Source organism: Porites lutea, chromosome 4 (genome assembly GCF_958299795.1).
Source record: "Porites lutea chromosome 4, jaPorLute2.1, whole genome shotgun sequence".
NCBI lineage: Eukaryota > Metazoa > Cnidaria > Anthozoa > Scleractinia > Poritidae > Porites > Porites lutea.
In genome coordinates, this window is record NC_133204.1 from 29340170 (window position 1) to 29628527 (window position 288358).

Genomic DNA, 288358 nt, shown 5'->3' on the forward strand with positions numbered 1-288358 from the left:
CGTAAACGTTTCCTGATAAATTCAATAAAGCTTTTAAATTTCAACCTATCTTCTGAATGTGAAGGCTTTGAATCTTTTTAGTCGATGGATTTATTACTTTTCAAAAGAACGCTGCTTTGCGTATCTTTTAGCCTGCATGCTTCAGGCTCTTAAATTGCAGAGATTCTGTCTGTGAAAGTAAAAAAGTAAATGGCATTCTTGCAAAGTTCTAAGTTTCCAGTGAACTGCCGGCGTTTTGGATGATGACCTTAACAACGCATCGTTAGTGTTATTCATACCTATAACAAAATTCACTAATGTGATTGGCCATCGAAGTTTCTCGTCTTATTAAGTTATTTAATACTTTAGGTTAGCCTCTCTTCGTTTTATGTTAGTTTAAATTCTACTTATTGTATAGTAGTGTCTTCATTGTTATTTAGTCCATCTATATATAAATCTTGTTTTGTAAAATGTAAAATGTCTTCAGCTCCCCCCCCCCCCCCCCCCCGCCTCGATTAGTTTATAAGCTATTTGCGAGAGGGAAAGTAATGTAATTAATTATTTTCCAAATTTCAATAAAATTTGTTGTTGTTGTTGCCATCAATTGTCCTTTAATTGGACGGTATGCGCCATAGTGCACAGACTTGAAGGGTTTTCGTTCGCCGCTAGCTAAAACTTTTCGGAATATTTTGTGTTTTAGTTTGTGTTTGTGATAGTTACGATTACTGACTTTGCGTAACAAATCGGACTCCCGCTACGCTACTATACTCGTATGATTCCGAGATTCCACTCCGTCTTATTACCATTATACATCGTGCCGTAGTTTTAATATATAACAATTATTCACCGAAGTGGAGGTGGCTAGTCCTGGTTATTTACCGAACTGCGAAGCAGTGAGGTAAATATCCACGACTAGCCACCGACACTGAGGTGAATAATTGTTTTAGTATATACTAAAACAGTGAGATAATTGAGCACAAAAACGACGATTTTTAACTCAAATACTGTTGCCAACGATTACAATTTTGGCGCGTAATGACCGGGCGGCCGCGGCCGTCGCTTTTTCTTGCCGGCAACTAAAACTTTTGAAGGCATTTGTTTAGCTCTTGCGGGGAAATTTCTTCAAAAGGAGTTGTGAATTCTTTTTGTATTTAAAATCATTCTATAAAAAAAGATTATTAAATTTAGTTTTAAGCTTATTTATGAACAACTCAACTAAACTGAATAAAGTAAGCAAGACTTAAGCTTCATTTGCATTTGTAAACAAAAAACTTTTTCACCGGTTTTATCGATAAATTCGTGTCAAAAAGACAAAGCTTTACCTGTTAAAACTTCCAATCCGAACTTCGTCACCTTCTTCGTGTATTTCGGAAACAGCTTGCTTGGTTAGTTGTGAAATTTCTTTGTTTGTTTACGGCAGCAAACCTGGAAGGCATTTTGCTTGCAACTTACACGAGTTTGGCGTCGCTCGCTCCGAGGAACTGGAGGTGAATCAGTGAATAGTGCAGGATATTCACTGATTGAGTAGCCAATCAGAGCGCGCGGAAAACACTATCCACTGTTTTCGTATATACTAAATAGATTTAGCCAGGGCTAAAAGCGAAGCTCTCGATAATATTTATAGTTTGCTCGAACAAAATATAAAATCATGTTATGCTAAGCGGCGAAGGCAACGAGAACGGTGAAAAAACAACAATAGGTCTAATTAGCAAAAAAACAACTTTGCACGTGCAGTACACTGTTTTAGTACATTTCTTTACCGTTATTTTGCACGACCACAACGTGAAACTTCCAGAAACTTCCTAGTTACACGTTTTATGGAGGAAATGTCGTACCTGTTGTTTTCACTTTTTTTCACTCGCTTATTTTCACTTTGGTGGCCGCTAAGATTTCACATTTTCTCACCGCTGCTAAATTTGTTCCTCCAACAAATAGCTCCTTATCTTCCGCTCTAGCTCTCTGTCGCTCTTTTTATCGTTGAGCTTCGCTGGCCTGTCGCCGACTTTATTTTTTCTCTATATTCCAAATTTGTGGACATGACAATTAATCTAAGCTTAATACTTTAGACAACAAGGATACAGAAACAATTTCCGCTTTCCGTTTTCGTCTTTATTGACTCTTTAGTTGCCTTTAGTTGTCTCTGCTTCACAAGACGCGGATGGCTATGCGATTTCCCGCCAAAATAACCTCGTATTGCATTTGGGTTGCCATACCTGTTGGTTGAGTTATTTTACATTGGTATGCCTGTGGTACGGACGGACGGTCGGTCGGGCGTACGGTCACATGATTACCAAAATTTCTCGGATGGGTAGATAACCAAATTTTCTTACCCATGACGCTCCGCTTCGAGCGCTTCGCGCGCGTGGAGCGAATTGAATATTTTTACACTAACATGCAAGAAAAGGGAAAATCTTTTTCGTCCTCTTCGCTACTACACCATCAAACCACTGTTGTTTCTTGTTCACCATCAATATCTGAAATTAAAGTCCTCCTTTAGTACTGGTGAATCGTTTTCAAACAGTTAATTAGCTTATTTATTCCGTAATGTAATACAGTTCAAGGCTACGATTTTCTTATTCACAGGACTGGGGTCTTCTCAGAAACGGTGCCTTAACCTGAAGCGGGCTGCATTTTTAACGTCATTTCCTCGTTAAACACAAAATTCTTCTAAATTTGGTCATCAGCAACTGGTTATGGTGAATTATGCGTCTGCTTTTAGCCAATCAGAATTGGGGAAATATTTTGAATGAATAATAAACTCTGGTTATTGAACTGATCGGTAAATTAAGTCGCGATGTTATTGGTTATGAAGACTCGTAATGTCATTGGTGCGTTTCGATCCGTCCATTGCCACAGCTTAATAGTCGATTATTGTAAGCGAAAATGTCGTTTTGTCTAGCCATTCTCTCGTGGTTAGTTTTGCTTGAGTCCGTCAATAACGGCACAGGTAACTGTTGACTACGATTCAGTGGCGTTTGTTCTAAGTTAGTAAACCAGCTTTCTAAAGTGAGTCGTTTATAGCAGTCTGAAGAATACGTAATACATGTCGCAGAGTCCCAGTCGATTTGATGTTTCGTTTGTAAATGTAATGGTGATCAGCAATGTGATTGTTGACTATTAAAATAATTATTTTCAAATTCTGTGGTGTAAACGATCTTTGGCAGAACTTTCACGTGATAATATCTGTTACGCTCTATGAACAGGCGTGCCTTTCAAATGAAATCTCTTCAGTAGTACTTTCACATGGTACTATTTATTTAGTATGCAGTTCTAGCTTTTAACGCTGTGGGTGAAATCTTTATCTTACAGTGTGACCATCCAAATGAAACCGCTTCAGCAGTTCTTTCACATGGTACTATTTATGTACTATGTAGTTCTAACGCATGAGTCTGTGAACGAAATCCTATGGTGTGACCATTCAAATGAAACCTACTCAGCAATACTTTCATATGGTACTATTTATAATTTAGTATGTAGTTCTAATTAACTTTCGACTCTGTGGATGAAATTCCAAAGTGCGATCATTGAAATGGAACCTCTTCTTCAGTACTTTCACATGGTACCATTTATTTAGCAAGCAGTTCTTACTTCTGAGTCTGTTAATGAAATCTTATGGAGTGTTTACTTAAGTACAGTTGAACCCCGTTAATATGACCACCCGCGACGGTTGGGCAATTCGGACGACATTCACTAGGACACACTCCCTTTCCCGGACACCAATAGCACTTCTTCTTTTTTTTTTTGAGCTCGAGTGAACTCCGGATTCTACTCGGTAAACTTCGGAAATCCTCAAAATCTCGACTTAAAGGTATCTATTCTTTCTTTTTGCGATCAAAGATCGTAGCAAGGAAAAAAACCGCTTCAGATAAAGTGATATAAAAACTGGAGATAAAAGCAACATGTTTACCTAGTGACTCTTCATTCTGTAATAGTTGATGTTTTGCCGGTGGATTTCTTAGAAATAAAACCAACGGCGCAAACAGGAAATTCAGAATCGCCATCCCTCGTAACAACCTGAAACGGAACGGAACACAATGAAATATATCTGGTAGAAACGATTATTTGAAAAAGGGTAGAAGACAAGATTATCCTTAGTTTTATTGGTGGTTTATGGCGAACCTCGCGACAAAACATTCGTGGGAAATCACAGAGGATCGTAGACTGCTAGCTTCGCTGTCGTTCTTGTAGCAAGGAAACTGAAAGAAGGAACGCCAATTGAAGGCTAACGCGATATTAGTCTGAAATGTCATACGTCTCCACCCCCTAACCCATGGGGGTGATGGGGTGGAGACGTACGGCATTTCAGACTAACGCGTTGTAATTTGTCAATTTTCCGATAATTCGAGGTTTTCCCGACCAATGAAAACACGAGACCGTAGACATTCCGATCATCTGCAATGGTCGTCGATCACTGAAAAATCCGGCATGATCAGGGTTTTCACTACTTTCTAACCATACGAGATTTCGCCAATATTTCTGGAAAATCTCAGAGACTACCTCGGATGTCAATTTGATTTGTGGGTTGAACCATATGTGGGCTGAGTTTGTTGTTGGTTCTCTCCTTTGCTCCTAGAGGTTTTTCTCCGGGTACTCCGGTTTTCCCACTCCTCAAAAACCAACATTTCCAGATTCCAATTCGACCAGGAATTAGGTAGACGAAGAACCGCTTTGTGGATGTGCTACCTCCAAATCGTTATTTACCTATTATTTATTTATTTATTTATTTATTTGTGACGTGGAGACTGGAGCCCACAAAAAAGAGGATTGGTAGCGAGCTAATACTGATTTCACCAATTAATCGATGACTTGCTTTAAAATTCTTTTATCTTACCATGGAAAACTTCCATGTGTAACTATAATTCCTCCAATTAGTGGCCCTAAAACAAAAGCAGAGCTTGATGTTACATCACTTTTACGAAATATGTGGCATTATACACCGAGAATTAGAAAAACTAGTAATAACCAAAAGTTAGAGGGTGCGAGCGTAGAAGGTCCAAACGCGCGAGATCAGATTGCGTTCTATGCAATCAAATAAGCATTCAGTCCATTTATTCATTCTTAGAAGAAACTCACCAAACGCGAAGCCAAGAGAAGCGGCAAAGGTTTCAATAGCGAAAACACTGCCGTACACAGGAACGTGTCTAGAGGAAAAAACAGAACAACAAGCTTAAGTTCAACTGTAAAAAAGATCATTACAGTTATAGAAAAGAAGAAAGCAGACTGGTATGGATTCGAAACCTTTACCTCTGCGATATCGGTGCAGCGATGTAACAAACTATAAGCTGTCTTTTTTCAAGCTTACTTTTCACAACTACAAAAGTTGCCTCTACAACAAAGATGATTTCTTGTTTACAGTATGAAATTTATTTCTGAAGGAAGTAAATGGTTCTGCCAATTCGCTCGGGGAAATTTTGACGAAAAACGCCTTTTTGAAACTAACCGAGCCGTTTTCTGGTCACTGTCTGGGCAAGATGAACCAAAACGGCTCAAAATGCTATTTAGATGTCGGACATAACGCTGCCTTCGGTTTCTGATGCTAAATATCTTTTATACAGCTTGCGCGGGCATGCGTATTCCATTGGCCCGTTTGACTGAATCGTGCTCATTCGGATCTTTTGCCCCGGTACAAGTAAGATGTCAAAGTTGTCTATGACTGCTACAACTTTTGACGTCACAACCGGTGCGAGCAGTTACGTGCAGCTCAGGGCTGATGGTGTTAACGTGACTGATCAATTCGATATTTCCCCTGCTGCCAGTAAGGGGCGTTCCTGCCATCCGGGATATTGTCATGTGTATTGTTTAGTCACGAAAGCGAGGCACGTGACCTATTTTTTCCCTGTAACAAGAAAGCATTCCCCTCCCCTCCCCCTCTAGCTCTTATTTTGCTCTGGGAGATAGTGGGTGTGTCCTCAACTTTGCAGGGATAATTAATATTCTTGTGTATCACGCAGTCTAGTGTATCTAGGTCTGTGTATCATTATTTCAGCTGCAATTTAAGCGGTAACATAGTTCTACTAAACATTTTTCGACAAGCAAACCAAGGCATCTATTTTGATTGATCCGTAACAGAGGAAAGGGCTATCTACTACAAGCTGTATCATACCTGATGTCAACCAGATAAGCTAAAGTCGGCGCCATTGACACATCTACCATGGCTGAATGATAAAAAAAGAAAAACTATGAGCAAATTCGAAACGATTTTCAAAAAAATGGACCTTATTTACGACACCCGCCATTTTTGCACGTGCTTAGGATTGATGGGATAAAAGCAATGTCAGGTGGCTTCTCAAGCGGCAAACAACCGAGAAAATTTGCCAATACAAGCAATCGCGGTCGAGTTTGTTATTCTCTCGAAGCGAGAAGACGATTCTAGTCATGAAAAATGTACAGTTCGAGTTTCGAAAAGTTTTACGTCATTATTTCTTGCTGTGAGAACATCTTACAGTAACAATGATCACCTCCATCCATAATTACGCGCAACATCGCTTATCAATACAGAGTAGAAGAGTGACGTCACGTTACCATGGTGGCAAAATTTCTGGATCACAACCAGAGGGCGTTTTTGCAACGGGGACGGCGAACAGCAAAAAAACACAAGTTTTTGTACATTTCTTAGCCGTTGTTGCACGATTGCGACATGAAACTTCCTAATTTCACGCGCCCGCTTTATGGAGTAGGTGAGCACAATACAGAAATTTTCTTAACTTAGATGCGATCCTTTCGCATTTAACCGAGAAAATTTCGGCAACATTTCACAAATTAAAAGAAATTAAATAAGATCGATGAAGTTTGAAACAGTGCGAATCTACTTTTTAAGTGACGTTTTGGTTTGTTGTCATCCAGAAATTTTGCTACCATGGCAACGTGACCTAATATCGCGAACGAGTTGCACGTTAATGTTTTTGTTACCGGTTTCACCGTACCTTAACTAGGCTAGTAGCACACAAAACGTTAGCCTGCTTTTTTACCAAGCTAGTTCAGTCAACTCAAATGACTACTTAACTTACCTACGGACAATCCCAGAGCGAATAGTGGAGCTACAAGAACTGCCAGGGTTTTGGCAACGGGAACCTGGAGATTAGTTTATCACGGTGTGAATAAATGAATGCACCACTTTCACATTACCCATTATACATCCTGCTTACTTCCCCCCGAAAAACGTTGTTTCTGTTATTTCTCCTGGACATTACGAGTCATCTCAAGAAAATTGAAGATAATGTTTGTGAAAAATATTTGGGGGTAAACAAGGTGTGTTATGGAGTATAACTATTATGACATACGTTTCCTGAACATGCAAAAGGTTAGACTTCTGCTTAGCGCTAGGATCTTCCTAGTACCACGAACTTCCCAGCTGAGAGGAAGGAAGATAGGAAGATCCCAGCACCATGTAAACTACTTTCGCTGAGAGGATCCTAGTAAAAGGCGCAAACGAGGCGGAAATGGAGGGGGGGGGGGGGGGGGGGGGGCATTTACTGGGTTAGGCAATTTCGTTTGGCGCTACCAAGTGTAAAGATCTGGCATCTGCTGCTGAAAGGTAGATATTAACAATAGTAAAGAGAACAGAAGGGCCCAACTTGCATTTTTTACGTTGTCGCCCGCCATCTTTATTTCCTTCTCTAATTGGTAATCACACGGACCAAAATTTCTGCACGTAAAACCCAAGGAAACATTGTTTTGCCTTCTAGGATCTTCCTGGTGCTAGGACTTTCCTCCCTCCAAGTAAACAGCCACCTAAGTGGCGAATTGGGTATCTCAGAGTTTTGCGCTCGAATTTTGGCGTTCTCGAGAAAGACTCGGCATGAATTGAGTAAGATCTTTGTTGAGCATGCGCTGCATGTTGCTAGGATACAGTTTCGAATCCAGGCCTACTACTCGTGCGCTTGGTACAGCGGGCTCAGTTATGACCATCGGTTCATCAATAAACGGACGCTCGCACTCGAATAAACCAGTCCAGATGTTTGGGCTGCGGCGACTTCAAAGGCGTAATGTGATTCAGGCAGAGCCTTCTTTTTTTCTTTCCCCAGCCATGTTCTAGTTGTAGTGCAAATAATACCCGTTCCCCACCCAAACGTAAAAAGAAAAATGACACAAAATTCTAACTTACACCTCCCAATCTATAATAAGGTTAAAAGTCTTGGAGCACGTGAGGCTCCCCTCCCCCAAACAATGATGTGCGCTTCCTTTGTTCTTTATTAGGGACCTTACGCAACTACAACGGCGACGGCAGCGGCAACGGCAACGTAAAAAAGCAATAAGTTTAGTTAGCAATACAACAACTCTGCACGTGCATCACGCTTTTTGGTACATTTCTCTGCCATCCCTGCACGACTACGACGTGAAATGACCAAATTTTAAGTTTTTTTGAGGAAAGGAATGGCAAGGCGATAAATTCTACCATCTCTGTCTGAACTCGGGTGCGGCCCCCTCTCTTCAGCTCCAACATAAATTCCCTTCTTTTAAGTAACTAGGCGACTTGGGATAATCGCTAAATGTATTAAAAGGATGCGGGCTCTATTTTTCAGCGAGATTTTCATGGACGTCGCCGTTGTCGGATCGTAAGGTCCCTATTGACTTTTGTCCAGCCCTAATGACTGTTTCTCATTAAAGGGGCGAAGGGAAAAGTCAGAAAGAAGGTATTTGATGACTGCTCCAGGGGTTTATGACCTGCATTGTAGTCTGTAGTACGGCCCCCACTAGGAGAGGGCTAGAACTCAAAGGAAGCGCGATTTTTTTACCTTTTTTCCGTTCATGTTTAGCGCCTGCCACGCAGGCTACTTTGCTAGCCGCGTAAGCAATGGAAAACGCTCAAAAGGATGTCAACGATCTTTCGAAACCAAGAACCACTCGGTAAGCAAATCAAAATGCTTCTTTTGATTAAGGTACAAAAGGAAATACGTACCACTGGCATGCTAATGGCAACCAACACTAGACCAATTAAAGCTGCACGCCATCTGAAAAAAGGACAAGAAGGATATCAATTTGTGTTTGGACCAACTGCCTGGAACAGCCGTTACTTGTCTGGTCACGCAACGTTTCTCCTAGTGACTTTCAAGAAAATAAGGCCCGTCCACACGTATCCGGATATTTTTGAATCCGCAATTTTTTTCTTTGCGGATTCAAAAATTTCCACGTCCTCACGTATCCGGATGCAAATCGAATTTGCCCGTCCACACGTATCATCTGACACGTATTATCTGGATTCACTCTAGTACTCAGGGCTCCTAAGAATATTGGAAACAGAGCATGTGCGAGGTTATGTGCGAGGTTGCCATCTTGAATACAGTATTCAGGGTAAAGAGCTGGGATCGAACTTGTATTTAAAAATTTCCACTCTGGAGAGCGGATTCAAAATGTTGCTGATTCGTATGCCGGATTCATCGGATACGTGTGGACGAAAGCCGTATCCGGAAAGAAAAAGTTGCGGATTCAAAACAATCCGGATACGACTGGACGGGGCCCAAGAGACTGCTCGCGGTCTATAAAAAGGTAAAACTAGTCGATCATTTGTAACGTGTCTGCCAGAGTGTTTTCTTAAAGTAAGATTGTTGTTTCCATTTAAATTCGGAATAACTGTTGTGCTAGTTCATCTGAACACAAAAATAATGCGTAAATAAAAATGACCTTTACGAACTAAAAGACTAAAACTATTAGAGAGCTTTAGATTTGAGGACGAGAACGAGTACCAGATTACAAGATTTAACTTAAAGTTTTTGCGCTTGTTCTAAAAAAAAAGACACCCGGGAAAGCTTCATTTTACTTTTTTTCACCAAAAAACTTAGTACGGTTATTTATACTGAAGGAGGTTAAGCCCTCCCCCGTTAGCAAAATGATAAAACTTTTTACGTTTGATAACTGGTTCTCGCCACTAGGACATTCTCGCTAAAACTCGTAGTAGAATGATGACGGCTATCACGTTCACCCGCCAAAATAAGGACTTTAAGATCCACCGACGCGACAGACACGAGAACGTCGCTTAAAAAGTGAATTTGCGTTCTTTCAGTCTTTATCGTGAATTTTCCTACTTACTTACTTTGTCAGATGTACGCGAACCCTCCTGTATTTGAATTCCAAGGGACCATATTCAAGTCCAGAAAGCGAAATAAAATTTTTTCGTTGTTTGCTTACGTTCTCCATGAAACACGAAATTAGGCATTTTCAGCTCGTAGTCGTGCAAAAACGGCAAAGAAATGCACAAAAAAGCGTCATGCACGTGCAAAGTTGTTGTTTAGCTTATTAAACCTATTGTTTCTCGTTGCCGTCGCGTCGTTGAATCTTAAAGTCCCTAATGACGCTGGTTCATGCGTGAGCAATACTCCGTATTGAGAAAATCTCGTACTCGTAGTCGTCCTCGTCTCAGAAACTAAAGCTCTCTATTTACAGTAGCACCAGTTAGTATTCCTAGTCTCAAGTGTTAGCCGTCTCTTCTCCTCACCCCCCGAAACGCCTGGCTGCCGGTTGACGGGAGGGCCTGGGGCAAAGAGACAGCTGACACTCCAGACTATACTGTTCCGTATGGCACAAAAAATGCTTGTGCGCCTCTATTCTTTCTCTTGTTGTCTTCAAAATTGCACTCGTTTATATGACTCATCGATGCACTAGGCGCGTTTTCATCATTACCCACTACAATTAGTTTTCGCTATTTGTGGACAGCGAAGAAATGTTAAGTTTTCAATAGAGAGGAAAAGTGTGACGTCAAGTTAACATAGTGGCAAACTTTCTGGAACTCAACAATCATTCTTGACAGAGACGGCCATTTGCATTGTCGAACGATGGAAGAAAAGTATGGGCTACTGTTTTGTTCCTGAGGGCAACCACGCACAGGAAAGTCATGCATGTCAATTTTTTTCGTTTTTTTCTGCAATATTTGCAGGACCTCGGTTTGTTAAGATCAAGATATTTTGCTACCATGGCAACGTGACGTAACGACTTCTCTCTATAAAAGCAATAAAGTGAAGTGAAGTAATAAGATAGTTATTCCGGATTATGTTTAGGGCCAGGAGACACTTAAAGTGATTTCGAGTAGGTGGGATAAGTTGCACTGAAGGGGAAAAAAATGAAATATTTACGGTACAAACCTTCCAATCTTGTTTCCTAATTTTCCTAAAAGAGGAGATGCTACAAGGTAAGCTCCAGTGCAGGGCAGGAAAATAACACCTGTCATTAAAATCAATCAATCAATCAATCAATCAATCAATCAATCAATCAATCAGTGAATACATCAATCAATCCTGGAAAATGGTAACAGAAGAGATCCAGTTGATTTAATTAATCACAGTGTATTCCTTTGCTAGGAGAATTTGCTGTAATAGGTGGCGTACCTATCTGCCAGTGGCTTGCATTCATGGTCTCCAAAAGCCAGAGGGGTAATGTGGGTTCCAGAAGGGCAAATGCCATGTTGCATATACAGATGGCACCTAGATGAAAAAACAAATGTAAATAAATGTAATTTGTTTACCTAAAAAAACTCTCACGAACTCATTTTAAAATTTTCTTGCATTCCAGATTGAACTGGAACTTGTGTTAGATTTTGAGGGAAGGAGAAACTAAAATATGTCGGGTAAAACTTCTTAGCCCGCAAAGCAGGCTTATTCTGTAGCGCGAAAGATAATACTATTTTCAAGACTGATGCTCTCCCGCCATCTTGGACGTTGAAACTGACAGAGAGTTGGGGTTAGCCAAAAAAATAATAATAATCAATGGAGAGAAGAACCCCCTTGCCTGCCTAGCCTGCGTAGCTGGCCAGACGAGTTGGTAAGTGCTGTAGTTTTTTGGCGGCAGAGCCGTGTAAAGATCGGAAGCAAACAAGATGGTGGCTGCGATCAATGAATGTACCTCGAGGAGGGAGGAAAATATAGGTGAAAACGAATGCGTCCCACATATGGCACTGCCGTGACCCTTTTTGGTCTTTTCTGAGACCCAAATGACTGATTTCCCTCCCCTTTCATATACTTTAACTGACGAAATCCCTAACCTTTCATATACCTAAAGCCTAAAATAAGTACCACTTTCCGGTGCGCTCTCCCTCCTTTTTCACCCTGCCGCCAGAGTGCCCTGGAGAGTTTGATCACAGACTATGCTCCGCCCGAAAGGGCTACCTATTTCAGGCTTCAGATAAATGAAAGGGCAGGGATTTCATCAGCTGACGTATATGAAAGGGGAGGAAAATCTGTCATTTGGGTCTCTGTTTAGCCCATTAGATGGAGTTGCCCCCACCCGTGGTTTTGACTGCATGGAATGGATGCTTTATGTTACTTCTCCATAGATACCTTAGTGTCAGAGTTTTTGTGAGTAGACACGAATGCAGGATCAACTTACCAGCAGCAATAACAATGTAAGGATCTGATAATAAGTCCTTGAGTGAAGGCTTTACAGTCTGTAAGAAAAACAAATTAATTATAAAAGGAAATCTTGTGTGAGGTTTGTTTAAGTTGATAACACTCATCTTGTTCACAGTATACTATAGGGAGCTCTGTTAACAACTAAGCCATTGCACAAAACTGGTGAACTAGCCCTGAAAAAATTCAGCCAGTTTTAAAACCTACATGCAAATTTTAATGCTTGTCAACTTCAGGTAACAACTACAATAAATCAGGCAATAATTGTCCATGCTGGGTCAAAGCTTGGTGCTTTATGGTCTTCAATCTCTGAAAGAAAGGCGGCAAGCATAATTCTCTCTCAGCAGAAACGTGACATGGAACTTTAAACAATTTTCTGCTTTACATAATATTTACAAATGATTTCATCACAATATTGTGGTCAGCAATATTTAAGCGATATTTAATGCTAATTAATGCTGCTGATTTAATGATACAAGTGAAAACAGTAAAAATTCTACTGCAAAAGCAGTAAACTTCTGTGGGAAGACTGTAAAACATTTCCAAACAGAATACTCCTGACCAGTAAAGTGAAGGATAAGTCAAAGGAAACACTTACATCTTTTGGCATGACTGGTTTCTTAGCAATAAATACGAGACCTTTAACATCAAGGAAGAAAAAAGACAATTAGCCACTAATATTTGCAAAAGGTTATTTACATTACTACTAACATACTTAAGCCTCTGTATGGGTATATCAGCGGACGTCTTTTTCATCCCTTAGTTTGTTGCTGCACCGGTAGCAATCATCACAACTTTAAATTGTTGTAAAAATCCATGCAGAGGCTCATACTTTTTGGCCAGACTGGACATCGTTTAGGGGTAAAAATGATTTACTAAATTTTGATGCTGGGTTATTGACAAGATGTTGCAGACAGCAATAAATTCCAGCACTGAGATGGATAGGCAATAACAGCTTTATGTATTGATCACAAAATTTAATTATCAGCTGCATATAGAAGAAATTTTGAAAACAAGAAAATGTGAGAGGAGGAGTCTGTGACAAACACAGAAAAAATGACATTCTTTTTTACCAAGATTTAAAATGAGGAACAGCAAATTGACACATATATATCAAGGTATTTTACTCTAAATTTAAAAAAAGGAGCCTGTTAGAGCATCAAGTACAGTAAATCCTCTATTAAGCCCCCAGCCTCCCTCTCTAATAAGCTCCCCCTCTAAGGGGAAGAAATTAATTAAGCCCCCCCAACTCCCCTTCCCCCAAGTATTCTTATGATAGAATGATGTATTAATCAATCAAACTGTAACACTTCACAAAGACTGGTCCAGTGTGATTTATTCACATGCTTGAAGTTTGGATTTGTTTTTTATCTTTGGCTGCATGACCTCCAACTTTATGTGCCTGAGCATTTCCACTTTGCATTCTAGTTCTTCATAAAGAATTGACCCATCTCTGCTGCTAATTAATACCTCCTCCCTCTAAAATTTAAGCCCCCCTCTCTATCTAGCCCGCTTGAAATGTGCTTAAAATAAATAAGCCCCAAACCTCTCCTTACGGACACCTTTATAATACGGACACCTCTCTATTACGGACAGTTCATTTGGTCCCAGAAATGGCAAAAATCATACATCCCTACCTCTTTAATACAGACACCTCTGTAAAGCAGACAATTGGTTCTGTCCCTTTGGTGTCCGTATTAAAGAGGTTTGACTGTAGATGATTTACAGTGACTTTAATAGAGTTAACAAAAATTATTGAGAATACAAACCAAATGCTACAACAAAGAGGCCAGCAAGTATGAAGAATGGAAGTCCCTTGCCGCCAAGACTGTAAAGCAATCCACCAATAGGTGGACCAGCTGATAGATACATGTACAGGGAAAAAAAAGGAGCAAATAAGTTAATCAATATTGTGTATAACTAGTCAGTTTGGTCTAATTAGCTAAAGCTCATTATGCACAAGCTAAGGGTTAAATTTGCGGAAGTGTAGGCCCCAGTTGTTCAAAAGATGGATAACACTATCTGTAGCATAAATATCTATCCACTGGATAGTGCAATTCAGGTTTCCCCAATACTTATCTGCTGGGTAGTGATATATCTGGTAGATAGTGCTATCCAATGTTTGAACAACCCGGGCGAGGTGTTTAAAGGTATTGCAACCTCAACCCTAACCCCAACACTACCTGTGTTCACTGAGCTGTTGTTACAATGTATTCTTAATTTTTAAGCTCTGAGAACAGGTTCTAGCAGTGTGGCCATTCTTGAAATTAACACGTCTTTGGTACGTGGAACACTTTTGCAGGATTCCAATCATTTGACTTTGAAAGAATTTGGAATTTTTTATTTTGAATTTTGAGGTGGGTAACTTTGTTATCACATGTGGTAGATAGTAGAGAACACTAATAAATATGTATATAGATATTTATAATAATAAATAATAAAGTAGGTTGAGTTTGATTGTCCGGGTGACCATAGTCCTGAGTAGGACTGTTGTTGTTGACAGTGACTGACGTTTCGACAACCTGTGCGGTAGTCATCTTCAGAGTGACGGTAGTCATCTTCTTGACTCTGAAGATGACTACCGCACAGGTTGTCGAAACGTCAGTCACTGTCAACAACAACAGTCCTATTCAGGACTACATTCACCTGGACGATCAAACTCAACCTACTTTTGAAATGACTCCTGGGTTCAAACCTTTCACAATAATAATAATAATAATAATAATAATAATAATAATAATAATAATAATAACAATAATTTAATAATAATAATTAGCACTATATAAGTTAATAAATATTATTATTTTTAAAGTATAATATTTATAGGTACCAAGGACACCAAGAGCTGATGCTCCCATAGCTAGGCCTACAGCTGCTCCGCGTTCATCATCATTGGGATAGGACGCGGCAAGCATTGCCATACCTTATCAAGTACAATAAAAAAAATAATTATTATTTAACAACAACTGCAATTGAATCAGACTGAGTATGATATGAGGAATTATGAAGGCCGAGATAAGAGCCTGTGTCAGGTACTTCATACCATTATGAAAGCCTGATTCAATAATTCCTTGAAATGAGGAATGCAAATGTATATTGAGGTATTATATATATCAATGGGACATCTGGTCATAAAGAATTAGCCAAGAGATGGGATTAAAGTGAATCAGAGTGTGCAATTCATGGTAAACATGGTCACATCACAAGGTCATGCTCTCCTGAGAGTATGCCAGGTTGGAGGCAGATGATATACAAAAGCATGTCATCTTCATCATCTCTCTTTGTGCCAGAAAGGAGAAGTACGTGTCTTACTTTTTTTTAGGTGTGAAGGAAAAAACAGCTAAACAATGGTGGCATGACAAGCTGAAGGGCTGATCTTACAGTTACAATTTCGAAGCAAACTTCTATATAATGAAGTGCCCAGTATAATGAACAATTTTCTTTACCCCAGTATAGTAAAACATATAAAAAAGAACCTCTATGTAACCAAACCTCGTTAGAGCAAACATTTTGCCAGTCACTTGGCCCTTCATTATATTGAGGTTCAACTGTTTACAATTTCATAGTATGATCTGTCGATAAATCTTAATTCCAAGCTAACTGCTTACTAGAAATACGGTTAACACATGAGCCAACTCCTTGAATTGCACGAGCTGACAAGAGAAGTCCATAACTCTCTGCGAAAGCATATACTGAAAAACAGAATAGGATTTTATCAATAATTGGTTTGTGAAATCACAGGTCACTTTTATGATTTGAAAATGTTTCATTGGGCGGTTCCAGAAAATATCTCCCCACCCCATGAGGGGTCATTGAAAATTTTGAAGGGGAGGAGGGTTTAATTGCCAGAATTGGCAAAGTGTGAAGAAAGATACCATTAATTAAAATGTCCAGAAGAAGGGTGGGGTGGCTCAAGCCAAATAAGCCTCTGCAAAGGTGGGTGTGGATATTGTCTGGAACAACACACTGTCTACTAAATTGGCAGGTCTAAAATAAGGTCACGTTCACTAATGGTCAGCATTCAAGTAACCATTCTCTAGATACATAAACTGCAGGCACCTACATCTGAGGAATGTGACCTTATTAGAAAAACATGATTAAAAAAATACTCAGCATAATAATTACCAAGGCATGATGAAACTAAAATGCAGCAACCACCATAATATGGAACACTGTAACCAACTCTGCAATGAGCATAATATTATAAGTGGAACATGTGATCAAGACAGCTAGTCTAACTCAGAGATGATGACCTCTAAAGACCTAAAATCTGGAGATCTTCCAACATCAAGCACCCTTTTTCCCAACCATCCCTGTTAGTGACATTAAGAGTTGCGTTACATTGTGTACATCGTGACAATTATTATGTGTTTATGTCAAGTGACGTTGCTGAACTCGGACACTTCTTTGGAACTTGACTCAAGACTTGTTGAGATTTGTTGAGGTAGTTTGTTTTTGTTAAGAGCTTACAGTTTTGGAATAGAATCCACATATTCGCATTGGTGTAATAATTGGATTGTAATTGGAACCTGTCCCTTGCAAAACAAATTTCTAGCAATCTGTCAATGTCTGGAAATTTCTAGAATTTTCTAGAATTTGACAGCTTTCTTCTAGATTTAAGTTCTAGCTTTTTTCCAGAAACATTATTTCTAGTTTTGGCAAGTTTCATATTCTTTCAAAATCTGGAAAAAGCTGGAAAAAGTTATTTATTCCTTGTGGTGCCAGAAATTGACAGCTTTTTCTAGTTTCCATTTCTTGAAGAAAACTGGAAAAAGCTAGAATTTAATTTACTTTGAGTAGTTAACATAAGAAATGCAAGAATTCCAGCTTTTTCCACATATTCAATAGTTGTTAAGAAATGCTTTAACATGTGTGCATTATTTCCCAAGCCTTCCAGATTTAACTGCTTGTACAGTTTATGTTTGCTTATGAATGTCACTTGCCACATACTCACAACATACAGGTGTACCTCAGGGCCTCATTTACATGCAGACAACTTCGTCATAATTAAGTAATTGTGAACAACTTTTAGGTTTGATTTCATTGAAGGCATAAGTAGCATACTATAAGCCTGTTGCATGTGAGTTTTATAGTGGGAATAAAAAACCATGAACATTTTTGCAACATCAAATGATTTCATAAAAAACATGAAATCAGAAAAACACAAACATTAAAGTAATGCTCCACATAAGAACTACTGTAAACTTCATTGTTCTGTGGCATTGGCTCTTTGCCACACAGAATATCTTTGATTTCAAGAATAGGGGCTCAGGAGCTGATGGTTCATAATAATTATGAACCGTCAGCTCCTCCCCTATTCTTGAAATCAAAGATATTCCATGTGGGAAAGAGTATAAAAATAAAGAAAACCATTTGCATCAAATAAATGTTAGGAAATGTTTGTGGTTAACCAATCAGAATAGCAGAAGACAATAGCTAATAATTTTGCTTCTTTGATGAAGTTCTGCAAATACAATTCATGTTGTGCAATTGGGTCTTAAATTACTTGAAACCTTTAAAACATCAGACAAAATGCACCTTAAATTTTAACTTTTTAGGGGTTTTTGAGTCTTGGCCAGTGAGATCACTATTTGTAACAAAAAAAGGTGACATTTCATGCATCGTGCATTGCCATTAGCACTTTCCTTCTTATGCAGATCATTGCTTAATTTGATGTAGAAGAAATTTCCTTTAGGTACATGTAGCCCTCAAATGAGAGCTCAAACTGCAAGCAGCCCTCTGTTGAGTGGTCACTTAACAAAGCCCCATATTTAATGTAAATGCTCCCTCCTTTAAAGTGTATATGACAGATATTTTTTTATTTACTTGATGGAATCTACACGGCATTCTGATAAGAAAGTCGAAAAAAGTTTTTCCATATCGATTTTTCTTGTCCGTGATTTAGCCGTTTAAAAGGGTGAAATTTCACCTCCGGTGGGTTACAAAACCGCGCAAGAAGAAAGAATGGAAATGGTCCGCTATGACGTCAATACAAGAATGCCAGTATCGCGGTTTCTTAGTTCCTCCGTTTTTTGGTGCGTATTGCTACGACCATAGACAACACACCTCAGTAGAACCATGTTTCTTCCTCAGAGCGCACCAAAAAAATGTGAGGAACCGAGAAGCCGCGACACCGGCATTCTTGTATTGATGTCGCAGCGGACTATTTCCAGTCTTTCTTCTTGCGCGGTTTTGTAACACACCGGAAGTGAAATTTCACGTTTTTGGATGGCTAAAACATGGAAAAGAAGTACGATATCGAAAAAACTCTTTTCGATTTTCTTATCAGAATGCCATGTAGATTTCATCAAGCAAATAAAAAAATCTCTGTCATATACACTTTAAGCGGTCAGTTGGCTAACACCCAAGGGAGACTGCTTAATAGATGTTTGACCTTGGCTATTTTATGCAAATACATCCGCATTACATGTACATGTAATTTTAGCCATTAAAAATTTAATGAAAGTGTTCGCCGTTTCCAGATTTGCACAGTAAAAAAATCATCTACACCTGCCCTAATGAAAATACTAATAGTCAACGACAATGGCCACAGAAATTGGGAGCCCGAGATACACACATGTGGTTTGAATTTCCGGTCAGACATATAACTTTTTCAAGAATGCTATCCACCAGCACCACAGTGTGCCTTTGCTCTTCACCTGCAGTTCGAAGGAGATGGCGTGGCTTGCCAGACACCAGAAAGGGGTTCTCAAGATCTAAAATAATACGCTTTAAAACCGCAAAAACAGTTTTTGAATTACTTTCATACAGAAAATACTGCACATAGGCCATGAAGTTCCCTCCATTGTGCTCAATAAGAACTGCATATCCACAATGTTTTTTCATCTTTTCGTACAGTCTTGAATAAATAATATGTCCATTAACAATAACACGTTTAGCCACCTGAAAAATTGGTCTGCGGATACAGTTTAAGTCAATTAATAAACAGGCTTGTTCATAGATATCGTCATCGGCTGTCCATCTTCTTAAAGCTCCAGCAATTTGACAGTTTGCAGCCTTTTTCACATTTCGCAACCTTCTCTCTCCAGAAAGCATACGCTCCACAAATTGTTGTATTGTAACATCAGGAATTAAATGGCAATTAGCTCTCAGGCTATTTTGTGCATACAACATCCAGATAAGCTGCCGACACTGATTTCCAGTTCCATGAACACCCTCTAGTAAGGTTCCATTCAAATCTTCAAAGGGAAAGCATGACCATGCCCAAAGTGGTCCCCAAGACTGCACATACATGGCAAGGTGAGCTCCAACATTGTGCACGTTAAGACTGCAGTTGCTATCGCCATAAAGGACTTGGTGATCCTTATAAAACCTGAACAAAAGATCTCTAGCCATAGCTAGTAACTCTGGAGTTATATTGTCTCCAAGCAAAATGTAAACACCCTCCACCAAGCAAGCAAAATGTTGAAGATACCTCTCAGGTAAAATGTCAATAAGGCATGGTACTGAGTAATAAAGTAGCCATGCTTGTAGTTCAGATGCCTTAAAATAGGCACGACTTGTTTCCAGTTGTCTTGGAAGTCTTTGAATAAAATCTGGGGTCAGTATTGTGGAATTTGCAAGGGACTCACTCGAACTGGGAAACATTCATTTGGCGGGAAGTCTATTGAGAACTTAAACTGGAGGAATTATGGATGGAAAAATAGAAAAGTTAAAAAAGGAAAAAAGAACCCTCAAGACAAGTAAAAAAAAAAAAAAGCTTCTGAATTAATTAGCGGCAGAATTATCAACAATCATGCCAAACAAGGAAAATGTTGCAGAAAAACTACAGGACAATGACAAGTGATGGGATGAATTGTTGGAGCTGTTGGACTTGCTTCAAACCTTGCACGGAGAAAGTAAGCATGGCAGCTTCAACAGGTGATGAAGTGGAAAAAAATTAATGATAGATCATAAGGATAACAAGACAAAGGAAGCTCAGCTTTTCTTATCACAAAGTAACAGCAAGGAAAGCGAAGGAAATAAAATGAGCCAGAGCGGCACATTTGAGAGTGCACATGGCAAAGATGGTCACGTGGTCAATGCAAATATACGGCTCAAGAGCATTCGAATCCCAAAGTTTTTGGGTGACAAGAGAGAATATCAGTCGTGGTGGGCAGTGTTTTCCAGTTGTGTAGTTGAAACAAATTTGTCAGCTTAGTTCAAAATGTTGCGGCTCGAAAGTTGTTTAGAAGGAGAGGTGGGCGAAACGTTGAAAGGATCATGCGTACAGAGTGGCTAAGGAAAGGTTGAATCGAAAGTATGGGGGAAACAGGCAACAGAGCCCATATCGATGAGCTACGTAAGATGAGGCCAATAAATGCTGATAATCCAAGAGAGCTAGAAAGATATGCCGACATAGTGGAGAGGACTGTGGTTTCTTTAAAGAAGAATAAGAGGTTTTCTGACCTGGAAGGAGGAACATTGTATGCAATTGTGCTGGAGAAACTTCCTCAAGCCCTACTTAGCCAGTACTACTGGCAGATTAAAGAAAAGGGAAGTATGGAGCCTCTTGAAGAGCTACATCGCTGGGTTGCTGAGGAAGCTGAGTACCAGGTACAAGCATCAGAAATTAAGCATGGTTTGTCCAGTGTTGGAAATACAAGAGGAAAGAGCTCAACCAAGTCTTATTTCGACACCGCAGAAGAGAAACATGATAACCCCTTTTAAGCATGCAACCAAAAACACCCAATTTGGAAATGTGATGTGTTCAAGGGAATGGAACATAGAAAGAAGTGGGAGACGGCAAAGAAACTTGAACTGTGTTAACATTGCTTGAGGAAAGGGCACCTCAGTGACTCATGCACTTGAATCAGAGAGTGTGGAATTGATGGATGCAAGGACAGACACCATTGGCTACTTCACGAGGAGAAAATAGCTCCTGGGTCCATGGAGGGGAAGGCTGACACACCCCTGACAGACCAATAATTGCTGTCCACCCTAATAAAATAATGGACACAGTCTGGCACAAGGTTCATTGTCGCCTCCAAGAACTTCTTTCATAGAAAACAGCAAGTGTTATAATCTGAACCAATAAGAACATTGATTTTACTCCTTTTTCCAAGTTTAGGAAAAGGAATCTCCCCCAAATGTTTCCACTGATCTTTGATTTGCAGCCAGTTGGTGGGTTTCATCCCAGCACAGATGCTATTAGAACAATGTTTTCCCTACGATGACTGTGTCCACCTGACCATCCAGACTCTCCAAACCAATCTCCATGGTTGCTGACATTAAATTGACCTTTAACTCTGACCATTAGCAAAAATGATAATATTATTATTGGTATGTCTGAGGGATATGGAGCAAGTAAAACTGGTTACCTGAACACCTATCACATGCAGCAGTCACAGTGCAGTGATGGAGATCTGAACTATCTGCTGAAATAATTTTGGAGCCTTGAGGCTATTGGGATCACACCGCGGGTGAAGCAACCACTTTTCCCCGAAAAGAAACTAGCCTTTGATAAAGTGAACGAGTCAGTCAGGTTTGATGGTGAGAGATATGATGTTGCTGTGCCTTGGAAACATGAAAGACCAGAATTACCGCCAAACTGACAGATGGCAGAGAAATGCCTCCATATAGTCAAGAAGGAGTTAATGCAAGATGAGGAGCTGGCACAGGCTTACCAATCAGTGGTGGATGACTACTTAAGTAAAGGATAAATCCGAGAAGTCCCAGAGGATGAGCCGAAACCACCATCAGAATGGTTCCTTCTGCTTTTCCCTGTGGTAAGGCCAGAGAAGACCATGCACAAACAAAGTTTGGGTTGTTTTTTTTGAATCACTACCAGGTAGTAAGTTACAAAGTAACATTGTGGATGTTTTAGTTAAGTTTAGAAAGGAGCCAGTTGCCATGGCTGGTGATGTGAGCCAAATGTATCACCAGATACATCTCAGACCAGGGAACTGGCCCCAGCATAGATTCTTGTTCAGGAACTTGGGCAGTAGGGATACACCAAAGGTTTACGAGTTTAAGAGGTTTGTTTTTGGAGCGTGTTACTATCCATCTTGAGTTCAGTTTGCTTGGCAACACCATGCCAGACCTTACAAGGAGACTTACTCATTGTGAGCTAATGTAGTTCTAGAACACAGTGATGATGATGATGATGATGAACTTTATTCATGTGTCGATGTATTTAGCTGACGCTAATTGGGGACACAACATAAAGATAAAATAAATAATGAATAATATGATAACTAAAAGATAAGAAACAAAGAGCTTTTTTAAAAAAAGCTATAGTATAATCCTATATATATTACATATACATTTACAATATGCTAAAATAATCAAAACAATTCTATGAAAACGGGCACAACTTAAGAGGTACAAAGTGTTACATGGATGATCAGATGCCATCTGATGAGGAGAAGGAAACAAGCAAGCAGCTTACCGAACTAGGGAACTTGGCTGGTTTTCGCATCCGCAAATGGATCTTGAATGAACCGGATGTAATTGGTGGCGTTGCGGAAGAAGATAGAGCTTCTGAGAAAGACTTAGAGACGAGAGAATTGCCAACAACCAAGACCCTAGGTGTCCTGTAGGCTGCCACAGATCACAAATTTTCCTTTAGACACTCATTACAGTTAGATGGATTTGAATTCACTAAGAGGAATGTTTTGAGAAGAACAGCAACAGTTTACGACCCATTAGGCTTCTTATCACCTTATGTAATCAGGTACAAGTTGTTGATACCAAAGGCTTGGCTGCAGGCAAGGGATTGGGATGAACTGTTGCCACCACATCATCAGTGAGAAAGGACCAAGTGGTTTTGAGAATTGTAAAAAAACCCAAGCTGTTTGAAAGACCCAAGTCCTAAGGTGGAAGAACTGAGCATTCAATACATTCAGTGATGCATCAGAAAATGCATATACAGCTGTAGTTTACCCACGTCATGAGTATGAGGGTGGCAACATTACTGCTCAATTGATTATGTCGAAGTTTAGGCTTGCACCATTGAAAGCGGTGAGCAACCCCAGATTAGAGCTTTTGGGCACGCTCATTGGATTACAATTAACACGAAAAGTTTGCTCTGCACTCAAGATAGCTATAAATGGAGTGACCTATTGGCTGGTATGACAGTATCAATGTGGGGTACTGGATCCAAGGTCAAAGTAGAGAGTATAAGCCATTCATAGCCCATCGTATTGGAGAAATTCATGAGTTCTCTGCTCCTAATTATTGCTGCCATATTCCTACGAATGTAAACCCCGCCGACCTTGGCACAAGAGGCCTGACAGTAGAAGAGTTAGCAAGCGCCGACTTATGGTGGAATGAATTTCTGAAGAAGTCAAAACAAGACTGGCCAGAGTGCAAGTTTGACAGGCCAACCTCAACAGAGAACCTTGATCTTAAATGAACAAAAGAAATAGGAACAAAGGATGCTACCAGTTACCAAATAATTGAAGAAGGTGAAGAAAAGGCTAGTGTCGCAGAGGTGTGGCGATTGGACCCCTCAAGATACTCGAAATGGTATTGAGTCAAAACAAAAGAAGAACTGCAAATTGGGTTGTCTTTTTGTACCAAACCAGCTGAGTAAAGAGAGAAGGGTGAACTGAAGCCATTGGAGCTTCAAAACGCTGAGGAATCTATCATTCAGGGGGTTCAGTCCAAAGTGTATGCAGCAGAGATAGAGCCATTGAGAAGGCACAAGGGAATCCTAAGAGGAAGTACATTGGCAGCATTCAATCCAGTATTAGTTAACGACATTTTGAGGTCCAACACCAGATTATGACATGCAGACAATCTCCCATATGATGTAAAGTGTCCAATCATACTGCCTAAGAGGAATCAAGTCACAGGACTGATCGTTAAGTACTAAAACGAATCAGAGGGTCATCAGATGGGGCTTAACTATACGATTAATCATGTACAGGAGAAATACCTAGTGGTCCATGTTCATGAACAAGTGAAAATAGTCATGAGAGAATGTCTTGAGTGTGCGAGATGATTTTGACCAAAGCCAGCTCACCAGTAAATGGTGCTGTTTCTGAAGATTAGACTGTAGCAATCCTCCAGACCTTTCAAGAGCTGTGCAGTTGTCTTTGGAGGACCTTTCTTAACTTAGCAAGGACGTGGAAGAGAGCGAGCTAAGCGCAATTTGTGTTTGTTTCTCTGTTTGAAGACCCATTGTTGCCACTTAGAGATGGCATCGTCTTTGGACACTGATGCATTTCTTAACACCTTTGTCAGAAAGACTGTGTGGAGAGGATGGCCACAGCAAAATTAATGTGAAGTGACAATGGAACGAACTTTGTAAGCACATTGAGGGAACTGCGAGACCTAGTCTCTGCTGTGGACCAAGACAAGATACAAGGGATGACCTCCAATAAGGGAGTGAGTTGGAAATGGAATCCACCTGCAGTGCCACATATCAGTGGAGTCTTTGAATCTATTATCAAGTCAGCAAAGTGAGCTATTTTTGCTGTACTCGGTGATTCAGAAGTTAATGATGAGGAGTTGGAGACAATCTTCACTGAGGTAGAAAGTCTGCTGAATTCGAGACCTTTAACAGTGAGTGACGACCCTAACAGCGAATGCGTCTTGACTCCAAATCACTTTCTGATCGTACAGATGGGTGGTGGTTTTGTACCGGGGAGCGTCGACACCGAGCCATTTAATCCTAGAAAGCACTGGAGAAGACAAGAGGTCACAAGACATGTGTGGAGCCGATGGATGAAAGAATACTTACTGCAGATTGGATCAAGACAGAAATGGTACTTCCGTAATGGCAATTTGTGGTTGGAGATGTTGTTGTTGATATTGATCGCGGTACAGTGAGGCGAAAGTGGAAGTGGTGTGGGGCGCATCAGAGATTTCCCTTTTTCCCACCTTCCCTTTTGTTTACTAATGTTAATTTAATGTTATTTATTTATTAATTGTGCCTATCATTCTACTTAGTGTAATTTATTTTGTGTGGCCAAAAAAAATAAAATAAAATTTAAAAAATTAAATCTTCATCAGAGCATATGCAGTGTTGCTTATGTATCTCACCAACGTATCTGCACTAACACACTGATTTCTTGCAAGTGGGCATTTTTCACCTTGTTCTCTCTGAATATCCCAATCAGTTCCATAATTTCACAGATTTGAATTTTTGTGACATCATACTTTGTTACTCTGCTGCTATTTAAGCCTGGTTTCCATATGATTGCTATGATTGCTGCAATCGCTGCGAAAAGAAAAGTTCAGCAATCGCAGTGATCAAAGCATTCATATGGAAACCACTTTCCAGGGATTGTAGCGATTGCAGCAATCGCAGCAACAACAATCGCTGAGATAGAAAAAGTTTTATATCAGCAATCGTTGTGATCGCTGGAAAGTGGTTTCCATATGATCGCAATGATCACTGCGATTGCTGATATTTTTTTTCTCACAGCGATCGCAGCGATTACAGCGATCGTAGCGATCATATGGAAACCAGGCTTTAATGATTAACCTCTGTGCAACGGACACTATAGTGCTTCTTTACCTATGGTTGGACTATGTTTACTACAGCCTGTACAATCAAATTGGAATGAACTCATGGTCGGAAAACTCAATCTTTAGCCATTGAAGAAGAATGAGTCAAATATTTGTACCTTTCTATAAGAGACCCTGCAAATGGACTCACCAAAATCTGCAAGGTTACAACAAAGCAAGAAAGTTATTATTCTCAATGTAATTTAAAGAGAAGTGAAAATCTGATCATTTCTGGCCCAAATTAACAACAAATATTAATTATGGCCATTTCCTTGTTATACAACTTGGTTATTGCCAATAAGCAACAACCACCTTATGCTATTGTCCTCAGTGCCCACATTCAAAGGTATCTTCAACTGAATGCAGTAGTCTTTGAAAAATTCTGGTTATATCCTCAATGAGACTCAGTACGGGTATTTCCAACAAAATAGAGGTCACAATGAAACAATAATAATTATTATTGTATTGTCCTTTCAAGCAAGTTTGACATCATTGGTTGTGTGATGATAGCAGATGGTCAAGAGAATTTTTATGTGGATATTGGCACTTACTGTCTTAGGTTTAACTCACTTCAGCAAAGGCCTCTGAAGAAAATAATACTCCCATCTTAAAATCCAAGGATGGATCCCTTGACAAGGAAATGCCATTAGATGAACTGTTCTGTGTTGAGCTGTTAGCACTTTGTGATTCAGTACTGAAGTACACTGGTAGAATAGGCACTAAAATAATAAAATTTGCTGTATATTAGAACAAAATTATTGACGATCTGTACCTCCTATGCCAAGAAGGCACTTTCTTACTAGTATTTTGGAAAAGAGTCAGTATTGGAGTATTGTGTCATTATGTCTGGTTTATAAATCACAATAGATCAAACTGCATGCTTTTAAAACTTTATTCCATGCAACAGTTTGCTGTTGTCATGTTCTTCAAAACAATGTACAATATAAAACAATTGTCAAATTTGGTTTTGGTGATATCTGGAATAATCAAGGACTCGGTAAGTGTTATAAGCCTAGTCGACCTTGAAAATTTTATCACACAATCCTCATCTAATATTGTTTATAATCTCCCACCATTAATTTTTCTCCAGCTCTGCACTGCCAAAACAGCAGAGCGACTTCACTGTCTGTGCCTTTTTCTGTTGATTATCAGTTCAAATTAATGTTACTTGTATTGATATCGTCAAACATAGATCTTCCAAAATTAATATGGTACATGTTAGTTGGTTGTGAATGAAAAATTGACTGGTGGTTTTAAGCCAATCAGAAACAGAGAAATATTTTGAATGGAATGTAAAAATTTCATTTCTAAAGCAAATTTGTACCAGTTTGTACTCTCCTACAGAGGAAATTAAGGGTTAAATACATGGCCTGTTTATCTTAGCCTGTGTACAGCCAGCCCTTTCCCTCAGAAAAAATCAGAGGGGTGGGGCGGGGGTTTATCTAGACAACTAACCCCTTTATTTCATTTCTGATCTTCATCACGTCATCTTAGCATGCAGTAATGAAAATAAAAATGGATCACATCATAGAAGAGAGATCTCTTTTAAAAAAGTAGGGTTGTATGTTTTTTTTTCTTTCATGATTTTGGCACTTATCATTAAATTGTAATTCTCCTCCAGAGCAATCTCATGCAAGTTACCGGTACTTTTAGAAATTAGAAGTTAGGAAATATTATTTTCTTACCAATGACGGTCATCAGTAAACAGTCAAACAAAGTGCTTAGGGATGCTATCACCAGAATGAACCTCTTTGAAATTCTCCCTTGAGTCCCTTGGTTTTCTGTTATGTGAAACTCATGCGATTCGCCGTCGGCGTTTAACAATTGCTCGTCGATTTCCGTCATGTTCTGTCACAGAAAAGTAACAGTTGAAAATTTAAAACTTATACGAAAATGAAAGGTTCTTGGACGGTTGAATCACTGAGTAAATTGGCGGAATTCATCACGCAAAAGTTGTTAAACTTTTCAAGATGCTTGCATGTTGATGGTGAAATACGGAGAGAAGTACTGGGTCGAGTTCTTCGAATTGCCCCACTCCACTCCACTGGGTTCCTTTTCACCCACGAAAATTTTTGGATGCTTTGCAAAATAATGTTTCTTCTTGAAAATACATCCTCAAAACTAAATTCACTTGATATTTTTTTGTTTATGCAGGCTAGTTTATGTTCCATAATGGTTTTGTTCCAAACTTCCAGTGCCCCACTCCTCGGGTGAAATTTGGCGGGAAAGCTGTAAAATGTTTCCACAGTTGACAGAAATTAACCATATGTACATTTCTCATGTCACTTTCATGCTCGTCGAAGAACCCTTCTCGATATCAGTGACATCGCAAAGTATATTTTAAAATGCCGCTTCACAGTATATTTTTAAGTTGGAAAAGTGTCTCAACGAAGACGTCAACGAATGCTTTTGGAAAAGGCATCCATGGCTTTGACCTGTGAGCCAGGCGATGGGCTCTTGGATCCGTTCGCAGACTTGTGATCTCATTTCGAGGTGGTCTTTCGAGACAATCATGGCCCCAGTTCGTCGAGTCTGCCTCAGAATACTATCCAAAAGATCCAGGTAACTCGATAACGTAAAGTTTTATTACTGAGAGCGATCTGATACCGAGAAACCTTTCACCTGAATGAAGCATACATATATTAAAGTCAAAATCGCCGTTGTGAAATGAACACTAATTTGCTTTGAATCCTACCGGAGGAAAAGGCTATTCTATTTGGCTTAGAGCGAATTACTTAAGTTCTGATTTAGCTTTTTTTGTATTTTGCCTGGTAAGTAAGTGCAACAGCAAAATAAAACACACTGAAGGTGGATGAATTTTAGATTGCGTGACCAACAGACGTGACAGATTTTTCAAAGCGCACGGACGGTAGAGAGGTTTCTCTCGGGGATTTTCGCGCTGGTTGTTTTTATTCATACCTACTAATCCCAAAGAGCGTAGAATAGTGAATATGAGAAGAATGTTCTGCTCCTAAGCTCAATTGTAAATGCATCCATTGATTTATTTGATTTATTTTCCTTTTTAAAGCTTCTAATTGTGTATTTTTACAAATGTAGGATAAAAAGATGTGCCATTTGCAATGAATTCTCGGTTTTCACATGACGTCACCAAAATTCAAACTAAGAAACTATCGATTCTTCTGAGTTTCTGAGTTTCATGAGGTATTACAGCACCTAAACACCTTTATTTAAACAAAGTTTTGGTTCCAAAGGGTTCTTCGTTTTGCGATAGGGGACGTTTGAATTTGTAGGCTTTTGCGTGACGCGGCATTTGGCTGACGGTCGGGAAGGCTCTTATGTGGGTTAAAAACATTCCAATTTTGGGAGACTTTGCTATCTAAACATTCCTTGTCTCAGAATAAATATCACTTTAATCCTTTATGAGTTTTTCAAGCGATGATTTCACGCATTAGTAGGAAAACTCAAAAACAGATGTTTCTGTTGGTTTCCGGCGGCCATATTTGTGCCCCTCAAAGGGACACAAACATGGCGTCTCCATACAAAGCTTTATAAATTTGGGTAAAACGTTTTTCCGAATATCTCGCATATGAAAAACCGCACAGACCTGATTCTTGGCGAGGCCTTTTGCATATTTATCTTCTTTTATTTCCTAGATTCTGGACTTTCTGTACTGAATGGTTTGCAATTTTATTTTCGATTGCGTGACAGTGAAAACCGAGAATTGCGCACACCCCTGGGTCTTTCTTCAGAATCCATTGTTTTTATTGTTTTATTGTCATATTTTCAAACACTGACTTCTTACGAACTTTTAGTTTTATCTTAATTTTTCTTCTGGAACCTGAAGAAGGTTTGTTTTCAAACCAAAATGTTGGGCAAATTTGTTTAAATATATATTTTGTGTTTTATTCTTTTGTTTACTTCTTCATCGTCTTGCCGTAAGGATCAGTTTGCCGTTTTATATTTTTCTACGAGTTGTTATTTTACCGATCCAGGTCTACATCTGGGAGATCCGGCACCACTCATTGGTTTGTCGCTGTGGACTTGCTGATATTTTATATATTTTGGTATTTTTCTTCAAGCTATATTTTCAATATGCAACCTCCATGCGTCATGCATCAAAGACCCATTTTGAATTATTATTTCTGCTTTCTTGGAGTTGTCGAGACCTTACCAGGTATGAAGCAAGGTATGAAAACGCAACAACAACAATAATAAATAAATAAATAAATAAATAAATAGATAATGAATAGTGTTCCTTTAAGGAAACAATCTTTGAGTTGTCTCTTGTTGGTCATTTACCCAAGCCATTTCAAAACTTTTAAAAATTCTTGGTTTCCCCTCCTATTTTTAAATATTTGCCCTGTTAATCGGGGTTCTTATACCTCAAGTGAAATTTGCCTTTGAGCCGGCTGGTGGTGACTTTGTTTTGCCGGCAGAAACCTCATCACTGCTATTCATATCCATCATAAGCAGTAGGGTTTCTATGGCCTATTTCAATTGCATCTTTTGTATTCTTCTCATAACTTTCTCTTTTTTTTATTTGATGACTGCAGGTAAATTTATTATCTTTCAACTGTGCTGCTGTGAGCTGTCCCAAATGGTAGATAAGAGGGATAACTTGAAGCCCTCTCCCTTAACCCCCCTCCCCCCACCCCCACCCAATCAGCAATCAGTTGTCTTGCCTAATCAATGCTCATGTAAACTATTAGATGAACTTATGAATAAATAAGGCAAATTAGTGACTTGCAAATGTAGTGTGGAGAAGCTGATGATAACTCCATGGAATTTTCAGGGTCCTGCACCGTCAGTAAGGTAGGTATCAGGGCCACCTCTTCCATTTTCTAAGAATGAGGTTGGAGTAGGTATATGTTTAGACTTAAGTTCAGGCCTAACTGATCCCAAAAAATAGATTTGATAAGATTGTAAAATAATTTTATATGCCTTAAATCGCCTGTACATTCGGAGGAAACTAAAAATATATTTTTGATACTAATCATATATATTATAACTGGTAACACTAGCATTATTAGTTGAAGAAAGTAATTTCCCTAGTTAGCCAGTGTAGTTGGGGAGCAGATTTCTAATAGAGGCCCCCAAAATGGGTTACACAGTGCCCCCACCACACAAAAGGTTTGACAACAGATTCAGATAGCCAAATACCCATAGATTACTCATTCAACATTCAGATCTACAAACTGAGGGGTCAGTGACTTGGTACACTGCGATTTTTGAGGTGGGTGTGGGTATTTTCAGCATTTTCGTATAGGTGCAAAAGTTGGAAAAATCATATCTTTTTACTTAATCAGGCAAATGGGTTAGTATTTGGCCGACACATGTTAATCCTTAAGAGCTACAAATTATCTCAGATGTATTGTGTGCTTTTTTGCATTGCCATGGTAACGGTTTATAAGGAAAACTGTCCATTGGGTCTAACATCAATGATAACGTAATATCTTAAAAGACTAAACATTGTTTGATGATGAAACTTTGGTAAGTCATGTAACTTTTAAAGCTCTTTCATTTTATAACGCAAAGTGATTCTTGTTTCCATGGCAACAGCTGCTAAGATGCACTTTTTGTAAGCCATGCCCCTTTTTAAAGAAGATTGAACAGAGATGTGGGTCAAATAAGCAATTTGAAACAAAAGTTAATAGAAATATGAAATAAGAATTTTTTTAGCCGGTTTGAAGAATGCAGAATGACTCCCTCAATTACTTTTAAATGAGTTTTGTATCGAATCAAAGTAATTACCATTGATTTCGTGGCCAACATAACGAGATTTGCTGAAAATAGAACTGAAGAAACCGCATATTCTATTGATTTGTCTGTCACCAATGTCTTTATTCAAGCGAAAGAAACCACATGATTGTGTGCCATAGGTTCAATAGCAATGATATATTACAGGCTCTTTCCATCTGCATTTCACTTCAAAAGCATAACTACAACTAATTGACAGCCTACTCCTCACCATCACTCGGACACTCTAATTCATCAAAACCAGTGTGAGGATTTTCACAATCATAGGCCATGCAAGCACAAGCCTTTGTGCACGATAACTCATTGACTCTACAAACGCGAGAAGCCGACTTGCAGGCTGTCTTTAGGGTTTGCAGACTGTGAACTCTGCTAATCCCTTTGGCGCAGCATCCCTGGTAATCAGAGGGGGCTTCAGATAGCCATCATCGCCCTTCTCCCACTCATTTCCCACTGCCTGGCTGTGGTAATTGCTGAAAAGCTTGCAGACATGGCTTCCGAATCATTGCCTGGTAATTGGCACACTGAAAGTGCAGCAGGAGACCATCAGAGGTGGGCAGCAGTCCATCGTTTTTCTGTTTTCTCTGACAGAACACCCAGTACCCAGCTCTTTACATGCATTTTAACTAATAAGTTACGTAGAATTCATGATTTGACCATGAGTGTACCTTACATCATCTGCTGTTGTACCGAAACCCAACTTCATTGGTATGGATTCACTTGCTCCCAAATAACTTCATCCTCGCTGCTCCTAGACATGGGGCATTAATAAGTTGCTCTGATATCTCCTCTGGCATAACTACTCCTGTAGCAAGGGTCATTAGTGGAACGTCCCCTCTGTATGCATCTTCATCAAAGGGATGAGACATCAATGTCTGCAGAGTATGTATGACCTTTTTGATGTCATTTCGTCTCTTTGAACTTTGACTTTTGGCGATTCCTTGTCTGTACTTCTTGTAGATTCATCCAAATCTATCACACTTTTGGTAGCAGCTGTGGTTGCTGTTCTCTCGTATGCTGTCAAAAACCATTTCTGCAGAGCGCTTAGCCTTTGTGTAATACCGATTATGCCACCTTTAGTTTTTCTGTCATGGTTAATTCTCTGTTCAAGAGCCATGTCCGTCCAGACTTTGTTAAATGACTATGATGTTGACCTTCTGATAGTATGGTTCCCTCTAACGAACTCATTGTAGACGTCTAGAGATTTTTCTTGCAGATGGCGCATATCCATAATATACACTGACAGCCATCGGGAGTATAATTCAAGCGATCCATTACAAAAACATATGGAATCACCTTTGTTGTAACCTTTAGATGTAGCTCCCAGTCACCCTCTCATTCTGCTCAAATCAGCTCTAGAAGAAGGAGAATCATCTCGATGTACTTTTCCTGAAACTTGAAAAGTTTCGATGACGATTCTTGTTTAAACCGCGTCAATAGGCCCTCAACACGGGTGGCGGTGTTACAAAGGAGCAAATAGGCCTCTTTCTTCTCTTCAGCTGTTGTTGCTGTTCTGTAGCGCTCTATGACAGAGTTATCGAGATTTAGAATAGAACCTCCTTCGCTTTCGACTCCTGCACCTCCTCCTTTACTAACCCAGGAGCAAAGTGCGTCCCATTTCAAACGCAGAAGCACCTCCATAATCAATTTGTGTCCTTTAATTCCCTTGTTGTACGATTTTCCCTGCAATAGTGCCATAGCAGAGCTCGATCCGTAGAGGCCAGACTCTATGAACACATCCTCTAAGCCACTCTCCAGGAACATCTTTCCGATCAAGGCCAAATAATTGAGTGCTATGTGAAACCCGCCTAAGCGAATCGCTAGGTTTTGGAACGCTTCTGGATAACGCCAGTGGATTTCTTTTGCCTTGGAATGAATTGTTACATCAAATGTGATTACTGCAGTGCTCTGCTGGAGATGTTTGGACATTTCTTGCACAGTTTTAAGTACCGTACAGATGGTACTGTACTCTGTTGGCGATCCAGCAATCATCGGGCAGTACCCAATAATGGTACGAGGCAACGTGAGACATTTCCGTATTCAATGCGCTCCATCCAGAAGCTGATTGCTCTCCACAGGTATCATCGGCCTTCAATACGTTTTTTCTAATGAGCCTGAGCAGAAACCATGCCACTTCTGAGTTGTTGTGGAATCTTCTCTTAATTCAAAGTCCTCTTCTGCCCTTCCTACAAATGAGGTCAAGGCAGGACGCTTACCATGCACACTGCACTCGTGCATGAGTTGACCCTGAACTGGCTACTCTAAAGATCTTCTTCTAGAGGTGTGGTCGGCCTGGACCTTCGGTGGGAGTTTGGGTCCAAAAGGGTGACGCTGATACACTACTAGCGTTACCTTTTGAAGATTAAATCATTCCAGCAGTTAAAATGACGGATGCTACTTGCAAAGCAATTTATACAAAATCTGCGCAACTAAAAAAGTAAGTATTTCAATAATTTTGTTTTAAATTTTCAGTAGAATACTCATGTAGCTAGGCAAACACCGTCTCAAAACACAGAGATAATAATAACGTCCAATGCGACAATAAAAAAAGTGTATTTTTTACAAAATATATGTATTTGTATCCTAAATCTTAACTAAAGATTCTGCAGTAATTAACATTTCTAGACACACACGAAACAAAAACTATAAAGAATTGTTATCTTTAGGCATATGGGCAAAAAGTTTAAGGGAGTTATTCAGCATTCTTCAAAGCGCCCAAGAAAAAACGTATTTCATATTTCTTCTAACTTTTGTTTCAAATTGCTTATTTATCCCACATCTCTGTTCGATCTTCTCTTAAAAGGGGCATTGCTTACAAAAAGTTCATCTTAGCAACCGTTGCCATGAAAACAAGGATCACTTCGCGAAAATGTTATAAAATGAAAGAACTTTTAGAGTTACATTACTCACCAAAGTTTCATCTTTGAACATCTTTCACCGTTAAGATATTATTTTTGAAAGGTTTTTATTGGTACCAGGAGGAAAATAGGGTTTAGAGGCAGTTATGACGACTTTCATTATTCGTTACAAGACAATGGAACGGTTTCATTTGTAAATTTGTAAAAAATCTTTACATTTACATTAACCGCGTACAGCGTACTCCTCGCATTTCAGGATTATTGGCTGGGTCTGTCAGCGAAAAAAAAAAAAGAAAGAAAGTTAACTTAATAGGCTAATAAACAGGTAGAAGACTTAGGCAGCTTACATGGGCTTTGAAAGTATCTAAAGAGCAGTGTTCGCTAAAGACAGAAGCAGGCAAATTGTCCCACTGAATAATTGTTCTTGAAAAAAAGGATAGGTACTTAGCGGACAGGCTAGTTTGAGGCGGGATGAAACTTTCCGAGTGCGAGCGACGTGTCCTGCGCATGACAGTTCGCAGTAGCCCGTGAGAGTTAACAGAGAGGAGGCCCCGGATGATCATAAAGAGGGCCGTGAGCCGACTGTCTATCCGACGTTGCTCAAGGGTACGCCATCCCAGGTCTTCAAGCATGTTGGTGACGTTAGATGTGTTGTTGTATCGGCGCGGGCACCATCGAGCGCGGCGCTGAATCCTTTCGATCTTATGTGAACCGTTATTCTCAACCTCTGGACGGGGTTCCCAAACACTTGAGCAGTAGTCAACCTGGGGGCGGACTAAGCCTTTATAAGCCTTGGCTTTTAAAGTTGACGAATTTACCCGTAAGTTTCTTTTAAGGAAGCCAAGCCTGCGGTTTGCCTTGGCTTATCTCGTCAATGTGTCGATTCCACTTGAGATCTTTTGAGAACCAAATACCAAGGTATATATTTCGCGTGATCAACCTTCTTTAGTGGAGTGCCATACAGGTACTAAGTATGTTGTAATGGGGTTTTAGACCGCGAGATCCGCAACACGTCGCACTGAGTGTCGTTAAACTCCATCCTTCAAGTTGCCTCCCATTTCTGTAGTGCATCAAGGTCATCCTGGCGCTGTCTGCAGTGATCTTCACTTGTGATAGTCAAATAGAGAAAGGTATCGTCGGCGAATAGGTGAACCCTCGATCTTATACTCTGTCGAATATCGTTAATGTATGCCAGAAAGAGCACTGTACCTATGATGAAGCCTTGAGGCACACCAGAAATGACAGCTATGGAATCAGACTTCCCGCGGCGCTATCCACCACTACGCATTGTTGCCGATTGTCAAGGAAGGCTTTCAATCTACTTCAGAGTGTCGCCTCTAATACCGTAATTCTCCAGTTTATATAGAAGTCTGTTTTGAGGAACCTTATCAGAGGCCTTAGAAAAGTCCCATATGATGATATCTTTCTGCTTAGCATGTGAGTTGTCGACAATATCACTTGCAAACTTACCATGCTGTAAGTGATAGAGGAGATTGTGATGTTCTAGGTGTGACATGATACTCTTAGTGATGATGTACTCTAGCTATTTACTGCAGATACATGTCAGGGAAATAGGTCTGTAGTTTGCCGGATTGTCCTTATCGCCTCTCTTAAAAATGGGTGTTACCAAGGCTTTTTTCCAGTCCTCTGTTACTTGGTGAGATGATAGGGACTTACTGAAGATCTTCTGAAGGGCTGGTGCTATTACTGAGGAAAGCTCTCGGAGGACCATGGGGGAAAGACAATCAGGCCCAGCGGCCTTGTGTGGCTGTAGATTATCTAATAGCATAGCGATATCAGCAGTTGTAATTGAAATGGGTGGCATAGATGGCGTACGATAAGGGGTATGGTCGAAGACCCTGTCACACTGATTTTGACAAAGTTGCTTCAAATCTAAGCCGGGTACATGGCTTGTGAACACTGATTGGAAATAGCTGTTTAAAACGGTCGCCTTACCAGCCGCATTGGTTATTAAGTTTCCCTGATGTTTGAGAGATGGTACCCCCTTGCTGTCAGATTTGGAGTACTTAAACAAGCCCCAAAGACGTTTGTTAGCTCCCAGCGAGTCTTCTTTGTATTGGGGCAAAAATCTCTTCCACATACTGCCAGCATGCGGCACGAAGCTTCTTTTGGACTTCATGCTTGTTAATGATCTTGTAGCAGGGATCATTCCGTGCGTGAAGCTTATCCCTTTTCCTCATGGGGCGTTTCAATGAGGGGGACACATATGGCAGGCCATTTCTTGAGCTCGTAAACCTATGTGGTATGAATCGCTGGATACCAGATGTCAATTCCTCTCGAAAACTAGACCACAAATCATCTATTGATTGATAACAATAGAATGCACGACAGAGTCTACATATTTAGACATGTGTTCTTTAAGGCCATCCCAGTCTGCTTTTCTATGCAAGGGAACCATCCTGCGTTTTTGTTTGTTGGTTGTTACTTTAATATTACCCTCAACAAACAAAGCATCATGACCTCTAATACCTGGGATAACTTAAGTCTTGATGATAAGACTGTCGTTGTTAGTTATAAACCAGTCTAAGACATTAGTAGGGTGGGTGATAAGTTGGACTAAGCCATGATCTTCAAGACAGTCCGCGAATTTTCGGGTAACTCAGGGAAACGACAAGTCGGAAATAAGCAGTTGTGCAAACGGTTCGCCAGAATTAGTAAATATCAACTGTAAGCACATTCTCACTACATCGGTAATATATGTTAGTCGCGGAAGTCAAAACATCCGTTATTATTGACGTTAGACCCCATGGACAGCGTTTCCTTACAAACCGTTACCATGGCAATGCAAAAAAAGCACAAAATACATCTGAGATTGTAGCTATTATGGATTAAGACGCGTCGGCCGAATACTAACCCATTTGCCTGAATAGGTAAAAAGATATGATTTTTCAAAGTTTTGCACCCAAACGAAAATTCTGAAATTTGATGCTTCAAAATACCCCCCACCCCCCTCAGAAATCGCAGCGTACCAAGTCAGTCACTGACCCCAGAATTTGTAGGTCCGAATGTCGAATAAGTAATATATAGGTATTTGGCTATCTGAAGCTGTTGTCAAAGTTTTTGTGTGGTGGGTGTGCTACGATGTTGTATTTTTTTCCGGCCTGTGCTCCTTCACTAGTGAGCTAGTCTCCCTCGCAGCCGTTTTTGTCTCGTCACACAACGCGTTGCGTGATGAGACAAAAACGGCTGCGCGGAAGACTACCTGTGAGCAAGCTCTCCATTTGGGTTGCGATCGCGAAAACTCAAGCATGAGCGCTAGCGGTACGAAAAAGGACACTCAAAGGAGAGCCCCCCTGCCTCCTTTCGCCCCTCGAGACTTCTCCGTTCGCTTGTGCATTTTATCACAGTTTTCTTTGCTCACCACTTGGAATGGAGAGCTTGCTTACAGGCTCTTGTAAAGGCTGTTGGTCTTACAATATGGAATTGTGTTGGGTAGGTGTCCAGACTCCAAGGGAAAAGACTCCAAGGAAAAAGAACAGAAGTCGCGGCGTCGGGTGCTGGTACATAATCATTTTACTCAGAGGAAGCGAGGCTAAGACGTGCAAAAACTATGAATGCATGAAGCAGGTAAGGTGTAATTATTTAGGACCATACTTACAGCTGATATTATGGAGCTTAAGCAACGTCGACGGCTACGGCAACGAGAACGGCAAAATACAATAGGTCTAGATTAGCAAAACAACAACTTTGCAGGTGCATCACGCTTTTTGTACATTTCTTTACCGTCACTGCACGACTACGACGTGAAAATGGAGGACGTGAACACAAGGCAACGACTTTCTTTTTTTTCCCTGAACTTTGATACAGTTTTTTATGACTCTTTTGTGGCTCATCCTTATGGCACTTTGCTTCTATTCCTTTTTCCTTGTAGTTGTAGGTGTTGCCATTAATTGTAATAAAAAATTTGCCAACACATTTGACGAGTTAAACAAGATGGAATAAGCACGATACAGTAAGGAGCCAAGCTCCTGATATAGTTTGAAGAAGTGCGAATTCACTTTTTAAGGTACGTTTCCGTAGCCTTCGCCGTCGTTGTTGCTTAAGTTCCCTAGATTTACACCCCTTCCATTCCGGTGCATTTTAGCCTTGCGTCCACACTAAAAGGATATAATGCGGAGGTTTGGCAAGTGAAGTCATTGGGAAAGGAAGATATCTATCGTTTGAGTGTAGATGGCAACAATGAAGGATTTCGAAACTCCCACGTCATAGCAACACGTCCAAAAATAATCTGGGAGCGAAGACGTGTCGGAAACGACGCAAAATACGCTAGACTGTACGCCGTCGCCAGGTTTTAAAATGTTCAGGTTTTGTTGACACATGAGCAGAAGTTTTAGAAAGGAGGAGCTACGTTTTCAATGGCGTAACCAGCTCTTCGACAATTTGTAGGCCTGGCTGACTTTCATTTTCACATATCCTGAAAATTGCACTCATGACTAGTACGCACTGACCTCACCAACACTTTTAGCTCATCCCAACAACGCATAATTTATTACAAGCGGAAGAGTTATCAAGCCAAACATTTGCAAGCCCGGGCGGCTGGCTACGCCCCTGGTTTTATTTATAATTTAACAAAAATTATAAGAGGGCATGTGTGCAATATATCTTGATAAAGCATGCGTGTAACGTGACAGCATTAATTTATGCCTCTACTATACCGGGTAGTTTTTCATGTTGACATGAAACGCAATCCGCTATAATATCAACACTTGTTCTCACCGCGCCAAAGATTGGCATAGAAACCTATCCGATATGTGACGGATCAGTGCGGCGCAGTGTCGCTCCGTTACAGCGCGCCGAAATCACCGTTCTCACGTGTGAACGCGGTATTGTGTACTTAAGAAATCACGACTTAATTACGAGGAAGAAAAAGAGAAAACTCCTTCTTTCTGGCCGGGATACAGTGTCCTCTTGTGTGAAGAGAGGCCTATACGGCTATACCCGATATGGTTTTAATATCGGTGTAAGATTTGTCCGGTATAGCGTAAACACATCCTAAATTGAATAAAGAGGTGAGATACAGTGTCCTCATGTGTGAATGAGAAGCCCTCTCAATATCCGGTATGGTTTTAATACAGGCGTAAGAGTTGTCCGTTCATTAGCAGTTACGACTCAATTACGGCCAAAGCAAAAATCCTTTTTTATCTAGCGGGATACAGTGTCCTTGGACAGCGGTGCAAGATCGAGTTTTATATTCTACAAAGAGCTGCTTAACGTACCCTGGTCCCAGAGGTTTTTCTTGATTTTCCTTCGCGAAAGAGATCAAGAGCAAGCTGCGAAGCGGCGACACCGAGTCGCGAAAGCGACGAGGAGAGAGAGAAAAACCTCTGGCTACCTTGGCCTCAAATCTGACCCTCGAGCGTTGATTGGTTGATATTTTTTCAAACACGCAAACCAATTTGATTGGCTCGTTTAATTGTAACTACCGAGGGGACGCTGAGGATTTTCACACCTCATTTTGCCTCTCTCTACCAGGGAAGAAAATGGTTTGTATGCTGCACTCACAATAACATTTGCACGCGACCAGGGCACGTAAAGGCACGCCATATTTCGAGATTTTGACATGGATGCTGTTCCTGAAAGAGTATTCGAAGAAATTTTGACCTCGGTACTTGATGAGCGCTTTCCTGAGTCTCACTGAGCAACAAAAGAAAGCTTTGTTCTCCGCGTTGAGTCGAAAGGATGTGTTCACCATTTTATCAACCGGACATGGAAAGTATATAATATTTCAATCGTTACCTGATGTTTGCAAGTACCTTTCCTTAAGAGGCTACACATACCCTCGCCATGCAATAATTTTGGTTGTCTGTCCTCTCAAGTCTCTTGTGGACTCGCATATCCGTAACTGCGAAACCGTGGCGTCTCAGCAACCAGTTTGAGCAGTCCAGACGTTGACGACCAGAATCTCGTGTCTCGATGTATTTACCATTTTCTGTTCCAATACTGTCATTCCATTAAATAAACTAACTTGTTTATAGCAGCAAAATATAAATCTCCGAATACGGAATGAAAGTTTCCTTGTAGGAAAAAAAAACATACAACTTTGTACAAGTACGTAATCATTTTCGGTGCAGCTTGCATTTTCCTGCGACGCCCAATATTTATCTTTAAAGATCTAACTAACGTTATTTTTGGCATTAGGTCAACAAAAACCTCTGAAAGTACATTCCGAACCTTAAGGGTTTGTTGTGCTGCATGACTCTTCCTAGCGCCGTTGTTCCACAAAAAAGGAAATGGAGAAAAAACGTTGATTTTAGATCGGCCACTTATTTTTACATTAATTCTGCAAATCCTGCAGTAGTCGTTTGGAACAATGTTGGTGTCTTTATAAAGTGGTGTTCTTATTTCTGGACTCTTGTCGCCCATCGTTAACACATGCTTTAGCTTGACCCCGATTAACAAATCACTCTTTACCACCCAAGTGGAGATGGTTTGTTCATAACATAATTTCCCCAGTCTACCCCCACTTAAAAAAATAGCGGCTGATAAGCACGTGTTTGCTAAATTGCCATTGGTCACTCTTTTTATTAGCAATTTGACGCGTTTGACAGCTGTCGTCTGCATGAAAGTGAGATTTGAGGCCAAGGTAACCAGAGGTTTTTCTCTCTCTCCTCGTCGCTTTTGCGACTCGTTGTCGCCGCTTCGTGGCTTGCTCTTGATCTCTTTGGCGAAGAAAAATCAAGAAAAACCTCTGGGACCAGGGTAGGCTTAACGTAGATGAACTGAAGTCTTAAGCCGTGGCCCAGGTCCTAAAGACTGGTATGAAGAAATTCGGGGAAACCCGGCTAACATGACACACCGCTCTCCCTTTTAAATCAAATGATACGGTAACCAACTGAATATTCCATCCTATGATCTAACGTCGCAACTATCCCGTTTTTACTTTTGTGAATGTATGGTACTGTGATCAAGCCGACATCTTATAAACTCTTGCGTTTTCGATAATTTTACTAAACAAAAGCAGGATACAGTTTTAAAATCCTATTTCTTTCATTGCACTCAACCAATTAGAGCGATTAGTCATCTCGTCGGACTTCAGTCTCTTTATCTCATAGAGGTAGAAATCTAGGGGATATAAAGATCACTTTTAAAACTATGGCTGGATTTCTGTGTAGATCTGGTAAGAAAAGTTGGGGTAGTACAAGCACTTTGAATTTGATTTACATTCACTCAACATGTCCATAGCAAAAACATTGTATCTAGCTACACGTATGGCCAACTAAATAAAATCGAAGGGGAGTTGGAAGGTGTTTTTGAAACAAATTATGGCAGATGCATTGGTTGTAATTAAGTTGCTTACCGTAATTTATAGAGTTCTGCCTGTTCGAAGGACTGTAACGACATAGCTCTTTCTGAGAGACATTTTATGTTGCTGTCGTCGCGAGCGTGTCACATAAAACAGTACGCGTTTACCAAAAAGGCTTCTTTCTTGCTACTCATAACTAAAGTCAGTTTCTGTCGATTGAATGATTTCATTGTTCATACAAAAGAAATCGTTAACTTCATCAAATTCAATCAGGAATCAATATATTATCAATACCTTTTGTTATGAGCCGTGATGACAACACAACACGCTAAGGAAATTGTTCCTTTTATTTCTATTATGCTGTAAACGTATATGTAATCACATTGCCATAGCTGTACATTTCCAGCCAAAGCGATTCGAATAGGATGCGAGAAACTGCTTATCAACCAAGGAAATCCCCGAAAGTGGAAATTTCGATGCTTTTAGCACACAAGTTTCTTTTTATCATCTTAATGTCCGACTCGCGCCTTCCTTAAGGGCATAACCGGATTCAATAGTCAATTCCCAAAGGTCGTTTTCAGCCCACGACAAGCAACTAATTAGCGTAACCAAAAGTAAATTGCGTACTGTAGTGACACACAGCTTGTATACTACAACTGTGTATCTCATGTAAACTAGAAATTTATCATTGAAGAAGGCTACCACTCGCTTCTTTGATCGTAGGGAGAGAGTTCAAGAATGCATTTATAAGAATCTTCTGAAGGTTAACTGGGTAACCGATCATCGTGTTGGTAGGTTGTAATCAATGGTTAGTCTTATTTTAGTGACAGTAATCTTTTATTAAGGCTGTCTCTACGTAAAACCACTATATTTAGGCTTAATTAAAAATGAAAGCATGTCTTTTTTTATTTACCCGTTTTATTATCGCTACCCTAATAGTAGCTAATAGTACCTCGCTGCCAAGTGAAAACAGTCCCTGGTAATCTATGTGGTGAGAACTTTTATATTTAGCTATAAACAGCCGACGAAAAAAAAGGCTTTTCGCTCAAGCTTTCTTGTATTTGAATCGTAGATGAGTGAATTCTTTGACAAAGTGTCGTCACTGATTATGTACAAAAAATTACTTTGTAAAACGTCGTTTCTGCTTGTTGAATGTTAAACTGTAATTCTGTGTTTTCGCTATCGACCAGGTTCCTCTTGTAGCGTATTGACTGTATTCAGTTTTGCTTCTCGCCGAAAACGTAGAACGAGCAAAAAGTTTTGCTCCGTATAAATCCATTCTTTTCTAAAATAGTAGGCGCCCATTTCCTCCAAGTTTAATTTTTTTTGTCTCACTTTTTGATTGTGTCTTGCACGTTCATGTGTCGGGTCTTCAAAAAACGGACATTGAGAAAGATTCCATTCACGTGATCGCTAACTGATCGGTAACTCCACTTCTTTAATTTGTATAAGAGACTTTGGCACGAGAATTGCTCAGTTCGTTAGAGCACCTTTCTGAAACACACAAATATGTCTATAGACCCAGAAACTAGAGTTAAAACCCTATTCGAAGGACTTTGGGACCCCTGCGGGAGCCTTTATTATACACGACTGTATTGTCTTAACACACTTTTTCGTCCTAAGTACTTGACAATAATTTTTTGCTTACTAGGTCTTAGACTAGCGCATGTATTCCATTCGCCGTCTACCTTACCATTTTAACTGTTTATTCCGTCTTTTCTGAGTTAATACAACGGTTTTGTCCCCTAATAAACACATGTTGTATACCTGGTTTTCTTTTGAAAGTATATAATGGTCACCATTTATTTCTAAGATTAAATACCGTAAGCTTTTCTTTCGTTTTTAATATTCAGTAGCAATCCCTCTCTCTGTGTTAATAAACAATTAAGTTCTCTCTGGTATTGACAGTCTTTATTATTCTGAAGGATAGTTCGGTTCTTCAGCTCGTTATGTTTTGTTCCTCTTCAGCGCTTTGATTTCCTTCGGTTTAAACATGCAATTTTGTTAAAAATTTAAACTTGTTTAAGTATGAATGTACTGCACATGTTAATTCATGCTTATATCCGTACTCTACAACATTACGTAACAAGATTGTAGCACGTACACACTCGACCTGCATGCAAAGCTATCTTTTACTTTATTCGTTAAATAGCTCTTCGAATGATAGCATTGTGATCATGTTAGCAGATAATATATCGATGCAAAAGCTAAATGCTGATTCACTTCATTTTCGTAGTAGTAGTTTGATTGCATTCTTAATTGATTGAAATGTGTTCTTCCAAACGAACGTTTTGAGTTGCTTATTTGTGGATAACTTTTGCGAAGAAAATGATTTTGGGTTTACTCTTTTCGACAAGAAGCTAGAAAGCTTTGTTTGTGCGAGTAAACAATCTTCAGTGTGTGTAACTACTTTGTTTCCCTTGTAATCCTTCACAAAGACTTTTACATCACGATTTACACGATTCAACGCAAAGTGCTGATTCCTAACCACAAACAATGAAACCCTCCCTAATCTTGCACTTTTTTGTCATCGAAATTTCTGGACATTGAGGCAATTGGAAGTGATTTAAGACAAGACGTACTGAAATGTTTTCATTACTTGACTTTTAAAGTTTCGAAAAGTTCGGGCCAGTTTGCTTGACTTGTACAAAAAAATCGCTTATACAACCTAATTCCCGATGGTACTGTTATCGGGCTTATTGTATATTATAGTGTAAAGGAATGTTAAAATTGAAAGGGTCGGATCACGCTTTGTGTTTAACAAATGAACGGTCATGAACAGGAAGAACCATTAGCCATGCATTTTCTTTTTTGCCCACGATGTCGTTTGTATTGAAGTTTACTTACGAAATTGACTTCAGTTGGGATCAATTTGTTTTGAGTTAACGTTAGTTAACGCTAATGCAAACCATTCATGCTTGCCTAATGAGTACTTTTGTATTCTTGGTATCAAAAGTGTTTGGTAGAGATAATCTCGACCCCTTTTGGTCGTAATTTTCTGTTATTTTGCCGCGTACTGGTCATTGGTTCCTCAAAACTATGTACTAGTTCTTTACGTCAGTTTTCAGTTTTTAAAAATGTTTTTGGCTAAGCAGAGCTTACATACATAAGTGCAGTATCATAACGGGAAAGATTATTTCCTTTTGTATTGTGAAAAATATATATGCTTTGATATCCTTTTCTAAACACAAATTGCATTTAAATCATTCATGACTGAGATGAAACTAAGATTGAGAAAGGTATTTCGGGCCACTTTCGGTGTAAGGACTTGAAAATATTGGCGCTCCTTTTTCGAAATAGAACCTACTTTCCCCATAGTGTGAACAGCTGTTTGGCCGTGGGTGAAATATCAGCGGGCTTTGAAAAGCTTTCTCAAAAGAGATAAGTCACGTCAAAAGACTTGTTGACGCAAAATGGGGGAAAAAAAGCGACAGATCAAAACCGGGACTTGATGCTCCAGCATTTCTGGAGTATGACTAAAAAATACAGTTATTTCAAAGACAGTACAATTATGCGACCCGCGTTAAACTTTGTCTGAGTGGTTGCATAGTTTAAATTGAACCCAAAAGTCCAGCCGTGTGTTTAAACCCTAGTGAATACATGTCGCTCCGAGCGTAATCTTCACTTAAACTGAAAAAAATAGTCCTGACGGAATTGCGAAAAGCCTGAAAATTTAGGTACAGTGGTTAGTCCAAAGAGACGATTATTTTGTGACCTGCGTTTGTACTAGTGGATGCCGGCATTGTTTTAACTGTGCCCTGAAAGTCGACCCTTGTGTTTTAAGCCCTTTTTAATACCACCGAGCATAATCTCCATTTTAAATGAAATAAAAATAAATGGACACCGCATTTCCACACGCAATTGCTGCAATGGTGAAAAGAAGGCTGAAAAAATCAGGACTTCATCTAGACTCGGACGCGACCTCCGTCTTAATCCGCCTCTGACCAACAGAGTCATAAAGTAAAAAAAATTGTTTGATCAACTGAGTTGACCTGGTCGATTTACCACCGTAAAATTATTAAAAAACTGACATTTTTCAAGCGATAGCCTCTGATCAGAGCGAGCTGTTAAAGCCCCTGATGTTTGGAGAGGGTCAGTTGTGGATATATGTGTTTCCGTAAAAAGTGAATTTGAATGGTGTATGAAGTACATCATATGCTGTCAAATCAGATATCAAGCGAACATCCTTTATTAAGCTGTCTTAGGTATCAGTAAGGCCCAAGTTTTTTCCTCCATATTTTCTGTGAAACAGATCTGTATTTTAGAGTGTCCGTTTGCAGTGGTCACGTGGGTGTACCTAGAATGCAGCCCTCACTGTCTATCTATATCTTTGGTGTTCAGTTTAACACTCACAAACGTTTTCAAGGCTCAGCTCTACTGAGGGCACTGTCCCTTATGTTCTTCTTTCAACTTTCATTTCCGTCTGGCCTAGAGTCCTCGCATTCAACTTTTAGAGTTTAACGGAATGTTTCCCGATGTGAACTCATGGTATCGTAGAAAACTACCGCTCAATAACTTTCGACGTTTGTCTGTTAAAGTAATTGAAAATTAGGCTTTGCGGTAAATTTGATAAATAAAGGGCTAGGAAATTCACGTGTCGCACGTGAGAATTAACGATATAAGGCCTTGTTTTCACGTGCGCAAGTAATGAAATAAAAGGCTTGAGCTTAGTTGAGACTAGGCTTTCTCGTGAATGAACTCCGGTTTTTTTTTCCTGAAAACCTTCTTTTAATAATAAAACCAATAACAATGGAAAGCGCATTAAGAGATTTGCGCTTAGTGACCGACATCAAAGTAAACGCCCAAAACTCAGACAGATAACCTATTCATTATCTAATGGGCCTTGTTAGGGTAATCTTTCCACAAGCGCCTTGGCCTTAAAACAGCGACAGAAGCCGCGGTTGAAATGACGAGGCAAGCTCAAAATACAATAGAATTCACCGACAGGGACTTAGCTTCCTCCTCACAACGCGAGAAGACGGGTTTTGCAGTTCAGATAAGGGGAACACGTAAGGCCCCTAAGAGGACCTCAATATCACTCGACAGAGAAGTTCAAGCACATTAAGAACAACGCGTCTCGTATTCGGCGAAGTGTAGACGGTTTTGACAGTAAAATACTTCAGTGCACTTTCAAAATAGATCTACTTGTGCTTATATTGCGTCCCGCTTTCGCATGGCATAACCCGAGCACAAGAAGAATCGCAAGTACGAGAAAAAAAAATGGATCCTTGCCCTTATGCTTGCGTTAAGTTCCTTTTCACGGTACAATAAGCGTCCCGGCTATGCTTGGGTTGTGTTTTCGCCGCTAGTGAAAACAATTTTTTTATTAACCTAGAATTAAGTGAGCTTTCAACGGGTTGCAACCTTTCTATGGTGATGCAGACAAAATTACTGTAGCTTAATTACTGGATATTTGTCTGCTACTTTTGTTCGAAGGGTCTTACAAACAGTGGTGTAGTATTGATCCATCATTGTTAAAGCCCTAAACGTTTTAGAAAAAAAAGAATAGGCAAGCTCATGGTCCTCTTTCTGTGAGCAGAAAAACAAACATTGATCATTTCAGTGCTTCAGTTTCGTTTTCTGAAAGCTTTGTTTAAAACATCATAAGTTTGACAGAATTTTCGACGTTAACAATTTTTTACAAATTTCTTAGAGGAATAGTTATCCCACATAAGCATGATGATGAACCAGTCCAATCAAACACCAAATACTTACGGCCACAAATATATTTTTCTTCCCTTTTGCAGATGAACTAGGTCGCTAACATCGCACCATCCGTGCTGCTATAAGGAAATGGACTTGAAAACATTTCTCCAAAGCAACGTTGCCTTACCACCTCGTCCTAGGAGGAGACGACACAGTATCGCTGACCTTCGTTTCGTGTATAATCTTCATGATATTCCAGAAAGACCAGAGGAGGAGGAGGAGGTTGAAAAAGAACCGCGACGACGCTCAACGGGAAGTTGTGCAAAGAATGAAAGGGATAGATCGGCTAGCGAGCCGCCCGATAATCGTTCACCCAAAGACTGCGATAGCGCGGTTATTAATATCCCTGGGAATCCATCCACTGATTTTTCTGTAAGTCCATCTGAGCTCACCAAGAACACATCAAGAGAGGCGAATGAAATCGCAGCCTTTCCATCTGGGGATGAGGACAGAGGAGCAGCATTTCAACGATGCTATAAGCGATCTTCTAGTGTAGACGAAGATGTTGTAAAAGAAGCTGTGTCTACCTACGTTCTTTCATACACAGACGAAGATGGTAACGTAATAAGTGCTGATGAAGTCTCTCCATCAAACACAGGGTCATCTTCTCCCAGCGATGAAGATTTAGGCATGTCTGAGATGTTAAGGAAAGTCGAGGCCCAATCCCCAATGACTCGATCCAGACGAGGTAGTGCCATAGACCAGGATGTTGTTGAACGAATCACTTGCCTGACACCTATAGTAGAGTCTAGCCGCTCCAGCAGTTTGGCAAGCGTGGTGGCCAATGTGAATGGTCGTGAAAATTCACCAGAGAACTGCAATAAAAATGAAAGAGCTATTCTAGGATCGAGCAATATATCCCAAAAAAATTTTGATAAAAATCAGGAAATGCTCGAGAGGATTATCAAATCTCCTAATTTAACGAGAAGAGGATCTATTAGCGAAGTCCTTAACTCATTGTCGGCTCAGGCTGAACTCGGCAGTGATCCCGCGAGACAGAATACCAAAGAGAATGGCTGTGAAAATTCAACAGGGGACTGTAATAAAAATGAGGGAGCTTTTCAGGGATCGAACAGCACGTCTCCAAAAGTATCTGATAAAAATCAGGAAATACTCGAGAGGATTATCAAATCTCCTAATTTAACGAGAAGAGGATCTTTAAGCGAAGTCCTTTGCTCATTGTCACCACAGTTTGACCTCAGTAGCGATCCCGCAAGACAGAATACCAGAAAGGGCCCCTCTTCCCATTTCGAGAACGATTCAAACTTCAGGGCACAAAACGATAAACCTGAGAAGCTCATAAATCCTCTGTCAAAAGGCAGCAATGTAATGCTTTCCCAACAGTCACCTGAACAGAAAAAAGGTCCTTGGAGTCCACTCTCTCCACTAAAAGTTAATACTGAGTATTATCAACAATCAAAACTTCAGGAAAAATGCGATGTTAGTGGCACTTCACCCAAAGGTGTCGACAAACAGAAGGTCATATTGTCCATGCCTGAAAATGGAGCCGAATGCGACCTCCCTAACAAAGACAAAGACAGTCTGCTTGGAAGGATAATTAAAAGTCCATGTCTTACCAGAAGAGGCTCTATCGGAAATGTCCTTAACGTCTTGTCTCCAAGTCCAATGAGAAAGTGTCCATCGCCTTCACCCTTTATAACCAAACACAATGGTGAAGATGTTTGTTCGGACTCTACGAAGGCTCAAGATGTGAAACAATCGTCTGGTACACCCAAACCGAAAGGGCTATTGGCAATCGTTCAGAAACACGTGCTGAACCACACCCAGAAGATACAGCGAAAAAGGCGAAATTCCATTGCTTCCACATCACCTCACACGGGAGCTTTAGAAATCTCTTTAAGAGATTCTTTTGACACTGAGATGAACTATTCTACCGTAAAGTCGACTTTATCAGCATCTCAAAACAATTCTAAACAGTTTTCGAACCAAATCAGTAACAGCAAGAGTAGCAGCACTTACAAGCAACAAAATGGGCAGCTAAGAACGTCGATCGCTAGCCAAAAGGACATAAAACAAATAATCGGTTATGACGCTTCTGTGGCGAACTCGAATTTATCAACACCCACTGATAATTCGAGCGAAAACAGCAATAATAGAGGCAGTCGTAACCAAAACAACGAGCAGCTAAATGCGAAGATCACAAATCATAGGGATGTAAAACAGAAAATCGATTCTAACTCACTTTACACAAAATCAGCTATATCGTCTACATCTAATTCCTTTTTGAGCGACGGCAGCAATAATAGCAGCAGTGACAGGCAACACAATGAACAGCTGAATGCGCAGAACACTAAGCACGAGAAAGTAAAGCACACGAGCAATACTAATTCGTCTTTCGTGATGTCGACTGCAGCAGCACCTCCAAATGATACCTCTTTAAGCGACTACAGCAACAGACGCAGTAGTCGGAACCAGCAGAACGAGCAGCTGAATGTTGAAGACAGTCCCTTTGGACGTGGCGAAAATAATGTTAGTACTCCAACGCCAGCTGCTTATGGCGCACACGCAGAAAGTCCCCAAACAAGTTACATTAATGGCCTCTTGTCTTCTACAACTAGACGACTCGTTGGTTGCGAAAGCATAGATGTCGCTGGATTACAGTCGGATTTAGCCTCAGTAAAGCCAGCGCAGAGAAAAATAAGCGCTCCAGCAGCACCAAAGAGCGTCGATTCCCCACAACGCAAAACTAGCGTAAATATCATCAAAAGGGCGCCTATTACTTTTGTGATCTCAAACAAAAAGGATGAGGAAACCGGAGTAAGAGAAAACGGATCGGAGTGCCTAATTGATCGTGGCGTGTCTTTCACAAATTCAAGATTCCTTCCAATAAGCCAGAAGGAGGCCAAAGAGAATTCTTTGATGAAAGAAGAAGAGGCATCTAATTTGTCGAATAAAACGATTAATTCTACCGTCACGATGAGTTCACGCGTAACTGTCCACGGTGGAGGCGGTACCACTGTTCGTAAAACAGGAGTCGCTGGAACACAAAATCCTTTTAATGATTCCCTTCCCACTGACGAGCGGTTTGCGGCGCTCAGTGAGAGATACGCTTCTTTGAAAGCGAAACTCGGAGGAAGTGACTCAAGACAGAAAAATCAAGATTCTTGTCCCAAAGAGTCTCCCAAAGCTGTAGAAGCAAAAGATCACAGTTCAAATATCGGCGAAACGTCAACACAGTTGAAGTGCTGGACAACTGTGGAAAGCATACCGATAGGTGAATATCAAGACAACACATTTGGCAAGGATGTCGATGAGGCATGCACCGAAGGCAAAAGGAAAGTAATAGAAGGTGACAGTGAACAAAAACGAATATGTTTCACGGAAAATGTGAATGAGAATGATGCAACCCCTTGGAGAAATATTGCCAATATTTATGACACCGAAAGCGACGTCAAAATTGACGAGAATAACAACGTTAGCAGGAACACTTATCCTCCAGTTTCCAAGATGGAAAAAGAGAAAGGCGGGATCCCAAGCAGTGACAGAACTTCCCTTCAAAGGGCCCGAACTAGCGTTGTTGCTAAACTGATGGACAGAAAAATGGGCATCAGAAGAAAGCAAAGTATTGTACCTCGCGTGACGGAAAGACGGTCCAAGGTTTACAAGGAATACTGTACCACAGACAGTGGTATTCCAGCAACTGTAGCGCAATTTGAGAAAATAAGGACAGTCGTTGAACAAACCGTGTTTCGCGCACCTGTACGTCAAGGGGTACCGTTGATAATGAACCTGGTTTTCTTGTTCCTAAATCAAAATGCGATTCCCGATCTAAAAAATGCTCATGCATGTAACTAAAAAGGAGTTAACTTTAGTCCTTTTTATCACTGAAATGACTCCATTTGATGAGTTAAAAGATGTTTAGTTAAAATTATCCCCAGAAAGGAGTTATTTTGGAGCTAAAATTTTAACTCCATTTTAGAAGAATAAGAACAACTCCACTGAAAGTATTAAATAAACTCCCATCTTGGAGTCATTTCAAGGCCGGATTTGGAGTAAAAATTGGGAGTTGAAATGACCCCAAAAAAGGAGTTATTTTGAACCTACATTTGAACTTCGTTGTTGGGGTAAAACAACTCCCATAAAATTACCGTGTGCACGTGCATTTGTGTGGGGTGGAAGGAGTAGCCGAGATAGCTTCTTTCCTTCCCCCCAACAGATAACATCAACGAGATCATGACATATTAAGACGGAATCCACCAGGAAATTGAGTAATTTCAATTTTCAGTGGACAAAAACCTTGTACCAGAATAATTTAAAGCATATTACATTCTTTTATACATTTTTCAACGTCTAAAGATGTAATTAGTCATCTGTAATAACACCAAGAAAATCTCTTATGGGATCCCTAGAAAATTACAAAATTACATCTAAAATTACATCTGACACATGAAATTTTCAGTATTTTAGCTGTTTTCACAATTCTTGTGAAATTTGACAGTCATTTGCTCGGACTCCCATGAGAATTTTTTTTGGTTGTTATCACAGATAACTAATTTCATCTTTAGCCCTTGAAAAATGTAAAAAGAATGCAGTATTATTTAAATTATTCTGGTACAAGGTTTTTGTCCACTGAATATTAAAATTACTCAATTTCCTGATGGATTCTGTCTTAAACAAAATTTGCTTCTAAATACAAGACTCCGGACTTCGATTGTTCGATAAGACGAATTCTCAAAACTATATGTAAATTCAACATGACTTTTAAGTCGTTTGAGACTTTTCAGGGAAACGTCGTTGAATTTTGATCCACCTTGAAAGGTTTCTTTCATACTTGTTCTTGTTTGTTAAGTCATCCCTGCTCAATCCCTTTATTTAACGGCATGATCTTCTTAAAAAGCATTTACAAGATTACAGTCCAGACACTTAAACCGGGACACTTGGAAGAAGATGTCCAATCACAACGTTTTCTGAAAACAAATTATCAAGATTCTCAAGTTTTTTTTTGCAAAGAGACCAATAAAATTCAAGGTTCAACTATACAACCGTCAAAAACTGGAAACTGCCCTCAAATTTATGAATGTTATTGGTCCGTTTGCCAAAAAAAAATGGAGAATCTTTTGTTTTCAGGAAACGTTGTGATTGGACAATCTTCTTCAAAGTGTCCCGGTTTGAGTCTCCGCACTGTCAATTAAGTGCTAAGGCGACTTTTTTTATGATTACAGGCTTTGACAATTCAAGACCTTTTGAGTGGTCTCTCTTCATCTCTGACTGAAATAGAGTTGACTGCTGTTTGTAAAGAATGTTGCAAGACTTTGCGGACTCTAGATGCACTGGGAAGTTTGCGTATGTATTGCAATTCGCCGCTAGCAGAAACCTCTTTTCCTTGGCGGGCGGGGGGAAAAGAGTCTCTTTACCTCCCGCCTGCCGAATGTTAGGGAAAAAAGGCCTCTGCTAGCAGGGAAGTATTGCCTGCTAAGATTATGTAAACATTTAAGTAAGCGTAATAAAAAAGATATGCACTTAAAATAGTAAAATCTAACTAGTGGTCTATTATTAATGCTGCGTTCTGCTTGGTTGAGCTACTACTACGCTTTATGTTATAGCCCACTAGTAGACTAGTGAAAAGCGGCGGCTTTGAAAACCAAAACAATGGCGGCTGAATCGTGTTTTGCTAGTTAAAGTTGTTTTGTCTCGATATTTTTGACTTACTAGTTGGATTTTACTTATTATCATGGCCTCTGATTCAATAGCCCATTCGGCCTTCGGCCTCATGGGCTATTGACTCAGAGCCCATTCGGGCTCGAGGAATAATTGTTGAATATACACTATCAATATTGACTATTTATGCACCTTGTTTACCCCCCAAAAATTTTGCTTTGGTTCGGTTTGGAGCACAGCAGAGTAAAGTAAGTGTTCAGCACTTAAGCATTGCCCATAGTCCATCTTGTTTGCTTCCCCAAATTTTACATAACCTTGTTGTTTAATTTCTCCTGGATATTACATTTTTTTGCGCGAGAGGGTAGGAGGCAAACAAGGTATATTATGGGGATGCATTTTGTGTTCAAATAACATTTTATTTACTGCAGTAACGTCGTTGACGAAGGAGCAGTAACAGGATATGTCCACTATGGTCTTGTTTTTTGGCGATAAATCAGTGCGATGGTCTTCTACACAGCCGTTGTTTTTGTCGTCACGCAACGATCCTAGTGGTGAGGAGCGTTGCGTGACGACACAAGCAACGGCTGTGTAGCAGACTATAAATGTGAATGCTTCAACTCAAATAAATACGATTTTACCGTGATTTTTGCATCTGACAGCTTGTTACGTGTCCTTGGAGACTGTAATCATCAACCCAAGTGGAACCATCAAGTTCAAGCATCTCAGTACAGGTTTGCAACGATCATGTTTTCTTTTCAATGTTGTCCATCCGTTGTTAAAAATGGCGACGTAGAAAAAAAGAAAACTAGCCAAAAACAACAGCAACAACAAACAGGGTATGGGTGTTTGCCACACTTTAAAACGTATACTTTTATAATCGTTTTGGCCTTTTGCTCACACGAAAACTCTATAGAAACTGAGGTTGTAAAAACGATGGGTTTCTTGAAAACGTATTTTACAATAACAGAGCGATTTTTTGCCCGTTGATTGGTCGAGAGGTAAGGTTGATGAGAACATAGGACATGGAAATAGGCCATTTCTGAGTTCCAACAACTCTCAGGGGGTGTTTACACGACACCGGGGCGACTTTCGCGCCGCCGCGAGTTCAGTCCGGTTCCCTCTCATGGCTCAACATTTGTTTTCATGACACCACCACAAAATGTCATGCCGAATCGAGTCACCCCGGCGTGAGTTCACCCAGGCTGTTGTACCGGAGCGAGAATTTAATTTCGGTACGAAATCTCGCAACGGTATCATGTAAACGCGAAACGACCACCCGTTTCGATGTGAAATCGGTCTGCCAGTGGACTGGAACGGTAGCGCATGCGTAATATTTGCGAATTTGAATCGCACGTGTATTTAATCAACATGAAGTGTACCTTCAAATAACCGAAATACGAAATGACCCGTCATGGTGTAAACGCCATCATCATCATTATCATCATCATCATCTTCATCAGGGTTTGTATTCACTCTCGACAGAGGAACCCTCCTGGATCGATCCCACATGTACAGGTGTTTGTGCTTGGCTAATCTTGACCATCTTGACCATAAGGGTCCGACCTTTCTGGTGAGATCGTCTTTCCATCTTGTTTTTGGACGACCCTGCTTTCTGGTCCAATCTCTTGGCGTCAAATTTGTTGCTCTTATGGTTCAACGATTATCAGATAGCCGGGCAATGACCTGCCCATCTATGCTTTCCTTTCCTGATAGCGTTGATGATATGGCTTACGCCAGTTTCTTGACGGATCCAGGTGTTTCGCTTTCGATCTCGAAGGGTAATGCAGGCTCATCCATCATGATAGCGTTGTACAGCGTCCATGTCTCGCAGCAATATGTCATTACTGGTAAAATGTACTCGTCGTGTATCTTCCTCTTTATCTTGATGCTTGCCTTGCGGCTACTCATGATGTTATTCACTTCACCAAGGCTCCCCAACCAAGTGCGATCCGCTTCCTAATCTCAGGAAGCAGGTCACCATCTTTCGTCACCGTCTTTCCTAGGTATACGAAACTATCGACCTCCTTGATGTTTTCTCCATTAACAGTAATTGTGCACTTTTTGGCGTGTTCATTGAACATTGCCTTTGTCTTGCCAAGATGCATATTAAGGCCCGCTGGTTTGCTTGTATTATGAATGTCAGTGAGCATACTTGTCAGCTCCTCTGGTGATTTGGCAAACAAGATGATATCATCAGTGAAAATTAGATGGGAGAGGTATTCACCGTCAATGTTTAGACCCCTACCTTCCCAATCGATCCTCTTTATTATAGCATCTTGGGAGACATGCTGTGAAAAGTTTAGGCGATATATTGTCACCCTGTCTTGCACCCCTCTCCAGCTTGATTTTTTCACTGTGCCTGTGGAGTTTCAGAACAGAGGTGGCACCATTGTACAAGTCACGTAAGATAGTATTTTAAACCTGATCAACTCGTTGATTCTCTAATGCCTTGAAGAGTGCTGTGAACTCGATGGAATCAAAGGCCTTCTCGTAAGCTACGAAGGCAAAACAGAGTGGGATCTTGTACTAGTTTGCCTTTTCTTGTAGCTGGTTAACCACCTGAATGTGATCAGTAGTAGAAAATCCCGCTCTGAAGCCTGCTTGCTTTCTTGGTTGATGTTGCTCCGAGGTGCTTAGTATTCTTCGAAGTAGGATTTGTGAAAACACTTAGTTCGTTACTGGTAAGAGGCTGATCGGCCTTTAATTCTTGATATCAGGTGTGTCTCCTGTCTTGTGGACGATGATTACCGATGCATTCTTCTAGCTGCTGGGAACTTTGCCATCCGCAATGCATCTGTTGAATAGCTTCGTGAACATCTTGACAATGGGTTTCCCCATCCTGCAGGATGCCAGCGGTAATATTGTAAACGAAATCAAAAAGTCATGCCGGTATGAAACTCGCGCCGATGCGAGTTTTCTCAAGTAAACACCCCCTCACTTTCAAAACGAGACTGACTGCAAACCTTTCTAATGAAAGTGAGTTTCATTTTCATGAGAATTGAAAATTATTTTCATATCAGTGGCTTTGCACTTGCCTCGCTTTGAAATAGAGGCTTTGAACATTTTGTGATGAAAATTAGTGATAAAAAGTCACGACGTTTCGACCTCAACGTTTCGGTGTTTCGAGATCGAAATGTCGTGCCTTTCTATCGCTTATTTTTATCACAAGATATATATCCAAGAAATTTCCCATCAAGATTTGAACTTTTTGACGTCATATCTATGGTCGATAAAAGAATAGACCATGAAACATTAATGTCAAGTTGTTGAATCAGTAATAACCCAATAAAGCAAGATTGAGACCATGCTCACACTGTACCGTATATCTAAATTTGCGCCGGCACGGTAATCATACCGGATACAGGGATTCTGTTCACACATAAGAACGGTGTTTTTGGCGCGAGTTCTGTAACGAAGCGAACCTGCGCCGCGCCGAATTCGAAAGTGGAGTGTTAACAGCTTTCGGACCGTAGCGGAAGTGAATGATAGGAGGGAGGACTGGAATCCACTGAGACGGAAGTTGAAATTCAGGAGCGAGGACTGGAATTTAGCTCACCAAATCCTCTCGGCCAACCGCTCCGGCACGATGTTCAATGTTTGTGAATGACTTGCTTCAGTTCTGTACCGTAGTTGTTCATAGTATGCCGAATGGCTTTTCGTGTCGACACGAAAAGCCATCCGGTATTGTATGAACCTAGCCTAAAGCGCCCCTACTGGTCAGACTGGCCAAGGAATGTCTTGATTGAAACCTTCGGTCCTAACACCTCTCCAAATCATTAGTTCGGGTAAATTCCAATATGTTAGAAAATTATTAAAGAGGACTCTCATGATCTGTTTTCATCCACAAAAAACGGAGTGTAAAAAGCTTTATTGCATGGACAGTCTTCTAAGGGTTAATAATTTCCGCTCTTTTTGGTAAACTGAATTGCTGCCTCATAGAATGTTCAGTGGAATGTTAAAGATTTCGGAGGAGAAAGTGCATAATTTTTAATCAGTAATAAAAATCCTGTTACAAACTCGTTGGCATCTGATCTGTTGCTGAATTACTTGTTAAAATACGGTGATCATAAAAAACTCTTCTATAAAGATAATTAGAAATAAATTGCAAGGTTTTAAATAAAATAAAAAAGAAAAACAACAACAACATGAAAGTAGTGTCAAACTTTTGAGTTTGCTTTACATGTATAACGGTCACCAAAAAGAACCGCCTTTTAACAAGCCAGTCTCTGACCAAAGATGGTAACTGTGGTATTAGACTCTCAAGTTATGGGATGATTGACCTTCATAGGTTTTCATGAGCTTATTTGCATAGACTTGACATCCGTGGCTCCCTCTTTCACCTAGTTTGATAATTTGAGCAATTAACTAGCTAACCGCGAGAAATCGGAATACAAGGCCCAATACTAGACTAGAATCCGGGCCCTCTAAGTTTTTTTACCAGACGACTCAACGTATTTAATTGGCCTGGTGACTGTCGAATCCTCCAAATCTAGTTGTTAATTAAGCTCATCAAGTTTAAAATAGCCTCGAGCAAAATAGCACAACCAGTCATTCTCTTTGTTTTTCTGGTTTTAAATAGAATCTGACGACACAATAGTGAGTAATTTTCAGTCTGCTGTTAAATTGGGTTTACCGTTATTCCCCAGAGGTGTTCTGCTCGCTTTCAAGTCACTCAAAACAATAATCACGACTCTCGTTTAAGAGTTTCTTTAAGTTTGGCGCATTTTTGGAAAGTATCGAATTCAACAGATCTCCGTAAGTTGTTTCTAACAGAGAACACTGTTCACTGAGGCATATATTTCTGTGAAATATCCGCTTTTCGATGTCGTTTTAAAGTAGACCTATGTTCCATACCAAGTAAGTGCAGCAACTCAATATCATAAACTAACAGTTATTGCTTAATTGTCACTAACAACTCTCATCGTTGACTTGCCATGTTATATCTGACCTCGAGCCAGTAAAATACTTGAAAGACGTCTTTCTTGTTTTGTGTATTAATTACGGTGGAGGTACGTTTGTATTCAAGCTCCTGTACACTTTTGTTGTTGCTAATTTGCGTTTCAATTGCCAACTCGAAATTACTTTTACTTACTAGTAACTCTTAAGAGCGCAACCTATCACTGAAATGCAGTCGCAGGTTCTAAGTTTTCTTTATTTTAACTGCTTGCAAGATGTCAGCTAAAACAAACGTGCTTTAGTCACAGAGATTTCTTTTGTGAGCCATAAAGAGGGATTAGTAAGCAAATGCAGTGCTATATATAGGTTTTCTTACGGACAATAGGACGGGGTGAAAATGTACAAAGACGACCCTTTCTATTAGACTACTTGTACATCGTGCACAAACCCTGTCCTTTTGTGTCAGCTGACGCGAATTTCTTCGATTTATCGATCACATATAGTGCATGAAGGGTCATGCTCTTTGACTTGTTAGCTGAATGTAGTGATTACGTAATTAAACAATCAGTAGTAGGTTGAAATTGCTCGTCTTCCATGCGGATTCCTTTGTGTTCCTTAAATCCTTGTGTATTGTATGTGTAGGTCGCTTTCGTAGTTGGCGCGCCAACAAAGTTTTTACCACTTATGTCCGCTTACTTTAGATCAAGTTAAACTATAAATTAAACTAGCTAAATTAACAACCCGTGCGCAAAATTCTCAAGCCATTCAATAATCTTCATATTGAAACCACTTGTTCCTCTTTATCTGTTAAGAGACTCGTGTTGTAACATATCACTTTCAACACTATTTACTCAGGAAAAAGATCTTTATTAAACCGTTAATCTTTGTTTAAGGCTTTGTGTGTTATAGACTCACTGATAGAAACATTTGTTTGTTATGCATGCTAACTAATTCATTTCTTGTTGTTGTTGTTTATCGCAGGAATTTCTATTGATGATCTTTACCTGGCTCCAGAATACTCGAACAAATTTTCTTCGGAAAAGGTAGGATAGAAAATTTCACTTTTTCAGCAATAATGTTTTCAGTTTTTCTTAGAGTATCTAATGAACACCTTACTGTGAACAACGGTTACTGTTATGTCCTTGTTAACGCTTTTAACTGTTTCATTCTCACAATGTTCCAGAAGGGCGACCGATTTAAAAGTAGAAATGTTTTCGTTGTTTTAGTTTTTACGACAAAACAACAGCTAAACAGCAAAAGAATGTGACTGGTTTAAATGCGAATAATCAAAACTTAAACGGAAAGGTTGCAGTAGATAAACTATCAAGACAAAGCTGATTCTTGGATCGAAAAGTCCAGATGGTCTTTCAGTTCATTAGGAATAAACTTTTCACTTTAGAAGGGTATAAAACAAAAATCCGCCACATAAAGCGCATCGAAATTGGGAAAACCGTAATTTAGTTCACGCTGCCTTGTAGTCTAATGTGACAAATCAGAGCTAAGGGTCTTGTGTTGAGTACTAGCGAGCAAGAAGTGCTGGTAATATCTTAACATTACAGAGACAAATTCCCTTCGTTTATTAACGGGTAATCGGCGTTGTGTACTCTCTTTGGCACTTATCGAACTGGCAAAGTCATGCATGATCAAATGGGCCATTAACTTGGTACAGAAACCCATGCTTCTGTTTGTATCAGAAGAACAATGCACTCGGCTGTGTGTTATAAAAATGCAATATACAGTATACGTTTTTAAAGTAAAAACCATAGTCAGTGCATTGATGTGATTCTAACGTTTTACTTTGTAGAAAAGTCTTTCATTCAAATGAGAGCTTTTGAATTTGTTGCGGATCAAATCACTATTATATGGATTGATACATTCAAACAAACACCACCTAAATCGTAGTTTCTCGTGATACCGTCTTTTCCAATTAAAGTGTTTTAATCTGTGCATAGCATTACTTTCCGTGATTTTAACGTTTTACTTCGCAGAAAAGTCCTTCATACAAATGAGAGCCATTGGAGAAAAACTTGCCTATGATTGCTGGCTTTATTGAAGGTCGATTAAACGTTTTCAGCTGTATTTGAGTTTGTTGATGAAATCACAACGTCGGATATACAAAAAATAAACACCACTTATAAAGTCGTAGTTTCTAGAAGTACCGTAAAAAGTGTTTCACAATCAGAGTGTTTTAATCCGTGCATAGCCTTTCTTGCTGTAATTCTAATCGTTTTACTTTGTGGAAGGTCCTTCATTCAAATGACTGCCATCGGCGAAAAACTTTCCTGTCGTATTGCCTATACTGCCTTAAAAGTTTTCAGATGTTGAATTACTTGATGAAATGATAAGGTTGGATACATTCAAATAAACACCGCTTAACGTATAATAAGGTTCAAAGTGGTTCCCAACTGAAGTCACGGTTTTTATCTGTGCATAGCATTACTAACGTTAAAACCATCTCTAAACTTAAAGCTATTACAAGTGAGGTTAATGGAAAACTTAATCAAGGTATAGGTTTTATCCAGTTTTATCATAATTACAGCTGTACTCTTAAAATCGCCTAAAATTGAGCGGTGAACTTGATTAGAAAAAAAGGAAAAATTGCGTTCGCAACAGGCTATGTGAAAAATAAACGCTCTCTAGTAATTCCCTTCACAAGCGCAGCGTCTTTGCTACTCTCATAATGAAGTGGCGCAACATTGGAATTTTAAATCAATAATTAGGGGCTGAATTTGTTTGCTGACGAACGTCGATAGAATTGTCTCTCTAGATGACAGGTATGATATATTGAACTGTATCTGCTCGAACGAGCAGTGGAATCCGCATCGAGAGATTTCGATGATCGTTCTCGGTTCTGTCATCGCAAGTCAACTATTCAACTAGATCCCGTTTTTAGTGAGAGAGTCGCCAGTCACCTTAGCCTTAACTAAAACGTCAATATAGCTGACGTTTTTTAAAAAATGTTCGTATCAGAAACAACTTCCTTTCTCCAAAAGGAATATTGGTGAACAAATAAATCAATTTTGAACTGATTAACCGAATCGTCTTCCTTCCTATGACGGGGGGTTCGTGAAGGTTTAATGATGACATAAATTTGTCCTCAATTTTTCCTCTTCCTTCCAGCATCACTCACAATATGCACCGTTAAAAATGAAAGCTAGTTTAAAGCGTATTTAAGAATTAACAAATTATCTGCAGTTTTAATAGATTAATTCCATATTTTGGGATAATTATTTTCAGTTCTCGATCTTTTTGTTTTTACTTCCCAATCGACGTTTTTTTTTTTTTTACGGCTTTGGTACATCCGCACCCATGTTAGTAATGAGTTTGAATCCAGTTAGTTCTGTAGGGTACACTAACAAGAGTATCTAAACATTCACCAGCTTCCCAACCCGGCCATAAACTGGAGCATCAATCAAAAATGACAATGCCATTAGGGACCTTAAGATACGACGACGGCGACGGCAACGGGAACGCCACAAAAGCAAAAGGTTTAATTAGCAAAACAACAATTTTGCACGTGCATCACGACGTACAGAGGAAGTACACAAGCGACGACGAAATTTCCTCTCTCTTTCTGAACTTGGATATGGTTCTTAGGAATTCAACTTCAGGAGGTTCGCCTACATTTGACAAAGTTAGTGACTTGGAGTAATCGCGATGAAGACTGAAACATCGCGAATTCACTTTTTTAGCGACGTTTTCTCCGCCGTCGCCGTCCTCGGATCGTAAGGTCCTAAATGTCATCCTTGTGTCTTTGGCCTTGAGGTCAAGTCAGACACGCATTAGGAGAGCTTTGTGTCCCGGAACGTATAGGCATTTTAGCGGTGTTAGTTATTGAACCCCTTTTTCAATTCTGAATCTATTCGTTAAAACTATATGACACCGCTCCCAGACTTTTGGTAGCCTTTACACTAGAGCCTAAATAAGCTAAGAAATATTTCAAGACGAGTAAATTTTAAATTCTTCAAGTAAAAGAAAGTTTCTCACACAACCTATCTTTTTTACTTCAGGTTTTCTAAAGCCTATTTTCCCACGCAACGTAATTAAGATTGATTGACATGCTTCACCTTTCTCAAAGCTTAGAAACCGCAAGTTCGCTAAGTCGGTGTTAAGGATGGTTTCAAGTCAGTTGAAACTTTCTTGAATCGTTTTAATGCGATGCAAAGTAAAGTTACTTGAGATTTTACTTTGGCCTTCACATACGAATTTTTGGTTAAGTAAAACTTAACAGCTCTTAAGTCTTACTTAACAGCCTACTGAAAAGACAACCATTATATCTAAAGTTATTTTTGAATCTAAAACAAGTGTTTTGTTGAAGTGACAAGGGGTGCAAACCATTGACACAAACCACCCGGGTGGAAATCCTGTGCGTAAACATAATAAAACTATAGAATTTGACGTGGTTGGAGAACAACCCGCTACAAAGTGTATCCAATTCAGCTGAACCGACCGAACAGAGTAGAAAAATTGCATTCCCTCAATTCACAGCCCATATTTTCTGAAGCTTCCAAACTAAACGGAATAGCGCGAACCATTTGATTTTCTAACCGGAATTTCCGGTTTTCTCATGTAATGGTAAGTACCCCATCATTTCTTGCATTCGCTTTAACGATGGCTGACTCCTCTCGGTCCTGAATAAGGATGTGACATCCACAAAGTAAAATTTATAGGTTTTTGGAAAATTTGGCTCTAAGAGGACGGTCAATAGTGTGTTCAAAAGAGGTCGCTGCTATTGTTGTGACCTAATACAATTGGCCGCCATTTTCCGAGTTGACCTAGGTGTCATTTTCGAAATGAGGTTAAGCCGCGCGAACTCTTTGGTAGGAAAAAAAATGTTTGTTATCATGCAAATAATAGTTATTTTTACATGACAAGTCTTGAACTTGACACTATGAGGTTTTGGAAACCGTAAAATGGACTCTTAGACCTGTCCAGTTTAGATGTTATGGATCACGGTCTGCTAGAAAAGAATAATCTTGTCTTGGGCAAGGTCATACAAGGATTGTATTGTTCCTTTGTTTCGGAAGAATAGGTTCTTAACGGGATAATTACATGGACAATAACCTGTATACTCTCTTTCTGGGAGTTGATCCTAAAGTTGTTTTGACGCCGAAGTTAATGACTTTTTATATATTTATTCGAGAATCAAAGTGGTCATAAAAACGTCCCCCGAAGGGATGATTATACCAAAATACCATTCATATGCCGTTTCCGGCGAACGCTTGTATTTTCCCACTCTGGTGCTGTTGGCTCATTTTTCCTCAAGTGCTAAGAAACCGGCTGAATTTGAGAAAAAGTATGATTGAAAATTTTTAGTCGCTTAAACGCAACACGGCGATTAATTGTGAGCTTGTGACGTCATCAATGCACGAAAGCATTATTCTCGCAGCACCTTAAGATTTTGCGTCTAAAGACTCAATATTTGCTACTCATTGTTCAGCAACTGACTTTAAAAAATTACACTGTAATGTCAAGATGGAAGACTGTTCTAGGTGCGAACGTAGAAAATCAAACAATTGTTGGACGGAAAGCAAGTTGAATCATTGGACGGGAAGCAGTGCAAATTTACAGGTAAAAATTATTTTTTTGAAGCTTGATGGTAGTGTTTAGTTTTGCCTGTTTGCTGTTTCTCTTCGGCATTACAAAACTGTGTTAATTTCTTTCTTGTAGTTAGATAGCAGACCTGTTTTAGCCTTGTTTTAGCCTGCACTGCCGTGAAGCCAATGATCGGTATTCTTTTACTTTTTCTTTTTTTTTATTCTTTCGTTTACTCATTGAACGATATGAAAGTGTGTGAAGAAATAGCGAAACAACTGCAATGAAGGCACACAAATTAAGGAGAAGAGGTCGATCGATTGGATTGTATTCCAGAAAGGAACCTTTTAATTTGGAAAAATAGTAAAATAAAACATTGTTTTCTTTTAGATGTGGCTAAAACTAGAAATAATTTGTTTTCGCAAGCAAAATTCGTGACCGGAAAGAAAGAGCCAGGAAACACAAGTTGCGTGCGCAACATTCGTGCAGGCTAAGCTGACAAACATTTTCGCGTCCGCGAATGTCCTTTGGTATATAAGTTTGATAAATTTTTGGTCGAAAGGCTGTAGTTGCAACCCCGGAGATATTTTTTCTAAAGACTGAGATGGAATAAAAACTTGAGATCGGTTGATTAAGCATAATTGGAACAGTGTTATTTCAATAAGCGTGGCTGGTGTAATTTTCGACTACCCGTGGTATTGGGTTAATGAGTTTAAATGGTTGCGCTCATGTTGTTTAGAAAAGCGCAAAGGCTTATTTGCGTTCTGTTTCAAGAAGAACTTCAGTCATATGTCAGTACACTGAAGCCATTTATATACTTGCCATCAATCTTTGATTGATAAAATGAGAGATGATTGTCTTTTGGAGGGTTAGGCTAATGTGCTCAAGCCAATGTCTGTCTTAAGATTGTGTCTCAGAGAATCGACAAAGAGTAACGATTGTTAAAAAACACCTCTCGGAATGCGGCCTTAAGAGCGCACCCTTATTTACGATAGAATAAGCAAACAAAGACTCTTCTGTATATTGAGACATCTCCGCCTTTATTTATTGGCGTTACATAAGGAAGCCATATTGCCTCAAGGTATTAAGGTGGATCCGCATTTATTACGAGGCTAGCCAGTGATCTAGGACGAACTTTGTCTTTGTCTTCGGCGTTTTCGATTTCAATGCGGCGGCTACGAAACTTTGGGAAAACCTGCATTCAACAGTGATATGAAAAAAAATTGATCCGACCGGTGTTAATTTTTTTTGTGTGAAATTAAATCTTAAGTGGACTCCTCTTTTATAAGATAATCGTGAGCACGATATCTCGAACAATTTACCACTACAAAATATTTTACGCTTATTCAACACTACTGATGAAGTACACGCTTATAACACTAGACCCTCGTCAAGAAGTGATTACGAAATTAAATTTTCAATACTGGATAAACAAGGCAAATCATTTTCAAGATTAGGGGCCGAGATATGGAAATGCATACCTCCGAGTATTAGAAAACTCCCAAAGCATAGCTTTAAAAAGAAAATACGTGATTGCTTACTTCAAATCCATTCACAGACAGACGACTATCCTGATCTACCTACCTTATTAAGACAAATGCAACGTATTCAATTTAATACAATTCCGAAAGAGTTCATATTTTATTTATATATAGACACTACCCACCTAGACTAGCCTTTACTATTTGTGGGCAGTGAGAAAATAAAATAGTAATTCTGAATTAACCAATAAAATGAAATGAAATGAAAGTGCAGTGAAAAATTTTGCTCTTATTGCTGGCGTAAATGTCTGTTGTCAGGTTTTCTGAACATAACACGTATGCCAAATAAATTTAAGCCAAGAGAAATCGTTGGAGCAAACGTCCGCTACTAGTAAGTCTTTCTGAATTCAGCTTTGAAATTATTTTGGAGTTTTCACCTTTCAGAACTCCAAAACAGTCTAAAATCTGAGCTCAGAGTGACATACTTGTTTCGGAATTTTGCCCTTGGCTAATTATTTTTCTGAAATTTATTTGGCTTTGGTATATTATCAATAAAAATTAATACCAGACCCTTAAGCCAAAAAAGCAAAGTTTTTTACTGGAAGTAAGTGAGGTCTACTTAAGCTCTAAGTCCGTAAAAAATATTTAACGCCAGTCAAATAGAATTGTTTCATGTTATTGCTGAACGATTGCTACAGATCTTCTCAAAGTTTATGTAAGTTTCGTAACCGTTGCTTCGAAACCTAAAAAGGTTTAAAGACAAAGTTCGTCATAGATCACTGCGCCTGTAATAACAACAGAGCCACCCTAAGTACCTTAAGTAAAGCCTAAGAACAAAGTTAAATGGTGACAGCAATAGATGATAGTCAGTCTTTTGTCTCGGAACAGCCGGTGTGTCTCATATTTAAAAAAAAACATATTACCGCAGGCAAGTTATCCAGACGAACACTAGAGGTGCCAGCTGAAATAGGCTGTTGTCACGAATTTTATCCAAATTCTTACAGTAAGAACAGCCATCAAATTAAGTGAAACATAAAAATTATCGCTCAAAACAAGAAAAGAGGGTATACTATTAATAACTCAGCAAAAACAAAAATAAGCACGGATGGACAAACTTGAAGAAGACTGAAACGGATTGAAATTGTGAGTTTTTGAAAACTTGTCAGCTTAATAGTTTTTAAACATTTTTGTTGTTTGTAACGTTTGATGTAGTGCTAGGAGGTATATTTGATAGAGAAGAAACTGCGATTTTGTCATTTATGTAATTTCCTCGTTAATGTTAGGGTCCATAACGCATAAGAAAGCGTAATTGGCGATATTAACAAAAAGGACTAGACAGTCGGTGACACACAACTATCCTGTCTCGTGAGCTCCTTTAAATAACAACATTGAGAGCTTTGGCAAATCAGGTTTAGTTTATACAGAAAATATTAGAGTATGACTAGTACAGTATATAAAACAGTGCACACCCTACCTTCAGTTGGTTTTGCAGTGTAAGGTAGTTCTGATGTTTGATGCTCAAGTTCAACCATTTATACGAATGTTTCTCAGCAGATTGCTTATTGCTTACTGAGTGTATTATAGACGCACATTACAATTATTTATAGTAGCCTAGACAATCGGCCAAGGCTGCTTTTTTAAAAGAATTCTGACTCGTTTGACATGTCAGGTATTCTATCTCCGTGATCGTGCAGGTGATAGCTACTCATCTCTTAACTGTTACTTCTATTCAATTGAAAGCTAATTAGACTTAGTCTACAGCCTTGGAAGTCTTGATGCGCCCGCGGGCAGTACCGCGGGATCATCGATCGAGACACCCATGGCTGTAGACTGAGTCGTCTACGCAACAGTCTGACTCTTTGTTTTCACATTCGCTCCTGGCCTATCCTGTAGCTGTAGATTTACATTTGACCTCTTCGCGCATTTATGGCCAACGCAAAACATACAACTCTTGTGGAATCCACTGTTTTTTTTAGCTGTGCTGTCGACCAAAGCCTGCGAATACAGCCGTTTCTCCTTGCTCCTCGCCGCTAAGGACTGGATAAACGTCCCTGGTGGCGAGGAGCTGGGAGAAACGACTGTATTCGAAGGCTTTGGTCGACCAGTCACAGGAGACCTGGGGTCCACTTTAGTCCCCGAGGTCAAGGTCGAGACGTTGCACTCGGGCAACGGCACTGTGCAACGAATTTCAGTGTGGGTGTTGGAAAAATGGGTGTGTTCACATCAGTGCCCATAAAGTAGCGTACTCTGGCACCGTGCCCGGATACCAGGTGTGAACAGCTCGTATATCAGTTATCGGGTTTACAACTTCTTCAGCTGACCGGTTAAAATCCGACGAGCTTTAGTGTAAACACGACAAGCTAAAAACGCCAACCCGACTTTTTCAAGATGTCTAAAACGACTATAGTCATCGACCGCAGAAAACATCGATGTAGTAGTCCACCTGCCCTAGAACAGCCGATTGAGACAAAATTTGGCCATTACTTTTTAGCTGCCATTTGATGAAAAAGTGACTTTTGGTTTTTCCAGAATGTTTCAAAAACCGTCCTTTTACAGATTGAAATGACAAACTAATCGCATTGTCGCTTTTGCGGCTTTGCTAAAGAATTACTGGAGAATACGAGTTTGGATTTGTCAACTTTCTTTTCACATTTTCCTCGTCTTTAGCAGTGAAAAGGTGTTCTTTTGTTCCAGCTGGGCGCGCATTGAGCTTCTTTTTCTTTGTGCCAAGAAACGAGTCGTAGTACCGCATAACAATAGAAGCCATTTGTGCGTATAAAAGACTTCAGCGGACATGCGGCAACATTACATCGCATTCAAAACTTTTTAAAGACATCTTTACGTGCTTCAGCTTTCTGCGAACGAACACTAACTTAGTGGCGCATTGGTGTGGCTTCAAGTCTTCAACATTTTAGTCCGATTCAACCTATGCGAAAGATTGACTTAACGACTCGGTCGAAGAAACGACCGAATTTACATGTTTATTGAGATCTGTTTGTCTGCTCGAAATGTTTGAAAAATGCGACAGCTGTCGAGTTTAATAACAGTTATGGTGCTTTCCACTACGACTGAACTCCTTTGAAGTGTTCCCACGAAATACTGTCTTGCTCGGTAAGTAAAAAAAGAATTCACGCTTTCGCCAAACCTTCTTGTTACTCTAAAAGTGTGAGCTAAACAAGTTTAAAACTGCTGTTTACGGTCAGCTCAGGTTATTCTTTTGATTAGTTTGAGTGGTTATTATCATGGCCCCAAATTTGTAAACACAAAGTTAACTTAGATAGTAGTCGGCAAATGTCAAGTTGTTTGAACTCGATCACTTGACGTTTATTTGTTTGGGTTTTAGGGTTTGTTTGTACTTTTGGATATCACTCCCTACTGAATACTACTATCGATTATTGTAATAAAGCTTTTGACTCTTAAAGTTGGCGTAAAAGGCCAAGAAAAAATGCTTAGTTAGTTACACAAGGAAAACTCTCTCTAGCGTATTTTTGTAAATAACAAGTAGCATAATGCTTGGAGCTACGATTCACGCAAGAATAGCCAGCCTTCCACGCTGAGTTGGCTTGGCGGAGTACGAAAAATATTTCTTTTTTAAGAAAGAACTGACAAATCTTAGTGGCGTAAAATTTATTTATTACGTACTACATCATTTCCGTCGTAAACGCAAGAACTTTTGTAGCTTTCCTTCATTTATTTGATGGAGTCATTAAACTAACTCGCTTTTTTACTTGATTGTTCTGTTTACCAAATGCATTGTTTTGTTTCCGGCCATAGCGCTTTGACTTTATCACGAAATGTATAATTGCCCCCTTAGGTATTCTCGAGTGTTAATCAAAGTACTTCATACAATATTGCGGTTTTATTGCGGCATTCATCATTTTATAGAGTTATACGGCTCAGTAAAAAACAACCTCGTTTACTGTAACGAAAATGAACTTTAACACTGTCCGTCTTAAATACTGTTCAGCTCGAGAGATGGAGTTTTATGACACTAAGGCAAGTGTAATTTAGATGTGTATTAGAGTCTGGAAACAATAGCTATCACTTAGAAATTACATTTGAAAAAGTTTCATTAAATTGATCCCGGAAAATCTTTTGGGCCATGTCCACACGAATGCGGACTGATTTTTTGAAACCGCATATTTTTTTATCCGGATTCGTGTGCGGCTTCACTTGTGAGGGTCCTCAATAGGTTTTTCGGGACCCGGGATTTCCCTTCTTTGAAGCTCGAGATGCGGGGCTTGAAAGCAAAATCGGGACGAGTTTCGGGATTGAAGAATGCTTGGGAGGTAGGATGCCAAATATAACCCTCGGGATAACGGGATCTCACGAAGTTTTGGGTCGGGATTACGGGATTGAAGAACCCTATTGGGGACCCACACTGGTTTCGTGTAGACGGAAGACCGATTCGTGTAGAATTTACATTTACCATTTACACGGAAAAACCGGAAATATCCGGTTGGAAAATCAAATGGTTGGCGCCATTCCGTTTGTAGTCTTCTTCGCAGCCCTTTTTAAGCTCGTCACGCAACGCTCCTCTCCAAAATAACGCTTCTTCCGTTGTTGGCGTTGAGCGTTGCGTGACGAGCATAAAAACGGTTGCGAAGGATACTATTCCGCTTGGGAAGCTTCAGAAAACATGGGCTTTGACTTTAGGCAATGCATTTTTTCTTCTCTTTTGAGTCTGCTCAGATTATTTGGATAGTACTTTGTGGCGGATTTTTCTCCCACGACGTCAGATTTCATAGTTTTATGTTTTTGCACAAGATTTCCATCTGGGTGGTTTGTTTCAATGTATGGTAAGCACCCACTCTGTCGGTTCTCACTTCAGTAATTTTGCTGTTGTATAATTCCAACCATTCGTAAGCCTACATTGCATGTGAGCACGTCCTTACGATTACAACGTTTCCTCATCTCTCCACAGACATGCGTATTCAGCCTGGCTGCCACCCTGTGGTCAGCGGCTGACTGGCGGCTGACAGAGGCAGAGAAGCCGTCACTAAGTACCAGGTTCCAAGAGTTGCTGGTATCTATGACAGACGATTGCCCGGACGCTAGGCCAGGCTTATATGACGTACTGCAAGTAAGTTGTCCCAGCACGAGAACGGTTCTTTCTGTTTTTTCGATTTTTTGCTCTTCTAGATCAATTAAGGTTTGTGGGAAACTACCCACCTACCCCTCCCCTAAGCTGGCATTACCACTTACTTCTCACTTTGGCCAAATGATGGCTTAGGGGAGGGGTAGGTGCACAGTTTCCCAGAAACCTAAATTGGTCCGCTTTTCTTTTGCTCTTGTTTTGTTCATGTTTATAAATAAATAACACAAATAAAGGCAGTTGGCTGCAGCTTTCTAGGGTCTCCCCGAGGGGATTGTTAAAATCGGCGACCAGAAAGCGAATGAAATAAAAATAAAACAGAAACAAGTATAACTAAACGATAAATATAAGTAAATAAAAACAAAAATAAAAAAGATCTAGCCTGTTTTGTGAAAATCCAACGCTTGATCATTCTTGCAAATGAATGCTTCTTTAACTCATGGAGCTGTAAACAGGTAGTCTATTGAAATGAAAGCTACTGAGTGTAGGAGTAGTACTTTCTGCGGTACTGCTTATTATGTCTTTCCTTATAGCCGGCGAAATTAAATTCCATAAAATTAGATACTTAATTATCGTTTAATTCAAATGGAACATAACTATGATAAGAATCCAAATTGGTAGGAAGCGAACCAACTTGCTATTTACAAGGGTGACCAAGGATTTGAACTCGGGACTACAGAGAACAAATCAGGCGAGCGGTTAAGGCGGGTCTTACTCTCGAGGCTTCAGGATTACAAGTCCAGCATTCTAACCGCTCGGCCACGCTGCCTCCACAGATGGAATCTAATTAATTTATTAAATTTTGATCATTTAAATGAAAATAACTAAGCAGTGTGATTTTCTGTGCTGCTGCTTCAGTATTGTGCATTACAACGTAAACACTTTGTTTAGAGAGGGTAACACTAAACAGCTAGAAGCTGATGAACTTGTGGCCCTCAAAAAATTGGAATAGAAAAAATTACAAAAAGTGCAAATATCAAAAAACTATTTCTATCTAATCTAAAAATATCTGAAAATCAATGAAAATTATACATGTAATTAAATATTAACAGCAAGCTAAATATATAAATGATTTAGACTAAGCTGTTCATTAAAAATTAGATTAAATAAACTCTTCTTAAAAGCAGGAAGGGAATCCTTACGTCTTAATTCTAAAGATAAATTATTCCAAATTTTGCAAGCTCTAACTAAGAAGGACTTTCCACCCTCTGTCTCGCGTATATACTTAGGGCAAACTAAGTTAAATATAGCATACATTGTATTTCTGGTATGAACTTTATTATTAACAGTAAAATGTTCGTTTAAATAACTGGGTAAGGAACTCTGAATAAGTTTGAAAACTGTAGAGCGAACTGCTTATCTTATTTTCTTGTAAGGCTTATAAAGAGGGTCTTACTTTCGTGTCGAGTCGTTGGGTGAAGTGTGGCCAATCAAATGAAGGCTTCTTAGGCCTTTTTCCATTAATTGTGAGAGTTTTTTTATTGTCTTCAATCCACTTGGTTTACGGTCGGTTATGAATGATAACTAAAGGCTGAAAAGTCAAAATGATGTTAATAATGCTAGGGCTTATCTTACTACGTCTCAATCCGAGAGTGTCTTGGGGATCTGAACTTATTTTTGTTTTGCTGTTTCTCGTGTCGAAGTTACAGTAGACTGATTCACAATCAAGTCCTCAGTACCCAAAGCTTCGATTGAATTCGAAGCTTGGGTTGACCTCGTTTGATGTTAAAACTGGTCAGAACAACACGGTTTACGAGTAGACTGTGCTAATGACTGAAAAAACGTCATTATCACTATTTATTTGTGTTTCCAGACATGCGAATCATTACAGACTGGTGGAGATATGACGTCACGAGAACGATGCCAGGCGCTGCTATGGGAGTACCAGGCCTCCGCAGCCATGGATAATGAGGATGTAAGTTAACTATTGAGAACTTGTGATTTGGATTAGCAAACATATTTTGCCAGTTGGTCCTTCATTATATTTAGGTCCTATTCTGCGGCGAAGAAGGGAAAAGGCCAGCTGGCGTTAGCGTTTTTTCTTTTGAGGGAGGCGGGGAGGGGGGCTACAGATACACTAGCCAGTAGAATTATTGCTAAAAAGTTCTTTCTTTTGTTTTCGCACATGGGTTAACTTTTTGAAGAGATTAAAACTCCGGATTTCCTGCATTTGATTGCTCCCACTAAATCATTCGACTGTTTTGTTTACTTTTTGAGCTATCTACATATTTTTAAGAGAGAACTTAAGTAAACCAAAACTGATGCAAGGGACCTGCTCAGTGCACGCGGAAAGAGGACATTGAACAGTACAGAATTGCTTCAGACACTCAAAATCAGACTGCGAAACATTTATTAGGTTTTTTTGAAAGCAAACACTTTCTCTCCGTTTGACATCCACTGTCATTAGATGATTAACAATCGATGATTTATTTTCATTATTTGGGGCCTGTTATTGTCAATATTTGCGTTTCTCAAGTACTAATTAACAGTTTATATGGTAATCAAGCTTCATGAGTTTCTGTATTTCATCACCCTTCCAATAAACGCCACGCAGACATTCGATCGATATCAGTCTTCAAAAGTCCTTGTCAGAGCTACTGTGAAGTTTTTAAAATGACACAATCCAAGATTGCGGCACCTGTTGCTTTTCAATCCAACTATGCTTATCATAGTCTACTTAAAAACAGCATGCCACGACAAATATGTTTGGTAAGTTTGTTACCTGCTTCTCCGATCCACAATACGTTGTTATGGAAGTACTGAATACCGACCAACAATCACATTTTCTAAAATTTCCAATGAGAAACATTTACAGTTTTAAAGATTTCGGTGGTGAAGGCAATAGTATGTTTCATGTCGGCACGAGATGGACATCTTTAACATCGTTGTTTGCATAAACCATTTCAATAAGGTTCTTATGTGATGTTTACTCCAAGCTACTTACGAAATGACTCCTGGTTTGAAACCTTTCACTGTTTTAACCTAGTGAGTTTATATTGTCTTGCAATTCGACTTTTGAACGAGGTTTTTTAATGTATTGTTCTCTCCAGGTAGGTGCAACATTCAAAGGTTGCTTTTCCGGGTGTGAAGTTAAGCAGCACTTTTTTTATTATACTTGTCATTTCCCCCTCTTTGAAGAACGGTTCCGGTTGGGGTAGATCGATGTTAAGAGAGGGGTGTCACTTGTGTTTCAAGGCCACCAATAGCCCTGGAAGATGACAACAGCACTTCTTAGTAGAGCTGGTTGGTTTCCGTTTTTGAGCAACTGCTCCGAGGGGGGAAATAGATATCTAGTACTTTTGATATTCGATGCCTCACTTTGTTTAATTGTCGTTTTTTTCTCTCAAGGCCACCAAGAGAAAAACGCTAGAAGAAGACAAGAAGCATCACGACACACTGATGGGATCCATTTCAGTAGCCGCATCTTTCAAAGGCTTTCTAAAAAAAGTAAGTTTTTCATGATTCCTCCACTCCGTTATCAATATGAGCGTTCGCGTGGTTTTTTCGGGCACTTGTCGGCGCATTTGGCATGGAAAATGAAGGCTTCAAGTGCCCTAAGAGATGTTTATCACTGTGTCACAGAATGTTCACGAAGAAATTGCAGCATTTGATATTCATATTTAAAGCCGCTTTCCTGTTTTATTTTGTTTTGTTTGTTTGTTATGTTTTCAGCAACTTTTCTTAAAAATTTTTCATGAAAATGCTTTCCATAGACACTGGTCTTATGTTGTGGTTAACCTTTTTTTTTGCTAAACATTTTAGTCAAAACAATTTTTCGAGTGGTGTCGCCCGTCAGGCGAAGTTAATGACAACATCATTTGTCTTCACCCCCTTTATTTATCAAGGTATTATTAATGCGTGGACGATGTCATAATTGTGGCTAACAAATGATCGTAATAAAACTCACCTCCTGGAGCCATTATGGAGACATGTTACTGAAACTGAGTTCTAACTTTTAAATTGCATTGGTACATGAAATTTGACGGTGCGACCATTCAAATGAAACCTCTGATAATACTTTTACGTGGCATTATCTATTATGTATGCTGTAAAGACATGCTCCAACTTTTGAGTTTATGAACAAACTCCTGTGGTATGACCATTAACAGCAGATTCGCGTAATAGCATTTGATTTTTACCGTTTGTCAAAAATATGATTTATCTTTTTTCATCTGTCCTTCTCTGTGTGAATAAAAAAGATTCGTGAACAAAAGTCAGAAATTATTTGTGCCCTGATTCGTTGAAAATGTTAGAAATACGGATGTGTATACAACAAATTCTTGAAAGAAGCAAACAATCATTTCAATGTGTACTTGTAGAAGTTTATTTATTTCACATGTGTATTACATTAGAAGTAGTAAAGAAGAGCTGCTGTATTTTTCTTTACTTTTTTTCTGTTCTCTCGAACAGCCGATTCACGTAATAGCGTTTGATTTTTGACCGTTTTTCATGATACGGTTTTCCATTAATGAAGCCTGACCAGGTATTAATTTGACTCAGCCTGCAATTACGTAAAGGCTCCATCCAGTTAGTCTAACAAGTCTGACTTCTTAAAGAGAAATCCTTAATAATTACAAGCATTGGGGTGAAATTAATTTTGACACTCTTACCGGAAAATAAAGGTTACGGCTTACGAACTTTCATTAAATAACAGAGGAGGAAGAAGGCTAAGAAGGACGTGTATCACAAGACGATTGTCATCTTCAATGCGATTACTAAGCGTTTAATCCAGTTAATCGAACGCTAGATTTTGGTTGTTAGTTTTTGATCACCGAACCAGAATTCAAATGCTTTACCTTCGATTCTCAATTCAAGCTGATTTCCACACTGTACAACGCTACCGCGCGTTATGTTCGCGATTTTTAAAGCTTACTACACAAATTGGTTTGTGTAGTAATAATAATCCGAGAATAAATAATGAAAATAAAAAATGAAACCTACACTCGCAAGCCGGTCAGTGTAGGTTTATGTTACAGACTATACGAGTCATTTCGTTATACTCACACTCAATGAGCTACCGCAGGAGTCTGTTGCGGATTTTATAATCTCAATCTCAGTGTTGTTACTTAAACAAACTTTTGTTCCTGTGTGACATTTATTAACTTCACGTCGCCTACCCCCATATTAAATAAACGCAGTTGGCTATTTTCTTTTTGTGCATGAAGCCTTATTTACTGAAACCGACAGCTGACAGTTTTTAAAAATGAAACCTTTAAGCTCTAAGAGTCATCTGCATGAAATTTCTCCTTTTAATATCAATACTTTATAAAACATGGTGGTCATGAGAATTGATGTCATGATCACAGAAGATGAATCTAATTGATACTTCAACAAATTCTCCCGAATACATCTGTTGAGAACGTATAGGGACAACATATGAGAATTTAAGTTTTTGATATTAGGATTGAAAGTGTTGAGTGTGTTATTTGGCATGCAGCTGCAGGAAACACTGTGCGCGATAATTAATATATCCCATTCTTTTTCTTACGAAAAACTGTTAGTTTTGCTACACAGTTCCTTTCGGCAATGTCAATATAACATTTAGTTTTGTTTGTTGGATTTACAGCCATCTTTGGATAAGCTTGTCTATCCAGCGAAGCATTATGTTTTTATTCAAATAAGACAACGTATCAAAAACATTTTTAAAAGTTTTTCCCTGGGGGCATTCAGTGGGATGAATTTATACATTTTCCTTTTAATTTTTAAAGAAGAGAACATTTTCTTTTTTCCTAAGAAAAAAAGAGGATTTTATTTTCAATCGTAATTTTTCTGATGGCATTTTCTGAGTCCTTAATTTGACGTACCGTTTCCGTGGTTAACAAAAGGTAAGTTTTGATCTTGAGGCAAAATTCCGTCCTGGATTCTTTACTTTCGGATAACCTCTAAACCTTTCGTGCGATTGTTTCATTAGCTTCTCACTCGATTTTTCTTTTCAAAAAACGAGGATAGTGTACACTTTGTACGTCAATTAGAATTATCTCAAATTCAGATCGGTTTGCAGTCTTGACCAGACGGTCTGCCATGTTTTTCTCAACCGGTCTTTCTTGAAATTTTTTTATCACCTCATATTATTGTATTATTTCAAAAAATAAGTTTAGTTAACAAAGAAATTGCAAGTATATGCGTATTGAAGATTTAATTCTCTTGCACATTTAGTTGCTCAGAAGTGATCATAGGATAAAAATTTATGTTATTGATACCCAGAAATTTAATAAACAAATGTACGCCCTAAATAAACATTAGGGCCATTTATACGAGGAAAAATAAGACGCGAACTTTTTTTCCTCGTATAAATGGCCCTAATATCCCGTTATGGTCACAACTTTGTCTAATAGCAGTGTATCGCGGCGGGGGCACTCTTTATTTGATCTTGAGGGGTATGTGCAGTAAGCAGGATTTTGTGTCAGGGTCTTAAGTCTTTAACAGGGTGTGCAATTTTACCATTTAGTGTTTTGAACAGGGTGGATCGGAAGAAGCCTTTAAAGGAGTATGAAGGCTGGCGATGAGCGGTCTTCCTTTGTGGTACCAACAATTTTTTACATAGAATATCATTCCTTTGTTGTTTCCATGATGTTAGTTTAAAAAATTACTTAATTCTGTATAGAAAACGAAACATCCGGGTACAGGGTACAGAAATGAGCAATTTTTATCTTAAGAAGGATCAGACTTTGAAGGCCTCGGCGGCACACCTCTTCCCAGACTTCACCCAGAGTGCCCCCCGGGGTCCATTTGCCTTTTTCTCGCATACGAATGTTGGATCGCTGATTTTATTTCTTTTGTCTTTGGTCATGAAGAGGAAGTTATTTCAGAGAGTAACTTGTGTCCCTTACTTGTAAAATGTATCTGCTTTAATCCGGAGTCGAAATCGGCTCTTGCTTTAATTAAATGTCTGTTTTTCATTTAAGTGCAAACAAAGAATTTTTCGTATGAATTGATCTTGTTTTTGTCTTTTCTTGTAGACGACTAAGCCTCAAGAACAGAATCCCTTTGTAAAAGCTCAAAACAATCAGGAAAACTCCAATAAAACTGATGGCAAGCCCGATGAAAAGTTATCTTCAAACAGAACAGTTTTCAAATCCGAAAGAGAAGAGAAGGAAAAAGCTGTAGTGGTTGCGAATTCACAAGAGTTGAAATCCACTTCAAGCAGCTCAGTAAGTCCTAATACGGAAAAGAAAACTCCTCTGCTTGACACGTTTGGCAGCGATAGCGACGAGAATAACAACACAAATGACGGAAGAAATCGCAAACGAGGTTATTCCCTAACAGAGGACCAGAAAGAACAACTTTTATCTCTTTTAGCAACAGCTAAACTGAACCAAAAATCACTGGTGTTGGAGAATAACGGAGATACAAGCGAAGAAGCGAATAGTCAGAAACGAAAGGGAACTGAAGAGCATCCCATCAAACCACCCTCTCCGTCAACGTATGCTTACCCACAGTACGCGCAAACAGAACCTCAGATGATGTTTAGTCCTATAACTCCAGCAGGTCGCTCTGCGTCCCCTAGTGTGCGCTCTGACTCCGGTGATAGCCAAATACCTGCTGTCCCTAATTTTGTTCCTATCGCTGTTCCTATTCCTAGTGTGGCTCCTGTACCGATGTCCCCTTTTTGGTACATGCCCCAGGGAGGTATGATGCCGTACCCTCAATCAACAATGTCCCCAATGCATTTTGGACAGATGGATACATCTGTTCCTTCCAATATGTCCGTGTCAACAGACAGTGATGTGAGTGAAGTTTCGGACGTAGACCTTCAGTCTAAAAATTCAAGTTACATTAGAACGGCCAATTCAAGCTCATACTCAGACAAAGAGAGAGTGAGGCGTTCAAGTGGTAACAAGGAATCCAAGCTTCCCCGCCCTATATGGCAAACGCCTATTAGGAGGAGCAGGGCAACTCCGGTTGAACCACAAGCGAGTTGTAATTTTGGCCAAAGAAAGACACAGATTCCTGATGAATTCACTGAGCGCAACGAAGAGGTCAAACAAGTTCGCGCACGTACTCCGTCGCCTTCCTTCGGCAGAAAAAGTTCTCCCATAGCCAAAACACCGGTTCGGTCTCAAACACCTCCAGTTTACTGGACCAGAGATGGGGTAGATGTGTCAGCGAACAGGATTTCGAAAAGACAATCGACCGGCTCTTTCCCAGACTGGCGATCCTCGAGCTCCTCTAGTTCACCAGAGGTACGTCGCAGATCTGTATCATCTCCATCTACACCCAGAACTGACAATCCTGTACAGAGACCAAGAAGCAGCAGTAGCCGACCATCCAGTCCAGCCGGATCACGATCGAATAGCCCTGTGTCTCTTCTCGTGTCAAAATTCGAGGAAATGTCTCAACAGAACTCAGACAACGCACCAAGGGTTCGTTCCGACTCCGTGTCGTCTATGATATCAAAGTTTGGTCATTCTTCGCTGGTGCCAGAAGATCGAATTGTTAAAGGGCAGTTCAAGCCAAACACGTCTGCTCCTGTCCCCCAGTCAGTGTCGAAAATAGGTCCTTTCCGTCCAGCGACTCGTGACGCACCAACAGTAAATTTTTGTTCTTCGCGTGAAAGAGGCCTTTCGTCGCATGAAAGGACCAGGCTAAGCGAGTCATCGGATGGACACAAATTGTCAGGTAACAAAAATTTAGCGGATCCACGAGACATGCATCGCAGTGGCTCAGATCCCGGATCTAGGGAAAGCAGAGGAGAAACACCACTCTCAAGAGAGAATCGGCGTCGACTGTCATCATCGCTTGGAAACATTCGCAAAGCATGCGAAACCAGTGATGAAAGATATCAGGATTCCAGAAAACGACTCCTGGAAACTGTAAGGAAATGGTCATCTCAAGAAAATATCATTCGAGACAATAGCTCCGATGATCTGAAAAAGGGAGTCCAAGAATGGTGTGAAACTGGACAGTCTCAAGTGGATGGATATTCTACTAAGAAAGAAATACAATATAAAGAAATTGGCACAAATACAAGGAACACGTCTGGGAACTCCTCTTCACGACTGGGACGTCCTCTAAGCAGTGAACTAAACACCGAGCTAATCATCAAGTCAAACATTTCATCAGATGGAGTATCAAAGCCTCTGTGGACCAAAGACGGAATGACACTAGATCATGGCAGAATCTCAAGTCTTGATTCGGAGCCAGTCCGTGAGAAAGGGTCTCCTAAGTCAAGACCGAAGGATATCTGCATTGCTCCAGAAAGAGACCCGTCGATGCAGTATTACGGAATCAAAAGTCCTAAAGACTTCATTTGGTCTCCGACTTCAGACACGCAGAAGTTTGAGATACCCGTTGACTTGGCAATTTTGGAGTCTGCGACACCCTCTGTTTCCAGCCCTCTAAGTTCTGCGTGTGGACTCGATGTCTCATACGGTAGATGGGACGGAGAAGTTCTTTCGCCTGCTGCCCCACTAAGCCCAGGATCACTAAAAGATTTCAAACCCTCCAATTACTTTACAAATGTTACGTTTAAATGTGGGGAGATGGAACCGGAACGAGATACAAACGGCTCCCCTACAAGAGCGTCTGGTGGAACTGTTAACTTCGATTCTGTTTCTAATAGGAGAGATCCCAATCTCAACTATGTGAGACGATTGGAGAGGAAAATTCTTCGTAGCACTGGTGATATCGAGGAGGAAGTTTTTAGTTCTAATTCAGGTTCTAGCGGAGCTCAAAGTGGAACATCCAAAGATGCGGTTGCTGTCAGGAGTGCGCAACAACGTTCGTATTCCGAGACTGGAGGACCTAAGAAAGTGGTAAAAGGCAGTCCAAATTCTACCATGAGCAAACATGTTCAGACTTCCAATCATTCTTCATCTCTAGGTTCTAACATCGTGTCTACTGGTGATTCAAAAAACCCAAGAACTCAAACCAGAAATGATTTGATCGTAAGATCAAGACATCCATCTCGCAATGGACCGCCTAAAAAAGGCAGTAACCCAACATCTACAAATACCCCATCATCTGGAGCTAATGAAGAAAAGACGTCGAACTCAAAACCCTGGACATCCACCAGACGAAGTTCTTTACCTTTTTCTCAAGCAATTAATCTTTCTCCCAATGGTGATACTTCTGGGAATCCCAAAATCACAAAAAGTTCATCTCAAACCAACTTGTCACCGAACAACCCAAAGATGAATCATGTTCGGAAATCCTCTTCACAGGCCAATTTATCGACTGGTAAAGGTCCCTCATTAATTTCCTCAAGCAAGGAACCTGCTTTAAGTCGGGGAAGCGGTAGTGGACTTACAGTTTCCAAACATCCATACTCTAAAGGAAGTGAAACCAAAAGTAAGAGTTCAACGACTCCAGGCAAGCCAAGCATTTCCCACCCATCCCACGATGCGCACGTTTCAAAGGAGTATTCCAAAGAAAGGAACAGTGGCTCTTCGAGTGTGAACACTCGAACGGTCAAAACCAACGTAACCTCTGTCGCATCAAGAAATTCAGACTCCGGTACCGTCAGATACCCTTACACTCGTAGAGGAAGCATGCCTTCAAAAGGTAATTCTACCATTAAACCACCCGCCCAGAAATCAGCCAGTAATCCTGCTTCACCGCTTGATCCAAAAGACAAAAATGTAACTTTTGATTTTTTTGGACCATCAAACGCTAACTCTTCTTACAAATCTAATCGATTAGTAAGCTCTGTTAGCCCTAACAATGAACAGGCGAAACTGAAATCTAAACAAAAGCCAAAGCAGAAAACTCCGAGCAGAGAAGGCAGCAGCACTGGATCCTCTGGAGTTGAGAGCAGTCCGTTGACATCCCCCTCTGGAAGCTTTTCAAAGCCAAACACAAGTGGTCAATCCCCTGAGCTACAGGTTGGCCTTGAAGATTCTGGCATCTTTTACCTCCCTTCCTCAAGCGAAACTTTAGCTAAAGACAAGTCATCTTCATCCAAGGTCACTACGAAGCGATTTCCCAGCAATTCCTCGACTGATAGTGGGCTGAACATGTCAGACTATGAAGAAACTCGAAAAGGGAGAGGAAGTCGAATTGTAAATAAAACCAATTATGTCTCGTCCCCTCCTACTTCTCCTACTTCCTTCTCTCCATTGCATTCACCGACATCTCCAAAGTTTCCTATAAGTTCAGGCTTTTTTTACTACCCAAAAGACGAACAAACTACTTCATCTCGAAAGTGCTCTGATGAGAATAAAGAACTAACAGCCTTGACCAATTTGTCTTCATCTTCAAAACAAGGCGACGTTTCAGTTCAAAGTAGAAAATCGTCGGCAAAGTCTAACGAATCTACAAAAAAAACTTTACGAAATGATAGCGACAAAATGAAGAACGGTAAAGGCGGAGTATCTAAAATTCAGGATAAAACCTCGCTAGATAAAAGTGAAAAACTTAACAGCCTTTCGGAAAAACCTAAAGACGAGACTGTAGTCCTAAAAGCAGCTGCACTCACGCAAATTGTGAAGTCCACTTCTAAGGATAGGTCAGCTTCTTCGACACCTCCCCCTGACATTTTAGGAAGACCTTCCTGCAAGAGTCCTTCACCTTCGTCCCGAGTTGATTCCAAGGAATTGCTTGGCCAGCTAGTAAAGAAGGTTCTCAATTCCGCCGCGGCTAAGCAAAGTTCATCTCCAAAAGCGTCCTTCGCTGAGTCGACGTCCTCTTCGCCGAGGACTAGTGACAAGGAAAAGCGTGCAGCAGAGGCTAAATTGTTCTTTTTGCCCGAAGAGACTCTTGATGGGGAATTAAAAGAAAAAACAAATCAACAAGGGAAGAGTCAGAAGAGCGAAAGGTCGAGGAGTGAGCAAAGGACGGTAATTGTTGATAACACTTCCAAGAAAAAGGAGCAAATACTGAAAGTCTCGCAGCATCCTGCCCCTACAGGAAACGGAGATAATGCCAGTGTTCAATCACATCCTGTTGTCTTGAATGAAGGGCAAATAACCCCCAACAGTGCTTCTAAGGCTGAGGTAAGCCAGGTAATTGTTCAGATTTTCATTCCACATTATTTTGATTCGTTTTCATTTCAACCTCATTAATATGCATTTCAGAGGTGTCCATATTATGGAGCAAGGAGTTGTTTGATGTTTGTTGTCTCGTGGACTAAATAGAACTGTTCGCAATGGGCAAGTGCCTCTTAGGAGAGTTTTGACTGAGTTTCTTTTTTTCCTATTGAAGATAAGTTTGGCGCAAAGTAAGTTAAGATATTACAGAGTTAATTTTGCTTCGTAATAATTATGACTGCCACCAACTTTCTTGGAATGTTATGTTATTTTCGTCTAGGTCAACTTTGTCTAGGTGGCCCTGGTTACAGTAGTTGCGCTGTAAAGAAATTCAGTATCTGATTATATTTTTAATCGAGTGATAATTGTTCTAAATGCATTCAAATTTGAAGCAGTAGCTTTTCTGTCTGGTTAACAGGAGCAGTTAAGCCAATCAAAGGGGAAGGACGCTCTTTCCAAGATTATCGATATGATACATGACGAGTTTGCGTTTGATGGTTACTTGGATGATGGAGTGGAAGACGTCAATATGGGTGAGAACTGCTTCCCTTTCCTTTTTCAAATATAACACTACATAAGCTTATTCCAGGCCTCAGGGTTTCCCCGGGAAATGACGCCTGAGGAACGATGACTTGTAGTGATGACGTGTCACTTTCCACATCTGGATACTTCTTCTCATTGGTCGTGTAACAAGGGAGCTCTGCTTCAACCATTCAGAAGTAAAACCCAGATCTAGGAAGTGACACGTTCGTTTATCAGACGTCATTGCGCAGGGAAACCAGTGCGGGTAGAGTCACGAAATGTCGCGGGCTGTTTTCTCAAGTTTGGTTATTCCTTATTAGTACAGACTGCATTGGCGACTTCACTTTTTTTGTGAGTAGCAACTTTCTTTCCCTAGAATAAATATAGACTGATTCTCAGTGCAGAAAAAGAAGTAAGCGTCGGAAACGTATTCAAAGCAAGTGCTCGTAAATATATCCGTGTTTGTGATACATATGTTGCTCGTCCCGTAAGAAGTTCGTGGTCATCGGTCGGGTCTGAAAACATTTTCATCGTTTTTTCTCCTTTAAATTGCATGAGAGAAATCTTAAAACATCGAATCTGGCCTTATCCTTTTATTGTTCTTTTAGTGATAAAATAACTGCCCTTTATTTTGTCGTGAAGCGAAGGTCATACTGTGTGGCGCTAAATTTTTGCGGGTTCTAAAATTTGTAATTTTTGAGGTTGTTTTGCACGATCCGCGAAAAAATGTTCCTGCTAAAATATTCTCAGCAATCTGCAATAATGTACTCCACTTAAATAGAATACTGGTTTGAAAAGCAAATTGTCAAAGATATTCCGGGGAATCATGGCGTATCAATTGGTGGAACGGTTATTGATCAATTGCCGGAGCAATTAAAAACAACCATACTAGGCCAAGATGTACTTAAAAGATTGCATGTTTGACTTGTATTTCGAATTTATGTTGTTTGATCAAAACACGAAAGTGTTGTGACCCTAATTGAACCCGACGTCCCTAAAGTTGCAAATAGTAACTAATTTATTTTTTGTTATTGAAAAACGTTTTCTTGCCGCTTTCATTCGAGTAGTTGGCCTGCTTACAGCGACGCGAGCGACTCCGCAAACACCAAAATCCATACCGCCAAAAAATCTCTACTCGTAGAGTAGGTACAACAGCGAGAAAACAACTAGTCTATTTTTCCAATCACAGAAATAAGTTCCCTCAAAATACAAAAAATCGGCGATGCACAAAATTGAACCACAGCAAAAATTTTCTGCCACACGATAGGGTTGTTCCTCTGTAGTTGCCTCCCCGCTTTGTTAAAAGAATCGTCTGGGATAATCACGTTATTGCACTCGTTCCCTGTTTATTTGCGTCATGATGAAGTACACTAAAATAAAACGAACAAGTTTGTCCTTCACAAGGAGGACCTAACCAGGACAAGACTTGTCAGGTTTCTTCATTCACATGAGCAAATTTTTAGATTGAAAAGTTGTCCTTTGTCGACGAAAACTACCTTGTGTAATGCGGCTTTAATCTGCAGCGAATTGCTCAAAGAAAAACTAATAGTTCTCATGAAATGTGCGAACCGCTTTTATTGAGCAATTTTCTTATTATCTTATTTGCTCTTCGCATTATGTATGCCACACACCTAGGTGCAGTAAAATTTCTTGAAAACCTCTCAGAGCGTGTTAAAAAAAATCACCTTTCCTTACTTTATGCGCTTTTAAATCCGGAACTTGTTTTTATGCGTAGAACGTGCGTTTTTAATTAGAACCTTTTTAACAAAAGAGTGCTTCAAGCCTCATTCTTAATTAGTCCTCCTAAAATCGCTTACAATAAAAGAAAGCAATTAAAGACAATTCGACATACATGCATTCAATGAACTCGAGATTAATTTGTATGCTCCCACGTACACCTTTTCCTCTTAAATTGTTCGCCAAGAAAATTGCGGGAAAGAAAACGTCACGGCTCGGCGTTTTCTATGTTTGCGCAACGGATGGTTCTTGGATATGACTGGTAGAGAACTTTTATAAGTCCTGAAAAACATTTCAACCTAACGATGAAAACGTCGTAAAAGGTGCACTTTTGTTCTCTATTCCATCTTAATTGGTAATGGCTGGTCGTGCTGAATAACTTTCATGTTTTTACTGCTTATTTAATGCTGACTAGTTGTGCTGAATATCTTTTATGATTTTATTAGCTTAGTTAATGCTAAATCGTTCATCTTCAATTTTCCCTCTTACAAAATCATCGTGTTTCGAGAAACTCTCACAAGGTAAAAAAGATCATAAAAAGTTAAAAAAAAAACGACAACAATCAGCCAGCATTTTTAGAGAATGTTATCCCAGGAGACATACACCGAATTGCGCTTTCACAAAGGACATAACAGTGTTTGACGTAAGTAAATTGGTACTAAGATCACAATTAAACTATTGAGTAAACTTAAACAATATTTGCGATTGGATTTCTTTGTGTTTTTCTTTGAGAGAGGGGGACGCGAATGTTGTTTGACACTATAGTTGTAAAATATCGAAATTGCATGATTGATATAGTCTTGATAAGTCAGTCCACTGTGAAAGTGTCGGGTGGTCGAAGTGAAAATGCGTGGCCTAATATTTCTGCGTAACTCAGGCTAACATTGGATTTACATTGTAAATTGTATTGCGGATATCGGAAGGGCAAGTTTCAACAATTGAAAAAAAACGTGCTCAACTTTGGATTTGAAATGGGCGCCCGCACCATCGATACAGATGAGCTGGGTTAGTATACATAGGACCAGTCAACATTCATGTTCAGGTATCGCACTGTTTGGGATAGGTCGGGAAAAGGCTCAAGGCTTAATTGTCTGGTCATACGCGCAATTCGCGGTGAATACCACAACGATCGTTTCGATCATACGCGTTGATGTTCGCTCACGGCATGGTCTTTCAAAGTATATTCTTATAAGATTTAAAGCTTGAAAAACTTAAGTTTTGTAAATTTGTTCGCAGAACGATGGAAGAGTTTTTTACCACGGGAGAATCGTTCAAAAAAATCCGTGCCATATTAATAATTCGCGTCTCACAAGAGTCAATTATTCGTTCAAGGAGAAATTAAGCTTACTCGTCGAATCTAAGAGGACTAATAATAGTGATATAGGAATCCATAAAACTACGCTAAACCTAAGGTGAAACCTTGCTATATACTTTTCGTAAACATTCTACCTGAATTGACAACATTTAAGTAGTGTGTGTGTGTTTTCTTATTCTCTAGCTGAATATGTGATGTCACTGTCCGGTATGAGTGAGGATAATTTTAAAGAGGCGGTCACAGATCAGTATAGCGACTTATACTGGGACGAAGACCTTCTTCACGAGATGTACGAAGTGGTTACAGGCGGACAGAAAATTAGGAGGTGAGTTCCTTTAAAACACACTAACTATTAAGTCTTGCATCGAGATAACAAACAGTATAGTCACTTAAACAAGACTTTGATAAACTAATTGGGATGCAGGAGCAGCACTTTTGGCTTTGGGGCCGTAAAGTTAAAGATACTTTTTCGAAACGGGTTCCATTGGTCCAACATACATCTCACGCAAATTTCAATTTATTGCCTGCAATATTTTACAGAGGGCGAAGAGGAGCAAAGCTTTCCCTCGCCTTTCATCATGCATGTGTCAGCTGCTTGTTCAAAGTCATTTCTTACGCTTCTGGAAACACAAGAAAACTATCGTCTTATTCAACACCCCGTTATTTTTGAACGGACAAAAACTTGCACGGATCCGCCTTCCGTTTACGGGGCCCTCGAAACCTTGCAAGTTTTTGACCTAATGGTCAGAAGTAGGTCAAAATTTTGACCGGTACGCCGGGTTCCGCTTTTACGCGCACTCCTGTAAACACCTAAACCATGCACGTTTTTGGACAGTTTGCGAAGAGGTAAAGGCCTGGAGCCTAGTTATAACGCGCTTTTGATAAAAACGCTATTCCATTACTGACATTGGCAAAAATTTGTACGGACTGGTGTTAACAATACTTTAACAGAAATTGAACAGTGAGTTATTGCACAGCCAAAAAATTCTTCCGTTCAAAAAAGCCGAACATAATACATTGAATTAGGTACATGAAAAGTTCGGCGTCTGAATGAATCAGGAACGCCAGTTTCAATTTGGAACGGCTCAGCCGTTCTTGCCACCCAGCGCGGTCGGGAATTTCGACTTTGGATCGACTTTGGAACGGGTTTGATTCAGTCGCCGAACGTTTCATGCACCGAACCTAATTCATAAATTATTATAACGTATTTTGTAAGCAGTTTGACCGAAAAGAGCATTTTCCTCCTTATTAATTTAGTTCGGCTGGAAGTAATATCGGCGTCTAAAAAAATTCTGCCGGTCTCAATAATCTGGGCCGGCCTTAATTCGAATTAGGTTCGGTTCATTAAAAGTTCAACCTCTGAGCCGGACCTAAATTTGCTGTTGCGGACTGAATCGCATGCCGGCCTTTGTAATTGACAAAATATACATTATATCTTTTCCTTCTCCTTTTTTTTTCAGAACAACCTTGCAGTTCTCTGAGAGCACCGTCAGTGACAATAGCCCTCCGGAATCTGTTAATTTGTCACGCGAGGAATCGTACCTTAGTCTAGAACCTTTATATTTCAACTCGATCTCCCGAAGCAGCAGCGAAAGGAGCGGGACTGGGATGAGGGACGTGCTCGTGTCACCGCTTGGAGAAGCTACCGAGTTTTTGCCCTTAAAAGTTATTGCACCGGAAATGGTAGCAGACATTCATGAGTTACTTACGCCGATTTTTGAGGATTATCATAGTGTTATGGTGAGTGGTCTACAAACAGTCGAAATGATTTCTAAAAAAGTGGGGTCATGATATAACGAGAGCCAAGGGACTGCCAAAATACGTTCTCTGTAACGAGGTTTTGTTATAAATCGAGGTGCTTTCCCTTATCTGGATGAAGAATAGAGAAATTAAGATTCACGTTTACCGCAAACGGCAAACGTCAGACTCAAGTTGAGAATTTCTCAGAATAGAAAATAAGCAGATAAAAACAGTACCGAACGATTCCTATGGTTAAAACTGGCATAATACTACTTATTTTTGTGTAGAACCAATAAAGAGTAAACAGAAAATAAGGGGAAAACTTGTTCACGTGGTACAAATTCACGTCTGCCGTTTGGCGTAACCGTGAATCTTAATCTCTCTAATATCGTTTGTTGAACCGAGAACTTCGTTATATCGAAGTTCCACTGTACAATCGTTTACCCTATATTCTTGCTTAAGTTTTTGCCCATGTTAAGATTCCATGATAAAGTTGCCTATTACTTTTCGTAATAGGAGTAATCACATGTGGAAATATCCAACGTGAATAAACACAACAATGAAACTTTGATTTTTTTTCTCACCATAGGGAATCAAACTGGCATCGACTGTGGAAGATTTGTCGGATAAATTAGGGACTAAAATTATGGTAAGGTGTTTACAACGTGGCCCTTTTCACGGCTTGTGAAAGACACTTTGCAACGTTTATTGAGCAAAAGAATCCTTTATATCCAACATTAAATGCAAACTCCTCAAAGTTCTCCATCTCTCTTGTCATTAAAATAAATATAATTTATGTTAGAAGAAATAAAAACAAATAACCACGACGATCACTGATTAAATGAATTATGCCATTGAATATGTGTGCAACATTACCGAAACACGATAAATGCCTTCCTGGTAATGTTCGCTATTAACCCTTAAGTCCCCATAGTGACCAACATCAATTTTCTCCTAACAATATCCATATGTTGCTAAGAGAAATGGTTATGAGAGTTAATAAAATGATCACTAAAGCGAAAATGCTTTGATCTGTTATGTAATATATCAAACATGAGATGCAGTGTTTCATCACCAGATGAAACACCGAGAAGAGAGTTGAAAATACGACGCGCAGCGGAGTATTTTTGACGAACTTCGAGGTGTTTCATCTGGTGATGAAACACTGTGTCGAATGTTTGATATTTCTTCTCAAACAAAATCATTTTTGAAGGAGAAATTAAGGATGCAAATACTAAGCAGTGTTTCATCCGATTTCCAAACACTCATTAAACATTAATTTCCTTTGTATTTTCTTAATGAATTATTAATGAGTTTGAGAACAAACTATCTCAACTGATTCTTTAAGGAAATGTGTATGTAGATCAGTATGGAGAATTTGTATCTGGATATTAGGGCTTAAAAGGTTAAAAGGATAAGGCTGGAACTAAGCTTCTAATCACAAACAGGAACAAGCAATTTTCTCGACCTATTTGCGGGCGACCAGAGGAGCCCCGTAATCCTAATCTCAGGTTGCTGTTACGCATGTTTGGCACGTATGTAACCATCTTAGTTTGGACTTCCACTAAGAATGAATGGAGTACGCAAAACGCCGAAGGAAACGCAATCTGATCACGCGTGTTTTGACGATCCATCACGTGAAACTTACGCAAAGCACAGCGTTTAAGCAAGAGTGTTTTGAGCTTCCATCGTTGTTGCCTACACTCCTTAACCTTTGGTTATTACTAGTATTATGCCATTCATAAAGACGTCATATCTAACTTGACGTTTATTGCTTTTCTTAGGAAATATCCCAACAGCTGATGTTGGAACGAAGAGCCAAGAAAAAAAGTATGAATTCCTACAATAAAATGGCTGATGTTGATAATAAGAAAGGTAAAGATTTTCTTTCCGTACATTTGTTCTCATTAATCCAAGTTACACGAGACGATGACATGTGGACGTGCAGCGATACGAATGTTTCCGATAATTTTCGGAAGCCTTTCGGAGATTTAAATGGAGTCCGTAGCTTTCCTAGTAAAATCGAGGTTTTTTTTACAGTAACAGACCAACGTACCTGTACACCACCATCTTAAACACCCCAAGAACCGTCGAAAACGAAACTCTCAACGCGTCTTAACTCTTTAACAGCATTATCATGGCTTGAAAAATGTTTTTTTTTGTTTGAGCTGTTACACCCGTGCTATTCCCGGAAGTACACAAAACCGGAAGCAATGAAACACTTATCTTTTTATCTTACAGATGTGAAAGATCTGGCGTCTAAATTAGTTAACGAGATAGAAGAGAGCGACAAGAAGATTGTTTACTTAAAACATGTGCAACGGCAATTACGGGTAAGTTAAAGAAGGACTTTTATAGCCTAACTGATTGTCTTGTAACTTCATTATCTATGGATGTTGATACTGTTTTTGCTAGCGTACGTTATGTCTTCACTTTTTTTAATGTCTTTTTGTTTAGAATGTTTATGCCGAGCGCTTTGGGGTGGATACGTCCCTGCTTTATGCGTTTGTCGTGAGGTAAGAAGAAACGAAATGATGTTTGAATTTAAAACAAAAACCTTTGTCACGTGGCTTGGAGTTAGGGGGTCTAGTTTATGTACTGTCCCCGAAATGCCGTATGCGGCATTACTAGAACAAGAAATGCTCTTCAGTTTCAAGAATGTTCAAAAACACGTGAACTAATTCATAAAGAAATACGAAGAAAACTTATGTGTCTCACGGCGGAGTTTTTGGCTTTAGTTTTCTCTGGGAAAATGATCCGAAAACAACGAACTACCATACATTGCCGTTTATAAGCCCTGGGCTTTTACTTCTTCGTAAGACATTTTAGAAAGGATTATAAACGGAGGAGCTTAAATCTGAGGGCGCTTATGATCTGAATAGAGGGTTTAAGCTTCACGTGTACGGCAAACGGCAAACGTCAGATTCAAGTTAAGAATTTCTCAACATAGAAAATTCATATGGATAAAATATTGCGTGAAACTACTTATTTATGTGTAGAAATGTTGAACAGTAGGCTACAAGCGAAGGAGAAACTTAGTCACGTGGTAAGATTTTCTAAATTAAAACACAGGATATTCCCAGAGGTTTTTGCTAGAAGTAGAAATAAAATTCCATCCAAGTGCACTCGCGATGGCGTGTACTGTCCAATGGGCTGATTTAACAACAGAACGGGAACGTCAGTTGACGACGGCCCGCGCAAATCAATCTACCGGCGCCGGTTTACATAAAGCCCTGCCAAAAAATGTTCGAAGCGAGTAGTATATTTAAATAATTAACTGTTTTTCTATTTCTTTGCAGCTACAACAAATCATGTGTCACGCTAGACCCGGAGTTCAACAACTCCTTGTTAAATTTCTCTCCAATATGGAATCAACGAGCGAATGAAAGCGCTGATATTGTCGATGAGTCTTTCATCGACCCCTCACTTCAATCAGGATCGAAACTCGGATTATTCTCCTATCTGTTTGACAGGTGCATAAATTTGACTTTTACTTTTGTGTCTAACCAAGAGCCCATAACCGTGAGCGAGCAAATCCCCTGTGTTAGTGTCACTGCGTTTTCACGAACCAATTTATTTTTAGTTCAATAGTTGGACACGTGATCAACTTTCTGTATACAGGAAAACAGGTCGCTTTTGGAAAATTCTATTAGAGGAACTGAAAAAGCGTATTAAGATTAGGTAACCGCTAAGTAACCTGTAAATTTTCAGCCATATATCTCCATATTAGGGATTGCATCAGCCGCCGAAAATTAAAAGGATTTGTATGGAAAAACAACTTTTGCTACCCAGTCACGCTTGAGTGGTTTTCCATACAAATCCTTGTAGGAAGTTCGAAATTTTCAAACTGGTTAAAAGATTTTTTTAACCATACTGTGGCACAATGTTTCTTTTTTTCATAACAGACAATTTGAGGCCTTAAATGCGTAAAGGAAAGATTTAATGACAGTTAGAAAATTTTAATATGCTCTTTCAGTTCTTGTAAGCAAAATTTTCCAAAAGCGAACTGTTTTCGTTTTTACAGATAATTGATCACTTGATCAACCATTACTTAATCATTAATGCCATCAAAACGAAACCAAAATGCTGGACAGAAGTGTGGTCGAATCATCTGGTTCCTCCGATAATTGAAGTGTCGTTTCAAGCAAAGATTTTGATAGATTTTTTTTAGCTGATAAGACAATGTAAAAGAGGATGAGACGGAAATCGAACAAGGGAGTGTGATTCCTCGCCCTTCGTTTAGTAAAAGAAAGAGTGGTCACCCTTTAACTTCAGCTACACCATTCAAGACAAAAGACGTATTATCACCCAAGAAGAAAGACTTATGGGTTATGAGCTTCTGGTCTAACTTATGATATAATGACATCAAAGATAACAACAACAGTGTTGCAGTTTAACTTGTTAGGACTAACTTATGATATCATGACACTTTTCTTAGTCAATTTAGCATTTGTATATATTTATCCTTTACTAGTTGTTCATTAAAATAGCGCCTTTAGGGCACATGCAAATTGAAATTATACTAGCCCACTTCGGTTATAAAGCCTTTGGTTAATTTTCTGGTCCAGAGTATAAACATTAGCTGCTTAACCTTGTGAAAATCATTCCAGTCGCTAAGAAAGCGGATGATTCAACTACTTGTGTTATCACTTTTGTCCGATTTTCTTCTCATTTCAGACACGCCATGAGCCAGGCCTACGTGCGTTATTTTTTGTGCACATACCGTTACATTGCAACAGCGCAAGAGCTGTTCTCCTTCATCAGAGAAAAATGTTCGGCTTCTCTCAGGTGAGCCTGTTAAAAGTAGAGTTTGAATCAATCGAGGATTTGGGGTGTCTATGGTTGTTTACCATTTACAAAAAGTTACGGAAAATCTAGATGGAAGTATGTGGAACACGACTTTTTGAGTCTTTCCGGTGGAAAATTTCCGGGAGTAACGGAACATCTGAAAAAACAGTCCTGTTTTTCCGGACGGAATGCTTCAAACGGAAATTCGTATTCCATTTCTTCAAGGCCATCTCTGATACAAGATTTAGGCCTTCGTGGTCGTTTTTCGGTAATTGGAACTGATTTGTACAAATGGTAAACGCAAGGAACGGTGCGAGAAAGGAAAAGAAGAGGCCGACAAAAGATGCGTTGGGAGAATAACATCTCCTAATGGACAGGGTTGAAGTTTCGCGACGCCCTAAGAAAATCTGAAAACAAAATGCTAATCAAATGGAGGGAAAGGGTTGCTAGGTTCGTGGCGCCCCAACGGTCACCATGACTACGGGTTAGGTGCAGGTGCAGGTGCAGGTGCAAACACGATTCCGGGACGAAATTTACCAGTCCTGAATTTTGCTTTCCCTTTACCCAAACCGTGAACCGACCGGTTTGCACTGTATATAAATGGTAAACAACCTGTGGGTCCGAACCCCCCTTTCTTAACGAAGCGGTCAGCATAACGTCATCCAGACCCTGGGATAAGGGTGGGCTCGGTCTCAAATAATTTTTTTTGGATCTTCGGGTCTCAGTTTGGTCTAAAAATAGGGGTAGAGGGGGGGGGGGGGGGGGGTCGGCCTCTCCTGGATCCGGTACTAGACAATATTAAGGAAACCTATTAAACAATCATTTTCCATAAAAAAAGTCGCCTTTATCAGCCATCACGGCCGTATGTCCCTCTTGTGAACTACCTAAAAGGTAGTGGAAGGATCGATCCAAACTGCCTGGGTTGTAATTTCAAGTTTCCCAAAAAAATAAAACCAGCAAAAAAATGCGAAGAAAAAGTGGCAGTTTGATGCAGTTGATACAACCATCACCAAGTGACATAATACACTGAGAAAACTACCCATTCCAGAACACAGTCATTAGCTTTCCTAGTTTTTGCAACGTCAAGAAACAGCCGAAAAAGCCGCGGTTAAATTTTTTTGTAGTTATTTCGTGGTATCAAAGGCAACTGGTCGTTTAATGAAAACGATTTGGAATGATGTTCCGAGCTATGTCGAAAACAGCTTGCCGAATATGTCTGATCTTCCAACAATAGATCACAGGGTTAAGAGACGAATTGAGAAATATGAGCGTCATTGCGTAATACAACAAGTCTGACCATACGGTAGATTCAATATAGACCACTGAAGCAACATGGATACAGAAAAATGGCACGTAACAAATCAAAAACAAGATGTACACGTAGAATGTTCCGACTGCCGTTTTTCTGTGCCTTGCCCTGTCTGTCAATTCTCCATTCTGTTCAGCTTCGATGACTTGTTGTACTTGAATTTGATTTCTATGTCGTCTAACGGTTGCATATATCTTGCAGTAAAGCAAGCTTGTAGTTATGACGAACAAGAGTTCAAGAATTGTATAAATAATGACACGAACTTTTTCTGTTATCAGTAATGATACGCAAACGAATGCACTATACACCCAAGTTAAGATTACTGCAACAATAACACGCTTGTGGGTCACAAGTTCCTGGTATCTGAGATGAAGATGAATTGCCAGGAATCTGTCGAGAGTTAAAGCAATAATGCTTAAGAAAGAGGCAGTGGAAAACAAATTCACCGCGATGGAGAACGAAGTATTCAAAGTATTGTTAAGAGCACTCTTGCATGTGTGCAATGTCATCACTTTATAATCTGCGCACTGTGCCAGAACTGTAATATACAGAGGTTGGACAAGTAAACCAACTCCCAGATCTGAAAAAGTCATACTCAGGAGTAATGTTTTTAAAGGCTTAAGCAACGGCGACGTTTTTCGAAGCGCTTGTAGCGTTATGATGTTCAACGCGGTGGCGGTGAAAGACAAAAAGGCGTTGAGTATACAGTTAACGACAAAGGTTGAATTCAAGGCTTTAGTTTCCGTCATCCTGAGATCTGCGTTAGAACTCTGCGTCCGTTTTCATTTCTACATTTTTTTTTCTCAAAACTAGCTGATCGTTGTTCAAAAGTTCATAATCATGTCTCAGATTCCTCTTGCTGGCACTGTGCCAGATGATCTTCTCTTCTTCCGTTTTTTCCTGGTAACATTCGAAAAGATTTTTGGAACTGTACGTATGATCTTTCGCACAATATCTCTTCCTTTTTGGATACTAATGACCAATTGTTGTTTAAAGCCTTAGCCAGTCTAATGGATATAGGTGAAGCAGAAAACAAAGAGCTGATACTATGACGATCGCTCGGAGAAAAGAAACTCGGTGTTTGACCTCTGTAGGAAGATACCACTGCCCTTGGTCAACAACCTCAGTAAAAAATCATGCAGTTACCGATCCATTTTGTCAATAAATAGGTGGATTAAGAGAAACAGCAAGTGAGAGAAAGCATCCTTAAAACCGTAGCTTTCCAATTAATTTGATGTATGTTGAGAAAACCCTGATGATCATTGATCAATATTCTTCGTAAAACAGATTGTTAATATCAGGCTCCCGAATTATTTTAACATTACAAACAAGTAGCGAACGTGCGCCAAATGAAAAAAACTTCTCGTTACAATATTATATCTCAGTAAACAATAGCTTTAAGTATTTTCCTCACTCTTCAATGCTTTTCAAGTACCAGGTAAATGCATTTAACATTTGATGTTCTTACAGTTCTTAGCATCCTGTAGACACAAATACCCATTAAAAGGCTTATACTCATTCTTAGTAACTGACGAGTTTTTAAAATTTTTAGTTTCTTCACCAGAGGAACAAAGACTCTCGTTCACGAAAGATGATAATAGCTCCCAAATAGTTTCACTATTTAGATTAGAAAAAAAGCGAGAAATACCGATCCTTACTTTGAAGTTGAAATTTCTAGTTTGCTTCGTTAAATATTCACTTATTTTTAGTAGCACAGGTAAAAAAAAATACGATAGATGTACACCATACGTTTTTTGAAGCCATTCAGGAGACTTCCTTCGGTGTATTCAACCAAGTTTTATCGTTGTGGTACACTTCGACTCGCGCCCTAAAATAAGATTCACTCGTATCGAGAACTGTGCTTTTAAACCGAAAATGTGGAAAGGACAATTATGTTTAATCTTTGCTGATAGAGCCCTCGAGATAGGTGCGAAAGCATTGACAATAACTGCTTAAAAAATAGGAGGGAGAGCGCTTTCCATTCAACAAAAATTTCGGTATGAAATTTCGGCAACTCCTCGTGCCCAATGGAACGGCGCATTCCCTTTCTTGCGCCCACTACTTCCAAGCGCCTGAATTGAATTGTTTCTCATCAAAAAGTAATTATGACGACGATTTCTCAGCTAAAATAGAAGTCAACGAATGAAAAAAAAAACAAACAAACAAACATGGCAGCCGCAAGCTATCACCCGCGAACCTTAAGTACCAAATATGGGCAGATGGCTAACGTGAAATCGCTAACTGCAAACCCCCGTTTTGCCGTCTGCGGTAGGATGGCAAACGTTCGATCTTAAGGTCTCTTTTGTCTCCATAGAAACGATGTACCTTTACTTTTAACTTTTGCCTTTATTATGGTTACATAGGGGATTTAACTTAACTGCTCATGAATATACTGTATTTATTCGATTAATGGCCGCGGCGTTTATTTACGTTTCCAATGCGGCGTTTATTCGAGGACGGGACTTTTTTCGAAATCACTTTTTTAAAATCACTGACAACAGTTCATCGTAAATTGTTTGTAAATATTATGTAATTTGAGAGTTCCAGTGTCACTCTAATTTCGCTGAGATAGAATTGTAAATGTCTGGTCTGGATGGTGTTAATTACCAAGTTGCACCGTGGCTTTTCTTATTATCCTCGAGTAAAACCGCATTCTTCTGATTAGGTGCGCGGTTAATTGGTAATTTTGCTTCCATCTGCGGCGTTTATTCGAGGGTGGCGTTTAATCGATTAAATACGGTATGGCTTTGTTGACAAATGAACTTGAAATAACGAACGATACTTGTGTTATCTCGTCAGAACGGATTCTTCAGGACAAGTTTACAACCATCAACTTCAAATTCGCTACCGCGCATTGGACCTGCTATCCGAATGGATTGATGGTTACTATCAGTTTGACTTCAAAACAAATCCTAACTTAATCAAGGAACTGTTAGCCTTTGTCAAAGACGAGGTAAGAATCTATGTTGCGGTATTTTTTTTTTTTTCAAGCCCTTTCCGAAGAATTGTTTTAAAACGGTTCCTAATACAAACAGCTGATTGCAGCGAATCGACTTTATGATCCAACGAATCGACTTGCAGCGAAACAACCGTAAACCAGCCAGCCCCATCTTCCGCACATTCAGTGACCCGCCACTCCGAATACTTTCAGGAGTTTCAATCAACCCGTCTATCGATCTTAGTTTTTCAACAAAAATAATATCTTTTTAATCTTTAGTTAATCCTCGTGGACAGAAGCGAAAGGGGGCATTACCTGATAGAACTTATTGCGGAGAAACAGAAACAAGACTTGAACAACAATTCATTGACAGAAGAACCCACGGATTGTGTGGCGGTTCTCCAATTAGAAGACCCACAAGGTAAGGTAGTAAAAAGGTAAAGGCGTACATGAGCCAAAGGCCCGAACGGCCGGAGCTTATCGCAGTTTCCTTAGCATATAGCATGCCTAGGAGAATTGATACTCCCTCCTGAACGGGATGCTAGTCCATCACAGGGTTCCCCCCACCCCCAGCAGTATAACGCCGGTATCCATTTTACACTTGTGTGAAGGGAGACAAAGTGGAGTACTGTTCCTTGTCTAAGAAAAACAACGCGACGGGCGAGGCTCGAACCCCGGACCTCCAGATACGGAGTTCGAGGTATTAACCGCTCGGCCACACACGCCTCCACAGAAGACCCACAAGGTAGTCAATACAACTTGTTGAAGATGCTTTTTAATCTTTTCCAATAACATTTTCTTGATTGGGAAAGTGAGATTTGTTTGCTTTATTTCTCCTCAGCTCTCGGTGTTATTGAAGGGAAAAAGGACTCCTTGAAAAAGGTTTGTATCACCTCGTTTAGCCGTATTTCCTCTCTTGGAGGCGCATAATGGGTTTTAGTTCGAGTTAGCGGGGAGTTCGAGTTATCGGGATTCTACTGTTTTTGACATTAGAACAACAAAAATTAAGTACTGTACACCCTATCGCCTTTTTAAAGAATTACAGTAAGAACAAGTAGGCTCGCTCTTAAACCATTCAATGGTCTTCGGTTCGCCACTCCAACATCACGGAGAAAGTCTTAAACAGAGGTGGTTTACATTTAACCAAACAAGGTAACGAACTATTATATAAAAACTTTGCATCATGTTTAGCAGCCAAGGAAGCTAATCGTCATTGAACTGTTTCCTCGAATGCCGATCGTCTTGATTGTTATGAATCTCATATCAATAGCTACAATAATTGCATATCGACTCAATCAATTTTGGATCAGCAGAGATCCATTATTAACAATCACATTCCTTCAAAACGAGGATTTAAGTTAGCTTCACTAAATGTTAACAAACTCTCCACGCATATTGATGAAATTAGAATTTTGCTTGCCGATAAGTGCCTAGATGTTCTTGCTATTCAGGAAACTAAACTAGACGCGTCTAATAATAACTCTGATTTTTATATCTGTGGCTACGAATTAATTCGAAGAGATAGGCTTAGCGATGGTGGCGGAGGTATATGCTTTTATATTAAATCAACAATAAATTTCTCCGTGCGGACTGATCTCAATGTTGACGAGCTTGAAAACCTGTGTATCGAAATTCGCAAGCCGAACTCTAAACCTTTTATTGTTGTCAATTGGTATAGGCCTCCTAACTCTCCAATTGGGCTATTCTCACATTTGGAAAATCTTATTGCGAGACTTGACCTAACAAATCTTGAATTTTTTCTACTTGGTGATATGAATGCCGATATGGCCTCAACCAATTACGACAACAATGTCCGTCAGCTAATAAATCATTGCTGATATTTATGGCCTCCACCAACTCATTTCTGAGCCTACTCGGATAACAGATAAATCATCTACTCTGACTGATTTAATTTATACAAATTGTCCTGAGAGGGTAGTCTGCTCTGGAGTCGCCCATATCAGTATTAGTGATCACAGTCTTGTTTATGCGTTTCGTAAACTTTCCATTAACTTCCGAAAGGGTCACACTTCAATAACGTACAGAAACTTTCAAACTTTCAATCGTGCCAAATTTCGTAAGGATATCTTCAATGAGAACTGGGAATTTTTGGCTCCAGCTCTTGATCCCAACCAAATGTGGACAGAGTGGAAAACCAAATTTTTACAAATTGTTGACAAACATGCTCCAATTCGAATTAAGCGCGTGGATTACTGCTGATTTGAAAGAACGCATGCATAATCGTGACACATTAAAGATCAAAGCAATCAAGTCGAATGATCCGCACGATTGGGCCAATTTTAAAAGAATGCGTAACAAAGTTAATACTGAAATTAAAGCTGCTAAAGAATTATTTTACAACAATAAGTTTACTGAAACTAATGGCGACCCGCGTAAAACGTGGCAAATCATCCACGATCTTACATCTCGTAAAGCCGCTAATTTATCGATTAGAGAAATAAATCTAAATGGTACTTCTATATCTGAACCATCCGACTTGTCGAATGCTTTCAATGATCATTTCTCATCAATAGGACCTAAACTTGCTAATGACATCCCATTATCTAATAACAATGACCACTGCCATCGGAAATATGTCAAAGGCATTAACAATAGATTCGAGTTCCGCCCTACTGATAGTGGACAGGTTTTAACACTACTGAATAAACTAAATAAGTCTAAACGAGCTGGTGTCGATAAACTATCAAGTCGGCTTATTCGTGAACGTGCTGACCTTATTTCACCATATATCTCGATTATTTTTAATTGCTGTTTAACTACCGGCACATTCCCTGATGACTGGAAGTTAGCCAAAGTTACGCCTATATTCAAGCAGGGCGATTATCGCCCAATTTCTGTGATCTCAGCAATAGCAAAAGTCTTCGAGAGAATAGTTTATAATCAGCTTTCTTCCTATCTATCCGAAAATAATATTTTGTCAAAATATCAGTCTGGTTTTCGATCCTTTCACTCAACTGTAACCGCTTTGATCGAAGCCACTGATAATTGGGCCTTTAACATAGATCGTGGCTATGTTAACGCTGTTGTCTTTTTAGATCTAAAAAAGGCATTTGACACAGTCGATCACTCTATTCTATTATCCAAACTATGTTTATATGGAGTCAAAGGAATTGCCTACAAATTGCTTTCTTCTTACTTAGAAAATCGTACGCAAAAATGTTCTGTCAATGGTGTCCTTTCTAAAAGCTGCACTTTAACTTGTGGGATTCCCCAGGGGACAATACTGGGGCCTTTGCTGTTTCTCTTATACATTAATGACTTACCTAATTGTTTATCTAACTCGCAACCAAGAATGTACGCGGATGGTACTCACCTAACATATGCTGACAATGACATCTGCTCCCTTGAGGCTTCTTTAAATCAGGACTTGTTAAATATAAACAATTGGCTCATTGCCAATAAATTGACTCTCAATATGACTAAAACTGAATTTATGTTAATCGGATCAAGATAAAAATTAAATAGTCTATCCGTTCTCCCAGACTTAGAAATTAATGGCACACAATTAAACAGAGTCGATTTTACCAAGTCTCTTGGTGTATTAATTGATGAAAATCTAACGTGGAGTAATCATATCAACGCTATATCTAAAAAAATCTCTTCTGGTATTGGATCTATTAAACGAATAAGTCGCTGTGTTCCTCCTGCAACTCTACATAATATCTATCATGGGTTAGTTCAATCACACTTCGACTATTGTAGTGTTGTTTGGGGTAACTGTGCCAAAACATTATCTGACAAATTACAGAGACTTCAAAATCGTGCTGTCCGCGTCCTTACCCATTCTAGTTATGATGCTGACGCCAACCAACTGCTTAAAGAATTAGGCTGGGACAATTTAGAAACTCGACGTCAAAAACTAAAGGCTGAGATGGTCTACAAGTCCTTAAACGGCCTCGCACCGAATTATTTGTCCTCGAAATTCATTCAACGGAGTGATGTGATTACTTCTTACAATTTGCGCGATTCTGATAATAAGCTTGCAATACCATTGCCGCGTTCTAACCATTACAAAAATAGCTTTGCCTATAGTGGTGCAGTCCTCTGGAACAGTCTACCCTCAGCTGCTAGGCAAGCAACATCTCTGACTAATTTCCGACGATTCTTAATTAATTCCGACACGGCATTCATGTAAAACAGGCTTTAATTTAGTTTACTTTTCCTTAATAGTTAACAATATTTTGAATTATAGAATATTAATCTGTATACATAGTTTCGTATTTAAGTTGTAGCTTTATATTAAATTGTTAATGCCTGATGTATTTACCGTGTTTTTAAATAAAGATGATGATGATGATGATGCTGATGATGAGCAGCTGTGCGGGAGATGAGCCCGCGCTTCTCCACCCCCCATTCCCCCCCCCCCCCCCGAAAGGAACTTTATTCCTCTCGGAGAGGAAGAACACACCCCAATCGTGTCTACATGTAATCATAGTTTAGGGAACAATTTTGGTGTTGTAAGTATGAGCGTTCGTCAATGGCTGCCTGTTTTCCTCATTTCATTTGTGACCTACATCAAACTTTCCGTTATAGCTGAAATTTTTTTTCTAGCCTTTGGTTTATCTCTCTAGGTTATATAGCTTTGTTTTTACTGATTTTCGACTCACCTCTACCCCCGTACCTTCTTTGCAAAATAGCAAAGCAGTTCTAATGCAATGTCCTAACGGCACACGTAAAAATACGAGATTTCCGGCGAGATGCCGTCTATAACAATTTGAAAATGATCATATCGTATAACATCAACCGCAGCAAGATTAGCTAAGTTGATGGAGCGTTTGACTGTAACTGTAGAGCGGGAAGTCGCGGGTTCGATTCCCGGGGCCAGACCAATACTCAGGGTCTTAAAATAACTGAGAAATGAAGATACTACCTTTGCCTTGCAAACGACGAGACCTTCGCGTGGCTTGGATGACCACGTAAAGTAGCAGACGTAAAATAGTGTCCCCAGTTAGTACTTTCGTGTTAAATACATTGACACTCAAAAAAGTGCTTTTTTTAAATGTATTCATAATTAAATCTTGGAAAAAGAAGGTGAACATCCAAAGAGAAGTACAAATTTGCTCTTCTTCTTTAGCCTTCAGGCAGCCGAAAAGCCAAATCACCAGTTCAGTGCTTCAGAAGAGCCACACCCGAAAAGGAGACCACATACAAAGCCACTCTTTACCTAAAGGCACTGTCCATTTTGGACCACTCATCAAGAATCCTAGCCGAACAGCTTACACTGATTCAACAGGTAACATTTATCACTGCATTTAGTGAATACTGCAATTAGTCGAAAAATTAGAGAAGTGCATCCTGGCTACACATGAGCATTCTATAAGGTTGAGATAGTGAATTAGCCAAGAGAACGATCGATTCCCTCTGCCCCATGATAATTACTTGAAATCAGTCGGTTTGTATAGTGGTACTCACTAGTTTAGTTTAAAAATTAACAAACATTGCAAACAACAAAAATAAGCTTTAAAAAACTGTTTAATAGGTAATGAAGTTCCTCCAAACCACAATTGCAATTCTCATTAATCTTCTTCAAACGTGTCTGTCCTAACTTTTTCTTTATTTGCTGCGTAATTTATACCTTCTAATACTAAGTGCTTTAAGCAGTTATTGTTATGTTTCACTCAATTTAATGACCGCCACTTCTCTTTTAACTATGCGCAAGATAAACGCAAGACTAGCTGTAGGCATTTATCAATAGATACAGTGTTCTGTCCTTAAGTAAAACCGCTCATCTGTTTTGTGTTGTCTTTCAGGATTTGTTCTTTCGTATTCACCCAATTCATTTCTTAAATTCCCGCGCGTATGGCATTGGTGTCGGTAGAAGCCAGTCCCCCTCCAGAGAACGCGACAACATCTTTGGCTTTAGCACTGGCAGTCGTCGCATCTCAGAACTCACTGGGTCCGACCAGGGACCCCTCCCATGGGAACAGAATTTGTATGTCAGTGAGCCTAGCAGTGATGGTGCTTTAGAGGAACTCTTGGAGCATGCGCAAGATGTGTCGTTGTGGGTTGCTGTCGAGATCTGCAGCGCATCTTCAGTGAAGGTGAATTCCCTTGAAGAATTGACTCGTTCATGGAATCAGCGTGATTTAATTGTCAGCACCTCAAAATTTCGGTCCGCAGTTTTTTTCTCGGTGTCCCCTGCTCATGTTTTCTTTTTGCAGACTGCTTTTATTCCTGCCATTTGGAGGTTTTTTTGTCATGTTATGCTTCGTTAAGACTAGAAATACGTGAGTCACAGAACCTCGCGAGGCTCGAGGGAATCAGAGGGCGGTCAGTAAAATGTTAAAGGGCTGGAGAGAAATAAATTAAATTGTTTAACTGGGGACGGTAAGTTTCAACACCAGCTCTAAATTTGGAAGCTGAGATAACTCGTTAACTTTACTTTAATAGGACAATTGCACGATGACGATATTTGACTACAACTACCGGAATTCATTTCGGTTTTGCTTTGTTATTCAAATTTGTCAATCCCGCTGAGGATTAAAAAACAATAGCCTTAATTTGCACAAGAAAACAACAAACTCAAGGATTCTGGTAGTTGTAGTAAAATGACGTCATCGTGCAATTGTCCTATTGCAAGACTACTGCTATGAAAACTATTAGAACTTCAATTTTAGAAGCAGACGTTGCAAACATAAAATATCTTTTTAGGCTCAAAAAATTACTGGGACTGTGGAGAAAAGGAACCCTGGTTAAAGCAATTTTCTCGAGCAAAAAGCTTCTACTAGAGACAGCAAAGTGTTTGCAGCCGTTTTTGTATCGTCACGTAACGCTCCCCCGCGGAGACTAAGAAGTGTATTAAGTCTTATTTTTTATTATAGGCTCAACTGGCACTCATCACAAAGTTCGTCAATGCTGCACGTTACTGCTGCGAGATTCGTAACTACAGCACCTGTATGCAAATCATTGACGCTCTAGAAATGTTCGTTGTCAGACATTTACCGGTAAGTTATCTATTGTTCAGTATGATACTTTCACCCTCCAATTTCAAAACAAATATTCTCATTTGTTGCGCACTGTCCATCGTATAGTAATAACTCACAATAAGAAGTTAACAGTTGATCCGAACAATTCATTCGTGGTAATCATATGTTAATGACGGGACGGAGAGACTTCGTTTTTAGGGGCCATGTGCACTTGCTTTGCAAATTCTTTGTCAAAAATTGTGGAGTACAACTGCGGAGGTCGTCTTCAATCCCGTACAAAAAAATTTGAAAGCTTGCCAGTTCGTTAAAAGCGCCATCCTTTTTCCTCGATCTGCAATCATTTTTGTCAAAGGTCTTAATCCAAGTTTTAAAGAAGTCAATAGAGAGATTAAGATTCACGTTTACCGCAAAAGGCAAACGTCAGACTCCAGTTGAGAATTTCTCGGAATAGAAAAACAGTCCCGAAAGATTCCTGTGGTTAAAACTGGCAGAAAACTACTTATTTTTATGTAGAAGCAATAAAGAGTAAACGAAAAATAAGGGGAAAACTTGGTCACGTGGTACAAATTCACGTCTGCCGTTTGGCATAAACGTGAATCGTAATCTCTCTAATGAAGCTGTTTAAACGCCAAGCGATAAAGTGTACGTTTTGTCTTCAGTCGGCCGGTTTTCCTCGAGAATCGAGGTATTTAGTCTGAAATATCAGCCGTCTCCTCCCCCTACACCTGTGAGGGGCGCGCGGGGGGGGGGGGGGAGAGACGCGTATCCCACGGGTTAGGAGCAGGAGACGGATGACATTTCAGACTACAAGGTATTCAATTCCAATTTGATTTGAAAACAGATGTTCAGAGGAGTGCCAGCATAAGGACTAGTTATAGACTTACATGCCGTATGGTTTATTTTGCAGACCGTATTTAGCAATTTCGTTGGACACCCTGAGTAGTAGAAATACATTTATAACGAATAGCTTGAAGTTTGTGCATTAGTATAATATTCTCGTCAAACTTAATAAATGATAGCTTCTTGTCTTGGTAGGTATGGAAGCAAGTGCCCACTAAAACAACGGAAGTCCTGGAAGAACTCAAGGCTGTTAAGGTGAGGAAACCCTTGTTACAAAAGCAACTTAGTGTACAAGGGGTTAATGCAGTCGAACCACGCCCAAGCGACCAACCAAAATGCAAAGCGTAGTGGTCGCTTACGGGTGGTGGTCGTTCACAAGAATCGAACCTGACATATTTTCTTTGCGGAAGATCATGGCTAAGCTGCAATATATGTAGTTGTCCCTAAAGCTTCTATACTCAGGACAGCAAAGTACATACAGGGAACGTAGATGTCAGACCATCCGGCAAGTAGTTCTTACAAAGGGGTTAAAAAGGAACACTATTAAACCGTCAACCCCGAAACGTGGTCGCGGTCGCTTACGAAAGGTTCCAACTGTAAAGCTGTGACTGGGAGAATTTTGGTGTTTCAGATGGATGGTCGATTATGGGAGGTGGTCGCAACTGGAGGTTTTTGAATCAAATGGTAAATTGAGCATCTTCTTTAAACATGGCATTAAAGTCGTGTTTTATTTTTTCCCTCGCCAGGTTTTGTTGAAAACAGACAGCTCTTGGTTGATGAAAAGTGAGGCTTCACGTGACAAGCCCACAATTCCTTGCTTCCTATTGTTTATAATTCACGTGCAGCAACAAGAACTTGGAGGCTTCACGTTGCCTAGCGACATGTACAAATGGACCAAAATGAGGTAGACGGTGTTAATATGTTGGCCATCGACACTGCTCCCTCTGAAAGGAAAAAGTCAGAAAATTAAAATTTGACCAGCGTTAACAACACCATGAAATGAGCACGATGGTTAATGAATATTTGTTTAAAAAATGAGCAGGAGTGTATGGATCAGGTTTCAAAACTGTCGGCGGGTATTTAAACTTGATAATACGCGACTGCGACTTTTTTTAACTGCTTCCAAATCTCTGATATAGATCAACTCGTTCTTGCACTAATATTTAGATTTGGGGTTATTTTGGTCTAAAAAATTGGACGTAAATTTTTAGCTGTGTTCAGATTTAAAGAACCTCATCAAACAAAAATTTATTTTGTTTTTTCTTTATAAGTTATTAATGAGTCTTTGAATTGTGAATTGTACCTCAGTACTGCGTCCACACTCCGGCTGAACTGCTAAAACCACCTAGTATAGCACAATAAACAATTGTACCCGCTCTCAAATAAGTCCCTCCTTCTAATATATCCCTCTCTTCAGGGGAAGAAAGTTATTCATCCCCCCGCCCCCCGAACCTTTCCCATTTCCTTAAATGATAGACTGCATTGATAAAACATGACTGTAAATTAGTTTAATTTATTTTGCTCTCTTTTCTTTCAATTACAGATCCGTGGCTCGTTTAGTGGATCAACTTAGATTGTTTAAGCAAATGCGGTACGCCTTTCAGGTTGATGAGGATTTGAAAGCAAGACTAAAACAGCGCATTCGCGAAAGCAAAAACGAAAATCTTCACGCCCTTGCTTCAGAGAATGCCAGTAACTTTCACTTATCTTCATCGCATGGCTCAAGAAAGTTTCACGATGCTTTTAAAAAGATGAAAGCTACATTTGGCGGCCATGGAAGTTAATCATTTCATCTCAGTAATTTTCAGCGGTCGTAAAGCCGAACTTTGGATTGAATCTTTTTCCTATCTTGTAACTGTATAATAAATTATTTCGAGATAGTTTCGAGTTTTAAACACACACCAAAATTGTCATGAATAAGCCATCTTAGGTAATTTTAAGGTTATTTCATCGCAAGTTTAGATTCAAGTTTGCTTTAGGCATGAAGCGTGGGTGTAATTTAGGTTTGGCATATAGTCTTTTGCAATTACAAGTTGACAAAGGCTGAGATTTTTCACCCGACTTGTATTAAATGCTCACACTAGTTAGGATTTTAACAATTTATTTTATTTATTTTATTTTTTAGAAAAAAATTAGACTATTTATATTTCCAAAGGAAACTCCATTTTCCACCTACGGTATTGTAAATTTGTATGAAATACGGTTTTGTGTAATATTTTATTTGATATTTTTCTGATGATTTTAATAATACCTTCTCGGAGATACACTTCGAGCTATATTTTATTATTTTCAGATTAATCTAATTATTTATTTACTTATTATAATGGTCGGGTTTCCCGATAATAAATTAAAGAAATAGAATAGCAGAAAATGATGAAAATTTGAATAAAAAGAGTTGTCATTTTGAACATGCTTTATCGCATAGCATTTTTCTTCCCTTTGAACGGTGTAGAGATTCACCGTCGTTTTTTTCAATCGCCTTAAAGTTACTGTTTTAGCGCATTGGCCCTAGCTTTACTTGTCTTCTTACACAGTCGAAACCTGAGCCTTATTAGCCTTTAGGTTTTTGTGGATCCAATCAAATAGAAGACGAAATTCACTTTCTTTTTAATTGTTCTGGATACTCTTTGATAAGGAATAATTTTTACAATAAAGTTAAGATTCTGATTCCAAATATTACCCAGTTACCTGTGAACGTTTTGATAAATGAACTGATGAACACATCTTATTCCTTTCCGCAATTTGATTGGCTCAGAGCAGTGGTATTTCAGGTTAATATGAAATACCTACGTGTGAAAATTACAAACCTTTTACTGGTAGAAGCATAAACAAATAATAGCATGATTTGTACGTGATATTTGGCATAAATACCACTTGTGATATTTCAAAATTGTCGCAAATTTCACTCGCCTAACGGCTCGTGAAATTATGTATAACAATTTCGAAATAGCACTTGTGGTATTTACGCCAAATATCACTACAAATCATGCTATTACCTATAATTATACCACTACATGAGAAATTTCTGCAATTTGATTGGCTTAGAGCAGTGGTATTTCAGCTTAATTTGAAATACCTACATGTGAAAATTGCAAACATTTTGCGGGTAGTAGTATAAACAAATAATAGCATGATTTGTACGTGATGTTTGGCATAAATACCACTCGAGATATTTCAAAATTGTCACAAATTTCACTCGCCTAATGGCTCGTGAAATTACCTATAACAATTTCGAAACATCACTCGTGGTATTTATGCCAAATATGACTCCAAATCATGCTATTACCTATACTAATTTACAATTCATGAAGTATATTTCAGCTTGCTTTGACTTTCGCGACGAATTATTTACAAAGCAGTTTAATTGGTCGGTGATTAAATTTTAGTACTTATTCTTAAAACATAATTATAAATAGCTTTTGCAATACTGTATGTACTTGTACGGTCCTGCAAATAAAGCTCGTTGTTAAGGTTGTTGTATAGGTAAGACATTTTGCAGACTCGTTCACGTTTGCCTCCTATGTGTAGGTAGCGTGGCCAAGAGGTTGGAGCGCTGGACCCCCCCGCACCTTCTATTTTTCGATTATAAGGCACTTGCTTGCACATCTCCCATAATGCACCTTATTTGCCCCCAAAATTTTGCATAACCTTTGTTTTTCATTTCTCCTGGGTATTACAGTATTAACGTGTATTGTCAGGGGAGATGTGCCAGAAGGGTATTGCTATTAATAGGGACTTTTAGCATTCACGACGGCGACGGCAGCAAAAACGTCACTTTTAAAAGGAATTGGCGTTTTTTCCAACTTTGTCGCGTTTATTCCAGTGGGACAATTGCACGATGACGACATTTGACTGTTAATCCCGCTGAGGTTTAAAAAACAATAGTCCTAATTTCCACAAGAAAACAACAAACTGAAGGATTCTGGTAGTTGTAGTAAAAGTTCGTCGTCGTGCAATTTTCCCATTGGCTGAAAATAACTAATGTAGGAAAATTTCCCCGGGGGTTGATTTTTTGGGGACCGCACTCAAGTTAAGAAACAGAAAGAAAATTTAGTCCGTTCGACGCTTGTTTACGTCGTCCATAAAACGTGAAATTAGGCATTTTCACGTCGTAGTTGTGCACTAAAAAAAACGGCTAAGAAATGTACAAAAAAGCGTTCAAACTTATTGTTTTGCTTATTGTTTTGCTCAATAAACTTGTTGCTTTTATTTAATTTTTTTTTTTTGACGTTCTCGTTGCCGTCACCGTCGTCATTGCTAAAACTCCCTATTATTGGGACACCCATCGGGAGCCTCTGCCGAGGAGAGAGTATTTACTGGAAAAAACAATTTTGGTGTTGTCTCAGGGTGCCGGGTGGGGGCATTTGCACCCTATTTTAAAGCCCCACCTTGGAGTTTTTGTATGAAACGCCCGGGCCTAACGTGGGGCATTTGCAGCCTTTCCAAATCAAAATGACAAATGCCCGGGGGAGGGAGGGTGGATGGCAGGCTTGGAATTGACTGAGCCATAAACTTAATTTGCAGAATTAAAAACCTCGATGACTCACGAGTGGCATTTTTAAGCTACTTCTCGTCTTTCTCTCGCTCTATGATGGCAACTGAATTTTACCCTCAAATTACATGTATAATTTTTCCCAATGAATAGCTCTAGGGTGATTAATTTCTTTTCATATTTCCCATTTATGTTTTTAGAAATTTTAACTTTTCTTTTTATTTCTGCTTTATGTCATAGGACACTTCATGGTAATGTACACGCAATTAGTTTTGCTTCAGACAAGAAAGCAGCCAATGAAAACAACCTAAGAACACCACGTGATACATGCGACCGTTTGCGGGTGTTTTCAAATGCATAAGAATGCAGGTTTTTTTGTAACGTGTTTCCTCACAAGAAATATAGAAAATTTTAGTGACTTATCAAGTAAAAATGGAAGTTGACAGGTAAGAGAATTCCTTCATATCATTTTTAAAACCTCCATACTTTGCCTGAATGCAAATCACACACAACTTTCGGGAGTTTGCAACAGCTCGTCGTTTCGTCATGATGGCGGACTCGACGACTGCAAGAACTGCATCCACGGCCGGTCGGATTTTACGGATGAAATCCAATGTGATTTGTTTTCGATTCCTTCCCATTCTGTTTTTGGGATGTTTTTCTCAAGCAAGGGCGGTAATCAAACCTGTTTGTTTTGTTGCAGTACAATTTAAACTAGCTTCTAAAGCTTTAAGATGAATAAGCTTAAATTCAATCGAATACCTACCTACCTCCATCAAATTTGTTACAAAATTTGTCGGCTGTATTCACAGGCTGCACAATTTGATCGAAGTTTTTAAACGCTGTTTTACTTGTTTCTATCCATGTCGATAAAGCTGGTTCTTTTTTAATTGGTTTTCGTGGCTGACTTGATAATTATTTTTTTACTTTTACTTTGGAAATTGACAAAGTTCAATTTGTACCTTACACACGTACACGTAAGCTAAATCATTCACTTTGCACCAGTGAAGAATATTAAAGACAGCTGATTACAAGCTAACCTCCTCTTATTTCAGCTCTAACAGGAGCAACAATAGAAATCTTTCCACATCAAACGTTGAAGAGAGCGTCCAAATGATCAAATCGGAAGTGATACCATGTCTGCAGAACGCAATGGAGACACTACAGAATATCTGGAGCGAAATTGGTTTGCAAGAAGATCAAAAGGAAGAAAGGACTAAAACTGTGTTGTATCATCTTCGAAATTTACTCCAAGAAATGGTGAACGAGGAAGAAGAGTTAAAAAGCACGCTTCAAGCAAATGTGGAAACTTGTACAAAGGAGCTAGAAATGTTGAGTGGAGAATTGGGGCTTCCAGTTTTCAAGGTATGTAAGATTTTTTTTACTTATTTACATGCTGGTCATGGAGAAAAGGCTTCTATACAATATTGTATACCTCAACACAGGAAAAAAAAGTATTGTTCTAAGGATGCATACATGTACAATGTAAGCTTATGTTACCGGTAAAATTTGATTTCAGGTTTTTGTTTATAATTTTGGTTTAACCTAGGTTGATTCACAATTTCCTTTGTGTCCTAGCCCTAGAAAACAAAGCAAATTGATATCAACCTGTAGATTGATTATCAACATTTCAACCGGGATTAATGTTGCAGCATTTAATTTTGTCTTGATAGCCAGAGAAACCAATGAGTATTCTTATGCTAGAAAATGAACTTCGAACAAAGGTGGACAGCCTCAAACTGGTATGTTGTAATAGTTGACTTTCAATACTCCTTTTCATTAAATAAATATTTAAAAATTATTCCACTGGTGCACATTGGATATGAGATGGTAGCAAACAAAGGGCATAGCGCTGACTTGGCTATAATCTTTATCCAACAAGTGGAAGTGGAATAATTATTGTTTTATTAAAAACACCCACAAAATATCAAGAATTCTTCTTGACTTGTAAAAATAAGGGATTTTCATCTTGTTTTTAATTTTGAGCAGACGTGTACAGTTACCATATTTGGAGAGCATGGTATAATGACACATATACCATGATGGCTAAGCCAATCAGAGCCCTAGAATTGCATTATCCAATGATTCAGTTTTTATAATAATATTTACTCTATAAATTATTAATGCTTTTTAGTTGCTGACTATTGTGCTCACAAATTTCAACTCAACCCAGTAGTCATGATGTAAAAGTTGCCTAGTCCTGGTGGACAGTCTCTTCCAAGCCTTCTCGTTCAATGCATTTGAAAATGACTTGTCCGAGATGAACAGCGTCACAAACTGGCTTGGACCAAGTGACCCAAAATGCATGGGCTGTTCAATAATGATGCTTAGGCAGTGTTCTCCTTATCAGGCAGTAACTGGTAAATTTTACCGCCTGAGTTGACACTTCTTACCACCTGCAACCGCTTGAAAGTTTACTAAAATTAAATTTGTTGTTTTGAAAAATACACAAGTTGTGATCCGATCCAATGAATTCTCACAAGGAAATGAATGAATATAATAGAAAAGTAATAAAGTATACACAACTTTTCTTCTTATGGGCTACACAGAGGACATTTGAGACACTGGTAAAATTATTGGAATCAAATTTTTTTAAACTGTTGTCTAAAGATTGCATTTGATTTGCATAAAATAGGTCTTAAAATAAGGGAATGACGTTTCAGAGAACTTAGCTCTTAAATTTCCCAACGAGGTGGGTCCATGTCCCTCACTCTACTACCCCCCTTCCTCCCCTCCCCCCGGAGAGTGCTCCTCTGACACATACTTTGTGCCTAACCAGCAAGGAATGGTCCCTTACCAGCTCAGCTAAAATTTAGGGAGAACACTGCTTATATTCTGGGAGGAAGTGTACTCCCGTGGGAAGTTTGTGCTGAAAGCAAGCCACGGGTCTAGGAATGTTCATTGGCACATAGTAGTCGTGAAAAGTTTTGGTGGCAACTTTGCAACCTGCTCAGACAGGAATTATCGGGGTTAAAAATTTTCATCTATGGACGCCAACATGGAAATGAGACTGGAGTCAAAAATCCCTTGTAACTCCAATAAACAAGCCATTTTGCTTACCAAATTTCCCTCCAACATACAACTCGCTGCTGTTAGTAAATTTTTGACATATTTTTGTTCAATTAGCATGAAAATGAGGCTAAAATACAAAACTCAATATACATGCACCTCTCATATTAAAAGTGTAATGTTGATTAGCAAACTTGGCCACAATGTGAAATTCAAGTAACATAATTTGTTTATGACAGTATTTGTGAATAATGCCTGTCACATGACCTCTGAACATGAAAATGAGACTACAAGAAAAGACACCTAAATTTTACAAATAAGCTAGACCAAATCTGTTGTTACTGCAATATTGAAAATTAAAAGAAAGCAAGAAGCACTCATGAAAAACAGGCCAAATTTTATTCACCAGTAATGTCTACGTTTGTTAAGGAATTCACTCTCCTGAGGAAGACTCTTGTGAAAATCTATTGTCTTCTTTAAAATACCCGAGAAAGAAACATACATGTACTTCAAATCATTACCCAGACCCTCACTCATCACTACACTCATCCTCATCACTTTCATCCTCATCATACTGATACTGGTCGTCGTCATGCTGGTTCTCGCATTCACTGTTGTCAGAACAGCTACACAGCGCTGTGCACGGTAGCCCAGCTCTTCAACATTGGCATCAATTGGTTGGTGGTAATCTGTCAGAATCTGCTTGCTTCTTCCTAAACAGGAACTGTCTTAGCTCTTTAACAGTTGTTATATCAGTCCTTGGTAGGTATATTTGGCAGACAAATCTTTCAATAACAACTTTTATGTCAGTACTATAGGTTGCTCCTCTCGACCGAGTTTGGCCAGTCAGCGTTCAGGATGGAATCGTCGGCTTCTAGAAATGCTTGGCTTTCTAACAAGATACATGTACCTTTCCCTTCCCTGAGAGGCTACCAGCATTATCGGCTCCTAAAATGATGGTATGAAATGCAGGTAGTGTAGCCGTCCTCTCAGAACCAAGGGCTTCTGCAATTAACTGTAACTTTATTGATTGATGAGTTGCACCCCTTCCAGTGACAAGTGATGTATTTAAGCACATCTCTGAACTCCATCTGATAGCCAGCACAAGGTCATCAGTGTCTGGTGAATGAATGGTTAAGTCCGTAGCACTGTCAGCAGTGGCATTGAGGGCGTGAAGTATTATCTTTGTATCAGCCTCTTCGTGGTCACTCTGAATATGTCCCATGTCTTTGTGGGTTGCTTCACACTCTTTTCCCCATGCTACAACTGGCTGTCTTCTCAAGGCCTGACCAAACTCCTTTGCTTTCTTTGCCAGCAAAGCAGTCAGTTCTGCCTTCGTCTTTGTGTGTAAGAGCAGTTTCTTCAACGGTACTTTTGTAATATGAGTGGAATTGCTAATGCAGTAATAAACAGGGTCTTCCGATCCTTGCCGTCTGGTTCGTGTGGCAGATTTCAGTGATGCTGGGACATTGTATCTGTCAAAGATTAAACGAGTTTCCTGGGTTTCATCATGCTTGCTAAAGAGATGGTTGTGAAAATGCTCTGCCAGGTGTTTGCAAGTCTTGATCCACTCCGGCTTGTCTAATGACTGGATTTCAGCCATCCCATCAACTACACATGTATGGCGACCTTGACTTGCACTTCTGCATTCGGGGTACTGGTTTGACATGTCACCTCACTGCTGGACTCACCCGTGAGCTTCTCCAGTATGTGCTTAAGAGCGCTCTTGCATGGGCAATGCAGCATGGTACCGTCAGGAGCAAAAAGAGACCTTGGGACAACTGAGAATTCGTACAGGCCGATTATATAGTGCTTCCTTGATGCCTACTTCTGGTTGGCTCTTGCAAATCATCATGAGTCAGGCAAAATCCTCGTTCAGCTCTACCACCTTAACAGCAGTTTTCATCTTAATAACCTTACAACTACTTTTCCAAGCCTTGAGCTTCACTTTCCTCATAGTCGACCAGTAGTTAACCTTTCCTGTTTTCAGCCTTTCCTCTACAAAAATGTTGAACAGTTTTCTACCTGTTTCACCATGTTTACACAAGTCATTCTTGATCTCCTCGGACATGGCCACTTTGGTTATTAGATTATACAGGTCAATGTTAGAAGCTGGATCGTAATGCTTACCGAAAAAGGATTTGTAAAGCTCTTAATTGCTGCTATTAACTGCTGTACACCTTTATCCTCTCTTGCTACAATAGCAGTGAAAAGGTTATGATGTTGTTGCAGAGTGTGCAGACACGGCAGCCATGGATTTTGCCTCTGGAGCACTCAGGAAAAACTTTGCTCGGGCACTTTCATTCTGTGTAATGCCAACCAGTCCTCCAGACACCTTCATGGAATGGTTTAGGTGCTCCAAGGCATTGTCTGCTCCAACTGCACAGAAAGAAACTCTACTATACTTTGTTGATAACCCAATTTCCATTCATGAACTCTTGGTGAATTTAGGGATCTGATGCTTCCAGGGAAGCCATCTCAGCAAGATATAGTGGAATCATATGAGAATAATATATTTACTGAGCCTGCCGTGGGCTAAGAAGTACTTTGTGAACTGTTCCAGTGTGATCAGATGCAATTTCCATGCAGTTAATTAACTACAACTTCGAACTGATCTGATAAAGGCAAACATTTACATTAATGATTATCATGCACATATAGTGTCACATCACTGCAAACCAAAGACTTCTGTTAAGCAGTGTCGAACTTTAACATCTTTACAGTGACTTTCAAGGAACTGGTGCTGCCGACAAAGAACTGGTGGGCTCTCTCTATTTTCTCTTTCTTGCCCTCTCTGAATGCTTCAATAACTTCTCTTGATAAATTCTCAAGACACTGGTGCAGTTCTGGCAAAGTTTTAGGAAAGTCATCTATAGGTACAAGGCAAACCATGCCTGTAAGGTGATCATGTGTGCTTTTTCACCTCTTTTAATGTGATTACCATCGAGAATCTGCTTAACAGTGAACGGGCCGTACAGTTCTGACTCAATCCAACACATATCGATCCCACTAATGTGCATGCACTGATTAATTGTCCTTAGCATGGCCATGATAATGTGCAACTCACCGGGTTGGAGAATGAGGTGGTTTAAGTCATTTTGAGCCATCTGGAGTTTTTTCGCGGAAGATACAGTCCCACATCAAGAGATATAACAGTCTTCCTTTCAGGGCCATCGACTATGATAGAGATATTCTGAGCTGCATAAGAACTGTCAATAAAGTGTTCCATTTATGCGCAGGATGTACCACTAAGGGGGTGCACCAAAGCGCAGGTTTTGAAATTATTTCTTGTCTTGATGGCTTCATTTCCATGGGATTTCACTGAATCACAGTGTTCTTCTTCAGTATTTTCTTTTAAATCCACTTAGAACAACTAACAACATCAAATGTTATAAATAGTATTTAATGTTACACTTTTAATGCAAGGTATAAAGAGTTTTGTTATATTCCTAGACTTTCACTCAACTAAACAGCGGCAGCCATTGGCTGATTCTTGGTCACGTGGCCTTGACTAAAATCAAATGTATCCCGATCGTGATACATCAAGCAATGTACCCTGCTCGGGATACATTACAGCATGTGATCAGAGCATGGTGGAAAGTGGCGTGACGGAAGGCGGGAAAAACACTGCCGTTTTCTTTTTCGTGAATGAACACAACAACATACAACATTCACAACAACACAAACATGAAGCCTCAAGACTTCGTCTCGGGAAACATATTCAGGACTCTTGGGAAAACAAAACTAACTGTTTCCCTCGGGATCTGACATTAAGTGTATATTATATTTCAGCCTCATTTTCATGCTACAAGGTCATGTGGCCACTAATTGAACAAAAATATGTCAAAAAATTTACTAAGAGCAGCGAGTTGTATATTGCAGGGAAATTTGGTAAGCAAAACCACTTGTTTACGGGAGTTAAGGGATTTTCGACTCCAGCCTTGTTTCCATGTTGGTGTCCATAAGTGAAAATTTCAAACCCTGATAATTCCCGTCTAAGCAGGTTGCGAAGCTGCCACCAAAACTTTTCATGACTACTATGTCCCAATGAACATTTCTAGACTAGTGGCTTGCTTTCAGGGAAAAAATCCCACGGGACCTTATATTATGACATTTGCTCCCGGACTATTAGCAACTAGATGAAAAGGAAAAAGGTGAAAGCCCTCATTTGTCACAAAACATTATGACTCTCAGCATTACAGGAGTTATTATATTCAATAACTTCTTTTCAACTGTAAAAATCTACAGGATAGAGTTAACTTTTATACATGTAGCCCGATGTTTTTTCTTTCTTTCTAGTTCTTTTTTAGTGCAAAGTTTAAATTATCTTAATGGCAATTTAACCTGGTTGTGGAAATCTCCTATTGCAAATACATAGAAAGAGTGAGGCACACAGGCTAAAATAAATAATCAGTCTGCACACCAGTGCAACTTACACATTTTAATGAGTTTTTAAAAGCTCTTTAGAATTACAAATTCTTCCTACAAAACTTAAGTAAAGAGGATATCTGCCTTCTAAATGAATTTAGTCCGTGATGTGAATTACAATGCAGGAAAAACATGAACGCATCAAAACATTAAAGAGCTTGAGAGAAAAGGAATCAAAGTTTTGCGAGCAATTATTTCTTCCTGCTCATAACCTGGGAGAGGTTAATGTACCAACTGAGGAACAACTAAAAGAGCTGGAAGCAAATGTGCAGTACTTACAAAAGGAACAGGTAAGCTCTTCTTAATACTGATTGTTGTGTTATTTTCTTACAGTGTACATGGTTCAAATCCCTGAGAGCCTGTTTTTTTTTTTTTTTTTAATGGATTTGACTGTCCAATTTTGAGAGAATGGTGCCACTACAAGCTGTATAACTGCAGCATTAGTTAAGGGGCCTTTGTGCATGTATAAAAAATCCCTTTAATTATTAATGGGTTTATTAAACATGCCCAAAGGCCCCTTAACCCATTTGCCACAGGAGATTTTGCTGAAAAACGCGTTTTGGAGCTAGTTGACAATTTTCTTGTCACTGTCCTGCTATTAAGAGCTAAAACTTTGTTACCACAAAGCCATTCACATGTCATACCCTTTGCAACCTTCTGATCCAGATGCAAAATATTAGCTTGCGAAGTTTGGGCATGCGCAGAAAGCAAACTTTCGAGTTTTTAGGTTTAAAAATGACACAGCAGTCTCAACTTTTACTTTTTGTTTTCTCTCCTCCCTTCTTTTTTGCCTCATTTTTTTTTCTTTTGTTGGACATTTAGTAGGCTTCATTTTGGAGGGAAAAGTTTTTAGGAAAGCTTTTAGGATCTTAGGATTAGATGAATTGAGAGGTAGGTGGGTAGTAGAACAGGATTTTCTTGGCAATTTTTGGGTCAATGTTACATGGTTTTTTGCCTTTTTCTCCGGTGTCCTTGAGTGAATTGTGCTCATTCTGGTATGGTTTGAAAGATCTCTTCACTCTGCACACATTAGCAGACAAAGTTGTCCTCAACCATTAAAACTGAAGATATCACAAGTGGTAGAAGGGACGGGGATGTGGCACTGATCATCATCAAGTCTCATCTCACCAGCACATGTAGGTTCAATAAGGCCTTCACGCTGTTTGACCAACACTTTCTGTCTTGTGCAACCACTTTGGCTACTTTCCAGCTCTTCCACCCAGCTTTGTTTTGCTCTTTCTCGACTGTCCTTCTCCAAGTGGCTTTTGGTCTTCCTCTTGCCCTCCAACCTTCAGGAGTCCATCCTATTACTGTAAAGCAGTTGCTCTCACCCTCTCTCCTTAGTATTTGACCTATAGCCAGTTCCACCTTCTTTGTCGCACTTCACAGCTAATTTCATTGATCTCAGTCAACTCAACCACTCTCTTGTTTGTCATTCTCTGCTGCCATCTAATCTGCAGTAACCATCTCAAGCACTGGTACTGGAAGCCTGATATAGTAGGACTGGCTGAATTATAAAGTCTTGAATCTAGACGTATCTTGGTTCTCCTTCCTTCAGTATTCCTCTAGCTGCCCAGACCCTCCTTAGTGTCTGGAATGCTCCACAAGCTTTCTACAGACGGTGCGTAATGTCTTTGCTGCCTCCACCCTCCTTGTCTACAATAGTAACCAGGTATGTAAACTCTTCAAAGTCATCCACTTCTTCGCCATCCACCACAATCTTCTCCCTGCTACTTGCACTCTCAGTCCTTAGTGAAAGTGCACTTTCTCGCATTAAGTTTGACTCCTGCTCAGGCTGCTTCCTCTGCCAATCTCCCAGTTTTTCCTGCAATGTCATCTACAAAATCAAGGTCCTCTAGCACTGTTGTGGAATTCCACCTCATCCCTCTTCTCTTGTCTGCTGTTGCCTTTCTCATGACCCATTCCAAGCACAGTAAGAACAGGAATCCCGACATCACACACCCATTTTACTCCTGACTTGATCATAAACCAGTCAGATGTCACATTGCTGTCCACAGCTGCACACTCAAAAGCCTGTGTATATCACTGCTATCACTGTCACCATCTTGTCTGATATCCCATAACTTTTCATGTCATTGATATTCCATAAGGCTTTCTCTGTGTACAGAGTCAAAGGCTTTTTCAGAGTCTACAAAGTGTGCACACTCACTTGCCTGCTCTACGATGTTTCTAAGTAAAAAGATCTGTTCAGTTGTAATTCTCTTGGGTCGAAACCCAGCCTGCTCCTTTCGAAGTTTCTTGTCTACGCCTTTCTTGATCCGCTCCAACAGCATCCTCGGAATATCTTACTAATGACAGGTACTAAAGTCACTCCTCACCAGTTGTTGCATTCGCGCAAATCACCTTTCTTGAATACCTTAACAACAAGCTCCCTTCTTCCACACTTTTGGCCACCTCTCAGTCTCCCAAAGCCTGGTGTAACAACTAGTCAGCCTACTTGCAGTGTCTTCCATGTCAGCTCTCAATAATTCCAGACACACCTGATCTACTCTGGCCACTTTCCCTGGCTTTGTCCTCTTCAATGCTTCCTTGACCTCTAGTAATCACCATCTTCCTAGATCTATTTCCTCAATCTCTTCTGATTCTGCTATCTCATCCTCTTCCACAGGATTCGTTGGGTCATTTCTGTTTAATTTTTCACTTAAATGCTCCACCGATCTCCACAGTCTTTCTTTTGTTTCAGTTCTAAGCACCTCTTGTTTGTCCTTAACACCTATTTCTTGTTTCCACCTTTCTCCAGTTATCGACTTAGTAATGCTGTAAACCTCTTGCTCCTACCATTCTCAGCGGCCTTTTCTGCTGCTGCAGCCCTGTGTTCTAACCAATTTCTCTTATCCTCCCTAGCACTCCGTTTCACTTTGTTGTTCTTCACATTATACTCCTTCCTTCATCTCTGTTTCAGTCATTCCGATCTTGCACCCTCCAATTTCAATTTTGCCTCTTTCCTTTCCTTTATCTTTTCACATGTTTTGCTTCCTGTCCATGGCCTTCTAAGTTTCTTTGACCTCCCCAAGACTTTCTTTGCTGCTCTCCTTATGTTGCCAAAATCATATCATGTTCTTCCTCCAGATCATCTATGTCTCCTAAAGCTTCAAACCTATTCCTCATCTCAGTGTCATACGTACCTCCTTCTGATCTATTCAATTTGCAGTTTACTTTCATCAAACCTTTCCCTTATGTTCTTTCTCCCCTCAGCTCTTGCTAACTTTAAATGTATCCTTGTTTTCACAAGGTAATGGTCACTGTATATGTCTGCTCCTCTCATTATTCTCATGTCTAATATAGATGTTCTCATGTTTCCATTGACTAGAACATGGTCAATCTGGTGTACTGTCCTCCCATCTGGTGACCTCCAGGTCAGCTTATGGATGTTTTTATGAGGGAAGATTGTTCCAGTTATGATGAACCCATTTGCACTACAGAAGTCACATAACCTCTCTCCATTGTCATTCATAACACCAACGCCAAACTTCCCCATAACTTCCTCTCTATTGGTATTGTTGTTGCCTACCTTAGCATTCAAACCTCCCATTACCACAAACATATCATTTCTGTTACAGCTTGAAACAATGTCCTGCAGCTGGTTGTAGAATTTATCCTTTTCCTCATTCATCGCATCATTAATTTTGTTGGTGCATATGCTTGTACCACGGTCAGTTTTTTGTACTTTGAGTAGAATTGTGCTGTAATGATCCTTTTGCTAATTGGCGTCTATTCCATCAAGGCTCCCTTTGCCCTTGCACTCATCATGATGGCTACACCTCCCCGTATAACCTCATCATTTCCTACGTACACCACCTTTTCTCCACTCTGCAGTGTTACTGATCGTGTCTCTTTCCATCTGGTTTCTTTTGACTTATCCCTAGCACTTCGATCCCATACACTTTCATCTCCTTAGCTACTTGCCCTGCCTGTGTTGTCTCCGCCATGGTCCTCATGTTCCAGCAGCTCTTGCTTGGGGGCTACTATGGGGCTTATCGACCTTTGGGCTTCCGACTGGCTTTGACCCAAGAGCGTCATTGCAGCCCCAGCAGTAACGCCCTAGGCAGTGTTGTCTCATTATCAATGCTTCTGGTTTCTGTAACACTTAGTGAAATTATGGTGTAGGGTTGTTAGCCCTACGCCCAACCCCCAACCTGGAGGACCAGGGGGTCACTCTTTGTCTGGTCTCTACCCTTCAACCTTTTCAGCATGGGTGGCCCTACCAGGAGTACAAGACTCCAGCCTACATAGCTCTAAAGGTCACTGAGACACGCCAACTGCCCCACCACGATAAGGTGGTGACCTCATTCAGAGCAGAATAAATACAAGAACAAAAAAGGAAAATACGCCAATGCAACAGGCACTTGCTATTAAAGGGAAGTAACAACAGTAAGTTAATTGATTACAATATAATACGTGTCATGCCATCATACAAGTTTAGAAAATGTAGTTATAATGATCATGCATAACCTTAGTTCTACAGCTGTAGTACAGTCATAAATACATGGATAACATTTTCATGTTGTGGTTCAGTTTTATCCTTTGTTGAGATTTGATTTCCTTTTACTTCAAACACATGTCATACATTACAGCTGTACACCATGTACATGAACCATGCCCATAGACAAACTAACTAAGGGAAAATGAAGTTGTTTTAAAACCCAGGGATGAAAATTAATTCATCTTTTATATGGTCCAGTTAGGGAAAATCCGTCAACACCACTGGAAAGAGCGTCTTAATTTAAAATAATTATTAGTAAAATTGCCAACCATATCATCATATCACTTTCAAATTTGGCAAATTTTTTCAGTGGTGTCGACGGATTTTCCCGAACTTGTCCATGTACAAAGTTGAAAAAACCATGAAAATGTCTGTCAAACCATAACATACATTGATGTAATTGTACATCTTGTTAGTAGACTAACAAAACAGAGCATGCTAAGAAAGTCGTGTCTGATAGTCTGGGGCTAGTGGATTTTGCTATCAGACTTAAGTGAATTCTGTTCTTAACTTTTTGAATTGCTCAACAGGCAAGTAAAGTTTTTTAGGGAATTCAAATTACAGAAGAACTGTAATCAATCCTGCTCATCAAAATTTTTTCTGGCTAGTTAAAAAGACTCTTGGGCTAGTAGATGCTAGATTCAGCCTTCCCAAATGGCAAGCTGTAAAACTTACTTTCTTTGCACCCTGTAAGCAATGCTTTTGAGAGCTTTTGCCATTTTTTATCCCAGGTCAAAAGACTAAATACTTTCAAGGAACTAAGGCATTCCATCCAGACATTGTGGAAAGAGTTAGAGACAGTGCCATCAACATTGATAGGAAAAGAAATGGCTAAGGAAGATGCTGAAACGACATTTAAACTTTCTTCTCAAAATATGGAGGCACTGAGGGACCTAAATCAAGAGGTAAGCAGTTGAACCTCTTTCCTTTGACAATGAAGACCTAGTGTGAGAACATTTAGCAATTGTTGAATTCTGCAGATCAAGGAGGGTGTTATATGGCCTAGGTGGATAACACCCTCTGAAATCTGCAAAATTCTTCATATCTTACAAAGGTTGAAGTTCAAAGATTTATTATTCATTCAAAATAATTACAAGCTAAAACACGTTTATATACCTCGGTCGATGTTTAAGTTGATATCGATAGTGCATCTTCATCGGAAGTTTAGGAGATAAAGGGCTGTTCAGGTCTGCAAATATACTCCAAATAGCTGATGTTGTCCATCAAGTTGTCTTCTTGCTGTTCTTGCCAAGGCTGATGTTTTTAGGGAATAGTTCACCATGAAACGAGTTAAATTAATGTTCTCCTATTACTCACTTCACCATTACTTACTTTGAAAACAACTTAAACTTGTCCCCAGGTTTTCTCGGTTAACGGTTCAATAATCTGCAACTTTGCTGCACTTTTGACTTCATCGGTTCAATAAGGCAAAATTCATCCAAATTGGGTTAAAAGTAGCTGGTTATGATGAATTATGAGTGTGATTTTAGCCAATCAGAAACAGAGAAATATTTTGAATGAATAATAAACTGATTATTTTGTTACTACAGTCAAACCTGTAAGTGGACCACTATTAAGCTATGGTTGAAGTCACCTTTCCTTAAGATCCCAAACAACTTTTAATATCTTTATCTTCATTAAACCATAACTTTCAATTGAGAAGGTGTAATACAAACTTCAGCAGATGGACTTTCCATATCCTTTAGTGGTCTTTTAATCCTTGGTTTTTGTTTGTTTGTTTGTCTGAAGTCATTTTGCCCTGGGATAGATACTTTTATTTTGCTCTTTCGCCATCCTCATTTTTTTGAATTACCCTTCGGTTTGTCAAACCTGTATTAAGCAGACAGCAAGCCATTCCCTAAGGGTGACCACTTAATACAGGTTTGACTGTAACAGGATTTTATTATTAATATACTAATTGAATGTATTTTTTCTTGGAAGTTGGAGAGTCAACAGAAAAGAAATATCTCTGAGGCAGCAGACTTGAGAGAAAAAATCAGTTCTCTTTGGATCAAACTGGAGGTGGATGAGGCAGAAAGACAAGCTTTCCTGACTAAAAACGTTGGATATAAACCTTCTATAATTACTAAGGTAGGTAATAACCATGTAGACAGTAAAATTGTTAATAATAGTGTATACACAGGGTTTTAGCTTTTGATACTGATTTGTAAATTAAATAAGTGTGAAAGACCCTCACATCCTTCTTTTCTTTTTAGCTAAAGAGCGAGGTGGAACGATTACAAGCTTTGAAACTGCAACACATGCAGAAATTCATTGATGGCCTCAGGTATGCAAGTGTATTTAACAGAGGTGTGTACTCAGCTGCATGAACTTTAATCCAAAACTGCAAGTGGGCTTTAACATCGAGATTCCAGATGAACTCCTAGATAACACGAGACACTATAAAGCAAGTCCACAACCCACTCAAATGACAACAGTTTGACTGTGGTTTTCAAGATCAATACCCTATTTTCTGAAATCTACAAAGGAGTAAATCAGGTCTTCTGAGTTCTTGACCATTTGACTCAACAGGCTCACACAAGTCCATACATTTCCCGCATTTATTAGCACTATTTAAGTACCGATTCTTGCCTAATGAAATTTATAATTTGGTTAGTAAAATTTATGCCCACTAACCTGGACGGTTAGTTAGCCAAAAATTTTTTATTTCGAGCCCTGCATTTCCTGTACATAGAAAATGGCATATAATAAAACATGGATTGGACTGGATTGATAACACATGGACTGGATTAATGAAACATGGATTGACAGTGTTTCTCTTTTGCCAGAAACTCCTTTTGTTTTTTCGGCCCTTTTTAATGATTAAAACTGCTTTTCGCAATGAATAATTATTATTCAACAGCAGAAATTTTCTACAGAGAATGAGAGCAATTTGAACCATCAGCTTCAAAATGGGAGCAAAAATCAAGATACAAGTCACAGTTTTCATTGTGTCTCACTTTGCAGATGAGTTTGTTTCTGTCAGCTATGTGTGTTGGAAGTTCATTCCAGTTCTTATTTTTACCGTTAAAACCTTGCAAACTTATTGGAAATTGACCTTGAATTTCATATGTTACACTGGCTAGGCAATTACATGTACAGTTGAGTCAAGTCAAGCATATCCCCCTAGATTAATGAATCAATTATTTAAAAAAAATTAATCTGTTTATAGTCGTTGCTGCAACCAGTATCAAAATTCAAATCTGCATTCCTGCACACATAATGAACAGTTATCAATCCATGTTTTATACATCAATCCAGTCCAGTCCATTTTTTATCATATGCCTTTGTATACCAGTATAAAATACCACACAGTAAAAAGGCTCCCCAGTCGATATCCAAAGGAGCTTAAACATGAGCTCTAACTGCCAAAGTGTCTTCCTGCAGGACTGGACATTATTTTATAACCTAGAAACCAATGGGCTTTCTTTACCTTGTTATTCTAGAAAGGAATTATCAGATCTGTGGGACAAATGTTTCTTTGGACCTGCTCAGCGAGAGGAGTTTACACCAGCTTTTGATGGTATGTGTGACATAATACATTGTGCAGCAAACAAAATTGCACTGTTTCCTCCAACCTCATTCCCAGGCTTCTCTCCTACTTGTATGGGACGAGTATAGGAGAGAAAGAGCAATTTCTTGGGCTGTGATTGGTCAAGTCGGTTATGGTCAATTAGAGCAAGTACAGACTATGGAAATGACATGATGGTGGTGCAATTATTTTATTTTTCTCTTTCTTGTGAGTGCAATGTTCTGACAATCTGCAATGGATAGGGATGTCAAAATACACGGTGGCCCTGATGACTTATTTACCTTATTTACTTTGGCATGAAATGAAATGTTGGCTTTTTTTTACTCCCTAGAATAGCTCTGTAATGATATTATACTTAAGTTAAGCATCAAAGAAAACTTACTTGTTAATGATAGGCCGTTGTTGTACAGTGTAGTTGATTTATTATACATGAATCGTATGGTACTTGCATATTTATATTTGAGTATGAGTCTTCTAGCTCTGATCTGTTGTATATTCATGGCATACTTAGAAAATTACACAGAAGAGCTCCTGTCAATCCACGAACATCAAGTGGAAGTCATGAAAAATTATTACGAGGAAAACAAAAACATCTTTAAGCTTGTGGAGAGGAGGGAAGCTTTGTTCAAGACAATGGAGGAATTTGAGGTAACTTAATTAAAATTACACCTGAAGGCGTTCTCCTAACGGACACTCTTGTAAGCGGAAAGCTCTACTTATGGCCACCTTAACAAAACACTGTTTAAAACTCTGTATTTTTTACATTCCCATAATCGGCCAGCCCCAGTTATGGACACCTTTTTTACGTCCCGAGGGTGTCTGCTTATGAGAGCTTCCACTGTATACAAAAGACTATGTTACATGTACATAATTTGATATTACTAATACTTTCACACAATGTGCTCAAATTGCAACGTTACATGTATTTTCTGCTTAGTACATGTAATTGATACATTAACAGTCTGTACATACATGGGTGGCATTAACTTGCCTAGGAGCTGTGGGAGGTTTTAAGTTTTTCCTTTGCAGTGAACTCGAAAAGCCGTCACTGAAGAGAGAGCATAATATTTTTTAATCACTTGCCGTTACAGTTTTATGTTTTACTGTTCAAAGACTTTTTAACCAAGGTACATGTAGCTACAGTCAGCGACAAAATTGTTGAGACATTTTCCTCAAATGGGGTATCCCCCTTCACTAGTATCAAAATTGGGGTGTCAAACAGTGGCACAACATTGCATGGAGGGGATGGGGGAGGAACACTTTACACTTTTTTTAAGTCGGCAGGTTGTTAGAGAGGCCCTAATTTTGTGCAAAGTGTCTCGATCACAAACTAATTTCATCGCCGATTGTAGCTTTCTGACTGTGTAGATGCTGCTAGTGAGCAAAAGGGCACCCTGCTGGCTATTAAATTACTGGCTATTATAGCTAGTATGACCAGGTGTCCTAAATACATATACCACGGCAATAGTAACTGAACATGGGGGATGATACTGTCACCCTTTCTCTTTCAGACTCGTAAGAATGATTCTAACAGGCTTGCCAACCGTGGAGGAGCACTTCTCAAAGAGGAAAAAATCCGAAAAGGAATAAATAGAGAATTGCCAAAGGTGAATACATTATTCTAGCCCAAGATCAGCTAAAGTCATTTTAACTAGCCTGAATAAATGTTTTCATGAGCAGAATAAATTATTGATTATAGGTCTTCTGCATTTTGAATTCTGCTATAAAACTCCAATTGCCCATCAGGCAAGTTAAGAATTCAATAGCCTAATAGCAAAAATCCTCTGGCCTCAAACTATTGGACATGACTTGCTTTGCACACTGCAACACTTCATGTAGAGTCCGTGATGTTGCTTATAAAGTGGAGAACTTGAAAGCTAAATTTTGAAAAATAAATTTATTGAAATTAGCAAGGCTGTGAGTGTCACTAAGGTTTCAAATTGTGTTTCAGGTGTGAAGGGGTTAATATTTATTAGTGGAAAATGAGCACATCTGACAAATCCTCCTTTATGGCAATATGCTTTATCTTCAAATAATAATCATTATATTATGAATTATTCTAAATAATTAAGTTTAAGTTGTCATTTCTTCCATTTATTTTATTAATGATGAGTTATTATTTAAATAGATTGAGCAGAAACTGAAGATGGACGTAGGAAAATGGGAGGAAGAAAATGAGAGAAGATTCCTGATTAATGGCTGTCATTACATGGACATAATCACAAATCAGTGGGCAGCATTTAATGCTCAGAAAGAGCAAGAGATATTAGAAAGAGTAAGGAATTATTTTATTATCACAAGAATTTGGGGAAAATTAGTATAAATATTACACTGGCAGGGTATGAGCTAGGATTTGATCACCGGGGGACAATTTGTCCCCTTGCCTAAAATTTTGGGGGACATTTTCATTTTTAGGGGGACAGAAATTTGTACACCCTTCTGCTGATGCAAAGGGTTTTGTCTTCTGAGCAGGGCTTCTGATAGGTCTCGGAAGAAAAAGTCAAATTTCGCGGGATTTTTAGGGACAAATTCGCGGAAAAATCGGCTGATTTCGCGGGAGTTTTTCAGGGCAAACTTCACCGAAAAGCAATCGGTAAAAAAACGGCCGATTTTGTGGTTATTTTCAAGGCAAATTTGGCTAGAAATCGATCGGTTTTGCGCTGATCAGACCAGCCTTTTTAACGTTTTTCTAACAGAGGTCATCATTTGCTCTTTCAACAATAATACGCTCCAGAAATGGACCAATGGCAAAGCCTTTAACATCATGGCTAGTGCCCAGTTTTTCGCAAAATAATCTGTTTGCACGTTCCAAGATAAATTTGCAAGTTTACGGCAAGTAAATAGCCCCAATAGCTGAAATAAGTTTCAAATATGTTGTACAGACATGTATTTGATAAGATTTCTACCGAATGTCGCGGCTCCGCGACCGCGCGAAGAATGAGAAGCCCTGTCTTAGATTTCCGACAAAAATAGCAGTAGAACGTGACTGAAAAGTAACTTTGGAGTGAACTGTAAAGGTGCGATAAAATATACTTTCCACGTTCTGTTTCAGCTTGCAATTTCTGTACTGAAATAAATCTCTTCGTATGTGCTTCCTTTCGAGTTTTTTTCCCTAAATTTTGAAGGGGACAAATTGTCCCCTTGGCCGTTTTTTAAAGGGACAATTCCGATTGCAGTGCGGGATTGGCGCAATGGCGCGGCCTGGCTCAAACCCTGCACTGGACATGGTACTTGTCTTCTCTTCTTTTCACTGTAAGTTATTTAAATAACAACAAAATGTTCATATTGTGATATATTTGAAATGTATATGGATTGTTCATGACTTTAATAGCAGTGTGACTTGGAACGCATGCCTCCACATAAAATCAATTCAGTAAACACCCTGCCAATATGCCATCATTCACTCTTGCCAAGAGTGATTGGCATCACAATCATTTGGTCAGATCGTTCCATTTTATAGGACTTCAGATTGTTCCACAGTTTCAGTGTAAAACTTGATGTGAAACGTGCTTTTTTTCTGGCTTCTTGCCTTAAAGAACAAGTTATATACACATGAGTAACACCTTTGTTTCTGCTCATGGCTTATAGTCATGTGAAAAGTTCTGATTAGATTGTAGAACAATCTGTCTATTAAGTAGAACTATCTGACCATGGAACAAAGTGTCAGTTGGTCACCAGATACCACCCTTAAGGATGTAAGTGTACCATGTAAGTGAGTCATGTATCCTCTTAGCTCATACCAGAGTGAATACAGCCAGTGCCACCAATGATTTTAGCCGTTTATTATATGTACATTCATTGGATCTTGTTCCTGAAAAAACTGCATCCCTCAATGTGACAGAAAGGTTGTTTCTGGTTAACAGTTTCAATTTCTTTCCAAAGCACAAAAGGCAACAGGAGATAATGGAGAAAGAAATGGTCTATGGAAGCAAACCAGCTACCACACCCAAGAAAAGGTAATTGTGTTTTTGCAGTATTGATAACTTTAACTAAAGAAATTACCAACAACAAATATAATATTATTTATTGTTTGTTTAATGCCAGACCTTTGGGTGGAACAACAACACCTCTGAAGACATCAAAGCGAATAAAGGTGAGTGCTCTCTGTAATCAGTGTTCTTGTTATGCTGAGATATAACTTGATAGAGGATACCTTACATGGATGTCCAAATATCAAGTTAAACACAGATTGTACAGTATGCCTTGGACTTCAAGCTAGTAATGATGTGACATTCACACCCACCAACTTGAACAGGCGGACATTCATACATGTATGGGCACAAAGTTTTGTCATGACACAAATTTCTTGGATGCATAGATAACCAAATTTTATTATCCACGGTGCTCTGCAGCATGCGTTTTGTGCACAAGAGAGCTTTTTTACATGTAGTTCAAATGTTTGATCACTTGCATAACTTTCTTTTCCTTTACTTGTATAGATGCAAGATGCAACTACAACATCCACACCATCCAAGTTTCCGTTACATTCTAGCATTTGTCCATCACCAAGATCAGCTGCTGGAAAATCAGCTGGGCGCCCACCTCTTACCACTAAATCAAGTGTTAGAAAAGTGACAAAGACAATAAAGAAAAAAGTGGTAAGGAGATAAATAGTGGTAGTAGGAGTGAGTGGAGTCCACTCGGTCTGTAATCATACACGTAACTAACAAAATTGGCCGACCGTGTAGTGGGAGTCTGATTTTTTTAAACCAAGCATGATTACTGACCAAACTGGACAACACAAATTCTGTTACCAATTAATCATGGATCATGTGTTTCTGAGCCACCTACCCCTCCCCTTAGAAAACATTTTGCCGTAACTGAGAAGTACATGTTAATGTTGGCTTAGGGGAGGGGTAGGTGGGCAGTTTCCCAGAAACATATGATGATCCATCTTAATCATAACTATGACATAATTTATGATTTTTTAAACTTTCCTCAAATTAAAACAGAGTGAGTTTATTATAAAACTAAAAACTCATTCAAGTGCGCTCGCAAGATGGTGGGTACAGTCCAAAGGCGTGACGTGTACTAGTGTCCTTTAGTGTTGAAATCAGGACAGTTGATGGCCAATCAGATTTGAGAATTTTTTTATAGTTATGATTAACAAAATAATATATATTCAGGCGGCTTAGCTTCAAATTTCAGGTGAATTGTACACTTTTTGATACAAGCGTGAAATCTGGCATACTGATAGAAGTCACCAATACAAACATTTTCGGATATAGTGCCAAGCCGAAAATACGTTGCTTTCCATAGAAACCGCAAATTGTTAAATCTGTTTTCTACATACGTCTTTTTTTTCACATGCCACTTAATGATGTGTTGCCATGGCAACGGGAAAAATTAAAGGGGTTTTGTCACACTATTTCCTTTCTAAATAAGAACCTAAAATGTGTCTTTGTTAGAAATGAATTTTAACAATAACGGCCAAAATTTGTTATCATAGACCTTATTTTCTTGTCCCCGGTTGCTAGGATATGAAATAAGACATGGAAACGTTGGGCCAACATTTTCAAGTTTTAATGCCATGCTGGTAAAATCAAGAAAAAATATACAATGGTTAGTGCTCCTTGGAGCATTGTTTTGTAGGGGAGAAGGCACTAAGCTTCAGCACAGAATTGGCACAAAACAACAATATCTTCATGACTTAGCCCTGTTAGATACTTTGAATGTTAAAATTAATACAAATTAGTCACGAAGGCATTGTCCATCATATATACAAAGCGAGGTACATGGAAGGTCTGCCTTTACACATTTGCATCTTTTGCTACAACTCTCCTTACAACCACAATGGAGCAGCTCTTTGCAGCTGCTTTTCTCTTCCTAAGGTCCAGCCCCAATTTGTGGGTTCAGGAAGAACAGGTTTAAGGGCCGTTGCTTGCCCCTGCACGTATCCTCCTTGATACACGGCGCGCTTCACATGTTGTTCCAGAGCATCCCGGGTGGGTGGGAGTCCTTCCAACCCTCTCCCTTTCTTTGTGAATAAGTACTTTCGGGCATCATTGACCTGAAACAAATACCAAATAGTAAGTATAAATAAATGCAAACATTACACGATCACAAGTCCTCAAGAAGAAACCGAAAAGATTAACACCCACCTTGCTGAGGTGGCTAGTCCTGTCGTAAATCAGAATGATTAATCGTTCTATGGTGCACAGATTCTCCTCAGAAATACTAGAGGGGGTCCCTGCCAGCTCCAGAAATGTACTAGTAACATTTGGAAAGTTCTCCCAAACTGCCCAGGCTGTTCTTTTTCCATACCCAGCGAAGAAGGATGTTGTGTCGCACCCTGTCAGGGCATGGAAGATGGGGAGACACTTTGATTTAGTTGGACCAAGAGCCTTTCCGAAGAGATGTGCCCGCAGGATCCTATGGTTTTTTTCCGGTTTCATAGGAGACCCACAATTCCTTTAGGTCTAAAGTTGCAACGGCGGCAATAGCTAACACGAGCACGTCAGTGTCTGTTGATCGGATCATGACTGACTGGTGACCATCTTGTACTGCATCAGCAAAATGAACCATTATTCTTGTGTCTGCTTCTTCATGCGAACAGGGTGACAATTTATTCCTTCTTGTCGCAGATGGAGAGCAGAGTACCTCTTCTCCTTTGTAACTATGATTTGCCTGCCCTCGATCGCCATTTTCACGACCTGCTCTGACAAGAACAGGAACAGCTCCTTCTTGTTGTTATCTAAACGTAAGAATTCTTGCCAGTTTTGGGGTACCACAGCAGATGGAAGAACCCTCCTTCTGGCGCCAGTACCTCTCTTCTGCCTTGTGCTTGCCTTCAAACTGTTAGGGATATATTCATCCCGCACCAATTCCAGCCTCTGTACATTTTCAATTGCCTGTTTGATGTACGGCAGCAAGACCTTCTCGCTGTATTCCATGAAAGTCTACAGAATTGTGGCTTGAGCATCTGAACGGAGAACGTACCGTCAAATACGATAACCGATGGGTTAGGGGACTCACATGTGCCCACCAATTTATCCATGCACTGTATTAAGTCACATTTCCTACCTGACCTGATTCTCCCACAGTCCGATAATGAATGAGGAGACCCATGATTTTCATGAGTAAAGAAATCATCGAGATCACCATCTCTACTTTGACATCCGATGTATGGCTTCCGAAACAGCTGGCAGTCCGTTCTTACAGATTTTAGCTTCATTTTCTCTTTTGATGTTGAACTCTTACACCCTGGTTTCCACAAAGGAAGATTATTTCTTGAAATGCTGTCATCGATTGGCTTAGATCTCTCCGTAAGCCTTTCTTTTACGAAGAGTTCATACTGCCCCTTTCCAATTGACTCAATGTTGTTCAAAGAAGCTTTCATTGCTGGATCAGCTGTGTGTTTCGATACAAGTGAGATCAGGTCTGTGCTTTCCTCTTCAAATGAGTTGCCAAGTTCTTCTATAATAGAAACCAGAGATTGAACATGACTTATGCTTGGCAAGCCCTGGATTGCTCATGATGTGGTGTGCAAGTCTGGTTGGTGTTGTCCTCCTCTATTGTAATCTCAAACTCTTTTACCATTTTTGCCAGCTCCGGTCCGGCCACCATCCATCTTAAAAGCGCACCAGGATTCTCAGTGATTCCATAATCCCGCTGTTCCCCTTGATTAACTCATTACTCTGTTCATGAGCCTGGTCTGGTGGTATAGATGAAAAAGTATTAGTCGTCTTCTGCACTGTAAATTTTCCACAATTTTAGAACTCCTTGTAGACGTGTGGGTGTTTATTTGGTAGGTCTACCATGTCCCTAATATGTACTGGTAGCCACCGCTAATAATTAGTGCGATCTAGAGCGAACATCCAAGGGGTAATTGCCATCAAAGCAGCCGTATACTGTCTGAAGTCCAATTGTCGAAAGGAGCGCTCGAGAATGAGAATAAGTAACTCGAACGTGAGGGTCATCTTCCAGAATTGGAGCTGCGGGGTCTTACTGGCTTGATCTTTGCACCATTGAGGGAATGGAGGAGCGTTCTCTGTGCATTGTGCGCAGTAATTCTTGTAGGCTCTCAGCTGAAGTATATAAAGCGAGGATGCCGTAATTTGATGGACTTATCTTGTACGCGTAATAATGTGCAGACGTTACTAATGACTCAGCCCTTTCAGTCGTGGTTATCCCGGCTTGAGCAACAGCCTCTGTCCAACCACTTCCCAACAGCCACGATCCTATTGCTTCGAGAACCGCTAACTCTATGTGAAGTCCACCAAGGATAACTATCAGCTTATCTTCTCTCGTCGTGTCTGGATATCTCCATTGTATTTGCTTAGCTAAAGCATATAGGAGTTGATCGAATGATACAACTGCAGCTTGCCCTGGGTTGTGGTGTTCAACAGCTTTCATAACAACAGTTATGGCATGCTTGATCATGGCTGAAGAATGAGCAGCTTCTGCAAAAATAGGCAGCAACGAACTCTGGCATCGTGCGTTGACGTGTTTCTGTCGTTTTCCATGGAAAGCAGACCATGATACCATTGCTGTTGTGTTTTTGCTATGGGCTTTTCCATTTCCAGCTGGCTTGGCAACAGTGGGTTGCATAACCTCTTTGTCTATCTGTTGGTGGTCTTCTACATGCTGCCTCATATGGTTGAGCCCTTCAGTCTCCTTCACTGTGGCCAGAGATAGTGCTTCATCATCACCATTTACATTATACTGCATACTTGGCACTCTTAAACCACCTTGTTTTTGACTTGACAAAGGGAGAATTTTAATGTAGCTTGATGGCAGTGCACCTATGTAGACAAATTTCTTTGCTTAAATCGTGCGTTTTTCACACCTTCCCCTTTCACAGTAGGGTGCTGTATTAGTGAAATGCTGGTGCCATGAAATGAACTTATTGCCGTTGTCGACGACGTGTTGTGCTCGATATTATCAATTGCGGCTATAGTGAAACGTTTGTTTTCAGGTTGGAAGGGCATACCGTATCCGTCTCCTTGAAGTGTTCACAAACTGCATTTGCCATATCTGATGACAAGCCTAGCACTTCATCGTACGAAATTGACATGCCAAGTGAATGTAATCTGTCTATAGGATCACCCTTGCGTGTTTTTAAATGAAGCCTCACACCAATTTACACTGGTAATGGACTCTCTTGACTTTTGACCAGCCGAGTACATTCTTCTGTCTTACGGGGTTGCTTCACGTTATTGAATTTAAGAAGCTGAGCTAATGTTAATCCAGCCTGACTTTGCTTTATAGTTGACTGGCATTTAGCTTTTGGCCCTTCAAGGATCATGGTTACCAACGATAGCAAAGTCTGGGGGATTGATCCCCTTTGGCAGTTCTGAGAAAACGATCCATTGGCTACTTATGATTCATTGAATATTTCTTGTCGGACTATGCTAGCTGAACGTTGTAAACACATCTCATAGGCATCATTGTCGTTAGAGAAAGCGTCGGATTTAATGTCTTATTTCTTCTGTAAAAGCTACCAACACCTCTCTTCCTTTATTGTGAGCAGTTAAACCAGGGATAGCTTCTCCTTTAGACGCGTGGAATGTATCTCTTGAGTTTCCTCCGCCAGACCTTCTCTAATTAGCCTCTTGCAATACTCTTTTCTCAAATCCGAGAACTTGAAAACGGTAGTATGTGGCTGTCCATATCTAGAATTTTGTATCTCGGCTATGAGATCAGCCAGGTCAATACTGTGGGTCTTTGATTGGCTGTTTAATTCTGATGAACCTTTTTCTGTCATGTTCTCGTGCGCGATTGTACTGCGCGGCTAGGCACCTCGCGTGATATTTTGCTCCAATAGCTACCATGTCAGCGGTACTCAGCTTTGATATGAGACGGAACTCACTTCACTCGTGAGTAACAGATCGGACGCGGGAGTCGATACCCATTGTACACGCCATTCTTAGATCACCATCGTTAGCTGATTCCTTGCAAAAGAAGCAAACCGGCCGTTTCACGCTCTGTGGAAACATACTTGAGCGTGTCCGTTTGCTGCTGCTTTGGCCGTGGCTCTCTTCAGGCATTTTCCTTTTTATTATACGCTCCAGTTTGGTCCTATTGAACTCATCGCGACACGATTTATGCCACAAGGCAAAATGACTCGTTAAAGTGGAAGCAATTCCGTTTCCCTCGTTTAGACATTCCCAGTTAACTGCTAAATGTAACTCTCCCACCTCATAAAATGACGTTAGGTCTCGCTCAAAAGTTACGTGTCACCAGAGTCGTGTCGTTTCGAATTAGCCGGACATGTAGGCTTTTCAGATGTTTCTTCCTGGCAAATAATACATTTTCACCAGTCAATAGTTTGATGTTGCGACATGATTCCACGTCTTCACGTCAACCCATTTCGTTCAAACCGGCCTGTTTCTCTTTATATGATTGGAATGATATTCTTCTCTAGCTGCACCGATCGAGTCGCATGTACAAAGTTTTGAGTGAAAACCAAGAGAAAGTGGAGAAAAAAGCACCTGCAGAAAAAATGCAAATTCCGGCCAGTATTTGAATAATAGTTTTCCGAGAAAATTATTAGCATAACGAAGAAGAAAGTAACAATTTGACTTCAAATTTAAGCATTTGTATTTGTATTTTGAAATGAAACGTAAAAGAGTAAGAAATGTACTTCGCGGGCGGTCTCGTGTCCGAAAATTTCATTCGCTGCAAACAAGCTGGAATTAGACAATTAAGCTTGGCACTATATCAGGAAATGACCAGCCTGGGAATGTAAATATTCCTACAAAGTTTGGTTCTTGTATCAAAAATCCCATAATTTTATAGTTAAGCCGCCGGACTAATAGTGAGTTTACGCAACAGGACGGCAGGAAGAAGAGGACGGCAAAAAAGCTGTGTGTGACAAACGTGACAGGGCTATCACTTGTGGGTTTTGTCGTGATCTTCACTTAACACCAAGGTTTTCTGCTCCTTTACAAAAAGATCTGTTTAAAGGAAAGTGAAGTTTGGCGAAAAGTTGTTTCAAATAAAATTATTGTCACGCTTGTCACACAAGGTTTGCCGTCTTCTTTCCTCTCCCGTCCTGTTGCGTAAGTTCACTAATACCTGTAGTAGAACCTTTGCGTCCACCCATAAGCGAGGCAAACGCGCCTCTCCTCCCCTCGTCTCTCGCTTTGCACTCCTTCGCGCAAAATGCCGTGTTCGCCTCGCTTGGTTCAAAAAGCGCCTTTTATGCAGGATAAATTTTCCCAGTCAAAGCCTTACAGTTTGAATTTCTCCTAAACGACCACCTCTTGTAAGCGACCACTTGACGATGGTTTGATCTCTATGTCTACTGTGGTAACCAGTCTAGTCGCCCGAAGTTATATCGCCCGAAATGTTTAGTCAAGTCGCTCGAAATTTTAATGAAGAGTGTATGTAATATCTCGTTGTTTAAGCGATAATGAGACGAAACAAGCAGGATGAATTTCGGACGACTTGACCGGAAACCTTTACTGTACAGTAGACTCCTGGTAACTAGAGCCTCCCGCTAACTCGAAGCAATTTTCATTTTCTCTTCAGATTATTTTCTATATAATTTTAAATACCTCGATCACTCGAACTTTTGTCAATTTTCTTTGAAGGTTCGAATTAACGGGAGTCGACTGTATGTACTTCTCTACTCAAGGTATATGAAAAACATTTTAGTGACAACACGCGGAGCGAACCTGGTTTATTAACTGATGTTTTAATGCCTGTATTTGTTAACAGACACCTGGCAGCAGACGGCAGTCGGCGAGGCTGGCAGTGAAAAGAAAGGTTCTTGGTGAGAAAAATGGTAACACGAGCAAGCTGCTTAATGGCTCTGTTAATGCATCAATTCGAATTCTGAATGGTTTCAAATCAGCAAGCAATAAGGATGAATCAATGGTTGTATGTACTTCGTACAATGAGTTTGCTGTAAGTGCAGACAAATCTTAATTTGACAGGTTTTCAAACACAGAAGTTGCTGTCAAAGAGATTGAGAATATATCACTAGAAGTAAAATGATTTTTTTTTATATTGAGCTATTATCATGGGGATAAGAATGTTCCAACAGGTTTGGTTTGTTTTCCTTGAAGGCCATCAACCTCTTGTCTTGATTAGCCTGGATTTGTTAGAAGACAGTTTTTTTATGAAAAATGGAAGTAATCCGATCAATGCATTATGGCTTGAATATTGGACAAGGTTGCCGTTATGGAAATATTATGGGTTATCCCAAAGCCCCTAAAGCTTGGACTGTTTTACACTTGGGCAAAACCTAAACGGCAATGTAGCCTGTAAGCATCAGAAGGTTCTTCATTTAGAGTGACGTGCGAAGCGAGAGGCGGAGGAAAGAAGAACAGGGGTGCTTACTATTTGCACAAACCATCCTGGTGGAAGGAAAATCTTGTTCGTATACAGCTATTTCGAGAAATGTCGTCGGATAAAGTGCACGCGACAAACCCGAAAGGTATTGTGGGTTGTTTAGAGTTCACTGTTTTTCAAAGAAATTTGAAAGAATGGCAGGAGAGGCCATGGACATATGTTTGTGAGTGCTAAAGGAAAGCAACAAAAGGAGGTTCGACAGCTACAGTGTATTGATCATATCGCATATTACCTTTCGGGATTGTCGCGTGCACATTTTTTCCGACAACCTTTCTCGATATAGCTGTATATAAAAACTATAAAATCCGACGTTGTGGAAGTACGAACCGATACTAAACATATCCAAATTTACTAAAGCGACCGAAAAAAGTAGAAAAATTGCATCGTCTCAAATCACGGCCCATATTTTCTGAATGCTGCGAAGCATTTGATTTCCCAACCGGAATTTCCGGTTTTCTGTATGTTAATGGTAAGTACCCCATGGCTTCCCTTTCTCTCCGCCCTTCGCTCCCGCGTCTCCTTTCGCGTACCACTCGCGCTTTTCTTGTCACGATATTCCCCGAATGGAGAGCTTTATCGCAGGACAGTCCGCGACGCTACCACTGGTTTCCCCACGAAATGACGTCTGAGAAACGAGCGCAGAAATTCCATACTGATGACGCGTCACTAAGCAGATCTGGCATAATCAGTATGGAATTTCTGTGCCTGTTTCGTCATTTCGCGGGAAAGCCGTGGTAGCATCGCGATATGTCGGTTGTTTTCTCAGGCTCGCTTCTTTGCCAATGGGTGCTGCTAGAGCACAGCCTTGGGGGTTTTAACTTTATAATTTCTAAATTATGTTAGGTCAGTTTACATTTGGCAGTGATCTTATGAGCGTTTCATTTTGTTCTTCCTTAGAGTGGCCTGAATAAAGAGGAGAACAACTGCCGCAGCAGCATGCTCAACAGAACACATTCAGTCACTTCATTCATGTAGAGCCAAGGACAATCACACAGATTACACAGAACTTTATCTTCTTTTGTTGTTTTACCGAATATTGGCAACAGACATCAAAGAACGTGGACTTCGGTCTCCTTTATCATCATCATCTACTTGAATATTTTTTAACTTTGCTTCCATCCTGTGAAATTGTTTCATTTTAAATGATCTTTAATCTTCAAAAACACCTTTGTTCATTATTAATGTAGCATCATTTCTCGACACTGTTTTATTAATTAAGAGTTTTTGGATGTGTTTGATCATGCATCTTAACTTAAAAATCGCACGTTTCGATATCTGTTACCAATGTAGCATTATTTCTCGACACTATTATATTAAATAAGAGTTTTTTAAAACCTTTACATCAGTAACGTAGCTAGTACAGGAGAGCCACCGTTTGCTTATTTCGCCTCTAGCTGGTCAAGAAAGTCGTGATGCAGATTTTTTGCATTCGCAAAGTTAAGCAATGCAAAGGCAAAGTGATCCAGAGACTGCTCAAAACACTTGACTACTGAAAGAAAGTCCACGCTTGGAATTTTTTCAGTAAATGGTAATTTACTTCACTGCCAAATCTCAAACAAACGTTCATCTGGATACTTCTGGGTTTCTGAGGAATGTTTATGAGATGTAATATGCGGGAGACATCTCGTAGCTCAGACAAAAAGTAAATTGCCAATGTTTTGCATTCTTTATTTATTTTAAAGATGTACTATTTTACAAATAATGTAAATATGAAGTTTATGTAGAGTTTTATGAAGAATTGGTGACGGTTTAAATGTAATCCGCGTCAGAGGTTGATGGCACTTCCAATGCAGTTGGACATTAGATTTGGTATAATTTTTTACTCTGCATGTATCGTTATATAATGTGCAATTCACTAGATAATTAGATAATTAACAGCCACCGAAAGGGCAAGAGTCTTAGCAAGTTCATGATATTTTTTAAAGGAAATTGTCTCATCGTAGTGTTTAAATGGTTGCTACAAGTGATCTACATTGTTATCTCGACCTGGGAACGAAAAATTACCAAATGCGAGGCCAAACAGTTGGCTGAAATGTAAATTTTCTTGAGCTTCTGTCATATCGGACGAGATAGAATTTACTGCTCTGTTCATCCTCGTTCGTCGTTTGTTTCAAAGTATTTGGGAAGCGATTTAACACGCAAAACTTGCCCAGTCACTCTGTCAGTGATATTTCGGATATCATGGGTTAATAGTTTGACTGTCAAGTCCAGGATTCTAACCTGGCATGCTCCGATTGGCACAGTGGCGTTGTTCACATATTTACCAGTTCGAAAATCTTACGACTCGGGGAGAGAAAATCGCTGTCTCAGTTTTTTCACCTAAACATTAATAGAGTTGATATGAGCAGCTAGACGTGCAACCTGTTTACTTTAACCCATATTTTTAATTATAATCGACTTTTTGATATAATTTAATGAACATCAGAATTAGTGAAAAACAGAAGATTTTGTATTATTCACCAGTTGCACTTTATACTTACTTTTTAAGTCAAGTTTTTTCAAAGTTGTTCAGTAGACTTTGTCTAACTTGTGTAGAGATCATTGAAACTCGTCGCAATAAAAAAAGTCATTGTTTCGGAAATCTTCTGGTGCTTTCTATTCACCGTTTTTTCAACAACATTCATTTTTCCCACATGACAGGTATTGTTTTATTATATACGTCATTACCTAATCAACAGATGCATGTGCTTTACATAAAAAAAGTAAATTTGATTATAAATCTGTGATTCATAACATCGAAGGGGAAGCACCAACTAATATATAGTATACGCGCTCGGTCATTAAGGCCCCGTCCACACGTATCCGGATATTTTTGAATCCGCCGTCCGGAGTGGAAATTTTTGTATATGCTATGAATACGAAATCGTGTGGACGATATATTTTTTATTTGATGACGTAACCAGATCGAGCCCAGTTCTTTACCGACAACAATCTCGACCCCAGAGCTCTTCTGCGCATGACGCACTGGGGTCGAGATTGTACCGACAAAGGCAAAGCAAGATAAAAATTTCGCGCGCTTTACGACGCATGCTCTGTTTCCAATATTCCCAGAGGAGTCCTGGGTACTAGAGTGAATGCGGATGTGTGAACAGGCAAATTCGATTTGAATGCGGATACGTGCGGACGTGGAAATTTTTGAATCCGCACAAAAAAGTTGTGGATTTCAAAATACCCGGATGCGTGTGGACGGTGCCTAAGAACGCCTCGGAGCCATCCGACGACGGCAACGAAAACGTCACTTAAAAAGTGAATGCTGGCTGCTTTAAACTTTATGACGCTTATTCTATCTCGTTTAATTCGTCAAATGTTGTCAAAAATTGTCGGAAAACTCAAATTTTGTGACCCCCGAGGTGTCTCGACTAAAACACGAGTGCCAAGCAAGATATAATTATGGAATTATGGTAATTACTTTCCACTTTTTAGTTTTGCTTGTAAAAAAAATCTTTAAAAAATTCCTTAAGTTTCCTTATTTTTATTAATTTACAGTGAAACCGGTTGTTCGTTTGCGGGCCACTTTGCAATATTGTCACGCAATGTTGGTATTTTGATTGGCAGTTTGCTCCGAGCAAGTTGCGATTCAAATTTCAATTTGCTGCCTGAGCAAACGGTTTTTCATATTGGACTATTGTGAGTTGACTGCGATGGCAAGCAACATTACCTCTGTTTCAAAGAGGGAAAAAGTAATTTCCCTCTGGTCGTCGGGCTATCGAAATAAAGAAATATGCTCACGGCTTCATCTTTCACATCAAACCGTCTCCAATATCCTTTCAAAGTTCCTGCAACATGGGACAGCGGCTCCGGGAAAACCAGGATTGAAAGAACGCACAGTCGCTACTCCAAATGTGGTGGAATTTGTGGAGTATTGCAAGGTTTTTAAACCAAGCACACGAACTTTTGAAATACAGCAGGGCTTACTTGCCAACGCCATATGTACTCCAGCTAATCTCCCCGCTCGCTCGCTCGATATTGTAAGACAGGACTTGCAATTCACATGGAAAAAACTTTCCGTCCATCCTGCAGAATCTTTAACTCATGAAAATCTTCTGAAAACTCTGAACTATATTATGTATATGTTGGGAGTTGATCCCTGTACGGTTTATTTTTTTGACAAAACCTCGGTCGTGAAAACAACGCCAAATCGGAGTTACGGACATAGCAAGAAAGGCCTTCCAGCAGTTGAAATCCAACGGTACGCCTCGAACTGTAACTACATCGTAAACCTCCTCTATAGCCGTTTTGGTATTGATAACTTCAATATTTTGGAATGCCCTTCTAATGGATTTGAAGTGATTCATTTCTTCGAAGAAAGTTTACAAGCTGTAGACCATGTGGGGAATCCAGTCTTGGCGAATGGAGATGTTATTGCAATGGACAACTGCGGCTTTCACCACGGAGTTTTCGCGGAAAACCAGTTGCACGAGGCAGCAAGTTGAAATTTGAGCTCGCAACTTGCTCGGAGCAAACTGCCAATCAAAATACCAACATTGCGTGAGAATATTCCAAAGTGGCGCGCAAACGAACAACCGGTTTCACTGTAAAAGCACTGAAACAAAGATTATTACCTTTCAGAGCCCGTTTTGTTTCTTTTGAATGGGGCGATTTTCGTGTGACCTCGAAAAATGGTTTTGGTAGGTGTTCGTTATTTGTTTATTAGCAAATGGATGAAAAGATCAAAACATGGCCTCTTTGTTTTCCCACCAATAGGCTGATTTAGCAACAGAACGGGAACGTCAGTTGACGACGGCGCACGCAGGTCAAACAACTGGCTTGACCATTGGTTTGACCAATGGCAGAACAGCAAACTGGGCACCATGAGTCGTGTTTAGTCCTTTCGAGCGCTTTCCCGTCGTCAACTGACGTTCCTGTTTTGATGTTAAATCAGCCTAATATGGAGAAGGCTTTGTTCGATTGGCCATGACGTTTTTCACCCGAGCGTTCGCTCAACCAACCAAAAGCTATGCGCGTTTGTATTCGTTCCATAAACCAATCAAATTGCTCTATTTCCGTTCGTTCGTTGTTTCTGTTTTGTTCGGGTGTCTTCATTTCAAGGTCATACAAAAATCGCTCTAAACATTTTGTTCGTAGTCTCCGAATTCGTGTGGATGTAGCCTAAGGAGGAACAGGAGGTTATTATTACTAATAATAGACCTAATGCAACAATGGCTGCTGGATGAATATTCTTTTGTTTAAATGGAAATTAGCTTCAGTAGCCTCGTTATCCAGTACAAAATTCAAAAGAATACATTATCTAAAGCGAGGCTAGTCAGGCTAATTTTAATTTCAACAAAAGAATATTAATCCAGCAGAGATTTTTGTATTGGGCCTATAACCTACTGTTCCGAGAAAGCGTCGGAGCTCAGACATTTTCCTATATAAGAATATCTTGTAAACTTGTCAATGCCAGTCGCTGTACTTCGTATATACGCTTTACATAAATGCATAACAATGAGCTGAAGATGTCCTCCGCAACCTTAATGCACTCTTTTATTGTTCTAGATTCAGTAGGTCATTATTGTAGCCACTGAATTGGAAGATTAGATTAAAATTTGAAATAATTACCTTCTGTGACCTGTACTAATTTCTGTTTATTTAAAACAAATAACCTTTTGACCTTTTAAATACGTACTCACGGTAGAATTCAAGCATATTTGTGTTGTCGAGGCCTTATACTATCGCGCTAAGGTGGGCATTGGGATCGTGGTGCAAAATATTTTTGTGGAATTCCTCTACTTTGCACACTTTTAATTACACTCACGTTTCAAAATGGCGTCTGACATGGCGGAATAGAGCAGATATCTACACACAGTTACATAAGTTGTTACCTAGTCCCTAGGCCTAATTATTCCGCCCGGCCTATGCGTTTCAAGCCACGTGGTCCGAGCGAGTTTTTGGGTGGATTTATTAGCGACATACGCGTATCGCTGTCGCATTTGCCTGCTAAATTTTTTTATTGTTTTTAAGCCTTCGAGAAAGAACCCTGTTTGTGGATGGTCAAGTGGAAATGTGTGTCCATAAATTGCACAGCGAGCGGGGTTAGGTCCTCCACTAAATCTTGTCGAATGGGCGGTGAAATACTACCTGGGGTAGGGATAAAATTCTTACTTACTTAAAGGCGCTTGGGTTTCTGAGTTGCGTGCAAACTGCTATTCTTTGTTAGCTGTCTCACATGTTCTGCATAAACGTTTTGAAAAAGTCTTAAGTTCGGGTAACGGGATGCCACAAATTTCTTCCACCGCGGAAAGACAAAATAAATTTTGTCTCCTGAAAAATATTTTTGCAGTGTTTCGGATCCACGATAGTTTGTCATAGTCTACATGACAAGCTGGCATTATCCGATACTATTTTTCGGGTGTTGTTGACATACCCGCGCCATCAGCTGATAAAATGGGAGCTTAAACCAAAGACGACGGCAACATCAACGAGAACGGCAAAAAGGTGCTAGGTTTAGGGCCTGTTTAAAATGTGGCGGGTCACCCAACCTATCATGTAAACGTGATCAACTTAAAACGAGCGATTATATTGACAGGCGAGTTACCCCACCTAAGCGGTTTACCTCAGCTATCTGGGGTCCCCCACCGCCATGTAAACAGGCCCTTAGATTGGTAAAACAACAATTCTACGCGTGCATCACACTTCTTTGTACATTTCTTTGCCGTCACTGCACGACTACGACGTGAAAATGCCTAATTTTACTTGGAGGACGCAGGCACAAGACAACGACTTCCTTTTTTCTTTTCTTGAAGTTCAATGCAGTCTTTTAGAATTCAACTTTAGAAAACATTGCCAAAATTTGAGGAATTGGAGGAGATGGATGAAGGATGATAGATGTGATGAAGTTTGAAGCAGCGCGACTTCACTTTTTGAGTGGTGTTTTCGTAGCCGTCGCCGTCCGTTTGTTGCATTTAAAAGCTCTCTAATAAAGAGGCGGCAAACTCCTCAAGGGCCCCGACGGAGTGACTTTTGTCATAGCGACCATTATTTCCTCAACTTTCCCCCTCTTATTTTTGGCCCCCAGATTTTGGGAGCCACGTGACCAGCTGCGATCAGGTTCTTTCTCGAAGCAAGAGAGAGAACCTGGGAACGTTGGATACGTCACGGAAATGCATTGACCGAGAAGGCCTGGGAGGAAGCTGTACGGGAATGAGGCAACAAACCGGTAAGTAGTATAGTAGGGACCAAATAAACAGTTTTTGTGGAGGAATGTCATAAACTTGAGCGCTATATACTTGTCTGTGACTTGAAAACACAGAATCGTAACGTATTTATGTATTTGAGTTCATCTATTTCTTGCCGCCTTTATTGTTCAACAAATGTTTCAAGTTTCGGTTCACTGATTCTCGGTGAAAAAATGTTGCATATTAATGAGACGGGGGTAAACTAGGTCTTAACAGCAAGAACGAAACTTTGCACGTGCATCACAATTTCGTGCATATGTTTTGCCGTCGTTGCACGACTTCGAAGTGAAACTTCCTAATTTCACGTTGTATGAAGGACGTGAACACAAGGAAACGAGTCAATTTTTCTTTTTCTAAAATTAGATACAGTCCTTTAGAATTTAACTCCAGAACATTTTGTCAATATGTGACAAATTGAGCGTGATGGAATAAGAGCGAAGAAGTTTAAAACAGCGAGAATTCACTTTTTGTCTGACGTTTTTGCTGCTGTCGTCGTGTTAGATACTAAAGCCTCATAATGGGTAAGTGGAGGAGGAGAGTGGTGGCGGTGGTGGTGGAGGAGGAATGCAATAGAAATGTGGCGGAGCAAAATAGGAGGACGGTGAGTAAAAATTTGTGTTTCTTGCCGAGCTAGTTTAAATTCGGCCTCATTAAAATGCATATTGCGCTCCAACAATAAGTGAACCGGAACTGGAACAATTTGTTGGACCTGTGTTGGGGCAATGGAGTGTTTACACATGACGTCACGGCGGCCAAATTGCGTGACACAAGTCTGCTTAATTACGGATGGTAAAAGGCAGTCGGATTGATCTTGTTTTCTTGCATTAACTGAAAGACTTCGTCCTTACGTCTTCGTAACTTTCCAATGGAGAACAATTGGATTGCAAACTAAATTTTGATCTCCATGTTTGTCATCAACTCTTGAACACCCAGCCCAAAATTTCGCGTTCCTTTTAGCCATGGCTAAAGAAAAACTAAGAAAAAAAAACACACAAGTAAGGTAACTATAAAACTCATCATCAGCAAAAAACTCTAGACGGAACCCTGACTCTGTATCAGGCCCTTAAAATGTTTCACTGAAAAATTCGGACCAAAACGCATCCCCAATAGAGGAAAGAGTGTGGTTTTCTGCTGGCTGAGGAACGAAAGAAGCGAAAAACTTTTTTCTCACACACGGATGGGAGTTTAAGTTCGAGGGTACGGGGAGCCTTCAGGTCACATTGTGTTTCAAAGTTCAGTTATTTTTGTTGCCATGATGCGCTACAAAAGTATGGGCGAGATTGAATAACATTTGACCAAAATGAAGAAAAATTTCACTTATAAAGCACTTTATTAGATTTGGAGACTTTTTACCATTTTCCAGAATTTTTCCAGGTCTGGAAAACTGGTGGGGAAATTTCAAGTCTTTTTCAAGAATTCAAGACTTTCAGAACACTGTGTATTGGGAATTGAAGTAGTGTCGTATTTTTGGTTGTTGTAGCCAGCAAAAAAAGATGGATCCTAAAGACTTTCTTTTGATGCCGCCCATCTATGATTTCCAGTTTTGTAAAAGAAAAAGTGATGTCTTCGCACCCGTCGCGCGGGTCCCTGCTTAAGCTATCTGTTATAAGCTAACTTACAAATCAGCGAATCACAGAGCCTGTCAAGTTCAGCTTTACTTTCACCCTCAGTAGGTTCAATCATTAAGGCAGTCGACACTGGCCAAGATACAGTGGGCCCATGGAAAACTAAAAAAGCCAAGCAGACCTGGGTTATAATACGAACTTAATAACAAATACCTAATAAAATTATCCTCTTCCAGTAAGGAGCTTTTCAGCGATAATAAAACGAAAATTTCAACTGAAAATAACAAGGTTAACAATCCCAGTTGCTAGGGGGCGAACCAGGTGGCTATCTCAAGAACGTGGCCGAGAATGTGACCTTGGGATAAACGAGGAAGACATCCAGTTAGCGGTCAGGGTGGGACTCGGGGCCTCCAGATTACAACTCCAGCGCCCTGGCCACTCAGCGACACTGCTCCCCTTGATAACGATGTAATTTGTACACAAGACAACCATGATTTACGAAAAAACACGTATTACCTTCATAGAAACAGAATTTTCGCAATGTTTCTGTTGTGTCTTTTTTCGCTAGTGGCGGAAAATTCCTCAGTTTGTTCTAATTGTTTGTTTGTTTGATGGTTTGCTTGTTTTTTTCCAAAATGTAAATAATATTGGTTTAATGACTGATAACTGAGCTTTTTACTTTGAATAATAATAGGAGACTAAACTGTAATGTTATTTAGCTGCTAACCTCATGTCATTTTTATGAGTCCATCATGGGCTTGTGCGGTCAGCTCCAGCTCGGGTAGATGCAATTTCTTCTCAAAGCATGTACTTCTTCATCATGTGGCAGGACGAGCATTAAAGTCAATATATTAAATTCCAAAAAGGGATCGAGGTAAAGATAAAAACTAATCAGGAAAAAAATATCGTGTGTGCATGCTACCCATGGTATACACACACTACAATTGTTATTATTTTTGGGTTATTTTTTTTTTTTTGTCGTTTTTTATAGTTTTGTAATTTTTTTACATTTTTTTAAATTAAGAAATGATATTAATCTGTTGTTTGTGGCTTGCCACAACAACAGATCTTTGTTAACCACGAAAAAAATCGGCGAACACGGGATTTCTGCAAAAAAAAAAAACAACAAAAATAACAAAGTAAAAAATCAGGTGTTAATATATTATTGTGAAAACCTCAATGTATATAGCATCCCAACGTCTGCGCGGGAACGGACTGCTACAATGTAAGCACAGTCTCCTGTGAAATGCTTAGAATATTATGCCAAAAATGTTTAGGTGGCATTCATACTCTTGCTTCTATTTAAAAGAGCGGCTATTTCTGTAATGAAGCGAAACTGTGCCGGGCCGATCTCGAGACCTTGTACATCGGATGGGTTAAGCGCCGCATATTGGTGCAGCGTGATCAATTATTTGGACCTTTTAAGAGCGGAAGTGATTTTAAAGTTTGACGGAGGACTGTAACTCAGTAAGACGAAAGTACATATCAGCTGAGACTTAAATCACCAAAGCCACCCAAAGCCTCTGGGCAATCACACTATAGCACAACAAGAGTTCGTTGTGTGCTTGTGTGCCCTGAGGTGTGTGTAGGGGGAGGGGGGGTAGTCCCTCATATAAGTGATATAGTTACGTGAAGCCCCATTCGGGTAGGGTTTTTGCGCCGTTTTGGTCTGAAAACGGGTATAAACTTTGCTTATGCATTTTGGTCTGGCTAAATCGGGTATCGTCTTCGAGATAACTATGGGAGTATATGAACGTATTCATCGTTTTAATTTACAAATGAGTAAGAAAGAAAGAGAAATATGGATCAATAATATGGATAAAAGGAAGTTGTGCTGCAGGCCCTTCCCCCATACTTCCCTGCGGATCCATTCCCACTGTGCTACAGAATCTTGGCGTGCTTACCTTTGATTTGGAGCTTTTTCCCTCAAACATAGCGGGCGATGTACTGTCTTCATCCTGCACCGATAAGCTTTCGCAGTGCTCGTTGTTTTCTCTTACTCTCTCTTCCTTTTCGCAGTGCTCGTTGTTTTCTCTTACGTTCTCTTCCTCGTTGGCCTGTTCACAGGCAATTTCTTTTCTTGGTAGGATCTGAAGTGGGTTTCTTCGTTTGATTAGCATTTGTGGGCTCCATAGAAGCGCCATGTTTTGGTTTACAATATGGATCGCGGAACTTTCTGATTGGTTATTACCATAAATCAAAATCCGTTCTGCGCCACCAAAGTTGATCGGCTGGAGCATAGAGAAACAGTAATCCACGGCTGGTTGGAGCGGGATCGCACTTATTGAAACAGGAACAGCTGCCGGCGATGGAGAAGTCAGCGCGTTTGTGTACATTAGATAACCGTTTTGTAGACTGTGGAGAGGAGCTTTAGGCTGCATAGTCGAAAAAGGGATAGCCAGGGTGGATGTAATGTTGTCATTGTACACGGTGTCACTTCTTGTCTCCCAAGTATACCTTTCCAGCAAACCAAAGTAGGCATCTTTAAATAATATATATTCGTCATACATTCGCTGGCCAACGCGAAACCATGATGTAAAACCCTTTTCCAACAAAAGATAGTGCCTTTGAAGGCGTTCCAAATGAAACTCCAGAATATTATTTTCAGCTTTCGTCTTTTCATACAGTTTTTTAAACTCTTCTCTCTCTTGCATTGTGGCCAGTAACATCTCCTTCTTGTATTCAGCATAACTCTGCCACTCCATGAGTTTCCTCTCTAAGTGAATTCGTTTCGAGCTATGTTCTCCACATTCCTCACGCAACGTCTTTTTTTCCTCTTCTAAAACTCTGATTTTGTCTTTTAACTCGCGATACGAAGGCATTTTAAAATATTTTAAACACGCAAATAGAACAAGCCAACCGCCAAAAATATTAGTCGGTGATTTTTGTAGGTTAATTTAATGACGTCATAATCAGCTTTCCCCTGCTTGATTTCTTTTGCGCGCGCATGATAGTGTACTGGAGAACCCAGAGACTGCGATCCTTTTGGTCAGCACCAAGGGACAAACCTCAAGGCTTAAATCGGAAAAAAAGTCATCTCTGATTGGCTGATAAAAATGTGTTCATCGGATGCTAATTACTTTGCAAATCCAAAAAATGTGAGCCCATTGTTTTGATTTTGATTTTGATGTACATCCTGTGCCTAGCTAGCGGATCTTGTTTGGCGATGAGCGCGCAAATGAACTTAGATGAAACTGATCAAGAAATTAATTATCACTGATTTCAAGTCAGCGTCATCAAAAGTTTAAATGGCTTAAGCTGCGCTGGTTTTCTATATTCATTGGAATATTTATTCTTGTTGCTCCTAATTCGTCTTGTTTTTAGGGATCGTAAGCAAAGACGACTGAAACAGCAGCGAAAACGTCACCCCAAAATAGGATTTGCTCTGTTTCAAATTTCATCGCTCTTATTCCAACTCTTCTAGTTTGTCATTGGTTGGGTTTTTTTTCAGGAGTTTAATTCTAAAGGACTTTATCTAACTTCACAAAAGAAAAAGAAAATCGTTGTCTTGTGTTCCCGTCCTTCATGTTCCAATAAATTTGCATAGATGCTGGCCACGTGAGTGAAAACACTCTATAGACTGATTTTACTTGAAACCGTGAAATAGGTGATAGGATACTACGCACTTTTATGCACTAATTCTATTGTCTTCTTTTGTTTACTTCCGCTACTTTGCACTATTTAGTTAGTATCTGTTTCACGGTTAGAGTAAAATCGCTCTTAAAAAGGCAAGAAATAGAACTTGCCTAATTCCATTACGGCTAAGCTTGCATTTGATTGGGAATTCCCGATTTCGATTTTGAAATCCGGATTTCGGATTTTGCAATCGAACGCAAAATCAGAAAAAGTATTTCACCTCCGAGAAGTCCGTCCTCAGGGTGGATTTCAATGAAGAAATCCAAATCCGGAATTCGTGGATTTCCTTTTTACCGTTCGATTGGGAAATCCGAAAAAAGATTTGCAAAACTACTTTCGTGAACAGCGGTATTTTTTTCTGCTAATTATGCGTGCTTGTGCAAGACCGCTGTTCTTAACAATTTTTTCAAATCCTTTCTCGGATTTCCCAATCAAACGGTGAAAGGGGAATCCAAAAACAGATATCTCAGCGTTGAAATCCGTTTTCGGATTTCGCGTTCGATTGCAAATACGAAATTCGGATTTTAAAATCTAAATCTAGATTTCCCAATCAAACGCGATGTTGCTGAGGTTTCATTCCAGAAAATTTCAACGTTTCGGCGGCTGTTGCAATCGCTACTTTTGAGATATGCGGCCGAAAATGTATAGAATACCGAATTTTTAATAAGCTCTTTCAGTTTCAACATCATCTCCCCCAAAGCGAATTGCTAGTTGTTTTACAGGAACTGTTTTCATGGACCTTTTTAATGCGTTCAACACCGTGGATCATCATCTGCTATTATAATTAAAAGCTGACGAACATCGATCGTACTTCCGCCCCCACCTACGATACAACATCACAACAGGTCACAAATCACATCAGTTGGGCATGCACACTCTGCACCTACCGAAATGCCTTTTGGGGTACCCCAAGGTAGTAAATCAGGACCTCTACTGTTTTTGATTTACGCAAATGATCTTGCAGATTGCCTTTTGGCAAGTGATATAGCCAGTGCCAGGCTCCCAATCAAAGCGTCAAAGGTGCGGTGTAGGAGAATATCACATGCTCGACATGTTTGTTAGACTCTGTGCACGCGAAACCAAATGCTTGACTAAGTGTTGAAGTAAACTGTCACTATTGACCAATCATAGGGTATACGAGGAGCTGGTATACCGGAATGAGGTATTGAAAGCAATGTTTACAGGCTCCATTTTCCCGTCTCTCCCCCACCCCCTCGCGGTTTTTTCACGCAAATTTTCTCGATCTGCTTTCCTCAATATCTTAGAGCCTGGAAAAGGATACAAGTGATGTTATTCTTTATATGTATCAGTCTACATTCACGTCGCATGTGGATCGCACGTGATTCGCAAAGCGCGGCAGACACTTACGTTGGCTGTATTTCTATGTCTTTGTTGGTGCCTGCAATGACGTCATAAAGCGACGAACTTGGTCCGTTGATTTTGCGGCCGTTTTGGCGATCAGAAAATACTTTTAGCTTTGACTTTCGACAACAGAAGTATTTTACCGAGAAACTTGAACAAATTGGAATAGCAGCTTCAAAATAAGAGCAAAATTCAAGTTAAAGATGTTTTTCAGTGCCGTCTCACTTTCACATGTGAGTTTACTTATGTCCGCTTGCCTGCATATCGAGGTGCGTTTCATTTCGGCTTTTTACTTTTAACCCAACTTGCTGAACTTGAGTGATGCTATTAAAACCTAGTTTCACGAAAACTGGGGAAAAAAAACAGAGAAGCAAATTTTCCGAATTTAGATTTGTAGCTGTAAAGGATGTTTTGTTTTAGTGTCAAACTCTGCCACAGTTGACCCAATTAGGCTGCGAATGCTACTTATTCCGGATTGACGATTTCGCGCCGGCTTCTAGGACAGATTTGTTGGACTGGCAATGCATCAAGGGAAATCCAAAACGCCTCGCCGATTTTACTAAAAATACCTGTAAAGTAAAACCTCTTGAAGCTGAGGGATAAAGATGACAAGGCTAAGCGAAAATAAATCTGATAAAAGACAAGCAAAAACAAAAACAAAAAAAAAACAATTATAAATTGCTCAGCCGAGAATCGAACCTGAGTGGACAGGGGAATGAAAATGGATGTCAAATCAACAAATAAAATGTCATTATGTGTAGCTTTTTCTGATAAATAGTCCAACATACATTGTTAGTAGTATAGTGGGCATGAACTAATTCTTCTAGTGCAATATATACTTTTTGTAAAATGCACTGAATTCAAACTACAGTGCGTGTTTCAGGATCAGATTGATAAAAGTGGGAAATTCAGAGGTGGTCCATTTACACGAGCCGTTAGCTTTCCTTTTCAAGGAAACAACTGCCGCCAATTTATTCTGATGGCTAACACATCGTAGAGGACTTAAAAGGAAGGATATGGTGGTTAAGAGGAGGGGAAACACAGCAAAAGACGATAAAAGATGAACGCGAAAAATATTTAAGCGAACATTTTTAGGGTACAATTTTAATTCAATTATTAGAGTACAATTTCAATTCAATTATTAGAGTACAATTTTAATTCAATTATTAGAGTACTATTTAGATTCAGTTGCTATAAGAGTACAATTTCAATTCAATTATTAGAGTACAATTTCAAATATATTTAGTGGAAGCTAATAAATTTGTCGTGCACGCGTTACATTTGGGGGACTTCAAGGGCGAGTTGACATGTACAGCTTGAACGACACAAAAAAACTGAATATTAAAGCATAAGAGAATGAATATTACAAGTTCCAGTGCTTGTTTCTAGGTGTACTCAGAGATGTCAAGCATTGGCGAGCACTGGCCACTTGACAAACAGAGGAAGGGAAAGCGGACGTTTGGCGACGCTACCGGTTAGGCCTAGATACAAATATAACTAAAGATCGCCTAAATATGTTTCCGGAAATTCCCAATTTTTTCTCTTAATATCTCGAAACTTTTTTTCTAAATATCTCCAAAAAGTTCTAAATATCTCAAAAATATCTGGCTTAATTTCATAAATATTACAGTAAAAACACACAAAAAATAACCTGTCATCTAATTTCAGCAATTTCAAGAAATTATGCTCTTGTACAGCATACAACAAAACTCTGAACAATTTAACATTGAGTCAACCTTATTTACAGTGCCCCCCCAGTCTCCAAGAAGACTAGAGTACTGCACTTTAATACCGGCTGAGTTCGTGAAAGACCATTATGTGCTGAAGGTCTAAAGCGGTCTAAAAGGGACACTACTGTTTGGTTTGTACGTGGCTGAGAGAGTACGTCACCAGCCATTTTGTTGAACATAAGCAATTGTAACATTGCATAAATTATATTATAAATGGAGAATATCGCTGAATCTGATTACAACAGGCTCATATGAGGAGATTTGTTCGAATTTCTGTCACTGAAATGCCCATGTTTCACTTAGCATTGAAGTAGCTTTCAAGAAAAACATGATGTCAGTACTTTTTTTCGTAACAAAACTATCAATATGACAATTTTTTCATAAGTATTATGAGATTTTCTAGATATCTCAAAATCTTTTAAATATCCTAAAAAATATCCGGATATTTGTATTTAGGCCTACTACCGGTGGTTTCCCTGCGAAAGGACGAAACGAAACGAGCATAGAAAGTCCATACTGATAACGTGCCACTACCCAGATCTGGATGGTTCTTCTAATTGGGTAAAGCAAATTTCCAACCAATCAAAAGCTCTTTCCAGATCTGGTTAGTACGAGTCATCACCTGCGCTCGTTTCTCAGATGTTATTTCGCAGGGAAACCACGGGTAGCTTCGTAACCTGAGATCTGGTCCAATTTGGCAGCTTCCACACATTCTCTCTTAAGGGGTCGCGCAAACCCTTTCCCGCCAGAATTTCATCTACGAAGATAGACGAAATTGATTCTGATCTCAAGTTATGGCGTCGCAAAATGTCAGCTGTTTTCTCAGTCCGAAATCACTCAAAGAAAATGTAGGTTGCCACATGGAAGAGGGGGTTCCTTTTAAAGGTCACATTTACTGGCCAAATGTACAGGCTCGATATAGGGCAACGCTTTATCGATTGGTAACACACTGGTAACAGACCAAATCTGGTATTAAAATTCATACTTGGCTCCTAGGCATAGGAAAATAAAACAAAAGAAATCGTCTTGAAGCTCAGCAAAGAATAAGATATTTCTTTTGTTTTATTCGCCCAAGCATTAATAATTGGTCTGATAAGTCAAACATTTCTTCCCTCGTAAGTAGTATAGTAGGGGCTGACAACTCCGGGTTTATTTAAGGAGAATCTAGAAAAAGAAACTTTATTTTCTTTTCAACCTACTCGATCTATTCCGTAATCCGAGTGCTCCCAAGTGCCTCAAAGATAGACTTAACTCCTCTCCGTTTCTGGGCCGTCTTACAAGAGCCTCTCTTTATGACCTTAAGGTGCCATACCCACATAGCAAATCTGGGAAACGCACAAACATTGGCCTTCACAGTGCTTCTAAACTTTTCAATGATCTCAATGCTGACCTTGAAGAGTGTAAGGAAGTTATTGCGTCATTATGACGGGAAAACTCGTCACGTTATCTGAGAACTGAACTTTGCACAAGAGTCTAGGAACTGTCTAGTTGTTCGGAGGCGATTTCCTCGCTTTAGGATATTTACTTTTTATATCGTTTTCGACGATTTGTTTCTGAATTGAGTACGCGTGTATAGTAATAATAATAACAATAATAAAAATTTTTTGTTTACTATTATTATTATTATTATTTTATTTTTTAATTTATAAATAAAGTAATTTTATTGAACTTTAAAAAAATATTTACATAATTTACAAAAATCTTTGAACTAAGAATTAAGCACTATAGAGTGTTTTCACTCACGTAGCCAGCATCTATGCAAATGTTATTGGAACAAAAGAAAGCCTTTTGGATAAGAAAAGAGTTCAACTCCCACGGGACTGGCATGTTGGCGGTTTCATTGTTTTGGGACTCCAATATGGCCGCCGTGACGTCATGTGAAAACACTCTATCTAACATTAAGAATTATATAAATCATAAAAATAGCAATCACTGTGTCAATAACGATTTCGCAGATGTATTCCTTGCGGCTCAGATGCGGTCAATCACTCTTGCAGGCAGTCCAAAGTTTTAAATTAAGTCATTACAAAATAGCATTATCCGTCTCTGATATTAAAAAGAAAACAAGTTAAAAAGAATAAAATCTCGTATTCCTAAATTCCTAATTCTTTAAAAAAAGATCCTTAAAAAGATCAATTCGGGCAGGCTCTAATATTATCGATCTGTAGGTCTAAGTCAACAAAGTCTGGCTGTCTTATTCTGGATCTTGAGCTTCTCAAAAATATTATCGCAAAGCGTACGATGGCGAAAGATAGTTTAGCTCTTATCCAGGAAATTGCGCTTGAGTAACTTTCTCCCTTCGTATTTGCGATCAGCTCTGTGGTCGTCAAAACTAGCAGAGTGAACGTTCCCTGTTCGATCTCCATTACTCTTTCCGCATACTGCCTCTTCTTCTCGTTCTCATGCTTCTTGTAGATCTGCTTAGGAGTCAAGTCTCTGTAAGAGTCTGCATTAGGGTGACACACCCGAACGTCGAAGAATGCAGATTTCTCTCTCTCCCCAAAGCCTCGAGCATGAATATCCAAACGGGCATCAGGGCCTTTTGTTAGTGCCATGATTTAATGTCTCTCCAGTGACCTCATGAAGGACCGGCTCTACTTCCACATCATTACAGACCATCCTTAGCATCTCTGCCTCCACGCTGACACACCATTGCGTGATCCACGCTAAATTGAACACCGCCTACGCAGAGCATGGGTGTGTCCGTTATTTCTCAGTCGTACCGTAACTTGATTCCGTCTCTAAATTCTTTCTTATTCAGATTGTAATCCCACTCTTTGAGGGGAATCATGGTCAGCCAATTTGATGATAATAATAGTAATAATAATTATAATAATAATAATAATAATAATAATAATAATAATAATAATAATAATAATGACTTTATTTTAGCGTCAATGTACTTAGCTTAACAGTAGCTAATTGGGGACACTTTCCTAGGTACTAGCACACTAATTTACTACATGATTTTTGAATCAATGATCTAACCTAAAACCTAAAGCTATATGCCAATGTACACGACTCAGAATTTACACAGGTCACAGCAGTTACTATTATTATCTATATGGCTCGAAAGGTCCACACCGCGTATATGTTTCTTGAATGCTTTAAGGCTTGCAAAGTTTCTTAGCTCACCACTGACCTTCGACCAAATGAAAGGTCCTTGGTAGCGCAGCGAATGCCTCCCACAGTCCATTGTATCAAAGCGGGGTAGTTCAAAATCACTGTTTCTTAGGCATTGGTGTGTACTTTTGATCGTGAATAACTCAGATACACACCTTGGCGCCATCCCGTATTTTACTTTATGCATTAGTATTGCAATGTCTTGCAAACGCCTGTCATAAAGTGCAGGCAGCTTGGCGCCAGTGAGAAGTTCCTCGTACGTTTCAGTTTGAGATTTATATACTGCGCGCAGCGCACGCTCTTGGATGCGTCGATCTCTCTGCTATCAGATGATTTGCAGAGTTTCCATACTAAATGACAGTTAGTTAAGTATGGCAAGATGGACGTCTTGTATAACATTATCTTCGCGTTATAAAGTATTAAGTTTCGCAGACGTACAAGTATTCCTACTTTTTCTCTAGCTGTCGTGCATAACTGGCTAATATAACCCGCAAAGTTAAGATTCTCGTCAATGTAGACTCTAAGCAGCTCATTTCTCTCTTGCTCAAGTAATTTCCTGATGTCATGATTATCAATGTTCAAAGTTTTATCGTCATTCTCTGCATCGATATTCCGCAATATTGACGGTTAAGGACTGGAACTTCTTCGGATGAGCACGTAGAAAGTTTTTCCACCAAGACGACGCTAAGTGGCCCTGTGTTTTGAGCCTCGATTCTACAGGCACACGAGTCTCGTCAGCTGTATACAGCTGATGGTCGTCAGCGCACATGGTGAGGGTTGGCACATTAACGTGATACGCCATGCTGTTTTGAAACATACTCCACAGAAGCGGTCCAAATGCTGTACCCTGGGGACCGCCACGTGTCATTGTTTTTCATTCACTTGTGTGACAATTAATTTTACCCTGTTAAGTCTCCTGTCGAAGAAAGATCGCATTAAATCCAACGAACGATTGCCGAAACCATAGGCCTCCAGCTTCTTTATGGTAACTGCAGGACAAAAAGAGTCAAATGCCTTACTCATATCAGTGGATGAAATTGTCGCGAGCTCCTTCCTGTCCACAGCTTGCTTCCATTCCTCAACAAGAGTTAGCACAGTTACTTCACAACTATACTTTTTCCTGTAGGCCGTCATTCTGTGTTACAGCGTTGGGTCATAATGACCTGTGATCTGATCACTGAGTAACTGTTCGAAGATCTTGTCCACACTGATGAGAGATAAACAGAAGAAAATCAAGGACCTCGATTCGAAAGAAATTACGTCATTGCCAAAGAGCAAAAACGTGATGAACATGGCGCGTCATTTCACTCATCGCAGAAAATAAACCGCATGCTCATCACAAGACTCTATGTATACAATGAAAGTTAACAATACTCGACCAGTTAGCCCCACCATCGAAGTTTTGCTCATTAAGATTCTTCTTCTTTTCGACCACTGAAGAATTCACCTGTTCTAAAGCAATCACCGCTTTCAAGCGATAGAATTCGCGGATCAACCCGTTCCGTAAAAGCTCGTCATCTTCGCATTTACCTTTCTTGAAGATTTCTTTCACAAAAAATGCATGGCGCTAGTCACGTCGCCATTCTTATCCCCAGTTTTCACGGTCTCCGCTAGGGACGCCTTGGACCATGTAACCCGTTCACAGACCCTCACTTGCCCATGTTTCGAAAAGAACGAAAAGACAAATGAAACAACGTCCGTGTATAAGCTAGGGACCATGTTGCCCCTTTTGGTGCGCACACACGAAAATGAAAAGAAGAAACGCTTGCATTTTTTGAGCTTACTGGCCTATATCCAGGACTTTTTTATGCCAGCATCGGGGTAACAATGATGGTATGGTCATTTCTATTGTTCTCGTAGCCGAAGGGACTGGGTTCGAAACCCGCTATCTACGTTATAAAGCGTTGTTTTGACAAGGAGGAATTTGATACTGATCGTTCTCAGGGCTTTTTAAAAAGTTTTAATAGGATATTATGTACCGTTATTTTTAAAACGCAAGGTGTTTGCGTTCGTGAGAAATGGCCTTTCAAACATTATATTACAGGAAACATGCTCTGTTATGAGAGGAGTTTCTTTACTTTTTCTATCCATTCGTAATTGCTTTATATGTTGATTGAGTTTTAATTGTAATGAATATTATTTAATCGTTTGTAGTATTAAACATTAAAAACCACAATGAGGGAAAATGCAAACACGACTCTGTCAGTTTTACTATGTAAACATTCAATTAAAATGTCACAAATTTGTATAAATTCAAACAACTGACATCTTTTAAAATTTCATCTCTAAGGCTACGTGCAAACGGGCGCAACAACTCTCAACATTGTTGCGCCAACAATGTTGGGAGTTGTTGCGTGCATGTTGGCAGTGGTGTGCAAACGGATGCAACAACTCCCAACAATGTTGGGACCTGCAGTGCATACGGATCCAACATTGTTGCGCTACGCTTCGGCGATCACGGAGCAAAAGAAATGTTGGGAGTTGTTGGCTGAAAAGCTTGACCGGTTTCAAATTTTGCGCAACAACACGCAACAACATCCAACAATATGCAACAGGGTGTGCAAACGGACGCAACATGTAACTGCCAACATTGTTGGGAGTTGTTGGCCAACAATGTTGCGTCCGTTTGCACTGGGCTTCATAGAGCGTTTTTACTCACGTGGCCATCATCTATGCAAATTTATTGGAACAAAAGAATGTGTTTGCATAAGAAAAGAGTTCAACTCCCACAGGACTGGTTTGGGACACCAACATGGCCGCCGTTTATTGTTTTGGGACACCAATTTTGCCGCCGTGACGTCATGTGAAAACACGCTATATGGTAATTTCGTTACGCAACCAGAAATAACAATAGTCGCTGAACCGTATCTGTAGAAGTTTTAACTTTGCCAGTGGCCGCCAAACAAACCTTACGTGCTACAGTGCACGTGCAATTTAGAAGTCGCTACACAACGTGACTGCCTTAAAGAACGATTTTGTTTTGCAAGCACGTTGTTTCTGATAGACATTCGGTCCGTTGTCACTTGTCGCGACGTTTCGTTACTTAGTTTTCCACAGACAACCCACGGCAAACATATTGGCAATAGAAAACAAAGGAAAAAACAAGGTACACTGAGTGAAACAACTATAAAATAATTCAAATTTTGTCTTTGGAAAATAATTGTCCTCGTACCACAGGGCGTTAAACGTTTATGCCTCGGACCATAGGTACCCGTAATTGCCCTATTTTTCGTACAGACTATTCTTGCCAGTAAGCTTATGTCCTCCAAGAGGACTCTTTTTAGATTCTCGCTTCTAAAGCCAGCTCGACTAATAAGCAAGGCAACTAAAATTATAAAACATGGCAACTCTTTTTATTAATTCTCTCTTTATACAACATCACTTAATCCAGCTTTACCACGCTATATTTCTAAGATAATTATATTTGATATTCAGCAACCGTTTCGTTTTAATTAAGTATTTCTATTTAAATAATGCATTTAAATCATTAAGAAGTTTATCTTTCGTATTTATACTTCACATTATAGCGAAAAAAAAAATTGCGAAAAGCAAGTAATTTTATAGCCTGGTTTTCTGAAGGTCAGACGTCGCTCGAGGACTTGAGACCTGCTGTGTCAGGGATAAGGCTAGTAATTACGCAGGCAGCTACATGAGCCATTGTGACCGTTATTTCAAGGGTTATTTTGAAATCTATGCAGCAAGCAAAAAATAAAAACAAATCTGCTTTGTAGCAGCAGTGGTAATTTAAGTAAAGGGAGTTTCAGCAACCACGACAGCGTCGCGTTGTGTTAAAATTTATTGCCTTTATTCCAACCGAATCAATTTGTCAAAAGCGGGCGAATTTTCTTAAAGATGTAGAAAGCGCAACCCGTAAAACTTCACTGTAGCCGCGAAATGATCAAAGGGAGTGATGCACGTGCAGAGCTGTTTTGCTCATTAAACCTATTGCTCTTTTTATGTTCTTCGGTTACCGTTGCCAACGTAATTGCTTAAGCTCCGCAAATGCCATTGAAAAAGACCCAAAACGCACTCCCTATTGGGCTCGATTTCCGCCGCTCTCTCCGCCCTTTCCCGATCGCGGGAGGAGCGCGGGTTCATTTCCCGAACAGCGGTCGGTAATCGAGCCTAAACCCCTATCCCCACCTCCCACTTCGCATACACTTCTTCATTCTAACACACACACATACACACACATTCAAATTTAAGAGCTTCGGAGATACAACTAATGCTTGCTGTATACTTCATAGCATTTGTATGGACCAGATCTCACGCAAGTTGGCAAGATTTTTCTTCAGCTGTTTTTAGCATCACAAAGGACTGCTTCCTTAAAAAAGATTTTATCATTACTTATATTTGCTCTTAAAAGTATTCTGTCTGGGGCGGATGAAACATACCACTTTCCTTCGTCGAGAACTTCGTTTTGGTCTCGTCACGCAACGGGGAGGAGCGTTACGTGACGAGACAAAACGGCTGCGAGGGAGACGAAGACAAACCCTACACAGTTCAACCGAACACCTCTCCCAAAACACTCCATAGCCACTGGCCCTCCCCCCTGGGGATGCGCCGTTAATCGACAGTCAATACTCCCCCCTCCCCCAACCCTCGTTCTTTTGTAAGCTTTATATTATACACTTTTTACAGGGTCTACAGAAGTTACTGTATAATCAATAAGTTCATCATCAAAATGTATAGACGAGACAATAGATTTAACTACCTGTACAGACTGCCAAAATACTCTTATTATAAATAATTATGTTATATTTGAGATAGTGATTAATGTGATTTATATCTATGTATGATACGAATTTGGAGAAAAAAGATATACGCTGATAAAGTGACGTGAAGTTGTGATAGACAACCTACGCTACATAACTAGAAAAAAAATGCTACTTTCTTCATAACATATACTTAAATGATGGGGCAGTGTAAAATGCAGACTGTGGACTGCCTGTCGACTATTGTTTTTAGGGTTAGAAAACAATGGGACTATTGTTTTACACTGACCGCTAAAATAATCTTGCTAATGGAGATACATTTATCTGGGATACAACTTGTTATTTCAAGCAAGCAACGGCCCCAGGGAAGCAAATTGTGAGAGCTGCTTGTCCAAAGAGCAAGCTGAAATTCACGCTTTTTCCAAAAAATAAAACTATTTTTGTCTGACTACCACATCACTAAATGTAGAGACAGGCACGGCCCTCTGTTAACCTGTGTCACTTAAGGTGGCTGAACACAGTTTTCGCAGGTTGTGAGTATATGTCATTTGCCAAATGATGGCAAGAGGAAGGTTGCAGCTCACAAGCTGAAACTTGGCAAGTGAAATATATACTGATGAAAGATTTTGATTGATGGCAACATGAACGATTGAATACAACCTTAGAATTTCACCTTTGCTCAGTTTACATTAAGTTAGCTCATTAGATTTTGCTATAAACTTGCACACATCTTACTATAATTAATCATTACCATTTGAAACTTATTTGACCAAATTTTAACAGACGGGTTTTCAGATAATCAATAACATAATTGTACTGTAATTATTAAACGTGTCACTAAATTCGTCTGTTCAACTTCCATTTTAAGGTTCTCATTATGTAAAACATGATAAAAGAAAAAATTCTGCCAAATATCACAAAATTTTAATGAGCAGATTTTGAGAAATCGTCTTCTGTGAACCATTGCTTTTTTCGCCATGTTTGTTTATGTAATTAAAAACACGCGCCGTCTCGTGAGTTACCGCTGACCGCCAGCAAAACTGTGTTCAGCCACCTTAAAGGAGCTGTGTCATAGAAGTTATCAAAATTCAAACAGTGGCCGGGAATTGCCAGCAAATTGAGTGAAACATGAAAATAACCGCTCAAAACGTTAGAAGGTCTAAATGACACGGCATATACAAAAGGAAGCAGGAATGGACCAACTTGAAGAATATTGAAACGGATTGCAATTGTGGCTTTTGAAAACTTGTTCACCTAACAGTTTTTCAAATTTCATAATTGTTGTTTTAAACGAATTTTCATGATCCTTAGGAGGCATACAGCAAAAATCTGCTTATAAGAACCTGTGGATCAAGAACCTGCTGGCAGAAATTTGCCACTTTACACGTAATACTTAAAAATACAAGAACCAGTTTAGCCAAGCAAGATCAAGCAGGTTCTTATACGTGGGTTATTATGATAAACAATTTAAACAAAGAGTGTAACTGAGTTGTTAATTTAAGTATAACAAGAACATACTGTACTAAACTGTATATAATTAATTGGTAATCAGTTTTGTTTGGGTTATAATAATAAAATTGTTAATAAAAAGTCAATTAGTTTTTCTGGTAATCAACAATCTATTAACTTCTTCATAAAAATTAAGAACCTACATGTGATTAAGAACCTACTTAGCCTAAATCGTCAATAAATACCCCCAAATCAACTTTTTTTGCCACAGTTAAAAAAGTAGGTTCTTATTAGCAAGTGTTTACTGTATTTCGTTTAACACTAAGCCATGATTTTATCATTCACAGGTAATTTTTCAAGTTTCATATTCAATAAGGATGCATGAGTGGCGGAAGAAACAAAAATATTAATGAACTAGAGAGCAAAGACAAGGCCCCTCCAATATACAGGGAATGACTACTAAAATGAGCCCAGCCTGTACACAATACCATCATGATTCTCCTCCATCTGTTGATGCTACATCAGTAATCTTAGTTTCTGATTTTGCTTCTGAACTGGGACTCGAGGTTGTTAATTTTCTCTTGGACACCGACCTAACAAGGAATTTGAAAGAAAATGTTTAGATGTGGTGCCCCGCCTTCTAATAAGAGCCCCCTTGCTTGTTTTGGTATTTTCAACAATATTCTTTTTCCTCTAAGTACCTCTATTACAGTTGAACCTACAAGAACAACCACCTCTACTAAGCCACAACCTTCCATAAGCCACCGCCCATTCAAAACACTTAAATTTTTTTAGTCAAATCACTATAATCAGAATCTCTTGTAAACGACCACCTCTTATAAGCAACAACATGGGACCATTATGCAACTATCCCCCGAAGGGGAGGTGAATATTGCGTCGCGGTATATATCTAGTGTTATGAACCGGCCCCGAGGGGGATAGTTGTTTTAATATTTACTACATCAGTTGGATAAAAATCAAAAAGGAATTTTTTGTAAATAAAAGACGTCACGTAGTTAGAGTTTGTGTATGTTTCAATTATTGATAGTGTTTCGGGAATGACTTTCATGATTTCGTTGCATCTTCAGTAAGAAAATTTTTCTTCTTCCGACCAGTAAATGCTGACAAGCCAAATTTTGTCTCTTTCTTGGTATTTGTTGGTGCAGCTGCTTTATTTACCGCTAAAATTTCATCTTTTGAAACTGTCGCGAAATGAGAAGCCATTTTGAATCCCTTCCCAAAGCAGTGAATATCCAAGGGTATTCCGAGTTATGGGGGCCAATCAGAATGCGCAAAACTTGGTTTCCACTGACTTGGTGAATACTAAACTTATATGTAACTTAGAAATTGCATGCAATAAATGACCTTCCAAAAATTTTATGTGTCGGAACCTCTTCTCAGACTGTCGATTCTAGTAAGCAAACAACTCCCGTTTACAAGAGACCACTAAATCCTCACATTTTGGGTGGTCAATTATGGGAGGTTGGACTGTATGTCTAATAAGAGCAGTGGTGGAACCAGGGGAGGGGCCCAGGGGGTATGGGGCCCCCCTTACTTTTAAACAATTTGAGGCCCGAAGGGCAGGAAAAAAATTTTTTTTTGGAGACTGCCCCCCTTCCCCCTTATCTCAAGGTCTTGATCCGGCACTGAAGAGCCCCCTATTCCAGCCATTAACCAGCATATTCTACTTAAAATTAATTGTACAACCCTGTCGGAGTGAATTGAATCTCAACTGCAATTTCAAACTATTCCTTTAAATGCTTGCATAATGTTGCATTACAAAAAGACAGTGGTCTTATCAGTTCAGTTTCTCGACTGTTATTTCTATGAAAAATAACTTCCTTCCAGAGAATGATACCATAAAATTTGGTAGCAATGGCTGTACAGTATATAGAACTGGTTGTGACACTAAAGCTTCACATATCAAACATTCCCTGAACATTCACTACAACATCACTGGACCAGGTATAGATCAGTCTTTGTCTACATCTCTCACCTCATCTGATGAAGCTTTTTAAATAAAATATAATCTTTGAATATTGAAAGGACAAAATCATTTTAGGTTACCACTGAAAATTTGAGCCCGATATACCAAATAGTTTTGGTGAAATTCTTTTTTAAAAACTCGAAATTTTACAATGCCTGTAATTGTAATGGCTCAGTAACTTTCTTGCCCCCCAGCAATTTGCAGTTTTTAATAGCTTAATCATTTCCTTCAATATTGCTTGCAAAGAGCTGGAAATTGCACAAATTAATCATCTCTTTCTACTTTTGAATTTAGTTCATATATATGAACAACGACTAAGAGTTGTGTCGTATGCTAATAAGGAAAAATGTAAACAAGATTCTTTGATACAGTGTAGAAACTGTTTTTACTCCGACTGTTCCTGTTCAAATAATATATTCTTGCACTTTGGCTGTTTGTTGAAAAAGGAAAAGAGTACCCTATCCTCAATGGGCACCCGCCAGTGAGCTCCTGAGGCAAAACAAGTACCCTGTGCAATAAAATCAAATAATAACCTTGTATATGTTACAGGTCAAATTTGATTTCAGGTTAAATTTTGATTTAAGCTAGGTTGATTCTCTTTTTCCTTCATTTTCTAGTCCTAACTCATGAAAAACTAGGGCTAGGAGACAAAGGAAATTGTCAATCAACCTACGTTAAAAGAAAATTTAACCTGAAATCAAATTTGACCTGTAACATATATTTTTAGTGTATATTTCACATACCCTCAAATTTTTTCTTAGTCAGGTTAAGCATGAAAAGGTTTTTAACACTCACTTTTCCCTGTTATAAATCTTGAAGTCTTTCTTAATTTGTTCTAAACAAATTTGTGCTGGGTCCATTTCTTCATCACTTTCCTAAAGAGAAACAATTTCAATGAAACCATCCACAATAAGCATACTGCTGTTGAAATAACTTTTAAAAGGTAAAGATCCTCAAATATGTTAGCCTTAAGGTGTGTTTTTTTTCTTTCGGTTCTTTCAGGGTTAAAAATACTGTTGATAACTTCTCAGGCAATTCAAAAATACAGGCAGGTGTTATATAAAAATAGCTGAATTTATACTAGAGAAGTGAATTATCCATCTAGGACGAATTATGTGTCTGAGAAATTTTGGTGCTAAATTCATCTTCACTTCTTGTCTTAGTCTCGCAGCACGTCTTACAGATGCGCTGACTGACGAGACAAATTTGGGGCCAAAATTTGGCTGAACACCAGATTTATATCCAGATGATTTACCCTTCTCAGATGGATAATTTGTCTCTAGTATAAATTCGGCCAATGTTATCTCCTTGCATGCATTTGACATGTCAGCAAATGCTTCCAGAACACAAACTGTCCAACCATCCTGATTTTACTTGAAAATCCCAAATCCTGACAAATATATGTGATCAGGATAGGAAAAAGTCAGACTTTAACATCTGTTCTGAAATTTTCAAATAGATCCTTATGACACTTATACAAGAACACCTAACAGAGTACACTACTGATATCCAGAATACTCTAAAATCAAGTACTTTATTGTACATGAAGGCATGCAAATAAAATAGGCATAAAAATGGCAATGGGTTTAGACAAAAGTTGTACTCTTAGAACACTTAATTGTAAAAATGGCATTTCAGAGCATCAAGATTTCAAAAGTTTCTAGGGGCAAATGCCCCCAGAACCAGCTAGTAGCTCACATGATTCCTCAGTGATTAAAATTAATATCCCAATTTTACATACTCTGTTGGACAGTCTGAAAACGGAACAGTTTTTACTGGTTACGGTAACTTATAACAGATACAAAGTCAAAGTTTTGAATTCTTGAAAATAAAATGACATGTGTCACAGATGAGAGTTCAACAGACATGTTAAGAGTAACATGTTAACAGTAAGCTAGGAAGACATAAATGCCACTAGCAGCTACTATACGAGTTTACTGTAAGACACTCAGCCTATGATGTGAGTGACTGGGCAATGCGAAGCAGGCCAAGCCACCTGGGAAACTTCTTCTAGGTTCTTTATGAACAGTAGAGTGAGTTCTTACATGTACCTACAACTTTAACTTTTTTTTTTACTTTTTCTTACTCACAACTTAATTATTCATAAATTCTTACTTACAACTTTGCTAGACAATTTTTTTAGCCTCTTCTTCTTCTTGTGGAGTGGTTTGGTTTCTATGATCATTTCTTCCAGCTCATAGGTTGGATCACAGTTCAAGTGGTCCTTCTAATAAATCAATTTTTAAGAAATAATAATTCACTATTAAAATTATAAATCTCCATGAGGAAGCAGAGCTGTCATCAAGGGCTGTAACCTGTAACACCTGTTACGGTTGAGCTCACTTGATGCTACGGGTGATCAAAGTGGAAGGCTATTAAGGTGGCAATACAAGTTTTTGTGAGATGTTATGGGTGAATCTTCATTTGCTACAGCTGCTTCAAAACTTAGTGACAGCCCTGAGGAAGGACCAAAATACATCTTAATCGATGAATAAATTATAAGATACAAATAATATATATTTTTTAACAGCCCCAGGGGTTGATTTGGGGGTGATGGAACAGCATTCCAGGGGTACAATGAAGGGCTGTCAAAAAATAAGTACCATTGAATGATGATGATGAATGACATTGAACGCGTATTTAAAGAGGTTTAGATCTGTGAAATTTTCAAACTGTGCAACAGCATTGCTCCCAGTCTTGCGTGTATTCTGATGAAGCAACATGGCATCCACAGTGGAAAAATACCTCTTGAAAACCCCTGGAAATGGCATTTCCAAGACTCTAAATTCCAAAATGTCCCTAGATGCCTTGGCCCTCAAGAACTTATGCCTTTGGTGTGAGTTCCAAAGTCACCTACTATTCGTTATCAGCCTGCCACTTAAAAACTTTTTGACAGCCCTGACAATGTAAGGTCATACCTATTGATCCTACATCTAAAATATCTCAGACCTTTCATATCAACTGGTCATACTAACAACATGGATTTTTTTCATAATACAATAAATTGTAGCCTAAAAATTGCATGCAATACATTCTCTCCAAAAAGTAGACGAGTCTGGTCTTCTCCTCATAAAAGACCTCCTGTATTTCAACTCTTGTTAGCCATCAGCTCCTGTAAGCAACCACAAACTCTTCAAATTTTGGGAGGTTGATAAGGGGAGGTTGGCGGACTGAACCACTGAAATGGCTGAAACAGCTTACCGGGGGTACAAAGGAAGGTTGGACATTAACAGCTTCTACAGCCTCCCAGTCAACATCTGCCATGAGACTTTCTTGCTTCAGTGCCTCTATAGTGTCAAGTCTTTTAGTAGGATCATGTTGAAGAAGCTGTATTTGGAAACAATAGTTAGAGCGGTTTTCACTTGACTGTCGAAAGTAATTGAGGAATTGGTTTGGTTTTGGTTTTACTACGCCCTTTGGTTGGCTAGGGTATTTACTTTGGTTTTGGTTTTACGACAGTCAAGTGAAAACTGCTCTATTATTAGAACATTTTATCAACTAACACATTCACTCCTCAATAGCATGAAATTGCCTGCTTGCAACCAGCTCTCTTGTACCACTTGTAAATCATTATTTTAACACATGGCAAAACCTTGACACCTAACTTGTGCAGCAGGATGAGTAGAGATTTGAGTATGAATCCTACTCAAATGAGTAGGATTCAGTCAAACAGGCCAGTTGAGCTTGGTATGGTTCGAAAGATCTCTTCACTCTGCACAAGTTAGCGGACAAAGTTGTCCTTGACCATGAAAATTGATGACATCACAAGCGGTAGAAAGGACGTGGTTCTGCACAGGCGGTTACAGGTGGCTCAGGGGCGAATGGGTTAATTAAAGTTCCAAAACTAAACTCTAGGGAACAGTACTGAACCTACTCTGTGGAGGACGTGTATCATTTCCCGTGACCAAGAAGATGGGTAATGGATTGATTCTGAGGCAAATATTTGCCGGACATCAGAAAGGCCTGTGTTGGCATGAATCTCATAAGGTCTCTGGAAGGAAGTAAGTTAAAAAGCAATATTCAGTGTTATTAAATAACGAGTTCAATGTTATTATTATTAGTATTTATATTCATTTTAATATTAAACTATCTTTTTATATAAACACCAATGAAATACCAGGTGAGCTTTCACGTGAAAACATGATATCTTCACATGGGAAAAGATGACCGTTGCTATGGCTACATAATAAATCGTGCCTTTCACAACCAAAAACTAATAAAAGTGAAATGGTTTGGTATTTCATTGGTGTTTATAAAATAAACAGAACATTACATGGCCGCTTAAAGATACAAAATTTCTCTTCTTGTGTTGAAGAAGTATTTTTTAACACTAGATAAGAAATTTTGTATTTCCGCACAGCCATGTACAGGGACTGAGTCCATGTTGCAGACCTAACAAGGTATTAACCCTTTAATTTCCAAGACTGACCAACATCAAATTTCTCCAAACAATATTTATTATAGCAATAAATAATTAAGAGAAGAGGTTATCAGAAGTGATTGAATGATCAGCAAAGGGGAAATGCTTTGGTCTTTATCACTCTCTAAAGTGATTAAGATATCAGTATGAAACACCTCAAAGTTTGTTAAAAATACTCCCCTGTGCATCGTATTTTCAACTCTCTTCTCAGTGTTTCATCTGGTGTTCTCAAACTCATTAATAATTCATTAAGAAAATACAAAGGAAATTAATGTTTAATGAGTGTTTGGAAATCGGATGAAACACTGCTTAGTATTTGCATCCTTAATTTCTCCTTCAAAAATGATTTTGTTTGAGAAGAAATATCAAACATTCGACACAGTGTTTCATCACCAGATGAAACACCTCGAAGTTCGTCAAAAATACTCCGCTGCGCGTCGTATTTTCAACTCTCTTCTCGGTGTTTCATCTGGTGATGAAACACTGCATCTCATGTTTGATATATTACATGAAACATTGCACCTCATGCTTGATATATAACATGAAAACCCTGATCATCTGCTTACCTTCGCTCTAAGTATTTCATAGATACAAACACCTAAACTCCACCAGTCAACACCAAATGAATATCCTTGTGTTTCCTCGCGAGCTGTGGCAAATATTTCAGGTGCTACAACAACAAAGAACAGAAATATTACCAATTCAACCCTGCATTAATGTAGACTTGGTTCCCTAGACTCCTGATGAAACTTTCTACAGTATTGTACAATGTAGAAAGGCAAGGAAATTTTTAATAATTACATATAAATGTAATAGAAAGAAGGGCTGGGGTTACCTTGCTTGTACCTACATGTACATTACAGGACAATCCTGATGAATGTTCTGAGTTCTATTTCGCTGAAATTTTGCACAACTAAATTTCAAGTCAAGTAATGTAAAGTTATTTTAATTAACTTGGAGCAACAACATAACATTCTCTTAACCTTTCTGGTTATTTCATGTTTGAAAATCAAAACTCAGTGGGCTCTGATTGGTAAATTTTAGCAATAGATCAGCCCATGCACCTAGCCATTGGATAGGGAGTACTGCGCGGGCATATTTCAACATCCACGGCGGGAGACTGGACCTAGAAATCGGCCTGCTGTTCCCTTTGAGTGAGCTCCTTTTCAGTATGGGGAGAGAAATATTACCGTGAAGCTACGTTTCATGTAATGGCTAGAACTGATTCAATTTGTCACAACTTTATGACCTACTTTTTTGGGGGTCCAGACAATCTGCGAGCCATACGAAACTAGAGTCTTATGAAATTGAAAATGCATGAAAAATGTCTCCTGCTCAGTTTCGAGGTTTTGCTGATGGAATATTTGCAGAATTATACAGTATTGATCTACTTTGACTGATTAGGGTTAAGTGCTTTTTAATGTTAAACAGTAATTTACAACGGTTAGCTTTCGGTTTTTTTTTTTTCTTTTTACTGCTTTTTCGAGTTTTTCTATTTTCCTTTCGCATGGCTCGCTCGCTCGCACTGTGTCCTAACTCTTTTTTCAGCACCCTTCCTATGCCCCCTCGTGGAGCTCTTATGATAAAGTGACAGCTCCATATTTGCAAGTGTTCTTCACTTTAAAGAACAGTTGCAAATAATGTCCTAAAACTAATAAATTCCACTTCCCTGTTCTTACCCATATATGGCTTTGTTCCAGACATTGAAGTTGCCAATTTTCCATCTTCCAAAATTGTAGCTATATTGAAATCCGTCAAATGGACATGACCTTGAAAAAAGTAAACAGAGTGAGTCTAAATTGAAATGGTTGTCCCAGCAACGTTCTATGATTTAGGCAAACGAACATATCCATAACCAAAATAATTGGACTGTGTTTCCCGAAAATTAGTGAAAATGATATTTCTTTTGTACTTCTTGTTTTCCCGACTGAATTGCAAGTTTAATAGTATAACCACTGATGTGCGCCGCGACGCTGTGGGGATTGTATAGGTGACCAATACAAATATAGTTCACTCGGAAACGCTCACAGAAAACAACAAAGGCTTTTTACCCATGAGGAACAAAGTTAAAAAGGAAGGAAAAGGAACCAATGTAATTAAGTAAAGACCAATAAAATTTAACCTTGCCCCATACCTTTCTCGTCGAGCAATAAATTATCCGGCTTTAAATCCCTGGAAAAGAGAGAAAATGATTTCATTTCGTGTTGTGCGATCGTCAGAAAACGGCTAAAATAGAAAAACAAACAAACAGAGTGTATGAATTCGACAATCGTTTAAGCTGAAGAAGATCACCTGTGAATAACTTTCTTGCTTCGCAAGTAACCAAGGGCTAAACCAAGCTCGCATAAATATAACTTCACTCTCGGTTCGTCAAATTTGGTTACTTGCTGCAGATGATACCGAATATCCCCACCAAGCAGTAGATCTACGACCATAAACATATCTTCTTCATCTTGAAAGGCAAACCATAAATTGACAAGGAACGGGTGCTCGAGGAATTTGAGAATCTCCAACTCGCGAAGCACATTTCGTACGGCGTCCTTTTTGATGCACGCAGATTTATTCATATATTTCATTGCATACATGGCTTTAGTGTCCTTCTTCTGAACAATGCAGACCTAAAGAAAAAAAATTGATTAAAATCAAACGCAACCCGCTGAAACAAATCAAATTTTTCCACCGCAAATCGTGCCTTACGTACGTACCTTTCCGAACGCTCCTTTTCCAATAGCACGGAGTATTTGGAAATGATCAAAATTGACTGAAAAGAAAAGATAAATAATTCAACAATCGTATTTTGACTTCCACAAAAAAATCACTAACTTCTTGCCAATACCTTCGCCGTTCGCATCGTACGAGGGTTTTCTATTTGACTGAAAGCCGCCCATAACCGTGCTTTCCGAGCAGCCTATTTTGGGCAACCTTATGCTCGAATCTACCCGCTTCAGCCGCAATGCCGAAGGCGGGCAGCTTCATAAAGCAGAAACTCTCAATCTGAGGAAGTAATTTCCAGTTAGTTCCTGGGTTTCTCAGCAGACAAGACGTCCCGCGATTTCTCCGCCGATTGTGTTGAGCATAGCTGAGGACCGATGCGTGACGTAAAGTAAACACACTTGTTTATTGGTTGATTAAAGTTTCATTTATCCGACACTTTTGCAACCGAAAGAGATTAGTGTAAACTTCCTTTGAAAGCACTTCACAGCTTTTTTGAAATAATCGTCACCTTAACGCGTTTTACGTGGCATATCTTACGATGTTTTATTTGACGAATTAAAATAATCTGGTAGAGCATTGCAACACCGAGAATGCTTCCTGAGTACTCAGTCAATATGGTCAGCGCTCGCTAGATCCTAAATTACTCTATGAAACACTTCACGAAATGTAACAAAATGGCGTGTTACACACGTGCTGGAAGTAGAGTATTTTAAGTTGTTATCTTGAAATCGCCTATTCTTCATCGGCAAACATCATGGTAAAGTCAAAGAAAGCTTCTGTCAAGCTTGCCAAAAAGCAACCCAAGAGTGAAATCAAACAAGTGAAAAGCAACCCGTTTGAAATTCATACAAACAGGAGAAAGCATGACATTCTTGGAAGAAATCTCAAACATGACAAGGGTTTACCTGGAATATCACGATCAAAAGCTATAAAGAAGGTGATTTTCGTACCAAAAAAGGGCCCAAACTAAAACGTTTCTTTAAGGGTGCAGAAATGCACATGCAAGTCCTCCCAGACTTCGAAGTATTTGAAACACTGTGTTTAATAGTGTGTGTAGACATTGAAAACAAGTTACTTATTTGATTTGGTTATTTTTGGTTATTTTGTAGAGGCAAAAGACACTGTTGGTAGAATACAAACAGAAAAATAAGGTTGGTACCCAGAAACATTTTCTGGTCGATGATATTCAATATAAATGCATTTTTTGGTAAAACTGGAAACGAGTTCTTTGTTAAGCAAAATCAACAGAGCGGGAAATTCAAGTTTGATATGAATTAAATTGGTGTTAGGAAATAAAACAAAGGAAAGTGAGAGTCAGCCTACATGTAGGTTGAAACTATTTTACCCTGAATTTTATGTTGACTTAGAACAAATTACATAGACCTATCATAATAATCATGGTAGAAAGCACTTTTTAGTTAATTATTGAAGTGATTGTTGCAATTAACATATCAGGATGTACTCAGGCTGACTGTGAACTTTTTCAAAGAAGTGCATTCCTATAACTGTTTATCAAGATGTTTTTTTGATATAGAGAAAAAAATCAGCTTTGAAGAAGATTGCACGCTGTAACAGCTCAAAGCAATCTGCTGAAAATAACATGGAAAAATAAATGAAAAATGGAAAATGGTCAGTTGCTTTTTAGCAAGGTGACCTTTTACATGTAGGATAAGTTTGGCTGTACTCCACAAAATTCTACTACTATTCTGTCATGCATCTTCTGTATGTCAGTATAATATTGTTTATTTACTTTACCCAAGGCAAATTTGTTTATTGATTGCCGTTTTGGTGAATATGATGAGAAGATGACTCTTGAAGAAAAAATGATGAAGAGATTTACGATGGAGAAAAAGGTATTTTTGTTCAGGGTTGGCAAGAGGTTTCAGGTATTATGTATCCAGGGTTTTTTTAGTCTGGTGTATGGAATCTTTAACCTAAAAACAAATGACTTACCTGAGTATTTATTTAATATGGGTGTTTGGTGTACCAAGCTTCCTATGGCCTTGGAAGAAATGGGGAGAGTTTTGGGTGTCTTGTGTTGGCATAATATAATAATTATTATTTTCGTTGTAATGATAAATTACATGTACAACCCCCTGGGTGACACTGCTTGGTGGATCACAATGCAGTGTAGATTCTATTCCAAAACTGTAAGCTCTTAACAAAAACAAACTATTTCAACAAATCTTGGCAAGTCTCGCGTCAGTTTTCATAGAAGAGTCCAAGTTCAACAACGTTGCATGACATAAACACGTGATAATTGTGACTACGTATATAATGTAACGCAGCTCTAAATGTCACTGACATTTCTTCCCCTCAGGAAGTACAGGGAAGCTGAAATTCCAAAACATTTTAACTGAAATACATCCTTAGTTTTAGATGATTGTTGTCCAAAGTGTTCTTGTTACAGATTAATCTGATTTCACTTCAGTGTCTCGAATCTCCAGAGGAGAGGTTCTAGTTATTGGTCACTTAAGGGTCTTAACATTGACCCATATGTTCACCACTCGCATAAGGCCGTTAGGGCCAGGGTACGTCTGCTTGATGCACCCAACCTTCCACTCTCACCTCACTGTACGGGGATCAATAACAACGACAACGTCTCCAACGTATAAATTGTCGTTACAGAAGTACTACTTCTGTCTTGATCCAATCTGTGGTAAGTATTCTTTCATCCATCGGTTCCACGCATGTCTTGTGAGCTCTTGTACTCTTCTCCAGCACTTTCTTGGATTAAATGACTCAATGTCGACACTCTCCAGTACAAAATCATCACCCATCTGTCCAGTCAGTCAAGACGCGGTCGCCGTTAGGGTCGTCACTCACATAATTTTAATCATGTAATTAAAATTATAAAGCTGAGCCCCATCTGGTGACCCGCTAATTCATGGTAGTACTTAACAATCAGTCCTGTGACGTGATTCCTCTTAGGCAGTATGATTGGACACTTGACATCATATGGAAGATTGCCTGCATGCCATAGTCTGGTTTTTGGTCTCAGAATGCCATCAACTAATACTGGATTGAACGGCGCCAATGTACTTCCTCTTAGGATTTCCTTGTTACTTCTCAATGGCTCTATCTCTGCTGCATACACTTAAGCCTGAACCTCCTGAATGATAAATTCTTCAGCATTTTGAACCTGTAACGGCTTCAGTTCACCTTTCTCTCTTTGCTCAGCTGGTTTCCTACAATTGTTCGTAATCCGAGCACCCATGCTGTCACACAAACTAAAGACAACCCAATTTTCAGAACTTTCTTCTTTTGTTTTTACTTGATATCATTTGGAGTATCTTGAGGGGTCCAATTGTCACACTTCTTCAACTCTAGCCATTTCTTCACCTTCTTCAGTTAAGTGGTAGCATCCTTTTGTTCCTTTTTGTTCCTTTAAGGTCTCTGTTGACGTTGGCTTGTCAATGTTGCACTCTGGCCCGTCTTGTTTTGATTTCTTCAACAATTTGGGCTCATTTCACCATAAGTTGGTGCTTGCTAACTCTTCTACTGTTAGGCCTCTTATTCCAAGGTTGGCGGGTTTACATCCGTAGGAACATAGCACCACTGATTACGTGCAGAGAACTCATAAATTTCTCCAACATGATGGGCTATGAATGGCTTATACTCTCTACTCTGACCTTGGATCCAGTATCCCACATTCATACTGTCCACCCAATAGGTCGCTCCATTTGTAGGTACCTTGAGTGCAGAGCAAACTTGTCTTGTTAATGGTAATCTGATGAGTGCGCCTAAAAGCTCTTATCTGGGGTTGCTCACTGCTTTCGGTGGTGCAAGCCTAGACTTTGACATAATCAATCAAGCAGTAATGTTGCCACCCTCATACACATGACATGCTTTCTCTGACGCGCCACTAAATGTATGAATGCTCAGTTCTTCCACCTTAGGACTTGGGTCTTTCAAACACCTCGTGATTTTCACAAGTTCAAGGTCATCCAATTCTCAAAACCACCTTGTCCATTCTTGCTGATCATATGCAGGCAACAGTTCATCCCAATCCTGTGTCTCCAGCCATGCCTTTTGTATCAACAACTTGGACCTGATTACATAAGGTGATAAGAAGCCTAATGGGTCTTAAACTCATGCTGTTCGCCTCAAAACATTTCTCTTGGTGAATTCAAATCCATCTAACTGTAACAAGTGTCTAAAGGAAAATTAGTTGTCTCTGGCAGCCCACAGGAAACCCAGGGTCTTGGTTGTTGGCAATTCTCTCTCCTCTAAGTCTATCTCAGAAGCCCTTTCTTCTTCCGCAATGTCAGCAGTTACATCCGGTTCATTCCAGATCCATTTCCAGATGTGAAAACCTGCCAAATCCCCTAGTTCTGTAAGCTGCTTTCTTGTTTCCTTCACATCATCCTCCATAGGTGTGGATGGCATCAGATCATCCATGTAACAGTGTTCTAAAACTGCATTACATGTAGCTCCCCATGGGTAAGTCTCCTTGTTAAGTCTGGCATGAGGTTGCTGAGCAAACTGGACACAAAATGGGCAGTAACACCCTCCAAAAATAAACCTCTTAAACTAGTAAACCTCTGGTGTATCCTCACTGCCCAAGTCCCTTACAAGAATATATGCAGGGGCCTGTCCCCTGTTCTGAGATGTATCTGGTGATACATTTGGCTCACATCACCAGCCATGGCAACTGGCTCCTTTCTAGACTTCACTAAAATGTCCACAATGTGACTTGGCAACTTAGGCCGGGTAGTGATTCAGTGTTTCCAGAACACTGGTTGTTTCCTTCTTTGGTCTCACCACAGGGAAATGTGGAAGGAACCATTCTGATGGTGGTTTCGGCTCATCCTCTGGGACTTCTCAGATATATCCTTTTCTTATGTAGTCATCAACCACTGATTGGTAAGCCTGTGCCAGCTTCTCATGTTGCATTAACTTCTCGACTGTGTGAAGGCGTTTCTCTTCCATCTGTCAGTTTGGTGGTACTGCTGGTCTTTCATGTTTGCAGTTAGGCACAGCAACTTCATATCTCTCACTATCAAACCTGATTATCTTGTTCACTTTATCAAAGGCTGGTTTCTCTACGGGGGAAAGTGGTTGCTCTACCTGCCGTGTGATCCCAATAGCTTCAAGGCTCTAAAATTGTTTCAGCAGATAGTTTAGATCTCCATCACTACACTCTGACCACTGTATGTGATACATGTACGTGTTCAGGTAACCAGTGTTACTGGCTCCATGTCCCTTGGATGTACCAATGGTACCAATTGCTGTCCACCCCAATGGACACAGTCTGCCAATAGGTTCATTGTCACCTCCATGAACCTCTTTCATAGGAAACAGCAAGCTGGTATAATCTGAACCAATAAGAACATCGATTTTACTCCTTTTTCCAAGTTTAGGAAAAGGAATGTCCCTCAAATACTTCCACTTATCTTTGATTTGCAGCCAGTTGGTGGGTTTCATCCCACCACAGATGTTTTGAGATGTTTTTGCTACAATGACTGTGTCCACCTGACCATCCAGACTCTCCAAACCAATCTCCATGATTGCTGACATTAAATTCACTTTCTGACCATTAGCAACATTGATAATTACTTTTTCGTTCCTACCATCTAACCCCAGTTCCTCTACCACATCCTCGTTAACATACGATGTATCACTTCCTTCATCCCAGAAACAATTAACAATTAACTTAAATGTCTCTCCCCATGTTTCTGAATGACTGGAACAGTACACAAGGCAATGCTCCTCTGTGCATGTTCTTGCTCTGTTTCATACGTACTGGACTTGTTTTCCTCTATCAGGGGTGTGTCAGCCTTCCCCTCCATGGACCCTTGAGCTATTTTCTCGTCGTGAAGTAACAAGTGGTGTTTGTCCTTGCATCTGTCAATTCCACACTCTCTGCTCCAAGTACATGAGTCACAAAGGTGCCCTTTCGCCAAGCAATGGTAACACAGTCCAAGTTTCTTTGCCATCTCCCAATTCTTTCTATGGTCCATTCCTTTGAACACATCACATTTCCAAATTGGGTGTTTTTGCTTGCATACCTTACAGGGACGATCACATTTCTCTTCTGCGATCCCGAAATGAGACTTGGTTTAGCTCGTGCATTTCCAACACTGGACAAACCATGCTTAAATTCTGATGCTTGCACCTGATACTCAGCTTCTTCAGCAACCCAGTGATGCAGCTCTTCAAGAGACTCCATGCTTCCCTTTTCTTTAATCCATCAGTAGTAGTGGCTAAGTAGAGCTTAAGGAAGTTTTTCCAGCACAATTGCATACAATGTGTCTCCTTCCAGCAGGTCAGCAAACTTGCTATTTTCCTTTAAAGAAACCACATTCCTCTCCACTATGTTGGCAAATCTTTCTAGCTCTCTTGGATTATCAGCGTTTATTGGCCTCATCTTATGTAGCTCATCGATATGGGCTTGAACCTGTCGCCTGTTTCCCCCATACTTTTGATTCAACCTTGCCTTAGCCGCTTCGTTCGCATGATCCAAGTAACCTAGTCCTATCACTGTTTCGGCCACCTCTCCTTCTAAACAGCTTTCGAGCCACAACATTTTAAACTGAACTGACAAATTGTTTCATGCACACAACCGGAAAATGCTGCCCACCATGACTGATATTCTTTCTTGTTGCCCGAAAACTTTGGGATTCGAATCCACTCGAGTTGTTTGTTTGTATCAACCACGTGACCATATGAATCTTTGCCATGTGTGCTCTCAAATGTGCCGCTCTGGCTTGTGTTATTTCCTTCGCTTTCTTTGCTGTTACTTTGCGATAAGAAAAAGCTGAGCTTCCTTTGTCTCATTATCCACACGATCTATCAATTTATCCACTTCATCACCTGTTGAAGCTGCCAGTGATACATGCTTATTTTCTCCATGCAAGGTTTGAAGTGACTCCAAAAGCTCCAACAATTCATCCCGTCGCTTGTCACAGTCCTGTAGTTTTTCCGTGACATTTTCCTTGTTTGGCATTTTCGTCAATAATTGGGCTGCTAATTCGTTCAGAAGCTTCGTTATACTTGTCTTGAGGGTTCTCTTTTCCTCCTTTAACTTTTCTATTTTTCCCTCCATTATTCCTCCAGTTTCATGATCAGTTCTCGATAGACTTCCCGCCAAATGTTTCCCAGTTCGAACAAGTCCCTTGCAAATTCCACAATACTGGTTCTGATTACAATCTGATTATTACACCAATGCAAATATCCAGTTTCTGAAGGACCAAAATGTAGATTCTGTTCCAAAACTGTAACCTCTTAACAAAAAAGCAAACTGTCTTGACAAATCTCGACAAGCCTTGATTCAAGTTCCAGAGAAAAGTCTGAGTTCAACAACGTGATACTTGTCACAACGTATATAATGTAATGCAACTCTAAATGTCACTAACATGCAGGATGGTTTTTAGATTTCAATCATTCTTTGAAATCGAGTTGAATAGTGGCACTGGGATATTTAAAAGAACGCACAAAAAGGGACATTAATTTTTTTAACGTGCCTTTCAATTAAGCCTTTTATGCATTTAAAAGAATCTAGTTTGTATCATTTTTAAAGGAGAATCCCTTGCCTCCCCAACCCTTCCCTCCAATGAACACAAATGGACCACAAATTGAACTGGTGTGGTTCAGGACATTACATGTACATGTATGGTATTTATAGTTAGGGTAGAAATGAAAAATGTTTAATTCTCATTTAACAAAATTTCAGAAAGTCTTTTGAAGAATCAGGAAAATTGTTGTCAAAGCTCAAGGTACATTATATGTACTCAAGATAGGGGAAGTGTGTGTGTGGCGGGGTGGGGGGGGAGGGAGTGTGAGGCTCAACACACCCGATGGTGTGAGTTTTTGGGAGTCAGAGTTTTTGACACACCCAATGATCTCAGTTTTTAAGGGTCTTAGTTTTCAAGACACCTGATGGAGTTTAATTTTTCAGTGGACGTCTGAGGTCTGAGTTTTCATAACACCTCAAACTTCTGGTTTCTTTGTAATATTGATAGTTTAATCAGGCAGAGTTTTAGAAAACAAAAAGTAATGTCATATTGTATTCTTGACAATCAGCATCATCATGAGCGACGCGGGAAGTATAGGTTAGAGGATGAGGAGCTTACTCATTTAGGGCAATCTCTTGGAGAAATTGACAAGTTTGATGCCGTACTGCTAAGCGATGATGATGACAATTTTGACAATAATCAGGATGATGGTATTTATGATGAAATATGCCTTGGTTTTTTGCTGTGTTATAAAGATAATGTTATCATTTTCTATCTTCTGCTGAGAACTCGCAGTGATACTTTCTTTTTTCCTAAATAGCCGATGATGTGAAAGAACTGCATTTTGGTGGCTTCTTGACAAAGAAGAAAACAGCTGATAACCTGTCTGAAAAGGTAAAAATTAGCAGTTGAGGCTTCATTATAAACCTTTATTAAGTGGTCACGGCTACCTTTTGACCATCCCGATAAAAGTTCTTGAATTTTTGTCGCCTCAATTTAGTGCCATGCTGGCAGATACAATGTACCCTCAGTTTGGCTTTATTTTGAAAATATGAAGGAAAATACAGTCGAAGACAGAAGGTAATGATTGCTTGTGGACTCAGTATTTCCTGGGTCTTTACTCTTATCATGAATCATAGCTCTCAACCAATCAGCATGCGAGAATTCGCTTAGTTGTAGTAAAAAGTATGTATCTGGAAATGAGTTTGTGAATAATTTGAACCCAGGGGGCAATTGTCATGAAAAATAATAAGGACTGATAAACACAAGCTGTTTTTATAAATTTTTTCAATAAGAAGTGATTTTGTAGTCAATTTGCATTACAAAAAAATCATATAAATCATTTAAAGCCCATTACATGTGAAACCATTTAGGATGAAGATAAGCACAAGAGCAGGAAAGAGATAATGGAGGAGGTGGTCGCCAAAGCTAAGATCAAAAAGGTAGGTTTCATATATGAGTGTGTTTTTGACCAAGTGTGAGGTCAATATGGCCACAAATTGGCCAAGTTTTTTTTTGTGAAATTTAGTCAAGGTAAAGAAAATGCAAACCAAAAACAAGCCTAATTATCAGCCATCTTGATCCAACTTACTTGGTCAATTGTATGTTATAATAATATTATGGCAAGAGAACTTCTTTTCTGTAGGACCAAATTAAAAGGAAATCACAAGTGGACGAGTTAGGCTCATTTTGCTGTCTTGGGTGGCCAATCATAAGACAGGATTTTCTTCATGTTTCCTTCTCAGGGGACCAGCTTTGTATTAAATTAAAGACAGTTAATGCAACCAAGTATCTCTTGAAGAGGCCATTTGTGTTTTACAAACAAATACAGTGATTTTGTTACAAATAGTCATGGTGAGTCCTGCATGGGACTCATCTTGTGAAAAATCATAAGTCCCACTTCAGAACCAATGATTCCCTGTTCAAAAAACAATGAATCCCTGGGTCTTTTGTAAGAACAGCCACAGAAATTGCACGAACAGGATATTCTACAAAAAACAACTTCAGATTGATCAGTCGATCTTTGCGCCCTACGAGATGTATAACACGAATTATTTTGCCTCTTTGGGGATTTTTATGCATCAGGGATGCAGGACGAGGTAACAAAATCACTGAAATCTATATACAACTGATTGACCCTTACAGGGTGCCTTTCCCACACTCCACGCACTTACCTTACCCTGTAGACTTAACTATGTAACTTACAAGTAACAGTACTTAACCACACTTCTCTGTGGACATATTATTTTGCCCCTTTTATGATGAAAAATCACAAAGTTCTGTGTACAAAAGCAGTCAAAAATTCTTTTTGTTAGGAGTGCATGGGGTTATTAAAGTCATTAAAATCTGACCTCTTGGAAAGTTCTTGTCCCAGGGATGGTAGATTTTAATATAGATATTTTGAATGAATAATAGATAACATTTTAAAAATTTTTCTGCGAATGAAGTAGACATGTATCATGACTAATGCTCAATTTCGGGCAGCATGAACGGCAAATGGCAAAGGAGGAGACTGTCAACTTGACAGACAAGCTGGATCAAGACTGGAAAGGCCTTCAAAATCTGATGGCAAAGCAGGTACCCATGTACTTTGCAATGTTGAATAGTTATTGAATAGAAACATTTGTTCTCTGAACAGTGTGTTTTCAGTAAGTGTTCAGCAAGTCAGAGCAAAATATTTCTATTACTGGTACTTTTTCTAACTTTTGTTTTTGGGCTAGGATATTTTATAACGATGGCTTTCAACCAATAAGGGATGTGAGGCAGACAAATTTTTGTTATTCTTGCTCTTTGTTTAATGTTATGATTTTTTGGTCTGTCTGTTTTATTACTTTCCCTCACATTAATTTCTACCTAATGAATGTGAGATTCACAATATAGTGAGTGGTCAGCCTAGTCCCCAGGCGTTTTCGGCTCGGTCATTCCTGGACTCTACCATGAGCTGTCACCGAGAGATATTCGCCGAGAATGCCGTTCTCTCGCCCGCTCTTTCCCAGACTTTGCGCCGACAACGGATCAAGAGAGAACGCCTAGGGACTAGGCTGGTGAGTGGTTAGTTTGATGCAGCCCATAGACAGTCCCAGCTGACTTACAAGCTTGTTTTAACGTGATCTTCATACAACAGGGACTTCACAGTGCAGAGATACCAGCTACGAAAGTTGATGATTATGACATTGCAGTCAGGCAGCTTGCGTTTGAAATAAAAGGCAAGGTAAGTAAGTAGAGTATTAGAAAGAAAAACCTGACATTATACCAGTAATACTGCCAATGTGCTTTTCTATTAAAAACTTACCTTTTTGGTACCTTGTCACCTCGTTCCCAAACCATCTTGCCACCAACAAATCGCCGCCAAGAATACGGCTAAGGCTTTATTGTCGTAAGATGTCCTCCAACATACACAACAAAATAAAGAACTTTCGTGAAAAGAAATGTTCTCTGAACCGCTCCATAATCATATTTGAAAGAATGACTGGTGGTTGTGAAACTTTCTGCTAGTGTGATTGTGTGGAAGGTATTGTTGAACTTACATTTACCGAACCTACATGCATTATCAGTATTTGGAGTAAAGTTCAATGCCAGGATCGTCAATTAGGATCGACAGATATGTATTTGGCTCGAATAGGCTTGAAGGAAAATTGGAAATCCTAGGTACGTTTTTCTAGGTAAGTAAACTGTGTCAAGTATTTCAGAGTTATTCGTTGGTGGCGGGTCGACGTCTTGGTGGCGCGATGATTTGGTGGCGCGACGACTGTAAAACTTTGATCTTGTGCCAGTTCATGCTTGCAGACCTATTGCATGCAACGTATTTGTGCCTGGTGGGAAAATGTAAGCTACTGCAACCTTAACTGACAGTAAATGATGATGGTTGTTTGCGGGAGGTGGGGGCTATAATCCACAAGGAGATGCCAAAACATGCTCGAGTTGATCCGCAGAGGTTTGCTGGACAATGAGAAAGTAAAGCAGTTATAAAATTAGACCTTGTACAAATGTAACAGGGGCCATGCCAACATACAGATCAAGTACTAGATGCTTAACACATCTTTGCCTATGATGACATCTTCAATAGTGGCAATAGATTAATGTGCGGGCTCCAGTCCAAATTATCCATCATGTGGATTTTCTTGCCATATTTCAGGCAACTGACAGATTGAAATCAGAACAGGAACTTGCTAAAGAAGAACAAGAAAGACTAAGGAAGTTAGAGGTTAGTTACTTGTTAATGAACTAAGGCTGCTTAACAGCAATAAAATTATTGATATCGCAAGACAGCACACCGTTCCTTCATATCGCTGAAAAGACCAAACTTTTGTCCAGTGTAAGATTGTAAGCAAATGCAGTTGATTGGTTTATGATCGTCCAGGACATACACGGTATGCTGGCCATGTTTGTGTTACCAAAAATCGTAATTGCGGAAGCCCTTTAGCTCGTTCACAGGTTATTTGCATTGTTTAAACATTTCCAAACACCAATCGATGGTGCATTTGAAACATTCTTGGGAAGAACACTTTTCCTTTTGTCCTCATCGGAATAGTTTAATTTAAGAGCCACTTATTACCACAGTCAGAAAGGATGTAAAGGATAAATGTTTGCCTCACTGGCCAAAGAACATCCTTGTTTTCATGGGTACGTGTTTAGAATCAGAGAGCATAAAGTTGCTACAATTACAAATTTTTTGTATCACACTTACAGCCTTTCTCAGTTCTTTTATGTCTTTCATCATATTGCACCATCTTTATTTCAAGAGATCTCATGCTTCATTCAAATTCATTTGTGGTTCTTATTACACAGGATAGCAAGGAGAGGGGGGGGGGGCGGGGGGGCGGGTTATCACGCATCACGGAAAAATAAAATGAAATACTAACTAACTTAACTAGTCTTCTATAATCATTTGATCTGAGGAAATCAGAGGTCGAGAAACGAGAAAAAAGGGCAAGAAGTTGGTGTCATAAGGAAATCCCTCCTCACTTGTTGTGAAAATAGTAAGTCATGCATCACCCTGCTATGTCCAATCACGCCTCACGCAGCTAATTTGGGCCCTATCACGCATCACGCTGATAATTTGGGTCCCATCACGCGTCACGGAAAACCCCTTTGCCACCCTTATTACAAGTAATGTATTCCATTGTATCTCTCTGGGATTCAGCTTGAGCGACAAAGAAGAATGAAGGGTTTGCCAGCTGTGGATAAAAAACCTAAACATGTTTCAGCTGATGACCTTGGTGACAGGTAAAAATATTACCTGAAAGAGTTTTTGCATTGTTACAGATCTAAAGGGGCTTTAAAGTCACGAGGACATTGCTACAAGTTGTCAATTCTGTTCTTAAATCATTACTTTAGCACCTTTACCCATACGCTAAATTCTCCTGTAGAGTTATGGAGAAGATATCAAACAGATCAGAAAGCACTAACCATACGGGTTTACATGCAGAAATATGGGTCCGCGTTGCGCCAAAGTAGAAAAGGAATCAAAGATAGCGGGTGACAAAAGCAAAAATGACCTTTCAGCAGAATTATCACAATAATCAGCTCGTGGTTACGCCAAACGAAATGGTCTGCCTTTATTGCCATTTGAACGACCCAACCCCAATTTTGTCTGGTTTGTCCTTAGTACTAAGATCTATACATGTAGTTACCAGAAATCTCTTGCAGGTATTTGTTTGGCACTTACAGGTTTTCTAAAGTTGTTAATAATATGACAATCATGCTATCCATTTCAATAACCTCACAAGTAACTTTGCTTGTTATGCTAAACCTGTATCATTTGGAAAGTATTCGCAGACATTTTGCACTCATTGTCAATATCAGATGCATCCGAAATAATTTTTACTCTATTTCTTAATATGTTACTTGCTTTTTGTGTTCTTGCAATGAACAGCTTTACGCCCGCCGAAGATGACAGAGTTTTGTTAAGCTATCAAGATGGATCAATGCTAAATGTGGAAGGTAAGGCAGAATTCTGATGATTTACAATATCATACTGCTATTTTTCAAATACCTAACTTCGGATGATGCATTTTAAGTTTTCTAATTGGTTCACTGGATCTCAATTATTAGCCCGCATCATACCTAAGTTTGACCTTGTACGGAAAATGAGTGCGACAGCAAAATTGAATTGACGGCCTGCTCAATTGCAGAGGATGTTTTGTAAAATTGAATAAAATTATAAATAAAAAAGTTAAGAATGTAAGAAAATTAGATACGAGATTGGTTATAGCCAACCTGTATTTCAAGATACAACTTTTTTTTTTCTTCTACGAATGTAGGAGAAAAGAAAGCGACAGTTTTTTCCTTCAACAAGGCTTTCTTTCAAACTTTCCTCTTTGGGATTATGAAACTGGCTTTCACCATGAAATCCGAGTCTTTAATTATTGTCAACTCTCTAACTTAATTTTGTTACTTTTAATAAGCTTGCGCTGAGAACTTCGTAGCTCTCCGGAGCGTGTTTTGCCCAATCAGATGAAGTACCGCTTTGCCTCAGAGTGACTGTTGTTCTCAGTTGCGTTACATCAGATGTATTTCACTTACTTGCGCATTTTATATTTTTACATGTAGATGACGAAGATCAGTTAAGTGGCGACAATGGCAGTGATCTAGAACAGAAAGAAGAAAATGTGGCAGTGGACCAAAAGGAGGAAGAAGGCGAGAGCTCTGCTGAAGATGACGCTGAGGATGACGACAGTGAAGAAACTAGCGAAGACGACAATGGTTCTGATCTCGAGTCTGATGGTACATTCCACTTTTAAAAATGCGCTGAATAGAAGTGAAAAATATGCCTCTTACTCAGACACCGTTTTGGTTTGACGAGCCGAGAGGACGTCCACATAAGAGGCGGACACATTCACACGAACTATTCCGTTGTAGCGTTTACTATGCTCTTTTTGTTAAGGACTTGCTACTCCCTCAAACCGCATAATTTAAACCGCAGTGTCTCAAAGTTGTCGGTCAGCAATGAAAATCGAAAACGGACTTGCCATAAACAGTGAAACCAAATTGTAACTGCGACTACTGACAAAAACGAATGCCATATGCCTGAAAAATAGCGTCAAACTATCCTTGCAGCAAAGAAAGGAACACTCCGGAAAAAAAGAACATTTTTTGTACCCTACTCCAGTTTGGTTGCAAGTACAAAATAATGTTCTTTGAAGGCTAAAACAATATGCTTTTGCTCTTTAAGCGTGTGATATACAGTTTAAAAACGGTGATGAAAGAACCAGTAAACTTGCAGAAACGTCTGTGCAGCTGGGCCTGGCTATGAAGAAGAACTATAAATGCCAAGTGAAGAGAGTGATAATGTACTGCTAGTTCGAAATCACCTTCCACTGTTGTTTTTCTCCTTATCGTTTTTAGATAGTAATGATGACATAGAAGCTAACTTGGAGTCAGACGTCGAGCTTGAAGATAAGAATCGTCAAAAAAGTGGAAAGAGTAATGTATGTACATGTACAGTATGTTTGTTAGACGAAAATCAGTTCATGGCGGTTGGAATCTTGAGCCATTAAATGTGACCATTTAAAAGAAAGCTACCAAGCTATACTGTTTACTCGTACTGTTTGAAAATTCATGATATCGAACATTGACGTAACATTGTTGACCCTCAGTTTACTGCCTGAGTGAATGGTGAAGTTTCGTAAGCTGTGAGTGTGTGAATGAAATCCGTTCCAAGGGAAAATTACGCAAAGATGTGCTGGTACATTTAATGACAGAAGATACCAACCCCGCTATAAAAGATCTGTTTAGTTTTAGACTAGAAAAAAATAAATTGATGAAATGACAAGCAACGACTGGAGCGTCATAGACTTCACTTGTTTGCGAACTGTTTGTATCTGGCCTTCAGAATTATTGCTTTTATTACGAACATTACGGACGTTATGGACTTACCTAACGCACGCAAAGTGTTTCAGTTTCTATGGAAACTGTAAACACAAAAATATCATTTTCTGGCCCCAGTTGTTCAAAAGTTGGATAGTGCTATCAACCAGATAAATCACTATCCACTCGATAAGTGTTAGGGAAACCAATTGCGCTATCCAGTGGGTAGTGATTTATCCGGTAGATAGCGTTATCCACCTTTTGATCAACTGAGACTAGGGCTCTATTTTTGACTGACATGTTTTCGTGGGACTTGGTAGATAAAGAAAATTCACGATAAAATCAGTCTAAGGTTTAGTTAGCAGATGCTCCAGATACGTACAGTTGAACTCTCCCGGTTGTGGCTCCTGTTGGAAGGAATTAGAAGATGGGAACAGTAGAGGGTTTGATTTGAGTAACTTGTTAGTTTAATGCTTGATTAGGAAAAATATTTTGGCAGTAAAGGTTTTCCTGTTTGACAAAAGGCGGATCTCTGAGTTTGTCGAAATTTGTTTTATTATTCCTTTTTAGAGTACGTGTAATACAGTTACATTCTTAAATCAGTCTATATTAAATTTTGTTGTTGGTCATTCTGTAACGTACAGGAAGACGTATTGAATGAGGATACAAAAGCAGGGAAAGAGCTTCCTTTTACGTTTAAAGGTAAACCTAACTACGTCCATAATTGCAAATAATAGACGGTCCTCTAACGGTGGGTAAGGCGTCAAATTGTTCATTCCAAGAAGTATAGCCCATTTCGTTTGTCACCTGTTTTGTCGCGGACTGGAGGTCTACTTTAACCAGCGTAGCAGGCGGTTTTTGGTGTTTGTGGTTCATAAAGTACGAGACAAAGCTGTGCGGAAGCAGAACTGAAGTCAAACGAGAAATCGATGAGGGAGGGGGAAAACGGAACAAGGCAGAGCCTTCTTCTTTCTCACGCCCCGTCCCCCCATCGTTTCCTCGTTTAAACCCTTGCTTACGCAACACGAACAAAAACACACCCAAAAGAAAACCCACCTGCTACGCAGGCTATAGCCTGGGATCAGGCTCCGCAGTTGGGGAGAAAAGCAAAAAACGGGGTCAAACACGAAAAATATCGTCAAGCGGTGGCCTGAGGAGGGGGAAATCCCCAGACTACCTCTCACTCGCTTCACTGGCCGATTTTCTATTATCGCCCACGCCGATTTTTTTCTCCTTTTTCCCCCAACGCGGAGACCGGTCACAGGCTAGGCAGGCTTTTTCAACTTGCTTTTTTGCTCCTTATCTAGTTTATTCTTCTTCATAATTATTTCCGCTTTTAATTTCAGCTCCAAAATCATTTTCGGAGTTCAAAGAACTTATAAATGGCTGGTAAGCAACTATAACAATGTGGTTACTCCATAGACGCTCTTAAAAAGGTTTTGTGATCTCTGTTTAAGTGGACATTTTGAATCTGTAGGTCATATCAAGATCAGTTGACAATCGTTGAAAGGATCAAAGCGTGTCACAACCCCAAAATTACACCTGAGAATAAACCCAAGATGGAGGTAAGTTTGAAAATTCTGTTTTAATTAGCCGAAGTTTGTAAGAAAAACAGCCGGTCCATAATGACGTTTAGTTTTCTTTTTTGATACCGTATACTTCGAACGCGCTCATAGACGGAACGGAGCTTCCACTTTTGCGGGAAAAAGCGCTCTAAAATGCATTTAATCAGTCCGAGCAAACGTCGAGACATAGGCTAGTATGGGAGTTGGTCGCTGCAAGTTATGGGCCCCTGCCAAAAATTCAAAATGCTGTTTTTAGGTCTGTACATTTTAATGACTCAACCTGAGATCAGGCCCAATTTTGACAGCTTCCACACCTTCTCTCAGTCAGAATTTTATTTAAAAAGCGAAACGAAAATAGAGTCTGATCTCAGGCTATGTTGACTGGTTTGTGGAACTTAAAAGATATACTAATTTCGCACCACAATTTTTAATAAAGTTAACCTGGTCGATGAAAACGCCGGGAAGCGAGGGCATAGAAATTGCCCGCTATAGATTTTGGGCTTCTGCCATCGGCCAATAGGCTTTTTTCGTATTCCCCGACGGCCCTGGGACGAGCACGATTGCGAGGCTAATGCGGGTCAACTTCTGTGCAAAAACAAAAACAAACATCTAAGGTAATTCTCGCTGAGGCACTGAAAAACGATAGAAATCTTAAAAATAGTAAGATTTCAGAGCTTAAACTTTACCAGTAAGCTAAAGGGATATCTGTTGCAAACAACAAAATTGTGGGAAAAGCTGATCGTACTTAACAGAAGAAAGAAAAGAGCGACGAAGCCCAAAAGAAGACTGAGTAAACTTTTTAAGCTTGAACAGGGTAAAGTTTGTTAAAATGACAGTATTTTATTCCCTTCGATTATCTTACTTCTTAGTATTCTATTTTACTCTTGTGTATATTTGTAACGTGGAGTTTAAACTACTCTTTATATCTTCTGTATAAAATTCTGTGGTCGAGTTCTTGTCGAGTGAAATGAGCGTACGTTTTTCTTTATATGACTGAAAATTTTGATAAATAATGTAAGCTAAATGTAAGCTTATGTATGTTTAAATAAACTTATACTGTTTTAGACCCTGTTTACATGGAGTGGGGGACCCCCGGTCTAGTGGGGTAAGTTTCTTTTGTTTTGTGTCCCACAGAGCGTGAAAACAAAAGAAACTTACCCCACTAGACCGGGGTCCCCCACTCCATGTAAACAGGCCCTTAGTCATCTTCGTTCAAACCGATTTATCTTCCTGACAGTGCAAGGAATATATGCGGAACGTCTGCCCTGTCGGTTTATTTTTTTCCAAATACACAAGATTTTGCATTCGCTCCGTTCGAAAAAATATAAACTAAAAAGAAGGTTTCAGTTTAACTTAAAAGCTTTTGACAAGTACGTCCACTCCAATAGAAAAAAATATGGCTTAAAGAAGTTTTAACCATGACTGAAAGTAACATTAAAGTGGCTTCAGGGTATTACCTTGTTTAAGGCTTTTGAACCCATCTTCGCATTTTTATTGAACTCACTCACCGACCACTTTTCGGTCAATTTCTGGTTATACTCGTTGTATTTCTTAGTGATGACGAGCTGATTTTCCCTTTGCTGTTTGAAACAATGATTTCTCAAGCCTATAAGTAAGTTTTGCGGCCTCCAAAACCTTTCAACGTTTCAAATTTTGCTTTTTTTTCTCCAACTCAGCCGCAGTTTTCTCATGTTGTTTGTCTTCTTGGTGAGAAGTGACCAGCATTAACCTCGCCTTCGCGCAAAAACAAGCGCTCGTCCTAGGCCACCGGGGAATACGAAACTCGCCTTTTTGAGTGGCACTTGAGACCGTCTATACGCCAGTTACACGTCTCCCATAATGTACCTTATTGGCCCCCCAAAATTTGCATAACCCTTGTTTTTCATTTCTCCTGGGTATTACAGCCGTCTAAGAGAAATTGAAAACAATGCTTTTGCAAAATTTTGAGGGGCAAATAATTAGCAATAATTTTTATTAAATGAGGCTGATCAGGATATGAAGAATTCTGCAGATCGAGGAGGGTGTTATCCACCAAGGCCGAAGGCCAAGGTGGGTAACACCCTCCGAGATCTGAAGAATTCTTCATATCCTACGACGAAAGCCGAATTCAATAATTCTTTTATTTTTCATTAAAAATAATTCCAAGTTTAAAAACAACCTAAAACATGCTTTCCTCGGTCGATGCTAAGTTCATATCGATAGCGCATATTTATCGGGAAGTTTAGGAGAAAAAGGTCTGTTCAGGTCTGCAAATATACTCTGAATAGCAGATGTCGTCCGTCGAGTTGTCGTCTTGCTGTGCTTGCTATAATTTTAGACAATATTTCGCCGTGAAACGAGTAAAATGTTTCGCCGACTGTTCAGCCATTTTGTTCTCACTATCAAAACAACTCAACCTCGTCCCTAGGTTTTCTCGGTTGACGGTTGACGGCCCTTTTGACGTCATTGGTTCAATATGACAAAATTTTTTCCAAATTTGGTCAACAGTAGCTCTCTATGATGAATTATGCGTGTACTTTTAGCCAATCAGAAATGGAGAAATATTTTGAATGAAGAACAAGGTGCATTGTGGGAAGTTTTGGGGCCAGTTTTTCCCGGGCAACATGGAAATAACGAATGACAGAATAAATAGTGTTCCAAACCAATCCCATGATGCAATTCAACAGGACATCGGGTCAGTCTCACACCCAACCTTTAAATGGCCTTTACTAAATTTCACTCTGTATCTTGGCTTTTGCAGGCATTGTTTAATATTTTATTGGAGTATGTTAATGGCCTGTCACTGATGGGATCTGAAGAACTGGAGATGATTGACAAGCTTTCAAGGTAGCCTCACATAATGTATACAAAGTCCTGGGCCGAGTTGTTCGAGGGCCGATTACCGCTAACCCAGGGTTAGATTTTAACCCGGGTTTATTTTATTTTATTTTATTTTTTTTTTAGATAACTTTCTCTTTTCTCTTTAGAGTATCCTATCATCAAATTGTAGACAAAAAGAATTAAACGGAATCTGCTTTTTGCGCTTTCATAACTGAATTCAAAATTTTGCACTAACCCTGGGTTATCTTAACCCAGCTTTGAACAACCCGGCCCTGGTCTTAATCAACTTCTGAAGGGGTTTGGAGTGGGGTAAAAATGGTGTAAACCTTGAAATGGTAAATGCCCTTGATATTTATGGAAAAATTGTCACAAAGTTTGCAAAAAGAATGGGAGAATTCCTGGGTAATTATTCACACCCATCCAGTTTCAGAGGCATTTCAAGTCCTTGCTTCTGATTGGCTAAAAATATTATGGGCCAATCAGAAGACAGGAAATTTACAAGCTTCTGGAACTGTTTCTGTAAGAATCAGTATAATGTATTTAGAGGTTTTCCCATTTTTTGTAAACTTTACCTGTTATGGTTTCGCCTGCGAATTTTCCAGTCTGATTAATTAGCTACCTTGGTTCTCCGAGGATGAGAAATGCCGAGAGATGGTGAAAAAAACATTGGAAATGAGCATTCAGTTGCATCAATCAGGCTCGTTCGGGATTCGAACCCTAAAGTTTGCAACACCAGTGCAACGCTCTACCAATTAAGCCAACAAACCAACTGGGTTCAGGTCATTGAGTTGGTTCGTCATAAACCCGCAAAAGGATGACGATGAGACAATGAATACATGAAAATCATATAAGAACTGCTGGGTGAGGAAATGAATGAAAGAAGATCATCGCAGTTACGAGCCACTTCGATAGCCTGCTGCTAGTTGGGTTTTTAGTCCAGTTGGTAGAGCACTGCACCGGTATCACGGAGGTCAAGGGTTCGAATCTCGAACAAGGCTGAATTTTTTCAGGCTTCGTTTTCACAACCGCAAAGTTGCGTTTTTGACTGCGATGGTCGTCTTCCATTTAATTCTTTACCCCGCATTTCCGATATATGATTTTCGTAAACATGTTTTCATTATTTCAATACTTAGTCCATCGCCGAGCTCCGTATACGTAGTAATTTTTATGCTGTTATGACTTAGTAGAGCACGCTTTACCCTTGGACTTTGTCTTCTGCCATTTTGCTTTTAGGCACCTGTTTGATGTTGCACAGTATTCGCCTCTTCACTCAGCAAGACAAATGCAACAGATTGTAAAAGACATACACAAAAGCTTTACAGAGAATCGTGACAGACTAGGTAAGTACATTTTCCAGTATCTTCCATCAACCTCGTTTCCAAGTTTCTCTCCTACTCGTTCGGGAGAGCCTTGGGAACGAGGTGGTAACTTTCATCCGCCTACTTTATTACGCGGGATGACGTAGTCAGCCAGCGTCATAAATTCGGTAGCACATTCCTTTCGTATTTTTCTTGGGAGTTAAAAATGGCCTTGTTTTTTTTTCTTTTTAAAACTTTTCTGTATCCCGTGCCCGTCCCGAAAAATTGTTTGATTTTCATTGGCTGCGACTTCGAATCACGTGAAAGTCAGGTTGAATTGCACAAGCAGAAAAAAGATACTACGTCAGCAAAGGGGGGAAAAGTAAACTTACTGCGTAAGGGAGGACAAAGTCAAGGCTGTGCTCTAACTTACGGCGCGCGGTCGCCTGAGGCTACTAACACTTGGCCTCGGGCGACTGAAAATATTGTGTAGGTCACCCAGCCCGGCGACATGCTAGTGTTGGTTTCTTGACTGAAAGTCAAAAAGCTAGAATTTATAACTTGCGACTTCGTAGCTCACTTCGCCGCCTAAAAAGAATGTTCCGCTCGCTAAGAAACTCTTGAGGTCAACTTGTATGTAGCATGTCAGTCAAAAAGCTTTTTAAAAGAAAATGTTGTTACATATAAATCGGGCACCGGGCGCGCGTTGATGTTCAAAGATCGTTCCACTTAAATTCACATTTACATAGGTGCGGTTACGCGGGACACTTTTACCTTGGTAAATGACCCTCTTACCGCTTGAAATTGGCGTGGTGCGTGTGACCGGACTTTCCCGAGATAAATTTACCACGGGAAATATCCATGGTTACGTCAGAAAAAAGAAAGAAACCGCCCATGACATTTAACGTGGCAATTAGCCAGGGTTTTTCGATACCCAAGGTTTAGAGAACCAATCAGGTTTCTTCAATTGACACCAACATGAAACCGCATAATTGTTTAACGGGTTTCTTTCCCGTTGTTGAGAGAAAGATCGATGTTGATATGGCAGATTTCACGTTCAGAGGAAAGAGAAGGAAACGTTTAGGGCAAAATTTTGAACTGGTTCGTTGGGCTAGATTTAGGAACGATACTTCCCAAAAGTATGTTCTATTCCTGGCATGTAATCGAACAGTGGGATGCAGCTGAATTGTAGAATGGGATCTGAAGGCAAGACTGAAAAAAATTCTGTGTACCTTCGCAAAATTATCAGGACTAACATACCAATTGAAATTCCAGCTAAATTATACGTAAATTTTCAACATAACATGAAATACTGCCACGATCGACGGCGACTATCACCGCAATAGCACGAATGAAGTCGTAAATGCGGCTAAATTACGTTGGGAATTAATTTACGTGTAACCACATGTTACCACGGTAAACTAAAACCCACGCTGAATCTACCGCGGCTTTTTTACCGTGGAAAGTGCGTTTTATCGTGGTGTGTGTAACCGCACCTACAATCCTTGACTATGAATGTGACAAGCTGCACATTTTTCGATTTTAACAGCTTTTCAAAATAGCATTAAATTTTTTTTCTTCAAATAAGGATGGTTCATGAGTTAGTTTTTCAAAAGAAAATGCTACTTCTGCTCTGACAGGCCTAAAGTACGGTCGGCGACATGAAACAAAAGTTTTGTATTTTAAAAAATCTCTGAATAAACACGGGAGTCGCCTCAGTCTCGTGATAATTAAATATTTTTACCTGTTTTTTGCTGCTGTGTCTGCGAGGCTAAAATATAACTTAAGATTTTTATTCCAGTAAAATACGATGGATAAAAAAAGAAAAAATACGAGTATTGTTGTCATTGTTTTAGAAAAAGGGATGTAAATCTATAGTCCCGCATTGTCTTTGGTGTCATGACAAGTTATTACGTATCACGTACTAAAAATAAAACGCAAAAGCTGAATTTAGCGGTCAAAGTAGAGCTGGCTGACTACCGAATCCACAGAAAGCTCGTTTGTCCTGAACATTTCACGGATAATATATAACGACGGGATCCACGGGATCTCAGTCATTTATCTTACGCGAATTTTCTTCACAACCTAAATGATTAGTGAAAGGACTAGTGTTCTTATTTTTGACCCAATTATATTTATAAAAGTTACATAAACAGACCACAATCTTATTTACTGTCCCCTCTGTCCCCTCTGTCCCTTGTGTCCCCTGTGTCCCTTATGTCCTTTGTGTCCCTTGTGTCCCTTGTGTCCTCTGTGTCTCCTGTGTCCCCTTGTGTCCTCTGTGTCCCCTGTGTCCCCTTGTGTCCCCTGTGTCCCCAGTGTCCCTTGTGTCCTCTCGTGCCCCTGTGTCTCTTGTGTTCCCTGTTTCCCCTTGTGCCCCTTTGTCTCTTGTGTTCCCTGTGTCCCTTGTGTCCCCTCGTGCCCTTTTGCCCTTTTGCCTCTTGTGTTCCCTGTGTCCCTTGTGTTCCCTGTGTCCCCTTGTGTCCCCTGTGTCCTCTTGTGTCCCTTGTGTTCCCTTTTGTCCCCTGTGTCCCCAGTGTCCCTTGCGTCCCCTTTTGTCCTCTGTGTCCCCTGTGTTCCCTGTGGAAAACACGAGAACACGCCAAATAGTTCCGAAATCTCACCACGTTTAATCCTATCCTCAAGTACAAGTAGTGACGAAAACGTCTTACCGAACAACAACAAGTATTTTCAGGAACGCACTCAAAAACTACGAGGTGCGAATAAAAGTACTACTCAAAACGAGGCTAGTCAAAAAGACTTCATATAACAGTCACGAAATGTTGAAAACGTTCTCAACACCCTCCCCCCATAAAGTGTTTATCAGCTTAAATGTCAGTCACCATCTTCAACTTCTTGTGCAGCAATGTCTTTGAACAGCTTATTAGCAATCTCTTTTGGTCTTTCTGTTTGACCTCACTCTTGTTACGAACACTCCTGCTTCAGGGTTAAGCTTGTAATCAGGATTCTCTCCTCCAATTTCCAAGTTACACACAAGTTGCAGGGGACGCTCGACAATATATCCATTTCCTTGCCTCAGGTTCAATCCACGAACCACTCCGTCCTTGCCAACAATCTTGTCCACCACTCGTCCAAGCTTCCACAGTGCTTTATTCTTCGCTTCACTTTTCAACAACACCACTGCTCCGGTGTCTGGAATTTTGGATTGTCTGCGTTGGAATTAGACTTTCTTTCCCCAGGGGCGTGGACATAATCTTTTAAACACCTCCTTCGAAGTTGCTCCTTACCTCTTTGTAAGAATTTCATCCGCCTTGACACTTTCTTTTCGCCAATTGTCTCAAGATCTTCCTCTAAGACTGTGGCTGGTTTCCCACGTGGTAGAGTAATTGGTGTAAGCAGCGGTTGCTCAAACTCCTCTCCCTGGTAAAGAAGGGGTCGATTGTTCATACAGGTCTCTATGACAATGAAGAAATCTTCCATTTCTGGATAGGTCAGAAGGCTTCGGCCGACCACCTTTGAAAGTACCCTCTTCATGATACCAATGAGGCGCTCGAAGAAAGCTCCCCACCGTGGAGCTCGGGCTAGGTTAAACTTCCGCGTTATATTCAGAGCTCCAATGTAACTTGCAAGATTGTGATCCTTCTTGAGGGTAGACAACCATTTCCCCGTAGCCACGAATGTTTTTCCATTGTCACTTACAAGGGTCTGAGGGCATCCTCGCCTGGCAATAAACTCTTTTAGGGCTCTTTGAAATTCAACAGACGAGAGTTCATGACACAAATTCAGGTGTACTGCGCGGGTGCTGGTACAGGTAAATAATGCAATGTAAGCTTTGGCAGTAACAGACTTCTTCACCCTGTAGTAAACTGGACCAGCAAAGTCCACTCCTGTCACTGCGAAAGGGTCAGACATTTCAACCCTAAAGGTTGGCAGGGCTGCAGTTGTCACATGCGAGGCAGATATAGGTTTCTCCCGGTAGCGCTTGCAAACATTACAGTTCTGAATCACCTTCTTCGTCAATGACCTCAGTTTGGGAACGCAGAACGTCTCTCGCATGCAGCACATGGTTACTGAAACTCCCCTATGCAACATTTGCTTGTGTACTTGTAAAACAACTAGTGACGTTAGTACACACTCTCGAGGTAGAAAGATTGAGTAATAACCAGGGACTCTGCTAACATATCTCAATATTCCATCTTCATCCTTTTCAAGTTTTACATCCGATTTTGGAGCTCGAACAGCTTATGCCTGGATGAGCGAGAACCTCTCTGCTACTTGCAATTCCTCTGTTTTCAGTGGGCCTTTCTGTTTCTCTGTTTTCTTGCAGTTGTTAACAAATCGCTCGACATAAGCAGTCACTCTTAGAAGCTCCCAGTAAGATGAATACTAGTGTAAAAGCTGATCCACTTTCAGATTCTTCTCTTCTTCTTTGACGAGCAATTGATTCTCAAATGTAGGTTTTACAATCTCTTCTAGTGTCTCACACACTTCAGGTTGCGATGGCCACTTCTGGACTGCTTAGCCAGTTTGGTCCCTCAAACCATAGCCTTCCCAACTTTTTGGGCTCAGCGCCTCTGCTTCTTTGGACGCACGGGTTTTCACTTGTGGGCACATAATGCCATTTCAGGTACCCGTTGTCTTGAATAGCTTGAGTTCTATTTCGCACAAACTGAGTCCAAGTTTCTTATCCTTTAATCCAGTAAAGAACAGTGGTGCTGTCGACCCAGCAGTGATACTCTTCAACTGGCCGACCTTGTAATACGTCCTTCACATGATTCATCAGCTTGCCACGTGTGTGTGCAGCGAAAGCTCCAAGCGTGGGATTGAGAATTCTCTTGGAGCCATCCTTGACTTTGCATCAAGGAGATTGTGACAAACTGGGGCAGTTTTATAAAATACAAGGGCGTTGATAGCTGCTGAAACTGCTAACTTGCTGGCATCAGGAAACCCGTGAAGTACTATTTTCGTCACGTCTGTGCTCACCACGCTTCAGGGAATTGATAGCACTGGGCACTCCTCTAATCCTCTCAGCCACTTATTCCAGGATCTCCAAATGTCATCAGGTACCTGTTCATCCCACTTCAGTTTGCGTAAGCAAGTTTCACAGTAAAGGATCCTTCCTGTGATCACCACTGGTGAAGCGACACCCAGCAGGTCATATACACCATTGACAGCTGACAGTATTTTCCTCTTTGTCAATTGGCCTTCAGCTTCAGGTAGATTTTCCAGCAATGACCCATCCCAACATGGTGAACTCTGCTCCGGGATCAGTGCCCCCAGAACTGGGGGCTCGGTTGACTTGATTCCTTGAATATCAGCTGCTCTAACGATTATGTGTACCAGTAATTTCTTAGCAGTTTCTTGCTCCTCACTAAATACCAGCCTCCTAATGCGATGATTCTGTTGCTTTAGTTCAGAGATTTTGGGGTTAGGCAGGTAGGTTCAAACAGGTTTCTCAGCATTGACACATTACAACTCTATTCCAAAACTGTCAATGACATTTGATTCAACATGGACGTTGTATATCTCAACTCGTTTGTCCACTGTCCCATACTTTGCTCAATCACTCTGCGTTCAGTTCGGCACGGCTTAATGTTCAGTTTGACTAACAGGTATGAACCGATGTATGAGCCACATGCTCTACTATCAAGCATGATCCATGTCTGCACACCATTTACTTTAGCCCAGTACTGAAGAGTGCAGGGTCGTTTGAAAATCGTTTGCACCATAGAACCTTTCTGAGGGAGGCTTAGTATTAGCATTAGACTTGGGTGGAAGTGTTGTAAAGGTTTTTTCACAAATAGACGTAAGGTGTCTGCCATTATACCTCCCACACCTAAGAGATTTGCGCTGGGAAACAGCATGTCCAGATTTTGCACAATTAAAGCAAAGGCATGGGTCGCACTTGGCAAAGTTTTGGAAAAATTTGTTTACCTTGCGGTAGAAATCTGTCATCAGGAGACATTGCCAAGTGCGACCCCAAGTTTTCCGGTTGGAAAAAAACTTTGCGAAACAGAAAAACATCAAAGATGCCGAAGTGCTTGGGTGGGGCAGGCAGATTTTGGAAAACTCGAGCTAAACAATAGGAATCACGGCGGTAAGTGTCAGCACTTGTCAGCGAAACGTGACCAATTTGAAACACGATCAATTCGAATCAATCGTTGAAATTTTCTGACCTTCGCGTTTTCGTTGTGGACGGACGAGGCTACCACTAATTTTCGCCATTTTAACGTTTTTGCGAAGACTTTCTACGGGCGAGCAATTCATAAGCTTGTAATCCTTCGCTATTTCAACGTTTTTACGGGAACTCTCTACAGGTGAGCCAATTATAGTCTACCCAGGCACCGTCACAGGTTTGTTATTCTGCGAGCTAAACGCAGTCTTTGCAGCCAAGCACTTTATTTTCTTTATTTCTCCCATCCTCCTGAAACTGGGAAAGGAGGAAAACGATCCTACGCCAAATGATCGGACTGCGAAGAGATAATGTTCTCTGGTATCTGGCCTACTTTAGTTCTCAATGTGTCAAAACAACGACAATTAACTCCCACTAGTAAATACTAGTGCGACCCTTCTCGATTTGACTAAAAGTTTCCTTTTCCGGTTGCGGTTTCGAATTTTTGTGGTTTTTTAGCCGGCAAAGATGAAAACTTTTCCCAAGTGCGACCTATGCCAAAGCCTGTTCCTTTTTAGTAACTCCCTTTTGCTGGCAACATCCATTATCTTGGTACATTCTGAACTTCTGTTGGTGAGAGTTACAGTATGCACAGGGGGCGCAAGAAGGAGGCAGCGTAGGCAGTCCTTGATTTGGGCCAGACATGAGCATTTTTTCACCTCTTCTCCAATGATTTCCCTGATTCGATCCCACAGGTTTCTTGACATCTTGGTTCTGAGAAGATGTTTCGGGTAAAGGATTTCTGTCGGTGTACTTTCGTAGGCTTTCTACAAGATCCTCTAACCCCCACTCTGCCCAGTTATCATCCTTTTGTACTAAAGCTTCTCTCACTGGTCCGAGCTTGTCCATAATGCTATAAACATAGCGTTGTGCACTTTGCAATTTCTTCATTGTGTTTATGGCTCTCACAGTTCTAGATAGCTGGTTGTAAAACTCATGGATCTCTTTTACTTTAGGGAGGCTTATAATGTTTGGAAGTGTTTCCAAATCCTTAATTAATGCCTTGAGAACCTTAATGTTTTTACCGTAAGTACGTTCTAGAATCCATTTCGCTTCTTCATAGCCTTCAACAGTGTGCGGTAAGCCAAGAATGTGGCTCCTCTGTTCCCCTTCTACCAGCTCAAGCAAATAATTAAATTTGCTTATCTCAGAAAGTTTAGAATTATCACCTTCTACTTCGAATTGATTCCAAAATACTTCTGTAATTTAACTGCCTGAGGTTTACTAGTTTCCTGTGCAGCCTTTTTAGCATCTAAGGCAAGTTCTAGTTCAAACTTTTTGTGAAACCAATCTTCCTCTTTGTTATGTAATTCTTGTTTCTCTAAATTGTTTAACGCCTTCTTCAGTTTATCTCTTAGGTTTCGCACGGGAATGAAATCTTGTTTATGAGTGTTTGACCACTGTCTTACCTCATCAAAACTCTTCTCCGCATCCAACATGGCGTCTTTCACTCGGTTCGCGAATCCTCGAGCGCCTTGTTTATGTCACATATTCTCTCGTAAGCCAAGTGTAAATCCTCTGTCACTCCAAAGTGTAGTTTTTCCTCAATTTCTTCGAGGTAGTAGATAGCCTTTTTCAATGCCTTCTTGTAATTTTCTTCCGTAAGCTCCATGCTTAATCTCCCAGTCAATTTCAGTGTTCCCCAATGGAAGATAGTTTCACGCAAGTCTACAAATCCTGGCAGGGTCGCCAATTTTGGTGTGGAAAACACGAGAACACGCCAAATAGTTCCGAAATCTCACCACGTTTAATCCTATCATATAACAGTCACGAAATGTTGAAAACGTTCTCAACTCGCCTGTGTGCCGTTTGTCCCTTGTGTCCCTTGTGTCCTCTGTGTCCCCTGTATTCTCTGCGTCCACTGTGTTCCCTTGTGTGCCATGTGTTCCCTGTGTCCCCTTTTGTCCCCCATGTCCCCTTTGGCCCCTTGTGTCCCCTGTGTCCCTTTTTCCATTTAAAAAACATGAAATATCCGGCGGCGTTGTCCTTGTTTCTCATAAGGCGCGAAAACTTTGATGGGTTTCATTGCCTTCATATGACAACATGCGGGTTTTTTTTCGCACGCTCAGGAGGTCAAAGGATGTGATTTTTCATGAAAAATCAATAACAATTCAAAACACGAAGTTCTGCTTTACTTGTTTAGAAAATAACTTGTTTAATTTTTAATAATCAACTAACAGCTCACTGAGTAAATAATTAAGGCGACCAACAGGTTTTCCCGGGCACCCCAGCTAAAATGTTTCGGAGCCTGAAGGGCTCCTGGAAAGTTATATTTGGGCGACCATCTTCTAGGCCTGGGCACCCCAGCTAAAATTCTTGGGAGCTCGAAGGGCTCCCTGAAAATTGTCCTTAGAGCACAACCTTTGCGCCCTGTAGTTATTAGAAGTCTGTTACATTACATGCTATTGTTGAATGTGGAAGTGCATTTGTTGAGGATATTAGTAAAGCCGGAATGCAAATTTTAGTGAACTACCCCACACTCTTAACATATATGGTGGTAATATTGATGTAAGTTTTGTTTTGAGGAGCAAAGGAACCCTTGTGTGTAACTCATCTTCTAGTGTATTTAACAGAGCTTCTCCGTCTCTCCTGGACACATTTGTTGTTGATACACTGCTCAACTTTCCAATGCCATTCAACATAATTCTTACTTACGCCAACACATCCCGCGTAAACACCATCAGGCGTCTTGTTATTTATTGAGAGCGATCGACGTTTCCTTTTTCTGCGGGAAGAGACTACTTTTTCACGATGTATGCTGGCCTTCGAAAACCACATACCGCGAATAAGTAGCCTCTGCTCGCAGGGTACTTCTACTTGACACAAGCGCGTAAAGCAAGCCGCTTTTAAAGGAGATGGTGAAACATAAATCCGTTTCACTGAAGTCCAAACGATCTCACACTGTGAAAATGAGGCCAAGAGCAAATATTTCACTTAAAAATCAGTTTTATTTGCTTGAAAATAAAAAGCGCCTTTACATTTAGCCTGTTCCAGGCTCTCAGATAGTAATGATGACGTATAATTTTGTAAGGCACGCGAAATATAAGCACGTGATCTGGGGAAAGGGGGGCGGTGGCGGTCTTCCTCTCCCTAGTTTCATCCCGTTTTAATTTCGTGTTCGCGCTTTCTCAATTTCGCGGATCCGGGCTGGAACGGGTTACTTCATATTTAAGGTTTCCAATCACCTTTACCCTCGTTGCTAAAGAGAGGCTTGAGGTTTAATTTGATGGCTTATCATTATGGTTTCTCAACATAAAGGAAGCAAAAATAGTTGAGAACTTGTTTCAAATTTATGTAACCGGCGCTAAGCTTGTGATAAGTAAAAACACTTGCTCTTCAGTTGTCTTGAGCCTGCTGATTAATAGGAGGTGGTTCAGTGAGGGCGCCTTCTCTTCGGACCTTAGCAAAACAAGGAGACTTTGTGCGAGAAACTGCGGTAGGAATTACCCACTTCAGACATATTAAGGGGAATAGGCACAAGCTTTAAGTGCAATGATTTCTGGGATTGTTTGGGTGGACAAGCGCTACTTATGAGTGGTTGATGGTTGCCTTGAATACCATCGACCTTCAGAAACTCCAGGGAGAATGGGTACGAGCTTTGGGGGAAGTGATTTCTGGGATTGTTTATATGAAAAAGCGTGAAATATGATTGGTCGATGGCATTCAAGACAACCATTAACCAATCACAAGTAGCGCTTGTTCACCTAAACGATCCCCGAAAACACTGCACCCATAGCTTGTACCCACTGAGTTTCTGAGGGAGGGAATTACCTTCTTATAACTCATGTTTAACAGCGTTGTGTTTCTCAAATTACAACAAAAAGACTGGAATACATTAATTCTAACTTTGCAAATACTTTATTTTAGGTGGGAAAGGAATGTTTCTGGGTCTTTCTGAGGTTAGTCGTTCATTATTCTTTTCTTGATCCAATCAAACGCCATGGCGGATGCCTTATGCTGCCAAGGAGTTTCTGAGCATTAAGTCAAGTTGATTAATCGATTTCTAATAGACAGGCTTTGCGGAATCCTCGAGTTAGAGCAAGTCGACAACCACACTTTATTGTGCTCATGCACAGAATATTGAAAGTTGCTTTACAAAATAATGACTACTTATTAAAAGGGTACAATGAAGCGTTTCTCGAGCTCGTGTTAAAATTTTTTGTTCTGATTGGTTAAGAAAGTGTTAATGGCTTTCGACATGTTACGTGAAGGCCTTCGCAACCACCGCGAAGACCGGGTATATCATGATCGAGCTTGCTCAACTTTGGATCAGAAAAATTTGGAATTTATCAAAATAAGTAAAGGTATAAAAAATTGTCAATTAGACTTCTGCATGGGCTGAGCATACAAAAGACGGTAGTTACAGTAAGTTTGACTGACTGGCAGCCAATTGCACATAACCTTCGTCAGATGTAGCGGCCAACTATCCAAGCATCAGGTCAAGATGGGTGGATATTGGTCTTGTTGCTGCTGTTGTTGTTTTTTGCGTTTTTATGGACCGAGATGAAGTCGAGGTCAATAAAAACGCAAAAAAAAAAGAGGCCAATATACAGCCGTCCTTGTCAAATAAGCTTGGTCAATAAAAGTTTAAATGGCGAAAAACATAACTTTTTCTTGCGGGATCATCTCGGGAAATCCCGAGATTGCGCTCTCTGGTAGCCAATCAGAACGGAGGATTCTCTCCATCTTTCCGCTCGTGGATTTAGCGATATAATAAGTGGCATTAACAAATGAGTTTGACTGGCGGGTTGAACGTCAGACGATAGCCGTTACGTGCGACTTGAGGATTTATGCATTTGGCCCCAGATCCACGAATTTTATTTTCTACAAACCAATGACAGGAAATTAGACGTGGTTAAGAGCAATTAATCTTATTCGTGAACTACATGCGGCGATGTCGTTGCCCATTCTTTGAAATGCAAGGTCATCGAAGTCATCTATATTGCGGACGGTTTTAACTGACGAAAACTAATTTTAAGCACAGTAGGCAGGAGGTGGATTGTTTTGTTTACGAGATTCATCTCGTTATTACTGTGCTACATGAATTTTAAAGCTTTTCTTGTTAACATGGGATACGTTTTAGTACTATTTCCATTACAAGAAGCTTTAGTACAAAAATATTTTGAACAAGAATGAAACTTTGTGGTGACAATCAGCCACATCTATGAACTCCAATGCCCTTACGTTAGTGGCGGGAGGGGAGGTTGGGGGTTTGGTGTTATTTTTCTCCATTTTTGGATATTGAGATATTGATATTTTATGCTGCTGTTTTATTGTAGCTGATGATTCTCCGGATCGTGTCCATACTGTTCTCAGCGTCAGATTTTAAACACGCTGTTTGTACCCCGGCTATGGTCCTCATGTCGCAAGTTTTGGCGCAGGTGAGGTTTGATAGCATAATATTCATTCCCTGGGTATTTTTATTCATGACGTTATGATAAGGTATGGGGAATCAATCTGACCTGGGACAAGCCCAAGACAGACTGAATTGAATGTACGTAATCTGGAACCCGACTTACTCGCTCAGGAGGGCGGGTGGGTCGCCAAACGCCCTTCTTGTCGGACACAGTGAAGTGAATCCGACAAAGCGTGCCAGTGTTTCCTATTAAATATACTCATTTGCATATCACTAATTAATCCCCAGGGATGATTTTTACAATTCAGATGGAACGTGAATAGTCTCTTCCACAGCAGCTCTAGCGGTGCACCAGCTATTGTTAGCGGAATTCCGCAGAATGAGACGAATGCAGACGGTTTCGTTGTTCTTCTGCGATAGTACTTAATTCACTACGCAAATTATCCCTTTTTCGGGGGGGGGGGGGGGGGCCGAGGGGAAGGGGCGGGGAACTCCCTTCGGAATTTTACGGAGTATTTAAGTAAAGCACACACAGCGGGTTATGGCGGCGAAGCAGCTGATACTGTATTGTGCTTGATTTGACCAGAGAACGAGCAAACAAAGCACTATCCACTCCGCATGCAAAATACGCCTTGAAATACTATGTGACGTACTATGTCACTTAATTTTAGGCTTTATACTGTAAATACGTTTTTGGATTACCCTTTCTTTCTCTATTATTTTATTTATGTGTTTTATTTTCTTGTTTTTTTTCCCTCGGCTTATTAGCATATTTTTGCTAGAGGTCTAACCAACCTCATCAAACCCGAGATTAAATAAAGCTTCATAAGGCTTCATTCAAATACACAAAAGGATACACAAAGATCTGACATTTGAGAGAAGCCAAGCAGCCGTCGTACCCGTACAAAAGCAGCATGGTATGCAAACGCGCGGCTAATGCTTGAATTATCACTAGCCAATCAATGAAAATGTAACGCAGAACATCGCAAAACACCGCACGCAGCAAATCTAGTGTAAAACCATGCTTCCTTTCTTGTCTTCGGGGGGCGTAAAAGCAGTAAAAGACAGTCAGGCGATGAACTGTCCTAAAGTAGTCGCTTTACATAGGCATCTTTGTTTACACGTAAAAGTAAACTTATGCCGTTTTCTCTTGTTATTTTTTGGTATTAAAGCGCTGAACCTTGCGTCGTTTTGAACCCTCTTTCTTCCAGAGTCCTGTGCGATGCATGAGAGACGTATTCAGAGGTCTTTTTATCTGTGATTTGTGTCTTGAGGTTTGTTTCCGTTACTTTAATTTACTTTTTTCTTATTATGAACCTCTCTTGTTTTACTCATGTCCCCACTACTAGTGATGACTGATCAACTAAAAACTTGTCTCCTTGTTACCTTTATCTCCATACGCATTTGCCCCACCCTAATCATATGATCATATGTATTTGTGCATTTATTACAGTGTATTGTTCTTTAGCTAACAATACAAAACTGACAAGGTTTCTTAACCTGTTCACTCAATGAAGAAGCCAAAGTCAAAATTATAAAAAGAAAACAAACTTTTATTTTGCAAAATGTTAAAAAAGCAAACAGTACCTCGTGTAAGTACTGCCTTTCGAAGTTTCATTTAGATGGTCATACCATAGGATTTCGTCCACAGTCTCAAACGTTAGGACTACATACTAAATAAATAGTACCATGTGAAAGTACTACTGAAGAAGTTTCATTGAAATGGTCATACCATAGGATTTCGTCTGCAGTCTCAGAAGTTAAGACTACATACTAAGCACCTTGAGAACAGCACCATGAGAAAGTGGGGGGGGGGGGGGGGGGCGGGGGGAGGATTCATTTGAATGGTCACACCATAAGATTTCATCCACAGATTCAAACGTTAGAACTACATAGTAAATAAATAGTACCATATGAAAGTACTGCTGAAGAGGTTTCATTTTAATGGTAACACCATAGGATTTCGTCCACAGACTCATAAATTAGAACTACATAGTAAATAAATAGTACCATGTGATAATACTGCTGAAGAGGTTTCATTTGAATGGTAACACCATAGGATTTCATCCACAGACTAACCAATTAGAACTACATACTAAATAAATAGTACCATGTGATAGTACTGCTGAGGAGGTTTCATTTGAATGGTAACACCATAGGATTTCATCCACAGACACAAAAGTTAGAACTACATACTAAATAAATAGTACCACGTGAAAGTACTGCTGAAGAGGTTTGATTTGAATGGTAACACCTTAGGATTTCATCCACAGAATCAAACGTTAGAACTACGAACTAAATAAAAAGTACCATGTGAAAGAACTGCTGAAGAGGTTTCACTTGGATGGTAACACCATAAGATTTCATCCACAGACTCAAAGGTTAAAACTACCTCACAAGTGTCCATCGTTAGCTCTGGGAGTGAAAGTATTTTCTTTGGCCCCAGTACCTTCAGACTTGGTCCTGCCATTGCGACGTTTTCTAAGAAAAAACAGACTAACCACAGTCCCTTTATTTTTTTTCGTAAGATCGTCGACATCGTGCGCTTACCGTTACGGACGGCCATCTTCGTTTCAAATGTACTGAGAGGGTGGGCCCTGGGGTTCATGGCGGTTGGGGGAAGGGACCATCCCCCTCCCGTCTCCCCTAAGTAGATCTGATATTCCCAGGCTACACTCGGTACATTTGAAGCCAAGATGGCCGCCCGTAAGGGAAGGTGCTTGATTCCAGTGTTCTCCCTAGGTACTTAAGGCTAGGCGGACCGCCTGGCTTAATTCACTGTTGCCGCCCTGCTAAAAAATCAAAGATTTAACCGGGCGGAAGCTTATGTTGACATTTAGGGCTAGGTATTTTAAAGACAAAATCACTCAAAGGAGGGAATAAACCATTGTCTGGTGTCTTCATTTGTGTATTTTCTCGCAAGATATTGGTTATAAAAGTGGTTTATCGTTGGATGAAAATGTTGAAACCTGCAGCGATGCATTCATTTTGTTGAATGGCCCTTTAAGGAGCTTTAAACATTGAGTACTAAAGGAAATTATTTCGCTCGCAGTCAACCCAAGACGCGCGGAACAAAGACGAAAAGCTTGTCATAGCAAATCGAGATCTTTTTTTACAACTTAAACGAAGTTCCCAAGACGATAAATTTTTATTCAGGCTACAACAGGCTTCGTATAAACACCGTCACAGTCAAGATACCCGCTGGCCTTCCCAAGATCCTTGGGAGAACACTGGATTCCGACGATATTACGAGAAAAATCATAGGGGACTGTGAACAGTTTAGGAAAAAAATTTTACTCCACTTTGTCTCACTTCACCTTGGTATAATAAATGTGTACCGGAGAAATACACCTAGGATAACCCCACTATGGAGTAACATGTCATCCAGGGAGACTAGCAATGCTTCTAGGTGCTGTATTCTACCAAACCTTGGAAAGCCCTGCCTCTGTGAACCATTTTAGCCCGTCTGTGCTTCATCTTCTTTTGATCTCACAAACCCTATCATCTCTAACGGTGACGCGATTAAGAGACTTGACTAAATGTGTTTTCTTTTATGTTTTGCAGTATATATCTTTATCAAAGCGACTTGTACCAGAAGCTATTAATTTCTTATGTGGTATTCTGTTTCTGGGATCCAGCAAAGAAGGCCGCACTCGTAAGTAACCAAAAACTTACGCAGCGGGAATGTAGTTCCTGTAAGCTTTGTTATTCTTACCGTCTGAAAAGAAGGATAACGATGAGCAACCACTCTCCCTTTTTGGTTTATTCAACGTGTTTTTGCTTTGTCCTTCAAGTTGATAAGTCATACTGTCTTTCCATAGGCAGTCATGTATATAATGTAAAAACAACTGTTATCGATGAAAGCGCTATCTAGTTAGTCAGACGGTCGGTCACGTACAGGAGGCAGTCAGTTTGTCTGTTAGCTACAGTACTCAGCCATGGGGATTGACAGACAACCAGTTTTGTAAATAAATCAATTAATTTTGTCTTCGTTTCTCTTTAAATAGTAGCTTCAAACAATTCGCCACTTTAGAAACAAGAAGGGAACTGAAACCGAAATACGTCCCGCAAGTGTCTGGGATGGTTACTGGGGAGGCGCCGGTCAGCTACTGGCCAGTTTTTTTTTAACCTGTGCTTAGTAACAGTCCCAGACTGAAAAGTCCCAGAAGTCTTTGTGAAAGTTAACTCGTCCCAGTTTCCTTTCTCGTTTCTAAAGTGGCGAGTCCATAGCTATAATACAAGCTCCTTTCAAACTTCTTGAAATTATTCGCTTATACCTTCAAGAGTAACCAACCATTCTGTTTTACAGCTCAACTCGTACTACCGTTTAAAGAGAGTACTAAATGGCGTGATCTTCTCAAACTTCAGTCAGATGCCAGGTTAGTAAAGCATCTCCCAGGCTTTTGTTCGTCCATTGAAATGATTGCCGGATTTAAAGGGGTTACGTCAAGCTATTTGCGATATTTTTAAAAAGCTAAAAGGTGTCTTCGCATCGATTGAATTCCAAAAAAATGTCCCACCTTAGTCATTGAAGACTATATTTAGGCATTGAAACTGTTTCCTGTCGTCCGTTGCTACGGATGGCAAGGATGGGCCAGTACTGTTGTGAGGTTCAAGATTTATCACAGACTTTTAGATTCTAAGACTAGGACGACTACGAAAACGATCAATACTAAGTATAGGTTCAGTCTCCAACCTTTGGTGTCTCTATGCGCCCGCGGTATTCCCGCGGGAGGGAAGTAACGCGGGCGCATCAAGGCACCCAAGGCTGGAGATTGAGCCTAGACCAAGAGGTGTGCGCGCATATGAACCAGCGTCATTTTGGCGGGAAATAGTCGTCGTCATTCTACTACGGGTTTTAGGGAAAATGTCTTAGTTGCGGAATCAAGTTATCAAGTGTTAGACGTTTCGTCATTTTGGTAGCGGAAGAGGGCTTGACCTCCTTTAGTAAAGATAACAGAGCTAGCTTTTTGGTGAAGAATAAGTAAAGTGAAGCTTTCTGGGGTGTCTCATTCTTGACAAAAATACGCGAAAAAAGTTGAAGGCAAATCTCGTAATCGTAGTCGTTCTCGTCCTCGAATCCAAAGGTACGTCTCTATGACGAAGTTGCACAGGAAAGTGGGTCAATTTTCCTTTTGCGAAACAGTCCCATAGTACATTTCGATACAACATCGACCCCATTAAAATGGCTACTACTGTTGTGGGATTCAAGATTTATCAGAGACGTTTCTACGATTCTAAGACGAGGACTACTGAGAGAACGAGATTTTCTCAATACTAAGTAGTGCGCGCGCGTGAACCATCGTTATTTTGGCCGAGATTTAGGGAAACAAGTTATCAAATGTTAAAAATTTTATCATTTTGCGACCGAGAGGAGGGTGTAACCTCCTTCAATAAAAACAACCGTGTTAACTTTTATGTGAAAAAAAAAAAATTCAATGAAGCTTTCCGGGGTGTCTATTTTTTGAGAATAGGCGAAAAAACCTTGAGTCAAATGTCGTCTTCTTATTTAAAGATCTCTATTTTGGCGCCGCCAATCTGTAGACTGTTTGTAATTAGTTGGGATTGCTTCTTTTTCCCTGACCGACTGTCTACCAGACACCGTCATCTTGAAAATGAAAGCATGTATATGTATGCTTCCTTTTTGTATATCACGTGTCCTTCCTAGGTCTCTTACGTTGAGATCAAACTTATTTATTCCAGCTTTTCTTCCGCAACCATCCTCTCGGTAGCACGAGGGACGTTTTAGTGGAGTCTGAAACAATCGCCATCGTGTTGCTCGTTAACACATGGGCTAGAAAACCGTTCTAGGCGCCACAAATTCTCCTCCATGCCAGCGATGATTCCTGGGCAGAATCATTGGTGATATGGACAACGTAATGTTCTTATACGTGTTGTAACATCTTTATCAATATAATGTTATTATGCTACCATGTAATGTTATTATAGTTTAGTGAATAAAACGTTTTAACGATTTGATAACGGCTGTCATCAAACAAATTGCAAAGGTTTCTTTATCTTTTAGCTCCTTGGTTGTGAAACCTTTACCAATAACAAAGACCCTTGGAGAGGTCTCAGAAGCTGAACTGACAACAGATGAAGTCAGGTAAAGTAAAGACAAGCCCACAAGATAGCATTTTAACTAAATATTTTAGTTGCCAGAAGCCTTCCATACAATTGTTGCATGGCATTTCAGTTATTAAACACGTCCTCTTAGACCAGCTTTAAGTACACACAACTAACGTTCCGAACCGTATTTTTTTTAATAATAAGGACCTTAAGATCCGAGGACGGCGACGGCAGAGAAAACGTCGCTCAAAAAGTGAAATTCGCGTTCTTTCAATCTTCATCGCGATTACTCCTAAAGTTGAATTCCTAAGAACCATATTCAAGTTCAGAAAGATAGAGGAAAGTTCGTCGTCGCTTGTGTACTTCCTCTGCACATCGTGAAACTAGGCATTTTCACGTCGTAGTCGTGCAGTGACGACAAAGAAATGTACAAAAAAGCGTGATGCACGTGCAAAGTTGTTGTTTTGCTAATTAAACCTATTGCTTTTGTGGCGTTCCCGTTGCCGTCGCCGTTGTCAGATCGTAAGGTCCCTGATACGGTATGGAAGTATAGCGGCTTTCGAATCTTACGTAGTTTTTGGCCATGTTCCACTATACCGAACAGCCTTTGCACCGCCCCGAAAATCATACCAGTAGGGATTCTGTTCACACATAAGAACGGTGATTTTGGCGCGATTTCTGTGACGGAGCGAGGCTGCGCCCCGCCGATCTAGAAAGTGGTGCGTCTCATATCGGATAGGTATTGTGCCATTCTTTAATGCTGTACGAAGACCTATCGGCCCGTCGCGGAAGTAAATAAGTAGGAGCGAGGACTGGAACCCACTAAGACGGAAGTATATTCAGGAGTGAGGACTGTGATTTAAGTTCAACAAACCCTCTCGGCTAACCGCGCCGGCACGATGGCAATGAGTCTGAACGATTTGTGCCGCCAAAAACTATACCAGATTATTTTTCATGTCGGCACGAAAAGCAATCTCGTATAGTGTGAGCATAGCCTGTAGTTTTTCTTCGGCACGTAACTATTATCTCGGCAAAGGCTGTCGCACTATCCGACACGGAATTCAGAATGATATCTTTTGACTGGTAGAATTTTTGTTTTGTTTTTCTACCCAAGTACGCCGTTTGAATCAGTGGCGTGCTTCCAAAGTTGCGCCAAAATAGCCCCAAAGTCGAACTTTATCAATGTTCGGCAAATGAGCTGTATGGCGATCAAGCCGATGCTTACTTGCTACTTGTATTAATTTCAGGATTTCCGCGTTAAATCATTGCCTGTCTGCCTTGAACAAATTTGTCGACATGTACCAAGACCTCCCCGCAAGTGTAGAGATATTTGCGCCAGTTAAAGAACACCTGCAGAGGTACGTAATGCATTGTCAATTCAAAAACCAGAAGTTTTTCATCGGAGATTCACACATGATTTTCTTTTCTCTTTAACCTTTAATGAATGATTTTGTTACTGGTTTCGTTTAGAGTCCTGAATTCCTGAACAAGTCTTGAAATTTGTAAACCAATTTCAAAGATCTGGAAAATGGGTAAAAATAGAAATAACGTCTGGAAAAAGTGCAAAAATTCTGCAATTTTTTTCCAGAGCTACAACAAGTGCTTCATAATAAGTGAATTTTTCCTCGTGGTCGAATCTTGCCCGCAGCCAAGACATTCAATCATAGACTGAGAACATTCAGAACTCTCTTGTATCCGCATTGCACAGTGGTAACTGTACTTTTGTAGTTCATCATGGAAAAAGCTTAAGTTTCCTGCCTTTTTCCAGTTCTCTATTGGCTCTATTGGTCACCTATTTGATATCCTTGAGTCCGGAAAAAAGAAATGATTGTTTTGGAAATGGAAAAAGTCTTCAATTGTGGATCCAAAAAGCCTATACGAACCCTGTTGTAAAGTGGTCTCTTAAGGTTGTTTTATTTGCTGTTTTATTTTGCAGAATACCCGTGAACCTTTATCCTGCCCCATTTAAGGTAACGTTTCCTTTCACAGCTTCAATTGGGGATACTAAAACGACCGTGACGATGGAAATGAAAACGTCAACTGTAAAAACAGGGCACGCATACTCCAGCACACCCAATATGGAGTTTAAGCAATCTTGACAAATACGGGAACGAGAACGTCAAAAACAATTGCTTTTATAGGCAAAAAAAACTCTGCGCGGACATCACACTTTTACACTGTTTGAAAAACGAGCGGGTGTGTATTTCGCCTCGAGTTTTTAAACCTGATAATACACGACTGCGAGTTTTTTGCACGGCCTTAAAATCTTTGATATAGATCAACTCATTCTTGCTGTAATATTTAGATTTTAGATTATTTTGATCTAAAAAAAAATAGACGTACAGTTTAGCCGTGTCTCTATCAGATATAAAGACACGTTAAACATTAATGTCTTTTGTTTTTTTCCGTATAAATTATTAATGAGTTTTTGAAGTAAATTTCTTTAACTTCGACAGCCCAACTACAGGTGCGAAAGTTGCTAATATGACGTTTTATGGGACGTGAAAACACGACGACAAATTTTCCTTGCTCTTTTGAACTTGGCTGAGAAAATGGCATGGGATTTTTTTAACCAATCAGTGACGCACTGATGCTTAGGCGTGGGAAAACACGTCGAGAAAGTATCATATCTCTGATAGGCTGAGAAATCGCACGTGATTTGTTAACCAATCAGAGACACAGAAATGCACGCGTGGGATTGGCTGAGAAAATGGCATGAGATTTCTCAACCAGTCAACGATGCAGGACTGTAACTATTTTTGACACTTATTGAAATTGCTACTGAGGTGTCCAGGTCACTTCTCTAACTTTTTTATTTCTTTAAAACAGGAGCTTCACGGCACCCTTTTGTCAAGACTAAACGATATTTACAACGCGAGCTTGAGCAGAAAGCATTTGACCTTACAAGCGCGTAAGCCAGAAGCTATCAAGACTTTCGAACCGAAGTTCGAGGAACAGTAAGTCGGGATATTCTTTATCGGGCTTTCGCATGCGTTCTTGTTTCGCTAGCGTGCACCGCAGACTTACTCTAATAGCGCCTAGTGACGTCACCCAACGGACCCAACTAGTTACCGGAAATGCACTTTGAATTTCTCTTCAACCTGATTGACAAATCGACAATGGCTTTTTTAACAGGCCAATCACGGCGCGTACTCAAATCCTGGTACACAGGTGGGGACCCTGATCAAGGATTTCGCCGCTGTTACGCAGACGGACTTAATCAGAGGTTTAGTTCTGTCTGTGGCGCAGGCTGTTGTTGCTCTAACTTGGTAAAGGAGGTACCAGGCGAAACTTTACCTGCGGAGGGTGTTGGATTATTTTTGGGTGGAGCTAAGCTTTAATTCGTGAGCAAGCGTTTGGCTCGGGACGTTAGAGTGTAGTAGATAGTCTACGAGTGTGTAGTCCACTCCTCAGTGGACAACTGGGAAAAGCCTCGTCTAAATCAACAAGCTAATCGCATTAACGAAACACTTACACTTTCGAGATTGCTTTCATTTACGTTTTTGTTAAATTTAATAGCAGTTGTTTTGATTATTTTATTTTGCTATGGTAACTGATGAAGATGTGATCGTTTTAAAAATCGGTTGCGCCACAAAGGACAGCTAGTTGTCAACTAGCTGTGCAAAGGTTAAATAATTTCCTCTAATAAACCATTTGTTTTCGTCCGTTTTGAAGTTACGAAGTCCGATCAAGACGCGGAGCAGGGAACAAGGCATCAAACGAAAAACAGAAACTGAGATACAAGTACAAGAAGGAGTTTAAGGTTGGACTATATTTTTCCTTTGGCTATAAACTGGCGAAGATACGAAATTTCTTGTAGTATAAAATATTTCTCCACGCGAGAAGAGAAATTTCGTACCTCCAAAGCTGTGAACATTTTAACGTCATTTCTGTGTCTATACTATAGTGCAGACCTGGGAGTTTTTTTTCTTTTTCTTTTTGTTTTATTTATTTATTTATCTTTCAATAACATTGATAGTTTTTTACTATCCATGTCGGGTGAACTTTTTTAGAAAATCGCGTTTGAAAGACAGAAAAGAAAATTGCGCTATTATGACGTCATTTCCATGGTTTAAACTCTCCTGGACCATAACCTTTGACCAATCAGCGAGCGAGAAATCCCTCAGTTATTGTCAAAATAAAAAAAAAATCAGTAATCGCTGAATTGCTGTTAAGCGAGCGCGCTGAGAAATAATTTCCAAATGTGGTGCTTATTTAAAGAGGCCCTCTTTCCAGTAAATATGTCAGGAATTCACTTTGGCCAACAATTTTATCCGAACAGTGTTTCTGTAGACGGTGACAAGGAAGCAAATAATATAATGGACTAAAAAACATTGGTCTACATTCATTCAATTTGATTGTCTTTCCCAAAACTTTTAAACTCGAAAGTTTTCTCAACAAAAATACTCTGTCCACGTAAGAGCAAAGCCAGCGTGCCGGTCATAGGGTTTACAATTCTCAATCATAACCTTCGCATCCTTCAAGGGATGTCCCATGTACGACAATGTCGTTTTCAGTTTCTGTCTTCTTGTGACTCGCTAGGGTGCTATACGAGAAATAAGAAAAGACAACAAGTTCCTGGCCAAACAAAAACTGCAAGAACAGCTAGAAAAGTAAGTGAAAAGTAGAGAAGTCAGGCAAGTATTGAAATAGAACGGGAGTTTAAGGAATGCTGGTTGATTGTGTCTGAAAAAGAATGACATAACCTCAATCCTTTTGAATCCATTCTTCTTTTTATTTCTACTTTATTATCACATGCAATTAAATACTGTCTTTTTTATTTTCTAGGGACGCAGAGCGAATGCGTAAGGTGAAAGAAATAGAGCACATGCTATCTAACCAGCAAGCGGAAACTAACGCAATGAACCGCAAAAAAAGAAAATTGGGCAAATAGTGATTGAAGAAGCAAAACAATGCACGTGATTCTACAAGAACGGTTCAAATGATATCGAGTAGATGTCGATTTTAGTTTGCCAACACATGGACCGTCTGACGTGCACTGTCAATTATGTCTACATAGGTCTTTCATAAAAATACATTTATTTTTTACAGTGCTGCCGTTTAGCGTAGTATTCAGGAAAAGTTTGTAAATTATTTTAATGTCATTGTTCGTTATTACAGTGAAACCTTAGCTCCGTTGTAAACTACCCCCTGTATACACGAAACTCGGATATAATAAATGAAAATACCTCCTCCCCTCCCCTCCCCTCCCCTCCTCTCCCCTCCCTAACTGCAGTAAAGTGAATTGTTTTGGATTCCGATTTTTAAAAACTACCTCAGCCGTCCCTTGGAACTTTTTTTATATCATGCTTCCAATGTACTCGCAACATGAGCTGGACATGCAGTCAGTGGCGTTTCCTAAAAATACCGTAATTCAAAGAATGACTTTAGCCTCGTATTTAGTTTAGTTCCAATCTCCTTTGTTCTAACACCAGTCAACGCGCCTTGCACATGCAGTGGCTTTTCCTAAAAATACCGTAATTCAAAGAATGACTTTAGCCTCGTATTTAGTTTAGTTCCAATCTCCTTTGTTCTAACACCAGTCAACGCGAATTGCACATGCAGTGGCTTTTCCTAAAAATACCGTAATTCAAAGAATGACTTTAGCCTCGTATTTAGTTTAGTTCCAATCTCCTTTGTTCTAACAGCAGTCAACGCGAATTGCACATGCTGTGGCTTTTCCTAAAAATACCGTAATTCAAAGAATGACTTTAGCCTCGTATTTAGTTTAGTTCCAATCTCCTTTGTTCTAACAGCAGTCAACGCGAATTGCACATGCAGTGGCTTTTCCTAAAAATACCGTAATTCAAAGAATGACTTTAGCCTCGTATTTAGTTTAGTTCCAATCTCCTTTGTTCTAACAGCAGTCAACGCGAATTGCACATGCTGTGGCTTTTCCTAAAAATACCGTAATTCAAAGAATGACTTTAGCCTCGTATTCAGTTTAGTTCCTTCGTTCTTTGTTCTAATCCCAATCAACGCGTGCGGCACATGCAATGGCTTTTCCTAAAAATACCGTAACTCAAAAAATGACTTTAGCCTCGTATTCAGTTTAGTTCCAATGCCTTTGTTCTAACACCATTCAACGCGAACTTCACGAGCAGTGGCTTTTCTTAAAATTACCGTAATTCAAAGAATGACTTTAGCTTCAATATTCAGTTCAGTTCCATTGCCTTTGTTCTAATAGAGTGTTTTCACATGACGTCACGGCGGCCATATTGGTGTCCCAAAACAATGAAACGGCGGCCATGTTGGTGTCCCAAACCAGTCCTCTGGGAGTTGAACTCTTTTCTTATGCAAACGCTTTCTTTTGTTCCAATAAATTTGCATAGATGCTGGCCACGTGAGTGAAAACACTCTATACCATTCAACGCGAACTGCACATGCAGTGGCCTTTCTTAAAAATACCGTAATTCGGAGAGCGATTTTAGCTTCAATATTTAGTTTAGTTCCAATGTTCTTTGTTCTAATACCATTCAACGCGAACTTCACGTGCAGTGGCTTTTCCTAAAAATACCGTAATTCAAAGAATGACTTTAGCCTCGTATTCAGTCTAGTTCCAATCTCCTTTGTTCTAACACCAGTCAACCCGAGCTGCCTCTGTAGCTCACGCAGAGCCTCTCTAGCCAATTTATAACAACAATGGCCACCCAGTTAGAATACGGCTGAAATGATTGTCTGTTAGTGGCCGTTTTAACGTTTGTCTTCTGTTTTTTTACGGATTTGCCTTGAATTGTTCTACAATTATCCAATTCCTTTGAAATCAACGTTTGATCAACTAAGCTGTCCCCCTTATTATAAGAACTTTGAAAACTTGCTTAAAATAACTGGTTTTGCTTGGGGATTTTCTTCGATTTTCTAAGCCAACCTAGTGATAAAGCATCGTATTCTAAACTACATTTTACCTGAAAGTAAAAAAAAAAACTTAAGATCAGTGCAGCAATTCATCGTAAAAGGAAAGATGACACTGAAACATTCTTATTCCCGTGGGCATTTTGACTTTAGAGTTTACGGTTGCTTTGGCTTTCTGGAGCTAACGGTTAGTTTCTTTCCGTCACGGCGATTATCAGACATCTGAATAAGAAAGAACAAAATGAAAAGTTTATATCGGCGTAGACCCTTTTCGGGGATGGAAGATGGAAGGCTGAAATTGGGTCCATCAGCCATCAGACAAATTTGGCCAAATAATTTCTGCGAATATCTCGCATATGAAGTATTGCACTGACCTGAATCTTGGTGAGGATCATAGGATATTTATCTCCTTTCATTTCCAAGGTTCTGGACTATATCTTTTTAACAGTTTTGATCTTTATTTTTTGATGGTGTGAAAGTGAAAACTAGCAACAGATGATAATAGTGCCGTTTATGAGAGAGAAAATAAGCCTCGGCTCACTCTGGCCCTACTTACGTCAGACGCGAAAGGAACCATTTTTACGAGCACGGTTTACATAAGACGCGAACCGCTCGTATAAATGGTCCATCGCTTAGTTCGCAGCCAGAACGATCCAATGATGACGTAGTTACTTTTGGTGTCTCGCGTAATTCGCAGCCTTGTCAACAATGGCTCGCGCGAGCAAGAGAGCGAAACGATTGGCTTTGGTCTGCACTGTAATTTTCAGGGAGTTATAATAACTCCTCTAGTGGGGCTAATTTAACTCGTTACAGTGGAGTTATTTTTCGTGGAGTTACTTTAACTCCAAAAAGGAGTTTAAAGAACTCTTTTTCAGGAGTAAAAGTGACCCCAGATATTGAGGAGTTAAAATAACCCCAAAAAAGAAGTTATCCTGTACCTAAAATTTTTACTCCACTTTCATAGTTAAATTAACTCCAAAAAGAGTAAAAACAACCCATGTAAGGGGTACAAATAACCCCATTTCGGAGTAATTTTAACTCCAGAGTGGGAGTAAAAAGAACTCTTTTTCAGGAGTAAAAATGACCCCAAATTCGGAGTTAAATTAGGAGTTAAAATAACCCCAAAAAAGGGGTTATCCTGTACCTCAAATTTTTACTCCATTTTTGGAGTTATAATAACTCCTTAAAAATTACGGTGTGGAAAATCGCCATATTGTACACTGTCTTTTTCGTTTCAAATTGACATTTCGGTCAAGATTAGTGTTGGGCTGTTGCGAAACTTGTGCGGAAACGTCGACGAAAAGTTCGTGGGTGATTAACACACACATACAAACACACACATAGACAAAGTGGAGCTGAAAACGCTTTATTTCAGTTTTTACTGACTATTACAAAATCGTTTTCTCCGTTCTATCTCTAGGAAACGACTAACTGTTTCACGCGCTGTTAGTCAGTCCAATATGCGACTTATCAAGCCCACATTTTCACAGAAATCGGCTCAGCTCTACATTAAAAACCCCGAGGGAGAACTCTGTCTTATTATTATGAAAACAATTAATAACTTAAGAAGGATTAATTGAAACACGCGACTAATAAATGGTCGCAATAAATCCAGGCACGTTTCTGTCAAAGACACAAGAAATCAATTTTATGACCTATAAATAATTGCAAAAAAACGAAATACTCAGCGATTTTAAAGCAATCTATTAAGGACCGGTCATTATTTATCGCCTGGGAGATGGCGAAGGATTTGGGGCTATTTGGGTGAAATTTATCCGATCCCCTCTTTGAATGTTACTTCACGGAAGTGATCCCCCCTAATAACGTCTGGTGACTTTCGCGATCGCCGCCATGTCTTTATTTTCCGAGCAAATTTGAGTGGCCCCCTCTCTCATTCTTTGTCAACAATTTGCGATCCTATTGTGATAGATACACCGTGCTTGGCGTTGATTGGCCTTTTGCGTCTCTCCTCCGCAGAGGCCTCTTGTGTCATAGGGAGGCTGAGGAGTAAGAAAAGGGAAGCGCGCAAGGCACGCTAGAAAAGGGGAAGAAAGAAGAAAGGCGTCTTTTCCCTCTCCCCATCGTCCCCCGCGCGCTTGGTATATTTCGATTATTGCTATTTTTATTGGGATACCCAGCGGGAGCCTCTGCAGAGGAGAGCGACCTTTTGCTTCCTTTTAACCCAAGAAGAGGTAGAAACACCATCGCCGTCCTCATTTTCTTGATTAATTCCATAGGTTTATCCAAACTGTAATTGTTGGTCAACAGGGCGATCAGTTGCCATTCCCTTTTTTATCGTTTAAGCCTAATACTAATAGATTCAGCTAGAGCTAAAAGCGAAGCTCCCGTTTATACATTCTACATTTACTTCAGACAATGAACTTAAAACCTTTGCAAAGAAATCCTCAAATCTATACTTAACTTTAGGAGAGAATCATATGAGTGAAAAACATAAAATTGAGCCTTCGATAAATTTAAACCTAACAACTGGTCAGGGGAAAACTTCAAAAACAACACGTGACCTTCATGAGTTGGCACCAGAGCCCGCGATACCGTTATGTGACTCTGTTCATTGGATACCCTGTTTTAAAGGCTGTTAATTAACCATAATATGGATGTCTATTATCAAGTTAAACACAGGTTTCAGGCTCCCGCACTAGCTAGAAAGTTTGACATTTCACATTGGTTTCCCTGTGGTGAAGACAGACGGGCGTACGGTCACGTGATTACCCAAATTTCATGGATGGATAGATTACTAAATTTTGTTTAGCCTGCGTAGCAAGCGTTTCATTTCTTGGCTCTTGTTTCATTTCTCGCGCGGCCAAAACCGAGAATCCCATTCCTCGGTCTTTCTTTGCTCCGAAACCAAACGGAAACGCTTGCTACGCAGGCTAAATTTTGTTAGGCGTGGAGCTCCGCTCGCGCGGACTTCGCGCCCGCTTGAAGTCCCGCTGTTAGGCCATTTCAGTTATGGGATCCTGCTCTAGATGAATCTATGTATTAGACTTAAACGATAAAAAAGGGAATGTCAATTGATCGCTCCTGGCCATCTCCGAGTTCCAAAAACTTTCACTTTCAATACGAGACAAATCGTTTCTTGTAAAAATTAATTTTATTTGCATGCGAATAAAAAGTCATTTTGATATCAATGGCTTCGCACCATAGCCTTCGTTAAAGCAAAGGCTTGGGCAATTCAGAAATAGCCTATTGTGTGCAAGTATATAGTCTGGTGCTAGCCGGACGCCAAGGAACCAAACTGTCGTTCAAACAATTAATTTTTGTGCGAAAAGTTTCGCTGTAGTAATATGCAAACATTTTAGGGTCCGAAAAATTAGGATACTTATTAGTCGAGCTTGCAGAGCTAGACTCTAAAAATGCAGGCCGTTTTTTTTTCCGAGGGTGCATCCCCATATGGTCGGCCATGGTCCCAGGCGTTCCTAGCGGAGATCGTGGAACTGGGGATATAGGCTGCTTGCAACCCGCGTTTTCTTTCAAAATCCGTCTAGTTCTTATCTCATCCAGCGCGATTGCAAACCACGACGTTGTTTTTGCAATAACGGATTGCTTAGGATTCGCGTGCAGTAACCTCGCAAAGAAAAATAAGAGACTGCTCGCAGTCTACTGGGGATAAGAATCGTGACGACTTTCGTTGTATGCAAATGAGTCTTGTGACGAGCATGCGGTTTATATTCGGCGGTGACTGAAATGACGCATGTAAGTTGATCACGTTTTTAGCTGTTTGACAATGATGTAATTTTCCCCGATACGGGCTCCCCCTTTTCGTGTAATTATGCACGTGTATTGAAAAGTAAATACCTCGATGAGGAAATATCATAGGGGAAAATCCTGTTTTGTGGTGTATTGAGGCGTTGCGTTTCTCAGAATATTGTCGCAATTACTGGAACAGTACGGTTAAATAGATTCACTTTCTTGTTTGTACTGTTTTAATTGAAAGATTTTCGCAGTTGTTAAGATGTGACGTCACGTTGTACTTTATAAATACTTGAGATATCACTGATTTAACGACTTCTAGTGGAAATAACTTCAGCTATCCGTCTGACGTTACGTATGTGTCAAGGATGTGTTTATACTGGTTTGTACTTGACTATCACGCACTCTACTTTACATACATTTACATATATCATCTTGCACATTCGCCAGTCCCCAACTAAAGTGCTACCACTAGCGTACTAGGAACTATAAAAATAAAAATACAGTAAATCGAAAGGGGTAAACATCATACTGAAAAAATGTAGTCAAAGATGGTGGCTTTAAATTTTGCAGTTGAATCCATTGTTAAATAATCAGATGGCTAAACTGGTCACAGTCCCCTATTTTTTCGTGAGATCGTGGAAATATAGCGCGTCTTACCGTTAATGGAGTCCATCTTGATTTTCAAATGTACCAAGGGGGCGGGCGTCGGGGATCTGTTTTTCTCGCTTCCTCCCAAACCGCCCCCGTCCCATAAGTGGTTTTGACACTCATGCAAGATGGCAGCCCGTAACGCAAAAAGCTTGATCTCGACGATCTTACGGAAAAATAGAGGACTGTGAACAGTCTATCAGATGGCAGGCTATTCCAGTCAATGATAGTTCTCGGCCAGAAGCTGTATTTGTACGTGTCACAGAATGGCTGAAGTGGAATAAATTTCAGTGGATGAGGTGCTCTGGTTTTTAAGGAAGACTGATGTTGTACATATAGCAGGGGATATCAATAGCGGCCTGGTTGGTAACACATTTGTACATCAGTGTCAGTTCAGCTACTTCGAGAGTTGGCCAATTCAGTTGCTTTAGGGTCTTGCTTACGCATCCCTCCTCTTTCGTGTACGTTTTCGTTACGTTACGAAGCGTGCTGTCCTGCGCTGAACCTGTTCGAGCCATGATTTCTGATATGCTCTATACGTATCCCATACAGCACAACCGTATTCCAACGTTGGTCTCACTATCGATTTTTTAAGCTTGGTCTTTAAAAAGTCAAGTGTCGAATGACAGGTGGCCCAGAATTTGTATGGAGAAAAAACCTATCGTTTCTGTAACCTATGTGTCTCTTCTGTGTAGTCCACGGGCCGATTTATGGCCGTTTTATGGGTCAGGTGGGTTTAGTAGTATGTAAACGGTTTTCTCTAAACCTTTATATAGAGAGAAAACCGTTTACATAAAAACCCATAAAATGGCCATAAATCGGCCCGGGGACTACACAGTAGAGACGTAACACACATTTTAAGTAAGGTAAGCTGTTTTTTATTGAAATCCTTTCATTTTCGTAGGATACAGAAACGATAGGTTTTTTTCTCATACAAATCCTAATATTTTGAATGTTACGCAACAATGCCGATGCTCGCCGATGCTCATATTTCGAGCTTGGGCTACCTGTGGTATAACCCATAAAACAGCCAGGTCGCTTTTTAAGACTTAACCGAAACCGGAAATGAGAAGCCTCTGGCACCCAAGGAACACTGGAGCAATATCAATACTAGTATGTAAAAGGTTTTCAAAAGTCTCAAATCGGCGTGAAGCTAAGATGTGCGGCATGTCTCTCCGGGGTCTCTCCTTGCAATTTGCGCGTTTTGAGTATTTACATTGTGACATATAACACTCGTTTTTTATTGAAAACGAAAAAAAGCGTAACAGCACCAGCGCCTTTGATAACGTAACTTATCTTCAAGCAAGCAAGACTCACCGCTATTAAGAGCGTTCTTATTTATATTTTGGTACTAGCTGAGAGCTAATGAGAGGGCGCTTAAAACTAAGGTATAATATAATCGTCCTCGGTTCCCGTTTTTCGCGTGGACGCCGATTGCGTGTAAGGTGTAGGCTGGTATAGTGCATTTCGCATGTACTTGCAATAAGATGGAAGCAAGCATTACGGGAGAGTAGCTATAGGAAGGGGGATAAAAGTCTCTATTACTTCCCATCTTCCACAAGTCGACGGCGAACCTCACTGGGGAGCCTGTGCAGTGGCCAAGAGAGCGTACCGGAAGTGGAGAAAGTGATAGGCCCGAGCAATCTATTACAATCGTGACGGATGCCAATTTCCGCACATGAAAAAGTGAAAATTACGGGGTTCAAAACATTAACTATACCACCAAAGGGATTGAACGCTGGCTGATTCGCTCCTTTCAGTTTTCACTGAAATGACAACAGTGTTATGCAAAGAGATCACAAAAAACTGCGTCTACAAGAGTCCACCCGAGAAATGAAATCTTGTGATGCAAGCGAGACCAAGCGAGAAGCACAAGCAGAGGCCGCGGAGCCGCCAAGAGATCGTAGGGATGATAAAGCTCGATCAAAACCGGGATCCTCAAAGGTTTGTTTCATTACTGAGAGATTCCATCCTTTCAGTCCATCTTTATTTTTATTGAGTTATTTTTCAGTATACAGTCTTTCGTGGTCACTGGTCACTTCCTCTTAGTCAGTTTTAATACACAGCCAGTCAATAAGAATTTTAATACTTCGTAAAGCGGATCACGATAAGATTCTGCTATTCTCGATCAGAATTACAGCAAACGTTATTCTGGAAATAACAGATTTTAGTATTATTTTGTCCAAAAATAACTATTGTTGTAACATTTATTTTTTGAAAGTGACTGACATTTTGTCACAAAATCCTTTATTCGCTAAGTGTATTTTGATACTTGAGTTAAAAGTCAACGGTTTCCTCATATTGGGATTTCTCCTGTTTTTTTTTTTAATAGGGAATTTTGAAAATTTGCCTGGTAATTTTTTGACTGTGGAATACGTAAATTTATGAGAAATCTTTTGAAAGGGACTTTAGCACCTGTTACTGTCACGCTCTATGTAACGCAAGGTTGGACATTGGTCAAAAGTCATGTGCCGTCATCACGTGCCTCACTTGTGCCGATTGCGTCAGGCCAAACAATTATAAAAGACACCGGCGTAGTGTTTTAGTGTCCTTTCATGTGAAAGTTCCTTGTTGGAGATTTTTGATCACAAGTCTGTTCTTTTTCTTCGTAAAAATCATCATATGACCTCGTACCGGGGACAAAAATTGTAACACGATGACTATAACGCCGGTGGAGGATACGGAGGTGTGTAAAATTTCGTTTTCGATTGAAAGCGAAGGTAAACATGTCGTTGTATTTCATCAGCTTGGCGCGCGCTCTCATCAAATTTAGCTTTCAAGAAACTGATTTTGATCAAGCCTTTATTGCAAAGTACAAGTCATTTAATTTTTTTTTCTAGGGCGACATATGGATCGATAGATAGTAGATTGAAATTTTAATTTGTAGCAAATTTTGGAAATGAACTTACTTCATGTCTTTTGTGTACGGTTGGCGTTTACGTAACGTCCAGTGTTTTTGAATTTTTACCCTCAGATTGTGAAAGTTAAGGTCACTCAACCTAAACTTCATGGTTGCAATACTAAAAAGTTTGTCGACTACGAGATAACTATCGAGGTAAGTTTCTCTGTTTCTCTGCATTTCTGCTACGAACCCTCGCTGAAGGCTATACGAGGCCTTCTTGGCTATGAAGATAATTCACTAACATCAGGCGCTAATTTTTTTTTCACTCGTGTATAAATGAGCCAAGGCTTATAGAGGAAAAGTTCTATCATGCTGGTGCTCATCTTCTGTGTAACTTCATTGCTAACTTAACCATTTGTAAGGGCAAATTTACGTCTTACGTTATTCATCCAGCTAACATGAGCTTATGTAAAAATAATCTAACGCATTCTTGAAGATGGCTTAAATACTTGTAATTTTTGCGGTCAATTAAACATGGCTTTCTTTCTTTCAGACCAACAATAAAGCTTTCTTCAGAAAATTTTCTAGTGTGAGACGGAGGTATTCCGATTTCTGCTGGCTCAGAGCAAAATTGTGCAGTACTGAGATAAACGGATTTGGAATGTAAGTGATGGTGGAGAGATGGAAATATCTGATTTCCATAAAAAAGAGCTAAAGGGTTGAATGGTTTACACATTTACCCCTGGGTGCAATGTCCACAATAGGAGGATCCTTATGGCACAAGTATAAGATTTATGCTTTTTTACTAGTTAGGGCAGCCACAAAAAGCATACAATAATTATTTGTATTATAAAAAAGGAGAATTTCAAAACCTTCTGTTCTTCTTGTGCAGTGGAACCTTGATATGACGAAAGGCCAAGGGACTGAGAAAATCTGTTCCCTACATTGAGGTTTCATTGTATCAAGGTTCTTCTCCATACATTTTACTATTGCTGGGGCAAAAAGAGGACTTTGATCTATACAGGTTCCACTGTATGTGTGCTCGCATACATACAAATTATTACTCTTGATGTAAATTTTGTGCTCAGTGTTAGCTCAAGCCTCCTAAGTAAGGCAACAAAAATGGCACTTCTCATAAAACTTCTCTTTTTCCAACAATCTGGGATTATACTTTGATGCCAGCATTCACAGTGTCAAAATTTTTAGACTGCTAGTAGTCCCCCAGGATTGCCGTGCTGCAAGCATGTTACGTGCGAGCCAGGCAAACTTTTGAGGAAGGCGTTGAAAAGGCAAGGAGAGAACGGCAATTTTTTGTAACTAACACATTCAAATTCTTTGTCAAATTCTTTGTCCATGTTACTTCCCCCCTTGTTGGTATAAAAAAGTAATATTTCGGTGTCCTGGCCTACTATGATAATAGGGGTAAAGAACATTGAGTGCCAATTAGATGATGAAAAATGAGACATCTTTTATAAGGTGCATCCTAATAAGACACAAACTGTCCATTTAAATGACACATCTAAATGACTTAGGTCTTAAATAACTAAGATGCAATTTAGTTGAGAAATATCTTTTTTACTCATAAATATGGTATGTACAGTTTGCGTTTCATTATAAGGCAAGTCCTTTTTTTTCTTTTCAATGGCAATATTGTTTGTGTCACAGGGGTCTTCCTTGAAAATGTCCTGATATTTTTTCATGGAAAGTATTTATGATGATACTCAATCTAATATGTTTGTTTTGTCTTCTCAGGAACAGAACCGTGCCAGATCTTCCCCCCAAGAATTATTTTGGAAGATTTAGTAAAGAAGTGGTTGACGCAAGACAACAAGGATTACAGGATTTTTTAATAGAGTGAGTTGTAAAAGAGATAAAAATTCATTTTACAGAGAGCATTTTTGTGTGAACCAAAGGCTACTGTTTATTCTCCAGAAACAATGTTTGTGCTATAGTAGTGTGGTATGTATTCATAAGCTTGACTTGCTAAATCGTACAACATCCTTTTTCTAGTTGTCCAGTCCTCGTTCATCTTGCCCCAATTCTTCAAAGGTTGGATAGCCCCTTTCACCCGATAAATAATATCGTTCCCCAATGGATAAGTAGTAGTCCCTTCTGTAAACCAATTTTACATTATCCAGTGGATTAAACCCATTTTATATGGGAACTCAGATCAGCTAAAGAAATCGTTGCACCCACTCTGTCTAATAATTTGTGCATGTAGAATATGTACTAAAGTATTTTTGAACTTCTGCTGGTACACTTGATGGCCAGTTGTCAAATCTTTGCCGTCGCTTGCTCTCTTCTTTTGTTTAGTGAACTAAACGTTCTAGATATTCAAAATAGAGGTTGTTGGGGATAAAGCCAGCAGAGCTTTTTACAATGTGTATGACACAATTCAAACACTATTGAATAGAAAATCCTTTTCTCTGAGAGTTAAATAATGTCATGTTGTTGATATTTTTTTGCTAGGATTGTTAAAGTTGATGACTTCCTTTCATTTGCTGGACTTCACTTGTTCTTACAAACTCAGCTTCCAGTACAGGAAATAGATGGATTTCTTGACGGAAAATACGGGGAGCATGCTTCAGTTGAGGAGCTTATAGACACTCACGAACTTACAAATGCAAGTGAAGACAATGTGGAATATGTATGTTCAAGTGAAAAATGTGCCTTGATGTCTGCTAACTGGGACATACCCTCACCTGCTATAAGTATTACAACTTGTGAGTCTGATGATGTAAGTTCTGCAAAATCCCTGTCTTGCAGCTACAATAGTTCAGACAGTTTACTCGGACCAATGTCAAGTTCAGTGGAAAGCAGCTCTTTCATGTATACTGTGTACAGGTAGCTTAAGATTGTCAATCATGAACACTCCCTGTGGTACTGTACAATACAGCAATCAACTCAGAGGGTAAAGCCCTAGTCTGCATCTTGCAGTAATCTCTTATGTGATGAGCAAGTTGTTATTCTGCATTACATCCCAGAAGGTGAAAGGTTGACTATGGATTGTACTATCCAAATCAGTGTAACCCTCAAGAGGTTCGATATTATTTCTCCTTCTTCCCCCGACTAGAAGCTTCTGAACTCTTAAAGACCCAAGAGTGTCCAACATTAATTTTCTCCTAATGTCATCAATACATAAGTTATGAGAATTAATAATGGTTATGCTTTGATCTGTAAACAAATTCTCTCAACTGATTCTCTAAGGGGATGTATAGAGGATCAGTCTGCAGAGTTTGTATCTGGATACTGGGGTCTAAAAGGGTTCAGAAGGCAGCTCCCAGAAATTTCAAGATATTTAATTAATTAATTGTATTCCAGCCCTCTTTTTTTGCTTGTTTTTGCATCGTGTTACAGGTAGGAATACTTGCTAGGCAGGGTAATATATTTTGAACTCTAGGCACTAGTTATTACCGGGTCAATTTAATCGAATTTTTACAAGTGTAAAATTATGAGTGTAAAGTGCTATTGTTTTCAGACCATAAAACAATAGCTGCATTTGTAACTATTGTACAGTCTGTAAAAGTTTTATTAAATTGACCCTTGTTTTAGAGCCGATTGTTGTAAACAAATGCAGTCAAGACTAATGAGGAAAGATTGTGTTGCCCTACAAATTTTTTTGTGCCCCATTAGCCTAGACTGCAAATATGCATTAAAGGAAGGAATTGTCAAAATATTGTTTGAAATCTCTTTACATGTATGTAGATCTTCAACTGAGTATTATTTTGCATGTCAATGGCATTAATTTTATTTTATGGATTGGATTTTTTATCCAAGTTTGTGTGCCTCATGTAATCCTCACACCAGTGTTATTTTTTCTTAGGGTGGATTTTCACTGTCTCAAAATTTTTGTGTGTGTATGTTCGTTGAGCGAGGTTCAACTTTTACGTGTACACGTGACTTTCCATACATTGCCTCTGTTTATGCACCTTAAAGTTACGCGACAGTGGAAATCCACATTAAGTCACTGTATGCTAGAGGGCAACTTGATCAGCAAGAAAGAGTCAGAGTTCTAGGAGAATAACTTTAGGACAGATTTCTAAATTCTTTCTCATTCTTGTTAGTCAAATCTATAGGGGCTGATTTTGATTTTTAGCCACTTGGGTACAATAATAGTTTGACAAAGACTTTCAAATGAAAAATATTGAAGGATTCACCATTTTTCATTTTGACGTTTTGGCCTGACAGATTTCTGGGAAAAATCTGCAGAGCTGCTAAAAATTTCTGTGTCCATATTAACTGTAAAAGCTCTTTATCTGCATTAACATGTACATACTGGAGTTGCAATAGCCAATATTTTATTTACTTCAAAAGTCTCATTTTTTTTTTTCATTTTTCTTTGGGATATTAATTTTGGAGACATGTTTGTCACTGTAAATTAGATAAAAATATTAATATATTTTTAACAGTATTGTGTATGAAAGCCATTTGGTTCAATTCTACATATCATATTTTTGATGTATTTCTCCAAGCTTGTACAGGGAGTTAATTTAAAAGATTATTTATTGTTGGAAGTTTGCTAAAGATGAGTAAAAGACTTGCCAAACTTACAAAAATAAATGTTGGGATTAGTGTCTGTATTACAGTCTGTCTGTGCTTCAGTTATTCCAGGGAGGTCTATCAGAAGTCATGTATTGTGGCAAAGCAAAAAAGAAAGTACAATAGGTTTGAAGGAAATAAAGGTTTTTGTTTTAAGTCTGTAGCCCCAATTGTTATCAATGGAAAATTACTTTTTAGCAACTGGTCAGTGTAAAACGCAGACTGTGGACTACTGTCTTCACCATGCAAATGAGAAAGTGACAACAATAGTCCCATTGTTGTACCCAAAAAACAATGGTCCACAGTCAGTTCACAGTCTGCATTTTACACTGCATCTTTTATCAACCGTTGTTTTCAGCTTGGAATGTATTGCTTGTTCTCTAACCCATCCAAAAGCTGAATGCTTATAATGTTGTTTGTTCGTTGTTCTGGTGTAGTTAGTGTCATAATTCCTAGGTTAGAATTTAATGTAAGCTGCTTCATTTCTGAAACTGAAAAACATTGTAACACATAAGGTCAAGTAATACGGGCAACATTTTCGCATAACTTATCTCGCAACATTGTTGCGTTGCTAGTTGAAAAGGGCTGTTGCCCGTATTACCATCTTTGCTCTCAACTTGTCACGCAACAAATTTCGATGTTGCAAGTTGCGGCTCTTAAAGAAAATCATGTGTTCTGATTGGTCAACAGTGTTTTTTTGTGTCAGCAAACAAAATGGCTTGTTGACCTTCTGTGGTCCCTTTTTGTACTTCCCTTGTCAATGCCGTTCTAAGGCTGTGTAGTTGTTTTTTAAGACAGTTAAGTGAGATGTTAAATTTTTGACATAACTCATCCAGAGCTCTTGGCCTCCGTGGCTTGTTTTTATACTCTGGTCCACACGTTTCCCACAGACATGGGTGCTTTTCAAGTTCTTTGCACAAATCTTTTCTTTGGGCCTATGATATTTTTTCACTAATAAATTCACAATCTTGGGCCTCACAGGAGCCGATACTTATTCCTGGGTCTCAACATTCTCAACCTCCACAACCTCGGCCATGTTTACTTCCTGCCCAAATCAGATATGCTCGAGGTCAAGCGTGCGCTTACTCACCATCTTTCCCTTGTTTTTGGTGTGGGAGAATTGACCAATCACAAGTGTTGTGAGGTGTAGCAAGTTGTGATGCACATGATAAAATTGAAAGTTTGTTGCAAAAGGTAGAACTCAGGTCTACTTTGCGCAACATATTACCACAACTTGCAACATCGAAATTTGTTGCATAACAAGTTGGGAGCGAGGGTGGTAATACGGGCAACAACGCTTTTCAACTTGCAGTGCAACAATGTTGTGCGACAAGTTGTGTGGAAATTTTGCCCGTATTACCTGACCTTTAAAAAGTTTACCCATCACAAGGAGATTTGGCTCTGCTGGAGGAGTTCTGTTGCCGAGCACCCTTATTTGAACACATATTTTTGCTCAACATAGATCCATCTAATAAGACTTTAAAAAGTGTAATTTCCAGCATAGTCCTGGCAATATTGGTTTTGGCCTCATAAGACAACAACAGCTTTACTGGCAAATTAAATTACCTAATTAAAGGTTGTTTTTGCTAATACCATGTGGGTGGTTGAAAACACAAGGACTGCAAAACGTCCAACTCTAGAAATACCAGATGATGTTTACCTTCAGTACAATTGTAAGATTCACCTTAGATTTGTCCCAAGAACATTGTGTTTGTTACAGGTCAAAATGAAATGATTTTTCAGGTTAAAATTTTTTAACCTAGGTTGATCCTCCCAGGGCTAGGGGTAGGGTGCAGTGGGTACCCCCCCCCCCCCTCCGAGATGACCTGCGTATTTCTAATACAACTGGTATTCTGCAAAAAAAAAAAAAACTATGTGGTTTATTGGTGTTGAAGAAGAGCAAGAGACGAGTGCACCCCCTCCTAAAAAAAAAAAATCCTGGATCTGCCCCTGCCACTATTTCTTTTGTCTCCCTACCCTATAGTAATAATTGATAATAATAATTGATGGATTAGAATGAGACTCTGGTAAACTGCCTACAGAAAAACGTTGGGTTCGGGGAGGGAATGTTGCACTGATCCTGATTAACTGTTAAGAAATAAACATACTTAAGTGTCTCTTGTAAGCAGACTGTTTCATGCATTCAGATAGCAGGATTGATAGCAGAAATTCACAATTAACTACAAAAGTAACAAAAACAAGATTTTTATTGTTTTTCCTCTGCATAAATAAACCCACATCTGTTCAGCAGATAACAACCACTGTATTATTAAGGAGGTATGAAAGGTTAAAACTTCAATAAGTACCTTGACTCTTTTTTTTTTTTTCGATATTTGAAAGTTTGGACAAATGTCCAAAGGATGGGGCTCTGTAATGCATTAGTTTCTTAGAAATGGAACTTCAAATCTTCTAACTGACAAAAGGATTTCACTTCTATTTAGTATTACTACGAAGGATAATAGGCATTGCCCTTTTTGTGGATGCAATGTAATGGAAGACGCCAATGCCCTACATACTCTATGATTAGAAATGAATTTTACTATAAAGTCATGACTCTGATTCCAAATATTACCCAGTTACCTATAAACAGTTTGATAAATGAACTGATGAACTCTTCTAATTACTTTGTCAATATTCAATTCATAAAATACATTTCAGCTTGTTTTGATGTTCATGACAAATTATTATCAAAGTAACGTAATTGCCCTGTGTTGTAATAAAATTTTGATTCCTAAAAATAGCTTTTGCAATACTGTATGTGCTTGTATGGTCATGCAAATAAGCTTGTTGTTGATTGGTAGTGAAGTTCTATCCAGTCTAAGGATGATATCCTGTGGTGTTACATAAAATAAATAATCATCATTTGGGATCAAGACTTTCTTTAGGACCTTATTTCATTGCAACAATTTGGAACATTTAAACTACTTTACTGGAAAGTCATTTTTGCAATGCAAATGGTTTACTTTGTAGAAGGGTACAGGTTATTTGCTTTAATGTAGTCAATCACTTCATCCGGTATCAAATATTTCACACTTTCACCTCTTCTTAAAGACCTCCTGACAAAAAGGAAATGAAGACAATATTACAATGAGATCAAGTAGAATATCAAGCCATAAGCAAATCAGCCAACAATTATGACCCCCAAGAAAGATCCTTTTGTCTTTCTGAATCAGATGTAGAAGAAGCTTATTAATGAAAGTGACAGCTGACAGAAGCTATCGATGTTGAATAGACTAGTGAGTTTCAAAAATTCTCCACCATTATTAAGTAAATAATTTATTCACGGTAAAATTAATTTGAGGAGGACTCGGAAAAAAAATCCGAGTCCCAGATGGGATTTGAACCCACGACCCTCCGTGATCTAGTCGGATGCTCTAACCACTTGAGCTACTGGAGACTCTATGGTGAGCAAGGGCCAATTTGTGGGTCTCGACTGGAACCGCATCATGCGGCTACACAGCCAAGTAATGATAGGCACACAAGAAGTGAAGAACTCACTAACAGCATCGCGCTGTCACCTTAAAGCATATCAAAGATGCGGCCAACCAACCTCCAAAGTGAGTATATTAAAGATGAAACAACAACAACATGATATTAATTTGAGGAGGACTCGGAAAAAAAATCCAAGTCCCAGATGGGATTTGAACCCACGACCCTCCGTGATCTAGTCGGATGCTCTAACCACTTGAGCTACTGGAGACTCTATGGTGAGCAAGGGCCAATTTGTGGGTCTCGACTGGAACCGCATCACGCGGCTACACAGCCAAGTAATGATAGGCACACAAGAAGTGAAGAACTCACTAACAGCATCGCGCTGTCACCTTAAAGCATATCAAAGATGCGGCCAACCAACCTCCAAAGTGAGTATATTAAAGATGAAACAACAACAACATGATATTAATTTGAGGAGGACTCGGAAAAAAAATCCGAGTCCCAGATGGGATTTGAACCCACGACCCTCCGTGATCTAGTCGGATGCTCTAACCACTTGAGCTACTGGAGACTCCATGGTGAGCAAGGGCCAAAAAAAATATTTTTTTTTCCGAGTCCTCCTCAAATTAATATCATGTTGTTGTTGTTTCATCTTTAATATACTCACTTTGGAGGTTGGTTGGCCGCATCTTTGATATGCTTTAAGGTGACAGCGCGATGCTGTTAGTGAGTTCTTGACTTCTTGTGGGCCTATCATTACTTGGCTGTGTAGCCGCGTGATGCGGTTCCAGTCGAGACCCACAAATTGGCCCTTGCTCACCATAGAGTCTCCAGTAGCTCAAGTGGTTAGAGCATCCGACTAGATCACGGAGGGTCGTGGGTTCAAATCCCATCTGGGACTCGGATTTTTTTTCCGAGTCCTCCTCAAATTAATATCATGTCACGGTAAAATTGTTACCATAAATCTTCTATTAAGCCCCCCTCTCAAGTAAGCCCCCTCCCTCTCTAATAAGGCCCCCTTTTCATAGACTGCAAAAGAGTCAATTTTTTTCTTGAAATCTGTAAAGAAATCGGCAAAGCGTGGCGTAAGAGTCTTACGTGGCAAAGCGCGCGAGTCTCACACGCCCTATATTATGGGTGTGTGAGGCGAGAGAAAAAAAAACCGACTGTCCGTTTTCCACACAACGAGTCTGTTCCGATCAGGGGTTCAAAAAAGGTTGTCAAAAATCTGTTCACAACTCCGCACTCTTTTTTGAATTTGATACACTCGCTGACTGATTTTAAGGGAGAAAAGCGCGTGTTATTGTCTGCACTTGGCTTCTAACTGTGACGCTGTAATCCAGTAATTCTAAAGCAGTTTATAGCATTGCTTCTCTGTGAAATGTAGTGTATATAGTGAAATGTAGTATATATAGTGGAGGATCAAAAATGAGTGGAAGTGGCAGTACGACAGCAAAGCCTGTGCCTGCTCCTCGAAGAGGGAGAAAGATGAAAGAGCCAAGGGCTTCGGATAAATTGTAGAATGTGCGGCTGTTGTTTCAAAACACGTATTTTCAGTGTCTCTCCCCAGTCTCGCTCTCTGTTTTCAGCCTTGTTCTAGACCTTTTGTTTGACTGCTTGTGCGTACTTGAATACGCAAAAATGAGGACTGTTTTGCAGTCTACCCTTTTCAGGGGAAGAAAGTTAATAAGCCCCCCCATCCCCACCCATAATTATTCTTCAGTAATAAATGGTAGACTATTAATCAATCGCCACCGTAAAACGTTGTGTGGACTGATCCGGAATGGTTTATCTACGAGCTGGAAGTTCACATTAGATTCTGATCCTCGGCTGCATGACCTAAAACTTCTTGTACTTGAGCTTTTCCCCTTTGTATTATAGTTCTTTATCGAGATCTGATACCATCATCTTTTCTAAATTAAATAAGCCCCCCCGTCTCTTAAGCCTAACGCTAACCCTAACCCTCTGAAATGGGCTTGAAATAAATAAGTCCCTCCGGGGGGCTTAATAGAGGATTCACAGTAGTTTAACTTTTAAAATAAATATCAAAGTGTTGTAATGCACATTTGGCTGTTTCTCAAACAAGACATGAGCCCCAGGGTTTTTTTAAAAAGTGCCTTCTGATCCCTTGCCGTATCAAAAGTGAAGACGCCCAGGGGTGCAGCTAATATAAATGGAATCATTATCATTATGGCATGTATTTTTTTTGACAACAACACGACATTAATTTTTTTACCTTATTTTTGTAGCACTAACATCATTTGCTATCCACTCTGTGACAATGTGAATGTTATTCTGTGTATCAGTAAAATACATGTAGTAATACATGTGCATAAAGTCATCTACATACCTCTAATACATGCGATAAAACTGTTAAAACTGTCCTTAGTACGACTTAATTAAGTTGCTTACTTTGAACTTTGTAAGAACGTCTGACTCATAGATGAAAGACTCTGGATTTGATCCTGCCCGCGATATCACGACAAGACCATGTTTTCCCACGATTTTTTCAATCTGTTGGCAGGATGGTTATAATATAATAAAAGACTTCAGCAACAAATGTTAGGTAACATCAAAAAAAGTTAGAAATTATGGCAGCCCCTTCAAATTAGCTCATCGTTCAATTTTTGACTCAGGAAATGGAATAGTTAAACACCCTGCACGTGCTATTTCATGCAGTTACAGTACTTCCTATTTTATGGACACTGAGGGCTTCTGTTATGCATTTACAGGGTTGTCAGAAAGTTTTGAAGTAGACAGCTGAGCTGTCAAAGTAAGAGGCAAGTCCAGGGATACTTTACTTAAAAAATGCCATCTATAAAGAAATGCCAAGCAGAGTAGCTGGCCGATACTAACCAAGTAGGCGGCGATTTTCACTGGCAGCCGGCTACTTTTGACAACCCTGTATTTAATGGTTTCATCAATCACAACATTATTTTCATTTAGAAAACAAGGTTACTTATTTGGGCCTGACTGCACTGTTACTCAATGTTTCATGTACATGTATTGAATGTGATGTTAAAATATTTTTGGGCTAGCAACCCAGTCTCCTCTCCCCCCAGTCCCCACCATATATCCACTTCAAATATATCTCCATTTATAAGTATTTAAAGAATTGCACACAGCTTCATGTATAAAAATTACAAAATCTTCCATATTATAATACTCTGCCTAATTTCAGTCAGCAATAATGGTAAGCAACGAAGTAACTCATGTAAGGAAATTTCCGGATATCAGTGTGCAAAGAAAGTAGTGTTTGATAGCCCGGGGCTAGTTGATTTTGCTATCGTGCAAGTTAATTCTGTTTTTAACTTGCCCGACGGGCAAGTAATGTTTTTTGAGGAATTCGAATAAAAGAAGAACTGTGACATCAATTCTGCTAGTCAAAATGCTTTTGGGGCTAGTTGAAATGACATCTGGGCTAGTAAATGCTTGCTTCAGCTTGCTCAAATGGCAAGCTGTAAAAATGATTTTCTTTGCACCCTCCATATTAATAATGTTATTAAATCCTTTTATAGACTGGGTTGTAATTCAACTCAGTAATGCTAGGACTTACATCTTCATCTTTCCACAAATTTGGAACAGCAAATGATTCTAAAAGATCAGCTCCACAAAGCAACTTCACAACAACAGGACTTGGGCCTGTGAAATGATGTTTGGTATGACTGTCAAGGGGCCACTAAAGGCCTGTTGAAATGAGCCCAATAACTGGGTTAGTGAGAAGATTAAGGTTAAGCTAAGTTAGGGGACGTATAATCCTCAAACAAATGAAATTACCAACAGCCTGGTTGTTCAAGTTGTCTTGAATAAAAAAACTCCGGTTGTTGAGAAATGGCTGGCGGTTGCTAGGCATATTTGGCTCTGGTAGGCAAGGGGTTAAAAAACTTGTGCCTTACTTAGGGCTCAAAATAACGGCTGGTCAATAAACAAGGGGCGGCCAGAATGGCATCTTGATCATGACGGGCCAAAAAATTCACTAACTGGTCATGTTGCCCAACATCAATTTTCTCCCAACAAATATATCAATACATAATTAAAAGAAAAGTTTATGAGATATATAAATAAAATGTTTTGATCTTTGAAAAAATTCTCTCACCTAATTCTGTAAGGAAATACCGTAAAATTCCAAAAATAAGCCCCTCCATGTACAAGCCCCTCCAAAATTTAATATAAGTCCCACAAAATTGTAAATATGCAAAAAACCCTCCGTTAAATCGCCCCTCCGAATATAAGCCCCCCGGGGGGCTTGTACTTGGAATTTGCCCTCGAATACAAAGTAAAACAAAGCAAAAATGGTAAATTTCCTTCCCACTACAAGCTAGCCCAATTGATTTTGAAATGCAAATTTCCCTCTGTACATAAGCCCCCCCAAATATAGGTCCCTCCAAAAATAAGCCCATCAAAAAGGGCCTTTGAAAAATATAAGCCCCGGGGCTTATTTTTGGAATTTTACGGTATAAGGAGATCAGTTTGGAGAATTTGTGGGTTGATATTGAGGCTTAGAGGGTTAACTGGTGACACACTCTATTATTCTAACCCAGTAAATGTTAGATTTTGTCTTTTAAAATTGTAAAAATGCAATTATCACGTTTACTGATAGAAAACTACACAACATTTTTTTTGCGCAATATTTTGACCGCTCAAAAACGAGGCTTGACTGAGCAAAAATTCCTTTGGCCAGTCGTCGTGTTCGGCCAAAAATATATTATTTTGATTGTTCCTTTATGATGCTTTAACATTCATACAAATGTACAAATGAATTTACATGATAGCCCATCAATTTAAAGTGTTCAAATAAAACTGGGAAAACTCGTCTACAGGTTCTGCCAAAATCCTCTATTTGAAAAATGAGCTATTAACAACTAATTCAAAGCAAATTTGTAAACATCAACAGTTTCAATTGCAAGGAAAACAGAACACAACTTTCATTGAGATATCTCTTAACCAAGCCAGCTGGTCCTTGTGCAGGGCTGACACTAAGATTTCAATTGCCTGGGACATGCATTGTAAATGAGAAGGAAGGGAACATCAAACCGCTATGAATTTCTTTTTAGTTCTATTCTTCCTCTACTTTAATTTCCGTATTAAGCGGGTGTCTGTAGAGCAGGTTTCCACTGTACTTAAAATTTTCTGAAGAAGCCTGCATGAGAAGGACACCTCTTTATTGGATCTTGTGCCAAATGGATCGATCATTCTAAGTGACAGTTGACGGTACCAAAAACAACTATGACAGCTAGCTCTAACCTGGAAAATCATTCTGTACTTCATCTGTTATGTGAGTAAGAACTTTCACTGTCTCTAGCCAGCCTGGCTGTTTGCTTTCCCATTCATGAACACTGTCACAAAAGGAACAGAAAAACTGAACTTTGTTGTGCCTTTTACATAGCCAAGGCAGGAAATGAATCATCCAGATGAAATTATGTAAATTATAGTCAGAAAAGTAAAGCCTGGTTTTCAAATGGTCGCTATGACTGCTGTGATTGCTGTGATTGCTTAAAAAAAAGTTCAGTGATAGTTGTTGTTACAGGAGCAGGCAGCCAATTTCTCAAACTCCCACTAACTTTATGGGGCCGGAAAGCTGTTTTATGTTAAAATTATTGCTGTGTTCGCATTCAATATCAAAGGCCCAGTGTTTGCACTAAGCAAAATTTTCTTTGTACTGCAAATAATCTGTCAACAGGAAGCCAATATTTTCTAGTGCGACCATTTTTTTCACCTAACAAAGTTTTCTCAACTCTCACCAAAATTCAAAGAATCTGTTGACAAGATTTTTGGAGGCCCACAGTTTTTTTTTAGGCGAAAAACCCCTTTTTTTGTTGCCAGCTATCCTTCATTGGCTCATCTTATTTCACGAACATGACCAATTTAAGTTCCTTTAATCAATGTTTTTGATTAAATGAAAATTCTCACGTCTCAGAAGCAAACAAGGTTGCAAAAACAAAAAATTGCTGAGTACAAAATTTTCAGATTTTTTGCAGATGCCAAACTCTATTTTTGTTCTAGAGGAAACAGGGCCAACATTTCAATAATTTTGAAAATGATATAATGAGGTTATCAATTGACCAAGCAAAACGAATTGACTCGGGTTGTGAGCTTAGGAACTGTGCTGCTATTCAACAGGTCTTGATTTCAAAATTTGCCTTTGGGCCAAAAAAGTTACCGGACCTTTTTGAGAAACGCCAGCCCCCAGAGTCAAATATGTGCACATTATTTGTTGCTATCCCTGATAACTCCAATTCCTGATAACTGAAACCCTTGTCTTATTTCCCTTAAAGGTTCGAATCATAAGTACATGTAAAACACTGTCGTTTTTACCTGATCCAGTCAGATGTTCCAACTCCCAGCTTGCACATTTGTACTCTATGCTCTGATTTGATAAGGTCCTACATACATGTAACAAGCATGCATTAATTCATATTACTTTATCTTCACAGTAATTCTAGTACATAAAACTTAGCCTCTGTATACATATGTAGGTATTTCTGATGAAATTAAAGTCATGACAATCATCATTGATGAAGCGATGATCTTAAAGATTGAAGCGATGATTGCATCACAATTTCTGTTTTCAATCGCCTTTGAAAGTAATAGTCTTACAATAACAGTAAAGAAAACTGCAAAAAAAATAATTAATGTGCTGCACGTTCAGAATGTTTGTTTTGCTTATTTATTTTTCTAGTTTCTGTCATTGTTGTGGTTGCACAGAGGTTGCTAGTAGCTTTACTACACAAAAAATTGTTCATATTCAACAATTTTGCCAGAAAAACCGATAATTTGATGGAAATGTGCAACAAAATAGATCAGTTCTGTAGGTTAATACCCATATGGAGGCCCCAAAATTTATCATTGGAAATTACACCTCTAGACTGGATAATCATATAACAGGACAGTGATTTGTTCTCCATAAAAGCACAGATGGGTGATTTTTTTTTCTATTCGCAAGAAAAAGAAATTGTATATGGTAAAGGTTGTTAGTGTTGTTGTTGTTTTTTTTAACTGAAAAGGGAAATGAAACCTTGTTTTTCTTTGATTACATATGTATGTCCAAATATGAGTGAGCCAGCAGTCACTTGGCACAGTTTTGTTTTTGGAAACTGTTCTTTACATACGGTTTCTATCATTAATTTCTTTAGGGTGGGGAGAGTGGGGAAACCCTACTACATATTACATGGTGAGGTGAAAGAAATTTATAATACCAGTTACACTGTAACTATACTGTATGGGATATTTGTACTTAGAAAACAAAATTTTGGGTTCTCACTTAAGATGAAAATTTGCGGTAAGGAGAAAGGCCCGATGTGAAAAATTTCGAAGAGTTTGTAGCCTCGGCCTCACCTGCACCACTCCACCCCCACCCACACACACGTTCTCGTGAGAACACTAAAAGCCGGTTTTATTTTTTCATCTCGATTTTTTTTCTCCAAACAAGAGCAAGAAGTAGACGTCGAAACAAACACTTTGAGTTATGCATAAATGTTAAATGGTGGCGGAAACAGGCTGTAATCAAACGCATTTCGAGCAAATATTTACAAATAAAGCGGAAGCAATTGGAAATCAAATTTTTATCAGTTTACATGCAAATAATGGGTAGGTTAAGTTCAGGTAGACCTGACTGAAATTGTAAAAGATCTAAAATTCGCCAACCTTCTTTTTGTATCCATCATTTACTGGAGATATAAATCCCCTGATAACTGAGTAAATCCCTGTTGTGTGAAGTGCATCTCTCGCTAATTCTGTCAGATCAACAAACAATTGTGAAAGCAAAATATTGACATCGGAAACAGACCAAAATGGCAAAGACACATACAAAGAATATTGATTCTTCACCATATCATTACCGAACATTCTGAGGTGAAGAAAAGTAATGGGATTGAAAGATCCGCAACTTAGCAATACGACTCTAGTCTTCGAGGAAGCGCCCGCCATCTTGCCTGGAGTTCGCGGTAATCGATATCTTGAATATTGATTACTTTGCGTTGCTACTGGATACTGCTCATCCCATAATAGTTATGTTGGACAGGAAAAGAAAACATGGAGGACATTCGATGAAATATGGAGATTAGGCTGTAATCTCAGAATTTTGTAGTTTGTGAGCGAAAAACAGATTTCGCTCGCCTTTTGCCGGCGAGAGCCCATGACAAAGATCATAAACAAATTGGTGTTCACTTCTGAAGGTAGGAAATACTTATTGTAGATAGAGAAACAGTTGTCTTGAACCGACAAATAAATCTTCCTAAAAAATGATTAACACTAAAGAGTTCGTTCGGATCAGGCACTGTGACGTTCCTTTCTCCCTTGTTCTGGGTCAATTTTATCTGTTTCTTATAAAGAGTTGTGAAAGCCAAAGGCGGTCTTCAATTGTTCGTGGAAGAATTAGCCCTAGACAAAAATCTATGAGTGTATGAACGTGAACTTTTTTGTATGTTTTCTGGGTTCTGACCATCAAAGATGAATTGAATAATTTATGAAAATATAAGCCACAACAAGACATGGCAAAACAAGTGGGTCGAAGGACGCAAATGTAACCGTAGTGGCTGTTTCTTTTTTCTTTTGAGCTCGCAAAATAATAATTGACAAATTGACAGGAGCGATCCTTTGTTCGAAGTTAATAGTAATTTTAAACCTCTTGATCGAATAATCAGTCGCAGCCCGCTCTTGCCGTAAAACCCAGCGGTGGAATAATTACCTAATAAAACTGTACCCTTTGCTAGGTAAACAGAAGTTATTGCTCTTAATTTTTCAGGGAAACCAAATGGAATAGGGAAAACCTACTGCATATTGCTTAAGCCGTGATATTATTTCTGTATGATACGGACATTCTTGTTAATTTCATATGAAGCTTATGGTATTTATATTCTCGCGTTTATTAGAGGCTCATGTTTGTTTCTTGTTTATAGGTTTCTAAAAATGCAGAAACCCAGTAGCGCAGCGCGCTCAGAGTTTATCGTAGGAGGGAAATACAAATTGTTACGGAAGATTGGCAGTGGCTCATTTGGTGATATCTACCAAGGAATTAACATTACAAATTGCGAGGTTCGTATATGTAATATACGGGGTCGTATATCAATATTGAAACTTCTGTTCAAGTGTACCCTCCTGCCATAACTTGTATACACCTTACTTTTATTGGCTTTTTCAAAATTCTCGTGTGTTAATTAAATTCTTAGAAAGACATCTCACAGCAAGAGATCCAGAACCCTTGATATTGGGCAAGAGGGCCATCTTTGTAAGGGAACCTTAGGTATCCTTCCTCCAGGAAATAATATTCTACAAATTTCAGCCATCTTCTATGCCATGAGAAGCTTATAAGCTTAATTTTCGACCCCACATCTTTAAAAGGAAACCTCCACTGTCACAAACGTTTATGACTTAACTTTTTATTCCCTTCCCTATAAATCAATTGAAGAGTTCTAAACTGCAAACTTTTTTCTGCTCAAGGCGGGAATAAAACATTTTGAATCCCCCGGATTATCGAAATGATTGTCAGCCACTTTCACTTTTAAAATCCCACTTGCTGCCATTTTATACCTACTAACTTATTCTGAGTCAACTGCATAAAATTTTCATCTTATCATGACCAGGATTTGTGTAAATGTCCCAGTGACTTCAGAAGCACTTTTAAATGTTGCTGAAAATATACAGCTATTTCGAGGAAGGTTGTCTTAAAAAATGTGCCCGCGACAACCCCGAAAGGTAATATGGGATATGATCAATACACTGTTTTGAACGACTGTAGCTGTTGAACCTACTTTTGTTGCCTTCCATGAATACTCGCAAACATATGTCCATGGCCCTCAAGCTATTCTTTCAAATTTCTCTGGAGAACAGGGCAGACAAAACCACCCACAATAGCTTTCAGGATTGTCGCTTGCACTTTTTCCGACACCCTTTCTTGAAACAGCTGTATGTCCAAAGATGTTCTGACAACCTTTGAGCACCTGCGAAGCTATTTAAAAGGTAACAATTTTGGCGTGTTGTGATTCGCAGTTAAGGGACAAAGTCATCAGTAAGCACCTTTTTGCAAAATTTTGGAGAAACTGAATTGAATTTTCGTTATCAATCATTTGTTAAAGAACTATTCGTCCAAATTTGTGAGCAGGCGTGAGAAGTTGTCCTTGATGCATGAGTTTGATGTCTTTAGGCCACAGGTGTGAGACTCAACACATCAACCAAATGATATGATAGTCACAAATCTGAAAATGCAAACATAACAATGAAAATAGGCGATTTCCTATCGTTTTGTTAATTTCTTTTTCATGAAGCCTTCTTTTCATGTGTTCCCTATCAAGATAAAAACAAGTACTTAAACCTGCCAACTCACGTGCATTAGTTATGCATGTCTCAGACGCCTGCAGATTGAGGACGTCAATCATAAGCATACAGGTTACTTCACATGCATAACCCATAATTCCAGACTACTTGTTCAGTGACTATTAACATGAGGTCCATGCAAAAATGTCCAGTGAACGGCACAAAATGTCTCGTTTAATCCTAAATCATAACCTAAGGTCTTACAATACCTCGTCTTGGTATTTTCGCTAAGATATGCCTGATCTTGGCAAGATGGCACCAAAATTTGGTGCTTTGCACTGCTACATTCGGCAACCTTTGGAAATCCTGGGAACATCTTTGGAAATCTTTGGTAATAGTCACATTTGACTAAGGAAAAGTACACATTACTCACTGTATACTTCACTTACAGGAAGTGGCTGTGAAACTTGAGCATCACAAAGCAAGGCATCCTCAGTTGCTTTATGAATCTAAACTGTATAAAATAGTGCAAGGAGGAATTGGTATTCCTAAAATCAGGTATGATAAGTACTAGACATCCCACTGAATAAACACCATTCATCAAATGCAAAGAATGACACCATATCCAAGGGATAAAATACCACACCTTGATTAGTCTTTACAACTGGCTTATAACTTGTTGCACTGCAAATGTGAAAAAAAAGATGCTTAGCATCATCTTGATCATCATCGTCATCATCATCATCATCATCCTATTTATTAATTTTTACTTATTTTGCCACCTTATTATGAGATAGTAATAAATTACAGGAATTCATCAGAATATGGCAAGAAAGCCCAAAGAAACCATGAGGCTTAATCAACTAGGCTTTCCCTGTAAAATTACAAATGATAAACGTGATATTAATTTAATGAACAGCGAAGGCAGAGTGGCAATAATACGAAGGAGTAAGGTATCAAAAAAAAAGAGAGAAAGAAAAAATAAATTTTATAAATGGATAAAGACAAAACACAAAGCTGACAAAGGGGGATGGAGGGAAATGAAGAAGTTAAGTAACAAGGTGCTTCTTCAGTTTTTTCCTAAAAGTTGATAACAAACTGAGCTTAGAATGTGTGGACTAAGTGAATTAAAAAACAATGAACCTGATTCCTTCATATAAAAGTGTTATTAAATATATATATCTGATAACAACCCACTTTTATATTGAAACATTACTTTACCTATTTCTGTTTGATACATATCATTTAGCAGTAAGATGCGAAGATTCTTAAATATTGGGTCTGTATGAGCATCATAACAAGATTTGATGATGATTCTCAGAGCTAGTTTTTGCAGCAGTATGAGGCATTTCATCATCATGATTCTCACACTACTAGTTTGTATTAAGGTGACCTTGTCTCCTCAAGGGATCAAGCTATATCCCAATCTTATTATTATTATTATTATTATTATTATTATTATCATAATTTTTTTATTATTGATATCAGATGCTCCGCTTTTATGATTGGCTAAATGTATAATATATATAGTGATTTAGTTTATGCAAGGCTGGTGTTTATTTCAAAATCGTATTTCTTCAGAAAGCCATTAGTATTCAGTAGGCATTTACTTTGTCCAAATATTATTGACTGCACAAATTTAGTCCTTTAAAGTGCCAAGAGTGATGAACACTAGTTTTCTCCCAACAATATCAATATATCATCAAGAGAAAATGTTATGAGAATTAATGGAATGATCACCAAAGGAAAATGCTTTAATCTTTTATCGATTTCTATCTCAATAAATTTGGTAAGGAAATGTATGTGGATATTTGTGCTTAAAGGGTTAATCAATTGTAACAGGGTGCATAGAAAATCATTTTTACAGCTTGCCATTTCAGCGTGCAAAGAAAGTACTGTCCGATAGCCTGGGGCTAGTGGATTTTGCTATCGGGCTAGTGAATTCTGTTTTTAACTTGCCCGATGGGCAAGTGATGTTTTATGAGGAATTTGAATAACAGAAGAACAAAAAGCTTTTGGGGCTAGTTGAAATGACGTCTGGGCTAGTAAATGCTAGCTTCAGCTTGCCCAAAGGGCAAGCTGTAAAAGTGATTTTCTTTGCACCCTGCATTTGGGCCAGCTGAAGCTAACATTTACTAGTCCAGACGTCATTTCAACTAGCCCCAAAAGCTTTTTGACAAGCAGAATTGATTTCACAGTTCTTCTGTCATTGGAGTTCCTAAAAAACATCACTTGCCTGTTGGGCAAGTTAAAAACAGAATTCACTAGCCCAATAACAAAATTCACTAGCCCCGGGCTATCAGACACTACTTTCTTGGCACGCTGTGTAAGAACCGTTATTAAATTATTCCCTGTAAAACTCAGCATTCAATCATTTATCCTTCAGCTATTGCAGTATTATTGGCTTCGAAAACTGGAGTGTTAGATGCATAGTAATAACCATAATAAATGATTATTGTGTGCCACTCATGACTTAACAGTCCTTTTAAAATAATTTGCTTTTGTTGTTATGTTTCCTAAACAGATGGTTTGGCCAGGAAAAGGAATACAATGTGTTAGTGATGGACTTGCTGGGTCCCAGTTTAGAGGACCTTTTCAATTTCTGCCAAAGAAGTTTCACAATGAAGACTGTGCTGATGTTGGCTGATCAGGTAAGAATGGTAGATAATTTTTGATTATAGCAAGGGGCTACATGTATTTTATGAGGATATTGATATTGTTTTAGGTCATTTCTGTGGTAAATTCATTACCTATCCAGAAACAAAATTGTCCTGTGGGTGGTAGGGGTGGGGGGGGGGGGGTTATGAAGATGGTATAAAACAAATTTCATCAGTGAGCACAAACTGTGATATTTTTGGTGTGCTGGGCGACTAGGAGCTAAGCCTTGTATAGCGTTAATACTGCCCTTTTTTTCTCAAGTTTTATTTCATTTGCGTCCTTGTCATCCATAGCAACAGATGAAACCAATAGCCAAAACTGTATTATTATTAGTATTATTTTATTATTCTTTCAAAATATTTCCAGCCTCAAAGCATGCTTACCTTAATGCCAGGAATTTCCTGTTTTCAAATTGTCTTTGGCAGTTTCAGGATATGAAGAAATGTTTATTCTAGCAGGTTAAAATAATAATAATCTTCAAATGACAGTAACTGTTGTCATCCATTAAATGTTTTTGAGGCATGAATTTGTTATTTTCTCTTTGCTTATTCGTAAATATCTTGCACCATTTGTCTATCATCTTTTTGTAGTTACCCCACAAAGCATTGTAGTCGTGGCGTATGTTGACACTATTAGAGTCTATTAGTCTTCTTATCATAACAAAGGGTTTTAATGTCAGTGGCAATACGTTTTTCTTCAAATGCATGTAAGCAGATTGACGCTGAATTTTTGTGATTTGGGCTACTTGTAGGAAAATGAGTGAATCAGGTTCCTTTAGGGCAGACAAAATAAGACGAACTGGAACCCAATTACGATGAGGTCTTTTAAGTACTAAGACCAGAATTCATTTCTTTTTTCTTTCATATTTGAATTTGGTAATCCCAGTGAAGATTAAATAACAAAAGCCCCAATTTGCTCAAGAAAGCAAAAACTGGAAGGATTCTGGTAGTAATAGTATACCGTAGTAGTAGTAGTAAAATGACGCCATTGTGCAAATGATTTTGCATGATGGTTCGCAGTAACTGTGGATACCTCATGGTGTTTCTTGCTCATGAGGGTAGGGCAGGCTGCACCCAACATTTCACCAGCTGGTCTTCAAGTTTCTTCTAACCAAAAAATGTTTTCTTCTTCCAGATGATCGGTCGCATTGAATATTTCCACAATAAAAATTTCATTCATCGAGACATAAAACCTGACAACTTTCTCATGGGCACTGGTAAAAATTGTAACAAGGTATGCCCTATTAAAATGTTGATAGTACAGCTGGGGCCAATTTAATAACACTTTTACAAGTGTGCCTGTTGTTTTTGTGTCTACGAACAATAGCTGCATTTGTAAATTACACTGGTAATAGTTTTATTAAATGGACTCCTGTTTGTTTACAGATGTCACTGTTTCCAGACTGACATTAGGGTACTTTTTACAATTTGTGGTTATCATGTGTGAAGTCAATGCCTACTCCCTTATGCTCTTTCCACTCTTATAATATTTTTTGCATTGAGAGAATAGAAATTCTGTTAACAGTGTAATAATGATGATCGGAGGATGATGATGACAATTTTTTTAACTTGGACAAAAAATGGGCAAGCATAAGCAATGGGTTTTTTTGCACAAGTGCAGTAGCAAGTAATTTAAAATCCAACATTGATTTATACTTGCAATTACTTATGAAATGTAAAACATGGGTTGAAAGTGTTGCAGAATGTACATGTAGACATTGATTGAATATTATGAAACTCATAAAATTTTTCTTTGTGAATTTTTAAAAATTTATGCAGTGTAAAGTTTGTCAAACCATTTACCAGCTAAGAAAAGGTAAACTGGCCGAGTGACTAGGTTCAAGTTAAGTGTTGTCTTAAGTTTTGTGTCTTGTCAAAAAGCAACTTTCTCAGTTTGGCCACCTGATGAAGGTATAGTAAATCACTTTAAAAAAACAATTAGTGATTTTTTTAGAGAATCTTTTTGTTGACCCTTGTTTGATTTGATTTTTTTCACTGTTTGTTTTATTTGCTCTGTATAGGTTTACATCATTGACTTTGGTCTCGCAAAGAAGTACCGTGACAGTAGAACAAAAGCACATATATCATACAGAGAAGATAAGAATCTCACAGGCACTGCAAGATATGCTAGCATAAATGCCCACCTTGGAATTGAGCAATCGTAAGTTTAAAATGTTAAGGTAGAGATGAAAAGTATAACATCACGTTATCATAGTTGCAAAATTTCTGGATCACAAGAACAAGGAGCTAAAGCAAGGACGACAGGGATGGCAATGAGAATGGCCAAAAAGTAGTAGGAAAAACAACAACTTTGCACGTGCATCATGCTTTTTTGTTCATTTCTTAGCCATCCTTGCACGACTGCGACATGAAACATAATCTTAATTTCACTCGCCCACTTTTTGGAGTAGGTGAACACATGACAAAAATTTTCTTTTTCCAGACTTTTAGATTCAACCCTTATAAATTTCACCATTTTTTGACAAATTAAATGATATTGAATGAGATCAATGAAGTTTGAAACAGCCCAAATTCACTTTTTAATAGAAGTTTCAGTTTGTTGTCGTCCAGGAATTTTGCTTCCATGGCAATGTGACAAAACTACTTCTCCACTCTGTACAGTCATATAGTAATATTATTGTTCAGTACTGTCACTAAAATTCAAGTTATCTGACTTACGCAATAAACTAGGGTGCTCTTTATGTTCTTTTCTCCTCTTGTTTTCTTTCAAAGTAGCTGAAGGTCGTGCTCATTGTACAGGTAGCCAAGGGAAACCCCCAGTTCCTGGTCCCCAGCCCCCGCCCCCCTGCTCCGGCCCCCGGCCCTTGGCCTCCGACCTCCGACCCTGCCCCACCCCTTTATTAGTGACAGCCATGTTTGTGTCAGCGTAAGGAGAATAAAGCAGACTGAGGTTATGTTCACACCATACTGGATAGCTTTTATGGCGGTACGAAAACAGTACCGGATTTATAAGGCTTCCCTATCACATGTAACAACGGTGATTTCGATGCTGTGCCAATCTTTAAAGTGGAGAGTCACATATTGAATAGGTGTTCATACTATACCGAATAGCTTTTCAAGTCGGCATGAAAAGCTATTCAGTATAGTTTCTACATAGCCTGGAATGAAGACTAGCGCTGTTTTTTGTGGTCTTGTCTGAGTTGTCCCTGCAATTTTGTGTGAAATGTTAATTCTTTTTACCAGGCGGCGAGATGATATGGAGTCACTAGGATATGTACTGATGTACTTTACAAATGGGCAACTTCCATGGCAGGGTCTCAAGGTAAAAAGGGTATTTGTCAAGTGCATTTTATTGAAAATTGATACACTTAAAGAACGTGCCTGTTACTGACAAGCTAACAAAACCATAAGCAAGTGATTTTTTTCCAAATAGTTATTGCCTCATGACCATAGGCCTCTTGCAATATTTGATCACGTGATCAACTCTTTGTAAACATTAAAACAGTTCGCTTTGGAAAAATGATGCTAGCAGCAAATTGAAAGAGCATATTAAAATTAGGTGACCTGTAAATTTGCAGCTGTATATCTCAAAAGTAGCGTTTACAACGGCTACCGAAAATTACAAGGATTTGTATGGGAAAAAGTGCTCTTGCCGCCCAGTCATGGTTGTGTGGATGCGGCTGATATTGGTTATCAGAATGGGATTTGTAATGCTAACCAAGTGGCGACGACAACGAAAAGAGCAAAAGAAAGAACAACAACCATGGGTGCGTTCCTTTGAGATGATCCGGATCAGGATCAGTGATCCGAGATCACTCGGATCATGGTAGATCAAATGAACTGATGAATCCACTCTGGACAAGGATCCATCGCTAATCCACATAGAAACACACGCCTAGTACAAAGACGTACAAATATATGCTAACACAGCGTCTTGTCCTTCTTAAAATGGGTCGTTTTCAAGTGTTTTTTTTTATCGTATTGGTGTCACTTTGTTAATGCGTATACATTCTCTGCATGGCAGAAAAGTGTGAGTAATGGGTTTTGTATTTTAGGCTGCCACAAAGAAACAGAAGTATGAGAAAATAAGCGAGAAAAAGATGTCTACTCCAGTTGACGTTCTTTGTAAAGTAAGTAAAATTCTACATCTTTATATAATGCGACAATCCCCCTCTGAACAATTCGCAAGTGCAGAAAGTACAATGTAGTGGTAATAGGACTGAGGGAGTCCAATTCGGTCTTTAATCACACGAGTTGCAGATCAAATTGGACGATATGAAGGTAGATTAGCACTACCGAATACAGGGCTATAAACAGAAGTGGCTCGGTGGCTCGCTAATCCTGACAAGTGTTTAAAAAACGAGAAAGATATAAGACATATAAGCATAAGACAGAGATAAAAAAGACATAAGAAAAATAAAATTTAAAGAGCAAGGAAAGGTATATATTTTCGTGGCTTTTTGGTTCGATGGATCGTCGATCAGTCGAGGTTAGCGTCTTAAAGAACGAGAAAGGTATATAGTTTAGTGGCTTGACGGTTTGGTGGCTCGTCAGTCGAGACTACCGAGCCGCCGAGCCGCCCCAGCAAATACACTGATAGAAAATTTGCCCTATATCGGGTAGTTAAGCCGCAAAATCCCTCTCTCATAGTTCGCAAGTTCAGAAAGTAGTGGTAACAGGACTGTGGGAGTTTCTCGCGACTCGTTGCCGCTTCGTGGCTCGCTCTCTCTTTCCCGAAGAAAAATTTCAAGAAAAACCTCTGGGACCGGCGTAGTGGGAGTCCAATTCGGGATTTGTGGAATGACCTTCCACGAGTAACTGTCAACGCAACTGTCCTATTACGGCGCGCTTGATGGCTCGGACTGTCCAGTTATTTGGGCAGCGTTTTTGTTGCAGTAAACAATGCAAAAAGGCAAGGCAAGAAGCAGTCCTCTACGTTGTGTGACGCTGTCTAGGAACTACCCCAAAGGGAGGTTGGCAGGAAGCCCAAGTGGCCAGAAGCGGAAAAGCTGCCATTTTTTGCCATTCATATTTTTCATTCTTTTGTTGTTGAAAAAAAAAATTGAAACGGCAACAAACTTCTGAAATGGCCTCTTTGTTGGATACTTTGATGTTGCTTAGTAGACTTTTAGGTCAGTGTTGTATTGAATTTCATTATCATCACCACGTAGCCGTTTTTGTTTCGTCACGCAACGCTTATCCTCTCCTCCTCCGCTTGGGGAGGAGCGTTGCGTGATGAGAGGAAAACGGCTGCGTACGAGACTATATGGGGACGCTGTCGCTCGTTTTGAGTCCATTTCGAGTTTGGAAAACGAACTTGAAATTCGCCCTCCAAACAGTCCCTTCGTACAATTCAACGCAGCATTAATTGAATGTCACGCTAGTCTCCTTAGCAGCTGTTTTTTCATGCTCCTACCCTAGTTTCTTGGGGAGGAGTGTTGCGTGACGAGACAAGAGATGAATGTCACGCGAGACCTCCAAATGGCTTATGGTTAAACTGTTTCCTTAGGGATGTCACGCGGAGTTTGCCATGTACCTAAACTACTGCAGAGGGCTGCGGTTCGAAGAAGCACCCGACTACATGTATCTCCGACAACTGTACAGAATTCTCTTCAGAACACTAAACCACCAATATGATTACACATTTGACTGGACGCCTCTGAAGCAGGCTGCCGCAGCTAGCAAGGCCCCTGTTCTGTCAATGAGTGCAGCGGCAACAAGAAATCCTGGAACAGCGCCACCGCAAACCAGCAGCCCCGCCAGACATAAACAAAGGACAGGCCGTTAGTATCTTGTTTATTTATATATTTATCTCTCTATTTATTTATTTATTTATTTATTTAAAATGAACAAAAAAAATCTACTTATATAGTTTCACTTATCCTAGGAGTGCTCATTGCATAAAAATATGCAGAACGAAGTACAAATGAAAAGGATAGAAGTTAATGGAGTTGTAGCTGGGAGTTTCACGCACTAAGCGATCGTATTTATTTATTTATAAACTTCGTCAAGAGGCCTGGATAACTCACAGAGCAAGTTCCACCATGAGGTCCAGGTCTTGTTTGCGGCAAGAGTGTATTGGCCTGGGCTTATACATCTTCTTAACGGATTCAAGGAGGGGTTATAAAGCGGGAGTGGGTGGGCTTATTCGAGGGGACTTATACCTGGAATAGAAAAAGCGGTTCGAGACAACCTATAGCAGTACTGCTCAAAATACGTGGTGTTACCATTCAAATGAAACCTCTTCAGCAGTTCTTTCACATGGTACTATTTATTTAGTATGTAGTTCTAACTTTTGAGTCTGTGGACGAAATCCCATGGTGTACCATTCAAATAGGCCACTTCTGAGTTCCAAGAGCCTTCACTTTCAAAGTGAGGCCAAGTGCACAACCTTTCTTGTGAAAATGAGTTTTATTTGCATGAGAATGAAAAATCATTTCCAAATCAAAGGCTGAGCACTTAACCTCGTTTTGATATAAAGGCCCGGGGAACTCGGAAATGGCCTGATCCTCTTCAGCAGTACTCTAACATTTTAGTATGTATCTCTAACTTTTGAGTCTGTGGATGAAATCCTATGGTGTTACCATTCAAATGAAACATCTTCAGCAGTACTATCATATGGTACCATTTATTTAGTATGTATCTCTAACTTTTGAGTCTGTGGATGAAATCCTTTGGTATTACCATTCAAATGAAACCTCTTCAACAGTACTTTCACATAGTAGTATTTATTCAGTATGCATTTCTAGCTTTTGAGTCTGTGGATGAAATGGTGTTACCATTCAAATAGGCCACTTCTGAGTTCCAAGAGCCCTCACTTTCAAAGTGAGGCCAAGTGCACAACCTTTCTTGTGAAAATGAGTTTTATTTGCATGAGAATGAAAAATCATTTCCAAATCAAAGGCTGAGCACTTAACCTCGTTTTGATATAGAGGCCCGGGGGAACTCGGAAATGGCCTAATCCTCTTCAGCAGTACTCTAACATTTTAGTATGTATCTCTAACTTTTGAGTCTGTGGATGAAATCCTATGGTGTTACCATTCAAATGAAACATCTTCAGCAGTACTATCATATGGTACCATTTATTTAGTATGTATCTCTAACTTTTGAGTCTGTGGATGAAATCCTTTGGTGTTACCATTCAAATGAAACCTCTTCAGCAGTACTTTCACATAGTAGTATTTATTCAGTATGCATTTCTAGCTTTTGAGTCTGTGGATGAAATGGTGTTACCATTCAAATGAAACCTCTTCAGCAGTACATTTTCACTTGGTACTATTTGATTATAAGTATTTTACAAAATGAAATTTCGAATTTTCGTCTATTTTTGACTTAGCCAGTTCGGCGAGTTGAAGGGTTAAAGAGATTGTTTGTTGCAGTTTAGTTCATTTTGTGTGGTTTTTCCCGTTATCCATCAACGATGTTTAACGTCAGCGAAGATTACTTCTTAATGACAAAGTCACAGTTATGACAGGCAAATATGTCTTTCAAGACGTCTTGATGATTTAAAGTTACAAATAATAGAGATAAACTTTGAAATAATGAATTGTGAATATCATTTGTTGGATTCGCAGTTCTGTTTATCGATAATTTTCCTTACCTAGATCAATTTATAAATCCAGTTCAGTGGTGTAATTTTTGATAGTATTTTTGAAGGTCTTTTTAGCAAGACGGGGTTACGTATCCTAAGAAAACAGCCGACAATTTGCGACGCTAGCACTGGTTCCCCCGCGAAAGGATGTGTGAGGAACGAGCGTAGAATTTCCATACTAATTACATGTCACTGCCCAGATCTGGATAATGCTGCTAATTGGTTGATGCAAATCTACGTAGCGGGACGACCAATCAGAAGTCCTACTCAGATCTGGATAAAATTTTTGCGTCAGACGTCAGTTCGCGGGGAATCCAGTCGCGGCCTCGAGAAATGTCGATTGTTTTCTCCGGCTAGCCGGGACATACTATTACGGGTGATTTTGTAGTGATTTGTAGAAATGTCTGAATTTTAAGACTAACAATTTTCTTCTTGTTTTTAGATCGGCGGTAGAAACGCAGTTGCGGGGTTAAACAACCCGGTTGAATTTCCCCGAAACTCTAACACAAGGCAAGAGGACTGTAACTCCAGTAAACAAGTCAGAGCTGAGTAACGAGTGAATTATGTATTTACAATTTGTGGTTGAGACAACAAAACCTTTCCTTTGTTGTATCAAGAGAGAATAATTAGGAGACGGAAATGCCCAGTCCAGTTCTTGGGATATGTGAATTTCACCAAAGTTATTTTTAGACCAAGTAAACACTTGAAATTAAACGAAAATTGGTTTCCGAAGAGGTCCGCAGACCTTTATTCAATGTTGTAAAGAGAGAATAACGTTTATTCTGTCTTGGTGTTGTAATCGCAATAAAAACAATAGCGTCGTGCGTGGAGGTGGACTTGATGACGTTTCAAATAAGCGATTGAAATGTGTCAACGCCCCAGGAATTAGACTTCCCTTTAATTGCAATCTCTAAAAATAACTGTAGTGAAATTTACATATCCCGGTCAACGTCCTAAGATTCCATCTCTGTTCCATTATTTTCTTTTGGTTGTACACATTCTTCTTATAGCCTTCACTGAGTAACTCAAGTGCTTCTAAAAACGCACCGCATCCATTTTCGATGGGATGGGGGGTAATTTTTTTTGTAGATCTTGTGCAAGACCAGAAAGCTGGGATGATCGAGTTCTGGTTTTGGTTATCGGAGACTTATGACTAGCAACAAATTAGTATGCGAAACTCTTTGTCTGTTTTGTAGAGGTCTGTGAAATAACGTATATTTAGAGTATTATAAGACATTTTGTTTTGTGCATTTTCGTTTGTTTTAGAAGAGATTAGTTAAAAATTTGACATTGATTCATACTTTAATACCTGCTTTCGTATCACGCCGATTTCGTGAGTGTTCCAATAAAATGGATTTTTCACGAAAGCTTCGCTTACCGTATATAACTATTGAACTAGCGCAATGGTGGACAAAGAAGGCAGAAATAGAGCCGCCAGCTAATTCAAAGCATCTTAAGTATAAAAAACCTGCGAAAACAGCCGATATTTCGCGATTGGTTTCCCCACGAAATGACGTCTGTGAAACGACATCAAAAATTCCATGCTGATGACGTGTCGCTAGCCAGATCAAGGTAGTGCTTCTGATTGGTTGAAGCAAATTTCCCTCGCGGAATGAACAATCAGAAGCACTACCTAGTTCTTGGTAGTGACACGTCATCAGTATAGAATTTCTTCGCCCGTTTCTCAGACGTCATTTCGCGGGGGAGCCAGTGATGACGTCGCAAAATGTCGGCTTTTTTTTCAGGGAAAAGTATAAGAGAGTATGTGTATCACTTGATGTGTCATTTCACGATTTTCACTTCGATTAATGCACCCAAACTCAGGTGTCTCAAACTGTCTTCCCCAGGCCCTTTCAGGAAGTTAACACTTTAAAGCCCCGTGCGAACGGACGCATTGTTGTTGTCCAGCAACTCCCAAAATTGTTGGATATTACATGTTGCGTCCGTTTGCGCACCCTGTTGCATGTTATTGAGGGTTGTTGCGCAAAGTTTGAAAGCGGGCAAACGTTCAACTACTTGCAAACGGATGCAACGAATCCCAACATTATCGGGCCAACAATGTTGGGAGTCGTTGCGTCCGTTTGCGCGTAGCTTAATTGATAACAGTGACCAACATCAATTTTCTGCTAACAATATCAACATAATTATAATGAAGAGAAAAGGTTATGAGAATCATAAAAAATGATCACCTAAGGGGAAATGCTTTGATCTTTTTTCAAATTCTCTCAACAAATTCTTTAAGGAAGTGTATGTAGATCACCTTGGAGAATTTGAGCCTAGATAATGGGTCTTAAAGGGTTAACCGATTAGGTGCTTATGAACTCATGGTCCTAGTAATTAACAATTATTGAATGAGGCTGAGGATGATGTGAAGAATTAGGCAGATCGAGGAGTGGATAACAGCCTCCGGGATCAGCATTCATTCTTCACATCAAACGAAAGCCGAATTCAATACTTGTGTTATTATTCATTCAAAACATTTCGAAGTTTTTAACAAGCTTACCTCCTCGTAAACTTTCTTCAAAACTTCTGGCTATTTCCAGCCACTGTTTCTTGCTGATGCTGCTCAAAAATAGATGACATCCGACGAGCAATATGTTTCGCGTGTTTTTGCATTTCTTCCGTTCAGTTTTAATAAGAAATTCACTATTGCCTAAGCAGCTTTGTTTTCAGGTAATTATACCATCGATCAACCTCGTTTCCAATCAAATATACCATCGAATCGATGCTATATTGCTCGCATCTTCCAAATATGGCAAGCGCCAGTTGGTAACGAAGAATTAGCTGGGGGCTTGGAACCAATCAGAAACGGCGAAATATTTTGAATGAATAATAATCTGGACTATTGGCTCGAGGGCTTCTTTTGACCACTGCATAAAGCATATCATATTTTCTTGGTGTATTTATTGTAAAGTTAGCAGAGACCGTGGTAAAGCTGTTAAGTATCGTGTACAGCTATTCGTCACTTTATCGTTGTGAAGAGTTTGTAAAACCTAAGTTCAGAATTTACCTTAAAAAAAGAATCTGAGATGAAACTACTTTGCAAAGGGTGTTTTAAAATAAATTCCAGTCTTATTTTTTTGATCCAAGATACAAATTCAATAGTTTTGTACTTCTAACATAATTTCGACCTGTTGAATTGTTCTGTTATAATCGCAAACCCCTATTTATTTTTTTGTTACTGAACTGAATCGATTATTTGGACAGAAATTTCAGTCTTGTGCCCAGTGGCTCCTTGTACAAATATGTTGTAAACGTACAGGCCATTTCCGTGTCGTCCCAAGCCTCTGTTTCAAAGCGAGGCTAAGTGTGAAGCCATTGATGTGAAAATGATTTTATATTCTCATGCAAATAAAACTCATTTTCGCAAGAAAGGTTTTGCATTTAGCTTCCTTTTGAAGGTGAGAATTTTTCGATTTCGGAAATGGCCCATTGAACCGTAGCCTGCGAACCGCAGACGTATTTCCGGTCGTCGCTCTCTCCGTCCAAAAAAGGGAGAGAAGCGACGACCGGAAATACGTCTGCGGTTCGCAGGCTAATTGGATCGTTTCCCTGCTAGCAACCACCGCGAACCATATTACTTTCACCAGCCTTTTCTAAATTAAAACAATAAAAAAGTGGGGACTGGTAACGAATCTGTGGGCATTCCAGGAGCCGGTCCAACAGCGTTTCCTTACTTTTCAACGAAAAACATTCTAGTTATAAAAAAAACCGCCATAATAGACTACAAGAAGCTTCGAGTTAGCATTCTTCGGTAATAGACTCGTTCACGGTGTTTTTTCTTTGTTAAGTTTTGTAAAGTCAAATTGCCGAAAATCCGTCGAAGCAACTGGAAATAACGTCTTAAAATCATTAAGGTTGCCAACTTTGAGAGTAATTTGTTAAAAACTAACGAAGATGAAAGCTCGTAAAGGCGCACATTTTCACAGACGGTCTGGTGAAGAAGTACCGGAATTATCTCACCAGTTCGCCTGGAATGGAAAACGAGGATTTTCCCGATTTCCAGTCTTTTTTTCGAAACTTTTCACCGGAATGAGCTTTACTAGTTGAATTTCAATTAGCTGATCCCAGTTTTCAGGACAAATTGTAAACGCTTTTGTCTTTTTTCCCCGAACATACTGTAATAGTTTAACGTAGTCTTTCTAGTTTTGGACTGTTATGGCACTGTCATTGTAGCATCTGTCCGAACTCTACAGTCCATATACCATAGATCACGTCATTGTAGTGAGTTATAAAAAGATAGCTATGATTTCACCGCCATTATTGCTTGTATTTTGCAACTTGTTAGGGAAAATGTTAACGTTATTTTATAATATATTCTGACTGAAGTAAACAGACATTGTAAATATGACATGTCATACAAAATTAAACTAAACTTAAAAGTAAATAAATGTTGCCAGTTCGGTTTTTAACGAGTTGTGTTTATTGTCGGGCGAGAAGCGCAACCTCGTTCCCACGGTCCTTTCTCCTCCTCTCTCATTCTCGTCTCCAGGACCGCACGGCTTTATTTGCACGTGACTCAAAAAACGACGAGGTCCGGGGACGAGCCACGTTCCTTCGAACGAACCTGACCCCAACCTTTCTAGAGTATGCAATGCAAACTATTGGACAGTGAAATCCTGACATGATACTGAAATCACTTGTCTCGCGGCCTAGTAGGGGTCAAAGTTCAAAATTTACTCTAAATCTTAAAAATGGTCCCATGCATATAAAAGTTTGGATGTTTCTTGGTGTTGCGCGAACCATGGTTGGTACACTTTTGTGTTGTGGTGTGTGAATTGTTCAGAGTCTTTTCAATCTTTTGTATGATAGCACCTGGCCGCCACACCAAGGAACACCCAAACTTGGTACGAAAGTTTGTACTGGCCCTGAGTTGACTCAAGTACCCATTGTACATTACAGGCTACGGGCATTGCAGCACTTACCCGCGCGTAAATTGCGTGCAATATGGCGGTTTTACACGCAACATCCACGCAAAAAACTCGCGTGTAAATTTTTACACGAGCTCTTACACGCAAATTTGCGTGTCTTTTTACGTTGACTGATTTTGCTTGTTATAAATACGCGCAAGTTGCGTGCATTTCTTAACATCAGCAAAAGGCAGCAGCCCATGATGGCGGATGTAAAATTAGAGACCGTCATTGTGGAAAAACGTCTTTTCGCGGTGTACATACCCATTGAACAGCTGTATGTGACTAACAAAGTTTCATGGAGCTACTACAAAAGCTTCCAAAGAACCCCCCCCCCCCCCCCTCACTTAACAACCGGGGTTTAATGTTTAGTGTTATTTACCCATAATTTTTAGTGGTTGCTGTTAACTGGCCATTCTTTTGATGCTTACTGTTTCCGGAGAAAATTCTGTTCAGTGTTTGGAGGGCTTTTGGTGAAAAAATTTGGTGAAAAAATCGTGTCTGTACACTAAAAATGTATCTTTCACCTGTGAATACTGCAAAATTTTCGGATTTCTCTTCGGAAATCTTCGGCAGGCTTCGGACGTCTTCGGTAGTCTCTGGAAATTTTCGATAATTTTCGGTAGTCTTCGGAAATCTCTTGAAATAATCGGAGATTGTCAGAAAATGGCCGAAACTCCTAGATAAACTAAACAAAGTTAACATTGGCGTTTTTGGTTCATTCTGGAAAAGATTTACTGTTACAGTGAATTTTTTACTGTTAATTATGTTAAAACAACCAAAAATTTAACTGTTTCATCCGGGGGTCTTTCATGTTACAGAGCCAAAAAATTAAGTGTTTAGTGTTATCGAGGTACAGCGAGAGCAATGGATTTTCTTTAATAAGAAACTTTTGCTGAAAAGTTGAATAAGGCTATTAGGTTCTTACAGGGAAAGTTGGCGGTTCTGTTGCAACTTTGGTCCGGGGGGTGGGGAGCGGTACTCGACTAATATTTGGGCATAGGTGAGCCGCTGCGAGTTTGAAACCCTGACCCTGTTTAAGACAAAGTATTTTCTAAACTACATACCCTGTTTAGGACCCTCACCCATCTCCCGAGCTACACGAACTACAGCGCGATCAAGGCATCCAGAGGTGAACGTTTTTTTATTTTAATAAATCTGTCTACAAACAAAAAAAGCACCACATCAAAAGAAGCTACATGAAGTCTTTCTTAGAGTGTAAACATGTGCTTTTCGAAAATGCTTTGGACCCATATCTACATATAGATTTCTTTTTAATGGGGTGCTAAAAATATAATGTAATTTTGCTATTGTTATCACCCTGAAGCGAAAACAATTTTGCTAAATAACTTCAATCTGCTGTTTTATTACCGAGGCAATTAACTTGAAGTTTACTTTTGTTATTTGCAAATGCTTTTTGTGGTCTGACAGAGATTAACACACAACCTTTCTCGTGATTCATTTCACTAATAGATTGGGAGAAATTAACCAAGATTCATGTGACTCCTAACTCAGTTAACAGATAATTAACTCCCAGAAATCAGTCGACGCAAAATATATTTCATTCCATGAGATGAAAATGCGACTCGAAAGTTGTACATATGTATAGCTAATTGTATCTGCATTGTTGTCATTGTTTTGTCTTAGTCAATTTACACTAAATGTTAAGTTTCTTTCGTGACTTCCTTGAAGCAAACTTCTACAGCATAATACGCTATCTTCCTCTCTAAATTTTATCAAAGGAATTACCGGCTGTATCTTTTTTACAACCGAGTCACACCTTTACTTCGCTACTAACCATTTACTCAATCAAAAAAAATTGCTTTATGTTCCAAATGGAGTAATATTTTCATCGGTTTTTCACTATTCTTCTTAAGTTTGAAGTTAGAAAATAATTTCGAATGAAAGGATTAAGAGCTGTTCGGGAGATTTCAGATTTCTTTATAGGCATGGCGATTTCGTTTCATTGCGAAAACAAGCTATGCCTTTAGACAATGAAATGCAGGAACGTATTTCCGGGACTGCTTACACAAATGCGCGGCGATGTAAGTCATTGCAACTTGATCAAACTCCCGAGTTCACACCTGTAGTTTTGCTGACTTCGAAGTTTTTGGTGAAGTTTTCTTCACTGAATGCACAGTTTTGGGTCGCTGGGCTTCACGTTCAGCCGTGGAAGGGCTTGTAGGCCTTGTCCTCAATGGCATACTTTCCATTGATTTTGTTTTTCGCATAGGATATACATTCGGTACATCTAATCTTGAGCTTCTCAGTGGTGTTTGGCTTTGATGTCTTAAAGCGCTTTGAATGTTTTCTATCGGCGATTTAGTCTCGTCATAATGCCCTGTATAGCTTCGTCGAACCTTTTTCAACTCATCCAAAATCTCGTTTCTTTGTTGTGTTATCTGAAATCTTTCCCTTTTCTCTTTTTTTGTCAGTCCCGTGAATTCTTTGTAATGTCTCCAGTCTTCTACCTTCGCATTCCCTTTCAATGCTCTCTTATCGAGCTCTGCAGCGAGTAGAGTATGTTGACGGTCTATTTCTTTTCTCGTTTTCTTGTCAATAGATGGGATGTTCTGCCTTGTTAGATCACGCGACATAATCTCCAAACGGTCCGTCGTAGCGAAGCGCCTACTAAACCTCGCTCTTTTCTGATAGCCCAGATGAAATCGAATGAGGACTACAAGACTGCCTTCGTAGGATTAATCTTCTTCCCTGGTCTGTTCTAATTTGATTTGCAATCCTTTTCGTGCAAAAGCATTTGTCACTTTTTCGGCAATTATGCTGCGAGTTAGTTGTCAAAGAACTGAATAATTACATTTAATACGTAAGTACTTTGTTTGAGGAAGTATTTGACGCGTCAGCTTTGTACAGTACCTTTGTTAGAATTTCAATGGATTCTATGGAAACGGCAATGCGGGTTACAAAATAGCGCAATCTGTTTTCGTATTGTGACGTTTTCTTCGATTAACTAAACGTTTGATCATTTCTTGTGATTCATGATATTTTAATGCTACACATTTCGGTACAAAAATGTTAGTTTAGCTTTATAGTTCTTCTATGTATATGCATGGCAAGTTTATTGACCAAATACAGTCATCGACGAGATTTTCTTAGGCGTTGATAAGAAACTTACAAAAAATATCCACATTCATTGATACACGCCGCCCTCACGTTTGGATGCAAAGAGAGTCGTGCCCGATATCCCGGGACCAGTGGATTTCACGATCGGGCTAGGGAGTTCTTTTCTTAACGAGAGAAGATTTTTTGGGGAAGTACTGCAAGACAAATTGTTTAAATTCTTACATCAATGTAATATATTCATAAAGGAAATCAATTAGTAAATAATAATTATAACTATTTAGTTCGTAATTCCGCTTGTTAAATTTTTTTCTCAGGCTAGTTAAAATGATTTTCTGGCTCGTACTTATTAGCAACAAGCTTCAGTTAAAACCGACTTTCTTGTCTTTGTTTGCACCCTGCCTTACGAACTCTTACTAACTATGGTCGCACGCACAAAGGTTGTTCCAGGACTAGTCAAGTCCTAGTTTGTAAATCGCACTCTTCACTTCATTTGTCAAAAAACTAAAAATTCGGCCCCTAACCTAAACATTTCATATCCCACACACATCTCATCAACTCTTAAGCAACAGAAATATTCTTGGAGAAAAGTCTCCCTCCTTAGGCGCGCCGCTTCATCGCAAAATTCTGTTCGGCATTTCAACTACCGAATGTTTACTACCTTGTGCTATAGAAATATGTTTCAACGTCTTTCACTTTCATAAAAAATAAGTCGACAGCAGAGATTTCGAGCACAGACACTCTTTGCGCGAGGATAATACAAAATACTTTACGACGGGATTTTTTTTTGGATGTCACTGGATACGGTGAGCTGTTTAACCTTGAAAACCTTCAAAAGGTTTGAAAATCTCTCTAAGCTGAGCTATTTGAGCGTCCTTGAGTGGAAGAAGTGGAGATCTAGTCGGTCCACCATAATAACCGAAAAATTCCATAGATTTCTTCAATCCAGGAACGCCAAATGTTTTGGTCACCTAGAACGAAACAAACAAAACAGGAGAACTGTAACAGAAACAATCTCTACAAACACCGGCTACCGAAGAGAGTCTTATTGGCTAACGTATCGTGTGCTAGCCCTTCGTAACAATACGGTGATGTAGTTAAAAGAAAAGCAAAGCCACTAATCTATTGGACATCGATTGCTTTGTTATGATCACCAGTCAAGCCACTACTAAGGGTGAATGGTACTCTTATTTTAGATGTCTCACAGACCAACGAATGACTCCACAAGGTTTCTTCTCTTTAAGTGCGCTTTCCAAAAGTTAGCCCGCGTAGCAAGCGTTCCCGTGCGGGTTTCGGAGCAAAGAACGAGGAACGAGAGTCGAAGACCGCGCGAAAAATGGCGAAAAATGGCTCTCGGTTCATTTCTCGCGCGGCCAAAACCGAAATTCCCGTTCCTTGGTCTTTCTTTGCCCCGAAACCAAACGGAAACGCTTGCCACGCAAGCTATCCAAATGTCAGAGGTGACTGGCCAGATTATGGTCAGACCATTCATTTTGACAATGAAATAGGCTTTTTCCCAACAGCCATCTCCTTCTTGCATACTATTTAGGATTTGACTGATCTGGCTGGGAATGACCTGGTTGGGTACTTCTGACAAATGGAAAGTGCCCTAAGAATCGTATTCAAGCGCTTACTACTGTGTTTGGCTGGATTAACTTGTGCTGCAGAAGCTTAGCGTCTTCCATTTTGCCTTGTTTGTACAATTCATGAAGTTGGCAAACTTGTCTTCCCAAAACATTTGCCAAGGCGCATACTCCACCGACAGCACCTAAACATAGTTAAAGCAGTTACAAAAGAAATGCAATGCATCTCGCAAACAACAGTCCAGAGCAAAAAATATATATATATACATACCCCTGCCCAAAGACTTACTCCTCATGCCATATAAGAGCACAAGAAATTTCCACCCAAAGAAGAATCGACTCCTGGCCTGCAATCTATGGAATACTCTCCCTCCCGCCACATTGGACCAGCTAAACATTGCTAAATTCAAAGATGAGCTTGACCGTTTTTATTTTGTTAATCGCTTTAGCTTAACTTCTCTGTTGAATAATCAATTTCTATGTATGTAAAGTAATTTTTATTTTTTATTTTATTATTATTTTTTGAATGTAATTATTATTTTATATCCGCGCGATGGTTACCGCCTTTGCGAATTAATAAAGTAAAAGTAAGTGAAAGTAAAAAGTATATCTATATTTATTATATAGACACGAGTGTTTTACTGGAAAATATACCACTCGTAAAATTCATAAAAACTACACCCGGGACCCGAGTGGTTTAATTTCGGTCATTTCCCTCTATTATTTTATCGATGTCTTTTTGTCTATATAATAAAAAGAACATTACACGGCGGCTTGAAGATATGAATTTAATAAAATTCATACCTTCGCGCCACCGTTTAATATCCTCTATATAATTGGCCTGAAAGCCCACGTTCGATATGTTAAAATTCTAACATGACTCCGAGGCTTTAGGATCAAAATTGAAAATTTTTCAAGACTACGTTGTCTCGCAATCCCCATAAGAGACTTGAGCACAAAGAAAACCAAGCCAAATAATTATAGAAAAAATTAGAAAAATGACCAGAGAGCCTCGGAGTCGTGTTAGAATTTTAATACATCGAATGTTGGCCATTGAGAAGTGTTGAGAATAGGGCGCCCTATACGGCCTCTGCACGTGCATCACACTTTATCAGACTTTTTTTTCGTCAGCTGCACTTGACGAGGCAAAATTTGAAAACGAAACGAGTTATGTAGAGCGGAAGCACACGACGTCAATTTTTTCTCTCCTATTCTGACTTAAAGTTATCGTCTCTGAGAATTCAATTCCAGGAACTTTTTACTGCCAATGTTTAAGAAATTAAGCCAGCTGGAATAACAGCGATGAAGTTCAAAGAGGGCGAATTCAGCGACGACTTCACAGCGGTCGCTGTTGTTGTTGCTTAAGCTCCACTGTCAAGCTTACTAGTACAAAGAAGAATGTGCCGCATTCAAAAGTCACATCTGTGTCCTGATGCAGTTTAGGTAAGTCCCGTGTTCTATTTATTGTGAATGTGTTGTTGAAACTTACCTAAGCAATAAGAGGGGAAAAGAAAGCTAGCGGAGCCAGCTAAAACTTGAAAATTCCTTGATGCAGTCTTGTGTATTACATAACCTATCTTGGTGATCTGAAAAGACAAAATGAATTTAAAAAACATTTTTTCCCAGAGAAATTACTTCCAGGGAAGTTGCCAAAGCCTTAGGTTGAGCGTGCGGTGTAATCTTTCGTTTAATTTATCGTCACACACACTTTACTAAGCTGCCCGTGAGCCATCAAAGCAAGTGACTTTGGTCAGTCATTCCTCTTGAAATTTGTTACTTGATTTTCAGACACAATTTTGTGATAACTTTGGTTTTTCATTGCCATACTTAACTTTGTGACTGACTGAAAATTTTGCGCCCTGTTCTTAACAAACGAAAAGTCGAGCTATCGATTCAAGTCACAGCGCTCGTATTTTCATAACACGAATTGAAAGGAACAGGTCAATCAGTAAGGGAGAAGGGGGGAGGGGGGTAGGCTTTGGTAGATTGTGCTCGAAAAAAACGCATATTATGCTTTTAGTAGTGCTCATAGTTTTTAGAAATTATGCCAAAATTATGCTCTCTGTCACCGAAATTATGCTACTTATTTTTTACACTGATTTTAAGGAAAATAAAGATCATCAGTAGCTTAACTCTATCAATTTTGACTTTAATGAACATTCATATAGTCCACCTTCCAGTATTACAGTCTTTAGCGTGGCAAATACGCATGTGCGCACATGATCTCGCTTTTTTGTTACTTTTAACTTCTCTTTGCCTGCGGCTTCTTTTTTGGAAGCCAAGTGGTTTTTTTAAAATGCTCTTTTTAGAGCTCAATATCTCCTTACACCCATTGCAAAACAGTTTTCCACCTCGAAGACACAAATTTTCCCCTGGGAATTCTTCGATTCGATCACGAGGACTCATGTTCTTTGGATCTGAGTTACCTCTTTCCTTGTACTTTCCGGTATTACTTTTAGGAACACGTTCTCTAGGGATTAAAGCTCTCGGTACGGCACTGGAAGTGGTGGAAGTGGATGTACTCGAGGACGACGCAATCTGAGGGGCCGAGCCGCCACGCCATAAGCGTGGTGGCCTGAGTCTCAGTCTTATGCACAGGGTAACCTCTGCCGCCTGCCGGACCATTATTTGACCATGGGCCTTAGCTTAGCACAGACCTCAATATTTTCCAAAAACAATACAGAAATAAAATGCAAACTGAATTATTCTAGAGCTATGATGGTTTTTTAACTCGTGGGTACGCGCGAGCGTACCACGAGTTATTGCAGGGACTGAGATATGCAAATGAGTCACTCACTCACTCGTGGTAGACGCACTTCGTAATTAATCGGGTCCGAACTCGAGAGCACGAAGATCTATCGTTTCCAAAGAAGCACGCGCTCGCCGAAGTTCGGTAGCATCAAATTCCTCGCTGCGAGCGTGCATCGTGCGCTACAGCACGGTTAGGATAGAGGTCTTACCAAATTTAAGACAGGCAGGAATCTTTCAAATTAGTACGATTCAAAAGCCTTTGACCCGCCAAGGCGTTAAACTTGACAAGAAGATGAGGATTTGCTCTTCGACTCCTTCAACTTCGACGCTGGCTTGATCTCCTACCTTGTAGTACTGTAGTAGGTTATGTGTATGAATGAATTTATAACGTCAGTATAAAACACGGACTGCGGACTACCGACTGCGGACTGGGTATAAAATACGGACTATAAAATACGGACTGGTGAAATGTGAAATGTAAATGTAAATGGTAAATAGAAGCACTTCTTCTTCTTCTTCTTAAGGACTCCCCAAGATCACGGGGGGAAATGGATGTGAGTTTGAGCATTACCTTTTTAAAATAACAGCGGAAATCGAGATAAGAAAACATAAGCTAATGTTTTGCGTCCTACTTCGCGGAGGAGTTGTGTCGGCTTTGTATCGCATATGTTCTTTCATTGCCATGAAATGCGTTTACATCTACGTTTTTTACTGTCAGTAGCCTGGTTTCAATTAGCCTTAATTTTATCCCATTGCTTCGAGTCATTTTTATGGCTCGATCGTTTGCCCCGGTCGTTTGCCGGCGGAAGTTCCATGAAAAAGGCATTAAATTTGAGACTTTTCACCAGATCATGTGACCATCCTCAATAGCGTAGTGGCTATGTGAGGTCGGGTCGAACCAAAGGTACCGAGTTCAAATCCTGCTAAGGACCTTCTTTTTCCCTTCTTCCTTTTTTTCCCCTTTTTTGCTTATTTGTTTTGCTGTTTTTTTTGTTTTGTTTTTAAATATATACTTAAATAACTGTTACTAAAGTGCAATAAACAGCAAGAAAAGTATTGTGTTTCCAGAACAAGGATAGTATATTTATAATATGAATTTCTATCATTTCCTAAAATTCACTGTGGGAAAACCAGAGGTGATAACTACATGTAATTGATTATTTTCTAAACAACGTACCCACGAGTTGACGATAGTCTTTCTTTGATTTGTTTTCAACGCATAAAAGCTCGGATTATGCCAGCAGTGCTAAACTGAAATAAAAGCTTAAAATAATGCTCGTTTTGCTGAATTATGCTTAAAATTATGCTAGCACAATCTATCAAAGCCTGGCAAGGGTATCTGAGTGAGACTCCAAAACATTTTCTCTTTGGCATATCATAGCTTGGGGAAGGTGAATAGCCTGTTCCAGGCTCTCAGATAGTAGGGATGACGCGTAAGTGAAAAGCACGCGAAAACATAAGCACGTGATCTGGGAAAAGGGGGGCAGTGGCGAGAAAAAGGAAGAAAAAGAAGGGCCCTTCCTCTCCCCAGTTTCCTCCCGTTAAAATTTTTGTGTCCGCGTTTTCTCAATTTGGCGGACCCGACTATCTATGGCGGGCCCGAGCCACCCGACCATCTCGGCACTTGGAACAGGCTAGAAGTTGAGGGGAATAAGGGATGAGCCACACGTCCATCAGATTTTTTAAGAGCAGTAAGGTAATGATTACTTGGGAGGGTTTCTCCAACTGTCCCAAGTTCTTTCGTGCCTTCATCGCTTCGCACCAGGGCGGATAAAGGATGGGCGGTGAAACGAGCGCGTCCGAGCAAAAAGGTGTGATGCAGTGGACTGGACTCTGCTTAGAAATGTCGCTTGTTTTCGACTTCGTTCAGGGCTTGCGATGTGGTTTGTACGTTAGACACTGCCGCTGTCACTGAATTATGGCGGCTTGATTTGTTTTCTTGCACTTCTTCCTCGTTCCTTTGTGCTGGTACGCTGTCTCCGAGAGGCAAATGTTACTATTTTTTGCGAGAGGTTTAGTTGGAGTAGACAAACATCTCTTTCAAAGGGTTTCTTTTATTACTTCCATGACTTTATTCTGAATGATGTTTTCGTTCTGCTACTCGCCAATGTCGATGTTATTCCAAAACAAAAACAACTAAGTGCTGTCTAAAACAGGAAGGAAAATCTCATCCATGTCATCCATGGCAAAACTAAAAGACAGCAGATCGTGTATCATAACTAGATGACGTGTATTTTATAAATGCGTGCAGCTCGTGCAAGGTGAAATTATGCTAATATCAATCACCATCATCCTTCTTTTTAATTTTGAAAAAAACATCTCAAACGTCTTTTTTTTTTCTTCGAAACTTCAAAAGTAGTTTCCCCTCAGTTTTTATTGTTAACCTTGTTCTGTTTTAGAGAGAAAAACGGAGAAAAAACCTTACAACTAACCTCAATAAATTTTGTTTACATGCGGTTGCCGCATTTACAACGCATTGCGCGAATCGCCATGGCGAGTTGCACCCGAGAAGCAAAGTTTGAAGAAGTACAACGCCACTATATCAATATATATCAATCTAATTTTTTGTTATGTTATAAAAAATTTATCCCCCTTTAACATATGTAAAAATTGAGGTTAAGAAGTGTTAAGCTTTTGCAAACGAAACGGCGAAAGACGATTAGGTTATATTTAGCGGAAGGAGGAGGTATTCAACACTTTCAAATTAAACTCAAATTTTGGCATTATACGACCAACAAGTTTGACTTTTAGACGTACAGACACAAACATATGAAACTGTTGATTGATATTGTCATGAAACGAATTTATATATTTAACATTGTAGCCTGAAATTACAGAAAGAAAATAGGATTTCCGGTTTGCAAAAAGGAAAATTTCGCCGGCCTTCAAGCGCACCGGAAGCGCGGAAAGAGCGCTCGTGCCAGTCCTACTCCGCATCACACATTAAATGAAGAGCGGAGCGCCCGTTTCACCGCCCAACCTTTATCCGCCCTGCTTCGCACACCTTACACCCTCAGCCTAGCTATAACACTCAAATCAGTTCATACATTTAAAGGGGCAGATCGACCGTAACTGGTGTTCTCAAAAATAATAGAAAAATAATAAAGTAAATTACATATAAATGAGCAAAGAAATAGGAAAAACATAACTATTCCACAGAGCAAATATCATATCCAATTTTAGAAAAAAAGGCAAGAAATCTAGAGTTTCTGGGCTTGCATATACCTAATACACCTTCACATTTCAAAATAGGATGGGTTTGATTTTCAGAGCGTTGAAAACAAAATGCATTTCACATTAGAATGCAACAACAGTCAAATGTAATTTATGATTTGCATACATCACCACCACTATCTTTGAGTCCAATAATATTAGAATGTGCAGACAGTTTAATTATGCATTCTGCAGGCAAATCAATTCCAGTATTTGCTGGAACACTGTACAAGATTACAGGAATTGGAGAATTATCAGCAACCTGTCAAATAGTATGAATAAAAAACCATTCATTAATGCAACTGCAGCATCAGACAAACGGTTTATTATACAATACACTAAAGGTGAACGCCACGATTTCACTCTAAAGCTTAAGAAACAATTTACTTCAGCTAGTTTGAATGACAGATTCACAGGTTGGATGTAGATAATTCTGCTACACAAGTAACAAACTAAAGGGACAAAAAATCCTCTGAAAAACATAAAACAACCACACGAAACAACCAATGAAAATCTCTCTTTCCCAAGTACCTAGCCTGCATAGCGGGCAGAATTCTTTGTCGGCATGCGTCACAAAGTGTCTTTTCCCAACTTTTGCAACTCTCCTCCCACCAGCTATGCAGGCTACCCAGTACCGGCACCCATCCTTAGTCTGCATTCACTTTTCATTTTGGCCATCTTATTGAGAACGTAGAATAGGACACAAAAACTCATGATTTATAGGCAACATTCAAGATCCCTGAAGAGTCATTGATTGACTCACTCAAAACAGAGTATCATTGTGTAATTTTCATTTGCATATGCATGTAAATTTTACTGGCATTAATAAAAATTGGGACAATGTGTCACATGTAAATTGTGTAAAAGTTAAACCTCGCCCAAATTATACATTTACATGCAGTCTTTCCTGTATTGCTTTATTTTTTTAAACTTAGTGTGCATATGCACATAAAAACAATACAACAGTGGGAATCCACCTTTAGTGGTGAGGGGCAGGTAGATTTTAAGACCAAGCTCTCTTCCCATGTCACCCTTTTTTCTCCCTTTGCCCCCCCCCCCTAATATCAGATGCTCAGCCTAAACTCACTTTGATGAAGTGTTTCTCAAGAGCCTCTGATGTCATGCCATTCTTGTAGAAACAGGGTGTCACCACAAGTGCTGCATCTGCACCAGCTTCTGCCATTTTATTGGTCATTTCTATGGTGTCTCTAGTGGCTAAAGAATATTTACACATGTAAAACAGAGGCCCTTGGGACCGGCACTAAGTGTCCGTCTTAGAGAGGTGTCCGTCATATAGAGAGTCAAATAAAGGGAGTAAAGAAAGGCAGGGACCAACTCTAAGTGTCTGTTTTACAGATTAAGAGAGAGTCTACTGAATATTATCACACCATCTGTAAAGTCCATTCATGCTCTCATAGCAACAGAAATGATCAACATTGTTACTTAGATTTCAACTTTCTGTGTCACATATGCAATTAGCAGTGGGGAAGGGAATAATTGATCTGTTGGGAATTTCTCTTGGTTCTATTTTCCTAGTGGTTCTTATTAGTAGCCAGGGGTCATGCCCTTAATAGCTTGGGAGAATTCCAGGCCCCTTCCCCTTAGCAGTGGTGAATCCAGACCTTCAAATAAGTGGGGGGGGGGGGTCATCCAAACCCTGTGATAAGGGGGTAAGGGGGGGCCTGGTCTCCAAAAAAATTGTTTCTTCATCCCTTCGAACTTCAGTTTGGTCTAAAAAGTTAGGGAGAGGGGGGCCCGGCCCCTTCCCTGGATAGGATAGGATAGGATAGGATAAGTGCTTTATTATCAACAGAGCGCCCACAGACACATGTGTTTACAACGATAACAAAGATTTTCGTGCAATAATTACAGAGGTGTACATTTGTAAAATTTATACAACTACTAAACAAGGTTATATTTAACTCGTCTATCTCTTTCGCGGAAGCGATCATATACGTATTTAGCCACATTTTTTTTGCGTTTTCTCTCCTTGCTTCATACTTATCAACATTGCAAAGGCAGAGCTTGGAGTCATAGAGTCAAGAATAAGATTAGTTTCCTTTTTTAGCGTATTGAACAGCTCTCTCCTAGGATTCCTAAAGGCTATGCAATTCATCAAAAAATGCCCCTCGTCTTCTAATCCAGTGTTACATAATGGACAGATTCTTTGGTCTGGGGGTTGATAGGGTTTAACGTATCGTCCAGTTTCAATTGCTAGTTTGTGGTTGCTTAATCTTAGCTTTGTGATTGCTACTCTATGATTGATGTTTCTTACATTTGTGAGGTAATTTTCGTAGTCATGGGTAAGTTTAAATTTCCTAAAAGTTCTAAGTTTGTTTTTTTGATGCGGGTCCTTTCGTTCATCATTGTGTATTTCGCTAATCCATGTTTGCTGTTCTATGTCTAAGAATCTCTGTCGTATATAGTTCATGATTCCGGGAGTGTTCCCTGGATCCGTCACTGCTTAGTGACAGCCCTGATGATGTTAACTGACATTTATCAATGCTGTATAACCATCCCTCTCTAAGTGGATAGAGGCATAATGAACACAGGCAATAACAGTCTTGGTTATTGAAGTGGTTGAGCTTCAGTACGGTTACTTTTTTTAAGCTTAATTGAGAACATGTATCTGCAAGCTAGAGGAAATCTCCACAGCCTGTTTGGAATTAATTCCAGTGTTAAACTTATACCCAGTTTCCTAACAAAAGTCAAATCTAAAGATCACTACAGCACTCACCCTCACAACCTGATCCTGCTAGAATAAGTTTGTCTTTTGGAGCAAGCTCTCTCACCTTCTGCACCAAGGCAATCTTCTCTTCAGCTTTCATATATGCATATTCACCATTAGAGCCTTGAACAACATAGCCTACAAAAATACAAAACTCTGCATCAGTGAACTGGCCAGCGAAGAAAAACTTTTTATATTAGGCAGCTTGTTTGTGAAAGGGAGAGATCTTTAGGAGGTCAGAAGTCTTGGAAGGTCTGTGGGGAAGGGAGAGCTTATGACAGGTGTTTAGTCCACGACAGTGAGCAGTCTTTTGTGAGGTGGAGGGGGTCAGTAGGGGGTGTGTGGGTGGTTTAAGTGAGTGCTTAGGGTAATCTGGGAGGTGAGACATTTATTTGCAAAATGAGCCATCTTATATGGAGCAGGAAGTTGGTGGGGTGTAGGGGGTCTGTCAAGAAAGGAAGGCTTTTGGGAGTATTCCATGAAAGGTAAGCAGTCCTATGGAAGGTGGGAAGTTGTTGGGTAGTGGCAGGACACCTGTGGGGGTGGGAAGGAGGGGGATGAATAGGGGTATGCAAATCCGCCGATCCATTATGATTTATTAACCAAATCCGCCCTTTCATTTTTGCCCTAAGTCAGAAATCTGGGCAAAAATATTTTAATTACACGCAAAGTCCAAAATCCGGGCCCAAGAAATAGATGAATCCGCAATCCACTGCAATTACAGGATCTGGAAATCCGTTAAAATCTCTCTTTGAATCTGAAATCCGCGCAAAAATACTTTCAGAATCAACTGATCTGTTCACCTATTCACCCCCCTTGGGAAGGCTTGTTGGGGCTGAGAAGTTGTTTTGCAAAATGAGATACCTTATAGGGGAGGGGAAGTTAATGAGGTATAGGAGGTATGTAAGAAAAGGAAGGCTTATGGGAGTATTCTATCAGAGGTAAGTAGTTCTATGGATTGTGGTGTGTTGGTGGGTAGTGAGACGACTGTGGGAGTGGGAGGGCTTATGGGTGGTGAGCTTTTTTTTTGGCAAAATAGACAGACATGTACATGTATAAAAAGGAGTGGGAAGTCGATGGAGGATGGGAGGTGTGTGGGAGTGGGAGGCTTTTTGGAAGGTGAGAGGTTTATATGCAAAATTCATGGGAAGAAGTAGGTCAGTCGGTGGACTGTACAAGCATTACATCTGCAGGGCAGCTAGTCTACAGATTGTTTTGAATACCCAAAAAATCCTTTCTTTAATCAAGCCACCCCTTAAACTCATCACAAATAGATGAGCTTGGGAACTTGTGCCTTAAAGGTTAGCGGGGTGCCAGATGCCATAGCGGCAGGGAGGTATCCATGGCAATCCTGGAATATGGGAACCACCCAAATGAGCGCCCGCTAACCAGCACCGTCACACTGAAAATCAGTAGAAATAACTTACCTGAAAAGATACTTACCCTGCTAACCAAATGCAAAAGAGGGAGGGAGGAGAGGGTGCAAGAATCCGCAATGATTCACGATAGGTAAGCTTTTGATCCACAAAGATCAGCTGATAACACTGCGCATGTAAAGCAATAGACCTTGAGACCCTGCAAAACCCCTGAAGGCCACCCCAATGGTCACATGCTGCAGATGAGGAGGACTGCTGGCTGCATTTGCTCAAATTTAACTTTGCCTAAGTGATATTTAGCCACATAAAAAACCCCGGGATCGAAAATTTCAAACCCAAAAAAATCCTTCGATCATCCTCGTCACTTGAAATTCGGAGTATTCCCCCCACCCCCCCCGGGGGACTGACCATAGCTGTCCATAGCTGTCTATAGCTGTCTAAATAATTATACAAAGTTTTATCATTATTACCAATTTATAATATTAAAAGCACTGTCTCCTTCTGCTCTCCAATCCAGCTATTAATCATTGATCGGTCATAGATACGATTTAACGTAGCAAATGGCAAATAAAAAAAAACAGTCTGATTGAAAATTTTAGTGGTATAACTGGTAACTTATATATATTTTATAACGACAATACGACGCCGATCATGGAAATTGCATATTTATCATCTCACCTCTAAATGGAATATCTTTCCATTTGTTGAAATTCTCTGTGAGTTTGTCGTAGCTGATATCTTCGTTCTCTTGAAATGGCGTTACTATCGGAGGAAAAATTCCACTCAAATCGAGAGACGAACTTTTCTCAGATGAAGTGGAAAAGGCGGACATTTTGTGAAATTTCCTGTACGAGATAGCGTTCAAAGAGAACGTATTGTTCTCGACGATTTCTTTGTAGCTGCAGTGCAGGTTTCTCGAGATCAAAGTGGTAAAACGTAAAAACAATTTGTTATACGATCGCGGGATTAGAACTGCCGCCATTATGCAAATAAGGTAATACGCTGACCAGGCTAAACGGGTAGAGCAGGCGCTTTGACAGGGAAAACCGGTTCAAGCGAAGTAGACTTCCGGTGGAATTTTTTGCACTCTGAAGAGACAACAACCTGATCGTAGGTGTGGTTGACAGAGTTTCAGGTCGATGGCAACCAACACCTAGGACTGGTTTACTCTCGCCATACTGTTAAAGGTAATTGCCATCTGGATTCCAGATTCCAATTGCTAGCAGGATATCTGGATTGCGCATGCTTGAGCTGGATTGCGGATTCCAAACTCGAGGATTCAAAAGCAAAAAAAAAAAACACAAAAAATGCCTGATCGCAGGTTATCCGTACAGGGATGTACACAAAACCTGGCAGCCATTCTGCTAGCGCTGCGAGATCCGGCAAGAGGAACCAATCAGTTATATTTACGTGTTGCGTGGACCTCTGCATTCAAACAGTTTTCCCTACAAAACCTGGGCTATCCCATGGCCTGGCCAATGGACGGGTCCATGGGCCACCTCGTGGACCATCATTTTTTAGATTTTTTTTAGTTTAAATAAAATGCATTAAAACAGGAGTCGATTACTAGTAATTATTATTAGTAATCGGCTCCTGATTAAAAACAAAATAAAATTCAAAAAATAATAATAAGCAAAGTTAAATTCATCTCGAATTCAGAAATCAGTTTGAGGGGAAGAGTTGTTTGTATTAAAAAATAAAAAAAAAACAAAAAAAAAAAACCTACCATTCAGACTGAGTTCGATGTCTGCCAATTTTGCCGAGCAAAGTGTTTGGAACCCTGGTAACACGAACGAAATGCTTTCTTCCCAGTCAAAAGAAGTCATAATGCAAATGCCAATTGGATGCTTTCAACTTCAAATTACAAAGAGAAGGCCGGGAAATTCGTGGCCACGTGTTAACGGCAGGGTTTTCAATAAAAGCCGGTTACCGGCGGTCTACCGCCGCCTGTAGGACCTCTTACCGCCGTCTGTTTGGATTTCATTAATGAAAATAAAAAGTGATTTAAAAATAACAAATACAACAACAACGACGACCACTGAAATTTTGAATGAAAATTTGAAAATGAGGTTTGGTTGTGTAAGAATATTAGTAGAAAGAATTCTGTTGTAAAGTTTATATCATTTTATTTTATTCTGAAGAGTTAAAAATCAGTTTGTTGCATGCATGTTGGTACATTTGAATGAGTAGCAGAAAAGTTGTACTTGTTTTAAGAAAGGACTTCAAAGAAATTACTGCCTAAGAGGATATCAAGTCTCACTAAGAGATATCTGCTATCTGCCTAGAAAGGTATTCAAAATGTACCTTTTTGTATCAAAAATTTAATAGTTTTTTTTAAAAAAATCCTGCTTTGTGGTCAATAAAAATACGCATCAACAACACGCTTTTTGATGCCCAAAACGCTGGAAATCGCATTTCCGAGCTTCTAGATTTCAAATTTTTCTGGGGGAGCATGCCCCAGAAAAATTTGAAATCTAGAAGCTCGGAAATGCGATTTCCAGCGTTTTGGGCATCAAAAAGCGTGTTGTTGATGCGTATTTTTATTGACCACAAAGCAGGATTTTTTTAAAAAAAACTTACGGCCCCTTTAGTGGTCACAGCCGCCTATTAAACCCTCAGTGGCCGCTTATAACTAATGTTATTGAAACCCCTGGTTAACGTCCTCCATAATTTTCACGTCGTGCAGTTAGGCGTCATGATCGCTTAAGCCTTTGCTTAAGCTCCTTAATGGGTGAAGAACTCGAAGACATTAACCCATGAAAGCTTTCTTTTGATCTGATAGATGGATCAGACGTTTTTTCCTTTTAAAGAGATATTTTGTTGAAGATAAACATTGTTTGGCATATAAGGCGTACATATGAAGGCATCGATGGATATATCCAGCTACAATTCCACATGAAGATAAAAAAAGATACATCCATGCGGAAACTTTTGATACTGATGGAAGAAATACTCAAGCGATGCTTGGTTTTCACATGGCTCAGGAGACCTTGGAAAGTAGTTTGTGACTAAAACAGAATACAAGTACCGGAGTTTACAATGTCTTTAGGTGAGTGTAAACTCAGCTCTTTCAAGGGGAAGCGAGTAAGAGATCGAGTGTTTGGTGCGGGTTGTACACTGATGTAGGTAGTACGATAGTAGAAGACTTGCAAATTTGTCCTTAGTTGATTGATTTCTTGCGGTCGCGTGTCGATTCAGTGTCTGGTTAGTCGTAGCTGTAAGGCAGGCCACAAAGCTACCACATAATCTTTGCACAGAGTTCCGATGTGATCCGGGAGCGTCGGTGGAATGGACCAGACTTGTCAGTGCAAGGGAGCCGGTTCGTAGAAAGAGGCGGGTGCATTTGAGTAATAGCTAAGCCGCACTGATTTAGTGGATTAAAACCCAGCTAAGAGAGGATTTAAAATGGCCTTTTGGCCCACCCCATCCCCACCCACATCTCAACATCCACCAGCTCTTTATTTCACTGAAAATAAATCTCAAAACAATTATGTCTAGCTGTCTCTGACTAGCAGGAATGACCATTGGTCTATGCAGATAGACAGTTCTGTTTTTTAGACTGACTTTAACTGTGGTCTGTTTTATATTCTCTCCCGTTGTCACGTTTATATTGGTTTTCTAAAATCCTCTTGTCGATCATTTTGTTACTCATCCTCATCCAAAAATAGATATGGACCACCCTAGATTCCACTGCGCCAAGTTAGCCACGTGCGACGCAAATTTAACAAATCTACGTGACGAAAAATTTGTGTTAAGGAGGACAATGAAACACTTGGATTTTTTTCTAACCGGCTTCGTTGGATGAAAACAAAAATATGATACAAACTGAAGCAAAAATAGGTAAATTAAGGTTGATACAGGCTAAAGCTAGCTCTTTACAGGGCATCCAGAATCCACACTTGTCCAAAACTCACCAGACTGCTCCAATGGAAGAGGACAATTTCCCGTTCTAAACTCACCAATGGGCATCTTTGCGATCTATTAATCTATTGCCGCTAACTAACATTTTTTAACCTTTTTCTTTAAATTATTAGGAGTTCTAGTTCTTAGCCGGAAGTGTGAAATGACTTAGTTTACCTTATTATCTGTTAAGCACATATTCAGCAAAATTCAATAGGAGAAAATTAAAGTTTATATGATCTCTTTGAAGGCACTGTTTAAGCAACTGAAACCAACTGGGCGAAGGATTCATGCAATAATGATCGTATGCCGGAACTATAGACTTTCCACAAGTCTAACTCTCGAGTCTCACAGCAGAAAGGTTGTAAAGCGATCGGAGCTAGCTCAGTTTTTAAGGCTGGAAGTGGCCGAGAGACGAACTCGCGGACCAGATGATGAGAAGAATCTTTTCGAAAGTCTATGCCGGCATCTGTCCTAAAACGTTTTGTTCTTTTAGCTTGTGTGGGAAAGAAATAACGAGGGAGCTTGTCGGAATTATTTGCTCCTAAGAGGTACTGTTTTGATTTAATCTAAAACTAGCACTTACAAAGTAACTTTATGTAATAAAGCCAATCAAGAAACAAATCCTTCGGACATCTTTCCAACTGTCAGTTAATTGCGTAAGAAACTTTGCCGTCACTTTTTGTCTCCTCAGCCAAACCACGGCCGTAATTTTAGATTTAAAGTGAAATCAATCCAGACATTTTATCCGCTAATAACTTAGTGGTATAAGCGGACGATAAGCTCGCCACCAGCCCCCCCCCCCCCTAGTTGTTTCTATAGAGGGGTACTACCGGTATTTATACAGTCGAGAAGCTCTCAAAGCGACGACCTCGGAAATTTCAAAAAGTTGTGATAACTAGAGCGGGTCGCTCACGAGAATGAACTCTCGTAAGCGACCGCATTGTAAAACAAAAGAGGGTGGTCGCTTGCTAGACCTTCAGAAACTCATTATTTAATAATTCGTAAAGAAAAAAACAAGAGAAACTAATGTTCAATGAGTAACTTTTATATATCTGAACTTTATTGAACTTTGACAAATACAATCCTACACCGTACAAGATCTTTATCAACGAACCATTAGCACAGTGTTCAGTTTCATTAAAGAGTTGATTTAAATGAAAGACCCTGAGTGGTTGCTTACGAGAGCTTATAAAAACAAAGTAAAAGTCCAGTTGGGTAATCCCAAAATTGGTCGCGGTCGTTTACGGGAGCGGTCGATTACTAGTCAGAGCTTTTCGTTACAAAGTTTAAGCCACAGTTCAAATGGGATTTCACAAAGGTGGTCGTAACTAGAGCAGGTCGCTTACGAGAGTGGTCGCAAGGACAACTTCAACTGTTTTTAAGTTGACTTGAAAGAGAAGTCTTCGGTCTTTACCGTGTATGTACATATGTCAGTAAAAACAACTACTAAAAATAATTTTGTCTCTTTTATAAGACACCATAAATAGTAAACGAGGGCGTTTATGTTGACCCTCCTATTTAACGTATAATTTCCGCTCAAAATGGAACCTTCTATTCAAGCATAGCACCCGTTATTGATCTTTCGATCAATTCGCCGGAAAGTTTCTTTGTCGCATTACCGTTATTTTGACGGCATCTCTAATTACAGCTGCTGGAGAAACAATGTTTTGTGAAGGAGCTGCCTTTCTCAGCGGTTCATTATTAAATTGCACGCGGTCCGCTTGAAGCCGGAAAGCCTAGTATTTAGACAAAACAGTAATTTTTGGAAGACTTTCTGATTAAAGTCAAATGTGTTTGTCTTTGACCTTCATTATCTTTGTTTACTTTGGTTACTTTGAAAAGTAACCGCAAAACATAATTAACCTAGCTTTAAAAATTAAATGGTTATCTGCATGATCTAGGCTAACATTTTTTACTTTTTTGTTTCTCTGTCTTTCCTTCTTTTAACTGCAAAAAGTTTTTCTTACTTTTCACACAATTGAATAAAGAAGCCCTGAACTTTTTGCCGACGACACTGAGACTTAGTGGCACGCGGAGTAGTTGGGTTCTTAGAAGCCTCTCAGCGATATCTTAACAAGTCTTACACTAAAAGTAAACAAACAAAGCTTCTTTTAGGTTTTGATTCATGGAAAGTCCTTTTAGCAAAAGAGGTCTTGGCACAAAAGAGAACTTAAGACGGCTTCCTGAAACCGAAGATATATCGTGACTCCCAATAAAAATACTTTACCTTCCACATACACTAAAAAAAAGGTCAGAAAATAATACAAGAAGAAAGATGCTGACTTTCCACTTTCAGATCTTTGTAAAACAAACATGTATCATCATCATTCTTGGAATAGTCACCCCCAAGTTAGGCTAGCCGTGACTGTGAATAACAGAGCCGAAAGACCTTCATCAGGGAATCGCCGGCAAGTGGTATCAGCGTCGCATTTATTTGATTTTTCTCAGTGGTTATTATTTACTAAATCCGACGCAAATTCGCTTAATTTAAGGAATTAAACGTTAAGTGGCTGTTTCCTGTAGTAAACTCGGTGCAAGTTAATTTATCAGGATTGATCAACTTGTTAAAAGCCCGAAGGGCGTATGGAAGGAGCTTTTGAAAACTGAATCCTTTTAAATGCCTGACACACTCAAAAAAAAAATTAAATAGAATAAGCTACACTTCAATGTGAGCTTAGTTTTCTCATTAACAGAACATTTTATGAACTTTGCCAAAAGTCAGAACTGGCCGGTTTTGAAAACGAATTAGGCTTTTTTTCAACAGTTTTCGCTAAAACCCACCCCATAGCAGTCAAAAGACGTTGTTCTAAGACAGCATTCGACGTTTATCCTGTTAGGTGTTCTTAGTGATTCCATCGCGTGGGGTTCTAACAGAGTCAGAAATTTCCGCCATTCAAACATAGTCCAATATGCTGTACAAAGTGCGCCGACATGCAAAGTAGGCTGTCTGACACAAAGGCACTGCAATGGAAGAGTTTGCACTTGCGGTTTATTCTGTGTTGTGTTAGAGGGTTTAAGCCTCAGCACGACATGCTTACTTTGTTTTACGCTGCTCCAAGAGTGAGTGTTTCAAAAGCACAACCCGCTGGAAAGAAGGATTTAAACACGCCGAGGCCCCCGGAGCTTTGCGGACACGCCTGGGTAAGATCTGAAGAGGCGCAAAATTAAAATAACATTCTAAAAATTCTGTCTATAGAGATCTAGGACGAGTGTCTGTCGGTCAGAGTCGAACTATTTCATAAGGAGGTACTTGAACCGTTTTGGAATATACAGCAGCCCATGAAAATCGGTCAAGAGTTGTTTTTGTCATTGAAAAGAGCTGATGGAATTTCGTGTCGGTGGGTTTTGTTAGAAGTCAGTAGGATTCAAGTGCCGATCCTGTCACACGATATACTGAAGAAAGAGACTTCTAATCGACGATATGATTGCCAAAGTGTGTTTAGTCAGTGAAAAGTTTCTCTTAAAGGTACGTTTTTAACTTTGCAGTTGTGTAAGATGGCCGATATGGAGTGGCACCCTTTTGCCTTTGAAACAGGTCAAATTCTTTCGCTTTGAGTACAAAAATGTGGGTTTAAAGCGCTCGTTCTTATCTGTTTTTTTCTTTTTTTAATTATCGTTGCAAAGTAAAACCTATACTTCTCTGACTGGTGACTCAATTTAGAGCTCAGTAATTAAACGACTACTAATTAGTGTAACTTGTAGCTCATTTTGGCTAAAAAAGGAACATGAACAAAATCGAAAGAGAAAGAGGAAAACGATTTCTACGCCGGCTAATGCTTTGTTAGGAGTTGTTAATTTTTTTAACTGAATTTGTACCGCGCAGTCTTGTCTGCAAATTGGGTGACCGTGGAAGTCATGCGATGGATGGCAATTAAGAACAATTAAGAACACAATGCCTTATAAAACATTCGCACAAAAGTCGAAGACAATTAACTAATACTTTTGATGTCTTTTTGCGTGATAGTCTGGCTAAACTCAATCGAATTTAAGCTTGATTCAAGTTGTTGTTGAGAGTGTATAAACTTAGTGGAGCGGATGAGCTGAGTAGAACGCTTCATTACTGTTGAAGTATATCAAAAGTCGATGGATGGTATACCAATCGAGGGAGACATCGCCATTTTGAATCTTGCAAGAGACAATTGCAGTAGAAAGTGAAACTCTTGAAGTCTTTTGGCGGAACTTGAAATTCAAACCGACGCTTTGTACTCAACAGGAAAGAAAGTGATCGTTGCTCACCACGAGTATCAACAAAACTCACCATGCAATCGGAACTTGTAGAAGGCCTAGTCGGGCAGGGCCGGGTTATAAACAAAACTTACTGAGCTACAAACTTCTTTCCGGTACGTTTTTTTTTATAAAATGCAATATCGTAGTTATGAATTGGTCTAGGCGTCGGGAAACGGAAAATCACTAGAAAGATGTAGTTTGGACCCGATCGAGAATTCCTTCATTATAGACCTTAGTATGAATTTGTGAGTCAGTAAAGATATTCTTAATTAAAGGGCGTCTTAACCCAAAATCACAAGTCTATAGTCATCTCAAGGCTAAATTTAGTGTACATAAAATATCTTCACAGTCTTTTGAGCAAGTAATTAGTTCTTGCAAAGAAAGGCTTTTAACAATATTGTTTCTTACGTACACTGGGATCCTTTTAAGCCATCAACGTCTTTTGTAGCCGGGTTCTTTGACTTTTAAGTGACTCTCAGCTTCGATGTCTTCACAAATTATGATCCGGATGAGAAAAGACGGTTATAAGATTTCTCATTATTGTTTAACATATCTGAACCGTACCGTCGCTTAGGATTTATAAAAATATCCGACTTTCCAGTTTATGTGCTGGCGGTCATGTGTCCTTAGAAGTGTGTGATGGAGCCTGTGGTATTCATAGTAAAGACTTAAGGCGTAGCTCATGTAAAATGATTGCAATGCGCACTATTAGCGGGTGAATATAATATTTTTTCACTTTTATAACTTAAAAATTTTTTTTAGAAACAGAAGACTGGATTAGTCGTCGCCTAAGTACTTTGCATGTGCTGCTTGAGTGTGAAATGGAAATTGAAGAATTCAGTAGTCTTCCATGCACGCCAGTTTGTTACTTGAGAGTAACTTGTATCTGAGTCAATCGTTTACTGTAGCATTTTCACCAATCTAATTAATACCCATTGTCTGCTATGCTTTATTTGACCCGTACTTTGCATGACCTCTCATTTCATGTCTACATTTTCAAAAGGAAAAGCTAGGAGAAGATTATTATTTTTTTATACAGTGGGGGACAAATAGTGCTTAGTCGAGTCTGTTTAGCGTGCACGGAATGGAGTTTTGACAACTCATTTACTATGCACCCGAGAGAGTTGGCCCACAAGACTACTTCAAGACTAAGTTCACAAACAGAAAAATTTAGCAGAATACTCTGCTCAAACAATCTACGTTTTCTTTTATTATTTCGAGTAAAATTCCTTCAATCAACTAAATATATACACTTCCATAACCGTTTTTTGATGCGTTGAAATGTATAAAGTACTACAATGAGAATTGAGGACTACATGCATAGTATTATCTTGTCGAAATTGTAGATCTGATCGAAGCTCTTTCGGTGTAATTCTGGGACGGACATTCTAGCGTGCTCGTTATAACGTTTGGTCCACCACAGAGATTAATCGAGATTAATATAAGAAGATCAGTTAAGTGTGTTTGTGCATGATGGACTAAACGAGCTTAAGTTAAATAAACTTAGTCAAGTTGCGCACGCCAGCATTTCAACATTTTGTGTAGCTCCTGAATTCGAGACCTTTTTTCCGGTAAATCTCCTTTTCCATTCCGAATATAATTAGTAATCCCTGGGAGCATCGGAGGCAACAAACAGTCTCGGTTAGCTGTTCAGTATTTAGTGTAAACAATCTTGCCTAATTTTCCTTCATTTCAGCCTCTACAGATGACATGAATACCTGGACAAAAAGAGGATTGAGATATATCTATCTAGTTGTAGTTTTCAATTTGGGATAACCGGCCTGTGATTCATTTTTGGTTTAATTTCTGACTTTTCTTGCTCCAAAGTTTTAAACTAGACAATTTTCAATAAAGTGAAGAAATATCTTATTATTCTTTTTTCGGTTTACATTGTAAAAACGGATCCTTGTTCATACAGGAATATGAACCTCTAACGAGTTACTTTACAAGGCTTATAATTGATGCTGCATACGATGCCTTTACTTTTGGTTCAGTACATTTATCCGCCTATGACCGACATGATTATAAAAATAATTATCATAATAGTAGCATATTTAACCAGGGTAATCAATAAGGAGCCCGGGGCCCGTTTCTCGAAAGTCTCGGAAAATTTTCGGACCAGAAGGCAAATTTTTAAAGTCAAACCCTGTTGAATAGTAGCACAGTTCCTAGCTCACAAACCAGTCAATTTTTTTCGTTGCTTTGTGAACTGATAGTTTTTTTTAGGTCATTTTCAAAACTATTGGAACCTCGATCTTGAATGCAAACAAGACAAAGACGAAAGAGGTTTTCGGGGCCGAAACGTTATCCGGACTTTGGAGAAACAGGCCCCTGGTCTTGCTGGATTTAGTTTTTATTGTTACTCAGTTTCTGGTAAAGAAAGAAGGTCCTAGATTGTACTATCGTAGGCGCAAAAGGGGACGGGGGAAAGAAGAGTGGCGAAAGGGAATCCACTGTCCCTTTTTCTCTCCTTGCCCCTCCGCTTTCGGCGCCTGCCACGAAGGCAAGTACTATCGAAATATATAATAATCATGGCATCCTTGGAGTGCCTGTCGCCCCAGTTCGCCTTTTTTAAACGCAACAAGAATAAAACAACAATCTGGAATGAAATTTGAAGTCAATTCACCACATGATATACATAGATAAATAATCATGATACATCACGCTATCTTAACAAAACGCAACCCGGCGACGTTGATTTTGCGGTTAATGCTTATGTACACTAATGATGGTTGCATGAGTAACACGAAGCAAGACAAGTTTGGCGTCCCGTCTCATAACTGCAGAGATCATCTAAGACAGGCAAATCAAATGCAGCTGATGAACAATAATATTTTTCGTTTACGCCTTCATTCACCAATTAAGCGCGCCTTATTTTGCTGAATGTGCTAACATTAAGGAGAACTGAGTAAAATAGTGGAACCTTTTCGTTTCCATTTTTTCCCATCGATTCTTAAGAAGCTCAAGATAAACAAAAATTACTTACTCCTTATTTCCGCTGAACGTCAAAAATTCTTGTCTTAAGCTTTCATCTAAATAACGTTTTTAGAGAGAAAAAAACATTTCAATTCTTGGAGTACACCAACGTGGCTTCCGTTTCATTCAGTTTTGGAACACCAAAAGTTCTCCTTTATATACCGTGAAACCTTGACTCACATCACATAGTCATAGCCGTACTGTGATCGCTAAACCACGACAAGTAATAATTTTATGGTAATGATACTAAAGAACCGATTATCCCTTAGTTATGTGTAATAAGAATTCGAGATAGATCCTAATGATAAAGCTTCTGTCTATATACTTCATTCGGATTTCCTGGAATGTACTAAACTACTTCTAGACGCTGTATAACTGAGATTTTTGAATCGGGCAAGGAACTTCCCGCCGGGCGTATAGGGAAAAAAAACAGAAAAAAAATCACTAATATCCAGCGAGGAGCGTTTAGAGGAATGATTGGAATGGTGTTCCTGTTTTGAGGGTGACGCGAGGAATAACCTTTCTGGATAAATGTATTGTTATGAAGTTCAATACAAGGGGATGTTGTTCTTGTCCAGCACTTTTTAGGAAAAACACTCTGACAGGCAAAGTGGGAAGAGAGGTAAAAGAGAAATACCGCTCGTACCACCTAGGTGAAGGTATAAATGCTGTATCAACTGTTAGAATAAGTCACTTGTGCTTTAAAGATCTGCCACCAAATTAAATAAAACTTAAAAAAAAAACGCTCAAAACATGACAAAAAGGTATAAATAACACAGGAAATACAAAAAATGGCATGGATGGACAAACTTGAAAAAAACGATTTGAAAAAAAGGGATCGCAAAGGTGATTTTTGAAAATTTTTTAACCTGTCTAACTGTTTTACAAATTCAATTTTTGTTGCTTGTAACGTTTGCTATAATGTTTGGGAGACTACATTTGTTTGACACGCAGCTGTCGTTGTCACTCACAAGTAATTTCGCAAGTTCTCAATGGAACAAGGTCGCGTAATTGGGATTTATTATATCAACAAAATGAGCTGGACAGCCCTAAACATTTCCACAGTTCCGTTAAAACGCATTGCGCGCCGCGACCACTAACCCCCGAACATGACCTAACTTAGTTAAATCATTTTAAAATCTTGGCAAGAGTTATCCATGCTGACCATTTTTCAATTGGAAATTCTGTAAATACGTCCTCTTATTAAGTTTTTATGTATTTCTGGAAATATTTCAAAACCTTTCTGTTTGAAGAAAACGACTGTGTCTTCCGATATACATTGTGAACCGGTTGAACCGATACCCGAAACGTTACCGTGCTCGATAAAGCGGATATGATTGATATTCTGTAACGTGGAGCCGATTGAAACCACAACAAGACGAAAAACAGACAGACAGACGGAAGGACGGGCGGGTGGGTGGACGGACAAACAGACACAGGAAGACAGACATAAAAATCGACAGACAGTCAGAAAGACAAAGGCAGACAGATGGACAGATTGATTGATTGATTGATTGATTCACTTTTATTTGAATACGGTATAAGTTACATAACTTCTTAACATGAAAGCCGTATAGAAACAGAAGTAAATACTGTACAACTACACTAAAAATATGTACAAATAATAAAATATAGTAAAATGTAGTCAACAGTTTGCCTGCCTACTAGCCAGTTTTCTTTTAAAGATAGCTTTAGATTCAGACGCTTTTATGTCATTTGGTAATGAATTCCACAGCATTCCTCCTCTGTATGAGAAAGACCCCTTATAATATTCTGTTTTTGGAACGTGGTCCAGTACAACATTATATTCCGCATTTCTTAGCATAGACTTATAAGGGTTGTTCTCACAGACATTCGAGAAAAGATCGCTTAAGTAACTAGGTACATTTCCATTCACTGTATCATACATTAATAGACTTAAGTGCCTTTGACGCCTTGAGGCAAGCTCTTCCCAGTTTAGTTGTTTTCGTATTTGTGCTGAACGAACGTCATAACCTTGAAAGGTTACTATGCGTGCAGCACGATTTTGTAATTTCTGGATCCTAGTGGCAAGTCCCTGGTCTAAATTGTCCCAAACAACGTCGCAGTAGTCGAACACAGGCTGGATAAGAGATTTGTAAATAGTATTTAGAACATCTAATGGTACATAATCACGAGCCTGTTTTAGACCACTGATGGATCGATTGACTTTTGAACAAAGTTTGTCAACATGCTCGTTCCATTTAAGATTTTCATCTAAGTGAATTCCTAAATATTTTGTTGTTTGGACTCGTTTAACATGATTGTTGCCAATCTTAATTGGAAAGTCTCTTCCTAAGTTAGATAATTTGAAGGTAGTTGTTAAGAACATATACTCCGTTTTAGTGACATTTAAGCTTAACTTATTTGCAAGAAGCCAGTCCCTAACGTGAGTTAGGTCATTATTTACCTTGGCATATAGTTCAGCAGTGGATACAGAGGACGCGTATATCGTATACAGACAGTCAGGCAGACATATCTATAGACAGATAGATAGATAGATAGAAAGATAGACAGACAGACAGACACAGGCATTCAAACAGACATATAGACAGTTTGAAAGACACAGGCAGACAGCTATATAGACAGACAGAGAGACATATGGATAGACAGGCAGAAAGACACAGGCACACAGATAGATAAACAGAGAGACAATAGACAGATAGACAGATAGACACAGACGGACGGGCGGACAAACCGTTTCTGTCACATATCTTAAATATCAAAACACTTGTTTGGCTATTAACTAGCATGTTAGTGAGCTGATAGAAAAAATAACTGAAAAGTGAGTAATGGTTTTTGCGTTTTACGAGAAAAGTTTTGTAGGTAATGCAGGAACTTTATATAAATGCCTCTCCCTAACAAACTGTAGTAGTCTCGTCGTACATTTTTTTGCGAAACGGGCTAACCTTTCAGCATTTGGGACGGCTTCATTCACATGTCTACACTGTGGGGGGGTTGGCTTGTTAGGGCAAAGCATTCGCGTTCTTTTGGTCATAATTACCTAAAACTGAGAAATAGCTCGACATCATGAATAACAAAGGGCGATCTTGTTGATCGTTATTTAAGGTATAACTTCGCTTATAATTTTAGCCTTGCATGTTTTTAGATCCATACAGTCATTCGAAGAAGCACAGTAAAGAGCTTTAGTCAGCTAATTCAATAATTTATAATATATAATTAATTTTAGTCTTGCATGTTTTTAGATCCATACAGTCATTCGAAGAAGCATAGTAAAGAGCTTTAGTCAGCTAATTCAAAAAGGACACTTCCGAAAAGCTCTTTCAGTTTTTGTTGGCGTAAGGCTCGAAAGAATGAAAAGCAAGTCAGTGATCCCGCATGTACGACAAAACGTTTCAATAGCTACACTAACTGTAAACTGTAACCGATAAAGCTCTGGCCCCAGTTGTTCAAAAGGTGCTTGATGCTATCCACCGGATAAGTCTTTTCACTGGACAGCGCAATCGGTTTCCCTAACACTTATACGTTGGATAGTGATTCATCCGGTGGATAGCGCTATCCAACGTTTGAACAACTGGGGCCTATACTTTAAAGTCTACCCAATCAGTTTATAAGCCAAAAATTCGAGGGTGGTAGAAATTCTCACGCAAACTGTAGGGTGGCGGTTTATGCTTTTACGCCCCCACTTTATTAAATGCGCTTAAACGTAATGTAGTCGTCTTTATCTAAGGGTGTGGCCGGGGTGACTAAGTCGAACGCGGAGGGTGTTCAATCAAACGCCTACTCAAGTAACCCTGAGTTACCACCCGAAGCTTCATCTTCTTTCCGTGATTTTCATCCTCAGGAATTTTTTTTTTCCTCAGATTTCTGTCGCAAGAATTTTTCTTGTTACCCTGCTAGATCGAAGCGATTCTGCTAGCAGGATATTTTCTTGTATATCGAACCATAAATAATGTCATGAATTTTACTGACTCGCAAAATTGAGAGACCAATTATAGGAAGGCCGGTCGATGTGTACGATCTTCGTTTTCTATTTCAGTCTTCCAAGCTGGACCATGATTCATTAGTTTAAGCCATTAAGAACAATAAAAATAAGTATTAAAGTTGATAAGTTGATTTATAAACAATGAAAATAATGACAACAACATTGAAAAAAGCTGATCCAACAGAAAAGAAAACTTTCCACGGGAAGAAAGCCTTTTCACTCGATCTTTCTATCATAAAACTTTTAAAGCGAGTGTTAAAACATTTCGAAGAAGTTTTCGAGTTAAATCCGTAAGAACACTAGCAAGTATATGTACATGTATTGCAAAGGAAAATCCAGAAGTTAAAGGCCTTTTTCCTAGTTCTGCTATGCACTTCTACTTAACTTTTACTCATGCCAAACTTTCAGTCAACAGGAAATAACTATTGAGTTATAACATATAGTCCTTAGTATGCGAAGTAGATACGTACGGTACTTATCTACCTAAGAACCGTGGGATACCGCCAAATATGGTGAAATGGATTTCCAAGCTTTTGATCGGCCGTGTTTTTCACTTCACCGATAAATTCATTGTTAGTTTGTTAGTCCTGTCATTGCCTTTTAACGTGACCAATTTTTTTGCTAAACTTTGCCGCGTAACGTTTAAGAAAATGCCCAAGGATATCAGGAAGACAGACTTTTTTATGCTTCCTCCAGGATTGACGTGGTGGTTAATGTACTTTGTGGTTGTCTGTTAATTTTCTTTTCCGGCTTTTTGTAAATCACCCTTTTAATAGCTTTATGTATATTTCACTCATTTTGATATGTCACGTCTTACCTATAGAAAATAAGAAGTGTTCTTTTCCGGTGTGTAGGTCAAACTTGATGCTTTTTTAATAGCGCTTTAACCTATGGGAAGTTGCGTTTATCAGGCGACTCAGAACATCACGGAGAGGTCGATGGCGTCATTTCCCGAGAATGAATTTCAATTTCATCGTAACAAAAATACTTCAGTATCTTCGTTGGATTATACTTTTACCTAATCAGCTTCATTTTTACTTTTTGACTGATGTTGTATGTCTGGAAATGAAATGGTATAGGTCTTTTGTTGGTCAGGTACAAAGTAGTGAGGAAGCCAGTAAATCAGCAGTAGCTATTGGGCCATGAGAGTTTAGCATATTTGCGGGTTACAGTCGTGACGATTGCCGGTTTAATTGTATCACCATGAGTTGTACCTCCAAACAAGCGGTTTTCCACTGTAAGTACGTGTAATTTGCCATTTATTGACGTCACCTCCGTTTTCAGTCAAAGACTTCGTCGGAAAACTCTCGAACGGAGGATTAAGCTTAATCGGAAAAACAGAAAATTAATTGAACCACCCGGTGTTATCAGATACATTATAGAAAAAAATCAAATACAGTTTGTAACTTTCGTCTTAGGGGTATAAGTCTGGTTAGCAATTATCAGAGATCATCTTCTGTACTCTTCCACGAGACTAAATGATTTTGATCACATCTTCAAGTTGAAAAGACGTGAATCAAGTGTTTCCTGAGCATGAGCTTGTGTCATTGTTTTGTAAATAAAGTTTTCATAAACATGAGCAGTAGGCGATAAAACCATGTGTGAATGATCCAGCCTGCTACTTTAAGCGTGGAAAATGTAGCTAAGCGGACTCTCACTAAGGACTCTCACTACGCTAGGATTTCAAAAATACTCGTTGAAATCTTGAGATCTCAAATTGAAAACCAGGTTGAGATTCAAGGACATTTTTGATGTTTGGTCAAAGCCGTTGCGTGCGTCCCAGTGAAGTTACTACTAACTAGTTTTTGATAAATCAGTGGGTCTTCTTAATTCTCCCACCTTGCATTCCAAAAAAAAAAATAAGCAAAAATTAATCAAAGACAAGAAGCCTAGGCCATTGCTTTTTTCTCGTTTTGCTGATTTGGCCATGTTTAACCTATATGTAAATACTAGTTGCAAAATTTTGCACTCACAAAAAGGTCACTTAATATATTATTACTGTTTTTTTCAACATAACAAATGAAACATTTATGCACCTTAGAACATCATCATGATCACGAACATTGATACGCTTCAGAGCTAAATAGGTCGTCTGGGCCATTTATAACTCATATTTAATTTATTAAAGTGGGCTAAGACTGCGAAAACTCCAAGCGATTGGGAGAAAGTTGTTAAGACTAAAAGGCGACATGGATGAATTTCGAGCCAACTCGACAAAACGAATTTCTGCGTAAGCTCGCTTAAAAAGACAGGATTAGTATGATTTGAAGATAAATATATCCTCCCAAAAATGTTTAGGTTCGTAAAATAAATAATATTTTGCCATCATTCAATATATCGTTCAGGAATTTGAACTGACGAACACTTAATTTCAGGTTAAGTACCACTTACAGACCAGGAGACACTCTTGTCTGTTTGCTGTCATTAAATACCGAAGTGATGTAGGAAAAATGATAAAAATAACGAGGAA

General features: G+C 39.5%; 11 protein-coding genes and 1 pseudogene across 12 annotated transcripts; 7 read left to right on the forward strand and 5 right to left on the reverse strand.

Annotated features, from left to right (window-relative positions):
* Positions 1-1438: 1438 nt before the first annotated feature.
* On the reverse strand, positions 1439-27750 carry LOC140935272 (synaptic vesicular amine transporter-like). The gene is made up of 18 exons (XM_073384819.1): positions 27458-27750; positions 26343-26491; positions 25892-25929; positions 16440-16498; positions 15923-16006; positions 15145-15237; positions 14084-14173; positions 12913-12953; positions 12295-12352; positions 11298-11393; positions 11055-11133; positions 8879-8930; positions 6987-7050; positions 6083-6134; positions 5053-5120; positions 4811-4856; positions 3887-3993; positions 1439-2453 (listed from the first exon to the last, which is right to left on the reverse strand). The coding sequence occupies exons 1-18, from the start codon at positions 27615-27617 to the stop codon at positions 2419-2421; spliced, it is 1371 nt and encodes a 456-aa protein (XP_073240920.1). The 5' UTR covers positions 27618-27750; the 3' UTR covers positions 1439-2418.
* Positions 27751-47386: 19636 nt separating this feature from the next.
* On the forward strand, positions 47387-106272 carry LOC140933234 (uncharacterized). Its single transcript, XM_073382754.1, has 26 exons — positions 47387-51047; positions 52499-52619; positions 53594-53665; positions 58812-58873; positions 69771-69929; positions 71755-71856; positions 73290-73388; positions 76901-81874; positions 82326-82440; positions 85665-85806; positions 86942-87221; positions 87811-87870; positions 89006-89096; positions 89463-89554; positions 89679-89737; positions 90521-90694; positions 91899-92009; positions 96118-96271; positions 96536-96677; positions 97098-97138; positions 101352-101510; positions 102028-102318; positions 103099-103221; positions 104239-104298; positions 104790-104947; positions 105587-106272. Exons 1-26 carry the CDS (start codon positions 47403-47405, stop codon positions 105825-105827), a joined length of 11727 nt encoding a protein of 3908 aa, XP_073238855.1. The 5' UTR covers positions 47387-47402; the 3' UTR covers positions 105828-106272.
* On the forward strand, positions 97474-98476 carry LOC140932911 (uncharacterized; annotated as a pseudogene).
* Positions 106273-108880: 2608 nt separating the features above from the next.
* Positions 108881-138880, forward strand: LOC140933235 (protein regulator of cytokinesis 1-like). The gene is made up of 16 exons (XM_073382755.1): positions 108881-108981; positions 109591-109900; positions 110209-110277; positions 116098-116262; positions 121208-121381; positions 122418-122567; positions 122693-122763; positions 123923-123999; positions 124520-124656; positions 125520-125615; positions 126137-126283; positions 127891-127964; positions 128053-128101; positions 128448-128606; positions 135673-135861; positions 137206-138880. The coding sequence occupies exons 1-16, from the start codon at positions 108968-108970 to the stop codon at positions 137281-137283; spliced, it is 1959 nt and encodes a 652-aa protein (XP_073238856.1). The 5' UTR covers positions 108881-108967; the 3' UTR covers positions 137284-138880.
* Positions 138881-139949: 1069 nt separating this feature from the next.
* LOC140934515 (uncharacterized) lies at positions 139950-140741 on the forward strand. Its single transcript, XM_073384127.1, has one exon. It carries the CDS (start codon positions 139950-139952, stop codon positions 140739-140741), a length of 792 nt encoding a protein of 263 aa, XP_073240228.1.
* A 20544-nt stretch (positions 140742-161285) lies between these two features.
* Positions 161286-170716, reverse strand: LOC140933237 (serine/threonine-protein kinase 32B-like). The gene is made up of 11 exons (XM_073382756.1): positions 170307-170716; positions 170176-170231; positions 169763-170088; positions 169605-169642; positions 169150-169239; positions 168037-168140; positions 166925-167041; positions 166252-166377; positions 165170-165277; positions 163846-163925; positions 161286-161656 (listed from the first exon to the last, which is right to left on the reverse strand). Exons 1-11 carry the CDS (start codon positions 170356-170358, stop codon positions 161554-161556), a joined length of 1200 nt encoding a protein of 399 aa, XP_073238857.1. The 5' UTR covers positions 170359-170716; the 3' UTR covers positions 161286-161553.
* Positions 170717-170859: 143 nt separating this feature from the next.
* LOC140933239 (nucleolar protein 14-like) lies at positions 170860-213828 on the forward strand. The gene is made up of 30 exons (XM_073382760.1): positions 170860-171122; positions 171295-171336; positions 171946-172038; positions 178211-178352; positions 178463-178536; positions 179016-179084; positions 180127-180219; positions 180767-180853; positions 181778-181846; positions 182786-182868; positions 183518-183585; positions 184195-184368; positions 184990-185072; positions 186096-186153; positions 186798-186840; positions 186929-187016; positions 189757-189842; positions 191070-191176; positions 201135-201166; positions 202547-202648; positions 203835-203897; positions 206188-206278; positions 206933-207002; positions 208649-208729; positions 209940-210050; positions 210629-210662; positions 211522-211649; positions 212368-212455; positions 213235-213305; positions 213481-213828. Exons 1-30 carry the CDS (start codon positions 170940-170942, stop codon positions 213584-213586), a joined length of 2619 nt encoding a protein of 872 aa, XP_073238861.1. The 5' UTR covers positions 170860-170939; the 3' UTR covers positions 213587-213828.
* Positions 213829-221549: 7721 nt separating this feature from the next.
* Positions 221550-227329, forward strand: LOC140933238 (sorting nexin-10-like). Of its 2 annotated transcripts, none has more exons than XM_073382757.1 (5): positions 221550-221850; positions 222881-222961; positions 223302-223411; positions 224501-224602; positions 225218-227329. In XM_073382757.1, the coding sequence occupies exons 1-5, from the start codon at positions 221692-221694 to the stop codon at positions 225594-225596; spliced, it is 831 nt and encodes a 276-aa protein (XP_073238858.1). In that variant the 5' UTR covers positions 221550-221691; the 3' UTR covers positions 225597-227329. The 2 variants fall into 2 exon arrangements, with proteins under 2 accessions (XP_073238858.1, XP_073238859.1); XM_073382758.1 differs by lacking the exon at positions 221550-221850 and adding an exon at positions 222458-222592.
* Positions 227330-229476: 2147 nt separating this feature from the next.
* On the reverse strand, positions 229477-238675 carry LOC140933240 (nicotinamide/nicotinic acid mononucleotide adenylyltransferase 1-like). Its single transcript, XM_073382761.1, has 8 exons — positions 238558-238675; positions 238364-238452; positions 237035-237102; positions 235964-236055; positions 234276-234361; positions 233132-233233; positions 232956-233014; positions 229477-230343 (listed from the first exon to the last, which is right to left on the reverse strand). The coding sequence occupies exons 1-8, from the start codon at positions 238643-238645 to the stop codon at positions 230247-230249; spliced, it is 681 nt and encodes a 226-aa protein (XP_073238862.1). The 5' UTR covers positions 238646-238675; the 3' UTR covers positions 229477-230246.
* A 54-nt stretch (positions 238676-238729) lies between these two features.
* Positions 238730-254263, forward strand: LOC140933241 (casein kinase I-like). The gene is made up of 10 exons (XM_073382762.1): positions 238730-238893; positions 239617-239752; positions 241422-241528; positions 243495-243621; positions 244763-244861; positions 245649-245788; positions 246832-246910; positions 247644-247718; positions 249098-249371; positions 251622-254263. Exons 2-10 carry the CDS (start codon positions 239627-239629, stop codon positions 251630-251632), a joined length of 1038 nt encoding a protein of 345 aa, XP_073238863.1. The 5' UTR covers positions 238730-238893; positions 239617-239626; the 3' UTR covers positions 251633-254263.
* A 3188-nt stretch (positions 254264-257451) lies between these two features.
* LOC140933243 (uncharacterized) lies at positions 257452-259258 on the reverse strand. The gene has a single exon (XM_073382764.1). The coding sequence runs from the start codon at positions 258684-258686 to the stop codon at positions 258168-258170; it is 519 nt and encodes a 172-aa protein (XP_073238865.1). The 5' UTR covers positions 258687-259258; the 3' UTR covers positions 257452-258167.
* Positions 259259-259385: 127 nt separating this feature from the next.
* Positions 259386-271819, reverse strand: LOC140933242 (4-hydroxy-2-oxoglutarate aldolase, mitochondrial-like). The gene is made up of 7 exons (XM_073382763.1): positions 271497-271819; positions 269452-269580; positions 267802-267929; positions 266842-266976; positions 262240-262336; positions 260802-260935; positions 259386-260138 (listed from the first exon to the last, which is right to left on the reverse strand). Exons 1-7 carry the CDS (start codon positions 271798-271800, stop codon positions 259983-259985), a joined length of 1083 nt encoding a protein of 360 aa, XP_073238864.1. The 5' UTR covers positions 271801-271819; the 3' UTR covers positions 259386-259982.
* Positions 271820-288358: the final 16539 nt, after the last annotated feature.

Coding starts and splice junctions, on each gene's coding strand:
- LOC140935272 (XM_073384819.1), bottom strand. CDS start 27,617: ATGACGGAAATCGACGAGCAATTGTTAAACGCCGACGGCGAATCGCAT. Junction 11,394..12,294: donor TTACATTGTTATTGCTGCTG/GTAAGTTGATCC, acceptor TTTTTCATCTAG/GTGCCATCTGTATATGCAAC. Junction 7,051..8,878: donor TTGCCATTAGCATGCCAGTG/GTACGTATTTCC, acceptor ACTAATCTCCAG/GTTCCCGTTGCCAAAACCCT.
- LOC140933234 (XM_073382754.1), top strand. CDS start 47,403: ATGGACTTGAAAACATTTCTCCAAAGCAACGTTGCCTTACCACCTCGT. Junction 82,441..85,664: donor AGTGGAAGACGTCAATATGG/GTGAGAACTGCT, acceptor CTTATTCTCTAG/CTGAATATGTGATGTCACTG. Junction 87,871..89,005: donor AATTAGGGACTAAAATTATG/GTAAGGTGTTTA, acceptor TGCTTTTCTTAG/GAAATATCCCAACAGCTGAT.
- LOC140933235 (XM_073382755.1), top strand. Junction 109,901..110,208: donor TGGGGCTTCCAGTTTTCAAG/GTATGTAAGATT, acceptor TTGTCTTGATAG/CCAGAGAAACCAATGAGTAT. Junction 135,862..137,205: donor CTTCGTACAATGAGTTTGCT/GTAAGTGCAGAC, acceptor GTTCTTCCTTAG/AGTGGCCTGAATAAAGAGGA.
- LOC140934515 (XM_073384127.1), top strand. CDS start 139,950: ATGGCAAGCAACATTACCTCTGTTTCAAAGAGGGAAAAAGTAATTTCC.
- LOC140933237 (XM_073382756.1), bottom strand. CDS start 170,358: ATGGGCGGCTTTCAGTCAAATAGAAAACCCTCGTACGATGCGAACGGC. Junction 169,240..169,604: donor TTTATTGCTCGACGAGAAAG/GTATGGGGCAAG, acceptor ACTTTTTTCAAG/GTCATGTCCATTTGACGGAT. Junction 168,141..169,149: donor TGGAACAAAGCCATATATGG/GTAAGAACAGGG, acceptor TTGTTGTTGTAG/CACCTGAAATATTTGCCACA.
- LOC140933239 (XM_073382760.1), top strand. CDS start 170,940: ATGGTAAAGTCAAAGAAAGCTTCTGTCAAGCTTGCCAAAAAGCAACCC. Junction 210,051..210,628: donor GTTAAAGAACACCTGCAGAG/GTACGTAATGCA, acceptor TTTATTTTGCAG/AATACCCGTGAACCTTTATC. Junction 213,306..213,480: donor CTGCAAGAACAGCTAGAAAA/GTAAGTGAAAAG, acceptor TTTATTTTCTAG/GGACGCAGAGCGAATGCGTA.
- LOC140933238 (XM_073382757.1), top strand. CDS start 221,692: ATGCAAAGAGATCACAAAAAACTGCGTCTACAAGAGTCCACCCGAGAA. Junction 223,412..224,500: donor GAGATAAACGGATTTGGAAT/GTAAGTGATGGT, acceptor TTGTCTTCTCAG/GAACAGAACCGTGCCAGATC. Junction 224,603..225,217: donor TTACAGGATTTTTTAATAGA/GTGAGTTGTAAA, acceptor TTTTTTTGCTAG/GATTGTTAAAGTTGATGACT.
- LOC140933240 (XM_073382761.1), bottom strand. CDS start 238,645: ATGGCGGGCGCTTCCTCGAAGACTAGAGTCGTATTGCTAAGTTGCGGA. Junction 233,234..234,275: donor ATTTGTGGAAAGATGAAGAT/GTAAGTCCTAGC, acceptor TCCTGCCAACAG/ATTGAAAAAATCGTGGGAAA. Junction 230,344..232,955: donor GTTAGTGCTACAAAAATAAG/GTAAAAAAATTA, acceptor CCTTTTTGTCAG/GAGGTCTTTAAGAAGAGGTG.
- LOC140933241 (XM_073382762.1), top strand. CDS start 239,627: ATGCAGAAACCCAGTAGCGCAGCGCGCTCAGAGTTTATCGTAGGAGGG. Junction 239,753..241,421: donor TTAACATTACAAATTGCGAG/GTTCGTATATGT, acceptor CTTCACTTACAG/GAAGTGGCTGTGAAACTTGA. Junction 247,719..249,097: donor CAGTTGACGTTCTTTGTAAA/GTAAGTAAAATT, acceptor CTGTTTCCTTAG/GGATGTCACGCGGAGTTTGC.
- LOC140933243 (XM_073382764.1), bottom strand. CDS start 258,686: ATGTCGCGTGATCTAACAAGGCAGAACATCCCATCTATTGACAAGAAA.
- LOC140933242 (XM_073382763.1), bottom strand. CDS start 271,800: ATGGCGGCAGTTCTAATCCCGCGATCGTATAACAAATTGTTTTTACGT. Junction 262,337..266,841: donor TCAAAGATAGTGGTGGTGAT/GTATGCAAATCA, acceptor TTGTCTTTTCAG/ATCACCAAGATAGGTTATGT. Junction 260,139..260,801: donor TAATCCAGCCAAACACAGTA/GTAAGCGCTTGA, acceptor GTTTCGTTCTAG/GTGACCAAAACATTTGGCGT.